The sequence below is a fragment of the Homo sapiens genome, chromosome 13 (assembly GCF_000001405.40).
Source record: "Homo sapiens chromosome 13, GRCh38.p14 Primary Assembly".
NCBI classification, from domain to species: Eukaryota; Metazoa; Chordata; class Mammalia; order Primates; family Hominidae; genus Homo; species Homo sapiens.
Genome location: NC_000013.11, coordinates 71,011,882 through 71,300,239, shown reverse-complemented (window position 1 = coordinate 71,300,239; position 288,358 = coordinate 71,011,882). Strand labels below are relative to the sequence as shown.

The following is a 288,358-nucleotide window of genomic DNA, read 5'->3' as shown; positions in this document are numbered from 1 at the left end:
ATGCTGCAGTGGGCATCCTGTAGTCCTGGTGCTCTTTAATTTGGTGAAAGGAATCCATCTTTATACTTCACAATTTGGTAGAGTCTGAATCCATGCAGTCTCATCTGTAATTTGATAAAACTTAATATTCCTAACTTTTCACAATATTCTGACATAGAAACAAAGGCTGTGGCACATAATGGAAATAACTTTTAATAAGTTGCATTTTGAGGGGAAATTATTTCATATGTATAGGTCCCGAAATCATCATCTAGAAATCAAAGTGCTAGATAATTCCTAAAATCCTTTCTATGCTTCAACTTGCCTGTGCTTTAACACCCATCACACACACTCTGTCTCCTCCCCAGAAATTGACGTGGAAGGGAAGGAGAAAAGAAGAATATGTGATGATGGAGTTATTAACATCAGGCTTAAAATCTCATTTTCTCCACTTCCTGGCTCTACATCCTTAAAGAAGTTAGTTACTTCTCCATGCTGTTGCAGAAAGTCAGGGACCCCAAATGGAGGGACCAGCTAGAGCCTCAGGAGAGGAACATAAATTGTGAAGATTTCATTTTAATATGGACATATTTCAGTTCCCAAAATTAATAATTTTATAATCTCTTATGTCTGTCTTTACTGCAATCTCTGAACATAAATTGTGAAGATTTCATTTTACTATGGACATTTATCAGTTCCCCAAATTAATACTTTTATAATTTCTTATGCTGGTCTTTACTGCAATCTCTGAACATAAATTGTGAACATTTCATTTTACTATGGACATTTATCAGTTCCCAAAATTAATACTTTTATAATTTCTTATGCCTGTCTTTAATCTCTTAATCCTGTTATCTTCATAAGCTGAGAATGTACATCACCTCAGGACCACTATTGTGTTAAACTGTACAAATTGATTGTAAAACATGTGTGTTTGAACAATATGAAGTCAATGCACCTTGAAAAAGAACAGAATAACAGCAATTTTCAGGGAACAAGGGAAGACAACCATAAAGTCTGACTGCATGTGGGGTTGGGCAGAATAGAGCCATATTTTTCTTCTTGCAGAGAGCCTATAAACAGACGTGCAAGTAGGGAAGATATCACTGAATTCTTTTCGTAGCAGGGAATATTAATAATTAAGACCCTGGGAAAGGAATGCACTCCTGGGGGGAGGTCTACAAATGGCAGGAGTGTCTGTCTTATGCGGTTGAGATAAGGACTGAAATATGCCCTGGTCTCCTGCAGTACCCTCAGGCTTATTAGGGTGGGGAAAAAAACCCACCTTGGTTAATTTGAGGTCAGACTGATTCTCTGCTCTCAAACCCTGCTTTCTGTTGTTTAAGATGTTTATCAAGACAATATGTGCACAGCTGAACACAGACCCTTATCAGAAGTGTTTGATTTTGCCCTTTGCCTTGTGATCTTTGCTTTGCCCTTTGCCCTGTGATCTTTATTGGCCTCAGAAGCAAGTGATCTTTGTTCTCCTTTTTCCCTTTGAAGCATGTGATCTTTGTGACCTACTCCCTGTTCGTACACCCCCTCCCCTTTTGAAGTCCTTAATAAAAATCTGCTGGTTTTGCAGTTTAGGTGGGCATCACGGTCCTACTGATATGTGATGTCACCCCCAGAGGCCCAGCTGTAAAATTCCTCTCTTTGTACTCTTTCTCTTTATTTCTCAGCTGGCTGACACTTAGAGAAAATAGAAAGAACCTACGTTGAAATATTGGGGGTGGGTTCCCCTGATACCATGCTTCACTTTCTTCATCACCAAATTGGAGATGATAATAATTCTAACTTTATTTTTATTTTTTAGGTTATTTTATTTATTTTTTGTTAATAAATGTTCATATATTTATACTTATATGTATACACATACATATTTATACATAAGCAAATATACATTTATATACTCTTAAAAAGCATCTGTCATATAATAAGTACTATACAAACGTTAACATATATGCATGTAAATCCATAGATATGGAGGAAGAGAGTAAGAGAGAGAGAGAGAGAGAGCACACAACTACGCTTCCCTACATCCATCCCCTTGTGTGTTCCTATCCCACATTGACACTGGGCTGTGACTTGCTTTGGCCAATGGAGCATCAACAAATGTGAAATAAGCCTAGTTTTGATTAGTGCTTTGGCATGGGGTTTGTTGCCCTTTTGGAATGCTTTTCTGAGACCACTATGTAAAGAAATCTAGTCTACCCCCTCCAAGCCAAATGGAGAGAGAAGTCCAGCCATCCCAGCCAGAGCCCAGAGCCCAGTTGGCCACTAACTAAATATAGTCACGTAAATAAGCCCATGTGAGCCCAGGAGAAGAACCACCCAGTCAATCCATGGAATCATAATAAAATAAATTGTTTCTCTTTTAAACCAATACATTTAGGGTGTTTTGTTACACAGCAGTATATACTGATACAACTAGTACTTTAATCATCTCTGGTTCTTTTCTATGATCTTGTCTTCAGAATTCATGACAGGGACTGAAAATTTATATAAAACTAAGCTAATATATTTGAATCCCATTTCTTATTACCAGAAGTACACACCATATTTACAAATTTGACAAAAATGAGCTTCATGTTAGTGACAGGGAAAAGAACTGACAGATAAATGATGTCTTATTTAGTGTTCCCTGGAAAACAGACTTGGAGACAGATATTAACATGCATGAAGTTTGTTGAAAAGTATTCTTGAGATTAATATATGTAGGGGAGTAAGGAAAGTAGGATTAGACATTGGGAGAAATTAAACCGCAATATAGTTGATTTAGTTGATGCAGGGCTTTCAGCAGATCACACATGGAGCTCTGGAGCTGTGATGGCCCTTCAGAATTATTCCAAGTTTAAATAAGAGGGCCAACCCTTTGTACCATAGCTTTGACTAGTCATTGGATGAAGCTGCTTTTACCTCACAGAAGATAAATCTTGGTTTTATCAGAGAGAGACTGTAACCTTGGGTGATGCAGCTCTTTTTACTGAGGCATATTTTTTTCTTTAATAAAATATGAATTTTACTAGTCAACTACTGTTATAACATGCTCATTATAGATTTCCTATTCTGTATCCATTCCATCAAACACAAAACAGAATAGTGTATCAGTCTGGCTTTCTTCAGGTGGATCACAGCCTTGCGTTGTCAGCAAAGTCCTCTTTCTTAGTTTCACAGCTTACAATGACAGAAATTGACTCTTATTTCTCTGATGTAGATATTACCAGCCTTGGAATTATATTCATTAGATGGTCAATTGTACAGGGCGGATGGGGAAGGAGATGCCAAATTTAAGCAGGGTCCAATTCTGCTTTCCTATGTAATGTTAGTATTGAGCCTAGTGCTCCTGTGAAAGTCATTTCTTCTAACGATATACGTACGTTTCTTCACAACCACAGCTAAATGTGTGACACATCCTGTGGGAATGGCCCCAATGGGACTCAGTTTCTACAACTTTATGCCACTTACATCAATGAAATGCAGATCATCATAGAATTTTTCACCTGATGACCCTCTATGAATGAAGAGCTTTGTCCCTGCTGCCATCATCATGTGGTCATCCCAGGAAAAGATGGTTATCTATAGGTCTTTGGTTGATAATGGGTCAGTGTTTATGCCAAACACAAGTGGCTTCCATGCTCCAGGGGCTAGGTTCTTCACTCTTCACCAAAAACATACAGGTGGTTTCCAGTGGCTTCTGATGATATGTGGAGTATTTTGGGGTGGGATGGGAGTGAGAGTGGGAGTAGAGACTGATCATCTCAGGCATGACCGAGCTCCTGCTTTCAGAATTCAGGACTTGTAGAAAATTTGGATTAGCCAGTGCCTCCAAACACCCAGATATCAGATTTATAGGGTGTACATCTGAAACACTCCCATCTGATTTGATCTCTCAACAATGAAGAACTTTTTTCTTGGCATCAACAATTGTGGGGGAAATATAAACACCTATGGCCAATCCAGGTATAATGTCATCTTCGTGTTGGGCTATGGGGCACCATATTGCTTTCTTGGGTTTCTTTCTAGATTCCAAGACTAGCATCAGCTTCATGGTATCTCAGTAGACTAAATTCCAAAAGGGTGGGTGATACAGTTTAGCTTTGTGTCCTCACCCACATCTCATGTTGAATTATAATTCCCAATGTTGCAGGTGGGGCCTAGTGGGAGGTGACTGGATCATGGGGATGGTTTCTAATGGTGTAGCACCATCCCCTGAGTGCTGTCTCATGATAGAGTTCTCACAAGATCTTGTTGTTTGAAAGTGTGTAGCACCTCTCCGTTTGCTCTTTCTCTCTCCTGCCAGCCATGTGGATACACACTTGCTTCCCCTTTGCTTTCCACTATGATTGTAAGTTTCCTGAGGCCTCCCCAGGAAGCAGAAGCCTGTACAATCTACAGAACAATGAGCTGATTAAACCTATTTTCTTTATAAATTACCCAGTCTCAGGTATGTCTTTATAGTAGTGTGAGAATGGACTAATACAGTGGGCCTTTGGAATTTACTCAGATGTCTCCAGAAGCCACCAAAGGGCCCAGCATAGATTAGAAGTGAATGAGCAATTGGTAAATGAAGAAAGAAAATGGATGAACAGATATATGAATGGGTGCAACCAGGTATATAGACCACTGACTTCCATCCTCAAAGCCCAGAATTCATCAGAATTCTGTCGCTCTTACAGCTGCCCTGTCTAAAATCCTATCCCTACATAGCAATATTGGAAGGAGGAAAAGAATTGGGAAATAAAAATAAGCTGATTCTTTTTGCTCAGTGTTGCTGAGCAGACTCCAAGAAGGCCCTCACCAGCCCTTTCCACTGTGCCCTAGCCCCCTTCCCTAAAGGACCTGGCTGTTGGGAAAAAGAGTACCTTGGTGCTGGAGGTGAGAAATCTGAGCAGAAGCATATAGCATTCATTACACATGGTTTGCCATAACGTACAGCAATATAAAAACTTTGTTGCAGTTTCGTCTACAGAAATTTCTAAGAGACTAAGGAAATGGTTGACATAGGAAAATACGCTTCAAAAGAAAGTAGTATAGCTACGTATCCTTTTTAAACTTTGAAAATTTAAAAGATAAATGGAAAACTTATTTGAACACACTCAACAACTATATATTTTGCAATTAAGTAAACTAAATGCCTTTAGAAAAATAAGAGGCGTGTGGAAATAATCAAGGCAATCTTCCCTAATTAAAGCCATTGTACTAAAAGTGCTTGATAGCTTCTTGATACCCTGATAGCTGCTCAGGGTAAATTTGAGTCTCTCCATTCCCTTTTTGTTTTAATCTTGGGGTATGTGCTCCAAAAATTATCATCAAACCCATTCTCCCTTTTATTTGTATAAGGTAATATATAGAATGGATTGATCTGGCCACATTACACACACACACACACACACACACACACACACACACATGCACATGAAATGCCGTAAATAATAATGACTTAACTGAAAAGAAGATCATTTCTTTCTAATAAAGTAAGTCTAATAAAAGTAGTCCACAGCTGACACAGCAGCCCCTTGCTGTCTTCCAGCTCTTTGCTTGGCCACCGTTAGCTATGGCTCTCACTGATCTAAGATGGCCAATGGAGCTTCCACCATCCCAATTGCATTTTAGTTATTAGAATGAACTAAGAAAAGGAGAAAGTGAGCACAGGTTTGTATTTTTCCTAAAGTGCTCTGTTCTTCTATATATAACTTATTGCCTGGAACTTAGTCACACTGTTATAGCTAGCTGCAAGGAAGTTTGTCCAGTATGCATATAGCTCAATATGTAAGGTCACTGGATGTTTGCTGACCACTCTATTAGGTGTACCTCTAGCTCTTTATTGTTTGGGGACTTACTAGACTAAATGAAAACTTATCTGTCTGAAACACACGCAGAAGAAAAGGAGCAGCAGGAACAGATGTAAAATAGGAAATTGTGCTCATTAGCTCATCATAATAGTAAGATTCTGCTGGGCATAAATAGTTAAGCCCCCTAACCTAGTAATATAAGAGTCCCTGGTTACCTTACCTGTTCCTACTTCTGCTCTCTATAGAAGCGCTACTTCCATTGTCTGCTCTTATCTCTTGCTCCACCCTTTTGGGTAGGTTCTTCCTTTTCCTGAGCTCTCCATGGCTATTTCTAAGGTGGGCAATAGAAAGCATCCTTAATTAAGCCCCCAAATATCCTGCAGCCCAATTCATTTCAGTGCAGTTTCAGGTACTATTAAAATTTCAACAGTAATAGGCAGGTGCAGTCCAAGCTTGTGGTTTCTTTTGGCTTTCAGATCTTGTAGTTTTTAAGCCTGATTGTACCTTGAGACCACTTAAAAGGATAGACTTGGGTGGGAAGACAACATACTTAATATGATATTTGCTTCTAGCTTGCTTCCCATTGTCTGACAAAGAACTATTCATGGAAGGTCTTTTTAAAAGCTTTAATACCAGTGATTAATCTCCTGCTAAGGCTGTTTCTTTGGAGTAAACTTACAAGGGTTTCAGTTTGGAATGCAGAGCACTTGTCTTTTTTTTTTTTTTAATTCTGAAAGGCTCCAAATTTAATGCTTTTACACTGCAGACGAGAGAGAGAGAGAATTCCTCCCTAACATCTCTGCCTGCAGATAAGCTGGATCAAAGTTGAGCTCATCTCTCCTAGAACTCTGTTGAAAGCAACAAGAAACAGCTAGCACAGACAACATTTTATTTTATTTTTTAACACTTTCCCTTAAGGGTATTTGATCTGCTTTCCTGACAGCCTTTTGTCTGCTTTCCAAAGTGTGGCAGACAGCATTTTGGCCAAATCTTTTATCAATGAAGTATGTATTGCCAGGTTCTCAGCCTAAAATATTGGGAACACATTTTAGGCTCCAATATTGTATTATTGCATGCCCATGAAACAGATTCTATGTACATTAGGATTGTGATAGTCTGGAAATAACAGAGACTTAGAAAGTAGATTCTTAAAAAATATGTAGATTTATTTTTCGCTTTGAGATGTCAAATAGTTCCTGGCTGATAGAAAAGACTCCAATGCCATCAAAAGCTTACATCTTTATCTTTATTCTGCACCATTCCTGTGAACTTATTGCTAAGTTCACTTGGAAGGCCAGTGGGGCTGCTGCAGTTCTGATCATTATGTCCACGTGGCAAACCACAAGAAGGAAGGTATTAAATAAGGTGACTTGGGAGGCCGAAGCAGGCAGATTGCAAGGTCAGAAGATCGAGACCATCCAGGCTAACACGGTGAAACCCCATCTCTACTAAAAATACAAACACAAAATTAGCCAGGCATAGTGGCAGGTGTCTGTAGTCCCAGCTACTCACGAGGCTGAGGCAGGAGAATGGCGTGAACCCAGGAGGCGAAGCTTGCAGTGAGCCGAGATCACACCACTACACTCCAGCCTGGGCGACAGAGCGAGACTCTGTCTCAAAAAATAAAAATAAAAATAAAAATAAATAAATAAATAAATAAATAAAGGTGGCTCCACTGGGAGGTAGCTCATTTAAAAAATCCTCATTTGTCTAAGTTGAATCATCTTGCTTAATAACCTTCCCAGTTGTCCTGTTACAGGGAGTTAGACAGGCATAAGCTGGGCAGGAGAGAGCTCTCCCCAACCCACAAGGAATGTTGGGTGCTGGTTCAGCAGTTATCACATCGCCTCTCTAAATGTGATAAATTGGCAGCTGGCACCAGGGAGAGACCATTTCCTGATGGTCCACACCTGTTGCACTAAAGTGTTAAATGAATGCAGATTCCAGGGAGAGGCAACTTACTGGGCATGTGCATTAAGAGACAAAATGGCAAAGTTGGACCTTCCTGGGACACACCACCAGAAAAGGGAAAAAAGCCGCAGATGGGCATGCATACAACTTCCTAAACACTGTGTGTACTTACCTCCCAAGCGTAAGGACACTGTTCATGTGGAAAGCCCACCATAAGGGAAGAATCATGGGGAAGGGACCAGCCTATCAAGTCCTAGGATCAAGGCGAAACATTACACCTGACTTTCACATGCCTGTTTGTGTCTTGTCCAAGCGTACTTTTCTTTCTTTCCTAGTCTAAAGCCTTTTAAAATAAACTTCCACTCCTGTTCTGAAACTTGCCTTGGTCTCTTTTTCTGCCTTATGCCCTCAGTCAAATTCTTTCTTCTGAGGAGGCAAGAATTGAGATTGCTGCAGATCCATACGGATTCGCTGCCAGTGACTCGATGCCTACTATCGGTAACATATTTGGTGCCTTAAGACTCAACTACTTGCACTGGTAACACATTTGGTGCTGTGAGACTCAGATATTTCTCACCCATAACAGTCCCACCCAACACTCACATACCAGTTTTCAGAATTTAGTCCTCTGGTTGGCAAAGTTCCAAGAGAGATTAGGAACTGTTGTCTTTTGTTCTAGATAGCAATATGTCCAACTAAAAATTGAGTTTCTGCTATTAAGGAAGAAGAAGAGAGACATAGTTGAGGTAGAAGACAGGAGTAAAATGAAAGCTAGATGTCTTCTTTTATTGTCTGGCTAAACCACTCCCTTTCTGAAAGGTCAATGTATGGTGTGATGTCCACAGAATCACAGCTAGGGACACTATCTATGTAATTTACAATACTTTAACATTTGAAAAGGGACACCATTTATATGCTGGAACAATAAATATAAACTAAGATCCTCCTGGGAAAATCAAGATATATAAGCACTGCTATCCTAGTTAAGAGAAACCTCACTAGCTCCTGTCATTTACCTTCTCAGTAACCTAAGGCTAATGTCAATGTTTCGGTAACAGACAGATTGCTGTTTCAGTAAACAGTGTTTCGGTAACAGTGAGGGACTAAGTGGCTAAGTTGGCTGGACTTCCTGGGTCAATAGGGACTTCCCTAAGGGGACTTTCCCCTAAGCCAAAAATAAGTCATAGCTGCAAGCTAAGGGATTGAAACTTCAACCAATCAAAGGGGACCTTCCCCTAAGCCAAAATGAGTCACAGCTGCAAGCTAAGGGATTGACACTTCAACCAATCATACAGGGAGTTTAAGCTCTAGCTGCAGCCTGATGTTTTTAACCAATCAAGCCTGCCAACCCACAAGCGGATTGAAAATAAGCTAATTCTATAGGATAGAAAAAGGAAAAGAGGAGGGGTCATAAGGGGATATAAGCATAAGACACCCAAGCCAAAAACGGCAACCTTTCCGGGTCTCCTTCCACCTCGTGGAAGCTTTACTTTCGCTTTCACTTTACTTTCACTTTAATAAATCTTGCTGCCACACACTCTTTGGGTGCACGCATTTCTCCAATTGAGCTGTAACACTCGCCGCTGAGGTCCATGGCTTCATTCCTTGAAGTCCATGAGATCACGAACCCTTTGAGAAAAAAACCTTCCATGAGGAGAAGACTTCTGGTCTCAACAGGAATAATATTAATAACCAATATTAGTAGACCAAACATGTTTGCAGATATCTTGTTTGCTGCCTTCCCCAAACGGCTGAAACATTTTGAAAACAAATGAAAACAACAACAACAAAAATAAAAGTTTTAGAAATAAGTTTATTTAACACAATAGTTAAACTAATTGCTCAAATTCAGAGTAGTGAAAGGCAAAGTCAGGATTTTATCTCCAGTAGTGGTCATTGCTCAAAAATACTGTAAGTAAAACTAACAATCCTTTGTTGACTGGGGCAGAAAAGTACAGTCAAAACAAACAATAGACCACCTAAGACCTGTGGGAAAAAGCTAAGAAATGTTGTTTGTTTGTTTTAGAAACTAGAACTCTCAAAAGCAACACGCACACTTGGGAATTTAGAAAGCCAAGAGGCATGTTCAGAAAACACCTGAGATGACCTTAACCTTTCAGGTTGGGCTGATATTTAGGCTCAGTGCAAGCTAGGCTAACTGTTGAAGGAGTATCCCAGTGAGAGGTGAAGCCAGCTGGGCTTCTGGGTTGGGTGGGGACTTGGAGAACTTTTCTGTCTAGCTAAAGGATGGTAAACACACCAATCAGCACTCTGTGTCTAGCTAAATGTTTGTAAACACACCAATCAGCACTCTGTAAAAACGGACAAATCAGCACTCTGTGTGTAGCTAAAGGTTTGTAAATGCACCAATCAGCATTTTGTAAAAACGGACCAGTCAGCACTCTGTAAAATGGACCAATCAGCAGGGCATGGGAGGGGCCAAATAAGGGAATAAATGTTGGCCATCCCAGCCAGCAGCAGCAACCCGCTGGGGTCTGCTTCCACACTGTGGAAGCTTTGTTCTTTTGTTCTTTATAATAAATCTTGCTGCTGCTCACTCTTTGGGTCTGCACTAGCTTTATAAGCTGTAAAACTCACTGCGAAGGTCTGAGGCTTCACTCCTGAAGTAGGCGGGACCATGAACCCACCAGGAGGAACAAACAACTCCAGACGCGCCACCTTTAAGAGCTGCAACACTAACTGCGAAGGTCTGCGGCTTCATTCCTGAAGTCAGCGAGACCACACACCCACCAGAAGGAAGAAACTCCAGACACATCTGAACATCAGAAGGAATAAACTCTGGACACACCATCTTTAAGAATTGTAACACTTACTGTGAGGGTCTGCAGCTTCATTCTTAAAGTCAGCGAGACCAAGAACCCACCGGAAGGAACCAATTCTGGACACACAAGCATGGAGATAATGTGCAAAGACTGGCAGAGGTCTGTCTGTCTTTTTCTTTTTTTTTGTGTCCCTTCCCTTCCCTTCTCTTTCTTTCCTTTTTCATTCATTCTTTCCTTTTTCATTCATTCTATTTCTTTTCTTTCTCTCTTTCTCCTTCCTTCCTTTCTTCCTATTGGCTCCTTGCCTTCAAAGACATCTCTGTGAAAGCACTAGCTGAACACAAGCTATGCAGAAGAGATGTCAACACTTTACATGATCAGAAATGAAGTTTTTACAGGAATAGTTTGGGTAGGTCACTTTTCAGGTAGCAGACCCTGAGGAAGAGGGAAAATCTGAGTTCCAGAGTTGCTACATTGTAAGATTTAAATGCTCAATTTTAAACAAAATAAATCACAAGGCATACAAAGAAACGGGAGTCTATGCCTTATTCTAAGGAATGAAGTAAATTTACAAAATTCATTCCTATAGAAGTCCAGTCATTAGACTTACTAGGCCAAAAATTTAAAACAACTATTTTAAGTGTGCTCAAAGAGCTAAAGAAACACATGCATAAGGAAATAAAGAAAATCAGAAAAACAAGATATTTACAAAATTAGAATCTCAATAAAGAGAAATTATAAAGAAAAGCCAAACAGAAATTATGGGGCTGAAAGGTATAATAATGGAAATAAAAATTTTACTATAGGGGTTCAACAGAAAATTTGAGCCAGTAGAAGAAAGAATCAATGAATAAGAATGAAATAATTCTTGAGAATAAGCCCATTGAAATTATTGATTCAAGAACAGAAAAAAAAAGAATGAAGAAAGGTGAACAGTGCCAAACAGGCTTGTGGGAGATCATCAAATGGAATAACATACATATTGTGGGAACAGCAGAAAGAGAGGAGACAGAGAAAGGGGTATAAAGGATATTTGAAGAAAAGTTGCCAAAATCCCTTGAAATTGATGAAAGATACGACAATATACATCCAAGAAGCTCAATGAACTCTAAGCAGCAAAACTCAGGGAGTTTATCAACAATGAATGGAAAACTGAAAAATTCACCAATATATGGAAATTAAAGAACACACTCTCAAACAACCAACAGGTCAAAGAAAAACTCACAAGAGAAATGAGAAAATACATAGAGATAAATGAAAATGAAAATGAAAATATACCATACTAAAACTTTGGGATGCAAAAAAGTAATGTTCAGAGGAAAATTTCTAAGTGTGAGCACCACATTGAATATTTTCAAATCAGTAAGCTAACTTTACACCTTAAGAGGAAGAAAAAGAGGAACAAATTAAATCCAAAGATGGCAAAAGAAAGGAAACTTTAAAAAATAGCATGATTTAAAGAGGGAATAGAAAAAAAGAGAAAATCGATGAAACAAAATGCTGGTTTTTCTAAAAGATAAAAGAGAATTGACAAACCTTTAGCTACATAGATTAAGGAAAACAACAAAAATAACTAAAATCAGAAATGAAAGTGAGGACATTACTACTTACCTTAAAAGTAAAAAGTATTTTTAAAAAAGAGCATCAACAATTGTACGAGAACAAATTAGATAACTTGATGAAATGGCCAAATTCCTAGAGACGTACACATTATCTAAACTGACACAATATGAAAACAACAGACAAATAGTATGGAAATAGACAAACATGTAAATGTTTAGTGGATTTTTAACAAAGTTGATAAGATTATGCAAAAGGGAAAGGATGGTGTTAAAGTGACACAGTGCTTAAAAAATGGAATAGTCACTTAAAAATTAAACCCTTAATTTATAGTATACACCAAAAAATTCAAAATTGATCATAGAACCAAAGATGAAAACTAAAAGTTAAAAATTTCTAGGAGGAAATCTACAGAATCACAGCATAAAATTTTTAAGAATTTGATTTGGGGAGGTGGCAGAGAAAGATGGCCAGATGAAAGCCTCCACTGATCATCTCCCCTCAGGAAAACCAAACTGAACAACTATCCACACAGAAAAGCAACTTCATGAGAACCAAAAACCAGATGAGCAATTACAATGCCTGGTTTTAACTTTGTATTACTGAAAGAGGCACTGAAGACGGTAGGAAAGACAGTCTTGAATTGTGGACACAACCCCTCCTTCATCCTGTGGCATTGGCCACATGGTACAAAGAGAATGTCTGCACCTTGTGGGAGAGAAAGCGCAGTGACTGTGGGACCTTGCTTTGCAACTCAGTGCTGCTCTGTCACAGCAGAAAGCAACATGAAGCAGAACTCAGCTGGCACAAAGGTAGCTTTTAGACCAACCATAGCCAGAAGGAAATTGCAGATTGCAGTGGTTGGAGCCTGAGTTTCAGTAAGCCTTGCTACTACTATGGGCTAAAGTGCTTTGGGATTGTAAATAAACCTGAAAGGCAGTCTAAGCCACAGGGACTGCAATTCTTGGACAAGTTCTGGTGCTGCACTGGGCTTGACCCCTGTGGGCTTGGGGTCATATCACCCAGTGAGGCACCAGCCTGAGCAGCCAAGAAAGTGCTTTTTTGACCCCTCCTCCAACCCCAGGCAGCACAGCTCACAGCTCTTGGAAAGCCACCTTCCTTCTACTTGAGGAGAGGAAAGAGTAAAGAAAACTTTGTCTTGCAACTTGGATACCAGCTCATCCACAGTAGGATAAAACACCAGGCAAGCCTTGAGGTCCCTATTCCAGGTCCTAACTCCTGGATGTCAATTCTATACACTCCCTAGGCCAGAAGGGAGCCTGCTACCTTGAAGGGAAAGACCCAGTCCTGACAGGGATCATACCTGCTGACTAAAGAGGGTTTTGGCCCTGAATAATCAGCAGTGGTACCCACGCAGTACTCACCATGGGCCTTGGGTGAGACTCAGGGACATGCTGGCTTCAGGTGTAACCGAGCACATTACTAGCTATGTGGCTATGGGAAGGGATTCCTTCTATTTGAGAATAGGACAGGGAAGAGTAAGGAGAATTTTGTCTTGCAGCTTAGGAACCAGCTCAGCCACAGTGGGGTAGAGTACCAAGTAAGCTTGTGGAGTCCCCAGTTCCAGGCATTGACTCTTGGATGGCATTTCTGGACCATAGGGGAGCCCACTGCCCTCAAGGGAGCATCTGCCACAAGATATTCAAGAGCCCTTGGGCCTTAAATGAACATCAACCGTAGTCAGACAGTACTGCCACAAGCCTAGGGAAGTGGTCGCCATAAGAAGAGATTCCCCTGCTTGTGGAAAGGGGAGGAAAGAGTGGGAAGGAGTTTGTCTTGTGACTTGGGTGCCAGCTCAGCTATGGAAAAATAGAACACCAGGTAGATTCCTGAGGTTTTCTACTCCAGGTTCTGGTTCCCAGATAGCAACTCTGGACCTGCTAGGGACCAGGGGAAGCTCACTGCCCTGAAGGGAAGGATACAATCCTGGCTAGCTTTGCCACTTCCTGATTGTAGAGTTCTAGAGCTTTGAGCAAACGTGGGCAGTAGCCAGGCAGTTGCTATTGGGACCTTGGATAAGACTCAGTACTTTGCTGGCTTCAGGTCTTACCCAGTGCAGTTCCAGTGGTGGTGGCCAGAGGGTTGCTTGGGTCATTCCTTTCCTAGTTCCAGGCAGCTCAGAAAAAGAAAAAAAAAAAAAAAGAGAGAGAGAATCCATTGGTTTGCAAGAAAGTAAAAGAAGAGAACAAGTCTCTTCCAGGTAATCCAGAAAATTGTTCTAGATCTTATCAAAGAACACCAAAGTGATACCTCTACAATTCTGCAAAAGCCAGAGCATTACTGGGCTTGGGGTGCCCCCTAATGCAGATATGGTTGCAGTTACCAAAAACTTAGACCACAACACCCAAGTCCTTTCGAATATGTAAAAAGCCTTCCCAAGAAGGATGGGTACAAACAAGCCCAGACTGTGAAGACTACAATAAATACCTAACTCTTCAATACACAGACACAAATGAACATCCAAAAGCATGAAAAACATCCATGAAAATATGATCTCACCAAATGAACTAGATAAGAAACCAGTGACCAACCCTGGAGAGACAGCAAAATGTGAACTTTCAAACAGAAAATTCAAAAACACCTCTTTTTATGAAACTCAATGAAATTCAAGATAACACAAGAAAAGAATCCAGAATCCTATCAAATAAATTTAACAAATATATTCAAATAATTAAAAAGAGTCAAGGAAAAATTCTGTAGATGGGAAATGCAATTGGCCTACCGAAGAATGCATTAGAATCTCTTCACAGCAGAAGTGATCAATCAGAAGAATGAATATTGAGCTTGAAGACTGTGTATTTTAAATTACATGGTCAGAGGAGACAAAAGAAAAAAGAATAAAAAAATGAAGCAAACCTAAAAGATCTAGAAAATATTCTCAACAGGGAAAATCTAAGAGTTATTATCCTTAAAGAGAAAATAGAGAGAGATCAGGGTAGAAGTTTATTCAAAATGATATTAATAGAGAACATCCTGAACCATACAAAGATATCAATATTTAAGTACAATAAACTTATGGAACACCAAACAGATTTAACCCAATTAAGACTACATCAAGACATTTAATAATCAAACTTCCAAAGGTCAAGGATAAAGACCTTGCTAAAAGCAGCAAGAGAAAAGAAAGAAGTAACATAAAATGCAGTCCAATATGTCTGGCAGCAGAGTTTTCAATGGAAATCTTACAGGCTCTGAAATAGTGGCATGATATGTCTAAAGTGATGAAGAAATACAAAAACTTTTACCTTAGAGTAGTATATTCAGTAAAAAATTTTCTTCAAACATGGAGGAGAAATAAAGACTTTCCCAGAAAAAGAAACAAAAGCTGAGGGATTTCAACAACATCAAACCTGTCCTATAAGAAATGCTAAAGAGAGTTATTCAATCTGAAAGAAAAGGACATTAATGAGCAATAAAAATTATCTGAATATACAAAACTCACTGGTAATAGTAAATATAAAGAAAAACATATGACTGTAACACTGTAAGTGTGATGTGTAAATGACTCATATCTTAAGTAGTACGAATGAAAATAAACTGATAAAAGATAATACATATGACAACTTTTAAAGACTCAGACAGTAAAATAAGATATAAATAGAAACAATAAAAAGTTAACAAGTGGGAGGATGACGTTAAAGTGTAGAGTTTTTAATTTATTTTTCTCTTTGCTATTTAGCTTATTTATGAAAAAAGGACCCCAAAATCTGTTGCCTACAAGAAACACACTTCACCTATAAAGACACAGATAGCTTGAAAATAAAGGGATGGACAAAGATGTTTCATACCAACAGAAACCAAAAAAGAGCAGTAGTAGCTATACTTACATCAGACAAAATCGATTTCAAGACAAAAAGTATGAAAAGAAACAAAGAAGGTCATTATATAATGATAAAGGGGTCAATTCAGCATAAAGGGTATAATAATTGTAAAGATACATGCACCCGACACTGGAGCACAAAGATATATAAAGCCAATATTATTAGAGCTAAAGAGAGAGATAGACCCCAATGCAATAATAGTTGGAGACTTCAGGTTTCAGCATTAGACAGATTATTCAGGAAGAAAATCAAAAAAGAAACACCAGACTTAACCTGCACCATAAACCAAATGAACCTTATAGATATTTACAGAACATTTCATCAAATAGCTGCAGAATACACATTCTTCTCCTCAGCATATGAATCATTCTCAAGGAAGACTATTTGTTAGGCCACAAAACAAATCTTAAAAAATTCAAAAACTTGCAAATATCTCAAGTATTTTCTCTGACCACAGTGGAATAAAACTAGAAATCAATAACAAGAAGAACTTTAGAAACAATCAAAATACATGGAAATTAAACAATATGTCTCTGAGGGACCAGTGGGCGAGTGAAGAAATTAAAAAGAAAATGTAAAAATTTCTTGAAACAAATGATAATGGGAATAAAAGATACCAAACCTATGGGATACAGTGAAAGCTATACTAAGATAAAAGTTTATAGCTATAAGTACCTACATCAAAAGAGTAGGAAAATTTCAAAGAAACAATGCAATGATGCATCTTAAAGAACTAGAAAAGCAAGAGCAAACCAAACCCAAAATTAATAGAAGAAAAGTAATGACAAAGACCAGAGCAGAAATAAACAAAATCAACAAACTCTTAGCCAGACTAACCAAAAAGAGAGAGAGAAGACACAAATAAATAAAATCACAGCTGAAAAGGAGAAACTACAATTGTTACCACAGAAATTCAAAGGTTCATTAGAGGCTACTATGAACAAGTATATGCCAATAAATTGGAAAAACCTAGACGAAATGGTTAAATACCTAGACATATGCAACCACCAAGATTGAACCATGAAGAAATCTAAATCTGGACTAGATGAATAACAAGTAACCAGATTGAAGCCATAATAAAGTGTCCCACTAAAGAAAAGCCCAGTATCTGATGGCTTCATTGATGAATTTTACCAAACATTTAAAGAACTAATGCCAATGTTGTTCAAACTATTCTGAAAAATAGAGGAGGAGAGAATAGTTCCAAACTCATTCTACAGTGTCAGTATTACAGTGATACACAAATCGGACAAAGGCACATCAAAAAATAAAACTACAGGCCAATATCCCTGATGAACATTGATGTGAAAATCCTCCACAAAATACTAGCAAATTTAATCCAACAGCACATCAAAAAGATACTATGCAATGATCAGGTAGGATTTATACCAGGGATGCAAGATTGGTTTAGCAGATGCAAATCAATAAATTTGATACTTCACATTAACAGAATGAAGGATAAAAATTATCTGATCATTGCAATAGATGCAGAAAAAGTACTCAATAAAATTCAGCATCTCTTCGCGATAAACATTCTCAACAAACTAAACTTAGAAGAAACATACCTCAATTTAATAAAGGCCATATATGACAAACCCATAGGCAATATCATACTGAATAGAGAAATGTTTAAAATATCCCTCCACCCCCAAGAACTGGAGCAAGACAAGGATGCTCACTTTCACCACTCCTATTGAGCACATTACTGGAAATTCTAGCCAGCAATCAGGCAAGAGAAAGAAATAAGAGGCATCCAAATTGAAAGGAGGAAATATAATAGTCCATTTCACAGGTGATATATTATATTTAGAAGGAACATACCTCAATACAATAAAAATCATATATGACAGACCCACAGCTAGTATCATACTGAATGGAGAGAAATGGAAACCCCCTCCTTTAAGATCTGGAACAAGACAAGGATACCCACTTTCACCACTGTTATTCAACATAGTACTGGAAGTCCTAGCTACAGCAATCAAACAAGAGAAAGAAGTCATCCAAATTGGGAAGGAAAAAGTCAAAGTATCCTTCTTTGTAGATGATATATATGATCTCATATTTACAAGAACCTGAAGACTCTACCAAAACCTATTAGAACTGATCAACAAATTTAGTAAAGTTGCAGGATAAAAAATCAACATACAAAAATCAGTAACATCTCCATGTGCCAACAGCAAACAATATGAAAAAAAAAATCAAGAAAGTAATCCCATTTACAATAGCTAAAAATAAAATTAAATACCTAGGAATTAACTTAACCAAAGAAGTAAAAGATTTCTGCAATGGACACTATAAAGCAATGATGAAAGAAATTGAAGAGCACATAAAAAATAGAAAGATATTCTACGTTCATGGATTGGAAGAATAAATATTGTTAATATGTCCATACTACCCAAAGCAATCTACAGATTCAGTGCAATCCCTATCAAAATACCAATGACATTCTTTGCAGAAATAGAAAGAAAAATCCTAAAATTTATATGGAACCACAAAAGACACAAAATAGCCAAAGCTATCCTGAGCAAAAAGAACAAAATTGCAGGAATCACATTACCTACGTTTGAATTATACTACAGAGCTATAGTAATCAAAAGAGCATGATACTGGCATAGAAACATATAGAGATGAATGGAACAGAAGAGAGAAACCAGAAACAAATCCATACATCTACAGCTAACTCATTTTTGACAAAGTTGCCAAGAACATACATTGGGGAAAGAATAGTCTCTTCAATAAATGGTGCTGGGAAAGCTGGATATCCATATGCAGAAGAATGAAACCAGTTTCCTATCTCTAACCACACACAAAAATCAAATCAGGGTGGAATGAAGACTTAAATCTAAGACCTTAAACTATGAAACTACTAAAAGAACACATTGTGGACACTCTCCAGGACATTGGATTGGGCAGTGATTTTTTGAGTAATACCACACAATCACAGGCAACCAAAGCAAAAATGGACGAATTAGATCACATCGAGTTAAAAAGCTTCTGTACAGCAAAGGAAATAATCATCAAAGTGAAGCGACAATCCACAAAATGAGAGAAAATATTTGCAAACTATGGGTCTGACAAGGCCTTAATAACGAGAATATAGAAGAAGCTCAAACAACTCTATAGGAAAAATTCTAATAATATGATTAAAAATGGGCAAGTGATCTGTATAGACATTTCTCAAAAGGAGACATACAAATGGCAAACAGGTATATGAAAAGGTGCTCAACATCATCAATCATCAGAGAAATGCAAATCAAAACTACAGTGAGATATCATCTCACCCTAAAATGGCTTTTGTCTAAAAGAAAGGCAATAATGAATGCTGACAAGGATGTGGAGTAACTTGTACACTGTTGATGGGAATGTAAATTAGTACAATCACTATGAATAACAGTTTGGAGTGTCTCAAAAGACAGCAAATAGTTCTACCATATGATCTAGGAATCCTACTGCTAGGTATATACCCCCAAAAAGGAAATCAGTATATCAAAGAGCTATCTCCCATGTCTAAAGCAGCATTATTCACAATAGCCAAGATTTGGAAGCAACCTAAGCGTCCATTAACAGATAAATGGATAAAGAAAACGGGGAACACATACACAATAAAGTGCTATTCAGCCATAAAAATGAGTGAGATCTGTCATTTGCAACAACATAAATAGAACTGGATGTCATTATGTTAAGTGAAATAAGCCAGGCACAGAATAACAAACTTCACATGTTCTCAGTTATTTGTGGGAGCTAAAAATTAAAACAACTGGACTCCTAGAGATAGGGAGCAGAATGATGGTTACCAGACTCTGGAAGTGCAGTGGGGTTGGGGGAGTGGGGATGGTTAATGGGTACAAAAATATAGTTAGACAGAATGAACACGATGTAGTATTTGATAGCACAACAGGGTGACTAGAGTAAATAATAATTTATTGTACATTTTTACATAACTAAAATAGTGTAATTGGATGATGTGTAACCCAAAAAAGGATAAATCCTTAAGGTGAAGCATACCCCATTTACTCTGATATGATTATTATGCATTGTATGCCTCTATCAAAGTATCTCATGTACCCCATAAATACATACACCTACCATGTACCCAGAAAAACTAAATAAAAAATTTGATTTGTAAAATGATTAAAATTAAGTGACTTTAAAAGAATAAACCCATTTTATGCAAATATACTCTTGCTTGCATTTTCTGTTGTTTTTGACTTCGCCTGTTAAAATAAATCAGCATTCTAGACTCGTTTTATACATTGATAAGAAAATGTTCTGTACTTGCAAGTACATATGAAATGAGAAGAAAGGAAGGAAACAGAAATATGGGGAAAATGACAGTCATCATACAATTTAATAACATATACTTTTAAAATAATAAAAATATTGTTGTACATGTGACTGTTGATTTTGCTTTGTTTATTTTTTTTTGAGACAGAGTCTCACTCTGTCACCCAGGCTGGAGTGCAGTCGTGCGATCTCAGCTCACTGCAAGCTCTGCCTCCCGAGTTCACACCATTCTCCTGCCTCAGCCTCCCAAGTAGCTAGGAATACAGGCGCCTACCACCACGCCCGGCTAATTTTTTGTATTTTTAGTAGAGACTGGGTTTCACTGTGTTAGCCAGGGTGGTCTCGATTTCCTGACCTTGTGATCCGCCCGCCTCAGCCTCCCAAAGTGCTGGGATTGCAGGCGTGAGCCACTGTGCCCGGCCCTGAATTTGCTTTTTAAACAAATATTTACTATCTGTTGATATTGACAAAGTAACAACTTGGCCATAGAGATCGGAAAATATAATATTGAAAAGAGAAAGCAAGTTATATAATATTTATACAATATTGTACTCCAAAATAAGAAGAAAACAGGACATCAGAGCTGGAGAAAAAGGGAAAACTTGCAAGAAATATTTTGGATCAATAATTCCAGGAATTGATATGTATTAAGTTATATCTAGGGTAAATATAAAATAGGATCTATATACATTAAACATGCACCCAAATATAAGGTGAATTCTGAAATGATAGAGCACAAAATATTTATGATAAGTTTCTGAAAATAGAACAATGTCATATGCTTGCCTCAAAATTACCTTTAATTTGTTATAAACTTTCTGGTAACAGAATTCTTGGTCAATAAAATGAAAGTTAATAAGGAATGGAGAAAGGCAAAATTTTCAGAAACTTAATAATATTTAGCAAGATTTTGGGAAGGGTCCTAGTCATGTTTTCAGTTGGCCACATGAATAAAGAAGAATTCAGTATTTTGTAAGATTTAGGCCCACCAAACCTGCATTTGTTTCAGAAACAGGTATAGGGAGAGAGAAATAACAAGTGAGCATGTAAAAACCTTGCAAATATATTAGGTTTCTTAAAAATAATAAAGCCGTTAGACTAAACAAAAATATAAATAACATTACTAAGTATAGTTCAAAGAATCTTTTGCTTGCTAAAAATATTTCATAATGTCTCCCTTCTGCAATCTCAACAAAATGTTTGTAAATTGGTTTTACATTGTTGCAGAGAATGTGCATTTTAAAGTCATTCTTTCCATTTTCTCTGTGTCTAATCCTGAATCCAAACATTCAATGCCTTCCTGATTTTATGGCCTGGTTTTGTTGACTCTTCTCTCCGGGGTCTCACTGTGATCCCAAAACTGCCGAGTAACTTGGATGCTTAAGATGAAAAAAGCTTTGTTTAAGCTTTATTTAACCTACTCAGCTCACCAGAGTTGGATAGGCATTTCTCAAACACTCTTTTCAATAAACTCAATAAAAAGGCTTATATAGCCCTCAAGCAATTAACAGTAACTTTATGCCAGCCTACATAAGAATCCAATAGAGAACTGTAATATGGCTCTGTCAGGACATTTTACACATGCCCCTACACACTGTATTCTAACACATGCAGGAGAAAAGTTCTGATGGGTTTATTTTGATTCAACTTTCTTTTTGTTTTGTAAAACTTAGTGGCAAAAATCATCATTCTAATTTTATTCTATTGTCTCTTCTCTAATATATTTTCTCTCTCTCTCTGTCTCTCTCTCTCCCTCTCTCTCTGTCTCTCTTTTTGTTTCTAATAGATAGAGCTCACAAACTTTGTATAATTCAAGAGTAATCTGGGATGCTCCCTACCTTGAACTTGATCAAAATATGTTTTCATTGTTAGTCAGGATCAGATTTGCCCACTTCAAAAAAAATTTCAATGACAGAGTTTGATGTTAATAAGCATAGGTTCAAGAATTAAGTGGTATTACAGTGTCAAGAGAATATATGAGGTGTGTTGGAAACAATGGTATTTCCTATGTGAGTGCCTCAGAGAAGGGTGACATAGTTATTAGAAATTCCAAGGCCTGGTCCTCTTGGAGTTATACAACCCATAGGTTTCTTACCTATATATGGAAAAAAGTGTACATCTCTTTGGATGGAGGGAAGGCTTTGAAGATGTGACGGGAAGAAAGAGATATTATTTTAGTAGTATTTATAGAATTTTTGTCAAGCAAGTAACCCTTTTTTATAAACACATCAAAACAAATGTGTTTCATGATGAAGATGATCAGTCATCTTGAGTGAAGTAAAGCTAGGCAAAGAGAACACTTCTGCAGAAGTTAAAAGGAATTTCTTGAGGACAACAGAGAATGGATTGAAAGAAGGGGAACTCCGGAAATAGGTGGAAACAGGCAAGGTGTATGTTAGTGAGTGAAAAACTCCTGTAGATGAGAGGGGCCAAAAGACTTCAGAAAAGTATGCCTAATGCTTATAATATATTTGTTTACTCAAAAGGCCATGTAGTTCCCTCATCATCTCACACATTCTGTAAAGGTTGTGTGAACAATATTCTCAAATAATTAAAGAAAAACTGTTTTTCATAACTGAGTTGACATGGTATGAAAAGAAGATAATGTATCTTCTAAAGGCAAAATACAAATTTGATCAAATTTAGCAAAACTAGAAAATAGAGCAAGAAGTGGAAATAAGAGCACATGTATTTGGAAACTTACAGACATTTTGGAAATGAAGTGGTATCAGAAATGGGATAGATAATGATCAATTTTATTTACAGATAAAAAACGATTATGCCCTAAATCAAAACCTCTGTAAAGTATGATGTCAACCAAAATAATGTTTGTTAGCTGTTGTAACAGATAACCCCACATTTTAGTGGCTCAATACAATAAAAGTCCATTTTTAAAATTTCACCACAGTTCAAACTGGGTTGGGAGGCTTTTGGGGTGGCTTTTTTGGTAATCAGTGACTCAAAGACCCTGAAGTCCTTCCATGAGGTGGTGTCTCTGCAACCTCAGCATCCTGAGATTTTGGTTATGTGAGTGACAGATCAAAAGACTAGAGAATATGTAACCTTTAATGAGTAGGCCTAGAGCATATACATCAGTTTTGCTTACATTCCATTAGCCAGAACCCAATTATATAGCCCTAACTAATGGTAAGTGAATATAGGAAAATGTTTTCCAGAGTGGCCTTCTGGTTTCTGCCACAGTAATGCCTACATTTATTGCTATATCAGTTGGAGTGAGAAAAAGAGAGGCTGGAGTTTGGGAGTACAAGAAGCTAAAAGATCCACTTGTTACAATTTCATTAAAAACATACTTTGAGTTTTGTGTTTCTAGCTTCTGGATTATAATGGACAGAGCTTAAGGTCCAAATTTTAGTTAATTCCTAAGGAAACCCATTTTTAAGCCTAAATACAGGTGTCAATTCACTTTAAAAATACGTAGATATTTTGAGGAATCTTTTCTAAAAGGCTAGCATGAGTGTTTCTCTAGCATGACAAGAGGTTGGAAGACAACATTGCTTTGAACACCAGTGGGACCAGTTGTAAGCCAGAAAGTAAGTGGGACACAATTGCCATATTGAGATTGGCCCATATCCCAATATACTAAATAAGTTCAGACTCACTAGCACAGTGGAAGTTAAGGTAAGAGATAGAAAGTATCTCTACTGTTTTCTTTCTTGGCTTTCTTTTAGACTAGTTAACTTTAGGCTAAGTGTATCTCTCTCTCTCTCTCTTTTTTTTTTTTTTTTTTGACAGAGTTTCTCTCTCGTTGCCCAGGCTGGAGTGCAGTGGCGTGATCTCGACTCACGGCAACTTCCGCCTCACGAGCTCAAGTGATTCTCCCGCCTCAGCCTCCTGAGTAGCTGCGATTACAGGCGCCCATCACCATGCCGTATTTTTAGTAGAGACGGGATTTCTCCATATTGGTCAGGCTGGTCTCAAACTCCCGACCTCAGGTTATCCTCCCTCTTCAGCCTCCCAAAGTGCTGGGATTACAGGCATGAGCCACCGTGCCCAGCCAGCTAAGTGTATCTCTTTTGTATGACCTAGCATAAGTTCCAATAAATAGATAATAAATACCAATATTTTTAGTTTTCCTACTATTTTTCATAATACTACAGATTCAAGAGCTATTCAATACTTCAAAGTATATCAGAAGACTGTTTACTCAAATGTTTACTGCCTTATAAAGTCTACTAATTCTGCAGCCTAGGATACTTAATCTCTCAAATTTATATCAGCTACTCACAAATTCCTTATTTTAGGATATCTTAATTGTGCCAACCCACTTCCCTTTTCCAGATTATTTATCAGTTATCATGTTTTTAGTTGCAAGCAACAGAGGACATATCTAAAATGGCTTCAGATTGGAATAGCTTTTTCTCACCTAATAAGCATTCCAGAGAGAGGTGGTTTCAAGGCTGCCACAAGTCTGAGTTATCCTCTCTAATATTAAGTTTTCTTCCCTCTTAATGAATTTGAATGGTCAGAGCAAATCTAAGCAGCACAGCTTCAGATTACAATATCAAAACAGAATTTGAGGAAATATATTTTCCCTTGGACCACATTTTTTTTTTTTTAATTAGAAAAGCTTCCCAGCAAGCCACCTAAGTCGCTGTCTGTGAAATTTCGTTGGCAATAGTTGAGTCATTTGTCCATCCCTTAGATGAAAAGGGGAAGGCAGAAAATATAAGCATTTTAACACTTTCAGTTTCTATAAGAAGAGGCAAAATCTCACAGCAAAGTGAGCTGTGAATTGCTTTTGGGTAAACAGATAACAGTGTCTGTCATAGCTCTTAAATGGATAACTATCAGATGGCATTTTGTTTCCTGATAGGAAGCTATGAACAGACAAAATTTCACCCAACAAGTGATTCAAATCACTTACGCTGCCTGCAGCTGAACGTTAATAAGAATGTCCATCATGATATACAAGGGACTGAACACCATCTTCTGCAGTTACCTAGCTGGTTTGCATATCTTCCTGTCCATGGTAGTAGTGAAATATAATCCTGCCTCGCTGTGTTTTAGACCATTGACTCTATTGGGTTTGTTAACTCCCTGATCATAATTTTAAGAAAATGCTTAAGTAACTTTGTCTAGAATAAGCATGCTTGAATTGCATTCTGAGAGATTAAGGTTTAGTTCAGTGTGGTGGACATCTGTCCTTGTTGGCTCCTTTTATTAGCATATTTGTCTCCCTTCTAGGCAATACCTGATTGCGTGTAGTCATGGTTAGAGGCAGTGGTCACATTCAGTAAGAAAGGTAGAGAAGTCAGATCTTCACTCTCTCCTGGCACATGTGGCCACTTACATGATTTAGAGTCAGTCTATCAAACTTTCTTTCCTGTGAATTTGAATCTTTAATGAGTGACATGCAAAAAAGGGAATGGTGAGCTGCCATATTTATTATAGTAGTTTGTGTGGAATCAGTAGAATTTAAGTGTGCTTGCTCTGATTTTTGTTTTCTGGCCTTCTTTTCCTGAGCGTTTTTAAAACGCTCTTCTCCATTTTTTGTTGTTGTTAATTATGTAAGCATCAGAGCATGCTTTCAATAAATTAAGATCTGTTGAGTTTTTGCTTACGTTAGATGAGGCAAATTCCTGTACTTGTATTTAAACCCCCAAACTGTTACAGTCATGTATTGATACTCAGCACCAGCCCCCAATCTGCAGCTTCAAGGGTGCTCAAATAATAAGTAGAAGTAGACCCAAGATTCAAATCCACACCAAAGTTCTGTGTTCTAAGAGATTAATAATTTCCTAGTAGGTTAAGAGATAGCTTAACTATATATAACTGGATAAGAAATATTCTAGGCCGGGCGCGGTGGCTCACGCCTGTAATCCCAGCACTTTGGGAGGCCGAGGCGAGCGGATCACGAGGTCAGGAGATCGAGACCAAGGTGAAACCCCGTCTCTACTAAAAATACAAAACGTTAGCCGGGCGTAGTGGCGGGCGCCTGTAGTCCCAGCTACTCGGGAGGCTGAGGCAGGAGAATGGCGTGAACCCGGGAGGCGGAGCTTGCAGTGAGCCGAGATCGCGCCACTGCACTCCAGCCTGGGTGACAGAGCGAGACTCCGTCTCAAAAAAAAAAAAAAAAAAAAAAAAAAAAAAGAAATATTCTATATTCTGTCTTTTTAGGTCCAAAGATTTACCCTCAAGATTCATTATGCTCCGAGGGATTGTGATTGTTAAGTGTGGAAATGACTGTATAGAGGAGCTCTGGAAAACAAAGTTATTTGGGAAACGAGAATAGTGCATAGACAGGAAAAAGGTATAAATATAGCCATGTTATTACATGTCAAGTTTACATGAGAATCAGACAGGAATACAAGAGAAAGAGACCTAATGCCAGCTAGCCTAATATCTCTATTCTATCAAAAAAAAAAAAAAAAAAAAAAAACAGTTTCAGGCACTGTGGAAGAACTTTGATGCATGCTAATTCATTTAAATTATCATTATCTAAGGCATGCAAAAGATTTTTAAAATGTCAGTTTAAAAATTTACAAAGTAGAAAATTAAGACTCATGTTTAACGACAGTTCCAATGCCATTTACTCTAACAAGAGGCAGATTGTAAAATAAAGCCCTTATCTATATACTCTCGGTCATGTTTTTGCCAGAATCCATACACTTCATTTCAAAATGGTCACCAATGCCCTGTTTTCAAAGAGAAGAAAAGGTTAGCTTCTTTTTTTCTCACACAAAAAGGCTAATTTCTGGCAAGATGACTGGATAAAATACTTTAATAGATTCATGTCAATACCGCAATCCAAAGGAAACTGAAAGCATAAATGTTTGATTTTAGAAATTAACTCTAACTACAACAAATTGAACTTAGAACAATTTTATTCATAAGTAGTTCAGGTTTCCCTAGCACATAGGATTAATTCTGAGTAATGATGTCCAATAAATTCTATGCAATTAATAGAGTTAGTACAGCTGGGATATTGGTACAAAATGTTACAACAGATGGAGGATGTGTATACTTTAAACAGAGGACAATTGGCAAGAAGAATAGTTAGTAAAAGCAACAGAAAAATATATAAACAGTGGTCCACTAATCATGTTAAGATGGAAAATAAACTGAACAGTCTTATTGATGTGTTAATGAACACTGGACTGGGGCAAAGATAAAATGTTTGTTCAAAGGAAAAGATTCTAGGAAAAATCAAGAGATTTATTATTGTTTTTAAACAAGATCTTTAGAGGTTAAAGAAAAAGTGCATTTTATGGACAGTCTCAAAATATAGGCCTAATTTCAAAAATAAAGTGATAAATGTAATATATGTGGTTATATATATATATAATATGCAATTATTTGTCTTATACTTGGTATTTCAGATTAGATATTAAAGGCTTATTTAAAGCTTTAGTCCAAATGAAGATTTTGCTATAAAAGTCAACTCAAGCACAATACGATTTAAACATATAAAATAAAGTTAGCTGAAATACAAAGCAGTTTTTAATCACTTGTTTGTAGTTCCTTTTTTTTAACCAAAAATGTTTTGCATAGACTTTTTGTCAATACTGTTTAAGGCATATTACATGTATCATTTAACCCTCACAATAACACTAAAGGCACATAATACATTCTTAACTTTTTTTTAAAGGTGAAAATACATGAACTAGAGTGGGCCTGGGTCACTGAGTTTGTAAATACTAGGATAGGAATCCAATACATTTTTCTAAGGTATAACTCTCATAATGGGTCTTACTATGTTTGCTCTGTAGAGGAAACACAGGACAAGGATCTAGGGCTCTAACTTAAACAATTACACCATTCTTAATAAATCACCTACACATTCAGATTAACAAGGTTGTTTTTTCAGTATAAGTCTATTGAATTAGTTGTCCCCTTCCAATTATTCGAAGTTCTCTTATAAGAGTTCTAAGTTCTCGAATAAGATCATAATACTTCTATAATTTTAGAAAAACAAAAGAAATAACTAATAGTCAAAAAATCCAGATGGCACTTAATAGTTGATTAACTAAGAGGCAAAATAATAAATACAATAGATGTTAATTGAGTCAAGAGATCATCTTGCTTAAGTTCAAGTAAATAACATAAAGAGGTATATAAACACATGATTTACTTGGAAAAATACAATTTTTACATTTGGTCCAAAAGAGATGGAAAAAGAAACTAAACAAATTCATTTATTGCCACTGAGTTTAAGAAAATAAAAAATAAAATAAAACCAAATTCATTACTCAAAAACAAATGGACAAGTTATACAATAGCTAATTAAAAAGCCCAATAGAACAAAACATCTCTGTAGATTAATTTTATAAAAAATATAAAGAACAGATCCTCATGCTATTTGAAACTTTTTCTTTTGAGACAAGTTCTCTCCCTGTTGCCCAAGCTGGAGAGCAGTGGCACAATCATAGCTCACTGTAACCTTGACATCCTAGGCTGAAGTGATCCTCCCACTTTAGCCTCCCAAGTAGCTGGAATTACAGTTGTGTGCCACTAAGCCTGGCTAATAAAAATAAATTTGTATGTGTGTAGAGATATCTTACTATGTTCCCAGATTGTCCCAAACTGCTGGCCTCAAGTGATCCTCCTGCCTAAGCCTCCCAAAGCACTAGGATTACAGTCATGAGCCACCATGCCTGGCCTTATTTGAAATTTTTAAGAGCACAGTGAATGAAGGACAAAAGGAACCTATAATCACTTTTTACAAATGCAGCATTCTATTTATATCCAAAGCTTACAATTAGAGTAACACACACAAAATTAGACTTATAAATGAGATATACATATATAAAAAAGAATTTTAAAAAGTATATCTGTGAATAGACTGTAGAGAATATTAATGTGAACAAATGGGATTTATATCAGAAATAGAAGTTTAGTTCAAAATTAGAAAATTTACTAAGGTATGTCAACATGACAAAATGTCAAGGCAATAAAATGATACTTTCTATGGATGCTGATAAGGCATTTGATAAAACTAAACATTAACACATGATTAAAAAGTGAATCTTGAAAATAAACATCCAGATTGTCTCTACAACATGACAGAAAATATGCCAGACAAAAAATCATCTTAAAACTTTTCTACTTAAGTCACGACCTTGAGAAGCAGGCCCACTATTATCATTATTATTCAAACATTTTCTGGAAGTATGAACCAATGCAATTAATCTACACAGAGTATAGAGAAATATGACACTTTTAAAGAAGAAGGCAAAATCCTTTTGCCAACAATATTTTATATTTCTGACAAAATACAATTATTTGAAAAAATAGAAACAAAAAGAAGTATGCACAGTGGCTACTTAAAAAGCAGTCATATATAAGCCAAAAATCAGTTAAAAAATGTAACTGAAGAAGAGTTTCCACTCACAGGAACAAGACATATATGTAAAACATCTTAGGGGAAAATAAGAACTTTGGAAGTGCTAAATAAATAAAACTTTTATGCTACTGAGGGTCTTTAATCAAGATTTTAAGACATATATCCCATTCATGGAAACACTCAATACTGTGAAGCTATCAATCTCTCTAATTAACATAGAATCAATTTCAAATAACAGCATCTCTTGAAAAATAGATAATCAATTTAAAAAGTGTGTGTAAAATAAACATTAGGGAATAATCATGAGAATTTTAATATACAATTAATCTATTTATTAAAATATATGTTAAAGTTACATCAATTAAAATAGTTTGATATTATGACATTAATTGACTAGTCTCTTGTCCCTTCAATCTATTTTGTACATCACTAAGAGGTTTAATTTGTCTTCAAATTAAGGAATCCACAAGCTGGTATATTTACTAAATGCACCAAATGATCTGTCCTCTAGGAAGTATTAGAGAAAGGCTAGCATTGGGTTCCATTTTGTGGATGTCATACAGGTTGTTAGCTTTCTGTTGTCATCTTCATCAGGGAATATAACTTAATTTATTAGGGTTAAACTTTTTAGTCAAAAACTCTTTCCAATTATTCTTCCCTGGAGTAACAGTTTCATCACCATAATTACATTTCAGTTGTTCTAGAAACTCTTTAATCACCAACAGTATATTTCTATTATGAGATACGGTTTCCTGAACTCATCCTTTATATTGCTTTACAGCCTTGATAAACGGAGATTTTACATAAGACTACAAGTAGGAGTAAGGAAGACAGTCACCTCAGCCAAGCACAGGGTGGTTTAGAACAGGAGTCCTGTCCGTGGCCTGTTAGGAACTCGGCCCACAGCAGGAGGTGAGTGGTGGGCAAGCAAGGGAAGCTTCATCTGCATTTACAGCCATTCCCCATTACTCACGTTACTTCCTGAGCTTCACCTTCTGTCAGATCAGTGGTGACATTAGATTTTCATGGGATCCCAAACCCTATTTTGAACTGAACAAGTGTGGGATCTAGGTTGTGCGCTCCTGTGAGAATCTAATGCCTGATAATGTGTTACTGTCTCCCATAACTCCCAAAAGGGACCATCTAGTTGCAGGAAAATAAGCTCAGGGCTCTCACTGATTGTACATTATTGTGAGCTGTAGAAATATTTCATTATCTATTATAATGTAATAATATAGAAATAAAGTGCACAATAAGTGTAATGTGCTTGAATCACACTGAAACCGTGCCCTCCACGCCCACCTCCCCATCCATGGAAAAATTGTCTTCCACAAAACTGGTCTCTGGTGGCAAAAAGGTTGGGGACCGCTGGTTTAGAACATTGTTCAGTATCTTTATCTCAAGACTTTGACAGCACCTTAGGTGACTGAACTGGAGAAGGGGTAGTGGTTCCTTCAGAAAGCAGTCCCACTTGGTTCCCTCGTTATCCTCTATTGTTATAGGAACTCAGTGACTCTCTTTCTCAATTAATCAAAATGTGTATTGGTTTCTGTGGTTGTTACTGGTTGGTTAACTCTCTTTGTCATCAGGGTAACTCCACTTGAGAGATAATGGTTTTGTTAGTCTCTACAGTGTCTGTTGGACATAGCCTTTTAACAAAATATTTCAGACTGTAGGTTGATTCCTTTGACATGTTCTGTCTAAGTAGAAAATATTCATGAGGAGGATTGTGGAACCTGGCAGACTTGCTCTCCCCATAAAAACATGAGAACTTCTATCTCAGGGAAGAGTGTTGAATGCATCCATTGTTGCAATGACTGATGAAAATTAATAACTTACAGTACCTTTTATTAACTATCATTACAATTTCATTCTTACTAGTTTTTTTTTTTCTAGAAAACACCATAATTTATTTTGGAAAGTGCTTGCAATCAACCCTGTATATTGCACAACAGATTACAAGTTTTATGCCTCAAACTTTTTTCTCTGGCATTTTTAGATGAAGTAAATTTTTATTTTCATAGATTAACTTTAGTGTTCACATATGGGTTACTTCTACAAGGTAAGCATTGTTTTAATTTTTATCCCTCATTAATGTGATAATTTTATATAGTAAAAAATATATAATTAAATTTTATCTAAATTAATACTATAAAACATATATGCTTTATACATATAGGGTAGCAATTTGGTAGCTTTTTTTATTTCAAATAACTTTAATTTTATTTATTTATTTATTCAACTTTTATTTTAAGTTCCAGGGTGCATGTGCAGGATGTGCAGGCTTGTTACGTAGGTAAAAGGGTAACATGTTTTAATAGGTAGAATTACTCATTTATTGTATTAACCATTCCAAATCTAGAAAATCTTTTTTTACAAAAATATCTGTACGTATGTACATAAGCATATGCTTAAATATACAGGTAATTCATTGTGTAAAATGGCAGAATAGGAAACAAATTAAATATCTGCAAGTGGAAGCAGGTAATTGTAACCACATCCTAGAAATCTATGTAGGTGCTAAAATAAATTCGGTATATTTATAAAAATATCACCATTACAGAGACCCCTACGTACACATATATATGAAGATAATCGCCTCTTCATACTGTACTTTTTAAATGATTGCTTTTGGGGTTTGCAATATTAAGGTGTGGGAGGAAGGCATGTGATGATAAACTTATTTTTTATCCACTTATGATGTTAAAAATATTTTTATGAGAAGGTAGTCACCAAATTTGTATAGATTTTAAAACTTTTCATAATAGTATAGCATACCTAAAGAAAAGTGCACAAACTATAAATTTTCAGCTTGTTGAATTTGCAAAAATCACGAGTACACCCATGTGTCCAGAACCTGGATCAAGAAACGGAACAGATGTTCCTCTCATGACCCTTCCTAGGCAATATCCCCAAAATGTTAACCACTGTCATGATTTTTAATACCACTGATTAGTTTTGCACCCCCCCACCTCCTTTTGTTTTGAACCTTATAGATGGTATCTTTCAGCATGTGTGCTTGGTCTGGCTCTTTATGCTGTTATATTTAGCACAAATTCATTCAATCTTCATACTATGTAATATTCAGTTTATGAAAATACTACCCTTTATCCATTTAACTGCTAACGAACATTGGGTTGTTTCCAGTTTCTGGCTATTACAAATAGTGCTGCTGTAATCATTAGGTATCTTTCTTTTACTGAACATATGGATACATTTCTGTCGGCTTTATACCTATGAGTGCAATTGCTGGGTCATAAGATATGCATTTGTTCAGCTTTCATAGATCCTAGAAAATGGTTTTCAACGTGGTTTTTCAATTTAAACTCCCACCAGTAAAGTATGGAAGTTACAGTTGGTACATATTCTTGCCAATACTTGGTATATTTTCAGTCCTTTTCATTTCAGCTATTGTGGGAGTTGTGCAGTGATTTTATTTTTGGTTTGAATTTTCACTTCCTCTATGATAAAGAAATTAAAGGACCTTTTTATTCATTTAATAGCAATTTAGAAAACCAGTTTCTGAGGAATGTGTTCAAGTCTTTTGTCCACTTTCTTTAGTGGTGGCTCCTTTTCTTATTGATTTATACCATTTATTTACATATACTAAGTGCTTTATCTGATATATGTAATAAAACTATTTTCCTACTCTAAAGATTGATTTTTAAATTATATTAGTAGTGTCTTTTGTTAAACAAAATTTTTAACATTAGTGAAATTAATTCTGACAACTTTTTGTTCCTTTATAATGACTCTATTTTGCATATAATTTTAAAAATCATTTTTTAAATTTAAGGATATAGAGATATTCTATTTTTTTTCTAAATGTTGTGTTAGGTTAACTTTTCTGTTCAAATCTGCAAACCACATAGAATTAACTTTTATGTGTGGCGTGAGATCAAGATTCATTTTTTTTCTGTATGAATATCCAATTGACAGAATCCATTTATTTAAAAGTCCATTATTTTTTCAAAATACTATGTTTTAACATCTGTCTTAAATCAAGCGACCATAAATATTGGTATATTTCTACACTATTTACTCTACTCTACTGGTCTTTTTGAATTTTTCTGGTATAGTAACAAACTGTCTTGATTGCTATCACTTTAAAGTAAGCCTTTTTATCTGGTAGTGGAATTTTATGATTTGATCTTTTTCAAAATGTTTTGACTCTTCTTGAAATTTTGAATTTCAAAAGAAATTTTAGAATTAGATTTTTATAAAACTTATTGGATTTTTATTGGGGATTGAATTGAATATACAGATCATTGAAGAGAACAAGTATGTTCCTTCTAACATGTCAATGTAATATAAACTTCCATTTGTTTAGGTCTTCTTTAATTTCAGATATAGTTTTCAATATATAGGGCTTGAACATCTTTTTATTATATTTATTCATACGTGCTCAATGTTTATAAGCTACTGTAAATAGTATTACTTTTTACACTATTTTCAATTTGTTGCAGAAAATATACATATATATGCAGAACATATATATATATACTATTACATATATTGACATCATATTCTGTGACATGACTAAATTAATTTATCAATTTTAACCATTTATATATCCATTTGAGTGTCTACTTATACAATCACGTCATCTGTGAAAAAAGCAATTTCATGTCTTGCTTTCAAACCCTTAAATATTTGATTTATTTTTCCTTACCCATTGTATTGATTAGAACCTTTAGCACAATGTTAGAAGTATTGATAGTAGCTATTTTTATATTATTTCTGAACACAAATAGACAGTTATTAATATTTCACTGGTACTTATGCTCTTTTCTGTAGTGTGTTTTTCCTCCTTATTTTCAGGACAGCAAGGTTTATTTCTTTCATTCCCAGACTCCAGGCAATAAATACAATTAGAAGGGCCTCGTAGATAATATTACTTTCTGATATATTTTGGTAATAGATTGACTGCCACTGTTAACTTTGTTATGTGTTTTTGCCTTCTTTGGTTTCATGAGTATAACAGTAGGAAATTGAGAGAAACTATATTAGGGATAGACAGTAAGAAGACATTTGAGAATGAAAGATTAAATAGTAATGATAATAAGAACATGCCATTTATCATAAAAACAAAATTGTTCACTAAGGTTTTCAAAACAATTTGGTTATGCCTTTTGTCAAATTATTTTATAAGATTTTAGTTTCTAATAATAATGAAAAGTAATAAATGACATTCATATGTATAGATATTTAATACTATTGCTCCCATAAAGCGATATTTCTCCCTTCAATCACAACATTGTAAGCTACTTTTGTAGGAGAAATCAATGTATTTTCTATTTTTTCAGAGATATACTATTTGTTAAAAAAAAATAAGAAGGAAGAAGGAAGAAGAAGAAGGAGGAGGAGGAGAAGGAGGAAGAGGAGGAGGAGAAACAGAAGAAGAAGAAGAAAGAGAAGAAACAGAAGAAGAAGAAACAGAAGAAACAGAAGAAGAAGAAACAGAAGAATCAATAGCAGCAGCTACTAATTGATTGAAATCTAAGCCACCTACTCAGAATATGGCTACATTTTATGTTTTTCCCAGCAGGTTGGTAGGAAGCAGCAATAGTTATCATTTATTATTTCTGATATTATATGTAAGCATTTCCTAGACACTTATCAGTACCACTGTATAATTAAAAATTTTTATTTTTCCATTTAAGTATTTACATTTTCAAAATATAGTTTCTACTCTGCTGAGATTTTTTAATCTTTTCTTTCATTACAGTGTGTATATTCTTTTATATTCTTGAGCATAATTATAAAAACGATTTAAAAATCCTTGTCTGCTAAGTTCAACATCTGAGTCATCCCATGATTTGTCTCTATTTATTTTTTTAAAATCTTATTTATTTCCTCAAAGGTCACAGAATTGTGAATTGTATTCTGGATACGACATATTGCAGAAACTTGGGATTCACATATATTCCTCCAGAGAGTTAACTTATTATTATTTTGTTACTGGTAATAATTAAAACAGCCAAGTTTTGAAGAATAATTTTGTACAGTAGGAAGAATTCAAGGTTATTTGTAAAATATTATTTCTCTAATAAACTTACAAATTTCCTATGCTTTGGGGAGTAGTAGATAAAGAAATGAGTTTTGAGTTAGCAAGTAATTTACTCATGTAAAGCCAATAATTCAGGTAACTAATGCCTATTTGTCTCTCTGAAGAAACAGACTATAAAGTGAAACAAATAAGCAAGCAGCAGTAATAACAAAAACAGTTTAAACCTCTGTCCTAATTGAATTTTAAATGCAATATGAAATATAAAGATAGATAAAAACTAATCTTAAAGTAAAATACAAAGAACTAGTAGCTCAGTCAGTTTTAACACGCAAAATGACTCTTCAAATTGCTGCTGTATACCAGGCTATACTCATTTAATAACCTACTGTTTGATAAAGTACAAGGTTTTTTTTAATGTTCAAGAAAGAGATGGACTAAACTGTTTATATTTGCTGTTGTTAATTTTGGAATGTCTCCTAGCTCTCACTTAGTGACATTAGTTTCCTTCCATCTGTTGGAGAACTAAATAAAATATGAGCTGCTGTCCATTATGCTTCGTAGAAATGGCAAATGCGAACATTTTGCCCATTCCTTTCAGTGATAAATATTGTGTCTTTTTACTTTTTAGCTCATGTGTTTATTTTGAACAAATTTCAACATTTAAATTAGGCATTGCATTTTAATTTCTAAAATGAATTGTTAGTTATTAATAAGTAAAATTACCAAATAATATTTAATATCAGATATTCTTAATTGTTTTATAGTGTTTGAGATTTTAGCAAGCCAATAAATTAACCCATGGAAGGAAGACCTTAAAAAAACGGATTTGTTTTCTCTTTACTACCTTAAAATTAAAGAAATTCATAAATACATCATTGGAAACATCCAATTACTATGTAAGAGAAAACAATCTGCAGCTAAACACATTAAAAAGGTAATTCAGATGGTGATTGGTGCTATAGTGACAATAAAGTAAAATCAAGTGATAGAAACATTCTGGGGTAGGTTATTTTTGATAGTATTTTAAGAGAATGCCTGGATCGTAATTGAGCTAAGTTCCTGGATTACTTAGAACAAATGTACATCTCCTGTAACAAAGTCACAACTGAGTGATAATAGCTTAAACCCAATTTTCACTGTCATGTACCAGCCCTTTCATTAGCTATCCACGTTGTTGAGGCTCACTTTTCTTCAATCTTTTGGTTCTTCTCTATCTACCTCCACTCGCCCTCTTCCCCACCCAGAATATTGTCTTCATCTTCACATCAATAGCATTCAATATTAGATCTAAATGATTCACATTCTATAGTTAACAGTAATTTATTATAGATTTTCAAATAACTAGAAGACAGATTTCTTAATGTCCCCAACATAAGAAATTATAAATGTCTGAGGTGATGGGTATGCTAATTACCCTGATTTAATCATTACACAGTGTATACATATACTGAAATATTACGCTATACCCCAGAAATATGTACAATTATTGTGTGTTCATTAAAAATAACTTTAGAAAGGTTTTACATTCCAGGTGGAGAAGAAGGACATAGATACCATTTCAAGGGGATCCCCTGGTAGTAACGCAAATGATGACTATGTACACCATTAGCCAGCAAATAGTCACATTCACTGGTGCAAGTAAGCTGAGTAAAGGTGTCTTCATTTTGACCAGTTAAAATCCTGGGGTTCCATTATTAAGGAAATAATGAAAGAATGGACTATGGGAGACAAACAGGCTTTTACCAATTTAAATGAAGAAAAGAAGCAAACTCTGTTAAAGTTTGGGAAATAATGAAAGAATGGACTATGGGAGACAAACAGGCTTTTACCAATTTAAATGAAGAAAAGAAGCAAACTCTGTTAAAGTTTGGGAGATAGTTTTCAGACCATTATCCCTTAAACTATTTGCTCAATCAGTACCAACCCCTTTGGCTTTCCTTTCTAGAACTCTAATTATAAGACCTTGTAATATTGTCTCACTGGTGTCTGCACTCTGCTTTTTTGTTGTTTTTGTTCACTCTTTTTACTTTTTCCTGTTCTTTAGATTGGAAAAATTTCTGCTGATCTATCTTAAGTTCATTGAGTCTTTCCGTTTTTATTCCTATGTCAGTTGCTGAGCCCATGCAGTGAATCTTGTATTTATTTCTATTTGACATCTAGTTCAATTACGTAGTTTCTATTTCTCTGCTTAGAACTTCTATCTTTGCACTCATTTAAAAGTGATCAACTGTATTCCATAAAGCGTGGTAATAACTGCTTGTCTTTGCCTGATAATTTCAACACCTGTATAATATTGAGGTTGGCATTTTAAAATTATTTTTGTCCTAAAATTAGCCAGATTTTCCTATTTCTTTCTATGTCAAGTGATTTTGGGTTATATCTTGGACATTTTCAATATCATATTGTAAAATTTAATTCTGGCAAAATCCTCAGAAGATTATGTACATTTTTTTCTTATTTGTTTTAGCAGCCAATTGACGTGGGTAGTCTGAGATCAAAAGTTTTGATTTGCCGTCTGTGAAAAGTGCTTCTAACTTCAGTTCAGTCTATACTATGCTGTTTGAATTTCCTTGTGCATGTGTACTCAATGATTTGTCTGTATACTACAGTTCAGTTCTCAAAGCTTTCATCATGCTTATTGATGTCTATTTTCTCAATACGCAGGTGAGGATGAGAGTAGAGGTTTTGTCAACTCAGGTACAGAATTTGGACAGTTTCTCCTCTCACCTCTCCAAATTTTCTAGCCATTCTATGGTTCTCCGAGTTTCCTTTTCCCAGTATTTTACCTTGTAAACTAAAGTTTCTCTCACTTTTAGCTCCTTCTGCCTTTGTACAGTTTTTCAAAATTATGGCCACTTCCAGACAGAAGGATGGAAAAGAGAAACAACATAATGATAATCTCCACATTCTTTGGACCACTGAGGTTCCATTTTCTATTTCTCTGGATAAAGAGGTAGACTTTTTCTTGAACTTTTAGATACTCTGTAAGGAGAGCAGGGTAGTTTCATGACTGGGGCTGCCTCAGGACAACGATGAAATAGAAGAGGAAAAGAAAAAAGATTTCCTCCTCCCCAACAAACCACTCTCTGGCCTGTAGAGGTTCTTTTATCCTGGACTTCTGCCTTGAAAAGCAGAGTTTTCCTTCTAATTTTTACTGTCCACCTCTACTGTCCACTCTTACCTAAAAACCAAGAGATAAAGGGAGGGTGGAAAAAAAACCAAAAAAGTAAAGTTACTGCCTTTCCTTTCTCCTACAAGTTTGATTTCGCTTCCTAATACATCTGCTATTACTTATTTTACAGAGTCCCAATGGAATTTCTTCTTGTATTCTGTCCAGAGATTTTGTTGCAATCACTAAGAAAGATGGGTTGTAATGAGCTTACTTTATCTCAGTTATCAATGGAAGTCTTACTAATTCTTGATATTTTATCTTTAATAATTTATTCTCCATGCTACATTTTTTTGGTTTACATTTCTAGCAGATAGCCTACCAAGTATATTTCTTGGCTTCAGTGAGAAGAAGGAGATTTGACATATTTGAGTAGTAGAGGGAAAAAAAAATGAGGAAATCTAATATAGATTATACTTACTGTAGACCTATGTAGACCTAACTGTATATTTAACTTGCTTTATACCCATTTTGTAGGGACCGTGTTGAAATATGCTATCAGTTACTAGGGTTTCACTAATTTGTGATATCTGTTTATGATGAATAAAATGGTGGCATTTTGCTTATATCTCAAATTATTTATTAATTTAATTTAACCCTGAGTTGATATGGATAATGTTTCCTCAATTTTGACTTCTCATACTGTTTTCTAGAGGTGGCTTACTTTATACCTTCATAGAAGAAATACGCAATGATAAAAATAAATTAAATGGTTCTGCCGTTTAATAAAATATTTACCAAACAACATTTCTGCACTTACTTCACACTTATGTAACCTCTTCATATTTCTTTAAAATATCATTATGCTACCTGGCACAAAAAGTGCATAGCGCCATGCAAAATAGACAATAGAAAAATAGAATAATGCAAAGTGGACAACTTGTAAAAGTTTTAAAATAGTAAGTTAAAGTCCTATTGCAAAATTCTTGTGCATTTTTGCATTTTGAAGGATACTTTCAAAGCTAACCTTTCTTTATTCCTTCTCTACATTGTAACTATGTGTGAAACATTTTGATACAATGAGGAGGAACATTGTCTAAACAATTACTTTTTCCTGTTAGTAAACTTTGTATGACTCTGTTACTCATAATCTAAATTTGGACAAGCAATGGACATAGCAGACATTCAATACTATGCTGGATGGATATAACCCAATCTATATAGCAGTATATTTCCTGGAATTGTTTTCAAGAAAAATCATGCATTTTTCCATGAGCAGTAGTTCTCATGTACAATGTTAACCTCAGAATTTACAGGTCAGGCATTCCTGTCCTCTCATGTCATTGATACTGCTTAAAATCACAGATTGAACTAAGTTCAATAAACTTCCGGTGAGAAAACCAGACAAATGTTTAAGAAATAATCTAAATTTGTAACTTTAAAATTATGTCAATTAGTAAACAAAAAGTTTTAATTTAATACATTTTATTAAATGCCTACTCAGTGTAAGGATCTGTATAGGTGTAACAAAAGAAGACAGTTATATAGTCGTGTCAAAATGAAAATACTTGTGCTCAAGAAAGTTATAATTTTGTAGGAGTATAAAAAACAAGAATGTAATCTAATGAATAGTGGTTGCATATGAAAATTAATATTTATTGAAAGTTTACTCTATGTCTGGTTCTGATTTCTAGACTTCAAAGATCTTCTATTAATGTGAGGTATGTAACACTTTCCCCATAATACAAATAAAAATGCAGGCTCAGAAAAGTTTAATATTTTCCAAAATAGATTCCATATTCAAATTCCAATTTGAAGCCTGAGAAGCACTATGTAGCTTCTAACAATATTTTGGGATACTTACCATAAGAGTTGCAAACAAAATGACATAGAATTGAGAAAAGGACAAGAGTGCTCCTTGTTTGATCACAAATAGTCTGTGAAAGTGGTAGCACATAAGACTTATTGTAGGACTTCTTTAGAGAGTGGAGGAGAGGAGATTATATCTAGCTCATCTTCAACTTTCTAAGTTGAACCCAGAAATTGAGAAGTTAAAGATTTGTTGACCGGGCGTGGTGGCTCAAGCCTGTAAGCCCAGCACTTTGGGAGGCTGTGGTCGGTGGATCACGAGGTCAAGAGATCGAGACCATCCTGGCCAACATGGTGAAACCCTATATCTGCTAAAAATACAAAAATTAGCTGGGCATTGTGGTGCATGCCTGTAGTCCCAGCTACTCGGGAGCTTTATCAAGATATCAAGATAAATCATAATGCATTAGGTAGAATAACATGGGAAAGAAAGAGTGATGGGACCAATCTAGGTAGAATATGACTATTAGAATTCAGGCAAGATGATATTAATAAACAGACAAATGTGAAGAATATTTGAGAACAGGATCTATGGGATTTTATAACTAGTTAACTATATTTCATAGAATGGGTAGAAGAAGATGTTCATTAAATAGTAAAGTTTGGGTTTTTGTAATTGATGAACAGAAGCACCCTGAGAGAAAAAGGGAAAACAAAATAAGTGGCTTTGAGAATGTCATGTTTTTAGTATTAGGTACGTTCGGTTTGAGGTGAGGCTGTAGTACCGCTGTGCGTTTATCTAGTAAAACAATGGAGACCCTTTTGGGTTTGGCTCAAGATCTAGGCAGAGCCAAGGCATGCCAATATGGGAGGCATCTGTGGAAAAATTATCACTGAAACTCCTAAAGTGAATGGAATCACCCATGAAATAAGTGGGGAGGTAGCAGGGGAAAAAAACTGTAAAAAGCACCTTAAAATCAGGATTCCAGAAATAAAATAACAAAGTCAACAAAAAAGAAAGTAAAAAACTTTTATACACAGAAATACATTTAAACAGGATGGATTCAAGAAGCAGAAAAATAACGGTACCTCACTTTTTAAAAATGATACATGTGCTATTATCAGACACACACACAGCCTTCAACAGAGAGTGAATCCTCCTAACAGGCAATTGTTTCTCTGACTGCAAATAAAATTTTTATCCTGGGCATGATGGCCTTTGTCATGCTTTAAAACATTCATTGGTAGATTGAGGTATCTATGTATTGACACAATGGCTAAGAAAACCACAATGCTCGTTGCTCCGTACAGAGAGGGATTCCAGGAGATGGCTTAGGGATTCAATAACAGCATACCAGACACTTCCTAGGAACAATAAACTCAGAAGAGGTACTTGGATGTTTCTCTAGAATAATGCGGTGTTTTCTACATCATAAACCCCTTTTTCTATTATCTTTATGTAGGATTTAGTAAATTTTAAATATCTCTTTTATGGTCTGATAGTGAAGTTTGTTTTCAGTGAGACCCAAAGAAGATTATGGAATTCTCATGTATAAGTCACACAGCTAAAAGCAGGTTTGAACCTTCATTAATTGAAGGGAGAATAGCATAGAGGTTAAATGTAGACTCTGAAGACAGACAACTTAAGCTTGTATATTGGCGTGGGCACTCACCACAACTGTCTAATGATACAAAATTTTAACCCATCTCATATTTTTGTGTGTGTGTGAATGTTGAATTACATTATTCATATAAAGTGCTTGAGTAATGCTTAGTTTATGGGACATATTCAATAATTATTCACTTCCCTTGATAATAAAATTTGAATAGTTAGAAATATTTTGTTTAAAGAGGGGCTCACTTGTACATATGCCTGTGTATAATATTCCATTATTTCCACCATGAAAGTGTATAATCTTAAAGCTTTCACCTCTCCTGTTATACACCCTTTCTATTACATTTCTTATCACATTCCCCTCTTTGCAAATGTTTGGATATTTTATTGATCTCCAAAGAATTAGTTTTCATTATATCCTTAAAATCAATTTCTTTATCATTTTCTGCACTATTATTATTGTGTCTTTAACTTTATTTTTAGAGTCTGTTTTGTTTCTATCTTATTTTTTTTTACTCTTTTTGTTATTATTTAAAGCTTCGGATGTATAGTGAATTTCTTTATATCAAGTCTATTTTAATTTCAAATGAATACGCTTATGCTTTAACATATTACAAGTCCTGTTTTGGCTAGATCCTACAGGATTTTTATTAGAATACACTCTTGGTGGCATACCTTTAAAATATTTAGTAATTTCAGTTTTAATTTTATCACTACCCACTAGGTATTTGATAAGTCCTTAAAAACCAATACAGCCAATATGGGTGCATTGGGGGGTGGTGAGAGAAGATTATCCTTTATCACGTCTAATTTTCATGTATTATCATGTGACGTATAGCCTATGAAGTACTACTTAAAAAATATTTATTGAGGGCCGGGTGCGGTGGCTCACGCCTGTAATCCCAGCTCTTTGGGAGGCCAAGGTGGGCGGATCACGAGGTCAGGAGATCGAGACCATCCTGGCCGACACGGTGAAACCCCGTCTCTACTAAAAATACAAAAAAATTAGCCAGGCGTGGTGGCGGGCGCCTGTAGTCCCAGCTACTGGGGAGGCTGAGGCAGGAGAATGGCGTGAACCCGGGAGGCGGAGCTTGCAGTGAGCCCAGATCACGCCACTGCACTCCAGCCTGGGCAACAGAGTGAGATTCCGTGTCAAAAAAAAAAAAAAATTTATTGTGGTTTTCTTTCACACCCAAAAGTCAATTTTTGTGACCATTTCCTGTGTTGTGAATGGATATATTCCCGTTTGATACATCCAAAGCTTTCAGTGAATTATATTAGTTCAAAACAGTTAATTATGTTTTTGATATCTTAATATCTCTTATCTGTATTTAGTTTTGCCATAGTAGTTGGTTTATTCATATATCAATTACAGAGGGCAGTGTGTTCTAACTCTCAAAATGTATATTCTGCATCTGTCACTTGTTCCTTTCCCACATTTTTTTCCTTTTTATATTTCAAAATATGTATTGCTGAACTATACATTTTAGTAAAATGAAATAACCCAATCTCTCTAATTTTTACCTTAATCCTATTTTGCCTGAAACTATTAGTGTTAAAATTGCTTTCTATTTGTAAACATTTCTTAATATATATTTATCAAGTCACTTACATTAAAATGCTGCCATGTTGTGTATAATTTTGGTTTAGCTTTATTTCTCATATATAGAATATAAAAAGTTTTCTTTTAACAATGTTGTCTTTAACATTCTCTGCCTTTTAATAAAGGCATTAACCAAATCTTATTTATTAGGATCTGTTATTATCTGAATGTGTCCCCCAAAATTCATGTGTTGGAAACTTAATCCATAATGCAATAGTGTTGGGAAGTGGGGCCTTTTGCAAGTTGTTTCTGTCATGAAGGCTTCCCTATTATGAATGAACTAATGCACTTATAAAAGGGCTTGAGGGAGTGGCCTCTCTCTCTCCCTGTCTCTAGTCTCCCCCACTCTCTCTGTCTCTCTCTCTCGCTTTTCTGCCTTCTGCCATGTGAGCACACAGCAAGAAAGCCCACACCATATATCAGCATCTTGATCTTAAACTTCCCAACTTCCCATTTTTTGAAACTGTGAAAAGATATCTCTATTCTCATTAGATTATTCAGTCTTTGGTATTCTGCTATAACAGCAAAAAAAAAAAAAAAAAAAAAAAAAAAAAGAATTAAAGCTCATTCAAATACTTTACTATTATTTCTTCATATCTTTTTTACTGTTTTGTATTTTCATTGCTTTCTTCCTTTTATTTTTCTTCTAGTGGTTTTATATTTCTAGATTCCTTGTCATTATTTTCAATCCTTTAGCATACAATTCCGGTCATGTGTTGCTTAACAATGAGGATATGTTCTGAAAAATGCATATTTAAGTGATTTCATCATTGTCCAAACATCATAAAATGTACATATGCAAACCTAAATGGTATAGTCCACCACATACCTAGGCTATGTGGTGTAACCTGTTGCTTCTAGGCTATAAACCTGTACAACATGTTACTGTACTGAAAATTGAAGGCCATTACAACAAAAGGGTAAGTATGTATAGAAAGATACAGTAACAATATTGTATTGAATATTGATTTCCTTAAATTTTTAGTATTCTTACTATTGTCTAATAATCCCTAATGTATATGTATAAATTATCCTTTCTTGGGATTAGTGGCTACCTAGGGTATGATCTCACCCTTTGTTACACAAGCACCAGATCACTGCTGTAGTTTGACAGTATATTGTATATTCTACTCTTTTTGTTATTATTATTATGCTTTAAGTTCTAGGGTACATGTGCACAACATGCAGGACTGGATTAAGAAAATGTATATTCCACTCTTATTGGTGCTTAGGACAATCAGGGGAAGGAGAGTCTGGATCATGTAGTTTTTCCAAATGTGTTTCTTCATTTTATCACTCCCAAAAGCCCACTGACACCACTAACTGACTATGGGCATGAGCCTGCTGCAATGTTTCTACTTCTGTCATATTTCATCCTACAAGTTTTAGGGCTCAGATATTCTTGTTTTGTTTCTCTATGTATTTGCATCCATATGTTTTCTAACCTTCAGATTTATTCAATATTTACAAACTACTGATAGTGCATTGAGTGACTTTTTCAGAGCCACAATGAGCTTAATCTCTTTTAAAATATGCCTTTTGTTATTTCAATGGGATTTGGGGTTGCAAGGAAAATTTTGACTTCCTCAAATGAATACCAGTGTATTGTTGGAAATGTCCTAAAAGTTTTTCACTTTTGATGTTCTAGTCATCCTTCACTACTAGGTTTCTTTCGTTTCTTTCCTTTTTCTTTTTTACGACAGAGTCTCACTCCATTACCCAGGCTGGAGTGCAGTGGTGTGATCTCTACTCACTGCAACCTCCGGCTCCCAGGCTCAAGTGATTCTCGTGCCTCAGCCTCCTGAGTAGCTGAGATTACAGGCAGCACACCACCATGCCCGGCTAATTTGTTTTGTATTTTTAGTAGAGACGGGGTTTCGCCATGTTGGCCAGGCTGGTCTTGAACTCCTGATCTCAAGTGATCCTCCCGCCATGGCCTCCCAAAATGTTGGGATTACAGGTGTGAGCCACTGTACCCGACCCTCTATGGCTAGATTTCTGTGATCTATTGCCTCTAGTGGCAGTATACCTATGGCTATAGGAGCTTCCTCATATTTCCTGGGTGCTCAGTCATAGGCATCAGGATTCCAATGACATTCCTGAGAGAGTTGATCTCTTTTATCTGAGGAACAAACCACTTCCTTCTGACTCTCTGGACACAAGGTATCAAACACTTTCCCAAATCTCTCCTGTCATTCACCTTTGTAGTGCTTCTTTATTAGCATTGATATAGCTGCTTGAAGTTTATTAATATTAACCACAGCTTGACAGGCATTAGGTCATGTTTCTTACAACTCTACATTATAGCATAACATTTTCTCTCTTATGGTAATCCTAAGAAAAAAATACAATAAACCCTTTCATATTGTAACAAGGTAAGCTATTCTAAATAATCAGTAGTTAAAGAGCAATATAACTACTTATTTTTTTCTGGTTTTGAACTGTTATTTTATCTAAAAGAATCAAATTCTATTTAGCAGTTTTTAAAGGCAAAAGAAAAGGAGTAGCTTGTATTATTTAACAGTTCCATTCTGAAAATATTTTAAAACATTTTATTATTTAACCTTCAAAATAACTGTATAAAGTTAATTGTATTTTCATTTTACAAAAAAAAAAAAAAAAAAAAAAGTTGAGGTTCCAAGAACAAAAGTAGCTTAAAAAAATCAAGAAATAATACATGATATATCTGGGATATAAATTCTGTTGGATGAACAAAGTCTATTCATTCAATTTCATGTCAACAAATTAATAAACAAATCCTTTAAGTAAAATATATCTCTCCCTTCCAAGATTTACAAGAATGTCATATATTCCAATATAAAAATACATGACTGTAAAGCAGATTAAAAAAATGATTAGAGAAAGTGATATTTCTACATTGTGGGAAAGGTAAAAATGTGCACAGAAATCTTTAGCTTAAGACTAAAATGAAAAAAATCTGTTAATATTTCAACACATCATTCCCTTAATCTAGTTGCCTTCAGTGATGACACTCTAATATATTTAATTCACTTTTTCTTTTAAATTGAAAAATAGAAAGAATAAAAAGTTTTAAATATTATAACACATTAAGATTCTTCCATTTCTTCTCGTATGTATTAAAAAATATCAGAATATAAGGGTTAAAAGTACAATGCCTGTAAAATTAATTTGTATTATTGGGCGAGTTATGTTTTGGCTAAAACATTGAGTGATAATACGTGCAAAATAGTATCATAATATTTATAGCAAGCAGAGTTAATCTTTGATACGAAGAGGGAAATGAGATTCCCAGATCAATTCCAAACTATTGTATTGTTTGAGTTCATTTCAAATGCTTCCTCTGGGACTTTTCAGATTGTGGGGTTCAGGGCAATTATGGTTTCAATACACATGGAAATTTTTAGGATATAATCATTAGTAAACATGACTTAAGTGATTTATCATGGTTAGGAAAAATAGTCATTGGAAAATTAAATAATGAAAATGTCATGTTTCTCTACCACTTAGTAACATCAATACAAATTAGAGAATTTGGAGGCAATTACCTACCTGGATTAACAGTGAAGAAAGTCAGTCCACAGTATTATTTTAAAAATTGCCATAAACTGGATGAAGGAGTCAACAATCTACTTATTGAAATGAGTTCATTCACCAAATAAGTTGTGGCAATATATTTCTTCAAAAATAATTTATTTGTATACAGCATATTATTTAATAACTGAGCAGACAGGAATATGACATCTTCCAATCATGCAGTATGTGGTTTCTATACAATATGGATAATACGAACAGAATTGATTTATAGCAATCCAAAGTAAAAGGGGAAATATTGTAACAAGGAATGTTTGCTCCACTGGACAGAAGGTGGGAATATTTACGGATTTCTTTGAGAGCACTATTGTGTTGGATGATGTGTGTTTTATACTTTGGGGGAAAGGTGAGACCTCTCTATCATATCTTTCATTAAACTGCTTGATTTCCCAAAAGCTTGAGATAAACTTGGATATATAGACAGGTTTTTAACCATTTTTTTTTTTGCTATAGTCTAATTTAAACTTATTTGACTTAAATGAAACATTATTCACGGTAGCATGCATTCTAAAGTATTGAGGGTGTTCTATTTGGTTCAAATCAACCACTAGATTTACCTAAACTTAAGAAAGTGAAAGCATTCTCAAAAGTCACATTGCCAGAGACTAAACTGTTAACTTCCATGTTAGTTGGCAAATCTTCTATTTTATTGTTCTCAGTGTTCTAGTCTATGATTGTGTAACTGCTTTCCTTCTGGAAGCTCTGTAAAAATAGATGCATATCTTAAAACGTTGTATAAGGAAGTAGCGTTTTAAGTAAACAATACAGTAACTTGTCTTGAGGCTAATCAGAGTTTTCAAATATCAGAGAAACAACAAAAACAGTTGAATTGAATTTTTAGTCGCTGCTTCTTTAAGTGAATCAGACAAAAATACCTAAATCTTTTAAAATATAGCTTATGTGAATTTCTCATAATTATTAAGGCTTAGAATTTTGTTTCCATATCTTGATTCTCCATGTAAGAGCTTCTAACACACACTTTTAGCTAATGGACAAAACATTTATGAGTGCATGGAATCACAAGCAAGTCAGTAAAAAACACAAAGCATTTTGAGACCAATTGAAATATAATAGATATATAGATAATGACACATTTCAACTGAAAGTTTGCAACAGTTATCTTCCAAGCAAAGTGTAAAGCTTGATTTAACAAAAGATAAAGTTAATACTATTTAATAAGAACAGACCATTATAGATCAGTGAAACTGCAAAACAGAATTATAAGACAAGGGGCAAGCCATATTATCTAAATTAACATTTTTCCAGCATGAACAAGAAGGGCCACTGTAGGAAAGCAAGAGCTAAATAGTACGGCCTGCATTTAGTGAACCTGAAGTAATTATTAATTTATGGTTGTCTGTGATTTTAATGAAAATGAAAGCTGTGAGGAAAGAATTGAAAGAGATAATGTGCCGTGAAATTGAGTTTCATTTATTTAGGGGCCACCTTTTCCTTTTTTGTTGTTGTTAAAGGGAAGAAAGTTAATGCAAGATGTCCACATTAAAATTTCACTAGGATTATGTAACCACTGAGTTAAATGGTAATCATTATATTTGAGCAGAGTTAATGCAAAAGAAATTGAAGCCTAGATTTAGGGCCTACTGGCAAGGGCAAGAATAAAAAAACCCCAATGGCCACAATTAATGCCAAAGTCATAATTACTGTCTTTATAAATATGATGAATCCAGTAGCTATTTCGTCAGATGTATTCTTACTGTCATCACAAAAATGCCCCTTTTTGATGATGGCATCGTTGGAAAGAATATATTTCAAGAATAAAGAGTCAGATACAGGAGGCAAAACAAATCATCAAAATGCAATCGTCTTCTTCAAACTCAAACAAAATGTTTCTACATAGTCATAAGAGTGACAAGCCTTCCAGAGACTAACAGGCATGTCCAGTGTAATAGTGTGGAAAGAACTGCAGTTCATGCACTGAATTTTGTAGCTTCTCTCTACAAAAATAATAACTCTGTCTGCAGAAACATCTTCAAATGAGAAGTCAAGTGATCTAAATTATACTTACTAATTAAATATAGGAAAAGGTGCTCAATGATTTTTCAGGGTTTTTTTTTATTTTATAAGAGAAAATTTTATTTTCTGGTATTTTAATTTCCAAGTTTTAGAATATAATAAGAAAATAATTTAAAATTGAAATACTGTCAGAATTTATAAAAATCATAGAGGTTAGTTATCTTTGCTTTAGAAAAACTTAGGTGAAGTCCATGGAATGGAATATATATACAATATCACATTTTGTTCTGAAAATGTTTAAAAATATATTTTATCACACATATAGATTATGTTTTATGTTTCTAGGTTGAATAGAAATTTATCTATCAAAAATATGTTAAGTAGAGGTCATGTGGGAAAAACAGAATATCTATCCTTTACAAACTAAAATTTTAGTAGGGTAACACCTGCCTAACTTTCTTTTCTTCTCTATTTCTCTTTCTCTGTCTCTCTCTCTCTCTCTCTCCCCTACCCCCACCACTCTCCCTTTTTCTCCTCCCTTCACTTTTTTTCTTTCTCTTAATCAGCAAACAACTTTTGGGCATTTGCTATGTGCTTGGCATTGTGCTGGAATATTGGGAATACAGATTTAAATAAGCATAATCTCCATTATAAAGAAGACTACATGTGTACAAATGATTCAATGTTGCATATGATGTTTCCACAAAAGAATAAAGATCTAAATGAAATTCAAATAGTGGAAAGCCTTGCCCTCTGAGGTAAGAAAGTATCCTTGTTAGTGTTAGCATTTGAAATGTACCTTGTAGCTACAGGGGGATAGAACAATTGAGAATGTTTCGAGAAGGCAATGTAGAGCAAATACTTACTGCTACATGAGAGAACTGGAATTCTGATTAGTATCATCCAGGGGCTACCAGAGACCTAAGATATAGGGAGCAATGCTCAGAAGAGTGTAAGAAAATATAGTAAGACCTGAATCCTAGAATTCAAGAAATAATTTGAAGTCTCACCATTCTGATACCTGAGATCAGTCAGATTTAACTGATCTCAGGGAAGCCACAGGGAAGGTGGGCATGGATAGAGATGAAATAAAATGTATCTCTTCGATAAAGAAAAAAATTCTAGTTTTTTTCTTTTATGGTTTCTGCAAATTATCCACTGAGACTGAAGTACAAGCAAGCAGAGTGGAAGTAAAAGCAGTAAACATATTTTACTCTGTAAGGCAAAGACAACTCTCATTCCTTACGTGGCCCTGGAAGGACTAAAATAGCAGAAATTATGAATGGGTCGTCTTGAACTCAAAGATCCAAAGCATCTGGATACCCATTTGGTGTGCCAACTCAGAAAAATAAGTTAGGTTGTATTAATTCTACATGTATGATATAAATTTGAACAACTACTTATATAAGATTGATATTTAAAGTCCTGTAAGGATCTGAGATATTTAGCCAAAGGCTGAATATCCCTCCAACTTTTCCAAAGTTTCAGGCATTCGAATCTCCTGAATTAATAACTTCCCAACCCAGAGGAGAATTGCTGTATTTGATACAATGCAAGAAGGAGATGACAGCCTATTTGAATGGAAAGTATTCAATTGCATGCTTAGGTAAAACAAAAAGAAACAGAATCTCCCTCTTAAAATAATAAATTGGTTTTATAATTCCACTCGAATTGGTCTTAACTATAAAGTACATTGATTAAGGTACAAAATTAAACAAATTAAAATGCAGAAACTTTGCAGAAGTTACATGGAAAATCTTACAATCTGCTCCTAAACTGCTCTCATTTTCCCATTATGCCTTCTTGTTGCCTGGTGACTTACCTCATTACTAAAAAGAACAGCTCATGACTTCCTGAACAAACAATGCAATTTGAACCATATCTTCCTGCAAATTCTTGCACTGAATACTCTTTGTCTGCTCCCAACTCATCCTGAAAACGTGGACTTTCTTCAAATCCCCTGGTGGACTTTCTTCATGTCTTCTCTCAAACTAGAAACTCTATCTCTGTACCTTATTCTTCACATTTTTACAAATGTAACTCTGTTACTTAGTGCTCAAGTTAGTGTTTTCTATAGTCCTTCAGTGTTTCAACCATGCTTAATTAATTTTAGAGTGCTGGCACATTTTATCATTTAAATAGGCATGAGAAAAAATTCTGGTTGAATGTTGAAAACTAAAGAAGCCATGCCATGAAAGAAATTTTGAGGCTTAAGACTCCTACTGCCCAGATAATTCTAAGGATGTGGAACACTCATGACTTATCTTAAAATAAAAGTTTAGAGTTGTCATTATTCCTTTCTTTCTTTCTTTCTTTCTTTTTTTTCTTTTTTGAGACAGAGTCTTGCTCTGTCACCCAGACTGGAGTGCAGTGGCACGATCTCAGCTCACCTCAAATTCCACCTCTTGGGTTCAAGCAATTCTCTGCCTCAGCCTCCTAAGAAGTTGGGATTACAGGCGCCCGCCACCATGCCCAGCTGATTTTCATGTTTTTAGTAGAAACGGGGTTTCACCATCTTGGCCAGGATGGCCTTGAACTCTTGACCTCGAAATCCACCCACCTCGGCCTTCCAAAGTGCTGGGATCACAGGCGTAAGCCACCGCGCCTGGCCAGTTGTCATTCTTTCTGTGAAGACTAAGTGTCTTTCCCCTAAGTTTCTATGTGGGCAATTTAGGCTGGGAAGGGTAAACATGTTTTAACAGGAAGACATTCAGCAAAATGTGAGTCTGTCCACTGTTATTTCTGTTATTCCTCTACGTTTCATTAAAAGAACAGTTGAAAATAAAAAGAACAAACTTTTCAATAGAAAGTAATTACAGAAAAATAGTATTAGCGAAGATGGTTTAAAACATGTGTTGGAAAATTATAGAATTGATTTGTACTGCTCCCATGGATTCTTCTCAAAATGCTTTCTTGAGAAAGAAATAATGAGCCTATGTTGTTATATCTTCAATGAGTCATATACTAATACCAATTTAATTTCTGTATTCACACAATGATGAATGAGAAAGAATTTCTTAGACTGTTAGATATTTGAACCCAAGAGAAGATCTTCTTCATATTTTTAAGTCAAAGTGCAGAAATCTCATATATCTGCAGAGACCAGAAAAATGTAGTTCATGGCAATAGTTTTTAATCTCTGTATTGCGTTATGAATACTTTCAAATGAATTTCCCCTCTGGAATTGTCTACCTGCTAGAGTTCAAACACCTCTTTAAGCAAAGTGGCAATAAAGAGCTTTAATAAGTGCAAGCCTTGCTGAGTGAGGAATCATTAGTGTAGAGGTGCAGAAAAACACACTTTCTTATTTGTAGAAAAGTGTTAGGAAAGCAGAGTGTAGAAATAAGAGTCATCAAAATGCAAATATAATAAGCTATTTAAATAAACAAACCTCACGGTAATATTGTGCACTACATCTTCTTTTCCTTAGCCTGCCCCAGAGGAAAATTTTCATTTATTTTCCTATCTCAATCTCAATTTTTGTTTACTTTAGGCGCTGTTAGAATACTTCCACCTTAGCAAGGTTCACATGTGAGTAAACTGCAGAGTTTGATCCTCTGTTGGTGATATTTTTTCTTTAACTTCTGTTATAGATGTCTGTTTAAAAAGTGGAGCAGGTATTTCACTGCTCCTATTGGACTTCTTAGTAGTACTCTTTTCTTACAAAGTCCTAGAGCAAAAGACAAATGGAATACTTGAAACTCAATAGTTTAACTAAGAAAATTAATTTTACTAGCTACCCAGGTCAGAGGTCTGAAAAATGTATTCAAAGGGTCGCTCTAAATCATTCTAGATACAATAAAATATACAGATTTCTCTAATCAAACAACTAGCAATACTTTGCCACCCTAGTAATATCAATAAATTCTTGATTTTATATAAGTGATAGATACACAGGAAAAGGTGCTGAAGTCATAGTCTCTATATGTGGCTATCAGAAATTCAGTTAGGAAATCTTGTTTTCTAAAGACCTTATCACAAAAAGATACTAAGTGATGCTGGTCATAATTGTGAGAACAACCATAATATCCAAAATAGAGAGGTATCATTGGTTCCATCAAAGCAAGGGATTGAAATATCTAAAAGAATTCAATGGCATTGAAAAAAGGCTTGAAAGTTGTTTTTAAAGGTTTTATTTGCCACTGAAATGTAGGTATCAGGGTATATTAGGATTTAATTTAAGACAAAAGCTGAAATAGAAAATACATAGCTGAGAGGAATTAATATTTATGCATATAACTCATGGAAATACATAAGTATTTTCTTGGAACTAAATGATAATTTCCTATTGCTTGATTTGAAAATTACAATATTCTTCATTTTTGTAGATAAAATATGGTTAAGAGATGGGAAAGACAGGTATATTGAAGTCTGCAAGAGACACAATTCTTGATCTCTATGATTTTGATGGTCTATATTTATGTTCTCTTTCACATTAGAGTATAACATTATGAAAACCAAAATCATTTGATTTAAATTTATTTTTTCTGGTTAGCCATTGATCATCCCCATTTAAAGGTCTAAAACATTGTAAATATTGTTAAAGTGACCAGAACCTGGAGCATGTTTGGACAAATACAATTTAACAACCATTTCTGAAAAGCTGAGGGTTCATCTCCTGCTGATTGTAGGATAGTCCTGTCATTTTCATAATTATTGTTATAGCTATCATCTGTTGAGTACTCACTGTGTCAGACATGGTACAAAGCACTTTTTATTATCAGAAGAACACTCTGCTGTAGGTATCATGATTACTTTTTCCAGTTTACAAAAGAAGATACTGAGATTTGGAATATTTTAAAACGTGTGTTATGTCATGTCAAATTTATTAGGATGTGAGCCTGTGGTGTCTGGTGTAAAATCCAACTCAACAAGAACTCTAAAGTAATTGCTATGAAAAACAAATCTAAAAACAAGGAAATTTTTAACAATAGCATTACCAAAGATATTTAAGCAGAAATTAAATTATAAAGTACTAAAAATGAACAAAACATATTGGTAATTCTGTCTCCTAGAAATTGAATTTAACTGTAAATACAAGATCTGAAAAATAGTGGCTGAAACAAGATAGGGCTCTATTTTTTCTTTAATAAAATAAGTCCAGCGGTAGACAATCTAGAACTGATATGGAGGCTCTTGTGGATGAGCTTCATAAATATTCTGAGATCCTTCAGTCTTTTTTCTCCCTCATGCTTGAAGCCTGGCTTTCATACTCAAACTGTGGTTGCAAGATGGCTGCTAAACCCAAGCAGTTACATCCATGTCCCCAGGCAAGAGGAAGGATTAAAACAAAAAAGAAATAGATGGACTAAAGCTTTCTGCCAATTGAGTCAGATTCTTTGATGAGGAGTGATCCTGGAAACACCAACTAAAAATTCTACTGATGTTATACGAGAAAGAAGTTAGTCACATGGCCACTCCTATATATAATGATGTGTGTCACATAAAAATCTTTCAGGTGAGCACACTGCTATTTACTTCTCTCAAAAAAGTATACCGCCAAAGAAGGAAGAGTGAACGTTTACTTTGTACATAATTAACAGGCTCTACGGACCCTTCCCAATGACTCAATCCTAAACTTACAGAAATTTTGTTTAAAAAATGGTATGTACATATGTATGCATACATGTATATTTTTGTGTTTCATGGCTTTTGTTTCTCCATAGGCAAAAGCCAGCAAAATTTTATATTTTCTTTTGGTTCAAATATAATGAAAGAATTATAATGGAATCTCTTTCTAATAAAAAAAAAATCTCTAAAGGCTATCTCATGTGCTGATAAAGGAAACTCACCTCAGTAGCCACCAGTTCTTGATTTCTCCAGCGAAACCCTTTTCTGACAGTCTGGGAAGTCAGGAAAACATTGGTAGGTAAGTGTTGATTAAAAGTGGAATCACAGAAAAAGAACATACTAGTCTTCTTATTTTATTATTATTTTCAAAATGTGCTGAAGGGAGTGCTACATTCTGATAGAATGAATACATTCAATTTATAGTAAACACATTATTCTATCTCTGAATGAAATTGTCACTCTAATTTTATCAATGCATACAAATTTAACCATTTCATGTCACTTCTGGTTCTTTGGTTTTTAGAAGTTAAATTTGGATAACTGAGAAAAACAAAAATTTATGAGAAAGCTATGAGCATGAGCTAAGGAAAAGAAAAGGAGGAAGGTTTCGAAAGAGGCGAAATCGGGGCCACTATGGGATTCTCAAGTTCATGGAAGAAGGAGCTGAGGAGTAGTTAAGAGTAAACCATTTCCAGGGTGTCCTGCTTTATAATCCCATGTAGAAGTTCCATCCTGGCCAGAGAAATGTCAATGATTTATCGAGCCCCACTCTCTGGTGGGGGTAGCCACTTGGATTTGACTGAAACCTATGCAAGAAGGGTACTTCTCCAAAACATACTCAATGCTTTTACCACAATTCAATGTGGTAAAAACAATACATGTTCAGAATAGCTTCTGAGGGTTTTTATTTTTTCCTAAGGTAGCATACTATGCTTTTAGTGTTTCAAAAGTATGAATATCATGAATATTTGAAAACACTTAGGTCCATTGTAAGAGGCTATGTTGTCCTTACAACTTCCTTTCATGTTTAAATGCCAGGTGTTAGGGAAAACTTTTATTTGTCTTATTCTATCAAGATGAAGGTCACATTTTTATGACCATTGATGTCACCCTGTTTTCCATCTTATTCCTTGTATATTTTCAGGCACCGTGGCCAAAAATGAAAAGCACTTCCCTTTGTTTTCCTACGGGATCCCATAGCATTCTTATACCACAATAGTGGTCAAGGATCCAAATGACTTTTTCCTACTGTTAATCTGGCAGCGAAAACTATTTCATTTCTACAGAAGCAATTGCAATCTAAATTGCTTTTTGATCCATAGATACATTTATTTTCCTGTTTTCTTTTTCTTGCTATTGTTTTAGTTTTTCTCTGAAAACACAAAAGTAATACGGATTTTAAAATTCACCTCTGAAGAGAGGGCACACAAATATGCTTTTTGTATAAACTGGGTTAACATTTACATTTACAAGTCAATTCTTTCATATAGGTTTTCTATTTCAGCCAGAAATGATAAGCAGAAACCTACAATATGACCTAAACAATATCACCAACATCACACTTTTTGTTTTTCCGTGTAATTTTTATTTTAAGTCAATACACAGAACCTGATATTTTAAAGAGCAGTCTCGGGTTTTTTTCAACTGCTTCAGAATACATTTTTATAGATGAAGATTTGATAGCTTCATGGACTAGTATTACAAACTTGTGAAAAATCACAAGGAAAGCCCGAAAGGTAAAATAACTCTCAGTGACTTAGCTGCACTGGTAGCGAGCAGTAGCTTTTGACCTTGGACCCAGATCATGCTAAAGAACCAGTGGTTGTTAGAAAAAATGAATTAAGGAAATGTATGAAATCTATTTATAGGCAAAAGCACAGATGACCAGGGCCTGAAATACATTGGTCACATTTCTCAGTGTTAATATCTTTGCTGTGGTAAGTTTTTTGTCAGGATGTCAATTCTGCTAATATGATCTCTGTAGAGCCTCATAGCACAGCTGATGAAGAGTTCCTTTAGATGTGTATTTTCTTTCTACTTATCCAAATTATATAATGTAAACTCCAAGCTATCAGGAAAATTAGCTGAAGTAAATAAAACATTACTGTCTGCTAAAATACTTTTTGTATTCTCTTTAGTGTTAAAAATATTTCAATTCATGATAAATATAATATCTTTTGCAGATATTTATGAAAATGCAGACAAGCAAATTCCTTTCATGGTCAGATAGATGATTATAAAAAACAAGACTAAATTCAAACAAATATGGTTGGCTGGATCACAGTTTGAGTGAGGTCATAACCCTGAACAATTTTCTTAGATAATATCATCAGTAATACTTCTAAAATAAGGGCTGAGCATTCTTTACAAAAGGTCACAGTTTATAGGAACAATAACCTACAATAAAACTGTATATATATGACCTTCTTTGTTGGTATAAAAGCAGGATTAGTTCATAATTGGCCCACGAGCTTCGAGAAGGTACAAGGCAGAACATGAAAATGTTGGTGTGCTAGACGTAAGCCTGGATGATTTGAACGGAAGAAGAGGTCCCTGGTAGGGTAATAATAAATATTTGCGTTAGGTCATGAAAAGGGTAAGTGTCCCTTCTCACTTACCCTTTTCTAGTTGATAACTAAATTATTCTCACACTCTTAGTTTAGAAGGACAATTTCTGGAGAAGTAAAATCACACCAATTCCCTGAGATGGATCTGTTTTCTGAATAAATGCTGTTATTGTCTGTTATTCTCTTATTCATTTTTTTCTAAGATTCAGTATTTACTGTTGACTGTCTCCACAATTTTCAATTTAAGCACTGTCTCTCTTCTCCTCTCTCCACACCGCTACCCACCCCCTGTATACGTGTGTGTGTGTTTAATGTGTGTGTGAATGTTTATATTTAAGGCGTTAGTGAAGTGCCCAAGTCCAGAGTCACCAGAGCCACATTTTGCTTTTGTCAGAAGTGGTGTAGGACCTTGAAGAGCATGTTGAAAATGGTGTAGATAGAGAAGCTCCCTGTGTAGATTAATTCAGTGCACAGCTGGGGCTGGGAGGGCAAGCCCATTCTAGGGAATGAAGAATGGCCGATCAGGGGTGGAGCTGCCCGCCTCCCTCTCCACAATGTACTAATCCTCAATTTGGCACTGCTTTAAAAGAAAAGAAATCTAAATTGAGGCCAGCTGATTTCTTACTGAATCAGCCAGCTGGATGTGGAGCCAATTTCCGCAGCTTCCACGCTGTGGTAGCCAGGAAATATTTTAATTGAAAGAACTCTATGTTGACAAATACCAAAGACAACCTATTTATAACTTTTAACCAATATTTATGGAATTCCCTGATTTAATAACATATTCCTTTAAACTCAATTACAAACTAGAGTAATTGTTAGTCTAGAACCAAAGCTAAATGATGTGCAAACAAAATACAGCAAAAGTAAAGAAAAAGGAAAGAAGAACTAGTGAATGACGTACACAAATCAACAGGCATGTGTAATTGAGGTTGATAATATACATATATTCAGCAAAAGTAGTTTCAAGTCACGAGTAGGTGTGATTTTTAAAACACTTATAGTTTAGAAGATTTAATATTATACAATCAGTGAAGGTATCTTTTTAAGCACTTATAGTTTTAACAGCTAGGTATAAATAAGCATATTAGGTAGAGGTTTTTTGTTTTTTGTTTTTTGTTTTTTTGCTAGCCAATCTGAATGATTTCTTATTTCTTCCTCCTTTAAAGTGAAATTAGCTGTGCTTTAAATGACCCTAAAACAAAAACAAAATCCAGTAGAAATTTTCTCTCTTCCTTAACGTCAGTGATTAAAAGTGCTTAATTATATGGATGACATAATGTTATAAACTTTTAAATACATATTCTCCTTTTAAAAAATTGTGATGAAGTTTATTGACCTTGCATCATAATTAAAACTATTCAGTTTTGTAGTTGTTTTCCCATGAGTGATTTTTTAACGTTTGAAAGCAGTGCTTTGTCCTGGTAAGTTATCTCTTCTTTGTATATATTTTTTTTCTTAACTAACTCAACTTTTTACAATGTTTAATATAGTGCATGTAGTGACTTGTTTTTTTTTCTTATAATCAGAGATATTATCATAAAACTACTTTTACTCACCCAAGGAGAAGTGATGAATTAGAGAGTAAGAATGGTTTGCAACATGGTTCATTTCAAATTAAAATGGTAGCAAAGTGTAAAATTGATGATTTATGCACTTCTATTTACCTGTGAATCACATATAAAATCACACGATTACATTGGATTTGGGAAGATATTATTATCAAATTCATCTGCTTTGGAAAAGCTACTGTTGTTTTCTCCATTACTGTTACTGGTGATGGAGAATTATCAAATGTGGTAATGCTGATAGCTGTGGTGTGCTGTAAGGCAGCTCTCCCTAGTGGACACTGCTATACCCATGCTCAGCCTATGTCTCAAAAGTGAAGAATGTCCCCATGAACTTTTTGAGTATAATTATAAATAAATAAATATCAAAGTGTTAGGTATAGTGTATATGCATTTAAAAATATTGTTATCTCAAATGAAAAATTTGTTTTGTGGTAGGGATATTAAAATTCAATGTTTATATATCTCTCAAAATAGAGAAAGTATATTTGGACATCATGACCCTCCAAATTAGTTATTTATTGAAGTAACTAATATAAAGTGACAAGAGAAACATTTTACATTATTGTAGGAGAGATAAGAGGAATATTGACCTTCATGAAATCTGGAGTAAAAACATTAGCAAGTAAAACCCAAGTGTAAATTTAAAAAGAAAATGGTGGAGAACTGTTGGGAATTATTTAATCATAGAAGAATGTGCCTGCCACAGAATTTCATAAGTAATTTTATTGGAGAAAAAGATCCACCTCATTACTCATTATCCATTCTTATGAAATGTTCATCCACATGCACAATGATGCATTTGTAGACTTACACCCTCTTTGAAAAAAAGGCATTTTGCATTTAAATTGCTCTTCCATTTCTAAAGTAGCTGTAAGGAGGAGAGTGTGAGCCTCAAAAGAATAATATGTAATAAAAATAGCTAAAACAACATTGAACATAGTTTGAAACAATGCATTTTGTTTTAATTTATAATAATTAATTTATTAGATTGTTTTATTTTGATTCCATAAAGTTATGGACAATAATTATAGGGGGAACAACCTCTCATATAGTACTCGAGGCAAAGTGATAGATAATGGTCTACTGTCTCTGGGAGTATAGTCAGCAAGAAAAAGGCCCATTAAGCACATAATCTATGTCCATTTATGGATATTCACAACTTCTCATTTAAAAAGTAAGAAAAAAAAAGACAGACATAAAAGCAGAATCACTCCATCCGCAACCTTCAACACCCATCTAATTGTTTTTCATTCCTGAAAACCTTAACCTTTGTTCTGAAAAAGCACGTAGAAAGGAATTACCCAGCTTTGTTTCTATGTCATTGTTAAGGGAAGTGAGATGGTTGTTCTTAGTATTATTTTAGGAAAGTGGGAGCTCCATCAGCCCTTAGGGCTATCAAATAGGGTTCAACCAGCAGAGTATATATATGCTTATTGACTGGTGGACCATTTGACCAAATCTATGAATAAGTAAACACTATGTAAAGAAAGGGGAAATTCCATCTCCCAATCCACCTCTGCCTCTATGTAGGTTTTTTTTTTTTTTTGATCAATTTCAATTAAAGAAGAGATTAGAAGAACAAGATCAGGATTAAAGATGTAACCTCTCATTCAAAGTAACATGGAGGTCTCCAATTAGCATATCATTAAAAAAAAAAACAGGAAACATAGTATTCATATTGTGAAAATGCTCATTATTTAAAATTTGGGGCCAACAAATGTTTACTAAAAAAGAAGATAGAGAGAGAGAGGAAAGGTTGAGGAGGGAGGGGAAAAAATAGAAATATTTTCGGAAGAGGAAACCAGCACTCACTGGCCTGCCGTGGATTAGCCAAGATCTAAACCTTCCACAGATTTCTGAGGTGGTAATTCTCATATGGAGAAATTGAGAAAGGAAACAAAGCAGTTTCCTCATCACTTAGAAAGACTCAGGTGACTGAGGTGTGAGCACTCCTTAAAAAGGGATTTTTTTCCTCTACGTGGGCTAAAAGGGCACATCTGCAAAATAGCTGCATGAAAGTAGAATGTGTTCCGGTGTACACATGAGCAGGAAAAACATAATGCACTAGATAGGCACATTAGAAAAATAATTGTTACTGCTCCTGTGAGAAGACTTCTCCATCCTGTGTTTATGCCAAACTCTCCTTTTCAGAGGGCAGGTTGGCGTTAAAAAAGAATCACTGATGTTACATATGTGTATGAAGTCTTGGGTTTCTCACTTTCTCCTATACTTTACTTTGTATGAGGTTAAAAAATTAGCATTTTATCATCATATTAAACTTCATTATCAATGTGTATTTCCTGATTTAATTTTTAATGATTTTGAATATGAGAAGTAATGCAGCAAGTGAGCTTTACTTTATATTTGTTATACATACATATTAGCTATTATTGAATAATTTTCTTTATTGTCATTGTTAGAAAATTTAGAATTGTTCAATAATTTCTTGATATTAGATTACTAACTATATTAATATGCTTTTCCCAACTTTTAAAAAATAGTACTTGAATTGCAAGTATAAGAACGTGGCATACCTTCAAAGTAACTACTTAGACGACTATGACAATACTCTTAACATTTAATATTTTAACCTGTTGTCTAAGTGTTTTTCAAGGCTATCATTTAATTCAATAATACAACTAATTCCTCTAGAAGTGCTAGATTTAGTAGTGATTTCTATATATGTATATTATTGTAATACAAGAAATTGTAGCATTTCTTATTTTTTCAGAAATGCACATTTCATTTCTTATAAGTACTATTTACAACAGTAGGCATATGATAATCTTTAATAATATTGGTATTATGCAGGTTCAATTATCTGTGTTAAATATGGCAGCAATAGAACCAAAACTCTGTTCACCCACAGAGGAGTAACTCTTCTTGTCATTAAAAACAAAACAAAACAAAACAAAACCTGCCTGATAAACTACATGCTACATTTTCTTTTTTTTCTTTTTTCTTTTTTTTTTTTTTTTTGAGATGGAGTCTCGCTCTGTCGCCCAGGCCAGAGTGCAGTGGCGCGACCTCGGCTCACTGCAAGCTCCGCCTCCCAGGTTCACGCCATTCTCCTGCCTCAGCCTCTGGAGTAGCTGGGACTACAGGCACCCGCCAAAGCGCCCGGCTAATTTTTTGTATTTTTAGTAGAGACGGGGTTTCACCGTGTTAGCCAGGATGGTCTCGATCTCCTGACCTCGTGATCCGCCTGCCTCGGCCTCCAAAAGTGCTGGGATTACAGGCGTGAGCCACCGCGCCCGGCCCTACAGTGCTACATTTTTATTCCCGTGAAAAAATTTCCAGGTGTTCCCTAAATGAGCTGTATCCTTTCTCAAACAGTGAAAAGCGACATGCTATATAATATGAGGTAGTGAAGCCCAATAATAGCAAATGTTATAAATATTACTAAGTATAGATGATAGCTAATTGATTAATAAAAATATATCTAGCCATTGTTGTAAGCAAGCATTATTTTTAGATATGAGTCTAAAACTTCATTTGACATTATTTAAAGGTAATATAGTGTTTCTGTTTTAATATTTTCTAAATGTCTTAAAGTCTTTCCATACTTTCGAACAAAAATTTTCAGAAAGAAAATTTAAATAGCCCTTAAGACCATGAAATTATTGAATGAATAACTTTGTTTTGACTATTAGTGACACTGGCCCTTTAAAGGGCAATAACACATAATCAGCCATTCCTTGACCATTCAAATAGAAATCTAAGTACGTTTTACAGTTGAATAGTTGCATTGCAATGTGAAATGGGGTGTATCAACAGAAATAACCCTTTTCATTTTACCTAATCCCAGGAAATAAAAGCTTTAGCTAATAATAACCCATCCTTACATTAGAAATGTAATTCTAGTAACGGAAAAATCTGAAATAGCTGACCACATACCATTCATCATAGAATGTCAAACAGCCATCAGTTCAAGAATAGAATCCAGTTGCCAAACTAGTAGATATGAAAGTACTATATTTGCAGATCCTCTCTTTGTGAGAAGAAAACAACAGTGGAGGACTCCCAAGCCCACCCGCTTTGAAATGTTGGCATTGGTGTTGGAGTCAGAAATACCAAGCACTCAAATGTATATTGGATTTCTTCCATTTATCATTTTAAAAAACTTTATCTGACACATATGTTTTGTAACCCAGCTGAATTAAAGGCGCTTCCATACAGAAACATAAAAAAGACATGTTAAAAATTATCAGCCAACTTTGAACAAGGTGATTACTGTATAACTTGAGAAAACAAATTTGCAGAAACAGCAACTATAACCACCTTTCATCTCATTCGCAAAAGGCTCATAGATTAAACCACTGAACAGTAGACTATTTGATTTTTTAATATATTTAAGTATTATTTTTAATAGTTTCTATGACATTGTTTTAATCATTTGATTTTATATGTGTGTGTGTTCTAATGACTGCGTGTGTGTGTGTATGCCAGCTATTTATTGCTTTTAATTTACTGTGCTTTAAAATAAACATGCTGACCTGCACCCATTCAATTTCCATAAAGCAGTAAGTTAATACAAATTTGTAGAAGTAACAAAAGGGTATAATAAGAGATGTTACTAAGGTTTTCCACTTTAAAATAAGATTTATAGATTAAAATTTTACACACATACATAAACAACAATTTAAGTAAATATGAAGGAAGGTAAAAAATTAAGACATTACCTACTGATTGGTAGCCTTGCCCATATCTCTATTTTTGTCTTAATCTATCTCCTCCTACCCACATGCTGGCTTCTACATTTTTTTTGGCTTTTTTTAGAAAATGCTTTTTGCATTTTAAAATGTATCTATAAATAATATGTTTTAATTTTTGCTTATTTTCAGAATCTGTAAAAAAATATGAGTCACAATTTAATTACTTCTTGTTTCCTGTTTTCCCTTTTGAAATTATGTTTGTAAGATTCATCAATATTATTGGATATAGCTCTAGCTGATCATTTTACATTGTTGTATATGTATCTCAATTTAGTTATTTATTCCTCTGTTGATAGCCATTTAAGTTTTTTCCAGTTTCTTTAACTGGAAATTGTTTCTTTAACTATTCTTATAGATGTATCCTAGAACCTGTAAGATGTATTTATCCTGGTTACATATTTGAGAGTGGAATTAATTAGGACATCTCAGCATGCGTAGTTCTTCAATATTGGAATAAAGCACAGATTTTAAAGTAGTTGTGACAATTTTCATCCTTACTAGCAACATGAGTTCCTGAGATCAAAGTTTTGACAAATGCATAAACCTGTGTAACTCAATATCTAGATTTTGAAATCTAGAAATCTAGAAATCTTTGTCATCATTCCAGAAAGTTTCCTCATGCCGTTTCCCAGTTGATGTTTAGTTCCACCTCAACAGAAGCATCCACTAATATGAATTTTCTTCACCGTAGATTAGCTGTTCCTTTTCTAGAAATTTATATAGGAGAAATTCTACAGTATATATTATTTTAGGCAAAGATATTTTTCTTTCTTTTAACTGGAATAATCAGTCATTTGGAGATTCATCCAGATATTGTGTGTATTAGAAGTTTGGTGATTTTTATTGACAATATTCCATTGTATGCATATACAAATATTTGATTATCCACTCTCCTCTTGAGTGTCAACAGGGCTCTTCTTAGTTCTGGAGCATTAGGAATAAAGTTACTGTTAACATTCTTGGTCAAGTCTTTTGTTTCTAATGTGTGTTGCATTACTTTTTTCTTAGAGACCTAGATGTGAAGTTGTTGGATCATAGGGTATATACATACTTGCCTTTCAAAAAAGCACTTCCAGACATTTTACATAGTGTTAGTAACTCTTTACTCCTGTCAGTAAAGCATGAAATTTTGTATTACTCTATGTTCTTGCCAAATGTTAGTGTTGACAATCTTTTAATTTTAGCCATTCTGATTGGTGTGTTGTGGTAACTCATGGATATTAGAATTTGCAATTCGCTGATGGCTAATCATTTGACTACTTTTTATGCAATTACTAGCTATTGTGCTTTTTATTTTGTGAAGTGCACAAGCAGTTATTTTGGCCAGATTTTTTAAAAAGTGGGTCGTCTATCTTCTTATTTCTAAGTATAGAAATTCTTTATATATCCAAAATAGGAATCCTTAGTCAGATACATATCTTGCAAATTTTTTTTCCCAGACTATGAATTTTGTCTTGATTTTCTGAATGATGTTGTTTTAGTGTGCAGAGCTTTAAATATTTTTCCATTTAAAAAGAAACTGGGGTGAAACTTACATAATAAAATTACGCATTTAAAATGGACAATTCGTTTGCATCCAGTGGCATTCAGTACATTCAGAATGTTGCACGGTGACCACTTTTATCTAATTCCTATAGCCTAAAACAACAACAACAACAACAAAATCCTTTTCCTATTAAGCAGTTATTACCTATTCCCATTTCTCTTCAGCCACTGGCGACCATTCATCTGTTTTTTTTTTTTTTTTTTTTTTTTTTTTAATCTCTGAAGACTTACCTATTCTAACTATGCAGGCATGAAAAAGAACGAGATCGTGTCCTTCGCAGGAACGTGGATGGAGCTGGAGGCCATTATCCTTAGCAAACCAACACAGCAACAGAAAACCAAATACTGCATGTTCTCTCTTAAAAGTATAAGCTAAATGATGAGAACGCATGAGCACACAGAGAAGAACGACAGACACGGGGGCCTATCGAAGGCTGGAGGGTGGGAAAAGGGAAAGGATCGGGAAAAATAACTAATGGATACTAAGCTTAATACCTCGGTGACAATATAATCTGTACAACAAACCTCCATGACACAAGTTTACCCATATAATAAATCTGCACGTGTACCCCTGAATTTAAAGGTTAAAAAAAAAGACTTAACCTATTCTAGATACTTAATATAAATGTAACATGCAAAATAGTTGCCCTTTTGTCTCTGAATTCTTTCACTTAGCAAAGTGTTTTCAAGTTTCATCCAGTAGCATGTATCAGCACCACATTTTTATGGCTGAGTAATATTCTATTGTGTGTATATATCATATTTTGTTTGTGAACAAAATCTGCTGATGGACACTTGGGTTGCTTCCACTTTTTAACTATTGTGGGTAGAAGCCTTTAGTTTGGATAAAGCTGAATTTTTAATTTTCAGTAATGATCATTGTGTTCTGTTTCTTTTCTAAAAATTATTAGAGTGCCCCAAGAAAGTAAAATTCTTTTTCTTACATTTTCTTTAAGCCTTTTATTGTTTTCCTTTCAAAGTTAGGCCTCGAATCCATCTCAAATCAATGTTTATGTCCTGTGTGAAATAAGAATCAAGGTTTTTCCTCCTCCTCCTTTTCTTTCTCCTCCTTCTCCTTCTCTATATTCCAATTTTTCCAGGCCCACTTTCGGAAAAAACTTTTCTTGCCCTTTGGGATGACCTTGGTTTTTTTGTCAGTAATCAAATATGAATCTACTTTTGGTCTGTCAATATCATTTCAATGCCCTGCTCATTAATTTTAATTCCCACATTATATTGTCTTGATTACTATAGCATCCTAACAAAACAGGTAGTATAACATTTCAACTTTATTCTTTCATTAAACATTGCTTTATTGTGTACTTTTTAAATTCCATATAATTTTTAGAATCAGCCGGTCAATTTCTCCAAAAATGTCTGGTCTGATTGTGATTGAGATAAAATGAAATCAATATATCAGTCTGTGGAGAACTGATTTTTTAACATAAAGCCTTTTAATTCATAAACTGAGTATATATTTACATATATTTAGTTTTACTTTAATTACTTGCAGCAAAGTATTGTAGTTTTAATTACTTGCATATCTTTTGTTAAATTTGTTTCTAATTTTTTCACGTTTTTGAATACAAATGTAAATAAACTTTTAAAAAATTGTGCTTTTTTGAATATTTTGATGGTACTATATAGGAATACAACTGGATTTTGCTACCTTGAGTATTAAAACTTTGCTAAATTTGCTTATTTTATTAACAATTCTTTTACAGATTTCCTAGGATTTTCTAGGTAAGAACTCAGGTTATTCCAGTTAGAAAGTTTGACATATTTTCTAAACTTTATGCTTTTTATCTCCTGACCTATTGCAATGGCTAAATCCTTCATTACAGTGTTGAAATGAAAGTTCAGAGTAAAAATTATGAATTTTTTAAGTAGTTTTGGGGAAAAACATGCAACATTGCATAATTAAGCATGACATTTACCCCAGAATATGTAGACGAACTTTATCAGATTTATGAAGTTTCTTTATAATCTTAAATTGCTGAGTTTATATCACAAACATATTTAATCAAAATGCTTTTTCCATATCTGTTAAAATAATCATATGGGTTTTCTGATTTATTAATGGGACGATTTATGTGATTTACTTTCAAAGGTGAATGCAATATTGCATTGTTGGACCACTTGACATCAAGTATTATCCTTTTTTATTTTTCTGGATTAAATTTCATATTTTGTTAAGGATTTTTGCTTTGTATAAATACATATATATATTTATACATATTGGTATTTCTCCTCAAATATTTGTTATAATTCACAAATGCAACCATTTACTCCTGGAGATTTCTTTATGAAAATGTTTGAAAACCAACTCTATTTACTTAATTTACCATATCAGCTATCAGCATATGTTTTTCCTCATTATATAATATCTTATTTTTATCAATCACTGCTTTAAAGAATTCCTGGTTATCATTGGTTTCAAGGAATTTTGCATGCAACCAAGCACCACCTGTTCCCCCAACTATGAAAATAAAAATATCAATAAATTTTAGTAGGATATGCTAGTTATAGTTCTCTTTATACTTACTCTGCTTGGTATTCACTGGACTCCATTAATTTAAAATTTAATAAATTTTAGGTACTTTTGGCTATATTTTTTCAATCTTTTTTATTCTCATTTCTCTCTCTTGTTCTCCTGTGATTTTGATTCCATACCTACTATAAGCTGCTTGATGTTGCCCTCATGAAGCCCTGTTCATTTTTTTCTAAACACCTTTCCTCTATGTATTTCAGATTAGATGATTTCCATTACTGTATTGTTATGAACTGAGTGTTTATGTTTCCCCAAAATTTGTATGTTGACATTTTTTTAATAGAGACAGAGTATCTCTCTGTCACCAGGCTGGAGTGAGTGATACAATCATAATTTACTGTAACTTTGAACTCTTGGGCTTAAGTGATCATCCCACCTCAGGCTCTTGAGTATCTAGGACTACTGTGCACACCACCACATCCAGTTAATTAAAAAAATATATTTTGTAGGGACAGGGTATCACTATGTTGACTGGGTTGGTCTCAAACTCCTGGCCTCAAGTGATCTTCTTGCCTCAGCCTCTCAAAGGTGCTGTGATTACAGGTATGAGCCACCACACCTGGGCTTATGTTGAAATCTTAATCCCCAATGAGATGGTATTAAAGGTCAGGCTTTTGTGTGTCATTAGGTCATAAGGGTGGAGTCCTCCTTATGGGATTAGTGCCCTTATGAAAGAATCCTCTCTCACTTTTTCCACCATGTGAAGATATAAGAGTTCAGCAGTCTTCAAGCTGAAAAAGAGCTCTCACCCAACCATGAGACCACGCTGGTTCCCTGGCTTTCACTTTCCAGAACAGTGAAATATACATTTCCATTGATTATCAGCTACCCATTGGATGGTACATTGTTATAGCAACCTGAACTAAGACTTTTATCTTTTAAATCATTGGCCCTTCCGTTCCCATTTTCTTTATTATGTTAAACCCATTAATTAATGTTTCATTTCAGACATCTTTTTGTTCAGAATTCCTATTTTGTTTATTGGTAGTATTTCCAATGTTATACTAGGTTTCTGTGCATTCATTTATTATGTCAAATTTTCCTTTATGTTTTGATATATTGTTAATAATAATTTAACATCTTTATCTACAAAATCCAATATCTGAGTAATCTCAGAGTTATTTCCTCTTTACTGCATTTTGTTTTTTGTCTTTGGATCACATTTTCCCATTTATTTAAATCTTTAAAAATATATTTTGGACACTAGAAATAATATACTGTAGAGAATTTGGTTTCTTTAATTTTTCTATATGATGTTTTGACTTTTGTAGCAACAGGCACTTAACTGATGCGAACCCATTATCCACACTCTTTTCATTGTAGTAGGCAGCAACTGAAACTGCCTGTTTCATTTAATTTTTCAGCTGCTCCTTTTGGCAGACAAATTTGTAAGTACATTTTAGCCTAGAGTTTGAGTTGGTGAATGATGTGCTAGCTGGATTTCATCTCTGATACTCCTTTTTGTCCAGTGCCCTCTTGCTGTGCCAAAGTGCAAAACCATTTCTTTAGTGAAGGCTTAATAAAGTGATTTTACCATAAAATGAATGAGTTTGGTATAAATTAAAATCTCTCATTGGCCCCCGAATTATGTAAATAGATATTTATACTATATGATATGGTTTGGCTGTTTCCCCACCCAAATCACATCTTGAATTGTATCTTCCATAATCCCCATGTGTCATGGGAGACACCCAGTGGGAGGTAATTGAGTCATGAGAGCAGGCTTTTCCCATGCTGTTCTCATGATAGTGAATAAGTCTCATGAGATCTGATGGTTTTACAAAGGGCAGTTCCCCTGTACACACTCTCTTGCCTGCCACCATGTAAGATGTACCTTTGCTGCTCCTTTGCCTTTTGCCATGATTGTGAGGCCTCTCCAGCCATGTGAAACTGTGAGTTCATTAAACCTCTTTTTCTTTATAAATTACTCAGTCTCAGGTATGTCCTTATGGCAGTGTGAGAATGAACTAATATACTATACTTTAGGTTTTAAGCATAGATTGAGTTGATCCCACACTAGAGTGTGTGTTCAGCCATTGTAATAGAAGACAGACTTTAAGTAATAGCTATAAATGCATAAGGATGTAAGGAAATGAACAGGAAATGTATAGTGGCCCATATCAGTTTTCTATGTAGGCTTTGCCCACATTTTTGCTCTTATCACTGACCCAGAAATGTTTCGATAGTGCCTTTTATTCAAATTGTCCTTTTTAGAACTATTTTATATATAGCTTTTTGTTAATTGTCACTGTAGTTAAAAAAGAAACCTGAAACATTTTTGTAAGATAAAGTTAAAATGATACTGATATTAATGCCATAGTAAGTCTGAAATAAACTCACTTTTACTTTCTGCTTTAAGATTTTAACATAAATAAATGACAAAACAAGAAGCAAATAAAGTTCTAAGAGACTTAAAGTATAGTCTCAATTCCAAGAAAGGTTTTCAAATATTGAAATATTTTCTTGATTTAATTCTGTTTCTTTTTCACTCTTACTGGGTTACACGGCTAATTCGTTAGGTGATTATGTGTGACTCTAGAGAGAATCTGGAAGTTATATCCTTGTTTTATACTTCAGAAATCAAAAGCCTTTGGTGTTGAAACTACATTTTTGAGATATATAAAATATGGTAATATATAAGACAGAACTATTAACTAACAGCTATTAACTGTTGTTAAAAGCCAGAAAGAATGGTAGTGACTAAAAGTTAGAGCAAATGGTGCTTCCCAAGCACTGGTAATAATCTGCTTTTTGATATCATTGCTCATTACACGACCATGTTTAGTGTGTGAAAATTCATAAATTGGTGCAATTATATTTTTACTTTTCTACATGTATAAATAATGTGGTGTGTGTATACATAGATATAACCTTATGTTTAATTAGAATAGATGCATGGATTAGAAGAAGCAAGAGAGACATATGGATAAAAGTTGAAAGGCTCTTAAGATAATTAAGAAATAAATAATTTCAGATTGGCTAAAAGTGATAGTAAAGGGGATAAAAGAAAGTGAATGACGCACTGTATATTGAAAGTAAAGTTCTAGGGCTTGGTAAGTTGAACTGGGAAGAATGAATATTGTCTCAGTTGTCTCTTTTTTTTTTTTTTTGAGACAGAATCTCACTGTGTCCCCCAGGTTGGAGTGCAGTGGCACGATCTCGGCCCACTGCAACCTCCACCTCCCGGGTTCAAGCAATTCTCCTCCCTCAGCCTCCTGAGTAGCTGGGATTACAAGCATGCGCCACCATGACTGGTTAATTTTTGTATTTTTGGTAGAGACAGGGTTTCACCATGTTGGTCAGGCTGGTCTCGAACTGCTGACCTCGTGATCCCCCTGCCTTGGCCTCCCAAAGTGCTGGGATTACAGCTCATGGTTTTTTATATGCCATAAGACATGACAATGCTATTTTCTGAGACTATAAAAATATATGGAGGAGTAGCTAATTTCGAAGGAAAAAGCAAGAATTTATTTTTATCTATGATAAATTGAGATGCATGAGAAAGTAAAAAGGTGCCAAGTAGTCAGTTGACAATATATTTGAGTTCAAAGTTAAAAAGGGAAGTTTTGTCTGGGAATAACATATTAGGAATTATTGGTCTATAGTTAATATTCAAATGTGGGGAGCAATGAGTTCACCTAGGAGGTTGTTGAAATAATAGTAATACTAAGACAATGCATAGATAAAAATAAATAATAAAAGAGACTGGTAAAGGTAGGGCAAGTAGTGAATTAGAAAGAAACTACCTGAATGCGCCATGGGAGTCAATAGTATTTTCAAGAAAAATGGAATGTTAATTATATAGAATGTTGCTGAATGGTCAGGTCAAATAAGATATTAAAAATATTGTCTAAAGATTTTAGCATTGCCAGGTGTGGTGGCTCATATCACTAATCCCAGCATTTAGGGATGACGAGGCTGGCAGATCTTGAGGCCAGGAGTTCCAAACCAGCCTGGCCAACATGGTGAAACTCTCTCTCTACTAAAAATACAAAAATTTGCAGGGCATGGTGGCATGCACCTGTAGTCCCAGCTACTCGGGAGGCTGAAGCACAAGAATTGCTTGAGCAATGGGGCAGAGGTTGTGGTGAACCGAGGTTGTGCCACTGCATTCCAGCCTGGGTGACATAGTGAGACTCTGTCTCAAAATAAATAAATAAACAAACAAATAAATGGCATAAAATTGTCTATAGGGACTTTGGCCACAGGAGGTTATAGTGATATGTTAGAAATCAAATAAAAATAAGAGTCTGTTGAAGAAGGAATGAGAGATGAGGAAGAGAAGATGGACTATATAGATAAGAACTGGTTGAATTTTATAGAAGAGGTAGAGCTGTAGCAACAGCTTTATGTGGGATATGCAAAACAATATATAGGGGCTGGTAGGAGTAATTCATAAAAAGGAGATGTTAAAAATACAGAAATGTGAAAGGATAAGATGAATAAAGTACCTCAAAGAGATGGCAGGTTCAGGAATCCAGAACAAATATGAATGATCTTGACTTTATTAGACAGAGGGATAGTTATTACATTCGGGGTAAAAAATAAGGAATTACAGAAGGGGTAAAAAATAAGGAAAGCCCAGAAACCCAGTGCAACTGCAGGTGGATTATTGTAGATTATTGGAAGGAAAATGAGTAAGTTGCCATCTGAAGGTTTCTTAGCTTACAAAGAGATTCATTGGGGAAAAGGATAGGAACTGGTTGTTTAAAAAGAATATAGACCATATTAAAGAATCATAACAGTGACTGAATCCAGCATTGACCTTAGGAGTAAATAAGTTAAACGAAACTGAAGGTGCCTAGAGAGAATAAGGGCAGGGAACTTAGAGATTGGTTCAACCATGTGTGTTTACCATGGCCTTGGAAGCCCTTCATAATGATGACAAGAACTGTGATGGAGAGAAAATCACCATTATCTTCAATGAGCAAGATGTAAGTTACATATTCCCTAGATGACAGCAGCGAGGAGGTGGAAACTGAAAAAGCCTGATAGAGTGGAGCTCAAATTTTCATTAAAATAAAGAAGACTTCATGGCCTGGGACAACAAATAGAAGAGATGACACCAATATTGCTTTGAGACTAAACGCAAAGGAGAAAGTTCCCATTTAAGAAGGCTACAAGGAAGCAAGGCTTATTCTCACTAAAGACATGGTAGTGTTCAGAGAGTGTATTAAAATGCAGAAAAGCCTGAAGGCCACAAATCAAGACTTCAGGGGATACAACAGGAAAGTGTGAGAGGAGGGTAAGTATGGAAGGGTTGGGTCAAGGCAACAGATGCACAAAATATTATGGGATGAAGGATTATGAGTTCATTCTGACATGAGGCCTTTGTTTTGGCAACAACTAGTGTGAACGTGTGTTGAGGTTCAGTGGATTCAGTGGGGATAAAGTCTTAGAACAACAGCTTCCCTATCTGTGTGTTTGTTTCAGAGACAGGAGGTTTTGTTTTGCTTTGTTTCTGTGTAGTCAAGTTTTTCACTAATAGTATGAATGTGCAAGAAAAAGTATTATTGAGAATGATAAACACTGATCATAATAATAAGAAATTTAGGTATTAATGCCTAATTGAAATAGAACCAGTTTTCTTTCTATATGTTAATTTTTGAAGTGATGATTGGGGGTGTCTGGTGAGTGATGCTCTTTCTCTCTATACACAATTAGAGGTAGTCTTAGATTGAAAAAAGATGGATGGCTTATTAGAATAATATAGGTGTTACTCATGGGGAAACTGCTTTCTCTTAGAGGGTGAAATTCTATGATCAAATAGAATAAATACATCACTTTAACCTAACCCCTATCCCCATCCCCCTGAGAGTGCTAAAAAAAACATTTTTGTCTATCCTCCTATATCTGGATATTTTAATGCAAAGAAATATTTATGAAGACATAATATCTTACAGATACATAAAAGGGAGTAAGATTTGTAATTATTTTTCCTAAGTCAGAAACACAAATAAATGTGATAAATTTCTACTTGAATCTTAAATGTTACCAAGAATCAGATTTCTTCTCTTTTACTTCTTCAGAATTATCTATCAGTCTGACAGTGAAAGGACACTCTAATTCCTGTGTAATACCCTGCGGAGTGACATTTGTGTGGAATGTCAAGTTCTGAGAACTAGGTGTTAATGACTATGCTTTCCAAGATATTTTTAATTTAATATGAATTAGTAGATTTGTGTCAGTATATTCCTTTTTCACATGATATAATATTATTTCCAACTTATTTCATGCTCTAGCCCCATCAAATTTCAAAGTGATCTTTTGTTGCACTGGTAGATCTAAGATGATATCAATTATGAATCACAATGTCTTATCAATCAAAACGTTACATATCAGGCTACCTTTCTGCCATGATCAAATATATCCTTAGAAGGCTCAATACTATATATGAAAATATAATATGAAGAGTTTTATTCTCCTATCAGTGAATGCACAGAAATTTTATTTCCACATATATTAATGGGAAAATTACACATTAGTGTCAAGTGTAGAAATAAACCTAAAAAGAATATTAAAGAAAGATTTACCATTACATTTTTTTAAAAGAGGATTAAAAGGTGAAATGCCTTAGCAGATTTTAATATATAAATGATTGTAACTAATTACAACTAAAGATGTTTATAATTTGAGAAAGGCATTTTAAAATTATATAACTATTCCAGTTACAGTCAATATGAGGCTTCGTGTTAGCCAGTATTTCAAAATTGAAGCAAACACTTTATACATATTCATTGACTTAGAGACTGAAGATTTGGTTTGCAGACAAAATTGATCATTCTGCCGAGATGCATGGTGGTCCACAAATGTTGGGTTGGAAGCATATTTTCTTATAAACAAAAATACAAAAGTAAACGTTGCTTTTCTGTGTTTTTTCTATTATTTATACAGCAATTTTCTTGTAATTCAATGATTTTGAAGTTTGATGTGCATTGGAATATTCTGTAGAACTTCTTTAAAAGGCAGAGGAAAGACCATCTCTCCAATCCTAGTTCTGTGCCTGTCTAGGGCTTCCCAATAAATCTTTTGACATCCATTTGACATAACTCTGTACTTCTCGAATTCAAAGAAACACCTTTTCTTTTTCACAATTAACACACATATTTAGTATAGTAATATTTATTTTCTTCCTCTGTCCAACCTGTTTTCAGCTCAATTATGCATTCTATAATCAGTGGTCATTAGGATTCAGAATATGAGGGAACACCCAAGGAAACACCACTACTACACTTCACTATGCTTTATGTATTCTTCCGGGCTGGGCCTCAAGTCTTGGTGAGGAAATATATCCGAACTTCATCCCCTACACTCTGTTGTCCAGTGCCTTTGCACAGTGACAGACTGCATAACCAGAAAGTGAGTGAATTTGATAAAAATGTACTCTTTTCTTAAATTAGGTAAATAGATACTTAAGACCTAATTTGGTTCTAAGTTAAAGTTTCCTTACCTGATTTCTCATTTTCTGCTTCCTGCTAGTCTCTTAGTTTTCCATATTGTCGTCCTGTATAGAATGATCTATTGAGACTGTCATGGGTATTAAAGTTAAGGTATGATAAACTTCTTCTTCAGTGTCTCCAAATGCTTAGAAAGATATTATGTATGAAGTGCACAGTTTTCATAGCCCAAAATTTATTTCTGGACTTCCCTGGTTCTCTGAATTGGTCCATCATCAGATACAGAGATCTGTTCCAGCAGTCACATATCATATGCCTATTATAAAACCTCACAGCAAACTCAGTCTCAGAGATGCAGCTCCATTATTTTATCCATGTGTCATGGTCTTTTTTTCTCATAGTTTTGTGGTATACTCTGCCACTGCTACAGCCAACTGATGTGTATTCTTCCAAATTGTAATCTTCAACTGCACATTACACTGGCTAATTCTGTCTCTTTTGAATTCCTTGATCCTCTTGTTGCAGTCTCGAAACAACAGTGAGTAAGTAAGTAGGAACCCCATTCAAATACAAATTGAAAAAAAAATGGTATTGTTTTTGTGAATACTGCATATATACATTAAGACATTTATACAACAAACCCACGATCTTTGCTGACCTAAATGACTGATTTTACCTCAACCAGACTCATGCCAGTGTTCTTAGAATGGGGCCTAGAGGAGACTGCGTGTGCACCACGTGTGAATTTGGCACCAATAATAAATGTTGCATGCTAGTCATACAGAATTGATAAGAGGCATGAACCTGTGACAGGCAAACAGCACTGGCAGAGCTACAAGCTGGTGGTTGTTTTTAAGTATATTTGAAAGGGCAGTATTTGCAGGGTCCTACTGAAATACATCTCCAATAGCCCACTCAAGGCTTAATCTCCAGTGATGAATATAATATTGCATGTTACTGTGTGGTAGGCATTGACTGAATAATACCATGGATTTCCCGGCTCTCTCTCTCATGCCACCATGTAAAGAAAGTCCTTGCTTCCCCTTCACCTTCTGCCATGATTGTAAGTTTCCCAAGGCCTCCCAGTCATGCTTCCTCTTAAGCCTGCAGAACTGTGAGTTAACTAAACCTCTTTTCTTCATAAATTACCCAGTCTCAGGTAGTTCTTTATAGTAGTGTGAAAACAAACTAATACAGCTGGCAAATCAAGGCATTAAAAAAAAAAAACAACAACAGAGTGTTTTATATCCCCTCTTAGATATGCTAGCATGAGACATGTCCAAAAGTTGGATAAAATGGAGGAGAAGATCATTTGAGCGGCACCAAACCACCAGAGGTGAGGTGAAGCACTATAAGATTGGGGAAATTTGAGGTTGAAACAGTTACAGCAATGTCATGCATTGAAACCTAAAAGGCAGAACAAGGAGAGAAGGAGGTGAACAAGTACCTACCAAAAGCAAGCACAGAATGAGAACAGATTTGAGGATTACATCCACAAACGTGATAGAGGATTTATTCTGTTAGCTGAAGCAGAGACTGGAGCATCTGTTTACCTTCTGTCCTGTGGAAATAGACCATATTGTCAAAGAAGCCATGCTAAGTTAGACACTAAGTTGTGTCCCCTTTCAGACATTTTGGTCTTTACAGGTGACTTCAGTTTCTTCTTTTTTACTGAACTCTTCTCCTTGCAGATTGTTTCAGGTGATTCTCAAAGTGATTTGCTCATTGTTTTGGGTTCTAATTTTCTTCTCTTTGTCAAACTCTTATTGGATCCATTCGAAATATCAGTGATAAAATTCAATTTTTTCCCTTGTGTCTTTCAGTCAATTTCAAACCCAGGTTCCATCATTCAAAATATTCTTATAGCCCATATCCATTTCTCTCTCTTTTTTTTCCTTAGTAACTTCTCTGATCAAATGTTTCTTTTTTCCCTTTTGCATCTTTATTCTTTTTACTCCTGAGTAAATAATATTTTTCCTGCACATATGTCAAATGCTCTGTCTTTTCTCCTTTAGTTCTTTACTGCCAAAGAGCTTAGTCTTACACATCTAAAGACCAAGTTTGAATCAGCAGAGACTGATGAGGAATCAAAGAAATAAGAGACCACACCTCTATGGACTTGTCTTTTCCATCTATTATTTTACTACTTTTTATTCTTTTAATCATAAGTCTATTAATATTCACATTGCTATTACTCATGGAACAGAAGAAGTTAGCATCATCCACTTAATTTTTTTTTTTTTTTGGTTTAATGGTTTATATTAAAAAGTTTGTTTCTTTTACTTGTTCATTTCAGAGGGACAAAAAAGAAAAACTCCAACATTTTAAAAGTGCCAAGCAAAATAAAAATGCTAAACCATACACAAGTAATAAGGAAAAATTTTGTTGTTTCGTTGAGTACAATTTAATAGCATGCTGTATTTGAAAAGTTTTTTTTTTTTAAAAAAAGATTATTCTCTTTAAAGCCTTTCTTCTACAGAAGAGTAAAAGAAAGCTAAGGCAAATAAATGGTATATCTAAGTGGCTGGTATGAGAATCTGTTTCTCCTGACTTTAAACTCAATGCTTCAGAAAATTAACAACAGAAAATTAAAACAGAAAATTAACAACAGAAATAATATATATATATAAAATATATATTATCATACATAATACATGTATTTTAGGTATTATATTAACAAAGGAATCTTTGAGTCAAATTTTACAAATAAATTTCACAGATAGTAGGTAAACAATGAGTTAGAAGTATAAAGACTGGAATGCTTGCTTGAGTTCTAAAAATGATTTCAGGCAATATTAAGTGAAAATTAATTTTTCTTAGCCTAGGTAAGAATGTCACAAGACCCAAGACTGACTAAAAAAATAATGATAAATGGCTATTTATTGAGCTGAGGTGTTAGATACCTAGTAGGGTAATGCAAGAATCAATGTAAGATAGGTTTTATTTAATATGGTCATTATGCTTCAAAACTGTAGTAAGAAAAATGACAAAGAATCTTCAAAGATCGATTCATGAGAAAAAGATTAAAATCACATAGTATTTATAGCTTTGCCAAGAATGACTTGTGGGGAACAATAAATGTTTACAATGATTGTGATTAATTATTTAAAAGGATGAAGCTAGATAAAAATAAGCTAATTTGTTTTTCAATTGTTTTTAGTGTGCTAGAACATAATGTATCTTCTCCAGCTCCAAATTGTGAAGAACATTTCTTTAAGATTAGAAATCATACTAACAGCAAGCATGCACTGAGCTTTTATTATGTGGTAGATATTGTTCTAAAGTGCCTTACATTTATTAACTCCTTTAGTCCTCATGACAATCCTAAGAGTTGGGCACTATCATCTGCAATTGCGGAGAACACTGAGGCACAATATAGTAATACATATTAATAGTAATATGACTTCTTAAAGATGTCTCACACCTTGAACAATGTAGATGCATAATTTAAAACAAGGCAGGCCTACTCAATGTAGGGATAACTAACCGTTACCCTATACTGTCTCAGATTCAATTTCACAGTAAGTATAAAGTAGCTGCAGGAATTATTTGGTACCAGATGCGGGAGATTCAATCCATTCCATTTCTATTATATTTATTGAGCACATAATACATTCAAGAATTGACAGGAGGAACACAGACTCTGATGGAAAAATAAAGTCTCAAGTTATATGTTTTATTTTCTTTCATTAAGAGACTATTAAGTCACACCAAGTCACATCTAGGAAGAAATGACTAATAATAAGTAGCATTTTTATTTTAGTAGCCCATAGTTGCTTTCCTCAGAGAAATAAACCCTCAAAGTCTTAGCATTAACTGTGGAGAGATATTTTGAGTGAGAGTCTTTCCAAGGCCTATACAGTTTATAACTTCAGCAGAAAAAAACATGACTTTCCATAAATAAGCCCTTCTTTCTTGGGGTGTGTCTAGAATTGTTTGAGACACCCAGGCATAGGCCCAATTGGGTTCCTTTCTGTTTACCTTCTGTCCTGTCCTGCTTATTTAATTTGTGCACTTACATACCCCAAATCCTGGGAGAAAGGAGTTTTGAAATTCTTACAGAATATTATTTTTAATTGAATGTGCCCTCTTAAAAGAGCATTTTAATTGAGATTTAATAACTCCATAAAAGATAAATCTAGCTACCATGTAATAAATAGTAATTAATTAGTTAACATCAATTAAATACTAAAAATATTAATTTACATTTAATGTCCAACTACTGTAATTTGCTATAGCTATCTTATTAAATGCTAATTAAATTCTTGAATATTCCTACAAATTTAATGCATTAATAACAAGAACGTAAGTACATATTTACTGTATCTGCACTTCTGAGTTCATTACATGGCAACAAGATTTATCTCTTTTACAGTATTAAATATACTAAACAAACCTCAGTAACTTTTTCTAACACATACCATAGCTGTTTTATTAATTTCAAATTAAATGCTCATTTAGGGTTTCTAATCTACAGCTGCCCCAAACAATTTTCTACTGGCAGACCAAAGGTTATTATATGTTTAATTAAGCTTCATTTTTTAAACTTTGGGTTGAAGCTGTCTCAACATGACTTGGTTTCTTATCGTAGTATTAACCTTTTGATAACAATATTTATTAATATTTTCTATATAGACCATGTTTTTCCTCTCTGCTACCTTTGTACCTTTGTTCACCTTCTACTAAGTCTGTAACTACTAGTATCTTTTTTTCTCTGTTTAGTACAAGCCAGCATTTGTCTTTCTTTCTTTTCCATCATTAAGGAGCACAGCGCTTACTAGCATCCTCTTCAGGTGTCTTTCATTTTCATTAATTACTGCTTAATCGGTAGGTGAACATTCCCCTAAGAATTTTCTTTAAAAAAGAAGAAGAAAAGAAAGAAAGAAAGAAAGAAAAGGGTCATGTGATATTTGTAAGCAAAAGTGAGTCCAGTTGGAAAGGCTGCAAGAGCAACAACGCTCAGCCAAGGTTTCAGCCTCAGGATGATTTCTGAAAGACTAAGGAAAAATACAGTCCTTGCATGTATCAAATGATTTAGAATCTTCAGTCCTTCCAGATATGATGGGGGATGTCATAAAGACAGGAGACTGCTGTGCAGCAAGGAAAGCACATTAGCTATTAACCTTCCCCCAGCCGATCAACTTTATTTTGCAATCTTCCCTCAGAACCATTAGAATACCCTGAAGAAATAACTTTCCAATTAAAAAGGATCTCAGAGAACAAAGCCATTTTATCTCTGACTCCTGGTGTTCTTTATTCCAATAATTTAAATTGGAATTGATTTTTCAATTTAGCCGTTGACTTGCTATGGACACACAGCTGAAAAGGCCGAATGGAATTGCATGGCTGAAATATTTGTCTTTGTGATGCACTTCTCATAAATTCACAGAAGCACCCCCCTCCCCGCCTTTTAAATGCATTTTCTTTCGCTGCTTTTGCCTTAGACAACAGCTTTTTAGCACAGCATGGGCAAACTGAGAAAACACGTCCACCGTGACCTCGGGGGCCTCATCCTCCATTCCTCATAGATCTATCTAATTGTTACATCTCCTGGAAAATAAATAAATCCAGTCTATCCAAAATGATAGCAATTCTTGAAGCCTGATTATTTGTTTTCAAATTTATATAGGAGGCTTAATTTCTTGAAAAAGGAGAATGCCTTTTTAGGATATTTCACCCCAAAAATATGTTGTAATGGAGACTGAACTCTCCTATAATTGCTTTAATCATTAGTAGCTAAAAATAATGGATTTTCAATTAACACTTAATAATTTTGAATTAAATACTCCAAATATTAAATTGTTCTTTATTACCCTTTTATATTTCATAATAAAAGGACTAGGAATATCCAATTATTAAAGCACTTGATTAGCAGGCATAACTTTCTTGTCTATTCACAATTCTGATGGTTTTCTCTGCGTGACCTTAGAAGAAATGCCAGTCTTTGTCACAGTCTCCTTCCTGCTTCCTCACCCTGTCACTCCAGCAGGTGTCTCTACTTTCCTTTGTCTTATAGACTAAGTCCTGTTCTGAGATCGGGACTGATGTGAATAGCAGGTATGGAAGGAAATCCTGAGCAGCTCACAACATTGTTTAATTTTTACTAAACACCATCTTGCTTATTACTCACACCCGTTGAGGTTTTTACTATCATTGTCTTTTATATGGTTTTCTGAATGCATGATCTCAGAACCTGTCCTTGAAAATTGGCACGACAATGTCTTTCACAATATCAAGAGCAAAAGAGAACATAGAACCCACTAGAATGTAAATACCATGATAACATGATCTTTATAAGTATTACTCACCTTTCTCTTCCTTATGCCAAAACAAGGTTTGATGCCTACTTGGTATTCAAAAATCTGCTGAATGTATGTATGAATTATATTGTGTATTCCATCTGACTGTTCTTTCCTATCAGTTATAAATTAATGCAGTGAGAAAAAATACTTGTAGTAAACATGATAAATGTACTTTTGTGCTCACTGACTGTTGTAACAAGTACATGTTAGTTATCACTGCACATTTCCCATAGCAGTATGATAAGGTTTTGGCATTGGTCCTGCACCTCTGGTTATTGCATGACCTACACTTTTAAATGCATTGTGATTAAACAACATCAGCAACACCTGGTGGCATTGGTCATATGCCTAGCAGGAGCATGAGTTCCTTGCCAACCAACATCAGATTGCAGAAGAAAAGGTTTTACAGCATTCATTCATTAAACACATTTACTAAGTCCTATCATGTGCTTGACATTGCACTAAGCGCTGGGGTACACCAACAAATAAACTCAACAGAAACTGCTATCTTCGTGTAGTTTACAATCTAAGGAAATGAGGCACATATAAACAATCATAATTTAAATTATGATAGTAAGTTGAATCACTTTAAGAGATTACAGATGATATAGTAGGTTAAAACGTGAATGGAACAGCATAGGAGGTTCTGGAGTGGGACACGGAGAGTTGCTGCAATTGAAAAATGTCTGGGCTCATGGCAAAGGTACTTGACCAAAGCCTTGTGGCAGGTGAGGGAGGGAGCCTCTTAGATAATCTGGGGCAAGAGACTTCCAGGGAGGAGCAGATGGCACAGGCCCTAACCCAGGAGTGTCCATGGGAGACTTGGCAGCAGGAAGCCAGGGTGGCTGGCACAGAGTGAATGGAGCTAGGAGGAGTTTAGGTCAGAGTGTAACTGATGCCAGATTCTAAAGGACCTTGTAAGCCACTGCAGGGACTTTGGCTTTTATCCTGTGAGAGAAATGGAGAACCATTGGCAGATGCTCCCCAATCGATCTGGCCTACTTTGAATAAGCGAAGTGTTCTCTGCCATAATACCTGGTTATACACATCCTTGCCATAATACCCATAATACCTGGTTATACACATCCTAGCTTTTGCAGGAGGTGAGGGGAGGATTGGGACCATCTCTTAAAAAGAGCTTGTATCTTCACACTGATCTTAAGTTTTACAGAGATTGCACCTTTCATATTCCTCGTCCCTCTTGGCTCTAAGCACTCACTTTGCCCAACTCTGCTCTTCCTTGTTAAACATGAGGGAGAGAATCTTTTTACATTCTTTCCTCACCAAAATGGAGATGACTTGAGGATAGCGGCCACTTTTCATTTGTGAATCTCCGGGGTCTGACACAGAATAAGGGCTTCATATGTGTTTGATGAAATATTTATCCTATTATCCAAAAAAGAAGAAAAACAAATTGTGTAATTACTGCAACTTGGAAAAATTGTGGGGTCTTCCTGCTTAAATTGCATCACTAGATTTTTTTTCTCTTGTTAACTTAGTGTGAAAAATTTCCTGGAGTCTTCCTAACGTAGACAATAATTATATTCCAAGTATCGTTCAGCATTCATTCAGAATGTCGAAAAATTTACTAATTTAAGATTTCCCTAACTTCTGCCATTTCAGGAAATTTGTTTGCTGTCTGTATTCATTCAAGTTTATTCACTCTCATAGAAAACCTCTATTTTCCTGACGTTTAGATTCTCTATTTAGTTAATGACAGAGAGTGGATATGAAACTTAGCTCATTCTTCTGAGGATTCTGTGAAAACTCCGATCTATAGAAAAGTTCCTTATGGCACATGACAGATGAGGAAAGTGAGGAGTGAGAATCTTTCACCTTCTGTACATTAATATATGGAATAGCATACACACACACACACACACACACTTTGAAAATTCAGTCCCTGAGTTGCTTGTCCTGAACCCTTGTCCAATATTCAATAACGTAGACCATCAGTGGATAGGAGCCTACTTGCTCAACATGACAACAGCGTGGCACATCATGTCATCATAATGACGTTCCACAGTGTCACAGGTTAAGACCCTTTATTGTATTTCATGAGACATTTTTATCTTAGTCCGTTGGAGTTGCTGTAACAAAATACCATAGGGTGATTTAAACAACAAACATTTATTTCTGACAGTTCTGGAAGCTGGAAATCTGATATCAGGGTGCCAGTATGATTGGGTTCTTGGTGACAGCCCTCTTCCTGGTTCACAGATGACTGCTTTCTTGCTGTGTCCTCACATAGAAGAGAGAGAGAGAGCTCTGGTCCCTTTATCTTCTTATAAGGGCACTAATCCCATCATGAAGGTTCTACCCTCACGCCCTCATCTAAATAAAATTACCTCCCAAAGACCTCACCTCCAAATATTATCACACTGGGGAGTAGGGCTTCAACATATGCATTCTGGAGGGACACAAACATTCAGTCCATAGCAATATTTAACTCTATATAAAAGAGAGTTTTAAAGAGCCATTTATAAATTGAGTTGCATGAATTGAAAAGAGGCCCAGTTAAGAAGAATTGCAGCAAAATTCCACATTGACAATTATATATACATATATATATATGTGTGTATATATATGTGTGTATATATATATATATACACACATATATATAATATATATACACACATATATATATACACACACACACACACACACACACATATATATATATATATATATATATATAAATGTCTCCTCTAAATTTCAGTGGTATGTATCCAAGGGGGGATGGAGATATATATATATATATATATATATATACACACACACACACACACACACACACACTATGCATATATATGTATATGCATAGTGTGTATATATAATATATCCCAGGATATTAACCTCGCCACAAGAAATTCATCTAGAAATAATATAACAAAGTGGGTGTGGATACATATCTACTCTCTACTACAAAGCAGCAAATCTAAACCATTATGGTGAACTGAAGATTCACCTGACTCTCTAATCTGCTCCTGTCTGGATCATTCATATTTCAGACTCTACTGCTCTTTATCCTTATATTTCATAATATTTATTCATATGAAGATGTCCCTGATGCAGTAAATCCTATCTCCTTTTGACTTCTCCAGGAGCATTGCTTCAGCAGTCTTCCCATCTCTGTTCTGTATAATCTTGTATATTTTCCCTCTTTATTGGATTATTTCTACTAGAATTAAAACATACTGAAATTTCAGCCTAAAACCCCAAATCTCTCTTGACCTTCCACCCTCCTCCAGCTACTATCCTACTTCTTTGCTTTTCTTTACAGCAAAGTTCCTTAAAAAAAGTCATTTACAATTTCTGGCCGGGCGCGGTGGCTCACGCCTGTAATCAAGCACTTTGGGAGGCCGAGGTGGGCGGATCACGAGGTCAAGAGATCAAAACCATCCTGGCCAACATGGTGAAACCCCGGTCTCTACTAAAAATACAAAAAATTACCCGGGCGTGGTGGCAGGCGCCTGTAATCCCAGCTACTCAGGAGGCTGAGGCAGGAGAAGCGCTTGAACCAGGGAGGCGGAGGTTGCAGGGAGCTGAGATTCGCGCCATTGCACTCCAGCTTGGACAAAAAGAGCGAAACTGTGTCTCAAATAAAAAGTCATTTACAATTTCTATAAGCCAGTCGGCTTTGCCCTATTTTCTTTTTAAACTAATTCTAATAAAGTTATTATCTTAACTACTTTACTGAAAATACCCTTGTCAAAGTAACCGGTGGCCAAATCTTACTAAACCCAAAGCTTGAATTCCTATTACTGACCATCAATTAAATTGTGTTTGACACAGTTGATTGCTCCTTCCTCATTAAACATTGTCCGCAATTGTTTTCCCAGACACCACATACTCCTACTTCCCTTTTCCTCACTAGTCTCCTCCCTGACCTTGAACATTTGCAGTGATCCAGAGCGTTTCTCTCGTTTACTTAGGTGCATCTCCTTGGTGCTCTCATTATTTCTTGTGGTTTTAAGTATTCATGAACTGATGCTCCCAGCCTGGACTACTCCTCTGAACTTTAGAATTATATATCTAATTGTCTATTTGCCAACATTATTGCAGTTTGATAGAAGACATCTCCATATTAACACAACCAAAACTTAAGACCTGATTTATCTGTCCAGACTGGGCATTAGGGGACTCTTTCACAATCTCTCTCATCTAAGAAAATGGCCATTTCTGTTATTCTAGCTGTTCATGCCAATAAATTTAAGTCATTATGGAGTGTTCTTTCTCTGCCTCAATTTAATCTATCAGGAAATCATGCTAGCTCTACCTTCAAAATATATGCAGAATCCAACCATTTATCACCATCTCAGACGTAGCCACTCTGACGCAAGTTATCAGCATCTCTCATTTTGACTACTGCAATGATCTTCTAATTGGCCTCAGAATTCATCTTCCACTTTTAAGAACCTATTCGTAACAGAAGAGCTGGAGCAAACCTTTTAATATGAAAGGCAAACCACTTCCCTCCTCTGCTCAGAACTGCCAATGGCTTTTTATCTTACTTAGAGGGAAAGTGAAGTCCTCACAATGCCCTACAAGTTACTCTTGATAATGCTGTACATAGCCTGCATTAATGAGGTGAGAAATATTTAATGAGGGGAAAACCCAAGCTGCCACAATGTGCATTTGACTTCTCCTCTTTCTTCCAGCTACCCTGATCTTACCTTTCTTTAAACAAGTTGGACAGGAGTCTGCCTCAGGGCCTTCACACTCTCTGTTCCTTCTCCCTCACACACTTTAACTCACTTCATCATGTTCTTCAGGAATTTTTTCAAATGTCTCTTATCAAATACAGTGATATGTATACAAGGGGGACACATTCCAAGACCCCAGTGGATGCCTGAAACGACAGATAATACTGATCCCTATGTTTTTTATCCTATATATGCTCACCTATGATAAAGTTCAATTTATAAATTTAACATAGTAAGAGATAATAATAAAGTGGAAAAATTATAACTATATATAGTATTGAAAGTTATGCAAATGTAATTTTTCTCTTTCTCTCAAAATATCTTATAATCTATTCATGCTTTTTTTTTCTTGTTATCATGTGAGATTATACAAGTCCTGTGTGATGAGATAAAGTGAGGTCAATAATGTAGGCATTGTGGAATACAGTAGGCTGCAATTGACCTCAAACACAAGCACTGCCATATGGGACAGGTAGTCTTATAAGAAAGATGGCTATTAAATGACTAACAAGTAGGTAGTGCACACAGTGTCATGTGCTGGAAAAGGGAGGACTCACTCCTGTCTCAGGCAGGATGGCTCGAGATGGTTTGAGATTTCATCATGCTACTCAGAATGGTGCACGATTTAAAACTTATAAATAGTTTATTTTGGAAATTTTTCTTTTAATATTTTGGGACTGTGGTTGACTATGGTAACTGAAACTATAGAAAGTGAAACTGTGGGTAATGGGGACTTCTATAATACCTTCTCTCACCACATTTCAAAGTGTACCCCTTTCTCTGTCTCAATATCCACTCTCCTAATTTATATTTTCCTCACATTTATCACCATCTGACATATTATATTTTTATTTACTTATAATTATTTGTCTCATAAAGTACATGTAGGCAGAGATTTCTGGACATTTTTTCTTTGTAGTAAGTATTTCCTGAAAGACTAAATGATTGAAATCAGTTTAAGAGCTTTTTTGCAGATAACTTACGCTTGTGGCTAAAAAATAACTTCAAATTTAATTTTAATTGATGTCTTTTTTATTTCTTTGGAGATTTGTTCTCTGTTATGTACCAAATAAATGCATACTAAAATTGATATATTAACCTAGGAATAATTTATTTCTCTCTAATACTTTTACTTGAACTTACATTTGTGTTCTCTGTCATAAACATATTTTGACATGGAGAATCAAGTTATGTTTGGGTTGGAACAAAATATGAACTTTAGAATTGAGCAGAAAATTATATTTTGGCATCTAATAAACTATTTCTCACTAGATTTGTGTAGACTCTCTACTAAAAATTCATTCTTTCCAATTTATTTTAATTATCCAATAATTTTGCAACAGGGTTTTATGTTATGTCGGTGTGTTCAGTTTTTTTTTTTTTTTTTGAGGTTTTTATCTAAAACTATTTTAGTAATAGTTGTAAAGTGACTTAAGGCATCTAATATTAAGTGCTGGGCTCCAAAATAACAAATTCATCTAAATTTTCTTCAGGTGAGTTTCTCTAAATGTAAAGCCATGGCGATGAAAACAGCATTACTGCTAATGTGAAAAAAAGACACCATTGTTAACCTGAAAATAAAATTTTATACAAAAATACTTTCCTGTGTGTCCCAACATTTCGAGGTTTAGGTAATTAATGATGGGACCATTGCTTTAAATGCAGAGGTACTTTACCAAAAAATATGCCTAAGTGTAGAGTAAAAGCATTTTGGGCACATTATTTGCAAATGGAACTGATACACTCTTTAAAAATAAGATTATTCTACATTGCCATTTGGGACTGTCGATCTTATAACAAAGACGACTACTATGCTATGTTTCCTGACTTTATGACATACTGTTATAAACAAAACTTGATAATTAATCAGAGCTAAAAGGAAAAAGTTCACTTTCTTGATAATATAGATATAAATGGCTAGTGGACAGAAATTGGGAAATGGAAGAAGAAATAAATGGTTAAGGGTAGAGTAAACAGATAAACATCCTCAAGAAAGATAACTTGAGGGAATCAAGACATTTTATTTATTATGGAGGAGGAAGAACATTTCTGGAAGTCTTGAAAAACCAAAATTTCAGAAAAGCAAAACAATAAATCTATTAGAAATTAGGAGGAGGAGGCAGGGATAGTCCGAGTTATCTAAATCTTCCTTTATTTGGCCACAAATAGGATCTAAAATTAGTAAATCTACAAATCAATATAGAAGACTGTTGTGTAATATTATGAAGAAAATCAATAAATAAAATCAGAAATCATTTAAAAATCGGTTAAATAATTGAAATAGCAGTGAGACGAAGTGATTTTATTGTTATTACTTCTGATATGGTTTGGTTCTGTGTCCCTGACCAAGTCTCATGTCAAATTGTAATCCCCAATGTTGGACGTGAAGCCTGGTGGGAGATGAATGGATCATGGGGGAATATTTCTCCTCTAGTGCTGTTCTTGTGATAGTGAGTTAGTTGTGGCAAGATCTGGTTGTTAAGTATATAGCACCACCCCCAACTCTCTCTTCCTCCTGCTTGGGTCCTGTAAGATGTGCCTGCTTCCCCTTCTCCTTCCACCATGATTGTAAGTTTCCTAAGCCTCCCCCACCACCAATCATGCCTCCTGTACAGCCTGCAGAACTGTGAGCCAATTAAACCTCTTTTCTTTATAAATTACCCAGTCTCAGGTATTTCTTTATAGCACTGCAAGAGCAGACTAATACAGGTTCTGAACTTTTTGTTTCCTATATGCATACTATCATTTTGACAAAGATTTTAAAAGTAAAGTGAAAAAAATCAAGCTTTGTAAAGGATGGCATTAACTAAATCACACTCCCAATGTGTATTCAAAATAATGTGCATTAAGAACTAGAAACCTATCTGCAAATATATATTAAAAGCATAGAAACTTCTTTTAACATGTTCTCCCTTTAAGAAGTATTTGTGAATGTGTGCTAAGGTGAGAACTAACCTCAATATTTAAATGGTTTTAATTGTGAATAGTGTCTTTCTTTTCCCCCAGCTCTAAGTGTGGAAAGAAAAAAAAAATCCCTACTTATTATTATGTTCACCAACTGCCAAGAAAAATATTGGATTTGGATCAGATATCTAGCAACAGAAAGCATTAGATTTGCTCCAGAAAAAATAATGATTTGGCAGGATATTTTTAGTAGAAAAATAGGAAATGATTTGGAAAATAAACATTAAAATAGAGAAAGCTGAAAACAACAGCTGGATTATTTGATCCTCAGTGACTTTTCCATTGAAGTCTGAGTGACTGATGGAAAAGGAGAAGAATAAAGTAGGGCTGGGATATGAGATCAGGAGAGAAAGGAAGCTTTTATTTTTATGTTTCACCTGAGTTAACTTTTGAAGGCTATTATGACATTTTCCTACAGGTAAATCTCAGTTTAGATGAGAAAAATAAAATTCAGTGAATAAAACTCTTTGTATAAGACTCAAAACTATTCAAATCCCTAGAAGGAAACTGTGCTTTGAGTTGTTTTGAAAATAAAAATCTTGGAATATTTCGATGTTTCTTCTAAACAATTTTAACACACATTTTTTTAAATCATCAAGTAAGCAAGAAATGGCTGCTCTGATTCCACAGGGGTCTGCTTGTCTACTTCAAAATGCCTACTCTTCCAAAAACTTATTTTATTCTACTCATTGTCTATTGCTGCACTGAAATTGACAGTAGTGTTAGCGAATAGCAGGTGTGCAGAATGATTTGTTTAAGATATTGAATAACTTAAGAGAAAAGACAGATTATGAGCATGTGTAAGATTATAAACATGAACAGATTAATGCAGTTAAAGATCTCCTTCCTGGGACTAACTTGGACTATCTTGGGAAACAGCTTTGGAGAACATGTGACATCTTTTAGTGGAAATGTTGTGGCGACTTCATGTGAATAGGAATAACTCCCTATTCACTTGCTCCTTCTATCTATAGGTAGAAAAATTGGTTAGAAATCTAGCTGCTAATACTTGATGTTCCTTGAATCTGTAAATGTGGATCTAATGTGTCACCCTCCCAAACTTTCAGTTCTGTTGTAGGTTAGATTATTGTTTCCATCATTTTTTGTTTTCTTTGTAAGTGGTTTATATATCCACACCTTTGCCATGGAACTTTGTAGCACCTTACCTCTAGGCAGAAAATGCTGGCCTACTCCACTGGTTTTGGGCATAGTCATCTGACTTGCTTTGACTAATGAAATGTGAGCAGATGTGGAGCCAAACCAAGAGCAGAACTCAACTGAGCACAGGTAAATTTAGCCAAGCCTAGTCAAGCCTAATAGAGCCCAGCTAAATTCAACAGCAGCCAGCCAAGCTCCTAAAGGGGTACGGCTGTAATGTGACATGAGCCAGAAACCAATGTTTGCAGTTAGAAGCCACTGAGAACTTGGACTTGTTCATTGGTGCAGCAAATGGTGACTAACGCATGCTACTATTTCTGTAAATGATAACCATTGATACATACAAAAAAATAATTTTTTAATGAAATAGCAAATAATGAGTTGGGAATGGGGATCAATAGACAGAGACATAATTTTTAAAATTGTCAGAAATTATTGCTCTTGGTTTTCACTCAAATATGTATTAACTGAAGCCTGATCTTGAAGTTTTCTTTCCTAAATTCATTCTTTGAGAATATGATGGCAAACTCTGTAATTCTAATTGGAAGTGAGCCTGCCCAATACTGTGTGAATTGGAAGCAATACCAAGTTACGTAAACTTTGACCTGAGGTGGATTTCAGCTTATAAACTACTAGGGTTGCACAAGCAGTCAGGTCATGTTGTCTAGCCTTAGAGTGATTGGTATACATACTTTGAACCCACTTCTTAGGTACTTGATACAGTAGGCATCCCTCGTGTTTTTTATTTCTTTGTCCATAGACTTTTTTTTTCCTTGATTGAATTTAATAAATATAAACTGTCTATGGCTACAAGCCAGTACTCTTTTGTTAGTAAATTACAGAACCTATTCATTCTAGCTTTTACAAAGCTGAGGTTTCATCGAATCACATGCTGGGGACATCCAAATGGCATCTCGACTGAAATAATGATCTTGATCACCGTTGCCTCCCAAATATCAGCTTTCACAGTTTTCTTAACTCTACATCTTTTTACTTGCTGGCCTCTTTCTTCCCTGACAAAATAAGGCTATCTCAATGTAATGTGAAAGATGGCTGCTGAGCCTCAAGCTAACACATGTAGGTCTACATTCCAAAAATAGTAAACAGTCTTGCTACCTAGCTTTAGCGAAAAGCTCCAGGGAGATCTCTGATTGGTTCAACCTGAGCAACATATCCCAGGAGATTTCTTATTGGCTCATCCTGGACCCTTTGTCTACCAGTGTGACCCATTGTGTTCTATGCTTTTACTGATTGTCCCAATGAAAACACATAGAATAATTAAGGATTGTCACAAATGAATCAGAAGAATAGACTTTATAAAAGACTCCCGCCTGTAATCCAAGCACTTTGGGAGGCCGAGGCAGGCGGATCACGAGGTCAAGAAATCGAGACCATCCTGATCAACATGGTGAAATGCCATCTCTACTAAAAATACAAAAATTAGCTGGGCGTGGTGGCACACGCCTGTAGTCTCAGCTACTCGCGGGGCTGAGGCAGGAGAATCGCTTGAACCTGAGAGGTGGAGATTGCAGCGAACAGAGATCACGCCACTGCACTCTGGTCTGGAGACAGAGAGAAACTCCTTCAAAAAAAAAAAAAAAAAAGACTCCCAAGTAGGCCAAATTTTAAATTATTCCTCTCTAACAAAAACCCACTGCCAATGCACTTAATTGGCTCCCGTCTCGGAGGGAGAAAAACAAGTATCTTGCAGTTATTCCCATTTTTCTTACTTTGAGTAGCAATGACTTTGGCCCTTGGGATTCTTGCCCTTATTTCATCTCTAGTCTGTCTATTCATTTTGTTTTGTTAAATGACTTGCTCTAGCTAAAGCTATTTCTACCTTGGCTGATAAGAATAGTTTCAAACTAGTATATGGGCTTATGAAACAAGTGAGAAAATGTTTTACAATAACAATCATCAGTTTCTTGTTTAAGGTAATAGTATATGTGATTGTCAATGAAAAATTAGATCTTGGGGATTACAGTAAAAGATATTTGACATTTACCAGGAAGAAAGAAGGGAAGAATGGGAAGAAAGAGAAAAGTTCAATGAGGCATTGGAACCAACCTAACTGCTTAAAGACACTCTGCTCCTAAATATAATCCTTCCCAACTACCCCAGATCTTTACTACAGTTATTAAAAATCAAGAAATGACTGTAGTATGTGAACTTGTGCAGGAGAAAAATAAGGGACTGCTTTTTGCATTTAGATAGAGTCAAGCTAAGTTGGCACAATGGGCAACGGGATGGTCCTCAAGGCAGGAAAGAATGAAGAAAAAATATGAACTATATGCAATTTTCAAAATGGTGTAGAGGACTGTGGCTTCTCCTAAGATGTACATCTTGGGGGGTCACCAAAGCTAACAAAATATCTGAGAAGCAGGAAAGCCATAATTGACTTCTCATTTAGCAATGTCTTAAATCAATATCTCTATAGACTGAGCAAGGAAATCTGAAGTATTTTAGTCTCATGATTGCAAAGTATTTTCGACTACCACTTCCTGGCACCCCACAAAGTATAAACACCCTAAAATATTGGGTGAATGAAAAAGAAATCCCCTTGTGTGTATCACATATTGCTTCTATCACATAGTGTCTGGTCTGATCTACTCTAGTTTAAAGTAATGTTTAACTTAGCAGCTTGAAACAATCATTTATTTTCTCATGATTCTGTGGATCAGCAATTTAGGCTGGGTTTCACTGTGCTCAATCATACATTTGGACCTCAGCTAGGATGGAGGAGATGTCTGGGACCTCTCTCTCCATATCCTTTGTTACCCTTTAATATACTAGCCCTGGTTGTTTTTTTTGTTTGTTTTTCTTTGTTTGTTTGTTTTTTAATTTTCCACACCAAGACAAAAGGGTTCCCAAAAGCAAGAGAAAGCAAGGCCAAATGCACAGGCACTTTAAGTCTCTGCTTGTATCACGATTGTAATAGCTCATTGATTGAAACAAGTCATATGCTCCGGCTCAGAATCAATGTGGGTAAGGACTATACATGAAAACTGTTAATGTAACAGTCTACCAAAAACATGTCATTACTGATTATGAAAACTTCTGAGGCGATGCTACAAGTTTAGTTTCTTTAATGAAGACTATCTTTGAGGATAAGGGAGGGTGTGTGTGCGTATAGATTATCTGAGGCTAACATACAGAGGAAGAAAGTTGCATTAGCCTGTTCTCATGCTGCTAATAAAGACATACCGAGACTGGCTAATTTATAAAGAAAAAAGGTTTACTAGACACACAGTTTCACATGGCTGTGGAAACCTCAAAATCATTGCAGAAGGCGAAAAAGGAGCAAAGACACATCTTACATGGCAGCAGGCAAGAGAGTGTGTGCAGGGGAACTGCCCTTTTATAAAACCGTCAATTCTTGTGAGACTTATTCACTGTCACTAGAACAGCAAGGGAAAAACCCACCACCATGATTTAGTTACCTCCCACTGGGTCCCTCTCACGACATGTGGGGATTATGGAAACTACAACTCAAGTTGAGACCTGGGTGGCGACACAGCCAAAGCATAACAACAGTTAAGCCCTTTTGCAAAAGGCTTTACTTCTGCTTAGAGAATGAAATGAAAAATTGACCCCATGAGGTTTTCAAGATGAGCACAGCAATAGTTCCGTGTCCACATACTCTTTCAGAACTTTTCTACTACTGTCTGATCAAATGGAGCAGTCTCCCCTTAAAATTGGTCTGGATTTTGTGATTGTCTCATGGATAAAATGCAATTAAGTGATGTATGTGACTTTTAAGATTAGGTCTTAAAAGGTGGCAGAGTCTTTTTTTCTTTCTCTCTCCTCTCACCAATGAAACCTAGGGCACCATGCTGTGAGGAAGCCTCAGCCACCTGGAGAGGCCATATATAGAAGAAGTTCCAACCAACTACCTAGCTAAGGTCCTGACCAACATTCAGCCCAGCCAACATGTAGTAAAAAACACCAGAAATACAAGTCAATACACTTATATTTCTTCACATGATACTGTAACTTAGCTTTGGAGCCACCTCACTTGCTGCCAATTGAAACACAGTTGAACTCTCCACAAAGCCTTGCCCAAATTACAGACTCATGAACAAAATAAATGTTGGTGTTATTTTAAGCAACTATGCTTTGGGGCAATTTGTTATATAGCATTAAATAACCACAACAGACCATCTATCCCTTTCTACGTGAAACTTCCTGTGAAAATCAGTGGAAGATTCTTAGGATTAGGGTAGTTGTGAAGTCTACTGTTTATATCCACATGTGTAATAACACACAAAGTATGAAAATGTCCGTATTTTATGGGGAAAATAAAATAATGTCGCACAAATTTAAAGCATGCATAACATAAGATGCCATTAAATGCTACAAAATAAAGTTATGGAAAGAGAAGTCTTCATCTAATAATGAAATTGTCAAATCAATGATAGGCTTTCAGAATTTTTGAAGTTGTAAGTACAAATACATACAGCCATTGTCAAAATAAAATATTTCTCTTTAAGGACTTATAATTTCTTAAGGTGTAATGAAGAGATGTACAGGTAATTTCAGAGATAATCTAGGTTAAAGAAGGAAAGTTGGGACACAGGGATGTTAAATCCTTGTATGATTACTAAAGTAGTAGTGCAAAAAATGAAATTCAGATCTTCTGCTTGACATTCATTTGTTTTATGCTATGATACTTGTCTTTTTATTATTTTTCTTAATTGCTAGTAAGTATGATTTCCCTCTCTTTTTACTTGTGTGTGTGTGTTGGGAGGGTATGTTTAATCTCTACTAGGCTAGACATTACTTAAAAAATATAGAGTCTAAAATCACATTTGACATTTACAATAATTATAAAGAATGAATGATTAATTTATAGTTTTATTGGTTTTGTGTGATCTCCCTCAATTTAAGAGAGGTGTGTCAACACAACTGGGTATTTTAAACTTATTGGAGGAATGGAGCAAGTCATACATTTTATTTAATGAGGTATAACCTGAGTTTTCTAATGTATAGTACTTTAAATACTTAGCTTTCTCACTGTAAGTGGAGTTACAGCAAGGCATCTGGCTAGGGGAAAAAAATCAAACAAATTGTATTGTGTGACATCGTTGGCCTTATGCAGAGATTTTGGGTTAGGTATAAGTGAGATTTGCTTAAGCAGTGCTTCTCAAAATTTGATGTATATACAAATCAACTTCTGAATTTTTAAACAAGAGTGTTCTGATTTAGTAGACACTGGGAGGAGCCTGAGTTTCTGACTGTCTAACAAGCTCATAAGTGACACCTATGTTTTTGGTCACTATGTTGCTGGGCCACGCTGTTAGTTGTAATAGACTAGAGATAGGAGGTCAGATAGTCATCATACTTTGTCAGTTGTATCTCAGAAGCAAACCTGACAGGTGGTTAAATAGCTTCTGATCACCTATATGAGTAACGAAATCTTCTCCACCTGGGAGCCCTCTGAGTCAATTTCTGTGAGCAATCTCAAGCCTTTTCAGTATATTCATACCTCTCTTGGTAGACATAGGTTTGCTCTTGCCTTTTGGGGTACCGATCCTTGGAGATCTTCCGTTTATTGCTCCTACCATTACTCTTCTTCCTCTTCCTTTTTCTCTTCATTATGCTGTCATCGCACTTTGTTATCAAATGAGAACGGAACATTTATTTGTCTTGGGTAATATACTTTCACTGAGTTTGAATTCCAGGGTCAAAATTTGTTTCTGTCCATTCTAATGCTCTTTCTTAAAATTAGAATCTTCCTTCTTTGAGGCCCTCTGCTATCTCCTGGCCTCACAGACGTTAAATGTTGTAAAGGCTTTGACTGAAGTTTATGTTTTAATATATAATTTTCCATTAGATACGAAGAGACATATACATTATAGAAAATACCTTAATATTAAAAATATTATTTACAATTTAAATGTCTTCCGATTCTCTTCAGTCAGAAGTTGATCTTTAAATATATGGGCAAGACCTAGACATTATATGTGAAGGCTTTTCTCTCCATGTTATGGTACATAGCACACAGCTTAGAACATGTTAGATGCTAAATATTAGCTTGAGTAAATGAATGAGTAAACTCTTAAGTTAGTGGATGAATTATGGAATAGTTTAAAAAAGAGAATTATCTGGTCAGGTATTTAAAATATTCTATTTAAAAGAAACATAAGTAATTTGTTTTAAAGGTAAAAATGTAATAAAAATGTTTTTAATTTCCAGACATAGCCTGAAAGCAATGCAATACACTTGAAATTTTATTTAACATGAAATTAGCTTAAAGACAAAATAAATTCTTCTGTCCACTTATTTACCTAACATACACTTGCTTCCTTGGAAGTCATAGGCATCCACATATCTTCAGCCACAACTTGGTATTTCTAATATAATTCTTATTTTTGAACTCCTAAACTTTCTGGTAGAAATCTTCAGTTGAAAATATCCTGGCAAGTAAAATTAGAAACTCCCAGAAATGTACTTATTTCTATTATGTTGTTTTATTTCTGAACATTGTGCCCAACATTCTTTTCCACATACTTGCCCAAATTGGAAAACTAGGGTTCTAAGTTTCCCCCTCCATCATTGCCCACATTTAATTCACCCTAATAATACCTGACATCTTTCAAGTTCATTTTCTACTATCTATCCCCACGCATGGCCATTATCTTGGTTTGAAGCTTCATTATCTCTATAGATTAAAAACAAAAACAAAATGCATACAAGCAAAACAAATAACATACAAACAAAACCCACCTAACTCATCTTTATGTAGTCAGTTCTCCCTCAATAGTTTTGCCAGACTTCCTAAACCGAAATCTGATTGTGACTATCCCCTTCTAAATGTATTTAATCAGCATACCCCTTCAATAAATCCATTAACCGTTCTTGTTATCCAAGACAGTTTGTCATCTGTCTTGGATAACAAGTTGCAGACTCCATCCAATGCCATTTTCCCCTAGAAATATAGATAATGGCACTATAGGAACAATGATCTCCACATGCCTCATGCATTGGTAATTTTTTTAACCTTTGCTAGAAATGTTCTGCTCCACTCTACTCATCCACCACCCATTCTACTCCACCTTACACTACCTCTTTTCCCATTTAGATCTTCCATTCTATATCTCCTTGCATGAAATTGTCCATACCTGCTTAGTACTCATCTCATTATTTTGTCATTGTGCGCATATCTGTTCATATGATTTCTTATGGAAGTTATTAAGTATTTTGATTTCTGTTTCAGTCAGATTTCCAACAGAGAAGTAGAACCAGTAGAAAATATATCTTAAGATACTTATTGGAGGGAATTAACTTACATGGTTGTGGGAACCGGCATAGCCGTCCTAAAATTTATATGGCTGACTATCAAAAAAGACAGGCTGGAACTCTTAGGCACAGGCAGAAGTTGCAGTTCACAGGTGAAATTTGTTCTTTATCCTGGAAGCCTGGGCTCTGCTCTTTAGATTTAGCAGCTGACTGAATCAAGTCCACCTAGATTACCTAGGATAATCTTGTTTACGATTATGATTATCACTACCAGTTATCAACTGATTTTGAACTTCATTCACATCTACAAAATACCTTCATAGGAACATCTAGATCAGTGTTGGATTAAATAACTATCAGCTGTAGCCTAGCCATGTTGACCCATCAAAAGACCATCACAATTGCTGATATAACTTTAATAAAATTTGCAACATTTTCAGATGGAAGAATTGAGAAAAGGGAAGCGGGCTGACTTTTCATTTTAGAATTTATTATGCATTAACTTAAAGTAAGTAATAATTATGTAGGTGATCATTTTGATATTTTAACCTACTTAATTTAGAAAATCATTTAAAATCATTTTTGTTAAGACTACAAAATGATTTTGGGTAAAAAAAAATTTTACCAAATATCAAGATCACAATAATCACTTAAAATAGTTACATATGTAACTAACCTGCACAATGTGTACATGTACCCTAAAACTTAAAGTATAATAAAAAAAATAAAATAAAATAAAATAAAAATAAAAAAAATAGTGACATACGTAGAGATATATATACAAGAAAGTATGAACTAGGGTCTGCTTTGTTATGCTAGAGAATTAAACATAAAAGTTAAATGTAGGATATAAAAAACAAAGATACAGAATTTTATCAAGTTTACAAAACGTTTTTCTTTGAAAAAACTTTTTACTGAAAATATATTGACTGTGTGAATTAATTGTGAAATATCAAGATAATGAACAGACATTTACCATTCTAAATAAGCTGATATTATTGTGAATAATTATATGTAACAATTATTTTACTGATTATGTGCAAAATGACATTTTTTAGAAATAAATATATCTTACTTTTGAACAATGTACACCTAACATATACTGCTTTCAATGTGTCAAATTAGTTTTACAGTTAAGAATGAACCCTGGATTATAACTTTAGGCACCAAGATAATTAAATGGAAACATATCAGATCTATGTAATTTAAATATTCAAATGATTAATGATCTTAATTGATATTCTAATTATTATTTTTTTCAAAAAATTTAAAATCTTAAATAAATAAAAATATTGGTATACATTTTATTGCTTAAAAATACACATTTTACATCGTACTAACACATGGCTATTGTAATACATGAATACATAATATAAATAATAGTAAAATAAATAATTTTATGCATGTGTTAATTTTAATATCTATCACTGCTATAATTATGTCATAAATAACAGGGTGGCTTAATAGCAAAAATATTTGGAAATAATTTGAAGAGGGACCCAAAGAAAAATAAGTTTACAATTTATGTGTTTAAAAGTTAATGTAGACTTTTAGGGCATTCACAGGTAGAAGAAGGCAACAGATACACTCCCCTAGTCTAGCACATCCATACTCATAACATCTATTTGCTTTGCTTTGTCAAAACATATGAAAAATCATTAAAGTGTTTTAATAAATGTCTGGTTTTCCTGCTCATTCATCTTATAAATATTAATTAGCCATGGATCAGGCAATTAAAGTTTAATCAATTTGCACTAATTAGCACCACATACTTGCATAAAAAGATAAAACCAACTCCTGCATCTGGCTGTTATTTGCAGTTTTTGTCAAGTGCTGATGAGTTTAATCTTGAAGGGAAGATTAAGAAGAAAAGAAAAAATAAATCAAGAAAGTAGTGTTAATTTTATTAAATTTTCACTCAAAGCAGTGGTCACGAGTATCATGGAGATAATGCCAGCAACATTACACTTTTTAAAAATCTACACCTGATTCCACCAGCTGCTTCTTCATAGCCTTGTCCAGTGAGGAGGGGGCCACATATCTTCTCTTTCTGACACTGCTATCTGCTTTTTATTTAACCTTTTTGATAAATCCAAATCTGACTCAGTTCTATCCTTTGTGACTTAAAAATTTTAAAATGAATGGTCCTCACAGTCATAGCCTTTAAGGATCAACTCTCTTCCTTCAGAGTGAATGTGAATGTCCACATTGAAGATACAGTTTAAAAATTATAGCTTTATAAATGAAATTGAAATGTTCTTTACTAAATATTATGTGTGAGTGTGATGGTAAGAGAGAACTCTGGAAGACTTAAAATTTGTATTCTGACTTTTTGTACGTATATCACAGCTCAATACGTTTTTGTCCCACATAGACTTTAGGAGACTGACTCCTGTTTCTCTGTCTTTGACTTCTGAATTTGATTAAATAAATTACACTGCCAATCTAGTAAGGAGACATTGTACAGTGCATTTGCATTACTATTTTGTGTTTTAATAACCAGAGAAAATAAAGTGATCCATTACTGCCTATTCATATAATTGACAAGGATTATAGGGAATGGAACTAGTCTTTAATCACTGATGGAAATTTATCTTAGGCTTGGCAGGTAAAACTACACGTTTTAAGAAGATTTAGCATTGTACTAAAAAATAGAGCATGATTCATAAAAAAAGCTATGCACCATTTATATAGAGATTTTTATTCAGTTTATGCAAGAATAGACCACTGAATGGTTATTGATATTTTTCAAATAAAGTATGTATGATTCATTAAACTCCCTATTCCCTTGTGAAGCCACTGCTCTGTTAAGCCCTCTTTGAGTACATATCCCATAAAGAAAGCAGAGGCAGAAAGGGAGGATGTCATGCTTCAATGCCTTCTTTTTTAAAAAGTGCCTAAAGACAAGATCACATACAGTAACAGATAACTCTCTAAACTACCATCTGGATTTCAATACATGCGATTTTCACATGGTTGTTGAAAAAATGTGAATATGTTTTTTGTTAGTACATTACATGCATGCTGGTCTAGAGACATACACACCTGTATACACTTTAAAAGTAAGACTTCGAACCAAAATTCAATGCTCTAGAATCTTTCTGCTACGAATGAAATAGTACATGAAAAAAATGCATATAAAATCTAAATTACTATTAAAAAACATAGCTTCATGGGCAAAGAAAGATGTCACTGCTATGCTTCAGTAGCCTCCTAATGAACACATTCCCTATCTTCTTATATTAATAATATTTAACATCCCCAGCCTTATATTTACAGGTTAAGGGAAACTAGAATAATATGTTAAGAAGATCTGAATATTCATTAATTCTCTGTCCCATTCAAGGCTAAAGACTTTAGGAAATGTTTTTACTTTCCTATCTTTCTAATTTTCTTTTAATTCCCTATCTTTTCCCATACACATAGGGGTTTATTTTCTACTTTGTTCAACAAGTATTTTTTGGCCTCACATTTGTGCATGGCAGTGGTGTAGGGAGCCAAAAAAATATCACTTGAGAAATGATAGAAGTAAATCAGTATGCTAAGCCTGGAAGGATGGATGTTACAATTTTCTTCAAATATCTAAATATTTATAACATGGAAGAAGACTTAAATCTTACTCCCTTTTATTCCAGGAAGAAGAGATGGATAGAAGCCATAGGAAAACAAACATTTACTTTGTGTAAAAAATAACCCTTGAAGATAAATGTGTGACATTTAAATGGTTTGTCATGGGAAGCAATGACTCCAATCGATCCTTTACAAAGATGCTTTGTGAGGAATATCGCTAAAGAATAGAATTGAACACCAGTTGTAAGATCCCATGCAAAAATTAAAATATGATATAATTGTTTAAAATATCATTGGATAATATCCTCCCTTCAGAAAATAAATTTATAAATTGCTAAATATGATACACAAATAATGAACTATAATTTCCCTAGCCATTTAATTTTAACACAAAGAAATTCCCATTGACATTATTAACCTGGGTCTTCAAAATAATACTCTCCTTTGTAAGTTGAGGGCCAGATACTGAGGAGTTCCCTGTTTGGTGAGCTATCTCTGCAGAGCCAGAATAAGCCAGTGTTTTTAAAATAGAAGAAGAAAAAGGAGAGGTAATCACAATTAATGTAGCCCAGCTTTCTGACACTGTGGGCCTTACAGATCTCAGATTCTACATTTCTCTGAGAGAAGAAAGTCCATGTAAAAGTAATGTTGGCTTTAATTTTTCTTCTCAGGCCGTTTCCATCCATATATATTTTTGTGAGAATATAATTGAGAAATAATTGGATTTTTATAGCTTACTCTAGCCTACTCAATAGGGTTTTTTCTCTTCTACTTATATACTATTTACTAGAGGGATCAAAACTATAGAGTGGAAGAACTCTTCTCCAGACAATTAAAAATACCATTGTTCATTATCTGAAAATAGTCATCAGGCATAAGTGATACAATCAGATATATTTAAAGAAAGCAAATGAAAGCTTAAGAATAGTCAAAGGATAAAGACAGCACATATACTTGAATTTGTTGATATTTTGTCCTATTTTTAAATAATATAATTCATAAACATTGCATACAATTATTAATTATGAAGATATAAAATAACCTATTAAATGCTAGTAAAGTCGGTAGGTTTAAAGAAGAAATCTGTCTGTTGTAGCTTTTTATAAAACTGAATGGCATAATAATTCTTTTTTATCTGAATCTAATTTAAATTCACATCATAAAAAAAATACAGCAGTTGTGTTATTATTTCTTTAAAACAGTAGAAATTATCTAACTTTCTACTTTTTTCAAGAAATAGGTGAATCAAAATTGCTTCTCGGGACAGATACAGATGCAAATATGTCATACCTATACATATCTTCCATATGAGTTCATTTTGTAATAAGTTTCTTCTGTAACTTATTACAAAAGAATTATACATATTTACATAACTGTCTAACATAACTAAAAGATTATTTGTCCTGTTATCAAATTATATTTTTCTCTCTAAGATTTCATGTTGAAGACTTCTTAAGTGAATTCTTTGAATATAATATCTTTGGAGTATGAATGAATTTTCCAAATCACAAATGAAATCTCTCTGGCAACTAGTATAAAAGATCTTATTTGCCCCTTGGTACATACTCTTACATCCCATTAAGATGTAAGGAGGAATAATAATGCAGGGAAAAAATGTAATAGAATTTTAAATACAAAAAGATTTGTATTCCTCCCCAAATGATATTTAACTTGACTTAATTTCATTTTAACAAAATTTCATTTTAATAAAATATACTTAGTTTAATTTTTAAATTATGTGTTAATTAACTTTTGTTAAAGAGAGTTTTGACAATTTTTGTGCAATCTATTTTGAGGAATTTCAGGAAATGGAAAAATTTTGGCAGGAAGAAAATATGTTTTCAGCAAAAAAAAAAATTGACATCAAACACTATTATATTACAAACCAGCATCCTGACAGTCACCAACATTTATTTGAAATTCCACTGTGGGTTTGTTATAGTTTGAATGTGTCCTTTCCAAAATTTAGGTGTTGCCAATGCAATAGTATTAAGAAGCAGGATCTTCAAGAGGTGATTAGGCCATGAGTTTCCCTCTCTTATGAATGCAATTAAGGTCCTTATAAAAGAAGCTTCACAGGGTTCCCTTAAGCCTTCCCCCTACTGCCACATGAGAACACAGCATTCCTCCCCTCAGAGGAAGTCACCATCTTGGAAGTAGAAAGCAGCATTCACTGGATAACCACACCTGCCAACACCTTGATCTTGGATTTGCCAGACTCAAGAACTGTGAGAAAATAAATTTTTGTTCTTTATAAATTACTAGTCTCAAGAATTTTGTTATAGCAGCACAAATGGACAGGTTCCAAATAGCTGTGGTTATTCTCCAGAATTTAATGGCTTCCCATGACTGGAAAAGCATCCTTCTTCATGCTTTTATAACACCATTTATAATTTTTTTTTTAGAATTCCCTCTCTTATTAATAAAAAATCAATTACTAAGAAATCCCTTTGGTCTTTTGTAACCCTTTTTTATATTTAAACATCATACTCTTTATGTACTTCGAGTATTTTGCATTTATCATGTCATCCCATGAGAAAACATGCCTAATTAAAACAACTTGTACAGTGCCAAGAACTCCACACATACTTAAGAAACATGAAACATGTTAGAAATGATTGTGATGCTTTTCCATCCAACATTGCTTGAGAATGACCAATATTTAGAAGCAATCATACTAGGAAAAAAATTTAATCTGTTTGTGATGATTAAGTGAAATCTAGAAGCCAGATATGGTAATGAATCTTGAACAGAACTTGTTAAACATATTTTTAAAAAGTGGTTAGGAAGGATTATTTTTAACTGAGACCATTTGTTGCCTTAAATAAAAATCAAGAAATTCTGAAATAAAATACAATTGGTAAAAGGAATATGACTGCAATTTCCCTTCTTTTCAAGAAATAGATTAATGTGTAGTTTTTGGTTACTATCTTCAACTAAAAGATAGTTTGCAAACTGTTTACTTAATATATGAATCTGATAGCAGGATAAGCTTTTGAATGAATTCCGATGTTGGCAAAAGGTCTATTTAGGGATATCTCTAATTTCCATTAAGGCACATGCCTCCTCAGAATCCCCCATGCCTGTGGCCTGTTCAACCAGGGCCACATACCCTTTTTGACACCTTCTTACCAGTACCTGGTCTTGAAACATTTTATAGTGTTTTCCACCAAGCTCCAATCAAAATGTATGCCATTATTTCCCATTTCCATGAGATCAGTCTGCCCACGGTCAGATCTTGTTTCGGGTAAAACTTTCTCTTACCTCCTAGACAACTGGGGAATAGACTCTATCACCTACCTGAAGGAACGACCTTTTAATTTTGTCCAAGAATTCAGGGGGGTGTATAGGGATGACTTGTTTCAGTTCCTCCATGCCTGGAGACTAAGCTGGGGAGCCAGTATAGATAAATTGGGGATATATACCTCTAGGACCTCAGTTCTTGCTCTTACCTTGGTTGGCTGGAAGGCCCAAGAAACTTTCATTCATATGTTTGATATCTCAGTTCTTTCTACATAGTCTCTCACTTTCTGTGTGGCTAGGCTGGTCTTCTGAGAATGGAGGTCTCAAGGTAGTTGGACATGGCTGCTGTTTTCCAAGAGGAAGGAGCAGAAGTTGTCAAATCTTCTTACAGACATCAGCCAGAAAAGGAAACATCATCACTTCCACTATGTTTTATTGGTTAAAGCATAAAGCCAGCCCATATTCTGCCTCTGGAAAAGATGGGTGGCAAAGAATTTGCAGCCACCACCAACCACAAGTTATTTTACATTCTTGCTACTTTCAAAATGCACTCAGACTATCCCAAGATGCCAAAAGTCTCATCTAATAAGACATCAGAAACTAGCCTGGGAATTTACCATCTAAATAGTTCCAAGAGTAGGTTAGCGTCTTCTGGCGTGGTTTCTCATGTGTAATTCCTTAGGTGTGACTCCTCATGACCTGATAATTGTGAAAGGAGATTATCTGGGTTCTACAAATACATGCACTTTATAAGACATGGATGGGAACACTTCAACACATACTTTTATTCAAAAAGAGGGCAACACAGGACACATTGCTGTTACTAGTAGCAGTTCTCAAATCCTATCAAGTTCCTACTGCTGGATCTTTGGTTCTCTGTGCCTCTTGCCTCTACCTTCTGATTCATTCTTTCTTTTCCATAAAAAAAGTGACCATATTTGATGCTGAATAGCTTTCTTATTCTATTTTATTGTTGTAGAAGTTCTGGAACCTAAATGCCCTCCTTTCATTTTGAGCTATCTTTGTCACTTACAGACCAAGCTGGTATAATTTCCTTAACATTTCTTTCTTCTCTTTTGTGTTACATGTTAATTCACATGCGTGGACAGAAGCCACACTCAGAAATCTGTTTTGAGACAGGGCTCTCTCTGCCTTGGGTTGAGAATCAGAGTGCTGTTGGGCAATGCCCTTATAATTCTTAGAAATCTTTTAGTCTCACTGAACAGATTGGCTATGCACTGCCATAAATATTTTGATGTATTAACAAAGAGTCTTGCTGGCTGAAGTTATTTCTTATCTGAGAGTTTTTCTAGGGGTGAGAAATATGCAATTATAGGGCAGTTCATTTTGAATCCAGTAGGTTCTGTTTCTGAAATATTTTCTCTATATCTGGCTTGAAACCGAACAGCTCCTTCTTTAGTTCATGTCTCTCCGGACATGCTTTATTAAATACAGCTAAAATAAATGCATTGGCACATTAAACACTCCGAGTGGCAATCTCTTTAGCCAACTTCACTAGTAAATTAGGCTTATTTCTATTTTCCAGAGTTTTGCCAAACTTTTTTGTCACCATTTAACATATGTCTGTTTTTATTCAGCCTCTAATAACAATTTTCTCTCTGTCCTTTAGCCTTTAACTAATCTCTTGTTGGTATTTTATGGTTTGAAGATCACCATTTCATCCCAAAGACAGTGCCATGTATATGAGGTTTTTGTAATGGACATACTTCATATCCCTGGTAAGAAATCCTATCTCAGTTATCAATTGCTACATACACACCCCCATTGCCCAAAACAAAACACAACGCTAAAACAATTTAAGATTAGCTTTCCCAGTTATATGATTTGAACAGCACAGGTGGCCAATTGGGAGCTCTTTATACAGTTCAATTAGAGGTGATAGGAGTTGGAGTCATCTGGATATTCAACTGGGCTTGTAGCTTAAATTATTCACACTTTACTCATGTAATGATGAACAGTTTTAGGTGCTTATAATATGTAGAGGCTAACTCTCTCTTTCTCTCACTCTGTCTTTCCCTCTGTTTGTCTCTCCTCCTTTTCTGTCTTCACATGGGCCACTGACATGGCTATCTTGAGCTCTCTCACAGCATGGTAGCTAACTTTTCCTGGAACAAGCATTTCAAGAGATTTTGTCAGAAGCTGCAAGTCATCTTATGACTTAAAATTGAAAGTCATGTGTCATACTCTATCACTTCTGCATTCTATCAAAAGGGAGTAACAAGGCCAACCCAGATTCCAGGGTATGCGTATTGTGCGGCACTGCTCATTGTAGTAGGACTGCAGGGTCATCTTTCAAGGCTAGCTTCCAGAACAAGAATGCCTATTTCAAAAAAATTATTTGATCACCTCTAAATAAGCCTTTTTTCCACTTTCATACTTATTTTTAAACTCATCAAATTGTATACATTAGATATGTACAGCCTTTTGATGTTAATCACACCTCAAAAATGTTTTGTTTTAAAAGAATTGCTTTGTCAGTTCTATAACTTAACAGAAGATCTTTTCTCTTCAGGGTATAGCCTGAAATTCCAATTTGAGCTAAACTGTTTCACTGATGAAAAGCCCAAAACCCAGTGCAATAGGTTTTATGACTATAGTAATCATTACAGCAAGACCCAGATTTAGAGACACCAGGAAATGACAAATAGTGACACTGAATCACCTGTTGATTTGGAATACTGAAAATTTTGATAATTTATGTCTTTGAGATGGCATAAACATAATTTAGAAAATTTTTCATTAAAAATTACTTTAAAAATCTTGATTGCTTAGCTTTAGAATTTTGTGCTGAATCCAGGTTTAGATATATATAGTGTTTTTGTGTTATGCTGTAAGTCTGAAGTTATTTATCTGAAATGTTTCATATAAACTAAGTAATAAGTGACCCACTTAGAATTGGTGGCTATATAATTAACTTGTTTATGCCTACAAAGACAGAAAGAATATGTTGATTTTATCTTAGTCAAAAGATTAAAAAGCTAATAACGCTCCTCTTCTTGCATTACTAGTTTGATAATGTTGACAACTTATCCTATTCTTAAAATCACAGCTACCATACACAACACAGTAGACTCACCTGTTAAATTACTGTGCATTTTTTCCCCTTTTGAAAAGAAGAATGAGATTTTAAAATTCAATCCTTATGGTAGAAATAGATATAATGACATTTTTGATTACTCAGATAACATAGATTCCTCTCTTTAATTTTAGTTTTAAAAACAATTTCAGATCAGGAATTAATGCAAGCAATCAAATGTGATAATAAAATTGCAAACTTCATCTAAGGTCAAAGTATATGCATGGCATTTATAGAACATTTCAACTTATATAAAGATTACAACGAAGCAAATACTGGTAAGGAGATTGTTGCACATGTTGGTTTCTAATCTATTCAGGGTGAATGAAATAATCAACGATATGAAAACACCAAAGGAGGAAGGAGAGAGAAAAAGAAAATAGGAGGGAAGATGCCGTAGATGTACAGGGCACTTCTATTGGAAATCATGATATTTAGAAGTATTGACTATTACAACTGAAAGAAAGCTTTAAGGTTATTTTGCAAATCTTGATAGGGCCTCCAGAAGTAGTGTCCTTGTTGCGGTCATCCTCTCATCCCCAGCTCAAAATTTGGTTTTGCTCTTAGGATTGGTGATATCAAATAGCCACCAAGAGAGTCTGAAAAGGTTTGCCACTCTAGTAATAATATGGTGGATGATGAAAGGATCAATAGTGCAAGCTCTTAGCTTACCAAGTAAATTTCACAAATTTAATTAAGGTAAAAGGGTCTTGTACTATGTGGAAGGTAATATCCCATCCCATTTTTTTGAGCTACTGTGTAAGTTTAAAATGAATTTCCTTGGATGAGAATGTTATTGATATTGACATGAGGCAGGGAAATACTGGGTAGGACAGGGTATTTCCCTGGCAAAGTCCCCACTTTCAGGCCTGGAAACTCATGGCCCTAAATGGGAGCAGGTATTCCTGTTATCATGCCCAAATTTTGCCTTTTCCAAGACCCCTCTGGCATGCCACTCCCCTATCCTGTACCTGTATAAACCCCAAACCTCAGTCTCCACGAGCAGAAGAGTGGTGAGGCAGAGAAGGAGACAAGAGAAGGAGCATCTGAACGTTGAGAGGAGTTTGACTGGAGATGGTTGGAGAGGAGATTGGAAGTGGGACAGCCAAACTCCTGAGGAAGACCATCTTCCCACTCCATCCCCTTTCCAGTTGCCTATCCATCCCACCAAAAGCCACCTCCATCACTTAATAAAATCACCAAATTTGCCAACCTTCAAGTCTGTGTGACCTGATTCTACCTGGCCACCAGACAATGACTCAGGTACCAAGAAGGCAGTGTGTAAAAGGCTGTCATCCTGACTCTCCACTAGCTAGTTTAACACTTAGCTGTCTGAGGACGGCAGCTGCTAATAGCATTAATTGTAACACACCTCTACATGTTACCATGGGGCTGGAGCCCAAAAGTACTTGCCCCAGCTTCTGCATCTGCCCATCTACATGCTCCCCATCCTTAAGAGGTTTAAGCATACAGCAGCTGAGCAAACAAGTCACACCCCTGTCACAAGTCCCACGACGGGGTCAGGGAACTCTCTCATCTCATCATCAGTGTGATCTCAGAATTGTACCCTTGAAAAAAGTTAGATGTGGCTAAGATCTTGTCTGCAAAATCTTGCCTGCATAATCTTGCCTGCCAAATCTTGCCTGCCATTTTGTGCAATGGCAGAGCTTTTGAGGAATCCAAAAGGGTAGCTGGGAAAATGTATATCATGTTTCTTCAAAGGTGAAGTCAGGCTGTGACTGAGAGGCTGTTCAAATTGGTCTTGAACAGAACATACTAGCCAAATCTATACTTGTAAACTACTTTTCAGTTGCTTATTGGATAAAGTCAGTGATTTTAATAATATTGGATATGGGATCTTAATTGACTATTCTATGGCATTAAAGTTGGGATAATCCAGGGTGAGTCGCTATTTGTTCTCTCCAGTTTTAAAAACAGGCCCACTTGGAATGTCAAACAGAGAAACAATGGGAATAATCACCCTTTCCTTAAATACATATTTTATAATGAGCTTCAATCCTCAAGCTAGTCAATAGGCAGCAGCTTAAGGTGCATACGGGAGAGCAGCAACAGAGTCAGTGAACAGACCAAAGCAAGACAATAGGACTCCACTGATAGTGGGTCTCCCAAGACATGTTGCTCACTGTGCCAATTGTTATAGTCACCCTGAACAAGGGTGACGGACTCTCTACCCAAACATTGGTTTAGATGTAAAACCAATGATGATGCCACACATATATCCACACAAGCCAAGAGGAGGTTTCTGGTGAAAGAAAGGTGGACTTCAAGCAGGCAAAAAAAAAAAAAAAAAACATGCTTGAGGGAACAAAAACAAGGTAACTGGGTTGGGGTTTTATTATGATTGGGGTTGGGATTGAGGTGATGGTTTCCTTACAAGGGCTATGGCTTGCATGGTCCGAGTTTCTTGCTGGTGCCAAAGGAGTGTGAGCACTGGACTTTCACAGCTTGTCCAATGTGGGAAAGAAGTGGACGAAGGAGCACTGGTGCCTGAAAGCTGTGAGCAGTCAAATATAAAAATAGAGTCTCGGGGCCGGGTGCGGTGGCTCACGCCTGTAATCCCAGCACATTGGGAGGCCAAGGCGGGCGGATCACAAGGTCAGGAGATCGAGACCATCCAGGCTAACATGGTGAAATCCCGTCTCTACTAAAAATACAGAAAATTCGCCGGGCGTGGTGGCGGGAGCCGGTCGTCCCAGCTACTCGGGAGGCTGAGGCAGGAGAATGGCGTGAACCCAGGAGGCAGAGCTTGCAGTGAGCCGAGATCCCGCCACTGCACTCCAGCCTGGGTGATAGAGCGAGACTCCATCTCAAAAAAAAAAAAAAAAAAAAAGAGTCTCATTCTTTATTACAAACCTAAAACAGTCTCATAACCACTGCAGTGATGGGGGAAAAAAGATGTGGTATCTACTTAGCTTTACTGTTCCCAAGGTCATAAGCCCATCATTAAGCTGACAGTATTTACAGAAATAATTCTGTTTTTTTTTTCTTTTCTTTTTTTTTTGTTTTTTTTTGAGACAGAAGCTTGCTCTGTTGCCCAGGCTGGAGTGCCACAGCATGATCTCAGCCCACTGAAACCTTTGGGTTTAAGCAATCCTTCTGCCTCAGCCTCCTCAGTAGCTGGGACTACAGGTACACAACACCACGCCCAGCTAATTTTTGTATTTTTAGTAGATATAAGGTTTTGCTATGTTGGCCAAGCTGGTCTCAAACTCCTGACCTCAAGTGATCAGCCCGCCTTTGGCTCCCAAAATGCTGGGATTACAGGCGTGAGCCACTGTGCTAGGCCAGAAATAATTCCTTAAACTAAATAAGGCAGACAAAATTGGAAGAAGCTATCAGGTGTAAAATTTAGAGAAGCTCTCAAATTCCAATGGAAGCTGTAGCTTCAGGGTGTTTTTTAAACTGCAGCTAGTCCATTTTTTAAAATGTCACCTTCCCAAGAAGGAGTTGACTGCTTCTTGTATTCTTAGAATTATGCTTAAAGTATAGTGGCAAGCAAGAGAGTGCCAGTCTTTGTACATACAGTTTACGTTGACGAGTGTCTCAAGCTTCAGACTTCCGGACAGTAGACATATACGTAAAATACCTGAAACAGCTTGGAATAAGATAAAAGGAAGTTGTAGAAACTGGTTAACTAGACAGCACGTGCCCCAGCTATAGACATTCCAATTCAAATTGCTAAAACTGTCTGACAAAACAAAACAATACATAGCCTTGGAGACCCTTAATTAGCAAGCTTACTTTAGAGCTTAATTCAAAAAGTTCTCAGATTTTAATTCTTGATGGTAGGATTTGAATGATACATATCTACTTCCTATTCCTACCAGTTTTCTGGGGTCCCATCTAGAGAGCTTCGCCATGTATCTCTATTCCATTGTGCAGATTCCTTAAAATTTAGACTATAGTTCTTAGTGTATATGGCTATCAATGTGGAATTGTTTTCCTGGTCCAAAAGACGGTCCAAAGAAACTGAACTTCAACAATTTCTTCAAGATCCCTCAATTAGTTCGAGACCCAGGCTAGAATGGAACTAGAATATTTTACTTTCTCATGTCTATCAGTGCTGCATTTTGCTCTTAGACCTGGGATAGCATAGAAATAGAGAAATATGCAAATTGGAGGTTGAGGGGACAAAGAGGGTAAATTCACCTATATTAATCAAATACAGTCTAAGCCTCTTGCTCTCTAAATACTCTCTTTGATTTTTCACATCTTTTCTCATCTGTAATTTCTTCATCCTCTACTTTATAGTTCATTGTCTTTGCTAAAAATTTTGTTTGACAGTTGTACACGTACTGAAATTGCATCAGTAAGTCATTGCTTAGCGGGTACAGTGTGAAAGTTATCATGATTTTGCTTCATTATATATTTCCTGCTTTGTTTTTTAGCTAACTGGGGAGAGGGTTTTATTTATATAATCTGCAAAAGATCTTTGAAAGCTAGTAGCCTATTATCATTCTGTTGGTTTTTTACAACTGTTTAGTCACAGTAATAGTAAACAAACAGAACTATTTCAAGAGAATCAATAGCAAATACATTCATTTTCTTTACAGCCCATCCAAATCCCTACAAATTCCTCCTTGGCTCAAAATGAACTAGACAGTCCCTGTGACATTTCTGGACATTACAGGATATTGCAAAAGTCTTTCTTCAATTTTAGATGTAAAAATAGTTGTAGATCAAAAATCAGTATTTTCAACTCAATGTAGTAAGAAAATACATTCAAATCCCATTTAATGTTAAACCTTTTGCCCAATTCTTTCAAAAAGCAGGCATAGGGAAAAACTGGTACTACCAACTTCTTTGTAGTACCTGCCAGGCCTTCTCCATTTGCACCAAGTGAATAGGTGAGCTTCTGACTCATCAGGTAAGGAGTAGAAAAATAAAAAGGTGAGAAGGTTGAAAAGGATTTACTTCACTTCTACTAGTGTGAGCTGGCACAGGTTCTCCATACAATAGAACAGTTATCAAAGCTGACTCTCTCTTATAGCTGTACATTTCTAAACATATTATATTATCTAGGTGCAAAAGTAATTGTGATTTTTGCCATTACTTTCATACATCCACTTCCCTAGTGCAAGTGACATATCACTTCACTATTTGTCTAACTCATATTTTTTATTAATTTTATTTTAGTAAAATTTGCATACAAAAAATGACTCCATTTAAAGTTATCAATTTTATGAATATAGATTCATACAACTATGAAACCACAGCCACAATCAAAACACAAAACATTTCTCTTACCCTCAAATGTCTCCTTGTGCTTGTCTGCAGTTCATGCATCTCTGCTCTCCTGGCAAGAATAAACTACTAGTCAGCTCTTCATCACTATAGATTACTTTGCTTTTTTGTAGAAATTTATTTATTTATTATTTATTTATTTATTTTTTGGAACCAGAGTTTCTCTCTGTCTCCCAGGCTGGAGTGCAGTGGCACCATCTCGGCTCACTGCAATATTCGCCTCCTAGGTTCAAATGATTCTCCTGCCTCAGCCTCCTGAGTAGCTGGGATTACAGGGAGGCATCATCACACCCAGCTTATATATATAATATAATATATTCCTTTTATTTATTTGTTTATTTATTTTTTAAATTATACTTTAAGTTCTAGGGTACATGTGCACAACGTGCAGGTTTGATACATAGGTACACATGTGCCATGTTGGTTTGCTGCACTCAACAACTTATCATTTACATTAGATATGTCTCCTAATGCTATCCCCTCTCCCATCCCCCGACCCCCCAACAGGCCCCAGTGTGTGATGTTCCCCGCCCTGTGTCCAGGTGATTTCATTGTTCAATTCCCACCTATAGTGAGAACATGCAGTGTTTGGTTTTCTGTCCCTGTGATAGTTTGCTGAGAATGATGATTTCCAGCTTCATCCATGTCCCTGCAAAGGACATGAACTCATCCTTTTTATGGCTGCATAGTATTCCATGGTGTATATGTGCCACATTTTCTTAATCCAGTCTATCATTGATGAACATTTGGGTTGGTTCCAAGTCTTTGTTATTCTGAATAGTGTCTCAATAAACATATATGTGCATGTGTCTTTATAGTAGCATGATTTATAATCCTTTGGGTATATACCCAGTAATGGGATTGCTAGGTCAAATGGTAATTCTAGTTCTAGATCCTTAAGGAATGGCCACACTGTCTTCTACAATGGTTGAACCAATTTACACTCCCACCAACAGTGTAAAAGCGTTCCTATTTCTCCACATCCTCTCCACCATCTGTTGTTCCCTGACGTTTTAATGATTGCCATTCTAACTGGCGTGAGATGGTATCTCATTGTGATTTTGATTTGCATTTCTCTGATGACCAGTGATCATGAGCATTTTTTCATGTGTCTGCTGGCTGCATAGATGTCTTCTTTTGAGAAGTGTCTGTTCATAGCCTTTGCACATTTTTTGATGGGGTTGTTTGTTTTTTTTTCTTGTAAATTTGTCTGAGTTCTTTGTAAATTCTGGATATTAGCCCTTTGTCAGATGGGTAGATTGCAAAAATGTTCTCCCATTCTGCAGGTTGCCTGTTCACTCTGATGGTAGTTTCTTTTGCTGTGCAGAAGCTCTTTAGTTTAATTAGATCCCATTTGTCAATTTTGGTTTTTGTTGCCATTGCTTTTGGTGTTTTAGTCATGAAGTCCTTGTCCATGCTTATGTTGTGAATGGTATTGCATAGGTTTTCTTCTAGGGTTTTTACGGTTTTAGACCTAACATTTAAGTCTTTAATTCATCTTGAATTAATTTTTGTATAAGGTGTAAGGAAGGGATCCAGTTTCAGCTTTCTACATATGGCTAGCCAGTTTTCCCAGCACCATTTATTAAATAGGGAATCCTTTCCCCATTTCTTGTTTTGTCAGGTTTGTCAAAGATCAGATGGTTATAGATGTGTGGTGTTATTTCTGAGGCCTTTGTTCTGTTCCGTTGGTCTATATCTCTGTTTTGGTACCAGTACCATGCTGTTTTGGTTACTGTAGACTTGTAGTATAGTTTGAAGTCAGGTAGTGTAATGCCTCCAGCTTTGTTCTTAGGATTATCTTGGCAATGCAGGCTCTTTTTTGGATCCATATGAACTTTAAAGTAGTTTTTTCCAATTCTGCGAAGAAAGTCATTGGTAGCTTGATGGGTATGGCAATGAATCTATAAATTACTTTGGGCAGCATGGCCATTTTCATCATATTGATTCTTCCTATCCATGAGCATGGAATATTCTTCCATTTGTTTGTGTCCTCTTTTATTTTGTTGAGCAATGATTTGTAGTTCTCCTTGAAGAGGTCCTTCACATCCCTTGTAAGTTGGATTCCTAGGTATTTTATTCTCTTTGTAGCAATTGTGAATGGGCGTTCACTCACAATTTGGCTCTCTGTTTGTCTGTTAATGATTTATTATTACCGACCTTCTGAAGGCTACTTCTGTCAGCTCATCAAAGTCATTATCCGTCCAGTTTTGTTCCATTGCTGGCAAGGAGCTGCAATCCTTTGGAGGAGAAGAGGTGCTCTGATTTTTAGAATTTTCAGCTTTTCTGCTCTGGTTTGTGCCCATCTTTGTGGTTTTATCTACCTTTGGTCTTTGATGTTGGTGACCTACAGATGGGGTTTTGGTGTAGATGACCTTTTTGTTGATGTTGATGCTATTCCTTTCTGTTTGTTAGTTTTCCTTCTAACAGTCAGGTCCCTCAGCTGCAGGTCTGTTGGAGTTTGCTGGAGGTCCACTCCAGACCCTGTTTGCCTGAGAATCACCAGCAGAGGCTGCAGAACAGCAGATATTGCAGAACAGCAAATATTGCTTCCTGATCCTTCCTATGGAAGCTTCGTCCCAGAGGGGCAGCCTCCTATATTAGGTGTCTGTTGGCCCCTACTGGGAGGTGTCTCCCAGTTAGGCTACATGGGGGTCAGGGACCCACTTGAGGAGGCAGTCTGTCCATTCTCAGAGATCAAACGCCATGCTGGGAGAACCACTGCTCTCTTCAGAGTTGTCAGACAGGGACGTTTAAGTCTGCAGAAGTTATCTGCTGCCTTTTGTTCAGCTATGCCCTGCCCACAGACGTGGAGTCCAGAGGCAGCGGGCCTTGTTGAGCTGAGGTGGGCTCTGCCCAGTTCGAGCTTACCACCCGCTTTGTTTACCTACTCAAGCCTCAGCAATGGTGGACACCCCTCCTCCAGCCAGGCTGCTGCCTCGCAGTTCTATCTCAGACTGCTGTGTTAGCAGTGAGCTAGGCTCCTTGGGCATGGGACCTGCCAAGCTAGGCATGGGAGAGAACCTCCTTGTCTGCCAGTTGCTAAGACCTTGGGAAAAGCACAGTAATTGGGCAGGAGTGTCCCATTTTTCCAGGTAGTCTGTCACAGCTTCCCTTGGCTAGGAAAGGGAAATCCCCCAACCCCTTGTGCTTCCTGGGTGAGGCGATGCCCCACCCTGCTTCAGCTCACCCTCCATGGGCTGCACCCACTGTCCAACCAGTCCCAGTGAGATAAACCAGGTACCTCAGTTGGAAATGCAGAAATCACCTGTCTTCTGCAGTGATCACGCTGGGAGCTGCAGACTGGAGCTGTCCTATTTGGCCATCTTGGAATGACCCTAATTTTCATAATTTTAATAGAGATTGGGTTTCATCATGTTGGCCAGTCTGGTCTCGAACTGCTGACCTCAAGTGATCCATCTGCCTTGCCCTCCCAAAGTGTTGGGATTACAGGTGTGAGCCACTGCACCCCAACGCCATAGAATTTTATATTAATTCACTCTTATAGTATGATACATATTCTTTTATGTCTTTCTTCTTTCACTAGACACACGAATTTTGAGATTTACAAATATTGTTGTGTGCACTGACATACAACATTCTGGGGTTTTTTTTGTTTTTTTTTTTTTTTGTTTGTTTGTTTTTGCAGAGTAGTATTCTACTGTATGGACATACTAGTGTGTAGACATTGGTTTTTCAGTTTTGAAAATTAAGCTGGTATGAACATTCATGAACAAATCTATGCATGGGCATACATTTTCATCATTCCTCCTGGGTAAATACCTAGAAGTAGAATGGCCAGGTAAGTGAATATTATAATTTGAATAAGCTTCTAGTGTTTCAAAGTGATTGTAAGTTTCAGTTTCCTCGTATTCTCACTGACACTTAAAATTATCAAAATGTTTGTTTTAGCTATTTTAGTAAGTGTGTCCTAATATATCTCTGAAAATATATTAGCCTTTGCCCTTGGCTGATTTCTTCAAATTGAATGAAATGTTTTGATGATTTTATATATTTTAGATACAAATCTTTTGTCAGATAGATTTGTGTTGTATTGTAAATGTTTTCCACCATTTTATGCTGACCTTTTCATTTCTTTTTTCTTTCTTTCTTTTTTTTTTTTTTTTTTTTGAGATGAAGTCTCACTCTGTCACCCAGCCTGGAGTACAGTGGTGCAATCTCAGCTGACTGCAACCTCCACCTCCCAGGTTCAAGCAATTCTTCTGCCTCAGCCTCCCTAGTAGCTGGGACTATCGGCATGCACCATCATGCATGGCTAATTTTTGTATTTTTAGTAGAGATGGGATTTCACTATGTTGGCCAGGGTGGTATTGAACTCCTGACCTCAGGTAATCCACCAGCCTTGGCTTTCCAAAATACTGGGGTTACAGACATGAGACACAGCACCTGGCATTCATTTCTTTAATCACATTTTTTGAAGAGAAAAAGTCTTTAATTTTGAATAGTTTCTAGCTATTAATTTTTATGTGTGGTGCTTCCTGCACTTTAATTTTTAAGAGAAATATTTGCTTAAATAGACATTTAAGACAAATATTTATTTTAAAGTATTTGCTTATCTCAGGTTGCAAAGATGTTCTCTTGATTTTTCAGTATTCTTAAACTGTTAGCTTTTATATATAATAAATTTCTTAAACTATGTGTACTATTAACATGGACAGGAGGCAGGGAAATATTGGGTAAAAGAGGGCAGTCCTGGTGAGGGTCACACCATTAAGCCTGGACCCATGGCCCAAAGTGAGAACATGTAATCCTGTTTTCCTGCCCAGATGTTGCCTTTTCCAAAACCAACCTGGCCCAACCCATCCCCCATCTTGTACTCATAAAATCCCCAGGCCCCACTGGTGGAGCAACAGAGTGTCAGAGAAGGAAAGAGAAGAAGCAGCCGGACATTGGAGAGAAGCGGCTTGACTTTTAGAGCGATCGCTTGACAGTGGGACCTAAGAGAAGAGTTTGGCCAGAGATGCCCAAACTCTGGAGGAAGACCACCTTCCCACTCTATCCCCTTTCCAGTTCCCCATCCAACTGAGACCCATTTCCACCACTCAATAAAATTTTCCACATTTGCCACCCTTCAGTTCATTCGAGTGACCTGATTCTTCCTGGATGCTGGACAAGGACCAAGGTGTGGGTTCAAGAGGCTATCACACTGACCCTCCACTGAGCTGTTTAATATTTAAGTTGTCCATAGATGGCAAAGCTAAAAGAGCACTTTCTAACACATGCCTTCTGGGACTCCAGGGATTGTGAGCAACCCCTAGACACTGCTGTGGGCCCTCACAGAGTACTGCTCCTGCAAATGGCCCAGATATGCTTTTCCCAGCCTCTGCACCCATTCACCTGCATGTTCCCCCTCCTGCAAGGGGTTGAGAGCAGTGTGCTAAGTAAACAAGCCAACTCCTTTGCAAGTCCCACACAGGGGTCAAGGGAACTATCCTGTTTCACTATGGTCTAGGGTTCATATTTATTTTATTTCCTATGAATATCCAGTAGTTCTAATAGCATTTGTTGTAAAGATTTTTCCTTTTGAATTGCATAGGGACCTATGTTAAAACATGTATGTATCTTACTAAAATCACATTGTCTTGATTACTCTAGCTTTTTATTGTCTTGAAATAAAATACTTTTAGTCCTGTAACTTTCTTAATTTTCCAAATGTTTCATCTATTTTAGGTCATTTGCAAAATTGAGTTAAGAGAGCAGGAATGATTTACTTTATTCCACTCTTGTGAGCTGGCAATACAAAATTGTAATTTGACAATTACAAAATTAGATACTATTTGTGAATTACGCAAGAAAAGCCTTCTGGGCTTTTTATTAGGAATCTGTTGAATGTAGATTAAATTAGGAAGAATTAACACCTAAACAATCCAGTAACATAGTCTCTCTTTCTCTTTATTATTTAGGTCTTTTAAAAATGATTTCAGTAAGGTTCTGTAGGTTTTCTAATAGATGTCTCACATTTCTTTGTAAAAATTTATTTGGAAATATTTTATGTTTTTGGCAAGACTTGACAGAATTTTAAAATTCATTTTTCATTTTTTTCTGCTAGCATATAAAATACAAATTATTTTTATAGTAAACTTGTATTTTGAAAACTTGCCAAATTTGTTTATTCTAATAGCTGTCTTGTAGGTTCTTTAAGATTATATAGGTAAGCTATCATGTCGATAAGAAACAATTTTACTTCTTCTTTTCTGCTACTTATGTCAGTTATTTCTTTTACATGCCTATTTTGCTACAGCTAAGACTACTAGTGGAATACTGAATAAAAATAGCCATTCTTGCATTGTTTTCAACTTTAGGAGGAAAGCGTAGGATATTTTACCATGAAGTAGCGTAACTGCAGGTTTTCCGTAAGTGCTCTTAATCAGAAAGAAAAAATCTTGTTGTCTGAAAGTCTGTATCAAAATTGTTACTGAACTTTGTCAACTTCTTTATTGCATCTTTGAAAATGAACATCTGTTTTTTCATTTGATTCTGTGAATATGGTTAGGTTATATTATTTGATTTGTGACTATTACACCCATGTTACATTCCTAGAACAAATTCTATTTAATCAGGATGCATTATCATTTTTATATATTTTATATTCAATTTGATAATATTTTGTTAAGAAATATAACTATGTTTATGTAGGAAGTTAGTCTGTATGCTATTTTTTGCAATGTCTTTTTGGGTTTTGTTTTTAGGTTCATGTCAACTTTATATAAAAATAGTAAACACCCATTCTTTCTTGTGAAAGAGTTGTAAGATTGAATTTTTTACTATGAATATTTACTAGAATTTCCCTGTAAAACCATAAAGTCCTAGAAAATTTTTCTTTTAATACAGAAAGATAATGAATTCAATTTCTTCAATTGATATTGAAATATTCAGACAATATGTTTCATCTTTGTCAGTTAGGACATTTTATTTCTCAGAAAAACTATACATTTCATCAAAGTTGTGAATTTTTTTGGTCTATATTTATTCACATTATTCTGTTATTGCTGTTTTCAAGTTTTCAGGATCTGTAATAGTAACCCATCTTTAAATACTGATATAACTACCTTCTGTTATATTTTCCCTTGATAATTCCAGATAGGGATTTATTGATTTTTTCTAAATTCAAATTCTTGGCCTTGTTCATTTTCTAGATTTTTATCTTTTTATATTCTACTAAGTTTTTCTATTAAATATTTTAGTTCTGTCTACTTTGGCTTTATTTTGATTCTGGGACTTTAAGAAACCTATGTAAGGTATTATGTCTTGGATTACTAAGTTCAGCCCTTTCTTCCTTTTCAATATTATCATTTCAAGCTAAGGTTTTCCTCTGAGCACAAATTTAGATGCAGCTATCAAATCTTTACATTTTTATTTTATTTTAATTTAGTTTTCATTATTTTCTGCTTTCCTTGTTACTTATTTTTCTTAACTCATGAATTATTTACAAGTGTGTTGTTAAATTTTCATACTTTTTTGGGTGGGAGCTTCTTAAATACCTTATTTGTATTGTTTTCTAATTTAGCTCCATTGCAGTCAGAGAATATACTCTGTATGATACCAATAATTTTAAGTTTATTATTACTTGCTTTAAGATTCATTATATGGCTTACTTGGTGAATGAACCATGTATGCATACTTACTTGAAAATAATTATTCTGCACTTATTGAGCAGTGCTCCATACAGTGCTTAAGAGTATGGTTTAGATGATTTATGTATTTCCTGATTTTTTTATCTAGTTCTTCCACTGGTTTCCCAGAAAGAATTGTTAAGATATCCTATTATAATGATGAAATTGTTTATTCTACGAGTTTTTGCCTCATGTATTTTTAGGCTCTGCTTACACATTTATAATTATTAGCTCTCCCTTATGAATTAAGGCTTAAACTTTATATAATGTTCCTTTTTATCTCTAGCAAGAATTTTTATCTTGAAATATGATTTTTGCTAATATTTAAGTAGTCACTATATCCTTCTTAAATTTACTATTTGACAAGTATATATTTATTTTTTACACCTATTTTCAACTTTTTATTTAAAGTGGCCCTTATAACCATTTGCTTTGCTGTTGCCTATTTCACCTTTTTGGTAATCTGGTAATCTGTGCCTTTAATTAGGGTATTTATTTGATACTATTAAATGTAGATCCTTATAGAGTTGGATTTAGAGCTATCACTTTAGTACAGTTTTCTCATCTGATTTTTCTTCTGTTTCGCATTTTCTAACTTCAACTGAATTATTGAAATAGTTTTAGAACTATATTAATTCATTGAATTTTGTGTGATACTGTTAATCATAATCCTTTGGAATACTGTAGCATGAGAACAACTTCAAATGAATGTTTCAGCTTGATGAATTAGGGAAGGATTCTTACAGAGTTTTACTATGAGTGGTCAGCTGAAGTCCCACTAGTTAGGGAAATAATTGTCTAAAGATGTTTCTCTAAGACAGAGGGATTATTCTGTGGCTCAGCAGCCATTCATTGGGCAGTTATCAAGAAGGATAGGAGGGACAGTTATGAGAGCCAAGGTCCTTTGTAGGCTGGAGTGAACAATTTTTAGTATGTTGGAGTTTTTTACATTACCCTACTTTGTTTTGACTCAAGCTATTTCACTTTTACTCATAGTAAGTATTTCCATTCTAAATATTTTGCCTACCTATTTATTTCCTTTGTATCATTTGTTTGTCTCTTTGGAATGGAATCTTCATAAAAGCAGAGCTCCTGTTTAGCCTGTTCTAAATGTTTCCCATGCCTACATTAGTGCCTAGCACTTAATAGAAATTCCAGAAATATTGCTTGAATTAAATTGCCTGAATGAATGGATGATCTTTTGATACTACTCTCAGATTCCCTATCATGCACAGAAACTAACTCTTTAAATTTTAGATAAATTCTTTCTTTTATTGCCTTCTAGTTCCCTCAAGTTCTGACTTTTTACAACATGAGGACTAAGTTCAATTATTTTTTTCTATTCAGTAGACAGTGGTATACCAAGGAGACAGCAAACAAACAAATAAGGAGAAAGAAACAAATGGGCATAAACATTAGAATGCAGAATGTGCCCCTCCTCTACAGGGTATTTGGCTCATTCAGGTTTCAAGTAGAGTCCAAGTTTATTTTAAAATATCTGCAGGAATGAGAGAAGAAACTAGATGGAAAAGTAATGACTTCTTTTTTTTATTTTATTATTATTATACTTTAAGTTTTAGGGTACATGTGCACAATGTGCAGGTTAGTTACATATGTATACATGTGCCATGCTGGTGTGCTGCACCCATTAACTCGTCATCTAGCATTAGGTATATCTCCTAATGCTATCTCTCCCCACTCCCCCTACCCCACAACAGTCCCCAGAGTGTGATGTTCCCCTTCCTGTGTCCATGTGTTCTCATTGTTCAATTCCCACCTATGAGTGAGAACATGCGGTGTTTGGTTTTTTGTCTTTGCGATAGTTTACTGAGAATGATGATTTCCAATTTCATCCATGTCCCTACAAAGGACATGAACTCATCATTTTTTATGGCTGTATAGTATTCCATGGTGTATATGTGCCACATTTTCTTAATCCAGTCTATCATTGATGGACATTTGGGTTGGTTCCAAGTCTTTGCTATTGTGAATAGTGCCGCAATAAACATACATGTGCATGTGTCTTTATTGCAGCATGATTTATAGTCCTTTGGGTATATACCCAGTAATGGAATGGCTGGGTCAAATGGTATTTCTAGTTCTAGATCCCTGAGGAATCGCCACACTGTCTTCCACAATGGTTGAACTAGTTTACAGTCCCACCAACAGTGTAAAAGTGTTCCTATTTCTCCACATCCTCTCCAGCACCTGTTGTTTCCTGACTTTTTAATGATTGCCATTCTAACTGGTGTGAGATGGTATCTCATTGTGGTTTTGATTTGCATTTCTCTGATGGCCAGTGATAGTGAGCATTTTTTCTTGTGTTTTTTTGGCTGCATAAATATCTTCTTTTGAGAAGTGTCTGTTCATGTCCTTTGCCCACTTTTTGATGGAGTTGTTTTTTTTTTTCTTGTAAATTTGTTTGAGTTCATTGTAGATTCTGGATATTAACGCTTTGTCAGATGAGTAGGTTGCGAAAATTTTCTCCCATTTTGTAGGTTGCCTGTTCACTCTGACGGTAGTTTCTTTTGCTGTGCAGAAGCTCTTTAGTTTAATTAGATCCCATTTGTCAATCAATTTTGGCTTTTGTTGCCATTGCTTTTGGTGTTTTAGACATGAAGTCCTTGCCTATGCCTATGACCTGAATGGTAAGGCCTAGGTTTTCTTCTAGGGTTTTTGGGAAAAGTAATGACTTCTTTCCTCTCTGATACAGACGAGATTTGTAATTTCCATTCTGAGCTCAAAACACCTTTTTATAAAGTCTAAATTATCTTTACTTGCATTCCAAATTATACATTAATATAGACCCATATTTGCAATTTAAACTGGACAATGTTACTTTCCTGTCCTAATCTTGATGGTTTCACTTAAATTTGCAATCTGTTTTAAGGGAAGTCATATTTTCTCATAGTAGTTTCCGCCAAGAAATTTATTCTATTTCAAAACACATTTTGAACTGTGTTGTTATGTTTTCTCTCCTAGTGTTCATTCCTTTCTTCCACCAGGACCAGACTGTATGATTCTATGCCTGCAACCCATTTCTTACATTCCTTAGCTCCTTCTTTCGTACTTTGTGTGGTCATATTTAATGTTTAATACCATTAGATTTTAATTATACCAAAAAGCAAAAAGATTTTAAAATGGAGATACAGAATTCTGAATACATAGCTAGTGTCCTATTTTAACAATTCTTAATAAATAAATGCATTGCAACACAAATTTCCTTACAGTATAATTGTTTTTATCAACGTTGACGCTCTAGACAAGAAGTTCTGCAAGAAGTTCCTCGTTATTCCATGTTGTTTGGCAAATGTCTTTACACTGTAATTTTTCCAAGTTTGATTAGACACCTCTAAAGATTTCTGAATAATTAAAATCTTTTTCTAACACATTTTCCTCAAGTTATATTTCTATTTGTTTACAGGCTTGATCTCAGTTTGTGACTTGCCTGCAATGTTTTCCATTACCGTGCACTGTTTGAAAATACCTTGATGGTGATAATCACTGGGCTCCTGGAGTGTTATTGGTGTGGTGAGCATCCCTGACCTGCCTTTTAAATTTTCTTCATTTTTCCACAATTAAACAGATTTTAGTCTTGTTTACAATTGGCCTCTTGCTTTTAATTTTTTTGTCAACTGCATCGTGTCATTACTTTCAGTATAATTTTGTAATATGTGATTTTCGTTTTCTTCAAACTTCTATGATTTTTTTTTCTAACTGCCAATTGACTACTGAAACTAATTGGCAGTAAAACGTAGGGATAAATTTCATGAATTTTATTCATGCAAATTTTCTTGCTGTCTCTTTTCATATAATCCTTTTGCCTTAAATGGTAATGTTGCTATGCTTTATGTAAGATAACATTTTATTTACATTACTTATCTTCTGGTCCCAGTCTATGATTCTTTTAAGCAATACCTATAAGTTTCTGTGTGAGAACCATTAAGCCCTTTCTAAAGCAGGAATGCATGTGCAATGCACAAAACAGATCCAATCATGCTGCCCTCTTTACTGATTCTTTCCATCATATCTTCAAGCTAATCTTTCTTAATTCTTCTGTCTAAATTGCATTGTTCCAAGATTTCTTCTACAGCATTGAGATATTCGTTTATGTAACTCTGGATCTACAATAAGCCAATAACTGTTCAAATTATAGGACTAAGTATGATTTTCATTGCTTTTCTCTGTTTGATTTTGAATTGTCTACACATTAAAGTGCTACATTTTATTAGTTAATTTTATGAAGTAGAAATTACATTCCAAAAATCATATTCAAATTGACTTGTTTTAAAAATTATACTCTTTCTTTAGTTGTTCAAAACATGAAAGAACCAATTCAAGTGTTTCTTTTTACACACACACACACACACACACACACACACGTGATCATTTACGCTAAATAGGTCATTGACCTAAACAGGCTTGTGATAATAACAAGAGAGACCATTTAAAATAAAAGATTACTATTATTTTATACAAGTTTATTTTTTTCACAGTAAAGTCCAGCTCTGTTGTGGTAAATATTTTGTTGAAAGTTCTGTTTTCTTATGAGGCATATTCAAATGCCTTTAAAAAATTTTAGGTAATTTACTGAGTAAGATAACCAAAGGAGTCTTGTAATTTTAAGAAGTATATTGTCTTGTTTGTGGATCTCAAAGGCCTATTTGTCATAGGAATCCTTTTGAGCCATCTGTACCCAGCCTGTCTGTGAGAACCCTGAAATTTTATTAAGCAGGTAGGCACAAACTGTTAGGTTGGCAAGACAGGCAAAATCAAGAGTTTTATAGCAGGTGTATATCAAGAAACATCCAAGCAATAACAATAGTGTTACCAATTTACAGGCTCTTTAACTTCCAGGTCTAATAATTTGTTTGATTTTAGACATGATTCATACTACCTACAAATATTCTCTTTATATAGTACACTTGTATTAAAATGATTTGACAACTTCTAGAATTTTTCTTAAGGGTGAGATACAAAACATTGAGGTCAGATTTGATTGGCTGGCAACAATAAGAACATTGTAATGGTGTCATTTGGGATAAACAACAAAAAACAGTACCAACAAACTTTCGACAAAGAAGAAGGAGACTTTAGAGGACAAAATACATATTTGTTAGTCACTTTCCATGTGTTATTTAACTTATTCCTCAGAAAACCCCTACAAATTAGGTATTCCCATTTTACAGATGAGGAAAGATTAATCAGTCAGACCCTGCAGGAATGGAGCCTCAGTGGCTTTTATTATTATTGTATTTATTTATTTATTTATTTATTTATTATTTATTTATTTATTTATTTATTTATTTATTTATTTATTTTGAGATGGAGTCTCGCTCTGTCTCCCAGGCTAGAGTGCAGTGGCGCGATCTCGGCTCACTGCAACCTCCGCCTCCCGGATTCAAGCGATTCTCCTGCCTCAGACTCCCGCGTAGCTGGGACTACAGGCGCCCACCGCCATGCCCGACTAATTTTTTTGTGTTTTTAGTAGAGACGGGGTTTCGCCACGTTGGCCAAATTGGTCTCGAACTCCTGACCTGAGGTGATCCACCTGTCTCGGCCTCCCAAAGCGCTGGGATTACAGACGTGAGTCACCACGCCCGGCCGGTTTTTCTTTCTTTCCTTCTTTTTTGAGACGGAGCTCACTCCGTCGCCCAAGCTGGAGTGAAGTGTTGCAATCTCGGCTCAGTGCAACCTCCGCCTCCTGGGCTCAAGTGATTTTCCTGCCTCAGCTTCTGAGTTGCTTGGACTATAAGCACTCCGCCACGCCTGACTAATTTTTATATTTTTAGTAGACACAGGGTTTCACAATGTTGGCCAGGCTGGTCTCGAACTCCTGACCTCTGGTGATCCGCACGCCTTGGCCTCTCAAAGTGCTGAGATTACAGGTGTGAACCGCCACGCCCGGCCCTCCAGTGGTTTACTGATTCTCCCATGCGAGCTCCCGTGTCCACCCACTGAAAAATGTCATTTGAGCCCAGCTTGAGTTTCCTGATGGGGAGCTGGACCCAGTGGAGTGGGCAGAGTCAGAGACATGATGAGGCCTTAAAAAGGTGAAGCTAGGATTTAAACCCAGGTGTATCTTGCTTCAAAGGACTAAATTTTAATACACCACCTTCTGACTGAAGTAAAAATCAATTTATTAATCAAGTTAATGGTCTTTTAAACTTGTAATACATTATAAAAGTAGTTATTGATCATATGCTATAAGCCAAGAGCTCTGAAGGATTATCGTGTATGCATTAGTTATTCTTTCTTTCCCAATTTCCAGTTTTCAGTAAAGAGTGTATGTGTGTGTTTGTGTGTGTGTGTATATACACACACACGTATATACATACATACCTACATATGTGTGTATATATGTGTATGTATACATACACATGTACATACATATACACACATACATATATGTGTATATACGTATACATCTGAGAGACTGTGTATACATTATTCTTCCCTTTCCAATTTCCAAGTTTCAGTAAAGCATGTATGTGTGTGTATGTATCTACATACATATACACACACATGTGTATATATCTACATACATATATGTATATTTATTGAATCTTGTGTACATATACATACATATATACACATATGTGTATGTGTATACTTTCGTTTATGTGTGCACATGAGCATATACACAAATAATAAAAAATAGCAGAATGAGGAAATAATTTCCAAATTTCAATCCCTCAGAAGGTTGAGGCAAGAGCCACAGTGACCAAAACATCATAGGTAACCTCTCGTCCTCCATCTCCCAACTTCTAAGAATTTGAATGAATATCAGAATAGCTGTGGAATGACCACAATATTTGGAGTAAATATTTTATTTAATTTTGTGTAGGCATTAAGGGATAAGATATTGAAACTGATGTCTGTATTATAAATATTTTAGAACTTGCCAGTTTTTAAAAAATTGATATGTTTTGCACTTCACCGATTAATCTGCATCTTAATTTGAATTCATTGATGTATTATTATTAAGATTAAGAAGATTAAACTGATATTTTCTGCTGCCGTAAATAAGTAGCCTTTGCCATCCCAAAGAAAATATTCTGTTGGAATATCTGAAAGGAACGCTACAGACAATATAATATTTTATAGTATAAGTTAAGGAAATAATTAAAAGTTAATAAGAGTAGAGATAATTTGGTATTTTAAATGGCAGAACGAAACTTTCTGTCTACAACTCTTAGCAAATCAAAACTCTCTCTATGCCAACTAAGCAACATATGTGTGGTAGTCAGAGCGATGTCCCAATGGACTAATCCCCAGAACCCGTTAATAGGTCAGGTTTCGAGGTAAAGGAAATTAAGATAGCAGATGGAATGAAGGTCGTTGGTCACCAAGCCTTAGTGTAGGAAGATTATTTTAGATTATCTGAGGGGCTCCAATGTAAACATTGTCCCGAAAAGTGGAAAAGAGAGCAGAAACATGTCAGAGTGATGGAGTGTGAAAATGGTTATTGCTAAATTTGAAGATGGAAGGACACCACTAGCCAAGGAATGCAGGGGTCTTCTAGAAGCTGGAAAAGACAGCAGAACAAATTATTCTGTAGCGTGTCCATAAAGGAGCACAACCCTACCAACCACTGATTTTAGCCCCATAAGTCCCTTTTCATACTTAGGGCCTCAAGAGCTATAAGACAATACATTTTCATTGGTTTGAGTCACTAAGTTTGTGGTAATTTGTTACAGCAGCAATAGGAAACTAAGTCTCTGAGTAGTTCTCTGAAATATCGTGTTGTATAGCTGCTGAACATGTGTTCATTGGCTGAAGACAGAGAAATTAGGCTGGACAAAGTGGCTTACACTGGTAACCTCAGCATTTTGGGAGGCCAAGGTAGGTGGATCACTTGAGACCAGGAGTTAGAGACCAGCCTGGCCAACATGGCAAAACGCCATCTCTACTGAAAAAAAAAAAAAGCCAGGGGTTGTGGAACGCGCCTGTAATCCCAGATTCTTGGGATGCTGAGGCACAAGGATTGCTTTAATCTGGGAGATGGAGGCTTCAGTGAGCTGAGATTGAGTCACTGCACTCCAGCTTGGGTGACAGAGTGAGACAAGTATGCTCAAAAGTATGCAAAGGCTTTCATTTCCACATTTTGCTAATTTAAGTTCTGTTCAGGTATTTATATTCTCAATGTCTCAAAGGTTTTTGGTGTGTAATGGGTCTTTCAGTTTTCACCTATCCTTTTCTGAGCATTCTTACCTAAGACGTAGCCATCAATCCATCCAATATCTGGACTGGTATTGTACTGTACTAACAACCATTTTCACTCTAATTCAAGATTATTTTTTTCTCAAAAACAACCTCTCCAGTTCCTCATTTTAGTAGTTCTCTTTTGAGCTTACCTCAGTAGTTCTCTAAAACATAGCCCTACAGAGTAAAATCAAATTATAAATATAGGTTAGGTGCAAGCTAATACTACCATTGCTTTAGCTTCAAATGGATTCTTTATTTACTAATGGTAAATAAAGATGGTATTTACCATCTTTATTTGGTAATGATGGTATGAATAAAAAATATTCGTACCATCATAAAATGCCTTTAACACAAAGCCTGATACAAAGTAGACCTTGAAAAGTATTAATTTTCCCACTCTTTTCTATGAAGAACCATTAAATACTGTCATAGAGTAATTATACTTATATTCATATGAATATAGTGTTTTGAATTTTTAAAGTCATAAACCCAGTGAGACAACTATTTAATATGATTTTCTAACAGATCTGTAGTTAATTTGAACAAAGTATGTAAAAAGATGGAAGAATTTCTGTATATAATATAGCTTGAGCTTTTGAAGTCCCATTGCAGAATTCTCCATCATTACGAAGAACAGAAAGATTATCCTTTATGTTAATTCTCCACTAAATTAAAAAAATACCTTTGGCTCTAAATTACAAGTTCAAATTTGCAACTGAAGCTAATAATTAACTTAGTCAATACAGTTTCTGTAATAAAATTTTAAACTTTATTCTTCTAAGAATAGGACAATAATACAAATATGTTTGTTTAAAGATTTCCCTTGATCTTCTTACCTTATTTCAAAAGTACTCTTTTTTTTTGTAGGAGTGGTCAAAATATATTAGAAGATATGAGAGAAAGCTTTATTTAATTTCAAGCATTTTTTTAGCGTAAGCCACTTGACTTTTTTAAAAAAGCCCACAATCTAAAATATGTTGACATATATAGCAATTTTTTTTATATTCTAATGGGATTAAGCATACTTTTTGTGAAAATAAAACTCCTAGACCCCAGGCATTATAAATATAGAGAGCTAGTGTTTTATAAATATGTTAGCAATTTTTCCACTATTTTAAATGTGTTTCAAATGGTGCCTATGTTTAATCACAGGGAAAAATAATAACTTTACAGTGAAAAAAACTGGTGGACACCATCTTAACCAAGTGATCGAAGTTATCATCACCAACAAAAGGATAAATCAATGTCATGTGCCTCTGGATGTGATACACTGAAAAAGACACTTTGTCATTTATGTGATATTCCTGACCCCATATTCATAACCTGAATCCAGTTATAAGGAAATATTACACAATTCAAATTGAGAGAGATTCTACTAAATAACTGCCTGCAGTCTTTGAAAGTGTCAGGGTCATGAAAGTAGAAGTACAACTGAGGAACCGTTCCAGACTGAATGAAACCAGAGACCAGACAGCTAAATGCAATGTGAGATACTAGATCAGTGGCTAAATCAGGAGAAAAGAATAGCTCTAAAGGACATTATTTGGACAACTGATGAATTAGATTTGAAAACAGAGTGCAGATTATAGTATGGTATTAATGTTATATTTCCCAATTTTGAAAATTGTACTCTGGTCATCTAAGGGAATGTTCTTGGTCATAGGAAATATACAAAAGACTTTCTGGCTGGAAGACACCATGTTTCCAATTTATTTAAATAATATTAAAATACATAGAGAACTAGTACTAGTAATGATAGTAACAAAGCAATTGTGGTAAAATCTAAGCAATTAGGTGCAGCTGGCTAAAGAGGGCAGAAGCTCTTTGTACAATTTGTATAACTTTTCCCTAATTTTGAAATAATATCAAAATAAAAAGTTTAAAGAATAGGGAGTCTGGAAAGTGTACATTATTTAACCTTATAAGGAAAGTGCAGTGTATATATTTAAAAAATAAAGATTTGAATATTAGATAAACTCATTTTACTTTTTAGAAAATATGTAGTTTGGAAGATATGTTCCAATAGAGAATGTGTATTAGTATTCTACTTGCTTCTAAACAGCAGGTGATAACAATTTTAGTAAAAGCACTGTTGTTTGTAATATTTTTGTTCTTTTCCTATTTCAAAGATCAAGGAAACAGCTCTCTTTTAAAACAGTTATGAGTCAAGGTGAATTCAAACCAGATGTTTAGAGAGTCTCATTTCACTTGAAGATTTCTGATACACTCTGTAGAGAACGTCTAAGACATAATGACGAGCCAACATTTTTTATTTAAGATTGGATATTCATGGGTCAGCCTTCAATGTTTGTTTTTCTAACTGTTTTATAGTGAAGTTTGGTTAAAAGACTTGGCACAGTGCTCTTCAGTTTAATTTTCAGCCTGACAGAAATGCTGGCCTCAGTGTGTGTATGTGTGTAATTTAGTTGCTGTGCTACTGGAAGTCTATGGAAGATTAATGAATGGTGAGGCTCCGTGGCAGTTGTAAGGGGATGCAGGATACAGAATACCAGCCACCATCTGTTCAAAATGCCTTTTGTAGTGCTTTTAAGGAAAACAGTTACCAGCAGGAGACAGAGGCAAACAATGGCTTTAAATATTAATGTTTCTGTTCTCACAAATAAATATTGTAATTGTTCTTGTATCATCTTAACAAATAAATATGCATATTAGTTTGCAACCATGTTGTATATTCAATTCTCCAAAGCAGGAAAATTACCAGTAATTTAATATACTTACCAATACTTCCTTTCAATTAGGATCTTCAAGGTATGATATATATTAAATCCAAAGAAAAGCTCAGTAAATCATCTTCTACTTTGGAATTAATGTTTATCCTTAGAAGCACCTCCACCATCGTTTCATACAATTTATACAATGTGCATTAATTATGTTCTCATAGATTCATTATCCCAATCATGCCTTCAAATCTTTTCAAAAGTGTCACTCGATACCTGGAATGCTAACTGTTATTTATTAATGAGTTCACTAGGAAAACTCTAGACTAGTGCTTTTCAAACTTTAATTGAAAACAAATCACCTGGGGTCTTTTAAAATGCAGATTCTGATCAGTAAGTTTTGGCTTAAACCTGACATGATGAATTTCTAATAAACTTCCAGGTGATGCTGATGTTGCTAATCTATGGGTTACACAATGATTAGTATAGATTAATCTCTCTGATGTTTTTTGCTGCCAAGAATAGTGGAGGGGTTCATTCAAAAAAGGTAAAAATATACACACCCACCTGAATGTTGGTATCTACTTGGCTCGGTCATTGCCAGTGGTGGTGGATGTCAACCACCCATTCGGCAACTGGGTGTCTAATATTCACCCAGTCACCAAATAACAATGACGACAACAACAACAATAATAATAGCAACTCTTTAATGCTAATCAAATGTCATTAGAATCAGTATTGGGTGCTTTTATCAACACTTTTTGTTATATCAGGAAATCATAAAATATGTACATAAAACTTGTACATTTTATCTTAATTAAAAAACATAAATGTTAATTCTTTCACCTATATTTGATCCCAGGCCAAGGTATTTTATTTTAGTATAACTCAGCAGATTAGATTTCCTTGTCATCTTTCTTACATAAAAGGGACCCATAATTCATCACCTCAGATTTCCAGTTTTCATTTATTTCAAGTGGAGCAATAACTTAAGTACACTTGCAGAGAACTACGATTAGAAGATTTACAGTAACTTTCAATTTGTTACAATTAGCTTCTCTATACCTAATTCAAGTGTAATTATTTTAGGAAGTCAACTTTATTGGGAGGATCCAAAGCACCCAACATAATTACCATAGAAACAAAAAATTCTTCTTTTTGTTTTACTTGTTATTATTGCTATACATAATGATTAATTGAAATTATAGCTTCAGAGACAAATATAGCCAAAATGTTTAACTCATTACTAAACACTGGAAGCAGAACTATGTGCATAAACTATGCAACTGACTAGCTATAAGTGTAATTGTGCCATTAGTATCCATCAGTTTGTTTCACAGAAGGTAGAGAGAATAATAACCAGTCAACAAGGTGGTGGATGGTTAAGAAAGCTTCTAGTCTTCAAGAAAATCCAAAGCATATCTGCAACATTTAAAAAAAATTAAAGGGATTAAATTCATAATCTTCAGAAATGTTTCTCATAATCTCTTCTGATACTTCCCATTTCTTTCGTACATTCGGCTCATTTTTTCTTCCCATATTGAGTCATATTTTCTTTTCCATCACCCTTTTACCACTCTCAGATTTTATTTTGAGGTGTGTGTGTGTGTGTGTTTCTGTGTGTATATATGTGTGTGTGTGTATGTGCATGTGTATTACTTTAGCCACTTTATATTCTTACCTTTTTCTCCATTTTCTCAAGTCTCACCTCCAATTCTTCTTCAGAATCATGAAATATCTGGGGGAAAATGGGAAAAAAAGGGCAGTCTAAAATTATTTTCTTGGTATTAAACTTTTGTATCTTACAGATATTTGCCAAATTTATTATTTGCTTGATCCGTCAATGAACTAAGGTAGTAGTCTTTAAGGCTCGTGCGTCCCAATAGAGTAAATTAAAGCAACACTGCTGTTTGTTAGTAGAGAATGCCTTAATTATAAGGATCATTCAAATAATATAAAATTAGAGAGTCATTAAATACAACGCAAATAAATACATATGAATGAATTACCTGGAAACAGAAAGCCAGCCTAGGAGGTTTTGTTCTTAATATAATTACCTTAGTGCCACCAACTAATGATAAGATCATGAAATATGAGCAAAATACAACTATATTTTTCACTCTTTTCTCTTAAAAATATATGATTTTTCATTATTCACGATTCTCATCAGAGAAAGCAAACAAGAGCAAAATTAATTAAAAAATGAAAATACGCTATAGTCAAAATTTCAATAGAACTATGCTAGAAAAATATTACCAAAGAAACATCGAATATTTGGAAAAAATACATATATAAGTTAGCTTAATTACTACCTATGCAAAAGATTGGTTGTAGGTTTTATGTCTACCTAATAATGTCATGATTTAGTGAGAAAAGGATTGAATTGAAATTCTGAAAACTTCAATTATGTGCCTTTTAAAATTTTTCTTTTCAGAATAAAATCTGTTGTAAAATATTTAAAAGCTAAAATAGACAAAAAAATTTTTAAGGAATGATTTATATATTATACATAAGCAGAAATTTAGGTTCAAATTAGAATATGGAAAACAAATGGCTTTAATCATCTATTTTCCTGATAAATAGCAAAATACTTTTGTAACATTAGATGTTTTATTCAATATCTTTTTGTTAATGATTAGAGGAAGTTAAGAGGAAGCTTCTCCAGGTCCAGAAATTAGACATTTACAGTATTTATCAGCATACAGTTGTCTTTCTAAGGCTTTTGATGTACAACTGTACACACCAAGAGACACATACACCTGCAAACACAGACAAAGCTACCAACTGATGTGCCTATGAATGGATGATATTCTACTTTATTCACTATTGGTTTGATCTCTTAAATAAGTCATGCATTGTTTACAGGGCACTGTATTAGCAAAACTGATTCAATGTGATATTCAGGTTTCTATTTCAGAAGTCATAAACAGTGCAAATTTGGATTAGTGAAACTGTTTTTGCCTATAAACGATTTTCCAATAGAAATAGCTCAAACAGTAAATCGAAAGCAAAAACTACCCTCAGAATTATCATTATCTAATATATACACAACATTAAAGAAAAGAAACCCACCAAAACTTCTTAACGGATTTAATATATTTTCTTGTATAATTTTTTCACCAAGTTTTCCATGTAAATTGTGCTTACTAAGGTATAGATACTTAATTGAAATCTAAATGTAGAAGAATTTGCAATTATAGTTATGTCTACCTTACCTTAAGAACAAAATAAATATTGCATAACAACAAAATGAATACAAAAAATCCTAAAAAAAAAAATGTAAGCAACTGGCCGGGCGTGGTGGCTCACGCCTGTAATCCGAGCACTTTGGGAGGACAAGGTGGGAGGATCACCTGAGGTCAGGTGTTCGAGACCAGCCTGGCCAACATGGTGAAATCCCGTCTCTACTAAAAATACAAAAATTAGCTGGGCATGATGGCAGGTGCCTGAAACCTCAGCTACTCGGGAGGCTGAGGCCGGAGAATCGCTTGAACTTGGGAGGCGGAGGTTGCAGCGAGCTAAGATTGCGCCATTGCACTCCAGCCTGGGTGACAAGAGCGAAACTTGGTCTCAATAAAAAAAAAAAAAAAAAAAGAGTAAGGAACTAATGTTAATAAACAGCTTAGCTAGCTCACACTGCCTATGTCCATGCTACAAAACTGTAGACATAAAACAAAACTAATATCTGATGTTCTCATGTTCCTTTCAAAGATTGGGTTACCTTGGTGTTTCCCTCAAGAGACTGTACATTTGACTGAAATCACTCAATATCAGTAATTTTATAAGTACTTTCCCTCCATTCCGAAAACAAAACTATTTATATTAGCTAGAACCTGTGAATATGATTGCTTACATGGCAAAATGTAATTAGGTTTAGAGACTTTGAGGTGAGAAAATTAACCTGATACCCAGGTAGACCAAATCTAATCACACGATTCCTTAAAAGCAGAGAACTGATCCCAGCTGTGTGCAGAGAGATGGCAGCATGAGAAGGATTGGACTTGGACCACATCCAGTTGCTGCTTCTAATATGTATGGGGCTGTGTGCAAGGAATTGAATTGTGCCAACAACCAGAATGAGGGAGGAAATGGATCCCCCACTCTCACCCCGAGTCTTCAGAAAGAAATGCAACCATGCCAAAACTTTGGCTTTAGCTGGAGTGAGATTAGCATTGAAATCCCGACTTATAGAAAATAATACAGTTGAGTTATTTTAAGCCACTAGGTTTGTGGTCACTTATCAGGACAGCAAAAGAAAACGAATACAATTCCAAATCATATGTCTGGTTTAGTTGCCATGTCTCTTTAGTCTACTTCATTTGGCAGTTTTTTCAGTCTTCCATTGACTTTCATGACCTTAACACTTTTGAAGATTGTAGACAGATTAGAATGTCCTTCAATATGGGTTTCAGTGTCCATACTGTTAGATTTAGGTTATGAGCATTTGGCAGATTACCACAGAAAGAATACTACAAGTCTTCTCATTGTATTTTGTCAGATGGAGAATGATTTTGATTCTGTCCATTGCTGATGATATTCACTCTGACCACTTAAGTAAGTTATCTGCCAGGATTCTCCAACTGTGAAGTGACTATTTTTCCTTTGGTAATTCTTTAAAGTTTTGGAGGGAGCACTTTGAACTATGTAGTTATCACATTTGTCACCAGACTGTCAGCAGACTGTTAATTAATTTATATATTAAAGTATGGGCTCCTGGTTTCCTCTTTAATTCGAGGGTTACAGTCATTGCTTTTATTTAGATGTCTCTATGTCTCTCCAATGGATATTCTCATGACTGTTTTTGGATTCCCCCTCGGGCTACCTGGCTATGAGGATATTCTGTTCACACCATTGGGTTCCATGACTCCACACCACGTTACCCCAGATCCTGCCTTCCTATGGACATCACTTTCACTACTTCTTGGGCTCTGATGTTTCTCACCAGCCACCCCCACCCCCCCACATAGATACCCACCTCACTTTACTGGGCTCTGACTCTTAATTTCCACAATTTTTCAAACTAAGTTAAAACTTCACTTGTTCTTTATGGAACCCAATAACTTAGTGTTGAAAATGTGTCAGTTACTAACTGGTACATGGTTTCAGGATACCATGGGATCAGTTGCAAAATACTATGAATAAAAATTAGATTATTAATCTAATTTAATCAGCAATTAAGGGGAGTTGTTCTTAGTTTTGCTCATATATCCTACAGAGTTAGAGTGAAAATTTTCAAATTATTTAATGTGATACAAACATTGTATTCTAGAAAATTTCACAATTGCATTCGGTAAACTTTAGTAAGAAAGTATAGTATGAATGTTTATTCATCTCTTAGTTTATTTAAAATGCTAACATACAACACAAAAGAGTCACCAGAGTCAACAAGTTTAAATGAAAAGTATTTTAAATGCTTAGTCAGAAACCCTAGATTCAAATATATACCCTCTAATTTACAGTGGGCAGATTAATTACTCTTTTTTTCTCATTTATAAATAGAATAATCTTTGTTTTGTTCACATTGGAAAGCTCATGAGCTTTCAAGTCAGATAAGTCTGGGTTTGGATTTCTGTTTTGACATCAATAGTTACATGACTTTTGACAAGTTATTTAATTTACCACATCTTCTATTTCATCATCAGTAACATGAAGATAGTAATTGCTACCTTAGCAATCAGTCTGAAGTAGGAATGAGATGGGACAATATGCATAAATACCTAAGCCAGTAGCTGCTAGGTGCTTATAGTGTGTGACAGCAGTATCAACAATTGAACAAAAAAAGAGAGAAATATCAAAAATATTTTGTGAATTTTAAGGTGTTATAAATATGTTATTTATTTTATTTTTAAAAATATTTTCCTAACACTTTGCATTTCTCCTTTTAGGCATTATGGGAAAGCAATAATTTATTTTCTAGCATTTTTAAGGCCATATTCCCTACTGAAATTTAATAGAAGAAAAGAACCACGTTTGTGCTCAATGTCCTAATATTCACCTATAATATTTCATTGTAGTTATTTGTGTGCATCTGTATCTTCTTTCACTTGAGAGTAAACTCTCCACAGGCAGTGTCTGTCATGAGGTTTAACTTATGAGTAAGTGTCACATGGATGTGAAATAAAGAAACGAAAAAAATATGTGTTAAATTCACATATATTGATAGAAGCAAACAGCAGTATTGGTTCACATTCAGAACCATCTTTCTAGTTCAGATCTACTGAACATAGAATATTTTAATAAAACCATAGAACATCTGTATTTTTAAAAATCTGTTTGAATATGAGAAAATGCTTGTTATCTTATAAGAATTTCAAACTAATTTTGAATATGTAAGATATTAGTTTTTCATTTAATAAAACTGAATTCACTTCCATTAATAGAAATAAAAACAAATAGGCCGTGCGCGGTGGCTCACGCCTGTAATCCCAGCACTTTGGAAGGCCAAGGTGGGTGGATCACGAGGTCAGGAGATTGAGACCATCCTTGATAACACCGTGAAACCCCGTCTCTACTAAAAATACAAAAATTAGCCGGGCATGGTGTTAGGCACCTATAGTCCCAGCTACTCGAGAGGCTGAGGCGGGAGAATGGCGTGAACCTGGGAGGCGGAGGTTGCAGTGAGCCCAGATATGCCACTGCACTCCAGCCTGGGCGACAGAGCGAGATTCCGTCTCTAAATAAATAAATAAATAAATAAATAAATAAATAAGTAATAAAAAATAAAAACAAATAACTAAAATTAATGTGTACATTTTTTTAAGTTAAACAGTTTTTTTTTTAGAGACAACATCTCAGGTGTATCACTATTTGCCGAGTCTGGAATCAAACTCATGAGCTCAAATAATCCTCTCATCTCAGCCTCGCGAGTAGCTGGAACTACGGACATTTACCATTCTGCCTGGCTTATACTTTAAAACCCAAAGTGAATGTCTATCGACAATTGAGGAACTGTGTCCAGTTCAAAACTATAAGAAAGGAGTAGCTTGAAAAACAACAGGTTGGAATTTAATTAAAAGACTGATGAGAAGCAACAAGAGCAAGCGGGAAGAGGGAAAAAAGATCCCTTAGTGCTTAAGAGTAAAGAATTGCCTGTAGCATTTTAGGGACAGTGGTTTTAAGGGTTAGAATGGTCCAGGACAAATTCAAGGCCATCATACCCCTCTGCCTCTGCATCTTTCCACTAAGACTGGAAAGCGAAGTATCTTAACAATCTGTGCTCCCTGCTTCTGGTGCTTTTCAGTGATAGCCTGAAAGTTATCAAGCTTCCCAAAAACCTAGTACAAGAAATTTCACTTAGTTTCATTGTGATTTGGATCATTATTGCACAGAATATATTATTGAAAGCATACAAATACTTGTAAGTTGTTGTTAGGCAATTGACATTTAAAATGAATATCTTTAAATGAATTTTCAAGACTACAAGTGTTAATAGTGGGGAGAGAAAATGAGGAGTTTAGGTTTTAAGTGATCCTTTTTTTCACCTGCAGTTTTAAGTTTCCCCAGAAAAATCTTCCAAATTCTTTAAAAGGCAAACTTGTTAATATTGCCTTCCTTGTTAATATCCTTCTATGACTCTTAATTAAACAAGATAAAACCCAAATTCCTCAGCATATAGTCAGCAGGATTCTGCCCGCTTTCCTGTTTCTGTTTAGCCATTTCTCACAAACCCTTTGGAAGTCGATCTCAGCAAGCTGCTTATTGCTTTCTTTATGCATTTTGTGTGATGTTCTCTCTGCCTCAACTAACCCATTTATTTACTCAGTGAGTGCATACCCATAGGAAAACACCTCAACTCATAGCCCTGCACCTTTGTGAATGCTTACAAGCTCAGGCAGAGTGTGGCGCTTTCTTCTTTGTGGCTCCCATGTCTCTAATGACATTCCTGTAATTATGCTTAGGTGTTCATGTCTTCCATTAGTCTGCAAATGCCTCAAAAAGAAAGATCATGTTCTATACCTCCATGATCCTCTTGTGCCTAGACAGAATCGGTGTTTTGTAAAGCATTGTTGAAAAATGAATGAGTGACATATATGGAAGAGAAATATTACTAACATGCCAAATAGGTTCAGATCATAGACGAACGAGACGGTTCTAAGAATAACAATTCATTTACTTGACAATTTTCTCAGGGCCAACTAATCTAACTTTCCTTGCAAAACCACCTTCCCCATTCCATGCATAAAGAGTAGAATAAAAATGATGCCATTACATTCGGTGCACCCTAGTGGCTACAGAGAATCGACAGCACTTAAACACAGGGTTTCACTGTTATAATACTTTTTCACACCTCATCTCTACAGCTCAGCCCACTCCTTAACAATTGAAAAACATTTGGGTGATTTTGTTTATTTGAATATTTATAAGATCTGCCATTTGTAATTTCTTGAGGTTTTTTATTGCTTATATAAAATGACATCTATAATGCTTTTAATCAACTTCTGTATCTAGCACTCAAATGCTGTTGACATTAAGGTAAACAATATAATTTGCACTAACACTATGGAAACCTTTAAGTTCATGTATACACAATATGTTATCTTCTGCAAAATTTTATGGAAATTTCTTTTTTTTTTTTACTTTAACACAGTAGACAGGTACTCGAGCAAAAATGACCTTTTTATATCCTAAGTTCCTCAAATCCTCTACTGTGATTCAGTTTTGCATATTGCACCTGCTGAGTTCCTAATGCAAACTATCACAGTGTGTGGTCCCTGCTACTATAAACATGAATTCTCTCATTGTGATTTCATATCTTCAGCACTGATTATAATGATTCTTTGTCAGCTCAAAGCTGTCAACATTGTTCTCAAAGGACTGCAATCTTAGCTAAAAAAAAATACTGGGAGCTAGTCACATGGAATTAAAGGTGGACTAGTGTTCTCAAAAAAAGAAAAGGAAGACAAATGTTTCTCTACTTTCTCACTGACAAGAAAAAAATGAACTGTATAGTTTTGGTTTTGTCATATCACCTTATTAATGAAACTTAATATTTTTTAATGAAACACTTGGCATCACTTTTATTTTTTCTTATTCTACTATGGCAATATTCTAAATATAAGCCACTGATAGTTATTTTTCTGCTTAATCCTCCTTAACACATTTCCCTTTTCATAAAAAGTGATAAACTACACAAACACTCAACTGCCTGATTACACAAATACCTCTACTAATTTGCCAAGGTTAGCAGAAATGGTGCGTACAGTATTTTGTTGGCTATGCATGGATGAAGGGTGCAGAAACAGCACAAGGCTATATATTTCACACTCCATAAACAAAATGGTGAAACATACACTAGAAAGGTGCAATACTTATCTAATCTAAATTCAGACAACATCAGTAGCTTTGATCTCTATTAGGTTAAATCACTGTCTCTTCAAGGAATGATCAAATCATTAACCCAACAAACCAGTTGATGAAAATACTCACATATATGAATACTGAGTAAGCAACATTTCTGATACAGTAAGAAATAACTCCACATAGTGGAGCATAATAATAATGACTGGAATAGTTTTAAAGTTTTATCCTTTTTTTTCCATTTATTTGTCCATTCATACAAAAAATGTATTAAACATCTCTGAACTGAGCAAAGTGCTAGGCATTAAAATAACAAAGATAAATAGCAATTTTTAATGCAATTAATCTCATAGTTTAGTGGGAAGAGCTAGCTCTATAGACAAATTAATAATACAGAACATTGTTAGAACTCTTATTAGTAAGGATAATCTCGGTCATAACAAATGACTCCCAAATTGCTGTGGTTTACAAAAACTAATATTGTTGGGCTCATCGTTGGGCTATGATTCTCCTGTATATTATATTCACTATGGAACTCAAGCTAAAAGAAATATTCTCTGTGAAATATTTCTGACTCTTAATATTATTTTTATCTGGAAGGGACACATGCCAATTTCACTTATATTTCACTGGTGAGACCAAATAACATGGCCAAGACTGACATTAATGTGGTAGTAAAGTATTATTCTCCCTCCACAAGGGGCAAGAAAAAAATGGAAATAACTATTCAACTCTAATAGTACTATAAAACAGAGGTGGACCAAGAACTTTTGGAAGACACTGGGCAAATCAGTGTTAGTTCTGGAAGAATCTGAGGTGAAGAGGACATCACGGAGGAGGTGACAATTAAAGGACAATAAATATACCCTGTCAATATTACCTTCTCACATTATTAAGGGGTTGGGGGGTGTAATTCTCTACAGAAATTTAGTGGTCTAGAAGTATAAAAGAAAATGGTATGTTTGGATAGGAGTGGAAGGTTCAGGACCCAAAATACAATATTTTGCAGAGTAGGAGAGGTAGTGACTTCGGGGGAAAAATAAAATGTCTTCAAGACTAGATTATGGGGACTGGACTATATTTTATTAGCTCTGGAGAGTGGGAATAGCTAAACAAAAAAGGGACATGGACTGTAACCAGGTCCCCGAGACCTTCTAGCGGAATGGGAAATACTGAGCAGTTAGACTGTTCTCAAGAAGATGAAGGCCTAAAATAGAAAGGAACAGTAAGAATGGGAAAGGGCGACTTGCTGCTTCCTGGGAAGTTTTAATTTCAGATGTATTAGTTGATAACTGGGACCTTAGCTAGTCTGTCTTTGATAATAAAATGAAACACAAAGATATAAAGACATTTACTGAGTGATTGCAACTGATTTTAAACATTATGCTAGTAAAACATTATTATTTATTGTTTTAATAAATTACATTAAATGTTATGGGAAAATATATATGAAATTTACCATTTTCACCATTTTTAAGTGTATAGTTCAGTGGCATTAGGTATAGTCACATAGTTGTGCTACCAACACCACCATCCATCCACAGAATATTTTTCATCTTGCAAAACTGAAACTATGTACCCATTACACAGCTACTCATTCCAACCTCCTCCAGTCCCTGGCAATCATTATTCTACTTCCTGTCTCTATGAATTTGACTAGACTAAATACCTCATATGAGTTTTTAATTGTATTAAAAGAAGCAAAATTATAATTCTATAAAGTATATCTTTTTTGAAAGTACATCACTGATTATCATAAACCAATTCATAAAATTATTATGAAATGTGCTATTTTGTAGAGCAATGACTGCACAAGCTCACTAATTCACTGGAAGGACTCATGTAACTAAACATAAAGTTATATACAATAGTTAACAGTTATTGCAGCAAAGCATATAGTGAAGGATTACAGGAAAAAGACACGCAATAGGCAAAGGGGAATGGTCACAAACACAGACTTTCTTGCCTTCACTTTATGGGTATCACATAATAGATGCATCATTTTCTCCACCTGCAAATTGTAGATTATGTGGGAGCAATCTTTACCCAGGAAAGCCCACTTGAGTCTTGGACTCCAACATGGTGCAGACCCCAAACCAGGCATTAGATGCACATCATAAATCTTCATGTTTACTCTGAACATGCTGACAACCTGGTCCATCTTGATGCACTTGGGATGCATAGATGTACAGAACGCTTGGGATGTATAGAAAGAACATCATCACTCAGTAGCTACAAAAAAAAATTCAAGTTGTTTTGTTCTCAGAGTTTGCATGTAATCACGATTACCTATAGGCAAGAATAGAATAAAACAAGACTGCTGCATTAACTTTTTCCATATATATGTGTATGTGTATATGTATATATCTTTTATAACAAAATATACAAATATTCAAAGTCTAGCAGCTTTCTTATTTTTAATTTCATTTAGTCATCTATTTTTAAAAATATTTAGACAAAGACTTTCCAAATCATTTTTGATACATTTTGGATCTCTTGAAAAATTTTTTGAGTTCCTGGCATGACGTTCATTGTGCATGTAAGTCAATAGGACTTTGACCACTAGTCACAGAGAAAAATTTATCTCATTAATTAACAGTTACTCCAGTAAAAAATATTATTGTATAGTCCAACTTCCTCTTCAGAATGTAGAGAAAGCAAAGGGCACATGAAGGACAATTCCGGGTGCAGAAAGTTGGGTAAGGAGCATTAGCACAATATTCCTTGGAGCCCCTCAAATTTCAAAATTATGCCACTGAGTCTTCCCTCATTACTATAAATAAAATGCTTCTCTTTGCCTAGCCAGTCTGCCTATGTTAACTTCTCTCTACCACATTAAGGTGATGTGAACAAGCAATTTCAGTGGATTGGCTTATGATTTACTCACAAATACAGATTTTGGGGAGAAATCAAAGTAGAATCACAGACTTTTACTTTGTTTCTTCTTTTTTAGATGATGTGGAAGCTTAGTATCAGACAGACTTGCCCAAGCAGTGTCATATAATCAAAGGCAAAGGGCGGGATCTCACACTAGCAGTTGGCTGGAGCCAGGTTTACCAGGAAATATCAGCTCCAGGAGGAGGAGGAGGAGCTGTGGCACTGCTGTGCACTGTATTCCAAATAGTGCTCAGAGATCTGAAGAGGCTCGCTGTCAGCCTGCGGAGAAGAAGCGCTGACCCTTGGTCTATCAAGTTTTTGAATTACAGCCTTCGTTGGGAAGCAGTAGCTCCACCTCTGTTTTGATCGGGGGTTGGTAGCATTATGAAGTGGCAGAACTTTGGCTCCTGCTCTAGCCCATTAGAACAGCAGTAATGATTTGGTGAGCACCAGGCCTGCTCCTGGAGTGATCAGGAGCTCACGTTCAAAGCTTATGAATACAACTGATATAACCTAGGGGGTGGGTAAACTGGATTCCATCTTGATACCATTCCAGATTGATTTCACAGAACGTCACAGAAGGCCAACATGAAGACACTAGAGTTACTCCTTACGGCTTACTTCTCAGTCACCCAGTTAATTTGAGAGCTGGATGAAAATTCCTGTCTTATGTCTGTTCATTCAGTCTTTCAAGTAAATATAATATCTGATGAGCCCCAACCACGTACTAGGCAATAGGAATATGACAATGCAGAAAACATTGTCTCTATCCTCAAAAATTTTGATATCAGGTATTAAATATAAATATGTCACCTGGTGATTTCAATACGGAGTATAATAGGGACTATGATGAAAGAGGGATACGGTAGCACAAAAAAAGAGATACCTACTTCAGTCTTTGAGAATCAAGAAAATTGGAGTGATTTTTAATAGCTGAAGTACAAGTTATTTCTGTTAGAGTATGCTTCTTCCTAGTAGCTATTTTTTTCCCCAGAATGTATCACTGTGATATAGTTTTTGTTTTGTTTTAAAATTTCCATTATGATCCTCAAACATTGTCCAGTTTTTTGCATTTATGGTTAGATTATTTCTCTTGGTAGTGGACCATTCCTAGTTCTCAGGAGAGTAGATCAAAGTTATTTTCCCAGTTTCTAAATTATTTTTATCACTCACTAGCTTTGGCACCACACTAACATGTTGCCAAAAATTTGTTCATAGTGTCCCTCTATTATCCCTTTATTATCTGTTTGGTCATTAATAATAACATTATCTCTTTTATTCTTTCCCTGGTAATGTGTGCCTTGTCTCTTATTTTCTTGATCTAACTCGCTAAAGGTTTGTCAGTTTTGTTTAACATTTCAAAAAAACAAACTTTTGTTTTCATTGATTTCTTTATTGATTCTGTTTTCAGTTTTATTAACTTATGCTCCAATCATTATGTCTATGCTGCTTGCTTTTGCTTGCTTTTTACATAGTTTGCCTTTTTTCCTAGTTTCTTAAAGCAGGAGCTTGGCTACTGATTTGAGAGTTTTTTTTTTCTTTACTGATACAGGGATTTCAGGATATAACTTTACGTCTAGATACTGCTTTAGCTACATCTTATAAGTTTTAAGGTGTGTTTTAATTTTTATTCAGTTCAAAATCTTATCTATTTCCTTTGTAATTTATTCTTTGAGCCATTTTTTAAAAATTTTTATTTTCCAAATATTTAGTATTTTTCAGATTCTTGTCTCTGTTATAGAATTCGAATTTAATTCTGGTCAGAAAACATATTTTATATGATTTCAATATTTTAAAATTTATTCAGACTTATTTTGTGGCTAAACACAAAATAAGTGTCCATCCAGGAGAATATTTGATATGCAATTGAAAGAACTTGAATACTGTAGACTTTGGATTAATTGTGTTAAAAATTTTAATTTTTACAATTTATCAATTTAGTTGATAATGTTGTTTAAGTCTTCTGTATTCTTGATGATTTTTAGCTGAGTTTATAAAAGAACCTGAGTAGCTAAGGCAATTCTAAGCAAACAGAACAAAGCTGGAGGCATCACATTACCCAACTTCAAACTATACTGCAAGGCTACAGTAACCCAAACAGCATGGTACTGGTATGAAAACAAGCACATAGACTAATGGAACAGAATAGAAAACCCGGAAATAAGGCTGCACATCTAAGACCATCTTACAAAAACAAGCAATGGAGAAAAGACTCCCTATTCAATAAACAGTGGTGGGTTAGCTGGCTAGACATATGCAGAAGACTGAAGCTGAACCCCTTCCTAACACCATACACAAAGTTAACTCAAGATGGAATAAAGATTTAAATGTAAAACTCAAAGTTATAAAAATGCTAGAAGACAACCTTGGCAATACCATCCTTAATATAGTAATGGACAAAGATTTCATGATAAAGACGCCAAAAACAATGACAAGTGGAATATAATTAAACTTAAGAGCTTCTGCACAGCAAAAGAAACTATCAACAGAGTAAACAGACAACGTACAGAATGGCAGAAGATTTTTGCAAACTATGCATCTGACAAAGATCTAATATCCACCGTCTATAAGGAACTTACACAAATTTGTAAGAGAAAAACAAATAACCCCATTAAAAGTGGGCAAATGATATAAACAAATATTTCTCAAAAGAAGACATATTTCATACAACAATCATAAAAAAGGCTCAATATCACTGATCATTGGGAAAATGCAAATCAAAACTGCAATGAGATACCATCTCATACTAGTTAGAATGACTGTAATTAAAAAGTCAGAAAATAACAGATACTGGTGAGGTAGAGGAGAAAGGGAACTGTTGGTGGGAGTGTAAGTTAGTTCAACCATTGTGGAATGCAGTATGGTGATTCCTCAAAAGCTAAAAGCAGAACTACCATTGGACCTGGTAATCCCATTACTGGGTATATACTCAGAGGCATACAAATTGTTCTACCATATACACACCTGCACGTGAATGTTCATTGAAACACTATTTACAATAGCAAAGATATAGAATTAACCTAAATGTCCATCAATGATTGGATAAAGAAAATGTGGTACATATATACCATGGAATACCAGGCAGCCATATAAAAGAATGAGATCCTGTCTTTTGTGGGAACATGGATGGAGCTGGAGGTTATTTATCCTTAGCAAACTAACAAAGGAACAGAAAACCAAATACTGCATGTTCTTTCTTATAAGTGGGAGCTAAATGTTAAGAACTAATGAAGATAGAGAGTATAACAGACAGGGGGGCCTACTTGAGGATAGAGGGTGGGAGGAGGGAGAGAACCAGCAAAGATAACTATTGGGTAGTGGGCTTTATACAGGGTAATGAAATCATACGTACAACAAACTACTGCTACCTATGTTTACCTATGTAACAAACCTTCACATGTTCCCCCAAACCTAAACTAAAAGTTAACAATTAAAAATAAACAATTGAGAGTTGGGAATATAATTTATTGAAGACGATTGTTGGATTTCCTATTTCAACTTTCAATTCTGCCAGTTTTTGCTTCAACTATTTTGGACTTTGTTGTTAGGTGCATAAACATTTTTTTTCCTCCCCTGAGTTTATCCTTTCATCATTATGAACCTGGTGGACCCTTTTGTCACTCTTTATCGTAATGTCTCTTTTCTTAAAGTCTCTCATATCTTAATGCAGTCACTCCAGCTCTTCTGTGGTTATTTTTTGACAGATATATGTATATCTTTGCCATTCTTTTATTTTCAACTTATTTGTGCTTTTGAATCTATGGTATGTCTCTCAAAAACACCATATAGTTAGTCTTGATTTTTTTTAACCCAATTTGATGATCATTACCTTTTTACTTTACTTATATTGTGGAATTTACATCTATCATTTTCATATTTGCTTTCAATTTGTCTTGTGTCTTTGTTGTACTTCTGTGATTACTTTACTGCCTTATATTGAGTTAACTATATAGTTTTGTTTCTCTGTTGATTTTTTTAAGGCAGAGTTTCACTCTGTTGCCCAGGCTGGAGTGCAATGGTGTGATCTCAGTTCACTGCAACCTCCGCCACCCGGGTTCAAGCAATTCTCCTGCCTCAGCCTCCCGAATAGCTGTGATTTTTTAAAACTATATAATTTTGACTTTTCTTAGTGGTTGCTCTAGAGATTGCAATAGAATTTTAATTTAATTCTGGTAAAACACTCAACCTTGTCCCCAAGTAGCTCAACTTCTCTCCTCCTTTGTGCTATGATTGAAATCCCAGGTATTAATGGTTTAGGATAAATATAATTGGAAGCCACTGAAGTGTTTTGAGTAAGGGAGAGCTAAGTTCAGATCTGCACACCCATGTTCATAGGAGATCACACTTATGAAAAGGTCCTTACACACACACACAAACACACAAACCACACACACACACACTTCCTGTTACCTAATAGGTGAATTTCATGCTGCTGGAAGAGCAAGAATTTCTGAATGAAAAAGTATGGTTCTATTCCAGCTGTTATATTGTTAAGTCATATAACATTGTAGAGTTAGTCCTTCTTGTAAAAAGGAGCTTGTGTTCCATAGACTTTTATGGCTCAGTCTGTGATAACATATATCAGCTTATGCTGCATCTTTGGCTGAAATATAATCATCACAGAGGTTAGTGCCCATATCCCTAGGTACCCAAGCAGCAAGTGCTAACTGCTCTGTTCTGTCAGCCAGATCTTGGCTCTTGCCCCTGAACCCTCTTCTTTTGCCAGCTTTCGTATACAGTGTAGAAACTGACTGAATTAATTGTTTACCCTGAATATGGTGGTTTTTAGCCTTACTGGTAAATCATCTTTAAGACAAATTTTATTTTCCAGAAGAAATATCATTTCTTATATGTAAATATTAGTAATTACATTTCAAGGAAAGAACAATTTGTTGGATGGCAATGTGTTATCAATGAGTCATTACAAAAAATTGTTAATTTCATTCTCAGTGGTAGACACATAATTCCAAAATAATATTTTGTTTTTTTGTTTGGTTTGAGACAGTTTTACTCTTTCACCCAGACTGGAGTGAAGTGGCGTGATCTCAGCTCACTGCAACCTCTGGCCCCCCAGGTTCAAGCGATTCTCCTGCCTCAGCCTCACAGGTAGCTGGGATTACAGGCGCCTGCAACCATGCACAGCTAATTTTTGTATTTTTAGTGGAGATGGGGTTTCTCCATGTTAGCCAGGCTGATCTTGATCTCCTGACCTCAGGTGATCCACACACCTTGGCCTCCCAAAGTGCTAGGATTACAGGCATGCGCCACCGCGCCCGGCCAGTTTTTTTTTTTTATATATATACAACAAATTTTTCAACAAAATCAGATTGTATATGACAAGTTCTCCATTGTTCTTTTCATAAAGTAACTTGCAGGAACTGACTCAAGAGTCTCTTCACATGAAGGAAAATTGCATGTCAGAGCTAAGGACAACCAGGACATTGAGGTGGAGGATGAATTACAGTCAGAGAAATCAAGTGATTAGCCATTTTTAGAAGGACCATAGAAGATCTAAAATCCACATAAAAAAGTAGTATTGATATAAAGGATTTATGGGAAATAACAGACAGAAGTCAGGAGGAAAACAAACTCAGGATCCAGACTGTTTCCTTAAATGTGTTATTTGTGCTGACTATCTGAGCCCTAAATATGTACAGGCAGTTTCTCCTTTAGGGAGTATTCGGGATTCTGACCTGCTGCATAATTTAGTACATTTAATATGACATATAAAATGGAGTAAAGTTAGACATTTATTGTGCTATGTCCACGTCATATTTAGAAATTACAGAGCCCTACTTTTAATAGGACAACATCAGGGATTGTATCTACTAAAGACAGAAAGCCCTTCCCACTATAATCTTTTCCTTAGAGAATTATGAATCATATGACCCATTGGGATACCTGGAAATGATACATTCCTATATTTTAGTTCTTATTGTGTATACTAAATAGATTTTAGAGAATAAGATTAAAAAGAAAGAAAGGAGTTGTAGAGTATTCACTCTAACCATGAAATTAGGGTGATGTGTGGAACTGAAATAAAAGAAAGAGGAGCATATGAACTGGAATGTAGATTACTCTAATTCCTTCAATAGCAAGAATGCACAAAATGATGCCAACACTGACTTTCTTTATTTTATCCATCTCCTGCAAATGAGAAATACGCTAAAGAAGATCTTTGAATCCTGATCAGTAAGACATAAGAACAAAGTAGGAGAAGACATTAGAACATTTGATCATATTAGAGGAGGTGGACTTCCCAGTATTTCTGTGAATTCTTTATAAATCAGAGGGCTTCACATCTTCTTTCCTGTGCATGGTGTAATTGTCTAGATGTGCCAGGATGAGGCTCATCATTTTACAAGCACAATATATAAACACATAGGGTAGTTAGAGTTTTTAATGTGAAAAATAAATTAACATTATATCACATAATTTATGGGAAATGTGCAATATATTTTATTGACTGCCTGTAGAACTTGGAAATATGATTCATATGAATTTGCCATTTCAGCATGATGAATTGATTGTCACATTGAGGATTATGGAATTAGCTGGAAGAACAGATGATTAACCACCACAGCATTTTGGCTAGTGAAGTTTTACCTTCTGATTTTTGAACATTAATAAATCACACTTCAGCATATGGGATTATTTTGGCAATAGAGTCACTTATCAATTTAATCATTTCAAACTAGAGTAATGTGTCAGTTGCAAATGCTGCAGACATGAAAACCAGTTCCTGAGAACAATTGAGTATTATTCTTACAGTCACATTAATTACAGCTGAAACAAACCTTGAAGAGCTAAGAAAACTTAGCACAACTTATCTACTATTTACCAGAAAAAAAAGAAATCGATACGGCCATTAATTGCACAAATAGCAATAAATACTTTGGCTCCTCTCCAGGAAGTGTACCAACTGAGAGAATTTTTCATATTGCTGGTTTCATTACACAGATCGTAGTCACAGTAAACCGGGCAGTGGACTGCTGTTCAATAAACTAAATTTAATGTTACTCAATTATGATCATCGTGCTCAGATATAATACTAATAGGAACATCAACCGCTATTACATTTTCAGATTTATGTAAAATAATTCAAATGCTATTTGCTGTCCCTCAGATACAAGGTTCATCCGGTTGTTTATGCAGTTGGTTGATATTGATCGTGCACAGCAGGTAGCATAGTAGAGGCCCAATGGCAAGTATATGTAACTTCCCCTGTGCCAGCAGCTAGGGTGCTATGCCAAGCACCAGAGGCAGCATGCCAAGTCATCAAGCAGATAGCGCACCTCTGCAAAGCTGCCTTGTTTTTTTTTTTTTTTTTACAATATTTCTTTGAATTGCTCACATGTGCCATGAATAATTCTTGCCAACATTACCCAGCATGAAACAGAAACGAAAGCAGGAAAATGTCTTTCTTAGAGAATTCTTTGCAAAGCTAAATGAATCCAGAGAAGATATCACTCTGGCATCATTTTATGTTGTTATGTGTGGCTGGGGCTGTGTCATTTAGCAAAAAAAATGTTACAAAAAACTGTTTCAGTGGGCTGAACAGCTCGTACATATGATTTTGTATACCACCTGCAAAAAATATGCCAAACCATATAATCAACCACCTGGCCAAGTTAAGTAGGGTAGCTAAACACTGCTTTGTTGTTGTACCCACATTTTCAGGAAGTTTGAGAACATAAGCAGACACAGGCACAATGAACATGTGTACACGATAAGGCTTGTTAAAGCTTTTCTGTTCAATAAAGCATACAGTGCCTGCTGTTCGGAGTACTGTTGAACAGATTTGCTTTATTTCTAATGAAGGTGTTTGGGCATTTTCCTGGCACAAATGGAGTGAAATTATGTACTTAAAACAACATCTTAAAACAACAACACAACAAACCACCACTTCTATTGCACTGCAACAGATTGGAAAAAATGAAAATAGATATAAACTGAAAGTCAATAATGCATTAGTGTTGTTACTATGGATGAATCATTCGTTTAGGAGAATCTTGCTTAGTTTTGAACAACCTACGTGTCTAGCAACTTCCACTGAATTCCTTGCTGCCTAAAACATGTGTTTATTATAACAGTCTCCATACCATTGCTCGTGGGGAAAATACTTTACAGGTGGCCTCTTTACTTATTTGGCTATAAGTGAATATGAGAGTAATTTGATTGTAAACTAATCTTTATATTACCAGATTTCCAGTGTCAGCAATGTCAATCTCATTATCTCACCTTTTCACTAGCTCAGCACTGGCTTGCTTTCTGTGGCAATGCACCTTTTAAAATTCTAGTCCCTCATTGTTTGACAGATTACTGGAGGAAGAACTAATAACTAGATGAGGGTATTCAATGTGAAACAAAGGGAGTTGCTGCTTACAGACCAAGGTCTCTTGCTCTCATTATCTCTGTGGCTCTGAGTTTAAGCTCATTAGATTCTCCCTTTTGTCTCTTTTTAATATAGAAAGACTGATTTGGGACTTGTTGACTCCATCCCAACTCCTTAAGAAAAACGTTAGGATTTTGAACATATAGAGAAGTTCTGCTGTGTAGTATTAGTTTTCTACTTAAAAATCTTTTTTATTTTGGGTGATTTGGTTACCTCTTACCCCAATTTTTTTTTCCATCTTTCATTTGAGAAGAAGTTTCCCACATGGGAGCTTTTAAAAGTGCATTTGCTTTGTGAGAATATATAGAGGTATTTTGCTAGTCATTTCAAATGTTCATGTTTACTTCTATTTCCTCAAAAAGAAAAAAAAGAAAATAGAGAAGAAAAAAAGAAAATAGAGAAGAAATAAAGAACTTTTAAAACCGATTAATAAATATACTATATACATTAAATGAAAAAACTAGAATAAGGACAACATGATTTTCTTTTAATTCAAAATGATCTCTAGAACAGAAGAATCTAAGAATAAAATAAATTTCTTATAAGCATATAATTAAAATATATTATGTAATGTTCTTAAAATTAAAAAAAACAACTTTGACATTTATGTTTAATGCTCACTATGAGATAAAGAATTTCTCCTCATTATATAACCTCCCATCTTTCCAACTGTCTACATTTTTTTGGTTTGGTTATGTGTATTTTCACTTTACAATTTTTAACTTTTGCTGTATGCTTTGAAATAGTAAGAACATTATCTACTTTTTAAATTTTTGGTTGACATTGAATATATTATGTTTGAATATATTATGACGTTGAATATCAATCACTTCAGAGCCCTGTATTACAGTTAGACTAACTTGAGAAAAGAAAATAATCCATAAGTCCCTAAACTTTGCCAAAGTACATTTTGCTAAACATCCGGGACAACTACTTTTCAAAAATATATTTGCACCTATTTTTCTTCATCCTGAAATCATTGTCAGTATTTTTTCTGCCTCATATCAACTTTCTCATATTCCTACTTCCACTTTTTTTTTCTTTTCCAAGAGAATCTTTCAGAATATTTAATTTTGTTTTTTTTTCAGAGTCTCACTCTGTCACCAAGGCTGGAGTGCAGTGGTGCCATCGTGGCTCACTGCAACCTCCGCCTCCTGGGTTCAAGCAATTCTCCTGCCTCAGCTTCCCAAGAAGCGGGGACTACAGGCGCATGCCGCCACACCCAGCTAATTTTTGTATTTTTATAATTTTTGTATTTTTATAATTTTGCATTTTTAGTTTCACCATATTGGCCAGGATGGTCTCGATCTCTTGACTTCATGATCTGCCCGCCTCTGCCTCCCAAAATGCTGGGATTACAGGCGTGAGCCACTGCACCCGGCCAGAATATTTAGTTTTATATAAGATAATGGTAATGAGCACTCTCATTACTTTACGACTGAAAATGTCTTTATTTTGCTTTACACTACAATATATTAACTTAGAATTTGAAGTTCAAAATTGTTTGCTTGCACAGTTTTCAAAACTTTCAAGACATCCCTCCACAGGTTTGCAGAATCTGGTGTTATAAGCACTGTATTAGGTCAGTCTGATTTCTAACCCTTGTGGGTAGGATGTTTTTGTATATACATTATTTCTTTCATCTTGCTTCAGTAATTTGTGAACAGTCAAATCTTTGAAGACTATGTTCAGGAGATTTTCCAGGGATTTTGTGTTTTCTATTTTGTTTGTAGTGTTTGTGTTTTCTATCTCGTTTCTATCACATTCTCAGCTCTGAAGCATAGGCAATTGTTAAACAACTGGAAGTAAATCTCCTTGTTAACTCTTCTCTTATGTCTGCTTTCTTTTTTCTTTTTTCTTTGGCTCTTTATATTAGGATGTGTTTTCAGTTTATTGTTCACATCAATAGCTGGCCCTTGAAACTTATCTCTTTCTCTTATCTCTTTCTAGCTATATATTGATAATATTGTTAATTTCCAGAAACCCTTTGTTACTCTTGTTATTTTCTTTCCTTAATTCCTTCATTCTTGCATCTCCTCACTTCCTCCCTCCCTTTCTCCTGTCCCCTCTTCTTCTATTGCTTCCTTCCTTTCCTCTTTCCATTCTTCCTCCTTTCTTTCCTTTCAAATATATAGTAGACTATTCTGGTTTTCTTGAAGTAACTACCTATCATATTTCCCTGATGATGTCAAAAGGAGTTTTTTCAATCTAGATGCAAATATTGACGTAAAATGTTATTTTTGTTCTTTTTTCTGTTACTGAAAAATGTTTAATTATATTTGGAAAATCCTGGGGATCTGAATCTACTTTCTCAATTTGTTTTATTATATGTAAATAAATCAAGTATTTCTGATAAAAAGCTAGCATCTGAAATTGAGATAGGGTATAAATGTAAAATCATGCTGGAGTTGCAAGAACAGTAAAATAAAGGAAAATATATCATTAATAGTTTTATATTGATTATATTTTGAAATATTTTAAATATATTAAAAAATGAAATATTAAAATTAATTTTAACTTCTTCGTGCTTTTTATGTGGCTACTAGAAAATTAAAATACATGTATGTTTCTTATTATATTCTTGCCAGACAGCACTATATATACCACAATATATACCACATGGCTGGTATATTTATATATATATATATATATATATATATATATATATATATATATATATTCATATCAGTAAATTCAATCAATCTGAAACCATGTTATCTCTATTTTGGTCTAGTGTTCCCAGAAATTACTTTTACCCACAATTTTTATTTTTTTGCCATATATGTATTAATATTATAATCTTTTTTATAGTGTGTAAATGTTCTGATCCTTTGGGACTCAGCATGCTTAATCTGACCTTAGTAGAGGCCCTGTTAGCACTGACAGGCAGTTGGAGGTGGACATGAGGTAAAACCCCTTCAGAGTCTATAAGCAAGGCATGACTCTGCGGGCAAGTGAGGCTTCATGGGAGTGGGAGTTTGGGAGTCATTTAAATCAAATAAATCATTTCAAATATCATCATTCTCAGTATCAGTCTCCAACTCTTTACCAATGAATACTCTAATTAGTGCATAAGATACTAGAAGATTTTGTGAATTTTATGTATGTTGTAATTTCTCAACCCAGAGCATCTGGCTCTGAATTTTTTTAGAGTGGTCATAGAAATATTTTTCTTTCTACCATGGCTTTTTTTTTTTTTAATAAAAAAAAGACTTAAAGCCTATCATGTTACTGCCCCTTTAAACTCACCAGTGTGTGAAACAACCATTCTTCCTCATGGTGTTATATTCCTCATTTCCAGTGTGATGGTATGGCAGCATCCATTCAGTCTGCCAAAGAGGGACTGTGAATCATAATTTAAGCAAATCATTTGCAATCTGCATGTACAGGTTACTGGCACTCTATTTGAAAATAATTTAATCACTGCCATGGAGATCAACCAGGAATCAATTCCAGATTCCTATCACCAGAGTGGTGCTGTAAGTTACTGCGTTATGTGAGTCTCATGACAGATAAAATCTACTCTAGATAGTTTAACAAGAAAGAAATTTAAGAGAAGAAATTAAGTTTAACATTGTTGGGTGATATAGTATAATATCCAGAAATGACTGTCAGAGCAATGCTTCCGAACTGCCTACCTATGGGAGCTATAAACTCTACCACTTCTGAAAATGTAAGAATGAAGGAGCTATCATCACAACTTCAATTTTCTAGGTTACATTGTCACTGTTGGTACAAAATAAATATCTGCGTAGGGTTTTGTGAACCATCTGCAGTATTTCTTCATACTAGTTTCCAAGAACAGGAAACTTAGAACCAGAGAAGTAAATTTGTGAGCAGACACTGTAGAAATCCAGGAAAAAAGATACTAATATGAAGAATATTATTATAGATAAAGAGAGGCACAAAATAATAGCAAAAGCATTTATACAGAAAGATATTATAATTCTAAACTTTTGTGTACTTAGTAACATATGATTAAAATATGCAGCACAAAAAAGATATAAACACATAGAGAAATAGACAAATGTACCATCAGAGTGGATGATTTAATATACCTGTCACAGTAATTGATAAATCAAGCAGACCAAAAAAAATCTATAAGGGTATAGGCAATTTGAATAACATAATTAACAAGCTTGATTTACATATATAAATACATATATTCTGAAAAGTAACCTTAATATAAATAGTAATGAATATACATTTTTCTGAAAAGAAATAATAATAATAATTTGTTGTTCAAGCACGTATGTATATTAAACTTTAAGCATGCTTGCCTTTTACTCCACAGGGAGACATTACATCTATCTTCCAAGGCTGTCTACTATGCAAAAATCCTTTAAAAGATAATCCTGGACAAAGGGTAGTCATTGCCTTGCTTGCATGACATAAAGACCCATGGAGAATTGTCTACTAATAATGGCCTGACTGAAATATGGCAGTTTTGAGATTACCCACTAAATATCTTAAATACATATCATCGAATGTGTCTTATGTTGCCTTTGAACTCTTAAAACACTTGCCACAAGTAGTTTTACAATTTTGTCGTGGTAAAGTAGTACACAGGTGCACTGAATTCTCTTTCACCTTTGAGCGTTTACTGGATGGTATCATGTGCTTAGAATTCTCCTTTTGCCTTTGCTCTTGCTATGGTTTATACTGGGTGTAGTATAATTCCCTGCCTCACTGGCATTGGGCTTGGACATATAATTTACTTTGGCCAGTGAAAGATGAGTTAGCTTCACACATGCTTCTGTGGACTTGCCTGGTTTAGCTTACACTCTAGGTGCCCTGCTCTGTGCCGTGAAAAAGAAAAATACCTTAGATAGTGATCGCTTCTTCAGCTTAGACCTTGTTTTAGTCCATTTAGTGTGGTAATAACAGACTACCTAAAACTGGATAATATATTTAAAAAGTTTACTTGGCTTATAATTCTGGTGGCTGGAAAGTTCAAGACCAGACAACTGCATCTGGTGAGGTCCTCTGGCTGTTCCAGTTCATGGCAGAAAGCACAAGAGGATCTCTTTGCATGTGCAAAGAGATCACATGGACAGAGGGGAAGGTGGGGAAGTGTCAAGCACTTTTTCATAACCAGCTCTACCAGAAACGAATAGTGTGAAATCTCCCTCACCCCCAGGGATGACATATTCATGAGGGTTCCACCCACCTGACACAAACACTGTCCACCAGCCCCACCTCCCAACATTAACACATTGGAGATCAAATTCCCGCATGAGGTTCAGAGGGCACAAACATCCAAACCACAGCAGTCCTAAAATGAAACATAAGCAGAACTGACCTGTGCCCATTCTTCAGGCTGAAACACAGGTGCTGCAGCCACTCCACAGATCTGTGTACCAAAAAAAAAAAAAAAAAAGAAACGGAAAAAAAAATGCTGGTGTTGAAAGCTACTGAGATTTTGGAGACTACTATGCAGAATTATTGAAACATAAATTGACTAATTTGGAGGGAATATTTTGTTATTTCCCAGACCACTGGACACCCAGAACATTTACTTAAGTCCAGATGTCTGAGATTTTGTGGGAATTAGCTCATATATTGTTCCAAATAAAGAATATTTCAGAAACTTTTGTCTAAAATTGGGCGTGGTTTTCAGTGCTCAAATCTAATTACTTCATTGGGTATGTTGTGTGGCAATTTTTTTCACCTCAACCCTCACACACATAATATGTGAAAATTGAAGCCTCTGTATCTGAGGTGTGGCTCATAAGCAGAGCAATTAAATTCCAACCTCAGGACCTCCTACTTAATTGGGTAATTCACTAACAATATCCATTAAAGTGAGGCTTTCTTACTGCTAATCCAGTTCCTGGGTAATTGCTTTGAGTTCTACAGAGGAAATCTAATCCTCCAATTTATAGTAGAAATGATTTGTTTCAAAGTAATTTCATATGGCTCTTTCTTTTTTAAAAAATGTTAATCATAACAATATTATACAATAATTATTACTTCCATTTTATATATAGATTATTAATATAATTCATAATATTTTATTAATAAATATTTTCATTTTACATATAAAGAATAATGAAAAATTAGATTATACCAGTGTGAGTGTGGGAAATATTCTTTGGATAATGATAGAATATTTTTTAAAAACATGCTATCAATGGATAAAACTCTAACTTGCAAATGAAGATTAAAGAAATGTCTGAATGAAACAGATTTGAGTATTGGTGCTTATACAAGACTTCAATTTCATGAACTATCATTATAAAATATTTTTTGTAAATAGGCTGGAGTCTATATATCTACATATTTACATCTATATCCTTATGAAACTCTCTAGAATTTTCAAAAATATTTAATATATATCCATTATCTATGTCTTAAAGAGTTCATCTAAAGTAAGAAAAAGCAACTAGCAAATAACTAATGTCAGTAAAGACCCACCTGCTATTACTTAATCATACCCATATTCTGCAGCAAAACAGCCATGTCAGGGTCATTACTGAGAAGAATGTCAAATTGGCCGATTTAATGTTACTTAGGGCTTACTTTATCTATATAACTGTCTCAGATAAGAATTGCAAGCTAATAATAATTACATTAGTGTCAGAAGTGTAGGGGACACCTATGGTTTATTTAGTAGGGAAAGATAGTTTTAATGTTTAAATTGAATTTTACTGTCTACTTCAAGATAGTTAAAATAGCATATGTAAAATATTCAGCCTCCCCTTTAATGGTTGATAGCTGAAAAATACAATATTGTTTGAAATAGCTTGTCTGCTGCTACCTCAGTCGAAGTTGCTTGTCTAAAGGCATGTGGTAGCTTAACTCGGTTATTCACAGATATAAATAATGTTACTATATTTTTATGAAATACAATTTTAAAACATTATTATTATTATTATTAGAGACAGAGTCTAACTCTGTCACCCAGGCTGGAGTGCAGTGGTGAGATCTTGGCTCACTGCAACCTCCCCCTCCCGTATTCAAGTGATTCTCCTGCCTCAGCCTTCTGAGTAGCCGGGACTACAAGTGTGCACCACCAAGCCTGGCTTTTTTTTGTATTTTTAGTAGGGATGGGCTTCACCATGTTGGCCATGCTAGTCTGGAATTCCTGGCCTCAAGTAATCTGCCAGCCTCAGCCTCCCAATGCGCTGAGATTACAGGCATGAGCTACTGAGACCAGCCACATTTTTAAAATATCTTATTATTAAAAGTTACCAACCATCTGTACTTCATTTGTACCCTGTGGATTTAAAAACATTATTCCTTTTGGTATAATGATGCATTTTCCAAATTCATATACCTAATAGGAAAAAAATCTTTACAAAAGTAAATTTGTATATAATAACCTTTAAAGTAATGTGATCTGCATATGATCATGGTTCTCACGCACAGATACAACACACACACTCCAGATTTCACACACACACACACACACACACTCACACATTCCATATTTGACATTGAGCCACCAGAAGCAATTATGAAAGAGTAAAAAAGGATACAGAAAACTAGTACAACCTGTAAAGCTATTTTGGAAATGGAGCCTATCTATATAATTTTTAGAAATTCTTAATTTTCAAAGACAGTGAAGATTCCCCAGTATATATGTGTCACTCATATAAACTAAGTAACAACCACCTTAAAAATATTTGCCATCGCCACAATAGTAGGTTGTTTTTGTTTTAAAACTTTCCTATCTTTAAAATGTTAAGAATGATTTGTTACCACATCTTCATTCATAATAGAAATGTTGAACATGGAGAATAGCAACAAAATTTAGGTTGATAGTATGTAAAGAGAAACAATTAGATGTACATGTGATTGATTCAAAGTTAGCACAAATCTATACTAAATAATCTAGCACGGCAGAGGGCAGTGATGCCAGATAACTTTTGGAGGATGTTGCTCTTTTCTATTTGGAAAAAAAAATGGAATTGACAGCAAAGAGAGACTTTGTTTCCATTGTTACATCAGCCAATTCGGTAGTAGTTAGAAAGATTAAATGCAAAGGTGTCTGAGGGGGTCCATGTTAGTCTTTCTCCTTCATGTGAAGCTCAGCTGTCAAATCTGTCAGAATAACTGGTCCAAATGTCCAGAGAGTGCTTGGCCAGGAACAACAGTTAACAGAACAACATATTTATGTAGTGTTTTATAGTTTACAAGGCATTTCGCCACACATTGTCCTCTTTGTTCCTCACAACCACCCAGAGAGATTGATACATGGAATATTGTATTTTTCAGGTTCAAAGCTAAAAGCTGAATGAGTTTAAGTAATTCACATATGAACACATAGCTTATGGTAGCATATTCAGTACCTAGATCAAAGTTTTCTGATTCTAATCACAGACTTACTTCGACTGCATCTGCTCTGTGAGAAGATTCAAATCGTATATTTCATCAAGACATAAGATATATCATAAGTTTGTTAAATGTCAAATATGCGAAAATTTTTCTAGATGCCTTCAATTTGCCCATGAACTTATTTTGCTCTAATATTAATTAACATCATGAAACATCTATTCTGCAAAGCATATGAAAACAAAATGTGCATACAATGGGCTTCCTACTTGAATGTTAGCTGTGTTAGTGGTATGATAAATTGTTTACTTGGGGTAAGATAACTTGCAATGTTTTTTACAAATATTCTTAGGGAAATCATTCTAAAAGCAAAAATAAACAAAATGAAATGTAAAGATATAGGTGTTTCTCTGTGAGTGTGTGCACGTGTGAACATTTCTCACTTCAACCTATAGGGTGCTTCCTATACCAAGTTTCAAGCTAGACCCTGGAAATGCAACAAAAGAGTGAGTTTTATTAGCAGCGAGTTTTATTAGTAGTAGCAAGTGCTACTCCTACACGTAAGCTCAGCCTCATAAGGGAGACTGATATTAATCAAATAATCATTTTTTTATTTGTTCTTTAATTCAGCTAACATTATGTGGCATTAAGCAATGGGAAATTACTCTAAGTGCTACAGATTCAATTGCCTAAATATAAATGCATTACTCACAGATATGAAGTAATAGAGTTTGTACCTTCATATATTCTATAACTGGAACACACAACCGGATCTGCCTGAAAGCAGAGGCTCGTGAAAAGTTCACCATACCACAGACCTTTTTCGCATACCTAGAAAGTACCAACTCAAGCTGGAAATTTATTTGAAGCATCTCTTTTGGCTCAAAAATGTATGTAAGTTTGCATTATTAAAATATATGTAAATATGTATTTATACAATATAATAGTATATATATATTATTATAGTATAAAGACATACAGAATTTACCTCCAAATTTTTGAGTAAAATTGATTCTTGGAGTAGATGTTCTATTGAGACACAGTTGCGGAGTGGGAAGCAATTATTTCCTTTGCAATATTTTTTTAAAATATATTTTTAAAAGTACAGGAATTAAGACTGAGAGACATAGAATAAGAAACTGTTCTGAAGACCCAGAAATGCAAAGATGGAATAACATACTGAGAAGGTCTTATTGCATTCTTTTTTCATGGTATTAGAGTGATTAATACCTATCTTGCAGAAAACCAATGAAATAATATATGTAAAGGCAGTTCTCAGAGCCTAGGACATATAGTAAAAAATCAATCAATATTAAAATATATTCTTGGCTGCTTTTTGCAATAGCTCAGTTTGGAAGTGATGAGGCGCTCATTAAAGAGAGAGATATTGGGGATGTAACATCTCTGGCATATGTCCTATCTGTTCTTCTTCAATCTGTGCCCCAATTCAATATAAGAACAAGGAAAAGATAACCCCATTGTTAGGAATCGGAGTGACTGTACAAAAGATAATGAATTGAATAGAATTAAGAAAGCCAGTGAGCTGGGTCTAGTTTGCTGATATAGGTGAAAAAATACATGTTGTTTTATTTAACTCTTAATAAGAAACTTGTTTTTTTTTTAATAACAAAGTAAAATACTGAAGTTCCTGCTATTATTTTTGAAAACTATTTGGAAAAATTATTTTCATCATTATCCCCCCAGGTGCAGTATGATAGCTGTGATGAATGCTTGATCTGTAATAAATGACCACCTTTTATCTCACAGGTAATTTTACACAACCAGAGAAAGCTGTCAACATTTCAAAATAGGAAGTATGATGATGTGGCACATATTAAGTCTTACAAGGGTTAATTATAAACATGGTCCTACAAGTCTATGGTTCAAATATAAAATCAAAAAGTCTTTGTTAGTTATTTCCAAAAACAAAATTGTAATTCTTTACTAGGTGGAAATATAAAGTGGGACTTTTAAAGTTAGTGAAGCAGTCCTGTGTAACATGACTTGTACTCCTATGCATTATATAGCCCAATGTCATAGAAAGCTGGATTGAATTTTGTCTATTATTTTTATATTATTTTATAGTTTATATTGCCAGGCACATCTGGATATGATATCATCCTTTATAGCCTATCTAGATTCAAATATCATTTATTTCTTTAATATTTCTCTACATTACCTAGACGTATCATTACTGATTTCTCTAACATTTTTAGAATATTGGCACTTTCCCCTTATCATTTGATTTTCTCTAATTATTACAGTTAGAGATTTTATCTTCAATCCAACTTTCCCCTTTTAGGAGACACTGCTAAAAATTGGAATGGCTTCTCTTTTTGCCAATTCAGATTTTCAAATGGCTAACAGTTTACAAGTATTAAGCTTATCAGAATCCTTTAATTTCTCAAAAATAGTTTCCTTCATATAGAATAGCCTCCTATTACCTCTGAAAAAATTAGTAGCCTCAATATTTTGTAGACCAACATGGAGATAAAGGGGTCTGGAATATTCTTTAAATTGTTTTCTAATTGGTTCTATGGTGGTGGTGGTGGTGATGGTGTGTGTGTGTGTGTGTGTGTGCACGTGTGTGTTTGATGTACACACAATCATGTGTTCAATCTCTGTCTGTTGGTGGTGGTAAAGTACTTCTTTCTCCCTTTTCAAATAAAAATGTCTTAGTGTAAAGAAGACACATAAACTATCAAATGCAATGTGATGTTTTTGTTAAATAATAAGCAACAGAAGCATACAGAAATAAATATTTCTCATGGAGCTAAAATATATACAACTATAAAATCATAAATATACTGGAGAATTATAATATGAATTTGTGAATTGTATGCAAATAGCTTGAAACCAGATCTATAAAGACATAAATAAAGCAACAAGACTGAAAGGTTTATACGTTGGCTTGTTTATAGAGTAGCACAAACATTTTTCTTTTTTAATTGGCAATTAATTTTCGGCAGCCATCTAGGTACTTTCATGTCAAATTACTTTCCCTACACTAAACAAGATTAGGCATCCAAGCAGCAAAGCACTTATGTGAAAGTGAGAAACTGACTGTCAAGTAGATATTTTCCACCTATAACCAATTAAAATGTTTCCTTTTTGATGAATGGGTGCTGTAATATCACATTTTGTATTTTTACCTAAGTACATACCTGTATAACGTCCTGGTTCACAAGTGCTAAAAAAGATGGGTACTGAGATTTTTGTTATTTTCTTCATGCAATTTACCTTCAGAATAAAATGAACGAGCATTTTCCATGGAGGTGAAGGAACACTTTAAAAGACAGCTTTCTTACACTGCTGCACACAAATATACAATAGAACATAAACATATATATAGGTTTATGGGTTTGTGTAAAAACATATATAGAGAGATGCATATATATTTGTTTTAAGCAATAAACTTCAAAAAATATTTTCATCAAATGACTTTTAGCCTCTCAGTTCCTTGCAGATTATCATTTTACATTAAAATGTAAATATGCCTGTATTTAAAAATTAGATCATTGACACATAAGGTAAAAAAAGTAATGTATTATTGATAATCTTGAAGTGAATGACATAAAAAGAAAAATATTGATTTTTTGAAGATGTCTCATTTTTCTTACTTCACAGAAGACTGATGCAGGTTCACGAGCCTATCAATATTATTTGAATTAATGCATATTCCTTACTATTGATTGTTTTAATAATGATTGTCATAACTGATTTATGGGCACTTATGCCTGTTAAATATTTTAAAAAGTAAATATCAAATTTGTATATATAAGTAGATTGACTTGAATAAACAACAGAGTTGGATGTTAATATTATGCCTTTTGATCCAATCCATGTTGTTATACATTATGCAAGATGCATTTTTAAGATAGTAGCAAAAATCCAACTAAAAGTTGATATTTGATCACACTGCTCATTAGAATTAAGTATAATGAAGTATTTTCAATTTTGAGGCAGTGGTTCTCATGTTACTTGAAAATGTACTTATCATCTGTGAGAACAATTAAGATTTATTAAACCAAAACATAAAATTTCAGCATACTCTTAATGTATTTAAAATGGATTTGTTACTATAGCTTAGAATAGAATATAGGATTACAATTCTTATTTTCAGCTTTCTGTGAAGACTGATACCCAATACTTCCCCCATTCTCCCATTCAATGGGCTGTCTTTTCATGTCCTTGATGACATCATTTGCAGTACAAATATTTTAATTTTCATTTAGCTAGATTTGTCTATTTTTCTTTTATCACTTGTTTTTGATATCAAACCTAAGAAATTGTAATCTAATCCTAGGGCATAAGGACGTATTTCTAAGTATGCCTCTAAGTGTTTTATAGTGCCAGCATTTACGTTCAGATCTATGATCTATTTTGAGTGAATTTTTGTATACAGTGTGAGGTAGGAGTTTGAATTCATTCTTTTGTATGGGAATATTGTCTCAGTGGTAGATTTCAATCATTTGTTGAAGTGATTCATTTCTGCAATGATTTGTTGTTTCCCTATTTAATTGTGTTGGTGTCCTTGCCAAAAATTAGCTGATCTAAATATAAAAGGGGTACCAATAGGCTGTCAATTCTACTCCATTTATTATATCCACACACACACACACACACACACATACACACATATACACATATATATACATATATATATATACATATATATATAAAATCATCTATATCCTTATACTGATACTACACAGTCTTGATTATCCTGGCTGTATAGTAAGTTTTAAAATAGAGAAGTGTGATTTTTTCAAATATATTATTCTTTTTCAAGGTTACCCTCCTTATCTTTAGTAAAAACTTTTGTTTGAAAATCAAAAACTTTTGTCAGAGAGTAGTATAGACACTCCACATCTTTTTTGATTGTTGTTTTTATAGTATCTTTTTAAATCCTTTTACTTTCAATCTATTTAGATCTTTGGATATAAAGTGTATACCTACAGAGAGCAAAAAGCTGGTTCTTATCTTTTAAAGAAATACAGTCTGTTAACCTCTGCACTTTGACTGATTGTTAATTCATTAACATTCCTGTTATTATTACTATAGTTGAATTTACATCTGCCATTTTTATTTTTGTTTTATATATGTCTTATGTCTTTTTTGTTCATGTGTTCTTACTTTACTGTCTTCCCTAATTTTAAATTGATATTGTCAACTGTTACAATTCCATTAGTAATTTTATAATTCTAATTTGAAATTATTATCTTCAAGTTTGCTCTAGGACATTCAATAAATATCTAAATTTTTGAAAATTGACTTCAGATTTATACTAATTTAATACCAATGAACATATAATCTTCATTCTTATATAGTGCCCCTCCTTCCTGCTTTTTGTGCATTTTTGTTAAACGTATTGTTATGAATGTTTTCCTCCAGAAAGATATATTGATGTTCAAACCCTCTGTGCCACAGAATGTGATCTTAATTGGAAATATAGTCATTGCATATGTAATTAGTTAAGCTAAGGTCATACTGCAGTAAAGTGAGAGTTTAATTCAATATGACTGATGTCCTTACAGAAAGAAGGTGTGATGACATAGATTCTCAAGGGCAATGCCAAGTGATGACAGACACAGCCACTGGAGTGATACAGCCATAAGCCCAGGAACACTAAGGATCCACAACCACCATCAGAAGCCATGAAGATGCAAGAAAGGATTCTCCCCTACATGTTTTGGAGGAAGCGGGGTTCTGCGGCCACATTTATTTCAGACTTCTAGCTTCCACAATTATAAGAATTAATTTCTGTTGTTTGATTTTCTTAACTATGTATTATTTTTACTATTATTCTTAGAAAAATTCTTAAGGAGACATGTTTTTTAATTGTGGTAAAGTATATATAAAATTTACTATCATAACCATTTTTAAGTGTACAGTTCAGTAGTGTTAAGTGCATTCATACTGTGGTGAAAAAAATCTCCAGAGCTCTTTTTATCTTGCACAACTGAAACTCTTTATACCCATAAAACACTAAGCTCACATTGCCTCCTACCTCCCAGTCCATGAGAGCCACCATTCTACTTTCCATCTCTGTGAACTTGCCTATTCTAAATACCTCATATAAATGGAATCATACAGGGTTTGCTGTTTTGTGACTGGCCCATTTCACTTAGCAAAATGTCCCCAAAGTTTACTCATGTTGTAGCATGTATCAGACATTCCTTCCTATTTAGGATGAATAATATTCCATTCTATGTGTATATTGCGTTTTGCTTGCTTACGGACATTTGGGTTGGTGCTATCTGTTGGCTATTGTGAATAATGCTGCTGTGAACATGAGTGTACAAATCTCTCTCCAAGACCCTACTTTAAATTATTTTTGGTATATACCCAGAAGTGCAATGGCTAAATAATATAGATGTCAACAGAAAGAGTCGAACTCTTTTTTCTGTTGTTTTAATCAACTCAGTTTGTGGTACTTTGCTACAGCAGTCCTAGGAAACTGATGCACATGTAATGAATTGTTATAACTTTATGTATTAGTAACAAGCTGCCATAGATTTAGTAGATTAACAGTTCATATTAATTATCTTATAGTTCTGTGGGTTAGAAGTTGGACATAGGTATCATTATGCTAAAATCAAGGTGTTGGCTGAGCCACATTCATTTTTGTAGGCTCTTCGGAACAATCAATTGCTTTCCTTTATCCAGCTTCCAGGTAACACCTGCATTTCTTGGCTGATGGCCTCCTACCTCCATCTTGAAAACCAGTAGCAATGAATTGAGTCCATTTCATATTGCACTTTTTGAACACTCTTCTCTTCCTCCTCTTCTTTCACTTTTGAGGACCGTATGATTAAATTTGGCCCAAACTAAATTGGATCAAAATCGCCTCTGTAGGTATTCATTTCTTCCTGTGGCTTAATTTATCTAGTGTCATTCCTTTCTCCAATACTCAGTTATTACCTCTTGCCTACTTTATGCTGTTATTATTGAAAAGATTGCACATCTACTGTGGGATGCCCTCCTCCTCCCAAATCCATGTATTTAAGTCATAATCCCCAGTAGATCAGAATGTCACCATATTTGGAGCTAAGGTCTTTAAGGTAAAATAAAATATTTAGGGTAGGCCATAATCTAATCTGATTGATATCCTTATAAGAAGAGAAAATTTGGATACAGGCATGTACATGTGCATGCACAGAGGAAGGATATTCCAAAGACAGAAAAAGAAGATAGCAATTTAAAAGTCAAGGAAAGAGGCCTCAGAAGAAATCAGTTCTGCCAACACCTTGATCTTGGACTTCTAGACTTCAGAAACGAGAGAAAATAAATTTCCGTTGTTTAAATCACCCAATCTGTGATACTTTGTTATGGCAACACAAGAGAACTAATATAATGTGTATGTAGTGTAAGCCCAATAATAAAATTTTATCTGTACATGTGTATATCCATATCTATATCTGGAATCCACACAGAAGACTGAATGTTGGAAAAGGTAATTATGTATGTAATTATAAAAGACAGTATAGTAAATGAACTTATCTCCAACTATACAGGTAACTAGTTTTCTAAGGCTGCCCCAACAAAGTTTCACAAATTGGGTTACTTGAAACAGCAGAAATTCATTCTTGCTCAGTTTCGGAGACTAGAAGTCTGAAACCACGGTGTCTGCAGGATCATGCTCTCTTTAGACTCCATGGAATTCTTCCTTCTTCTTTGCCTATTCCTAGCTTCTAAGGGTGGTCCTAATTGTTAGTGTTCAATGGCTTAGAGCTACATCATTCTAGTCTCTGCCTCTGTCATCACATAAACTTTTCCCTGAGTGTCTATATATCGTTACATAGCTATCTTCTCTGTGTCTCTCTCCTTTTATTATAAGGACACCAGCAATATTAGATTAGGACCCAATTCAGTATGATATTGGCTGTGGGTTTATCATAAATAGCTCTTATTATTTTGAGATACAGTCCATCAATACCTAGTTTATTGAGAGCTTTTAGCATGAAGTGGTGTTGAATTTTATTGAAGCCCTTTTCTGCATCTACTGAGATATTCATGTGGTTTTTGTCATTGGTTCTGTTTATGTGATGGATTATGTTTATTGATTTGTGTATGTTGAACCAGCCTTGCATCCCAGGGATGAAGCTGACTTGATCGTGGTGGATAAGCTTTTTGATGTGCTGTTGGATTCGGTTTGCCAGTATTTTATTGAGGAGTTTCACATCGATGTTCATCAGGGATATTGGCCTGAAATTTTCTTTTTTTGTCATGTCTCTCTCTCTGCCAGGTTTTGGTATCAGGATGTTGCTGGCCTCGTAAAATGAGTTAGGGAGGGGTCTTTCTTTTTCCATTGTTTGGAATAGTTTCAGAAGGAATGGTACCAGCTCCTCCTTGTACCTCTGGTAGAATTCAGCTGTGAATCTGTCTGGTCCTGGGATTTTTTTGGTTGGTAGGCTATTAATTACTGCCTCAATTTCAGAACTTGTTATTTGTCTATTAAGAGATTTGACTTATTCCTGGTTTAGCCTTGGGAGGGTGTATGTGTCCAGGAATTTATCCATTTCTTCTAGATTTTCTAGTTTATTTGTGTAGTGGTGTTTATAGTATTCTCTGATGGTAGTTTGTCTTTCTGTGGGATCAGTGGTGATATCTCCTTTAACATTTTTTATTGTGTCTATTTGATTCTTCTCTCTTTTCTTCTTTATTAGTCTGATTAGTGGTCTGTTTTGTTAATCTTTTCAAAAAACCAGCTCCTGGAGTCATTTATTTTTTTAAAGGGTTTTTCACGTCTCTCTTTCCTTCAGTTCTGCTCTGATCTTAGTTGTTTCTTATCTTCTGCTGGCTTTTGAATTTGTTTGCTCTTGCTTTTCTATTTCTTTTAATTGTGATGTTAGGGTGTTGATTTTAGAACTTTCTTTCCCACTTTCTTCTGTGGGCATTTAGTGCTATAAATTTCCCTCTAAACACTGCTTTAGCTGTGTCCCAGAGATTCTGGTACATTGTGTCTTTGTTCTCATTGATTTCAAAGAACTTATTTATTTCTGCCTTAATTTCGTTATTTACCCAGTAGTCATTCAGGAGAAGGTTGTTCAGTTTCCATGTAGTTGTATGATTTTGAGTGAGTTTCTTAATCCTGAGTTCTGAATTTGATCGTACTGTGGTCTGAGAGACTGTTTGTTATGATTTCTGTTCTTTTGCATTTGCTGAGGAGTCTTTTACTTCAAATTATGTGGTCAATTTTAGAATAAGTGCGATGTGGTGCTGAGAAGAATGTATATTTTGTTGATTTGGTGTGGAGAGTTCTACAGATGTCTATTAGGTCTGCTTGGTCGAGAGCTGAGTTCAAGTCCTGCATGTCCTTTTCAATTTTCTGTCATTCTGTCATTTCTGTTCATTGATCTGTCTAATATTGACAGTGGGGTGTTAAAGTCTCCCACTATTATTCTTTGGGAGTCTATGTCTCTCTGTAGGTCTCTAAGGACTTGCTTTATGAATCTGTGTGCTCCTGTATTGGTTGCATATGTATTTATCATAGTTTCTTCTTCTTGTTGCATTAATCCCTTTACCATTATGTAATGCCCTTTTTTGTCTTTTTTTTAATCTTTGTTGATTTAAAGTCTGTTTTGTCAGAGACTAGAGTTGCAACCCCTGCTTTATTTGCTCTCCATTTGCTTGGTAAATATTCCTCTATCCCTTTATTTTGAGCCTATGTGTGCCTTTGCATGTGAGATGGGTCTCCTGAATACAGCACACCTATGGGCCTTGACTCTTTATCCAATTTGCCAGTCTGTGTCTTTTAATTAGGGCATTTAGCCCACTTATATTTAAGGTTAATATTGCTATGTGTGAATTTGATCCTGTCATTATGATACTAGCTGGTTATTTTGCCCATTAATTGATGCAATTTCTTTATAGTGTCAATGGTCTTTACAATTTGGTATGTTTTTGCAGTGGCTGGTACCGGTTTTTCCTTCCCATATTTAGTGCTTCCTTCAGAAGCTCTTATAAGACAGGCCCGGTGGTGACAAAATCTCTCAGCATTTGCATGTCTGTAAAGGATTTTAATTCTCCTTCGCTTATGAGGCTTAGTTTGACTGGATATGAAATTTTGTGTTGAAACTTCTTTTCTTTAAGAATTTTGAATATTGGCCCCCACTCTCTTCTGGCTCATAGGATTTCTGCAGAGAGATTTGCTGTTAGTCTGATTGGCTTCCCTTTGTGAGTAACCCGACCTTTCTCTCTGGCTGCTCTTAACATTTTTTCCTACATTTCAACCTTGGTGAATCTGATGATTATGTGTCTTAGGGTTGCTCTTCTCAAGGAGTATCTTTGTGGTGGTCTCGGTATTTCCTGAATTTGAATGTTAGCCTGTCTTCCTAGATTGAAGAAGTTCTCCTGGATAATATCCTAAAGAGTGTTTTCCAACTTGGTTCCATTCTCCCCATCACTTTCAGGTACCAATCAAACGTAGGTTTGGTCTTTTCATATAGTCCCATATTTCTTTGAGGCTTTGTTCATTCCTTTTCATTCATTTTTCTCTAATTTTGTCTTCACACTTTATTTCATTAAGTTGATCTTCAATCTCTGATACCCTTTCTTCCACTTGATCGATTTGGCTACTGATACTTGTATATGCTTCACGAGGTTCTCATGCTGTGTTTTTCAGCTCTTTTGGGTCATTTATGCTCTTCTCTAAACCGGTTATTCTAGTTAACAATTCATCTAACCTTTTTTCAAGGTTCTTAGCTTCTTTGCATTGGGTTAGAACATGTTCCTTTAGCTTGGAAGAATTTGTTATTACCCACTTTCTGAAGCCTACTTCTGTCGATTCATCAAACTCATTCTCCATCCAGTTTTGTTCCCTTGCTAGTGAGGACTTGTGATCCTTTGGAGGAGAAGAGGTGTCTGGTTTTTGGAATTTTTAGCCTTTCTGTGCAGTTTTTTCCCTCATCTTTGTGTATTTACCTACCTTTGGTCTTTGATGTTGGTGACCTTTGGATGGGGTTTCTGTGTGGACGTCCTTTTTGCTGATGTTGATGCTATTCCTTTCTGTTTGTTAGTTTTCCTTCTAACAGCTAGAAGCATTCCCTTTGAAAACCGGCACAAGACAAGGATGCCCTCTCTCACCACTACTATTCAACATGGTATTGGAAGTTCTGGCCAGGGCAATCAGGCAAGGGAAAGAAATAAAGGGTATTCGAATAGGAAGACAGGAAGTCAAATTGTCTCTGTTTGCATATGACATGATTGTATATTTAGAAAACCCCGTCATCTCAGTCCAAAATCTTCTTAAGCTGATAAGCAACTCAGCAAAGCCTCAGGATACAAAATCAATGTGAAAAAAATCCCAAGCATTCTTGTACACCAATAACAGACAAACAGAGGTCCAAATCATGAGTGAACTCCCATTCACAATTGCTACAAAGAGAATAAAATACATAGAAATACAACTTACAAGGGATATGGAGGACCTCTTCAAGGAGAAATACAAACCATTGCTCAAGGAAATAAGAGAGGACACAAATGGAAAAACATTCCATGCTCATGGATAGGAAGAATCAATATCGTGAAAATGGCCATACTGACCAAAGTAAGTTATAGATTCAACGCTATCCCCATCAAGCTACCTTTGACTTTCTTCAAAGAATTAGAAAAAAAAACTTCTTTAAATTTCATATGGAACCAAAAAAGATCCCATATACACAAGACAATCCTAAGCAAAAAGAACAAAGCTGGAGGCATCACCTTACCTGACTTCAAACTATACCACAAGGCTAAAGTAACCAAAACAGCATGGTACAGTACCAAAACTGATATATAGACCAATGGAACAGAACAGAGGCCTCAGAAATACTACCACACATCTACAACCATCTGATCTTTGACAAATCTGACAAAAACAAGCAATGGGGAAAAGATTCCCTATTTAATAAATGGTGTTGGAAAAACTGGCTAGCCATATGCAGAAAACTGAAACTGGACCCCTTCCTTACACCTTATACAAACATTAACTCAAGATGCATTAAAAACTTAAATGTAAGACCTAAAACCATAAAAACTCTAGAAGAAAACCTAGGCAATACCATTCAGGATATAGGCATGGGCAAAGACTTCATGACTAAAACACCAAAAGCAATGGCAACAAAAGCCAAAATTGACAAATGGTATCTAATTAAACTAAAGAGCTTCTGCACAGAAAAAAGAAAGAAAGAAAGAAAAAAAAACTATCATCAGTATGAACAGGTAACCTACAGAATGGGAGAAAATTTTTGCAATCTATCCATCTGACAAAAGGCTAATATCCTGAATCTACAAGGAACTTAAAGAAATTTACAAGAAAAAAAAACAACCCCATCAAAAAGTGGGTGAAGGATATGAACAGACACTTCTCAAAAGAAGACATTTATGTGACCAATAAATATACAGAAAAAAAGATCATCATCACTGGTCATTAGAGAAATGCAAATCAAAACCACAAAGAGATAGCATCTCACACCAGCTAGAACGGTGATCATTAAAAAGTCAAGAAAAAACAGATGCTGGAGAGGATGTGGAGAAATAGGAATGTTTTTACACTGTTGGTGGGAGTGTAAATTAGTTCAACCGTTGTGGAAGACAGCGTGGCAATTCCTCAAGAATTGAGAACCAGAAATACCATTTGACCCAGCAATCCTATTACTGGGTATATACTCAAAGGATTATAAATCATCCTACTATAAAGTCACTGCACACATATGTTTATTGCAGCACTGTTCACAATAGCAAAGACTTTGAACCAATCCAAATGCCCATCAATGATAGACTGGATAAAGAAAATGTGGCACATTTACACCATGGAATACTATGCTACCATAAAAAGGATGAGTTTATGTTCTTTGCAGGGACACAGATGAAGTTGGAAACCATCATTCCCAGCAAAATAACACAGGGACAGAAAACCAAACACCATACGTTCTCACTCATAAGTGGCAGTTGAACAATGAGAACACATGGACACAAGGAGGGCAACATCACACACTGGGGCCTGTCGGGGGGTGGGGGGTTAGGACAGGGATAACGTTAGGAGAAATACGTAATGTAGATGATGGGTTGATGTGTGCAGCAAACCACCATGGCATGTGTATACCTATGTAACAAGCCTGCACATTCTACACATGTACCCCAGAACTTAAATTATAATTTAAAACAAAAGGGCTAACCCTAATAACCTCATATTAACTTGATTATTTCTACAAGGACTATTTCTATATAAGGTCACATACACAGGTACCCAATATTAGGACTTAAACTTACCTTTTGGAGGAACAAAATTTAACCCAATCTTTCTATCTATCTTTTTATCTATCTAACCTTTTTTATCTGATATCTATTTAATCCATATATTTATGTATCTGTCAATCATCACCAACATCACCTATCTAGTTTTCTGCAATTAATTTTAATCTTTTAACCAAAAAGGAAATTAATATGATCATAATTAAAAAAAATTAGTTACCTACATAGTTTCCTTTACCAACACTCATTTTGTGTGTGTGTGTCTGTAGGTTTGGATTCCCATGTGTTGCCACTGGTTTTAGCCTAAAGGACTTCTTTAGTATTTCTTGCAAGGCAGATATCTTTTAGTGAAAAATTCAGTTTTTGCTTATCTTACAAGGATTTTATTTTGTCTTCATTTTTTGAGAAATAGTTTTTTCTGGGTATAAGATTATTTATTTCTTCCTTCCTTTCTCCCTTTCTTCTTCTATGTCTTTTTATCTCCCTTCTTCTCTCCCTCTTTCTCTCTTAAACTTCAAATAAATCATCCCACTGTCTGTTGTCTTCTGAGAAGTAGCTGTTAATCTTAATGGACCTTTCTGGTATGTAATGAGTTCTTTTTCTCTTAATGCTTAAAACATCTTATTTTTACCTTTGGCTTTCAGCATTTTGGCTGTTATGCCTGGCTGTGGATCTCTGCATTTTGGCTGTTATGTCTGGCTGTGGATCTCTGCATTTTTTCTAATTGAAGTTTGCTGAACTTTTTGAATACGTAGATTGTTATTATTTTTAATCAAATCTGGCAGGTTTTCAATTATTATTTCCTCAAAAAGTTTTCCTTCCACTTTCTTTTCTTCTCTCCTTCTGGCACTCCCAGAAGCATTTGTCAGTGCACTTAATGATGTCCCACATTTCTCTAAGAGTGCTTATTTGTCTATATATTTTTTTCTACTTGGTCTTCAGATTGCATAATCTCTATTGACCTATATTCAAGTGTGCTGAGATTTTCTTCTGCCATTTCAAATCTACTATGAGACTTCTACTATATTTTTTATTTTATGTGATTTTCAACTACAAAACTTCCATTTGTTTCCTTTTTATAATTTATAAAAGTTTATGAATATTTTCTGTGTGATATTCTCTATTGAATGAGACATTGCCGTTGTAGCATCATTAATTCCTTAAGCATGATTATATTCAGTTCTTTGAACATATGTATAATGGCTGCTTTGAATCTATCTGCTAATGCCAACCTTTGGGTCTATTTTTTCTATATACACATTTCATATTTTCCCTTTTTCATGTCTTATGATTTCTTCTTGAAATCTGGATGTTTTGGGTAATACATTGTAACAACCCAGAACCATAATTCTTCCCCACCAGTTTGAGGTTAATGTTTTGTGTTTGTTTAGTTGTCATTAAGTTATTTGTTTAGTGATCTGGCTGAAATTACTCTGTATAGTCTTTTTCATTTCAATGTGAAGTCTCGCATGACCTTCCTTAGGTTTTGTTTCATTTTTTTCTTTTTTTTTTGTCTGACTACATAGGGATTGCCCAGGGTCAGCATAAACCACTTATTGGTCAAAAGTTGTGCTTAATTCCCACTGGAACTCTGGATATTTACTCTTTAAAATTTAATGTATATGTAGGTGGAAGCTGCTCTCTGAGGTCCAGAAGTTTACATCTCCTCCACCTGCCATTTAGTCCTGAGGTAGTAGCATAAATTTCTCACTCCTTAGAGGCAGCCTTGGGTATGTACACATTATTCCAGACTGCCAACGTTGTGCATAATTTTATTTTATTTATTTCTTAATTTATTTTGAGATGGAGTTTTGTTCTTGTTGCCCAGGCTGGAGTGCAGTGGCACGAACTCGGCTCACTGTAACTTCCGCCTCCCGGGTTCAAGCGATTCTCCTGCCTCAGCCTCCTGAGTAGCTGGGATTGCAGCCACCCACCACCACACCCTGCTAATTTTTGTATTTTTAGTAGGGCCGGGTTTCACCATGTTGGCCAGGCTGTTCTCGAACTCCTGACCTCAGGTGATCCACCCACGTATGACTTCTTAGTAACTGCTTCTGGGTCAGAGTAACCTATGTTCAGCTAGTGTTTGGTCAGAGGTTATTTTTAATCCCCTAGGTCCAGTGGGGCTTTTGCCCTTTGCTATCTGTGTGTAACTTTTGAATGTTTTCAATTTTGTCTGCTTCCCTGTTCTTAATGTGCCGCAGTTGGATTAGCCTAGGACTTGCTCATAGTTTCCCTGTATCTCACAGTTAAATGTGATCTCAGTAGATGTTTTTCTTGGATATTTCCTTCCCTGATTCTTTCTGTTACGTGTATGATTGCTGTACCATTTCACCTTTTGCTACTATTATAATAGAGCTATGTGTGCCCTCTTCATTGCTCTTTACCAAGGTCTCCATTGCTGTGGACATCTCCCCTTTCTCCCATGGGCATGGAATCCTTCACACTGTTACAAATAAAGTCATTTCTCTCATGAAGACCTGTGAAGCATTTTGTTCTTATGACATGTCTGTCCTGGTGGGCATAACCTCTACAGAGCTGCAAAAGAGCTGGAAGCAGAGACAATGGCTCATTTCTCCTGGAGTTACACAACCCTGCTCTATGAAAACATGCTGAGCAGATGCGGGGTATGTTCTCCAGTCTCCTTGGCTGGCCCCTCCTGTGTAACCTCCACCCTAAAAGCAAGATGAAATGGAATGATCAGGCCCCAGTATTCTTATCCTGTGTTTTCTGCAATAGACCTTTTGCCCTATGATTGGGACTGTGTGCTAGAAGGGAACCTTTTGGCCATGCCTACTCATAATAGAGTGTCAGCAACATAAAACTGAGGGAAATGAGAGATACCAGTAGACTCCCCATCTCGTGGCAAAGCAGTTGCTGAGAATGAAGGAAAGGGAGCCCCCATAAAGTAAAGCGTGTTGAGTATGGGGAAGAAATTGATTGTGACTGAAGTGCTGGGACTGAAATGTTCATTGTAGTTGCTAAAATTAAGGAGATTTAACTGAACAAATATTTTCCCATTTCCTGTACGCCCTTAAAACAATTTCTAGAGGCATAGAGGAATTGTTCTTCATAATTTTATATATATATTGGCGTGAGAATCTTCTATATTCCTTATTCTGCCATTCTAGAAGTAAGTTTCTCATGGAAACAAAATCATTGTTAGCGTAATTTTAATTAATAATTTATTGTCTAATTGCTAATCTCATTCTGTACTAATTTATAATTCTACCTATGTCATAAATATGAATGGATAGTTTCCAATCATACAATATCGAGCATTTGTTCAAGGACTTCCTTTAATTACTTCCATTATTATTGATCTTGTGGTGTAGGTGGGAGAAATTTGGGCAACCCTTTGGATGTTACCAATGTTTTATGTGTCAAAATTGGATTAGATACTATGCATAATGCAAATAACCATGCAATTATTTTGAATTTACAATGTATTTACTATGTAATTGCATAGTAAGTACCATATAATTACAAGATGATTACATGATTATTTCTGCCTTTTACACAGCTTTAAAAGCAAAAGATTTTGTTGCAATTATTATTGGCATTTATTGGTAAGTGTTACATAGTAGAGAACAAAATATTTATCATGCAATCAACCAAGCAAGCAACTGTTATTGGCTCCTTTCAGTTGCAAATTTATATTTAAAAGTCATTGTTGTGAATTTAAAATTACTCTAAACATAAAGTTTATTGATCAAAAAAGTTATTGTACTTGAGAAGTGCAATGCACAATTTGTTGTCTCAAAAATAGCAGATTATTCTGTACAATATTGTTTGACTATTATGATTATATAATTTGAAGTTCTGAATTTCAGATTTTTTAAAAAATATCTGAAGAAAATAGTTTCTTAGACTTTTTACACACATATACAATAATGCCATTACTGTAACTGGTTAGCATAGAAGTAATGATTTCATTCAAAGTTGAAAGATGAGGCTATAATTTTTATGTATTAGAGCCAAATATAATAATTCTAAGTATAATGAAAAATGTAGACTTAGAAAAGAAAGAAAATAAGACTGCTATTTAAGGGATCTGTGTAGTTCCAAAAAAACAAACAAACAAAAAAACAAGTGAAAGATTCAGAGTAAGTCACTCCTATTATATACATATAATTAAAGACACCAGAGAGAGCTTACTATACTTTTGATCTAAATTCTTGTGATGATTTTTAAAAGCATTGCAATGTGAGATCTAATTAGATAACATATTCGAAAATAATAAAAACAAATCAACAAAATAATTTAGGAAATGAAAAAAGCATCAAGAGAAATAATAAAATAAAATAGACTCCATCTTGGGGAAAATATTCTTCCCTACCTGGCAATGGCTACTCAAAGGCCTCAGTTGCTGACTCTGAATGCTGAATGCTTCTCTATTTCTCACATTGTATTCTGAGTAATTTGGCAACCTTTTAAATACATACAGAATTTAACCACTGCTCAACCATCCACACTGCTAATACCATAGGCTAAACAACATTTTCTTTTACGTGGCCTTGCCATAACTGCCAATATGCCCCTTCACTTTCCCCTCCATCCCCAGGCAGTTCATTCTCGACATGGCCACCGATTGATTCATTTCAAACATCAGGTAGATCACATCACTGCTCTATTCAAAACTTTTCTGTGGCTTTTTACCCCACCGAGAGTAAACTCTAAATTTGTACTAGGTCCTACAAGACTTTCACAGACTAGCCTTCTGTTCCTTCTCTAATCATCACACTTCTATTCTTGTCCCTTGCTTATCCTGGTCCTCAACCTGACAGCCATACCCCAGGCTCAAGGGCTTTGGTGTTTCCCAGACTGCTCCTCCAGAACTCCACAACTGTTGCTCTCCTACCAAATTCAGGCCTTTGATCAAATGTCCCCTTCACAGTCAGTCCTTTCTTGACTGTCCTAAAGTAGTAACCACCCTTGCTCCACACTTCCTCTTCTCCTCTCTTATTTTATCTTTCTCCATAGCCCTTATTATTATCTGACATGAAATATATTTTTCTTCTTTGTTGTTGATAGTATCCTATGTCAATTTAAGCTCGAAGGAAACATGTTCTTTTTAAGGGATCTTTTTGTTCATTTCTGTATGCCTAATACCTGGAAGAAAGCTTGATAACTCAAAACAAAAATACAAAGGATTGGGATTATCACTAAAAATAAAGTACATCTAAAAGAAAAATTCAGATAATCTTACAATAAAATTATAATAGTTCAACAGCAAAGAAAAGAAGATAGGAGAAGAGAAAATAGACAAAATAAATTCCTATAATGTTTTTCAGATTAAAAGTCCACATCAAATGCCTGGCACATTCATAAATTTATAAATAGATTTATAGACTGTAGCAATAAAAAGAAAATTCTAGAAAATTCTAGAATAGGTTATCTACATAGAACCAGAATTAGACTGCCATATTTTTAAAAACTGAAATTTAAAATACCTACAGCAATCGTTATGGACTTATAATAGAAATAACTGTGATTCTAGAAGACTATGAACATATTTATGAGGGGGACTAAAGCAACTGAGGAAGCTCCCCACCTGTGATGGACACTACTACCAGCCACTTCCATAGTGCTAAGTTGGTACCTGGGCCATGAATGCATACCTGCCCTCACCCCCGCCCTCTGGTTAGCAGATGCCATGTAACTCAGCTATTGACAGTGAGATAAGAATCAATGTGATAATGTACTGGATTTATGGCCTAAGGCCTCTGGGTTTGCTTTGTTCACCACCTTCTTTTCCTTCCCAGTTTCTACTTTCTAGAAAATTCATTGCTCAACAGTATTTAAAAGGAACCTGGATCTTTGATAAAATTCAAAAGGCAGAGATCCCTTAAACTTGCAGAAAATTCACATCAATGTAGTGAAGAAGAAACCGTCCAGAAATACAGAACCCTTGTTTCCGAGCTTCAGTGGGCAGATCAAGAGCCAGGCAAAATCAAGGATGAAAATACACACACAGATATATGTCCAGGTATAGTTCTGAAATCCAAGGCAAGAAAAATATAATTTTCAGTTTTTTAGCCCCTGAATTTTGAGTGTTTCCATCATAAAATATAGTCTTCATGGAAAATAGTATGCTCCCCATTTGCCTTTCTCTTTATAAAGATTATTTAATCAAATCTTTCATGGGAAGAAAGAATAACTTTTACTTTTAAATATACTCTTCTAACATCGTAATGATGTGAGTTATTTTTTACTTTTTTTCTAATAATAATATTGACTGTAGAAGAAAGTTAATAATCCATAATTCTAGTATAGGATGTCTAGTCAAATAATTTAGCTGAATTGGCTATTAAAAAGGGAAAATAACCAAAACAATCAGTATTTCAGAATGCTTCTTGTGGCTCGTGCATACTTAAAATAGTCTATTCCCTCAATCTTACAGCCTCAAATGATTTTTCCTTCCTTTTCTTTTTGATCTATTTTTATATATCAAATGTGTGTGTGTGTGTGTATATATATATATATATATGTATGTATTTTTCCTTTGCCTATGAGACTCAATTCAAATATCACCTTCACATGATGTTAAGTGAAATAAGCGAGGCACAGAAAGACAAATACTGCGTGATCTCACTTATATATGAAACCTAAGAAGTCAAACTCACATAAGCAGAGAGTGGAAAGATGATTACCAGGGGCTGTGGAAATGGGAGAGTTGGGTGAGGTGTTGGTCAAAGGGTACAAAATTCCAATTAAACAAGAGGAATAAGTTCAATAGCTGTATTGTACAACATAGTAGCTATAGTTAATAGCAATGTATTATATATTTTAAAATTGCTATGACAGTAGATTTTAAGTGTTTTTTTTCTACAATTAGATAAGTATGTGAGGCAATGCATATGTTAATTGGCTTTATTTAGGCATTGCACAATGTATAAATATCTTAAAGCATCATGTTGAACACCGTACATATAACCATTTTTATTTGCCAATTAAAACTTTACAAATACAGAAAAAAAAACATACATCACCTTCTCCCATAATGTTCATACTACATTATAACTTTTGTAGCACATTATTTTATAATAATCTGTTTAAATGGTACTTTCTCATTCTAGGCTATGGAAACCTTGAGAAAAGAAACGTATCCTAGGGTGACATCAATGCCTACAGTTTCAGTTTCTCTCTCAAAATTGAGAGGATGACCAAAAGGGCGTTAAATTAAGTTTAGCCTAAACCTGCCTCTTTACATATTTTAAAGGTTTCTCCATACATAGTGAACTATAACCTACCTGGATGTATAAACAGACTGTAACCTACTCTTGTGTCAGTCACCAAATATTAGCCAATTTTAGTCACGGACAGCCACTGTTCAAACTGTGTTCAAACAAGGCAAACAACCCAGCCCTTTCTTTACCTCCCTTCTGTTTTTTGTACAACACTTTCCTTTTTTTGTCCATATATCTTCCACCACGTGGCTGCACTGCGGTCTCTCTGAGCCTACTCTGGTTTGGGAGGCTGCCTCATTCATGAACCTTCTTTGCTCAAATTAACTCTGTTTAATTAAAAGAAAGAAGGAAAGAAAGAAAGAAAAGGCAAGAAAGAAAGAAAGAAAAGGAAAGAAAGAAAGAAAGAAAGAAAGAAAGAAAGAAAGAAAGAAAAAGAAAGATGTCCTATGCTGTTATTTAATGAAGAAATACCATTGACAATTATGTTCACTGTGCATACATACCATTCCCTAAGAGATACATTATATCATGTGCTGTAAAAACTAAGCCAATATTGGTAAGATAAGAATAGATGAAAAATGTAAATTCTTATATTGGAGTTCAAAATAGCAATTTTACAAGCGCAGGAAGAATTGGGCCTAGGTTAACCACGGTTCATATAAAATGGCTTATGAGATTCCGTTAAGTACACAGCATGTGAGTCAACAATGTACCATGGCTGCCAAAATAAGCAGTAAGCACAATAAAAATGTTTCATTTTGCCAGATTCAATAAACATTATTTTGCTGTTCTGATGTTCTCTAATTAGGATAATTAAGGACTGAAGTGTCAACATTGGCTTCATCTACTCGTTTCCTGACTGTTCATGGACTTTAGCCACTCGACATTCTGTTGCTCTGCATTCTGCCATGCTGATCTTTTTACACTGCCTAAGAAAGACCTATCACTTACTTACTTTTAGCTGTTTCATTGCATTTGTTAGACAGTTTTCTGTCAATGTCTATATAGACGTGATAAGATATACAGTTCTAAGAGCTAGCAGGAGATAATAAGAATTTTGCCTTAGTATCAGTTGCATCTTCTGTCCAACAGTGGCTCTAATACTTTCTGATCAGCACTAAAATTGACATGATAGATAGGAAGTATTCATTAAGACAGGATACAGTGTTGTTTGATAGGGGTCTAATGGAAAAGTAGAAATTTAAAAATTTGGGGAAAAATTCTTAAAATTACATAGTGAAAGGAAAATGTGAGAGATGTGCCTAACTGTGGTGTTGAGGAACAGGAAGTCTACATACCCGTATGTATTTCAAAGCTAACAGGCTCTCTAATGCCTAGTTATTGGTTATACAGATTGCATAATGCCACTCAATATTTGTATTTCAAATACCTTATAAGCATATTAATTTAAAATGATGAGTGTATTTTCTAATAATCTAGATTGTAATAGAAAACAAAAATGAATCAAAAAGTAAATTTCAATTAGGACTTCTAAATTATTTTTTTAAAACTTAATCTACAAGCCAATTGCCTTTTAATTGGGCCCTTGGAGTCATCCATATATATGTGTATATATATATGTGTGTGTGTGTGTGTGTGTGTGTGTGTGTATACATATATAGAGAGATCATCCATATATATGTGTTTGTATATATATGTGTGTGTGTATATATATACACAGACACTCTGTTTATATATATATATACACAGACACTGTGTGTATATATATATATATATATACACAGACACTGTGTGTGTATATATATATATATATAAACTATGTGTGTGTATGTAGTGTATTCATTTCCACAAGATACTGAAAATTTTGTATTATCTTTGTATCCTTATATATTTCCATGTAGTTATTAATAATACAGAATTGTATCAGGTGAGTTAGAACAATATTAAAAAGAGAGCCATACAAACACACACACAATGCTCTTATTTTCTCTACTTTAAACCGTGAAAAACATATTGACCTTTAGAAGCAACTGCAGATCTTCAACTCCAACCTCAAAAATACCTTTCTATGCAAAACATGACTTACTAGGAACTGCAAAAACAAGCTAATGTATTTTGACTAAAGAGTATTGATAAAACTAAGACAAACTGAAATATAAAATATTCATGTCACTCAAATTAGCTTTTCTATTGCCTTGAATCATAAGGTATATTGAAATGTATTGGTTCTTTCTTCCATAACCAGCCAAAAATCTTCTACCCCTTTCTTCTGATTTGACCAAATCCTGAATATAATGACTGGTATTTAATTTGCAGCTCATTTAATAATTTTTAAATTCAAAATCATAATTATTTCAAAGAGTTAATTCACCTACTCATGCATAATTGGATACAAATGAAAAATACATTAATTCTACAAATAAGAACTAGAAAGTCACAATGAATATTTGTTAATGTCTTTCATTTTATGGTGTTTCTTTAAAGGTGACTGATTAGTCCTGAATCCTGGACAAATTCTAGTGCAATTTGATATATGAACAATAAATACATTGAAAATATTTACAGGGACAGACTACATTCCATTCTGAAAGACAAAACTGAGGGTAGTTAAGAACATCAAGTGTTCTGAATCACTTCAACTCTGTTCACTTCAGGTCTGATCAATGACTTCCATTTATGTAATAATTTGCCACTTGTGCCTGTGGTAACAACAAAAAAAGATGTTGTCTACATGTTTTAAATATAGTAGATTAATCATATGGTAATATTTTTAAAACAAGTAAATCTTTTCAAAGTCATGTAGCTAACTGAAAGTATAAAATATTCCTTGATATATGGCTTATTATAGTTGTCTGCCTAAATGTTTCATTATGTCATCATTAATTAACACTTGTTGAACTCTTTAAAGTGAGTTACCTTATAATCACTACACGTAAGTGCACACATTTAGAGAGAATCAGGGCTTTTCCAAATTTGTGAACCTGGAGCCAAATGAATTAAATTTGTTCCTTATAATTATTTTACCACTGGGTAACACTCAAAATGCCAGGTAAAATTATGTTAAATAATGTCCCAGTTCAAATGATAAAATAATGTTTATCCATCCTAGAAGGTCAAGAGATCAATAACTCAGAGAATAACTTTCATGATATTCTCAAATCATTCTTCCATCTTTGACCAAAAACTCCCCCTCTTTTGAAGCACAGAAAATCTACCTACACTATTATGTATAAATCTTTGCCATTAAATTTGTCAATCTTAAGAGCCACCCTTCCAGACAACTGAAAATTTGGGTTCTTAACTCATATCTATCGCCCCTAAAATGTTTGCCCCCACTTCAGCAAATTCAAAAATTCAAATATTTTGGATAACCTATCAACATCCTAAATATAGCATATTGATTTTCTCAGGTCCAATACAGTTTATGCAAATAATAAATGATAAAACCATTGTAATATACACATTTTTGACCTTCTTAATATCTGAGTTTTCTACTTTTAAATTTTTGAATTATAATGACCCAATCTCTAACTTATATATTTTTTCTCTTTCATTTTCCTTCTTCTCCTTTACATAACCAAAACTCCATTTCCATTTCTATAAGTCTTTCTGCCACACAGTTACCAGTTCTTTTTAGATTCACTTTATATCTTCTTCTGCCAAAAATGCTATATTCTGTTTTTTGAATTACTGTATTTTCATTGGCTTCCCAGGTTTATTTGGTGTCAGTATTTTTGTGGCACACCTACATATACATCAATAGTTCTAAAAAATCTGTTTTATAATCTGTTCTTACTGTGATTCCCGCATTGGGTCGCTTGTATGCTCCAAGAAAAGTGTGACTAATCAAAAGATTAGTGTAACTACAAATTCATAATATCATTGTTCACATGGGCCCTCATTGTAACTTTCATTTATTTACTCACTCCCTTAAGCTTTCTCTCAGTTTCTGCTTTCTTTTCAATTAAAGGGATGATCTTGCTTTATCCATTTTATCATGAAGACAGAGAAGAACTCTTCCAACATATTTTGTCCTTAAATTGTAGTTAATGTCTTATCTAAATCAGAGTAGAAGGCATCTCATCTCCTGCCTGGGGATCAATTTTTACATGTTAATTTCTCCAAAATCCATAAACTACTTGAAGTTTTTCCCATATTAGAAACAAAAATTCTTTATTTTCCCTGACCTGCTCCCCGATTCCAGATGTATAAGTCTTAGGTGGAAAACATAAGACAAGAAACAGAGCCTGAAATACGTGACTGGGGGTACATAATTTATCAAGGAAAGAATTTTCAAGAAAACCTCAAGGGAGTAAGTAGACGAGGATAAAGAAAGGGAAAGTGCCAAGCAGGAATGTGGATTCAGGCCAAACCTAGTCTTTGCCTGACCTACATGGTGAAAGGAGAGAGATTAGGAGAATAAAGGGCTCTGCTGCATTGTCCATATTTGAGCCTAGTGGTTCACCGTTTAAAACTCCATATCAGGTGTTAATTGATTGTGATCTTCCCTCAGAGTTTATGCAAGAGTGTATAACTTCCAAGGACAATTTTCCATAAAGCGAGTGACATCTACTTGTGATAGCAGATAATATATACAGCAGCTCAGAAAATAGTCCATGACCACAGCAACAAGAATTCTGAAAAAGGCATAGCTTTTTCAAAATTTTGTGGTCAATATTCCTGAGACATTTACAAGAGGACAGTTCCTGGGAGGACTACAGTCCACCAACACCAATGCTGTAGGTAGTGCTAAGGCTGTAACTAAGTTTGTAATTTCCCTTTTTTACAACTTCTTCAGATCTCCCTCTCTCGGATAATACTTTTGCTGGATGAGCAGCTTGCGACATAGGATGACTCACACCCCAATATTGGAAGATCTTAGTGTCTGTGCCTCAGTTTACCCTGCTCTTGTCAGAAATGGATGTGCTTGTTAATTTACAGTTAAAATTGGCCAGGTGAATACCACCAGTTGTTCATCTGAATATCAGATACATTTTTTTCCGTTCCTAATTATAAAGCGGCAGTCTTATGTCTGATAATAATAAGGATCAATTATCCCTACCAGCCTGTATACTGGCATAAGGAGTCCAAAGTGATACTGCAGCCACCCTATTGGGGCTCTTATTGTGTCCCCTGTTAGAAAGATCACCCCCTGAGAATGAGGAAAGAGACTTATACATTCTTGAAGAGGTACTCATAAATAGGGTGTTACAGGCTAAATTGTGTCTCCCCAAAACGTGTATGTTGAAGCTTTTACCAAAGTACCTCCGAATGTGACTATATTTAGAATAGCCTCTTTGAAAAGGTGATTACATTAAAATGAATTTGTTACTGTGAGTCGTAATCCAATCTGACTGATGTCCTTATAAGAAGAGGAAATTTGAACACACCAAGAGACACCGGAGATGCTTGCACACAGAGGAAATGCCACGTGAGAATGGTCCCGGAAGTAATCATTTGCAAGTCAAAGATGGGCTTCAAAAGAAACCAAACCTGACAACATCTTGATTCAAGCATACAGAATGCTGAGAAATAAATTTCTCTCATTTAAACCACCCAGACTGTGTTATATTGTTATAGCAGCAACACCAAATGAATGCATGAGGAATATTTTTTCTTTTACCCCCTTATTTCTAGACTCACATGTTCTGTCTACAGGGGACACAGTGACATAATGGATAATGTTTTAAGGAGTATATTAGAGTGGTGACTTTTCTGGGCAATGCATTATTTCTTTTTATGTTTATTAATATGAGGCTTGTCTATTGCTCTTTCAGGCAAGCATCTTCTGGGTGATACAGTGGTAGTGAGACCAGTGGATTCCATGGTTGTGAGTGTGCTGTCATACAATTTTACTGTAAAATGGGTAACTTTGTCTAAGGTGACATCAGGTGATATCCCATGTCAAAGAGAAATGATACTTGCAGAATGGTGGAACAAAGGGATGTGCAAAATAGCACCCATTAAAAAAAACTCACAGTAAACTGGAAAAAATTACTTAAAGAATAAAAGAAAAATATTTCAATTCTCTAGAATTAAAAAAAAACCCAACAAATTGCAAAGCATTTGTTCAAAAAAACATCAGAAATTTGTGTAAGAACAGTGAGAATCCACGGGGTTTTAGCCTGAGATTGATCACATCCTACCCCTTTCACCCAGTCTCCCTCAGAAGTAGGTCTACTGGGGTAGGGCAAGCCATGAAAACTAGCAGTCTAACTTTGTTGCTGGACAGAGCTAACTTGATTAGAAATAAAGCATCCAAAACTCCATGGCCAAGATTACTGTTGAAAATAATATTGTTCTTGATGCAACCAATCAGGTAAGGCCAATCTTGCAGATGTCCGAAGTTGCAATACTGGTTGGGGCAAGAAATGGACAAACTGATATGCTAGGGGTTTATCAAGGAGATCTGTGGAACGAGACAGCCATAGTGGGCTTGATATGCCACCACCTATCCTAAGTGGTCTTGAAGGCTGTTCAGACATCTCCACAATGGTGCACACAAACCTAGGGGAGAGTAGAGACAGCCCCGGTTACCTACATGTCCCTGAATGTGAGACCATGTGCAGGTGCATGGAAGACATGGAAAGACCCAGCAAGAGGTAAAAACTGAGGAACATTTGTCAACTGCCTGAGATACAAATGTGTGGGCCAATCTTCCATAAATTCATTGACCAATAATGGAAATTTTACTGAATCTAGGTATTGAAGCACAATCTCTGGCCTATCATTGCCTGACAATTAAATTACATTAACTTACATCTGACCACTAGCATCCCAAACTTAATAATAAAAATAAACAAATAAATAGATAAACTAAGAAGATATTTCACTGCCTACATACTCCAGAAGAAGCAGACTACAGAATTATTCCAGGTCAGTCAATAAAAATATAAACATTAAACAACAATAACCTACAGATCAAAAAGGGATGGATGACAAAATCCAGAGTTGCTAAAATATATTATTCAAAATGTTCAATTTTTGACAAAAATTATGAGATATGCAAAAATAATGAACATGTGATAGATATACAAGAAAATAAATAAATATAATTGATTATGTAAAAAATAAATATAATTGATTATATAAAAGTCTAGATGTTGGAATTTACAAAAGTTTCAAAAGAGCTATTATAAATATGTTCAAGGAACTAAAGGAAACCATGTATAAGAAATGAAAGAAAATATGACAATGATTCATCAAATACTGAATATCAATAAAGATATTGGTATTATAAAAAACAAACCAGTAAAAATTCTTGCATTGGAAAACACAAAAACTGAGATAAAAAATACACTAGAATTATGTGAAAGACACAAATTATGAAAATCTATAATGAGATAGGAATCTACAAACCCTTTAGAAATGAAAACAACTATAAGGGAATAATAGGAACAATTTTTTCCCAACAATTTGAACAAGTTGGATGGAATGCAATTACTAGAAAGACTCAGATTACTCAAATTTACTGAAGATAAAATAGAAAATTTAAATAGACCTATAACAACTAAACAGATTGAATTAATAATTAAAAATCTTCCAAAAATAAAAACTTATATTTTCCTTTAAATGATATCAAATATTAAACAAATATTAAAAGCATAAACAAAAGTAATCATTCACAAACTCTTGCAGAAAATAAAAGAAGGACTACTTCTCAAGTCATTATGAAGTCAATAGAATTCTCAATATTAAAGCTAACCAAAGTCATCACAAGAAAAAAGCAAATCTACAGACCATTATCATTCACAAAGAGACCTAAAATCCTCCAAATATTAGCAAATTAAGACCAGCAACATATAAAAAGCATTATATTAATACACTATGACCATGTGAGATTTATCTCAGGAATGTGAGATTGGCTTAACAATAGAATATACCATATTAATAGAATAAGACCAAAAAAGTGATCATCCCATGCATAAAGCTTTTGACAATATTATTTCTTCATCCTGGGTCATGTTTTCTGCATTTTTATATGTTTGATCATTTTTATTTGAATGATGGAAGTGTGTCTTCCATCAGTCTTCTTGTATGAAGGTCGGGTCAATGCATTCAGTAGTTGAACTGGTTCTGGAATTTGTTGTTTCTTTGGTTATATTCAGCTTGCCACCACATGCTCTAAATTACTTGAGGATAGTATCCCAGTCTTCCCTTTTCAAGGATCTGAGTGCCTGAAAGGTTGATTTCTGTTCTCATGCCTTCAATTTTCAGCAGTCCCTGTTGTTCACCCATCAGGGGTTTCTTCTCAGCTCTCCTCTTTCTGCCACTCTAGTTGCTGTCACTTCTAGTGGGCTGCCTCTCCCAGTGTAAGACCCAAAATGTCTTTTGATTACCTTTCAGTTCTCCCTTTTTTTTTCCTCCAGGTTTATTGCGATATAATAGACAAATCAAAATTCAAGATGCGATGATTGTATATGCATATACATCGTGAAATTATTACCACAGTCAAGCAGATTAACAACTGCATCACCTTACATAATTACCATTTTTTTGTGTTAAGAACACTTAGATCCACTCTCTTAGCAAGTTTTAAGTAAACAGTACACTATCATTAATTATAGTCACCATGATATCCTTTAGATCCCTAGAACATATTCATTTTACAGCTAAAAGTCTGTACACTTTGACCAATATCTCACCCACTTTCTGCACCCAACCTACAAGTCCCTGGCAACCACCATTCTACTCTACTTCTATGAGTTCAACTTCTTAAAAATTCCACATAAAAGTGAGATCGTAGAGTGTTCCTTTTTCATATTCAGAATTTAGGGATGCTCCAATGCTATGTCTCAGAGAGTTTCTTCTCGGATCCCTTGTCTCTCTGCCAGACATAGATGGTAACTGTTGGCTACTTAAATTAGACCTGGAGTGCTTATGAAGTTTGTTTCTCTTAGTTCTCCTTTTCCACCTTAGAATTCTGCATGCCCTGCAAGCCTGCACCATAGTGTCCATCTCTGTCAGTCTTCCTAACCTGACTGAATTTCTCTTAAAAACACTCAGTGAAGCATTCTGGAGAAGTTGACAGAAGCTGATTCACCTTGCATCATATCACATTATATTGAGCTTTTAATTTTTCCATTAATGTTCAGCTTTTTTCTTCTTAACCTTGTCTATGGCAGCTTTTTGGCTTCCTATTATTTTGCAATCATCAAATAGCAAATATTGACTTCTCTTTTAGGAGGTGTTCATCATTTTTCCCTTTCATTACATTAGGATTATTTGTTATCTCAACATTCTAATGGAGTTTTTTAAACTATTATATTTTTAAAAGACTATCTGCTTTCTTCCCATTGTCAGATTGGGAGAAAAATTCTCTTGTGACTTTCTACATCCTCAGTGGAGTGGAAGTCCTGTTTCATTGATTTTTACTCTTATTTTTCTTGTTTGTTTTCCTTCTATTTGATTTGGGCTTCTTTTGATTATAACTGTTTAGCTTCTTAAAATGAGAATTTAGATCACTGATTTTTGTTTCTCCTAAAGAGCCTTTGTATTAGGCTCCTCTAAGAAACAGACCAATAGAATCTATTTATCTATCTGTCTGTCTGTCTGTCTATCTATCTATCCATCCTTCCATATAATGAGAAGTTGGCTCAAGTGATTATGGAAGCTGAGAAGTCCCACAATCTGCTATCTGTTAATCTGCAAGCTGGAGACCCAGGGAAGCCAGTGGTGTCTTTCAGTGTAAATCTGAAGTCCTGAGATTCAAGGGAGCCAGTGGTGTAAATAATAGTTCAAGGGCATAAAGGGATGAGATGAGATGAGATGTACTAGCTCCAGCAGTGAGGCAGAAGAAAAGGGGGCAGGAGAATTCCCTCCTCCTTACCAAGATTGGATGATGCCCACCCATAAACACACATTGAAGAGGGCCATCTACTTTGCTCAATCTACCAATTCAAGTGCTTATCTCTTCTGAAAACACCCTCACAAACACATCCAGAAGTAATTTTATCTGGGCATCTCATGACTCAGCCAAGCTTACACATGAAATTGATCATCACAGTCTATAAATTTTCTTTTTAGTACAAATTTATCTACAGTCCATAGCTTCTTTGTGTTTTGCAATTGTTTAGTTAAAATATTTTTATAATTTTCTTTAACTCAAATCATTTAGAAGGCTCTTGCTTAATTTCAAAATTTTCAAGATATATCTAACATTAATTTTTAATTTAATTATGTCAGAGAATACAACATTTATGATTTTATATATTTTCTGAAATACATTGACACTCATTTTAGGGTCCACTTTATGGTCTATTACGGTGAATGTTCCATTTGTCTATGGAAACAATTTTTCCTGTAGGGATTGAGTGTTGTTGTGTTCAGTAAATAACAACTAGGTAATCTTGGTTGACAGTGTTGTTTGAGTCTTTTATATACTCATTAACTTGCTCTTCTAGTTTTATTGGTTACTGTGAATGGGATGTTAAAATCTTCAATGATGATTCTGTGCCTATTTTTGTCTTTAGTTCTCCCAATTTTTATTCATGTTTTGAATCTTTGTGCATCCACACTTAGAACTATTAAGTCTTCCTAATACAGTGACCATTTTATAATTAAAATATATTATTCTTTGTCTTTTTAAATACTCTATGATTAGATTTCTATTTAGCTTCTTTTTTGTGCTTATGACTATTGTGGTGTGGCTTTGCCTTTTTTCATCTATTACTGTTTGTTTTAGCTGTATCTATGTTTACTGTGTGTCTTTTGTAGAAAGCATACGGTTGTTTCATGGGTTTAAAATCTGGTATAACATCCTCTGCTCCATAATTGAGGGGTTTAGTCCCTTTACATTTAATATTATCATGGATATAATCTGATTTAAGCCTACCATCTTACTATTTATTTTCAGTTTTCTCACCTGATTTGTGTTCTTCTTTCCTTTACACTCTCTTGGGGATACTATTTTTTTTTAGTACCATTATACGCCTCATAATAATACTTTGCTCAATGACAAACAACATATATGACAGAAGTCCCATAATATTATAATACCATAGTTTAGTGAACATTTTTTATGCTTAAATACACAAATGTTTACAATTTTAGTACAATTGGCTACACTATTCAGTACAGTAACATGCTGTACAGGTTTATAGCCTAGAAACAATAGACTATACCACATAGCCTAGGTGTGTAGTAGGCTATACCATCTAGGTTTGTGTAAATACACTATGATTCTTACACAATCATAAAAACACCTAACAACATATTTCTCAAAACATATCCCAATGTTTAGTGATACATAACTGTATATTAATTTCTTTATTGGCTGGCTTTTGAACTATACCTTTTTCTATCATTTTCTCAGTGTTTGTTATAGGAATTAAACACGCATTTTTATCACAGTTTACTTAAAGTTAATATTGGTTCACTTCACATACAATGAAAAAACATAAAACCTGCATAATTCTATTTAATACCCTCCTGTCTTTGGACTAGTTTATCATATAATTTACTCTTTCATGCATTATAAAATCTACAATATAATTATTATTATATTTAAATGTATCTTAAAATTTTTTAATGATTAAAAAATAGCCTGTTTACTTACCCAAATATTTACTATTTCTGGTGCTCTTCACTCTTTTCTACTAATTAGTTCCTTTTTTAAAAATGATTTCTCATCATCTATCTTTAGCTACTTAGGTGTAACCTTAGCATTCTTTTAGGAAGCGCTTGCTGGTGCTGTTTTTGTTTATTCAATATTTTTATTTTGCAATTACATTTGAAAGGTATTTTTCCTGGATGTGGAATTCTGGGTATACTTTTTTATTTTTCTTTCAACAGTTCAAAGATTTTTTCTTTGTATTTGTGACCCCATTTTTTCAGATGAGTTATCAGTTGCCATTTGTTTTTGTACAATGTGTCTTCTTAAGCTGATTTTCTGATGTATTTTTTATCTATTGTTTTCATCAGTTTGATTACAATATTCACAGGTGTGGCATTCTGTTTATGTATACTGTTTGGCTTTGCTGAGCTTTTTAAATTCATAGGATATTTTTCACCAAATTTGGGGAATTCTTGGACATTATTTCTTCAAATATGTTTTATACTCATTATCTCTTTCCTTTCTCTTTGGACCCCACTTAATCTGTTAGACTAGTTGATATTGTTTCATAAATCACTGAAGCTCTATTTACTTTTATTGTATGTTGTTCAGATTATTTACTATGTCTTCCCATCTATCTTCACTTTCACTGACACTTTCTTCTTCTGACTCCAGTCTACAGTTAAGCTCATTCCCCGAAAAAAAAAATACATATATATACACATATGTGTGTGTGTTTATATATGTGTGTGTATATATATGTGTGTGTGTGTGTATTTTTAGACTTCTAGAATTTGCTTTTTTTTCTTTTTCTAATAGTTTTCATTTATTTGATGATATTCTCCTCTTTTCACGCATTATGTCTCCATTTTTTTTTCTTGAGACAGAGTCTCACTCTATTGCCCAGGCTGAAGTGCAATGGCACAATCATAGCTCACTGCAGCTTCGGCCTCTTGGGCTCAAGTGATCTTCCCACCTCAGCCCCCCAAGCAGCTGGGTCTACAGGCACACATGAACACACCTGACTAATTTTTGAAATTTTTATAGTGAGAAGGTCCCATTATGTTGCCCAGGCTGGTCTCAAACTCTTGAGCTAAGTTGATCTGCCTGCCTTGGCCTCCCAAATTGCTAGGATTATAGGCATGAGCCACTGCACCTGGTCTATATCTCCATTTTTAATAACATTGAACCTATTTATCATAGCTGTTTTAAAGTCATTGTTTGATAATTTCCACATCTGGGTTTTCTTGAGGTCTATTTCTATTGATTACTCCCAGCTCAATTGATTACAGGTCACATTTTCATGCTTCCTTGAATCAATAGATATATTTTATTTTATGTTGGTGATATGGGTTGAACTGTGTTCTCTAGGAATTTAAATGTTGATGTCCTAAATCCCAAAGCCTTGGAATGTAACATTATTTGGAGACAAAAATGTTTACAGAGTTAATTAATGTAAAATGAAGTTATTCAGCATGTATGGTATTTTTACAAAAAAGGAGAAATTTGAAGAGAGACACACACTCAGGAGGAAGACCAAGTATGTATTGGTGATATGCTCACAGCCCTTAAAAGTAACTTATCGTGTGGACATCTTGATTTTGACCTAGCCTCCAAAACTTCAATACAAAATGTTGTTTTTTTAAGTCATTTAGTTTGTGGTACTTTGTTATAGCAAAATATGACAGCTGAACATTGTGAATGAGATTTTATAGAGTGTCGGAATTATTTTAAATTTTTTTTTGTTAGTGGAGACAAGTTATTGCTATATTTCCCAGGCTTGTCTTGAACTCTTGAGCTCAAGTGATCCTTTTGCCTCAACCTCCCAAATTCTTTTAAGAGGTATCAATTTTTGTGCTGACAGTTAAATAACTGCTGGATAATTTTACTCTTAGTGGGCTTAGTCCATTCCAATTTTTATCTTATTCTGAGTGCAATAACTACTCTAGAGTACAGCCCTTACTTCTAATGTCTAACTTTTCCAGAGCCTCAGTTGATTGCCTGATGTACTCGGCATGTTCTGTACACTCTGGCTGGCCGCGATCTACACTTTTTCTCGACACGTATGTCCTCCGTTAGCTCTTTTGAGCTTTTATTCCTAAGGAATCTTCTTTCTGCAAAGCCTCAGGGAATATCACTCTATATATTGATAGTCTAGTCCTTAGCCAAAGACCTGTAGAAGGCCTCCTTCATCCACCAGATTTGTAGGCTTTCTTACCCTGGGAAGCTCCTTCCTCTCAGACACCTTGACTCATGAATTTCAGTCCGTTCAGAAGCCCTAAATTTCCATCTCTTCCTCCTCAGGTCAGCATGGCATTTGTACTCTAATTGTACTCTAACAACCTGCTCTGTGATCTGAAACATGTTCCAAGGTAGAAATTCAGATCCCCTTCAGAAGGCCTAACTCCAATCTCTTCTTCTCCAGGTCAGCATAACAGCAGGTTGTAAATGGGAAACACTTTGTGTCATGGTCCAGAAGGTGTTCCAGGATGAAAGGCAGATCCAACATGTGTTCACCTTATGGAATTCCCTTTGCTTATGGATAACAGTCTCTTCTCTTCTGTGGACCAGTACTAAAAATAGTTGCCAGTGTATTAGCTGCTCATGATGGGAGGGTAAAATATACCAATTATTCCACCATGGTAGTAGAAATCTGCCTATTTATTGTCTGTCTATCTATCTGTCTCTATCTATCTATCTATCTATCTATCTATCTATCTACCTATCTTTTATCTATCCACCTATCTAGATATACCCCAGCTCAAATGTTTCAGCTCAAATCTCTCAGCTCCAGAGAGAGAGAAAGAAAGAAAGGGTGAAAGAGAGAGAGAGTGAATGTGCCCTGTTTAACTGTTTTTAAGCTGAGATATTGGTTTGGTCATAGGACTTTAACTGAAACTTCACACATTTCTGGAACTTAAACCTGCCAGCCTTTGGACTTGAACTATACTACTGGCTCTCCTGGGTCTCCAGGTTGCCTACTGCAGATCTTGGGTCTTGTCGACCTCAATAATCATATGAATCAATTTCTAGTACTTGTAATAAATCTCACATTATATTGGTTCTGTTTCTCTGGAGAGTTCTGACAAATACAGATTTTGGCACTGGGAATGGTTCAATTCAAACAGATTTTTAAATTTAAAATTTTTTAAAAATGTATTACTCCTCCATAAAAATAAATTATAGAAACAGAATAATTTTAAAGATGAATTTTCTGATTTGGTTCTGGGGTTTCTGGAATTGGCTTTCTAATCTAATTAGATTTAAAGACAATAATGACTGTCTTTCCAGCATTAAAGATAATGCTGAAAGTCCATGGCATGTTCTAGCGGTGGAGGTATACAAAATATCAACCTCTTACAGGAAAGAAGAATCTGGGTGACCGTGTATTTATGTCAAATTAATGAATATAATAAGATTGCTTAGTTAATTCTAATATCACTGGACAAAATGGGCAAGAAAAAGATGATCTCAGAGATTCAAATTCCCAAATAAATTTCAGTAAACATGACCTGAAAGTTTCTATGTGTGCTCTGAAGGAGACCTTTATCTCCTGGAGCTGCAGTGCTCAGACTATTGAAAGTTAAATGCAGAATCTCATCCTTCTACTGGCTCAGTTACAACAGTTTGAGTTCCCCACAGGAGTGTCTCACTTAAAGTGAGAGCAGTGATTAGGAAGGAATTAGGTGCTGAAAGTTGGAACAGGGATGTGTGGAGAAACTTAGATGAAGCCAGGGACTTTGAGCCTCTAAATGGATCAGAATCTTTCTTGCTGGCGGAAGCAGTCTCCCCACCCCTAGTGAAAGAAACGTCTCCACTCTAGTAGAAGTGGTCTCACCGAACACTTGGACACAGGAAGGGGAACATCACACACCGGGGCCTGTTGTGGGGTGGGAGTGGTGGGGGGAGGGATAGCATTAGGAAATATACCTAACGTAAATGACGAGTTGATGGGTGCAGCACACCAACATGGCACATGTATACATATGTAACAAACCTGCACGTTGTGCACATGTACCCTAGAACTTAAAGTATAATTAAAAAACAAAAAAGTGGTCTCACCACTCCCATTGGGGAGGATTAGCTCTGTGTTGCCTGAGGAAACTGTATAGAATTGAGGATCTTTGTAAATGTTTCCAAAGAGGCCCTGTGACTCTCAAATTCTACTTTCAAGTTAGAATGATTACTCTGAACCTGATAATATCTCTCTTAATATCTCAATGGTGCTCCAAAAAATCCACTGATTTTATACTCCTTTTTATTACCATTTATCGCATACAATTCAAATGCCAGTTATATTGTATGAACCTCTTCTAATAGGGCTGCCGGATTAACAAATAAAAATAAAAGCCACTCAACTAAATTTGAATTTTAAGTAAATAATGAATAAATGTTTAGTATAAATATGTCCCATATGTAAGTATATATCATGCATGAAATAAAATATACATTTATTAGACATATGTATACATGAGTATAAGTATACATATTTATGGGGCACACATATAAGAGATGTATATTATATATTAGGATATACTTATGGGACATACTTATACATAAAACATATTTATACTAGAAAAAATGATTTACCTGAAATTTGAATTTAGTTGGGTGTCTTGTATTTTATCTGACACCTTTGTCTTGTATCTTTGTTTCTTCCCAGTTGACCAAAGATAAATGTTTTATCAATTGCACATCTGCTTTCTGCTAGGAACTATCAGTAGTTTACCTACCACAAGTGATGGTGTCATTATGATCTGGGCATTGAGTTATCCAACATGAAATCCTTTTCTCGTGACTCCTCCTACCACCAATTATCTGAAGCTTGGATAACTAAAATCTGAGTTTGTGACAGGGATTACATGCATGTGATTTACTGAAGGAGTGATCCCCATTAAAAAAAAAAAAACTTGTAAGAAAATGAATGAATCAAATTGGTGAGGTAGGAGAGAGCTAAACAAAAATCCCAATTCAAGTAAAGTCCATCCTTAGCCTGATTCATGTGGGAAAACTTATAAAAAGCATCACAGAGTTGTTCCTATTAAGGCAAAGGAGACTGCCATTTCCACCTGATATAAGCAGAAATTATCTATGGGCCTTTTCTGGAAGTGAGGGAAAGAACGTATTTCTAGCTTTCAATTGCTGAGAGCAATTCTCTGGAGAAGGGAAACACTTTTGTACTGTTAACAGTCACAGTGGACAGCAGCTGGGAGATGGGTACAGAGTCCAGGAAAATGGGATTCTGGTGTAATAACACAGCATCTACTAGGACTTCATTGTCTTGGTGGGATGCTGTGGCTCGAGGCTATAATTCTAGCACTTTGGAAGGCCGAGACAGGAGGATTTCTTGAGCCCGAGAGTTCCAGACCAATCTAGGCAACGTAGTGAGACTCTTCTTTACAAAACAAATGAAAAAATTGGCTGGACACGCACGGTGGCACATGCCTATAGTCTCAGGTAATTGGGAGGCTGAAGTGGGAGGATGGTTTGAGTCTGGGAGGTGGAGGTTGCAGTGATGAAGTGAGCTGTGATTGCACCACTGCACTTCAGCCTTGGCTACAGAGTAAGACCGTTATCTCAAAAAAAAAAAAAAAAAAAAAAAGAATATGGTTGTCTTTTTTTACATTTTCATTCTTACTTCTGAAAACATAATTTACTCTTTCCCTAGTACTTAGAAATCAATGTTTTGTTTTCCTTATTCAGATAAAAATGTTTTGTTAAATTAACGAGTCACCTTACTAATTGGGAAATATGGTGGACACTATTCAATCCTTATTTCACATCATTTATGATATAGAATATTTTCATATTCATGAAAATGTACTTAACATATTACATTCTGGTTCTCATCCAGCTTTTCCCTATCCCTTCATTGAGAGTTTTCTAAGCTGTGTCTTTTATCTTTCTATCCTCTAAATGTCATCCATCCTGTACTTAGCCTTTTATTCTACCCACCATCCATTGGAAATTTCAAAGAGGTACCTCCATTATTTTACTACCATCTACTTACATGCCTATTATTGCCAATTCTATTTTTTCTTTCCTTGCTTTTCTTTCTGTGCTCAAAATTCACACACAGACCCACCTAATGAATGTTCTACAGACATTTCAAATATAAAATAAAACATTTTCTTCACAATTCTTCACAATGTCTGCTCTTCCTTCTTTATGTTAGTTAACAGCATTTATACAATTCAGAACTGTAGTTTTATGAATATACTTTCTGATCTTCTAATATCATAATTAATTATGTACTTATAAACGTATTTCAAATCCACCATAGGATTTACATTCTCACCCACTACTACCATCTAATATCAAGCCTTTATTATCTCTTGCCTGGATTATTTTAAGAGACATCTAGTGGTTTTTATGACTTCAGTTTGGTAGTTCTTCAAACTATCTTCAGTGCAAGGCTAGCCACTTCAACAACAGAAAATCTTGATGGCTTTATGCAATAAAATTTAGTTCTCAGGTCAGGTGGGTGGGAATGGGGGATTGTATTAGGGTTCTCTAGAAGGACATAACTAATAGGATCGATGTATATATGAAAGGGAGTTTATTAAGGAGAATTGACTCACACAACCACACAGTAAAGTCCCATGGTAGGCTATGCAAGCTGAGGAGCAAGGAAGCCAGCAGTGGATCAATCCAAGTCCCAAAACCTCAAAAGCAGGGCAGCTGACAGTGCAGCCTTCAGTCTGTGGCCAAAGGCTTGAGACCACCAGGCAAACCACTAGTGTAAGTCCAAGAGTCCAAAAGCCAAAGAACTTGGAATCTGATGTTTGAGGGACAGGGAGCATTCAGGATAGGAGAAATATGAAGGCTGGATGACTCAGCAAGTCCGCTCATTAAACTTTCTTCTGCCTCCTTTCTCTAGCCTCCCTGGCAGCCAGTGGTATGGTGCCCACCCAGATTAAGGGTGGGTCTGCCTCTCCCAGTCCAGTGACTCAGTTGTTAATCTCCTGTAGCAACATCCTCACAGACACACCCAGAAACAATACTTTGCATCCTTCAATCCAATCAAGTTTGACACTTAATACTAACCATCACAGGGATCATGTGTTATTGTTCCATGCAATCATTGAGGGAACCATGGAGTCTCTGCTATTTTCAACCTGTGGCTCTGCAATCCGTTTTGGTATCAGGATCCTCTGCTGGAATATCTGCATATAGCTAGTGGACAGAGAAAGAAAATGGAAATGGCATCCCTTCTCTTTGCCTACAATCCACTGATAAGGGATTTGTTCACACATGGCTACGAGAAAGGCAAGAACGTATTGTATAGCTGTGTATGAGGATGGAAATGCTTTAATGAACAACATAGCCCACCTTCATCCTAAAGAAATTTTAATTTTCTCCTCTTTCCATACATGCAACACATTCAACTTCCTCTTTAAGAGAGATGGCTCAAAGTCCCTTGTAATCACAGCACCTAGCTCAAAGTCCACAATATCTAGATGATGCACAGTGTTTAATCTGGTTTTTGGTATGTGATGTCAATAATTCCAGGAACTAAAAATGAAGTATCTTTGTTCTTGCTACCACTCAACACACAGACTCATGCACACACACACACACACACACACACACACACACACACACTCATTTGGAAAGACTAAAATGGGAGATACTAAAGTCATGGTGCTCAATAATTTTGAAATTCTTTTCGATGGATATCACTAAATCCCCTACCCTGAAGACAGGGGAAGGCTTTGATTACATCCTGATTATATACTTTGTGGGAAGAATTCTTTTATCTATTGTTTTTTCTCAAGCCAGTATGTTATTTCATGGTTATTACCCAGTGTGGCCATGACTGAAATGCATGTTTGAGAGGCATTCCTCTGAGAACTGTCCAGTGTTTTAGCCATCATTTTTAGATAGCTTCTTGCCAGTGCAAGTTTGAGATCAAAGAGTCAAAATGTATTAGTGTGAGTTTATTGTTTCATTGATAATACACTTTTCTCAAGTACTTACTGGGTTCTAATCTATGTACTTCCAGCAAGTTTCAAATCCCAGAAAACACGTCCGGAGTTATTTCCCAGACATAATTTTCCAACCTGATTATTTGTTTCCTTACTCTTATGCCTCTGTCTCAACTTAATGGTGTTAGCCTTAGGCTATCCGAAATAATAGACTTGATTGGAAAGGCTAAATCCTTAATCAGAACTTTTCAGCCAGGTTCTTTTTCTCTTAAAAATCTCACTCAATTTTATTTTTTTATCATTTGGATTCTCAAAGAATGCTTTTTGTTTTCTAATCCAGCAAAGCTGCACAAATCTGAACTCTGCCATTCCTTTGTATTGTTAACAAGCTAAACAATTCTTACACAAGTTTTTCTTTTTTTTACTAATGGAACCAATGTCGTGTATTCGGATCTCTGTTGCAATCCCACCCAATTTCAAGGTACTAATGTCTTTACATGGAGAAGTAGTGCTAACTATTGTAAGAGATACATTTCCAAGTTTCAGTGGTTTAATACAATATATTTGATTCCTGATTACATAAAGTCCAATGCATGGAATGGGCAAAACTCTATTCAGTTAAAGTGACCCATATTGACAGAGACTCTGACAGCTTCACCATATTTGGCAAACAAACATCCTGTTTCTGCCAGTTTTCTTTCTGAAATGCAAATTTAATAATATAATTTTTATTGTTGAAATCTTACTATAAATTCCTTACCGTCCTGAGAATAAAATCCAAGACCCTTAATATACCACAGAAAAATCGTTTTGTTTTGAACTCTTCTATGTCTCATACAAAATATAGACCCTGCAGTATAGAGCAGCATAAATATATCTGCATTTCCAAACTCTTTAGCTTATCATATAATGTTCCCCTTTGGAAATTTCCTCCTCCACGACTGTTATGCACTGTCATATTTGTCCAGCAGAATCTAGCTCAATGTCCTCTCTTCCTGGATGGCTTTTCCAAAATCCACATCTGCCAAAGACAATTGACTCTTCTTTGTATAATGTCTTAAAGTTAGTTTTGGTTTTGTGCTAACAATGATGCATTCTCTATATTTTTATAATTTCTTCTTGTTGACCTTATACAAATTCTAAAACTATACAGTTTCCTTAACATCTAGCTTAGTGCTGAAGTGAAAGAAGCCAAAGATATATTTATTGCAATCTACTGCATTCTTACAATTTTCTAAGATACATTATAGCATTATTTATTTTGCATTAAAGTTTTAATATTTTTAAGACTTGTGAATTATAATTGCTGAGATTCAGAGTACTTACATTTATAAATGTAAGTAACCATTTGCATTTTATTTAACTCCATAATAATTTGTCTTGGAGTTCAATATCTTTTGTTTGTTTTTCAGAATAAAGAAATGTCTCTGTTTTCTTGGAATTTCTTTAATATTATGATAAATTGCAAAATTTAAGGCTGTATATATCATGGAGATATTTGTATATGTAGTATTTTAACATGATTTTTTAAGCATTTTTATATTTCTGAATGCTTCAGAAAAGTTAATTTTGAGTCAAGAATAAGGCTGGATCACTGAGATTTGGCTGTGTTTGAATTTAGTTTCAGAAATGCATTGATATGTATGATGGCTAGTTTTATGTGTCAACTAGATTAGGCTAAGGGATGCTCAGATATCTGACAAAACATTATTTCTGGGTGTGTCTGTGAGGATGTTTCTGGAAGAGATTAGCATTTGATTCAGTAGACTGAGTAAAGAAGATCTGCCCTGACTAATGTTGGTAGGTATCTTCCAATCCACTGTGGGTCCAAATAAAGCAAAAAGGCAGGGTAAGGGTGAATTTACTCTCTATTTCAGCTGGAACATCTATCTTCTGCTGCATCCAATATTAGCACTCCTATTTTGGGGCATTCAGATTCAGACTAAATCATGCAACCAGCTCGTCTGGTTCTCCAGCTTGTAGATGGTAGATGGTGGGACATTTTGGCCTCTGTAATGGGGTGGGCCAATCCCTGTAATATATCTATCATCTGTCTGTCCCTTATTGGTGCTTTTTCTAAGGAGAACCCTGACTAATACATCTGTCTTCTACTAGATATAAAGAAATATGTTAGGCTCTTAGAGAGATAGAATAAAACATACTATTTCCTGCTTTCATGATGTTTTGGTGTGGACCATATTGGATTAGAGGGTTTGAGAGCAAGAGTTGATTTGTCTTTGATATTTTCACAGATGACTCTATGGATCATAATTTTAATTTTCTATCTCCAAAAGGTTCATTTTGATTTTAACTAATTACTAAGATGCTTCATAACAAAGTTTTTTTTCTTTAAAATTATCCTTCTCAGAGATTGAGCTTTGCGTCTTTCATTTCTAATTTACTACTGACTAAACCAACAATACAAATACTGAAAGGATAGCATGGTAATTTTGTCTCTTAAGTGTCTGTGTGTGATGTTATGTGATGGATGACACACTTTGCATCAAGAGACCTGACTTTCCTTTCCTTCTTCTTTATTAACCAATTCTATAGTGTCTAATGAAGTGAGTCACTGAATCTTTATTTTATTATCTTGAAAATTCAATGCACAATGACTAAATTGCAATAAATGAGATAATATATAAAAATGTTATGCATATATTCCAGCAATATGAGATATTTTTGGAAGCTGATAAGTCACTTCAATTTCACTTTGGAATTAACATGAAATAGCTGCTAAATTTATAAATAAATGAATATCAAATATCAAAATTATTGGCCACATATTTCTGATTCTCCCTCAGAATGAGAAATTGCTTATCAATAAATGTTTTATGATTTGCCATGTTTTTTCTTTCAATATACACAAAACTAGCATACAAATAAATCAAAGTTTTTTCCCCCTCCCTTTCTGGAAATATGCTATAGACATAAATCTAGCTTATTGAACAGCTCTTCTGTGTTAGGAGGTACAATCACCCATGTGTGACTGTGGTTTATTCTTCTCAAATATATACAATATTTCCCATAAAACCCTTTGAAATAACAGAAATGAACCAGAGTTTTTTTAAAGACTATGTTTCCTTTGGATTTTTAAGAAATTATAACAAACATATAAAGAGAAACTAGGTGACTATTAAGTTAATTAATTTTAAGTGTACTATTTAACGACTACTCTTTGCTCAAGAAAACTAAGCTTATTTTTATATGTGTTTCAATTATCTATAAATTATAATGGAATTGACATTGGTAGCACTTCACATGCTCTTAAACTGGTCTTCTTTGTAGTTTTCAAAACATTAAACCTCTAATATGCTATTTAGTCATCACAACAACTAAACAAGAAATATTTTCTCCTTATATGTGAGAAAAAAGATATTTTAAGCATCAAGATTTTTTTAAATTTTATATTGAGAAAATTGTAGTATAAGGCATCAAACATACATCTTCCAATTCCAAACCTTCACTATTTAAACAAAAAATAAACAAGAACTTCAAAGCTAACACCAGGAAAAGACTAGTACTCTCACTCCCTGAGGCTTCGAAGATGAGGACTAAATCCTGCCAATTCTAACCGTCTCATTTATTCAAAGAGCTAGAATAGAAAGTTCAGAAATCTTTGGGGACCCACTCCAAAGGCACTGGATTTGGCACTGAAAACATTCCTAAAGCACAGATTGAAGCAGGAACAAGAAAAGGGAAACATTTGCAGCATGTGACTTGTATTTTAAGATCCATTTTATTATGATTTTATTAAAGTATTTGCAGTAGCATCAAGGATCAGGATAAACTCAAGCTTAGAGGCCTTTGGGATAGGGGTTATGGCAAGTTAAAGTTTGGCCTATGGACACCAAAGCATCTTCCTGTGTTGTAAAAACAATAAAAACAAGTCAGATGAGGCAGTGGGGGATAGTAAATCTAAGGCCTGTATCTCTGCCAAAAGATTCAATACAAACAGCCACATTTCTCCCAACTCTGCTGTTTGTGTTGTTGTTGCCAAATTCACCAGTGTAAATGTCCATTAAAATAACATCTTTGGGAAAATAGCACAGTATCAATGTTGTCTATGAAAATGACAAAAACACAAACAAAACGGCACTTGTGACAATCTCTAGATGAGTAACTGCGGGGAATCAAATTTCTACAGAAAAAAAATAGTTGTAACAAGTGGATAAAGGAAACAATTGTTGCAGAGGTCAAAATAAGTTTTAAATTACCCAGCCTTGGGTTTTTCTTCATAGCAGCATGAGAACAGACTAATACAACTTCATTGAATTTAATCACAATTCAAACGTTAAAAATTGGGTGGATCACCTCTCATTGATTTATGACTCAGTTACTTCCTTCATTTTTCAAAACAATAATACAGAAACTTCTGTACATCAATGGTCCGTGAGAACCATCACTTATTATATGGTAGTCATTCAATTCAACATCTTCAGACTTTTCAAATTTGTTCACATAACCATCACATGTTGATGAAGTCACGTCTCAAACTCTTGAGCCAATTCTTTCTTAAAAAAGCAAGGTTCAGGTGAGTAGCTCATGACATCAGTAGTGACAATTTGCTCTTGGATCTGCCCTAAATTTCCTCAGAGCCATTGTTGTCTCTGGTTCCCTGGTGGCTACATTCTTCCTGAATTTCTACTCTTCAAAGCAATGTGCCATGCTGTAACAACCCCAATACGTGCTTCTGACCATCTATCCTCTTCCTCTACAAAAACCTACCTTGTATTTCAACACAGTCTAGGATTCTGACAAATGTTTATACTAATATTATAATTTTCAAGCTACATCTAAAATTCCTATTTTCCATATAATTCCTTGCCATCCTGTGATCTCTGCTTGACATACTCTCATAGTTCTGTTTCCCTTCTCACCCCTGACCTTCCAGAGTGCCCACTCCGGGTAAGTTTCATTATTCAAGTGACAGAGAAATGTTTTCTCTTTGAGGTAAGATAGTATCTGTGATGATTAATTTTATACGTCAGCTTGCCTAGGCCATGGGTTTCCCATATATTTGGTCAAAAATTATTCTTGGTATTTCTATGAGGGTATTTTTGATATAGGAGTTAAAAAGAAATGACTTAGACAGATAGTGAGGGTATGGAAGTCCTTGGTAAGGTTTTCCTTTTAATGAAAAGCAGCCCCAAATCATTTTCCTTTCTAACAAGGAGCAGCCTGTAAAATCGAGCCACAGATATAGATGACAGCAGAAAAATACTACCAGGGACTAGGCATGTTCAAAATGGCGGCTCCATCTTCTCTTCTTGCCAGCCATGTGTAAGGTAAGGAGCAGACAAGATGGTGCTGGTCAAGTGGAGAGCCCATTTGCATAATAACATTGGGTGGGGTGGCCAGCCCTCCATGCAGGCTATGTAAATGGCACACCTGATCAAACCAATCTGTGAGCCCTACCTAAATCAGACACCACCTCCTCAAGCCTGCCTATAAAATCTGGCAAACTCCACAGGAGGCCCGTCTTTCCCTTCCAGAAGCCCCTGTCTCTCACTAAAGAGAGAGTTGTTCTCCTTTCTCTTTCTTCTGCCTATTAAACCTCGGCTTCTCAACTCCTCATGTGTATCCATCTCCTAAATTTTCTTGGTGCGAGACAACGAACCCTGGATATTCACCCCAGAAAACGTAGCTGCTTCATTTTGAATGAGATTAAACTTTAAATCAGTGGACTTTGAGTAAAACAGATTTCTCTCCATTATGTTGTGAGCCTTGTCCAGCAGTTGAAGGCCTAAATAGAACAAAAATGACAGGCTTCTTGCAAGCAAGAGAAAATTTTCAAGCAGATAGTATTTGGACTTCATCTGCAATATAGGCTTTTGCTGAACAGCCTTTGGACTTACCTGAAACATTGGTTCTTCTGAGTCTCCAGCTTGCTGGCCCACCCTGCAGATTTTGGACTTGCTAGATTCCATAATCATGTGAGCCAATTTCTTCCTATAAATCTCTGCCTATATGTATATATAAACATCTTATTCTGCTTCTCATTCTGTTTCTCTGGAAAATGCTAATTACAGTACTTTTTTTTAAAGCAATGTATTCATATTCATACAAAATAGTACCATAATAACATGGAAAACCTTAACAATTAAAACTGTACCACCCTTTTACTTTCATGATCATTCTCCTATAGCACTTTCCTCTTGGTCTAAATTAATATATTTTTATAAAATTATTATAGGTACCAACAGTTTACATTATAATGTTATTATAAATGTTTTCTAAGTTCTGCATTCAACATTATTTCATAAATAACACATTGGATAGTTTTGTTACAATTAGCGTTTGTATAACTACTAGACTTTATTACAGGTTTTGAAATATGTGGATTTAATTTTTTAATATTTAAGAAAAATGGATGATAAATTGCCTATATATGCAATTTCAATAAGTAGGAATTATTAGATTAAAAGTTATGAGCATTTTGAATTATTTTCTAAAAACTGTGATAATGCCTGTACATGTGACTATGTATTAAACTCTCAGCAGTATCCAAGTACTCATGTGACACAGAACACTAACATATATTATATATTGTCATCTATGAAATTCATTTGATAGATGCATGACAATGAAATGCATTTAAAATATTATCAAACGTTATTACCAAAATGTCACAATACCCCATGGTCTTTACTTTTTATACTTAAGTATTGAATTATCTATAATTTAAATTGGAGGTTAAGTGTTAAAGATCAAAGCCTTTGTGAACCTAATCAATTGCGTTAAATTTTTTTATAGCTTCTAATAAATGATAGTGATTTTTTTCCTCTGAGCATTGTTTTGTTTATATCTAATGTATTCACATAAAATTTATTACTGTTATTTTTAAAATATTCATTTATTTAAGCATTGATATCTTTTTTTTCATCTAAGAAGGCTGTTACTTTTTCGTTCAGTTTCCAAGTAGCAGGGGTTTTATTTTCTTCTAATATTTATTATGATTTCTAGGTTTCTGCAATGATAAATTATTATCTAATCAATTTTTGTGAATGGTCAATGAGTGCTTTGTACTCTTACATTAATATTAGGGCCATAAAGAAACTAAAACTAAAAGTGAATTGGAAAACAAATAACAGGAACAGAAGCTTTTTAAAGCCCAGGTATATCATCCTTAATGGTGATTAAAACTGGCTTAATTACATTTGTGCAAATAACATAGCATAAAAATAAACAAATATCAATATAAAAATGCAAAAATAAATGGACAGGAATAGGATATTGCTAACAGACATCTTACCTTACCATGTAAGCCCATGAAACAAAAGTAGATCAACAATAAATAATGGTAAGGAAGATACGACATAGCCATAAAGCTAATGATGATAATTCACCAAAACGATCACTTTTTATAGAATTATTTCTCAGTTATTTGAATTACTTAATAATTTGAGATTTATCTATAACACCACAGGAGTAGTACCATGCAGGGGTATAATAATTGATGCCTAATTTTTTTAAAAGTGATAAATATTATGCCTTTGTTAAGAAAACACAAAATGATGTACTGATACACTGTTTAAAGGTAGGCTCTGCAATAAATCAAATGGAGACCATTTCTGGGAGGACTGGGAAACCAGCCAGAAAATGGTTGTGTAATACAGACCCAGAAATTGGTAGTGTACTATAGAATTAATTACTTTCCAAAGCAATAGGTCCAGACTAACATTACAAACATAGTGCCCAGTTTTATGTTTTGTATATTTCACCATCCAACACTTAATTATAGCAGATTTAGTAATATGTTCACGAAAAGGAATAATTGGTAAATTAATTATATTTTTAATTTTTAGTATTACTTTTTTTTTAATAATAAATTAGTGTTTTAAAATAATAGATGACAAGTAAAAACAATTTGTTTTAAACTGGGGACATGTATATGAAAATACAGAAATGTTGACAAAACATTAGATTATGTAGTCCCAGTTACTCAGGAGACTGAGGAAGGAGGATCCTTTGAGACCAGGAGTTCAAGGTTGTACTGTCCTCCAGCCTGGGCAACATAATGAGACCCTATCTTAAGAAAAAAAAAGAAAAAACCCTAATATTCAAAAAAATATTTATTGTGTGTCTTCCAAATACCAGCCTATAAATAAAACTGAGAAAACCCCTGTACTTTTGGGAATTACATTCTAAGCTTAATGACAAGAGGAGAATGAAAAGTAACTAACATTAAACATGAAACAAAAACTAAATTGGTATGGATTTTTCTGTAAATGAATGTGGGTTATTTCCCATTCCCTTTCTACTTTATGTTTTATTTATTTTTATCTATTAAAGCCTCCATTAATAGATTTTGCCAATTTCTAAAATCTGAAATATGTAGAAAGTAAAATTGGAAAACTAAAATATGAAGCTTGTCAACTTCTTTTCTTTTAACAGAAACTTAAAATATATATTTTTGTTGAAACAGAGACACAACACATTTCCATGTTATCTCTTAGATGTTTTATATATTTTTAGCTATAGTATTTCAATGCCAATTGTTACATTTTATAGGTGTCTCCTTTTTACAGTTATAATTGTATATATCACTTGAAATAATTATATTTTCAAAACAAAATTTACACTATGTGACAAAAAGACTGGAAACAAAATGGTGTATTGATATAAATATATAATTGAAACTAATATTTAATGGGTTTGTAAATATATTTTTGTTGGCTAATTTTCCCTGGAAATTAGATTTCCATATTTAAATCTGCACCTTAGGAAGCTGGAATTTCTTCCCATTAGAGATACAGTAATAACTTTGTAATTAGTGAAATCATTGTCACACTGCATAATCAGCTCATTGAACACATGCATTATAGTAAGAAAAAAATAATAAAATTCCTTGATAGTAACATAACTGTCCCATTAAAGTCTTGATTAACTTTATAACAATAATACAGTATCATTTTGGTTTTGTAAATTAGCAGACAAATTGGAAATATATCATACAAGGCTCCTGTATCTTTACAGAAGAGAAGGATGCTTAATTAAAATAATATAATGCTGGCAACATTAATTTCTTATTGTGAGGACTTAGCAACTCACTTCAGAGTATGAGGCCAAAATTATATTTCAGCAGTTTTATGTTAAATGTTTCAAGGAAAGCCATACGGCCCTGGGCACTGCATGACATACAGTAGTATCAGAAACAATTGATGTGTGTAATGACAATTGCAAGCATCCTTTCCAGATGAGCTGACCCACCCTGATTCCACCCTGCTGCTCCTGTTTGGTCAGCAGGTACCTTTCACCATCTGTTTCTCTCCTAGCAGCTGAATCGTTTCTCTTATTGTGTACCTAAATGGTGAAGCATGTTTAATATGAAATATAGCTTGTAGGCCATGGGATATTCTAACTATTTCTATTGAATTTGGTTAGACTAATTTTAGCTTGAAATGCATTTTTCCTTTGGTAGTATGAAAGTAGTTTCTATCCTGAGCATAATCAGATGAAGGCATGTAAATTTTTAATAGGGACTGTACATATAATTACAGAGATTGCTGTAATTTGCTGTTTGTATTATTAACATGCTTATGATGATATAATAATCATTCCTTCTAACTAAGTACTTCGCATGATTACTAAACTGGCCATGAAAACTATAGAGCCTCTAGGAAAACATGTATACTCTGTTGACTTAAAATGTAGACATCATTTTTGCATTGTTCTTTGTCTTTCTTCCCAGAATATCAAAATTTGCATTATGATTTTTTATGTTTTATTAATTTTTTAAACATTTTAATAGAGCCCAAAATGTTAATGTTATGCCCTGGAGATTCACTTATGCTTCTTTGAAGCAATTCTTGGTTTAGGAAAATGGGAGATAAGAAATTAAGTCATTCTGGGGGACAAGCCTAAACCTGTGATTCTTCCTAGGAAAGGACTGGTAGGGGCCCAGGAAAGAAATGAGTAGTAAAAATGCTTTATTCCTGAGAGAAGAGAGAGGAGCTGAAACCTGAGCATATTATAAGCAAATGTTATAAGCAACATTTCCAAAATTATTCAAGAATCAAATATTTGTAAAACGTTATTTTCATCACATTATTCTTTCTTTCTTTGATTTTTTTTTCTTACAAAACAGCTTTTTTTAATTTGGCCACTGAAAAGGAAGAATGGCATATTAATATTCCAGCAGAAACTCTTACAAAATAGAAGATGATAGCAGTGAAAACTGCAAAGGCAAGTCTTGTTCTTGGCATCAAGTTTACGATTATGGTGAATTCTTTAGGCTTTAGTTGGGGGAAAAAGAAGATTATTTAACCTAAGCCTATTTTTCTAAAATCTGACTTCAATTTTAATAAAATGGAGTTTTTTTGCTACTCATCCTCTTCCTGTATCTGGGCCATGTAAGGAAGTGGTTACCATGTTGGTCGAGTTGTCCTGTCATCAACCTAACAAAGGTACTGATCATGCCTGAATTCCTCTAGCATCAGTAGATGCTCTGTAAATCACGATGTTGTAAAAAAAATCTCCATTTGACTGTGAGGTGACATCCACTTAAATAGACACATTGATATGAAACTTTTAAGATCACACAAGTGAAATGTTACTTTAAAGACAATTCCTGACATTTGTTTCCTTTGTTTGCTAGTGTTATTTCTCCTAAAGGATTAACTTGTTTACACCACACCTTTTCCAAAATGAGTCAAGTGACTCAAATAATAAAAAGTATCTATCTGTTAAGAAAAGCATAGAAAAATCAAGCCATGTAAAGGAATCAGCAATGCATATGTTAACCAAGAGAAATAAGCCAATTATTGTTATTAAACACTAAGTTTGTTCCCAGGTTTCTAGTATTTAGGGCAAAATGAATAACATAGTAGGTGACATAATTTGTATCTTCTTGGATAAAGCCTGCTAGTTATTTTAAATAATAATCGTTCAGAAAAAATCAACAGTGCTGGTTTGGAGTTATTCCATTAGTTATTTCTATGACCTTAGACAATTAATTCAAAATCCAAAGTTTTTCCAGCAGCCCACCAGGTTCTACATGATCTGGGCCTGAGTAAATCTGTGAACTCATCTTCAACTCTTGTCTTTCCCATTCACTTGGCTCCATTCACAGTAGCTTTCTTGCTGGCCCTTGAACGTGCCAAGCGCACTCCAGCTTCAGCTTTTGCAATTTCCTCTGCATGGGTCATTCTTACTCCAGATGTTTTCTCTGTTGCCTCCATCACTTCATTCAATTCATTAATCTAATGAAACCTTATCAGTTAGGCTTTTTTGACCACTTAATGTAAAATAATGTCCACCCACGAGAACGTGCTTTTTTCCCCTTATCCTGCTTTAATTTTCTCCAAGCCCTTCCTAGAAATCTTGCATGAATTCATAGTCATTTATTTTCTTATCTTCCTTCTTAAAATATAAATTCCATGAGGCATGTAATTTGTCTGCTTGGCTTATTGGATGATCTCCAGATTTTATAATAGTACCAGGCACACAGTAGACACTCAATACATAGTTGTTTCATGAACGATTTAATTCAACAACCACTCAATCAGTGGCCTCTTTGTACAAGCATTACACCTAAAGATGGGCTAGAGATATGGCACTGAATAAATTCTTAGATACAAATTATTCATAGTATAATAAATATGTACATTTAAACTTTATCTGTTGTTCCTTAATGAAAGATTGAATTCAATCATCTGTAAGTGTGTCTGGAATTGGTGGGTTCTTGGTCTCGCTGACTTCAAGAATGAAGCCGCGGACCCTCGCAGTGAGTGTTACAGTTCTTAGAGATGGTGTGTCCGGAGTTTGTTCCTTCAGATGTTCAGATGTGTCTGGAGTTTCTTCCTTCTGGTGGGTTCATGGTCTCGCTGACTTCAGGAGTGAAGCTGCAGACCTTCACGGTGAGTGTTACAGCTCTTAAAGACGGCGCATCTCGAGTTGTTCATTCCTCCTAGTGGGTTCATGGTATTGCTGGCTTCAGGAGTGAAGCTGCAGACCTTCCTGGTGAGTGTTACAGCTCAGGCAGCATGGACCAAAGAGTGAGCAGCAGCAAGATTTACTGCTAAGAGCAAAAGAACAAAGCTGTCACCAAGCAGGTTGCTGCTGGTGGCTTGGACAGCCTGCTTTTATTCCCTTATTTGACCCCACCCACATCCTGCTGATTGGTCCATTTTGACAGGGTGCTGACTGGTGCATTTACAAACCTTGAGCTAGACACAGAGTGCTGATTGGTGCATTTACAATCCTTTAGCTAGACACAAAAGTTCTCCAAGTCCCCACTAGATTAGCTAGACACAGAGCACTGATTGGTGCATTTACAAACCTTGAGCTAGACACAGAGCACGGATTGGTGCATTTACAATCCTTTAGCTAGACATAAAAGTTCTCCAAGTCCCCACTAGATGAACTAGACACAGAGCACTGATTGGTGTTTACAAACCTTGGGCTAGACACAGGGTGCTGATTGGTGCATTTACAAACCTTGAGCTAGACACAGAGTGCTGATGGGTGCATTTACAAACCTTGAGCTAGACACAGAGTGCTGATTGGTATATTTACAATCCTTTAGCTAGACATAAAAGTTCTCCAAGTCCCCACCAGATTAGCTAGATACAGAGTGCTGATTTGTGCATCCACGAACCCCGAGCTAGACACAGAATGATGATTGATGCATGTACAGTTCTCCAGCCTAGACATAAAAGTTCTCCAAGTCCCCACCCGACTCAGGAGTCCAGCTGTCTTCACCTAGTGGATCCCGCACCAGGGCTTCGGGCAGAGCTGCCTGCCAGTCCTGCGCCGTGCATCTGCACTCCTCAGCCCTTGGGCGGTCGATGGGACCAGGCGCCACAGAGCAGGGGGCAGCGCCCATTGGGGAGGCTAGGGCCGAGCGGGAGCCCACTGCGCGGGCGGGGGGGGGGGGTGGGGGGCTTGGGCATGGTGGGCTGCATAAGGTTTATTTTTTTATTTGTTGAAACTTATTATTGCTTTTATTTGTTGAAATTTATTTATTGCTATATCCTTTTCTTAGCTTTTATTTTAAGTTCAGGGGTACATGTGCAGCTTTGTTACATAGGTAAACTTGTGTCTTGGGGGTTTGTTGTAGAGACTATTTCATTATCCATGTATTAAGCCTAGTACCCATTAGTTATTTTTCCTGATCCTCTCCGTCCTCCCACCCTCCATCCTCCAACAGGGCCCAGTGTGTGTTGTTCCCCTCTGTTCGTCCATGTGTTCTCATCATTTAGCTTCCATGTATAAAAGTGAGAACATGTGCTACTTGGTTTTCTGTTCCTGTGTCAGCTTGCCAAGGATAATGGCCTCCAGCTCCATCCATGTTTCTGCAAAGGACATGATCTCATTCCTTTTAATGGGTGCATAGTATGCCATGATGTATATATACCACATTTTATTCACCTAGTCTACCAGTGATGAACATTTAGGTTGATTCCATGTCTTTGCCATTGTGACTAGTGCTGCAATTAACATACCTGTTTATGTGTTTTTTTTATGGTAGAACAATTTATATTCCTTTGGGTATATACCCAGTAATGGGATTGCTGGGTTGAATGGTATTTCTGATATTAGGTCTTTGAGGAATCACCACACTGTCTTCCATAATGGTTGAACTAATTTACATTCCCACCAAAAGTGTAAAACCATACGTTTTTCTCCACAATCTCACCAGCATCTGTTGTTTTTTTACTTTTTACTAATAGCCATTCTGACTGGTGTGAGGTGGTATCTCTTTGTGGTTTTGATTTGCATTTCTGTAATGATCAGTGATATTAAGCTTTTTTGTATATACTTTTTGGCTGCATGTAAGTCTTCTTTTGAAAATTGTCTTTGACAAACCTGACAAAAACAAGTAATTGGGAAAGGATTCCTTATTCAATAAATGCTGCTGGGAGAAATGGCCAGCCACATGCAGAAGATTGAAACTGAACCCCTTCCTTACACCATATACAACATTAACTCAAGATTGACTAGTGATTTCAATCTAAAACTAAAAACTCTAAAAATCCCTGGATGACAACACAGGCAATACCATTTTGGACATAACAATAGGCAAAGATTTCATGATAAAGACACCAAAAGCCATTGCAACAAAAGCAAAAATTGACAAATCGGAGCTAATTAAACCAAAGAACTTCTGCACAGCAAAGGAAACTATCAAGAGAGTGAAAAGACAACCTAATTTTGCGAAGTATGCATCTGACAAAGGTCTGATATCCAGCCTCTATAAGGAACTTAAACAAACTTACAAAAAAAAAAAACATTAAAAACTGGGGAAAGGACACAAATAAACACTTTTCATAAGGTTTCTTTTATCTGGAAAGTTTTATAATATTATAATTCAAAGGCCAAGCAGGAGTACAGATGCTCTTTACCTTCATTTCAATGTTCTAATTTGTCCCTCTAAAGCTTCTTTTATAAGTACCAACTTCTATTTATAAAGTACACCCTTTAACTTACAGATTCTGAACTTATGTCAAATTCTTTCTTGTACTGAGATTGCTCTCTTAGCTCATCTCTGCCCATCTACATCACACTCACACTGAAGGCTGGGACAAATCTCTCTTACATGTGAACTTTAACTTTCCTGAACCAGCCCACAGTGCTTACAATGGAGAACTTGCTGATCAGTTTATTCAGCCTCATTTACAGTGAAAAAGTAAATAAACTGAGTCCCAGAGACATTGTTTATTACTCAAAGCTTTTAGCTAGTTGATGACTAATTTTGCTTATGTCCTAACTTAGATATTTCTTTCCTAGATTTGGATATCAGATATTCCTTTATACTGCTATCTTTTAATTTTTAATGCCCAGTGAACACAAATTAGTTAAAACATAAGCTTCATGTTGGAAAAGCCAGAGGTTTTTGGCTTCCAATAATATTCAAAGCTCTTTCTTTTTTAATATATCTGATTCTTTTGCAATATTTTCAGGAAAGATATTATATAATGGGGCCTCAGCTTATATCACAAACTGCAGTATTGTGTTTCCTTATAAAGAATAGTTATACACTCTACTATGTGTATGCATGTATAGGTATATGTTGTCATCTAAGTTCTTTATGAACACAAAAGTGAGCACAATATAGATACTGCATAGATCTTTGCATTTTTTACCTAACACTTGTGGAGGTTTTTTTCATATTTTGGTCTTCAGTGTTTCCAATGTTTACAGACTATTCCATTATATACAGTGCCATAAATTATTTAGATAATCATCTAAGTATCTCTCCGTAGACACTGTAGGTATTTCCATTGTTTTGCTTTGCTATTCCTAATAACAGTGTAATGAATAGAATACAAATATTTATAAATTGTACATACACATACCATATAAATATAAGTAGTTTTTCATAAATTTATGAGCTGTTTATCTTTTTTTTGTGAACTGCAAGTTCCTACCCTTGGATGATTTTTTTATTGATTCGATCATTCTTTCATTTTAAATTTGTATGGGCTCTTTGTAAATTGAAGGTATTAACTTTGTGTCAAGTGCTGTAAATATGTTTTGCCAGTTGTCATTGGTATTCACTTCTTTGAGATTTAAGACAACTCACGAAAGTAAGGCCGTGAAAGCTATTCAAAATTAAGTGGATATCTGAGGCAATTATTCAGCACAGTCTAGCCCAGAAAAAAACACTCAGTTATTTTAATATTGCAAAAGGCAATGTTAATTTTGCACTTTTTTAGGAAAATAAAATAAGTGGCTTGGTAAAATAATTTTCTATCTGGAGTACAATGACATAAATAATATTTAACAGCTCTGCAACATTGTTTCATACATAATTTAGATATTTTGCAGGTGTCACAGGGAAACTTTTCTCTCTGCAGTGTTTGGTCCCCTCTTGAAAATAGTCATTTCTGGTAATAAGGACACATGTTGTAGCTCCTCTACACCACAAGGCCATTAAAAGTTAATTTTATTTAATGTAAAAAAGTTGTATCTTGAGAATGAAATATTTAGGAAAGAATAATGATGTTGATTATGTTGACAAACAAAAGTCATTCAAAACATGTACCAAAGAAGAAGCAGAATTCTCTCCTCTATATATATGTGTGTATATGAATACATGTATGTTTATAGATATACATGTCTATATATGCATATATATGTCTATATGCATATATATATATACACACATGTACCTGTTTGCATCTATAAATAGATCGACTCAGAGAGAAGGAAAGAAAAATAATACAAATTCTATTTGGTATATTATCTATAATCTAAAAATATTTAAAAGACACTATTAGGGAAACTGTGATGTTTAAAAATGTAGGTTATCTAGAATAAGATCCACAAATTGTCTCTGAACTACAGATAATCAGAGTAGCTAAAAGAAATTTTTACCATCCTCTATAGCCAAGATTTTAAGTACTTCTGGGGAACCAAGGAGTGAATGAGGAGGCACATGGTGCAGATGTTAACAGAGCGGGCTGCAGATGCTTGGTGACTTGGTTAATATCTGTCTCTAATGTTCACTATTGCATTTCATTGGAAGGGACATAACTATGCTATATCTCAGTTTACTCACTGATAAAACAGGCCTCCTAATAATGTCTATGCCATACGGTTTTGTGAGGATGGAATAAATTAATACATGCAAAGTTCTCCAAGGAATGCTTGGCATACAATAAATGCTCAGTGAATATCTGGTTGTAGAACTGTCAATGTCCCATTTTAGACCTGTAGAGGAGACATTTCCCATACCTTTTCATTTCCAGACATCCCTCTTCTTTATTGGAAGTTGAGGTGTAAGTTGGCTTTTATTTAATGGAAGAATGCAAACAGAGAGAGTGAGGACGGGCGCACTACTTATTGGAATGGCAGCTGCACAAATCAGGCATGATTGCTCCCATGAGGCTAGATCCGAAGGCACATGGGAGAGATGGAAATAAGGTGAGGAAGGGAAGCTGGTATTAAACTCTGACTGGAGTAACTGACATACTGAAAAAAATGTAAAGTCCCTGCTCTAGAACCAATTTCTACTATGCTCCCTTTGATAATGACCACCTTTCTTCCTGAATAGCCTCTTGATTAGATACTACAAATCTTACAAATTTGTTTCATTTGTAAGTGAAGAATGTGTTGGACATGGTAAAATCTTGTGAAGACTAAATGACATGAAATTTAAAAATTTTATGTAGGATAGAAACATTCTGTAAATAGTAGTTAGTAGCAGTAGTTTTAATTAGTATTGTTATAATTTAAAAAAGAAAAATTATAAAGGGTCAAAGTTATATATGTTTATATAGACAGAAATAAGGAACAAGGCAAAAATATTTTATTTTCTTAAACTACAAGAGGAGAAATGTGAGATTTGTCTCATCTGGCTGGCACATCTTATGTAGACAAAAATAATTTCAAAATTTTGATATGGAATGTTATATCACATATCAATCATGCTTCCCAACAAATTTTGTTTATAAAAGATTGCAAGTTTGAAAAATGTTTCAGGTGGAGATAACATAAGAAAGCTAAAAAGAATAACATCCAAGTGAATAAGATATCACATCAGCATCCTAACCATTTCACAGCCTGAAGACAACTGTTATGCAGCCAACACAAGGGCAAACACAGGCTGCCAAGGAGCCAGATGCTATTGCTGGAAAGAAAATTTTCTCAGCTCAGCATCTGGGTCTTGTAATGCAATCCAGAAAAATGAAGGCAAGCCGAGTTTTGCAAAGGGGAACACAGTGCCCTTACCTAAATGCTGTATATATTATAAAATAATATTTATAATAAATGTTTATTAATTTTAAAACTCAAAACCAGATTTGACTGGTACTCAATATTCCTCCAGGTCAGTGATCACATCCATTAAGATGTTTATCCATTATAAAGTTTGTAATGGAATATTTTGTGTTGGTGTCTTGGAGGAAAGCAGGGTTCTATAAGACCACTCTCCAGTATAACTTCTTGTGGGTACAGACATCTTAAGTGGAAGCTTCTGTTCTTTGCACTCCAATATTTATAGAAAGCTGTAAGACTCACAAGCTTTGGAATCCTAGTATTTGACTATTATGTATATAGTCTCCATAGGGAAGAACACATCAATTGGAAAACATTGAATAAATCAGAGACTAAATGGACAAGGCATAAGTTAATATTGACACCCAACAGAATAATATGCTTGTTTATCTGAAATGATTTTATAATCCTTATTTTTTAAAAGAGTATTTCTGTTTGGACAAGGAAAAAGTACATATGAAAAAATATATATATTATATATATATAATATATATGCAAAACATACCTGTATATATTAAATAATTCTATTTTACTGTTCAGGATTTAAGTCGTAGTATTTTACAGGAATATTTTATCTGTGTATCTAAATGTCTGAGATTGGCTATAAGACTGTCCTTTGGTGATACATCTTCAACTCGTTTTGTAAGTATAACTAAATATTTGGTAGTGAAAGCATAAGGTTCAATTTTATAATACCAGATACATGTATCTGCTATTAGATAATCTGAAGTTCAGAAAGTTGTGTATTAAAAAATACAATTTATCCCAAGAGATCCTACTTAATGATCTGTTATGTTTAAGTCATTAAGAAACTGCTGAAACTTATTCAAAGATTAAGTATGGACACTTTTGCTGTCCAAGTGTTTACTGTTTTTGACATAATTACACTTACGTACCATTTATATTTTGCTATCAGTTTTATTAAGGGCAACAACCAGATACTAATTGATAAAAGGAAAAGAATGAAATTATAAAATACAAATGTACTTCTGCTTCCTTCCATTTTGGAGATCAGTTGGATTCCTATTACTTTTAGGTTCTCTGCTCAGTAATAGAATTTATGTATTTGTGTGTTTGTTTATTTATTCATTTATGTCTACCAGATCAATTTTCTTTCCTTTAAATATGTGCCAGTGTCCAGATAATTAAGGATAATAACAATACTATTTTGCAATAATAAAATAAGTAAAACAGATAAAGCTTTTTATGGAGAATATCATAATTATTGTTGTACTTGTAAATTCAAGTGTATGCTGAGCATTAGTGGTCCTCCTATTAATTTAAGTGGTTTTTAACTCAAATAACTAAGAATAAATAGACCTACATATTATCTCTTAAAATGTAAACAAGTGTGCTCATCTAATTAGAGAAATAATATGAATGTGACCAAATCCAAGGTCTAAATCTCCATTTAAACTATATAGCATATTCTTGGCCAAGGAATACATTGCTAAATTTAGAAAGTGGAATCAGAAACGTGGTACATCAGTGATAAGATATACTTGCCAATCTAGTATGAATTCAAAGCTGTTACGAATTAAATTGGTTCTTCCCCCCTTCAATTTTTCCCCCAGATAGGTCAGTATCATCTTTATTTTAAGATTATAGATTGTGTTTGCCAGGCACAGTGATGTGTGCCTGTAGTTGTAACTACTCTAAAGGCTGAGGATTTCTTGAGCCCAGGAAGTCCAGGCTGCCGTGAGCTATGATCGCTCCACTGCTTTGCATCACTTCAGCACAGGTGACAGAGAGACTCTGTCTCAAAAAAAAAAAAAATTAATAAATTAAAAAAATAAAAAAGGTTCTTGATCATGTTTATGTTCATGTGTGCTAACACGGTAGATCAAAATGAGGTAGAACTTAAAATACATTTGAAAAAGAGAAAGAAAACTTAATTTCATGTCTATTTTTTGTTATCAGCTCTATTAGCAAACTCTCTAGGGTTTTCAAAGACGATGAAGAGAAGCCCAAATTAGATTACTTGAATCAACAGTCTTGTGTCTATTCATATTCAACTTCCTGCTTTTCATTGGACAAGAATTGCTCCAAGTTTTCCAGTTTTGTCATCTCTACATTTTGAACATGAACCAAAATCTATTAGGTGTATAATAAAGATAGGACCTCTAGCCATGTTTTGTTCTTAGCTGTGTTCCAAGTAGTGTCCACAAATTACTCATGTAATTACCCCAGCATCTAGCATTGTCTATATTGGCATTCACCAAAAAAAAAAAAAAAAAAAGTTGAATGAAGGAATAAAAGAATGAATAAAAAATAAAGAATAAAAGATAAAGAAATAGAATATGAGGTATTTAAATTTCTCTGGATGATCCATAGAGATCAAAATGGCAGAACAATATATTTGGACAAACAACCTCACTTATTGGCAAGAATATCATAGCATTAGCAAGAAAACTAGAATTGTGCTAGCTCTGAGAGATGGCTTTCTAGCCACAGTTCTTCCGTTTTTGAGCAGTCAAGTATTTGGTAAATCATGCAGCTTCTCCAGGCCTCAGTCTCCTCTTCAGTTCGGGTAGGTCATGAACTGCAACTAGAAGCATAGTGATTGCAAGCAACAATCAATTAGTAATTGCTTCCTGGTGCCATATGCGATTCTAAGTTCACTTCTGCATGAAATGAGCCATCAGGAGTACTGTGGATGGTGAGTAATGGCTGTCATGGGCCTGTGGGAATACTGCATCCCTGAACTAGAAGTTTTCTAAGGGGTTTCCATGGTTTTTCTGGATTCTTAAATAATCTGTTTATCTTGGCTGAAAATGCTTCCCTTACCTCTTTAACCTCTTGCCAAAAACCATTACTTTCTAGTTTCACTTAAGCTTTTTCAAGACAGTAGCTCTAACCTCATCAGTAGTTAAATGACTGTGATCCATATTCTGTTATCTTTTCCTTGTTGTTTGACTATCATAGATCAGAAATTGTTATTTTATGTCCTAGATATAAAAACCTTAATGTAAGATAATAGTATATTTTTAGTACTAAAATGTATTCATTGCATATTTATTAAGAAATGCACAATTATTTAAGATCAAATAATGCTTCCTCAGTCAGACAAAGCTAAACATATATGATATGATATAACATTTAGCAATGGATAATTCCAATATAATATGGAGTTTTTATACAAGACTAAACAGTTACATTCAGATTTTACTATAAATGATTATATTCCTGAAAGATATACCCTAAAATTCCATCTATTTATTTCAAGGCACTAATAATCTAGGGATCATGAAATAAATGTTATTTACTTTAAACAATCCAGGTAAATTTTTTATGTGTAGGTACTTAAAAACCTACAATTATAAGCAGCTTAGTCAATCTTGTTAAAAAAAAAAACTCTCTTCTGAATAACAGACAAAACAATGTACTTGATCTAATGAATTTTAATTTATCAGTTTAATCAACTTTGGTATGCCTGTTGCCAATTTCTTTGCCTTTAAACAAGAATATATGGCAATTGATCAGAAAGAATATGCTTTCTTTGTGACTTTGAAACTACGCCATTTCTGCTGCAGTTGTGTTGCTGCGATGGATGACTTTCACAACAGGAAATCAGGCCAATTTAAAGTCCAGGCACCAAGCAATTTGAGAACCACTAGCTTTATGCAGTAATATAATTATTCCCTCCGAGGCTCTTAATTGTATTCATCACACCATGATTTCTGCACAAATTAAGCATGCATTTACTGCTATATATAACTTGCTTTGCAGTTAACATTCTGGAAACAAATTTCAAGGAGATAGAATTTTGGACTTATTCATCCCATGAAATCACAAGTTCCAAATGTTAGGTATACTTTAAGGTCACGTTTTCTTCTTTCTAGTCTCTAAATAAATGAGATACCAAACTGTGCAGAGAGATGAAATATCTGGAACTGGATTTATGCAAATACATATGTTTTTCATTACCCTGAAAATTTGCAGAGAACCAAATTCTAAATATTTCCTGCATCCATACTGTTTTTCTGAAAGGAATTTTGAGCGAAATCTAAGTTACATGTAAAATCATTCTGAATCAAAAACTGTTTGAATGTATGCTCACCATCAAATATCAATTACCCATGAAATAGACTGCACATATTTAGGACTAAAATAAAATAATAAAAATGACCCCAATAAATATACACAAATAACATCATATCTTAAAAGTAAGTAGTATATTTTACCTGACATACATAGAAAAGAAATTTATATTTATGAGTTTCTAAAAATTTTAAACCAGAAAAATGAAGTTTCCTTTTAGTTTCTTTAAAATACTTTAAATGATGCAGTATGCATTCCTATAGCATTTGCTGCTGGTAGCTTTTATTACACTACTTCCCCTTATGCTGAATTTTTATCTATATTGGAAACATCGCTTTCTAGTATTTGATATAATATACTTATTTTCTCTATTTTTACCAGATTGTAAGCTCCATGAAGGCAATCACTTTTCTATCCATCCATTCATCCATCTGTCTATCATCTATCTTATATATATGTAATCTATCTTTACTGCTGCATATGCAGTGTGCCTAATAACTGTGTACAACACAGTGGGCATTCAATAAATATACGCTGAAGGAAATGCTAACTAATCTCTTCCTGTGTTAGCCCTGTCACATTCATAGACTGTAAACTCCTTGAAGGCTGGTGCTAAAGAGAGGAAGCATAGTGATCTGCATTCTCTCAGTCATACACTGTTGAGCAGAGACCATGAGCTGGGCAACAAACTAAAATGTCTAGAGTTTTTGCATTCACAAATTGTACTTGCACTTTCAAATGGCTTTGCCCTGTTTTAGTTGAATAACATAAAAATATTTAAAGTCTCTAATAGTTCATTTGTAAAAGAAGGCTAATGAGAATTGTTCAGAAATTGTTAGGACATAGTACAACACTGAATGTAGAATGCTGTAAACATAAGCCCAGCAGAAAGCAAGCACTTATTAGATGGTAGCTGCTACTTCGGGAGGATTTTTGTCTTCTATATTTGTTTACTTAGTATCTTATACATAGTAGGTGGAGGATAGATATTTTTGGAAGGTTGATTGACTTCTTTCTAGTTCCCCAAGTCAATCATCCTTAGGTCACGAGGATCTGGAAAAGAAAGAAGTCCTCATTTTAAATACAGCTCTGAAACAGGTATGAAAAATGGTGTCTGTCAGAGATGGGACCTGATTCATACAGCTGTGAGAGGACCTGAAGGGAACTAGTGGCCAAATGGGATGGGTTTATGTTTCTCTTAAGGGCAACCAACATATCTGTGAAAAGTGTTAAGCGATTTCACAAACAGACAATATCTCTGGATATTATTCAGCAGGTCAAAAGATAAGATTATAGAAAACTTGCTGACCAGAAAAACAATTTTAAGCTTTCTCATTAATGCATATTTGAAACAGTGAAAAATTGTATGAGAGTCATTGCAACAGAATGGAAAAAGTGAGAGAAAGACCTGTAAGGATTAGATGATTGGGTAATAGAGCTTACTTGTGGGGTGCAGATGAAGTAGAAAAAGTAATCAAAGATAAAATACAGACTTCTAAGTGAATATTTATGTCATTTTCTGGGGTAAGGGTTATAGAACAAGAGATAAATACCCTTTGCACATATTTTCAACACATATTTTAGGCAGAAGAATTATGCTGTGTTATTATTTGACAACATATTAATTTCCTCTTTCTACTTTCTCACCTAAATTTAATATAAGTTTTCTTTTGCTCATAAATTTAGTCTGCTCAGTGATCCACAGATAATTCAAGGTTAAAAATTATTATTTTCTCTGTTGTTATTCTTACAAAAATCAATCTGCAATTTAACTAATTAATATTTCTATTAATTTATAGAAAATACTTATGCAAGGGTGGAAGGATCAGGAAGTTTAAGGTTGTAATTTAACATCAAAATAACAAGTGAGAAAACTACACCTTTTCATCTGCAACATGCCATTTTTACATTAATGTTTGAAAGTTGAAAATTAGAATAATTGATTTTCTGTATATGCACTTAATTGCAATATTTGTGACCATATTATTGAACTGAATATTAAATTGGCATTTTGCAAAACCTTTCATTTGCAGATTGTACGCTTTTAAATTCTGTGTTCTCATCTATCAGCTTCAAGTCCTCCAGTCTATAGCCTTCTTAAATGGTGTTAACACAACTTCATTACATAGCAATATATACTATACAAATGTTAATTATGTATTTGACCTTGTTAATAACATGGCAATGTTACAATTTTGATTTGCTTTTAAAAACTATAGATAAAAAAATTTATGTAAAAGGATATAGAAAATAATCAGTAATGCAATTAGTTGCAAACCTATTTAAACATGTAGGCATAAAATGTCCCCAACATGTTATTAATTTACTCAATCTATTTTTAGGAGAAAGCAATAACATTCAGGATGCACAGTTATTTTTTTAAAAATTTTATGTACTATAATTCTTATGGGCTAATTAAAGAAAAAGTAATATAATAACATGACATTGTTTAAAAGTACCTCAAAAATAATTTTACATGTTTTACTAAGTAATATTCCATTTCATATATATTTCCTTTTTTTGGAAAATCATAACAAGCACAATACTTTGAAAACCATTATTATCATGTTTGTGTCTTTTAATAATAAAATACAGCAGTCAATAAATTTTGCATACTTCTAAATTCATGCTATCTACACGTTTTGTCATATAATAAGTAACATAATGATAAAGTGGGCAAGAATCAGAAAGATAGAGGGAGAGAAAGAGGTAAAGGCAGACAGAGACGAAGAGACTAGGAACTGATAGGTAATATTTATACAAGTAAAAAAGGAAGTCAACTGGAATAGATTCATTGGTGTTTTATGTGCCATCTTCTTCTAATAAGATCACATTTCCAGAAAATCAAGTCTGCATAAATATGGTAAAATCAAGGGCTACTGAAGTCACTAAGCTCCAGTTTTCTTAAATGACAAACAAAAGTGAAAAGCAAAGAAACAAACAAAAAGATTCTAAGGGAATTAGTTGTCTGCAACAAGAGAAATAGAATTAACAGAGAACAAAACAGCATTCTACTAAAGTACCAAGAGAGAACAAATTACTGGCAGAGCCTAAATGGCATAAAAGGAGCATTTATTGTCATGAATATTCATGTCACTTGTGTTTCACTTGCAAGAAAACTTTAGCAGGAGCTTCTTGAGTCTTCCTAGCATCGTAACCAACAGTCCAAGGTGGGTCCTGAGAAGAAAACTAAAGAAATACAAAATTTGGCACTAAAGAAAGAGAAAGTTTGGGGAAGAAAAGGGGATATACGTTCTCCAAGTGGCAGATATCAGTGTGTAGTATCCCCTGATAATGGAACTTGTGATGAGAAAATTCACTGTGCCTTGTATATTCTAGGTTTACTGAAGCCCTTGATGGGAATGACAACCAGAGCCCCAAGTGAGTTTGTATGAGCTGTATTACTTTTACACTCCGTGCCAAAAGTTAGGCTAGAAATATATTTGTAGTAAATTCTAAAACAGTTAATTCACGACACCTCATTCTTGAAGGTGACTTGCTTTGAATACTTCTATACATTTCGGTAGGGAGGTAGTGAAAGTTTAAATGTTACAAACTCAGATAAAATGCTGAAGAATAACTCTATAAATACTATGTGAGCCTAGATTTTCTTTATATTATGACAATTAATTAATTATGTCATTGATTTCCTAATTTTTCTTTTCTTATGCAGAAAAAGAAATATGTAGTTTCTTTCATTATATGATTTTTATATTTTTGTGATCTATGGGGATGCTTTTGTACTTTAAAAATACTAGCTACTTTCACTGTAATTTGTATTTGCCTGTAAAGTTAGTGAGTAATCTTTTATTGTTTTTGAAAAAGATAAAAGTTCAACTTTGTGGGTTTTGGTTTTCGAAAATATGCTGTCAATGTGCATAAACCATTATTTTTTTCAAGTGCTCATTATACACCTTTAGAAATAATGTCAGTTTATCTTAGGACTTTTACAATCTATATAGATGAGTTTTAATTAATTAGAGAAGAAAGGCATGAATGACAAACTTAAAGATTATTCACTCAAAAAGAGAATGTTTCCATATTAGGAGCCAAAACAGTATTAGGAGCTGAGAATAGAAGCATAAATAAAATGCCAAATCTGCCTTTGGGAATCTTAAATCAGCTTAATAGCTAAACACAACACACTATATTTCTGGCTTTACTAAATTGGATGTAACATATTTTACAAAATTAGTGAAAACTCTTATTCATGGGAGGGAGTTTCCATGTGCATACAGCATAGAAGGGCTAAGTTTTATTTAAGAAAAGAAAACTTGTTTTAAAAAGTCACTTTCTAAAGATGCATTGCAAACACGCTTTGGTTTGGGATACAAGAATGACATAAGAAGCATAACAGTGCAGATGTGGGGGGTTGAATTATCACACTGCCATTTGTGACAAAAAATACATATAGCACAGCATTACATGTGATTTTTACTTTGAATTTTCAAGTTTGTACTTTAGATAATTATAATACTAATGGTAATGTTTTTAAAAAATAAAGGTATGCAAAGAATCTTCTACTTTTATTCTTTAAGCATACATGCCTGTAAATAATCCTCTATTTTTTACAGGAGACTTAATTCTCTGTGTTTGCAAGGATAACGAGAAGTTGAAAGTTACACAGTGATAGGAAGGGACAATGAATCTGAAAGCATTATATTTTTTAAAAATTATTTTTTAGAAAGAGAGTCTAACTCTGTTTCCCAGGCCAAAGTATAGTGATCACATTTCACTGCAGCCTCAAACTCCTAGGCTCAAGGGATCCTTCTTCCACATCCTTTGGAGTGGCTGGGACTACAGGTGCATGTCACTATGCCTGACTAATTTTAAAAAATAATTTTAGAAATGAGGTTTTGCTATGATGCTCTGTCTGGTCTTGAACTCCTGGCCTCAAACAATCTTCCTGCCTTAGCCTCTGGAGTAGCTGGGATTACAGGTGCAAGCTATGACCCTGGCTTGGGAAGCATTATCTTAAAAACATTGTGCCCTACTAAGAATGGACCAAGAGCTTTATGTTGGGCCCACACTCGAAAGACTTCCCCTTATTTTATACTCAAATTATTAGCGAGGATATGAGCTAGAGAATATTCTACAGATCAAGTAGGGGTGTGCTGAATTTTCTCTAATAAAATAACTGGTTTTTCCCTCATCATTGCTGATACAAAGAGGTTACAAACAAGTTTAAGTTTGAAATTGGAAAAAGAGGGAGAAAGAAATTAACAACAAAGAGAAAGCAAAGGAATGGATAAGAATGAAAAAAACAAACAAAAACCAGAAGACTGAGTACAAATGCTGATAGTGGTTTGATTTTGCATGAGCTTCAAAGGGATGATGATTTAGCATGGTGAACTTGGAAAAGTGGATTTAGAAAAGGAAACAGGTTTATGCTATACATAGGGGCAGATGTGAGCATCACTGGTTTCCTGCAACCTAAAGTTACAATAAAACAAAATAAAAAACAAAAAGTACATCTATATCTACATCTCCATCTATATCTGTATCTACACACACACATGCATTTTGCATACGTATTTCCCATATATATTTACTATACTTATTCTCCATAATGAAGGTATTTCTAATGGTATTTTTTTAAATTATTTTTGGTATTCAAAGGGGTACAAAATAAAGGCAAGAACAAGCAATCTGAGTCAAAACCTCTAGGTTCTAGAGCTGTCTGTCTTGTAATTAGATTCATGTTCTTAATAAGAGCACTTAACCTCTTTAAGCCTTTTTTCTCAATAGTCTATGGGGGATTAAACAATAGCCTTAACCATACAAGCTTTCCTTTAAATTTCTCTGTAACTGGGAATGCTGATGCTTCCAGAGTTGTATACACAAATAGTCTGTAAGCTCTAAAGGACTTTACAACTATTGAGAATGGTAATGATAATATGCTTTAGAAAATGTTGATTTACATTAGCTTAAATGTGCCCTGCACAAATAAGTTAATTTCATGACTAACAATCATTTTTGGTTTTGTGTGTGTGTAATGAATAAAGAACATGAGGCATTATACAGTTTTTTCCTTCTCAACAGATTTCTGCACATAGAAAAAATATATGTAGAGGGAAAAAATTAGCCTTTCATGTACTCCAGTGCTTTGTATGCTGAAATAATTTATTTTTAAGAGAATTTATAAAATAGTACAGCATTAAAAATGAAAAAAGAAATTCATTGAGTTATTCTTTATCACATGATTGCTCATGGAAACTTGGTTTAGGTCACAGCCATACAAAATATCGGACTTTATTCAATGCTCTCAGGAAAAAATGTAAAAGTCAAGTTTGCTCATGTCACTAAGTGATAGAAATCATCCTGTTTGATCCCAGTCTTTTGTTACACTTAAAAGAGAAAAAGAACTCCTATAAATTCCTGAAATAAATCAAGTTTCTCAAAAAGCTCAAAATTAAAAAGAACTTAACAGAAAAACATTTTCAAAATGTCATTGACATAAGAGGGATCTCTGGGAAGATGAAGGCATAGGAAGCACCAGGAATCTTGCTTCTTATCTAAACAAACAATGACAGTGTTAAAATCTGTCTAATATAACTATTTTGGAGTTCTAGAGTCTATTGAAGTCTTGCCACATCCAGGGGAAGACTTGGTTGGTAATTTATAATTAATTTTGGTTAATTACAAAGTTTTGCACAGTATAATCTATCCATCCCCCACCCCTAGTCCCATAGCAGACAGCTGTGCAGGTTTCTGAAGCAGCCTGTACACAACTTGCAGGAGCCAGGGTGGGCAAAAAGGATCCTGCTCTTTACTCTCTGGGAGCTGTGCTCGGACCACTAATTTCAGCTGTTGGTCACAGAGATGCAAAAAAATATGTGGACAGACATTGTCTTGAATTTATACCCATTATTGAAAGCCTCTTCTCTTCCAACTGAAGTGAATTCCAGGAGATTTAAAAGGCCTGCATTCTTTCTTCTCTTCATTTTTATCTTTTCCCCTTTTGGGAAGATAAAAATAAAGACTAAGACATTCAAAAGCAACTGCTTATATGAGGAAAATTAGAAAATGACTGTGTATGCCCAGGAAAAGTTTTCGACTCAGAAAAGACCTGAGAAGACATCAAGTTTGCACCTTAGGCTGATCCTTGGTACAGAGACAGCCCACAACAATCAAAACTCACAAAAACAATATACAAAAACAAAAGGAAAAAATAAATAAATAAATCCTGGAGAAATGAGGGAAATCTGACTTCCAGGGTTACCACATTGGATCTAACAAAGATTCAAGTAATTTAACCTTTAATAAAGATTCAAATAATTCAATAGTCATTAAAGATTTAGTAATAATAAATAACGTAATAAAGATTCAAATGTTTATTGAGATGAGGCAAAACAAGATTGCAGAATAGAATCCTCCAGTGGTTATCTCCCCTCAGGAACACCAAATTAAACAACTAGAAACTCATATACACAATTGTTTAAACTTGTCTTTAAGAAATAATTATTAAGCCGGGCACAGTGGCTCATGCCTGTAATTCCAGCATTTTAGGAGGCCAAGGCAGGCAGATCACTTGAGGTCAGGGGTTCGAGACCAACTGGGACAACATAGTGAAACCCTATCTCTGTGAAAAATACAAAAATTATCTGGGCGTGATGATGCACTCCTGTAATCCCAGCCACTCAGGAGCCTGAGACAGGAGATCACTTGAACCTGGGAGGCAGAGGTTGCAGTGAGTCAAGCTCACGCCACTGCACTCCAGCCTGGGCAACAGAGTGAGATTCCATCTCAAAAAAAAAAAAAAAAATCAAAAGTTTGAAAGACAGAGGGAAATTTGAAAGCAGCAAGAGAGAAATGACGAGCCACATATAAGGGATTCTCAATAAGATTTTAAACAGTTTTTCATCAGAACGCTAGAAGTAATAAAACAGTGGGCCAATATATTTAAAAGCTAAATGAAGAAAACTGTCAACCAAAGTTCCTATGTCTGGCAAAGTGTCCTTCAAAAGTAAGGAAGAAATTTCAGATAAACAAAATCTGAGTGAGTCATTATCACTAGGTATCCGCTCTGTAAAAAATGCTCAAGGGAGTCCTTCAATGTGAAAGGGAAAGACACTAGACAGTAAACTGAAGCCATATGAAGAAATAAAAATCTCAACACATGTAAATACATGAGTAGTTATAAAACCTAGTATTATTGTAACACTGGTTTGTAATTCTACTTTTTGTTATCTGAATGATTTAAAATACTTGTACATTAAAGGAAAACAATCAATTCTTAATCTAAATGTAGTATTATTGTAACTTTGGTTTGTAGTTCCACATTTTGTTTTCTACATGGAACTAAAAAAAATCCTGAATAGCCAAGACGATCCTAAGCTAAAAGAACAAAGCTGGAGGTATCATGCTACCTGACTTCAAGCTGTACTACAATTCTACAGTAATCAAAACAGCATGGTACTATTACAAGAATAGACACATAGACCAAGGGAACAGAATAGAGAACTCAGAAATGAGACTGCACACCTACAACCATCCAATATTTGACAAACCTGAAAACAACAAGCAATCAGGAGAGGATTTCCTACTTAATAAATGGTGCTTAGAGAACTGGCAAGCTATATGCAGAAAATTGAAACTGGACCCCTTCCTTTCACCATATACAAAAATCAACTCAAGATGGATTAAAGACTTAAATACAGATCACCTGAGGTCGGGAGTTCAAGACCAGCCTGACTAATATGGAGAAACCCCGTCTCTACTAAAAAAAATACAAAATTAGCCAGGTGTGGTGGCAGGCGCCTGTAATCCCAGCTACTGGGGAGGCTGAGGCAGGAGAATTGCTTAACCTGGGAGGTGGAGGTTGCGGTGAGCCGAGATCATGCCACTGCACTCCAGCCTGGGCAACAAGAGCGAAACTCCGTCAAAAAAAAAAAAAAAAAAAAAAAAGACCCTAAAACTATAAAAACCTAAAAACCCTAGAAGAAAACCTAGGCAATACCATTCAGAACATAAGCACAGGCAAAGATTTCATGATGAAGATGTCAAAAACAATTGCAACAAAAGTCAAAATTGACAAATGGGATCTAATTAAACTAAAGGGCTTCTGCACAGCAAAAGAAACTATCATCAGAGTAAACAGACAACCTACAGAATGGGAGAAAACTTTTACAACCTATCAATCTGACAAAGGTCTAATATCCAGCATCTACAAGGAACTTAAACAAATTTACAAAGAAAAAAAACAAATAACTCCATTAAAAGTGGGCAAAAGACATGAAGAGACACTCCTCAAAACAAGACATACATGTGGCCAACAAACAAATGAAAAAAAAAAAAAGCTCAACATCACAGATCATTAGAGAAATGCAAATCAAAACCACAATGAGAAAGCATCTCACACCAGCAGAATAACTATTATTAAAAAGTCAGAAAACAACAGATGCTGGTGAGGTAGTGGAGAAAAAGGAATGCTTTTACACAGTTGATGAGACTGTAAATTAGTTCAACCATTGTGGAAAACAGTGTGTCAATTCCTCAAAGACCTAAAAACAGAAATACTATTCAACCCAGCAATCTCATTACTAGATATACACCCAAAAGAATATAAATTGTTCTACTACAAAAACACATGCACACACATGTTCAGGGCAACACTAGTCACAATAGCAAAGACATGGAATCAACCTATAAGCCCATCACTGATAGACTGGATAAAGAAAATGTGGTACATACACACCATGGAATACTATGCAGCCATAAAAAGGAACACAATCATGTCCTTTGCAGGGACATAGATGAAGCTGGAAGCCATTATCCTCAGCAAACTAACTCAGGAACAAAAAACTAAATACCAAATGTTCTCACTTTTAAGTGAGAGCTGAATGATGAGAAAACATGGGCCACTTGGGGGTGGGGAACAACACACACTGGGGCCTGTTGGAGGGTGAGGGGTGGAAGCAAGGAGAGCATTAGGAAGAACAACTAATGGATGCTGGGCTTAATACATAGGTGATGGGATGATCTTTGCAGCAAAACACCATGGCACACATTTACCTGTGTCGCAAACCTGCACATTCTGCACATGTACCCCTGAACTTAAAATAAAAGTTGGAAATCAAAAAAAGAAAAAGAAAATAGGCATCTTAAAATGCAGTTATAAAGTGGCAAAAGCTTTTAGACAACCATTAACTGTCCTCATGGAAGAACAGATTAAAATGTCTAAAAGAAATAGAAATGTTAAATGCTCTAATTTTGCATCAAGTACGTAATTTATTTTTTGTTTTGTTTTATATCCAACCAGTTGAAAGCTACAAAATAATACAGCACAGATTTCTTTTCATTGGTCCTATAATACTTCCCCTGGAACAATTATGCATGCAATTCAGGGACCGTCACAGCCAAACTGATGCCTTCCCTTGGGACCACGATGAACAATTGCTCTTCCCCATGGGGTGGCTCTAAAAACTGAGTCTAAAAGCAGAGCCTGTTTGATGAATAGCAGGAGCCCTCTGGACTGTGCCACTCTTTGTGGATGGGAGAGAGAGGCTACACCACTGGGCCAAAATACTTCCTACCAAATGGTCAACTGCAAATTAAGTGACTGCTGCAGAGCTCTGTAATAAGCAAGGAAGAGAAAGCATGACAACTTTTAAAAATTAGGAAAGACATGTTTTTTTGTTTATTTCTAAATCCCTAAGAGATTTAGAAAGCTGGACTCCAGGCAATCCAGACCCAGGACAGATTCTTTCTGCTTGGGGAAAGGAGAAGGAAGAGTACAGAGGCCTTTGTCTTGTACTTTGTGTACCAGCTCACCCACAGGAAAACAAAACACCAGACAGATTCTGGAAGCCCCCAGTTTCAGGCCTATTCTCTTGGATGATGCTTTTATACCCAACCTGGGCCATGAAAGAATCCACTTCTGTGATGTGATGGTCAATCCATGTAGGATTCACTACAGACTGACTTAAGTGACCTTGGGCCTTGAATAAATGTCAGAGGCAGCCAGGCAGTAGTTGCCACAGGTCTTAGGCAAGCCCCACTGTTATGCTGGTCCGGAAGGTCATAGGCATGAGGTGAGACACAGTGCAGTGCTAGCTGTGGTGGCCATAGGATTATTCATGTCACCCCTACCCGATCTTCAGGCAGCCAAACACAGAGACTCTTTCTGGAAGGAGGAAAAGAGCAAAGAGAGTAAGAGACCTTCACTGGTAACCCAGGGAATTTTTTATTGCTCCCAAGTTCACCAAGGCTGCATATCCAGGAGCTTGCAAGAGTTATAGTTTCCCTGGGCTTAGGGTATCCCCTAGTGCTGAAACAGCTGCAGTGACCACAGGCCTAGGTCACAACACTTAATCCCTGTTTAATTCTTAGAAAGCACTCTCAAGAAGGATGAGTGTATCTATCCAAAGGAAAAGAAGTCATTATATGAAAAAAGACACTTGAACACGCATGTTTATAGCAGCACACTTCACACTGCAAAAATATGGAACCAGCCTAAATGCTTATCAACCAACAAATAGGTAAGAAAATAATATATATATAGTGGAATATGACTTAGCCATAGAAAGGAATGAAATAATGTCATTCACAGCCACCTGGATGGAGTTAGTAACTCCATCTAAGTGAAGTAACTCAAGAATGGAAAACCAAACATGGTATGTTCTCACTTATAAGTGGGAGCTAAGCTATGAGGATGCAAAGCCATAAGAATGATATAATGGACTTTGGGGACTCAGGGGGAATGGTGGGAGGTGAGGGATAAAAGACTACATATTAGATACAGTATATTCTGCTCAGGTGACAGGTGCACCAACATCTCAATAATTATTCCATGTAACCAAATACCACCTGTTCCCCCAAACTAACTGAAATGTTTAAAAGGAATACAAAAAAAAAGAAAAAAGAAAAGAAAAGAAGGAAGGAAGGAAAAGGAGAAAGAGAGAGGAAGAAAGAAGGAAAGAGAGAGAAAGAGAGAGAGAAAGAAAAAGAAAGAAAGAAAGGAGGAAAGAAAGAGGATTTTTTTTTTTTTTTTGAAACGGAGTTTCACTCTTCAGTGCAATGGCATGATCTCAGCTCACTGCAACCTCGGCCTCCTGATTCAAGCAATTCTCCTGCCTCAGCTTCCCAAGTAGCTGGGATTACAGGTGCCTGCTACCACACCCGGCTAATTTTGTATTTTTAGTAGAGATGGGGTTTCACCATGTTGGTCAGGCTGGTCTTGAACTCCTGACCTCAGGTGATCCCCCCACCATTACCTCCCAAAGTGCTGGGATTACAGGCGTGAGCCACCACGCCTGGGCAGATTTCTTATTTTAAGTACACATCACACAAAATTTGCCATCTTAACCATGTTTAAGTTTACAGTTTGGTAGTGTTAAATACATTCCCTTTTTTTAAGCTTTTATTTTAGTTTTGGAGGTACACATGAAGGTTTGTTACAAAGGTAAACTTGTGTCACAGTGGTTTTTGGATAGATTATTTCATTACCCAGGTCATAACCCAGTATCCAATTTTTATCTTTTCTGCTTCTCTCTCTCCTCCCACACTCCACCCTCAAGTAGAAGCCAGTGTTGGTTGTTTCCTATTTTGTGTTCTTAAGTTATCATTTTGCTCCCACTTATAAGTGAAAACACATGGTATTTGGTTTTCTGCTCCGGTGTTAGTTTGCTAAAGATATGGCCTCCAGTGCCATCCATGTTCCTGCAAAAGATGTAATCTAATTCTTTTTTATGGCTGCATAGTATTTCCTGGTGTATATGTACCACATTTTCTTTATCCAATCTGTCATGGACGGTCATTTAGATTGATTCCATGTGTTTGCTATTGTGAATAGTGCTTCAGTGAACATTCAGGTACATGCGTCTTTATGGTAGAATGATTTATATTCCTCAGGGTATATGAAGTATACCCAGTAATGGGATTGCTGGATCAAATGATAGTTCTCATTTTAGCTCTTTGAGGAATCTCCATGCTGCTTACCACAATGGTTGACTTAATATACACTCCCATCAACAGTTTATAAGTGTTCCCTTTTCTCCACAACCTTGCTAGCACTTTTTCCTTTTTTTTTTTTTTTTTTTTTTTTTTTTTTTTTTTGAGATGGAGCCTCTCTCTGTCACCCAGGCTGGAGTGCAGTGGCACAATCTTGGCTTGCTGCAACCTTGCCTCCCAGGTTTAAACAATTCTCCTGCCTCAGCCTCCCGAGTAGCTGGGGTTATAGGCACCCACCAACACGTCCGGCTAATTTTTTGTATTTTTAGTAGAGATGGGGTTTCACCATGTTGTCTAGGCTGGTTTTTGAACTTCTGACCTCAAGGGATCCTCCCGCCTCGTAGTAGCCATTCAATGATACTGAGATGTTTCAAATGCTTCTTAGCCACATGTATGTCTTCTTTTGAGAAGTGTCTGTTCATGTCATTTGCCCACTTTTTAATAAGGTTGTTTGTTTTAATCTTATACATTTCTTTAAATTCCTTATAGATGCTGGGTATTAGACCTTTGTCAGATGCATAGCTTGCAAATATTTTCTCCTATTCTGTAGGTGGTTTGTTTATAGTTTCTTTTGCTGTGAAGAAGCTCTTAAGTTTAATTAGATCCCTCCCACTTAAAAATTTTTGCTTTTATTGAAATTGCTTTTGGCATCTTTGTCATGGAATCTTTGCCTGTCCCTATGTCCAAGATGGTATTATCTTGGTTGTCGTCCTGGATTTTTATTGTTTTAGTTTTTACATTTAAGTCTTTAATCCATCGTGAGTTCATTTTTGTATATTTGTATATTGTGTGAGGAAGGGGTCCAGCTTCAATCTTCTGCATATGGCCCAGCATCAATTATTAGTATTTTCTCTATTGCTTGTTTTTGTCAGCTTCGTTGAGGAAGATCAGATGGTCATAGAAGTGTGACCTTATTTCTGGGCTCTGTATTCTGTTCCATTTGTTTGTGTGCCTGTTTTTATACAAGTACCATGCTTTTTTTTTTGCTTACTGTAGCCCTGTAGTATAGATGGAAGTTAGGTAACATGCTGCTTCCAGCTTTGTTCTTTTGGCTTAGTATTACCTCAGCTATTCTGATTCTTTTTTGGTTCCTTATGAATTTTAAAATATATTTTTTTTCTGGTTCTGTGAAGAATGTCATTAGTAAATTGATAGGAATACCATTGAGCTAGAAAATTGCTTTGGGCAGTATGGCCATTTGAATGAAATTGATTTTTCCTGTTTGACATGGTTTGGCTCTGTGTCCCTACCCAAATGTCATTTCAAATTGTAATCCCCACATGTTCAGGGAGGGAGCTGGTAATCCCCACATGTTGAGGGTGAACCAGGTCCCACCTGGTTTGATTGGAATAGCATTGAGCGAACAAGATGCCTGTTTCACCTTTGCCTTGCTCCACGATTATAAGTTTCCTGAGACTGCCCAATCACGCAGAACTGTCAGTCAGTTAAACCTCCTCTCTTTATTAATTACCCTCAAGTGGTATATTTATAACAGTGTGAGAACAGACTAATACAGATAATTGATACTGAGAGTTGGGTACTGCTACAAAGATAAACTGAAAATGTGGAAGCAACTTTGGAACTGGGTAACAGGCAGAATTTGGAACAATTTGAAGGGCTCAGGAGAAGACAGAAAGATGTGGAAAAGTTTGGAACTTCCGAGAGCCTTGTTGAATGGTTTTGACCAAAAGGCTGATAGTGATATGGCCAGTGCAGCTCAGACTGAGGTGGTCTCAGAGACTGGTGGCATTTGCCCCTGTCCTAGAGATCTGTGGAACTTTGAACTTGAGAGAGATTATTTAGGGTATCTGGCGGAAGATATTTCTAAGCAGCAAAGCATTCAAGATGTGACCTGGCTGATCCTGAAAACATTCAGTTATATGCAGAACTGCGAGTCAATTAAACTCATTTTATTTATAAATTACCCAGTCCCAAGTTCTTTATAGTGGTGTGAAAATGGACTAATATACCATTCGTGAACATGGAACATTTTTTCCATTTGTTTGTGTCTTCTCTGGTTTCTTTGAGCAGTGTTTTGTATTTCTCATTGTACAGAACTTTCATCTCCCTAGTTAGCTGTATTTATGGATATTTTATTCTTTTTGTGGTAATTGTGAACAGGATTGCTTTTCTGATTTGGCTCTCACTTTTGCTCTTGTTGGTGTATAGGAAAGCTGCCTTCCTCCTGATCTGGCCATGTGAAGGCATGTCTTGCTTCCCTTTTGCCTTCTGCCATGATTGTAAAATTTATGAGGCCTCCCCAGTCATGCTAAACTGGGAGTCATTTAAATCTCTGGAATTACGCAGTCTCAGGTATGTCTTTATTAGCAGCACAAGAACAAACTAATACAGTAAATTTGTACCAGGTAGTGGGTCGCTCTTGTAAAGGTATTTGAAAATGTGGAAGCAACTTTGGAATTAGGTAACAAGTAGAAATTGGAACAGTTTGGAGGGCTCAGAAAAAGACAGGAAAATGTGAGAAAGTTTGTAACTTCCTACCATCTTGGAGGGCTCAGACAACAGGAAGATGTGGGAAAGTTTGTAACTTCCTAGAGTCTTGTGGAATGGCTTTGACCAAAATGCTGAAAGTAATATGGACTATAAAGTCCAGGCTGAGGTGGTCTCAGATAGAGATGAGGAACTTGTTGGGAATTGGAGTAAAGGTCACTTTTGCTATGTAAAGAGATTGACAGCATTTTGCCCCTGCCCTAGAGATCTCTGGGACTTTGACCATGAGAGAGATGATTTAGGGTATCAAGCAGAAGAAATTTCTAATCAGCAAAGCGTTCAAGAGGAGGCAGAGAATAAAAGCTTAACAAATTTGCAGCCTGATGATGCAGTAGGGAGAAATTTGAACCTACTGTAGAAATTTGCATAAGTAACGAGAAGCCAAATGCTAATCTACAAGACAATGGAAGAAATGTCTCCAAGTCAGGTCAGAGACCTTCATGGGAGCCTGACTAATTACAGGCCTGGAGATGTAGGATGAAAAAATGGTTTTCTGGGCTGGGCCCAGGGCCCCAGTGCTGTGTGCAGCCTAGGGGCTTGGTATCCTGCATCCTAGCCACTCCAGCTGTGGCTAAAATAGACTAAGGTACAGCTCAGGCCATGGCTTCAGAGGCTGAAAGCCCCAAGTCTTGACAGCATGCACATGGTACTGAGCCTGCAAGTGCACAGAAGTCAAGAATTGAGGTTTGGAAACCTCCTCCTAGATTTCAGAGAATGTATGGAAATGCTTCCATGTCCAGGCAGAAGTCTGCTGCAGGGGTGAGGCCCTCATGGATAACCAATGTGGGGTCAGAGGCTCCACACAGAGTCCCCCACTGGGGCACTGCTAAGTGGAGATGTGAGAAGACGGCCACCATCCTCCTGACCCCAGACTGGTAGGTCGAATGACAGCTTGCATCATGCACCTGGAAAATCTGGTCTCTTTCATGAGACCAGCTCATGAAAGCAGCTAGAATGGGAGCTATACCCTGCAAAGCTATAGAAGTGGGGCTGCCTAAGCCCAAAGGAGCCCACCTCTTGCATCAGTGTGACCTGGATATGAAACATGGAGTCAAAGGAGATCATTTTAGAATTTTAAGGTTTAATGAATGACTTACTGGATTTTGAACTTGTGTGGGGCCTGTAGCGTCTTCATTTTGGCCAGTTTCTCCCATTTGAAATCAGTGTATTTACCCAATTTTTGTACCTCCATTGTATCTAGGAAGTATCTAACTTGCTTTTGATTTTATGGGCTCACAGGTGGGAAGGGACTTGCCTTGTCTCAGGTGAGACTTTGGACTTGGACTTTTGAGTTAATGCTGGAATGAATTAAGACTTTGGGGGACTTTTGGGAAGGCATGATTGTATTTAGAAATGCGAGAACATGAGATTTGGGAGGGGCCAGAGGCAGAATGATATGGTTTGGCTTTGTCTCCACCCAAGTCTCATCTTGAATTGTAGATCCCATAATCCCCACATGTCATGGGAGGAACCTGGTGGGAAGTAATTGAATCATGGGGGCAATTCCTTTATACTATTCTCATGATAGTGAGTTCTCATGAGACCTGATGGTTTTATAAGGAGCTTCCCCCCTCACTCAGCTCTCATTCTTCCCTCTCCTGCCACCATGTGAAGAAGGACATGTTTGTTTCCCTTCGACCGTGATGGTAAGTTTTCTGAGGCCTCCCCAGCCATGCTGAAGTGTGAGTCAATTAAACCTTTTTATAAATTACCCAGTCTCAGGTACTTCTTTATTAGCAGTGTGAGAACAGACTAATACACCTTGGGAATCATTAAGATGATTGCTATAGAATATACACAAAAGAAAGTGAGAAAGAAATTTAAGTGTCATAAACAAAAACTCAAGATAAAAGTAGACAGCAATGCAGAATGTAAAGATCAAAATGGTTATAAGGAATATAGGAAACACCTAGCAAAATGGCAGATATAAGGCCATATTTATCAGTAATTACTTTAAATGTATTACACTCTTCAATCAAAAGACAGAGATTAGAAGAATAGCTTAAAAAAAATACTTAGTTGGTTGTGGTGGCACACACCTGTAATCCCAGCTACTTGGGAGGCTGAGGCTGGAGAATCATTTGAACCCAGGAAGTGGAGATTGCAGTGAGCTGAGATAATGACACTGCACTCCAGCCTGGGTGACAGAGTGAGAATCCATCTCAAAAAAAAAAAAAAAAAAGAAAAGAAAAAAGAAAGAAAAAAAAATATGGCACCAAAAAGCACAAGCAACAAAGAAAAAATAAGTAACTTTGACTACATTAAAATTAAAAAAAAAAACTTTAAAAGAAACAAACAAACAAAAAAACACAGAAGGAAACTATATCCTGCCTACAGGAGACTATTTTAAATCCAAACACACAAGTAGATTGAAAATGAAAGGATGGAAAGATATTACATGAAAATTGTACACAAAAGAGAGTAGAAGTGGCTATGCTATCAAACAATATGTATTTTATATTGGAATTTTTTTTTTTTGAGATGGAGTCTCACCCTGTCACCCAGAATGGAGTGCAATGGCGCAATCTCAGCTCACTGCAACCTCCACCTCACAGGTTCAAATGATTCTCCTGCCTCAGTCTTTCAAGTAGCTGGAATTACAGGCACCAGCCACCATGCCCAGCTAATTTTTGTATTTTTAGCAGAGACAAGGTTTTACCATGCTGGCCAGGCTGGTCTCGGGCTCCTGAACTCGTGATCCACCTGCCTCGGCCTCCCAAAGTGGTGAGATTACAGGTGTGAGCCATGGCAAAAAGTTCATGAGTAACAATGAAGAACATTACCTATTAATAAAACATTCAAATGTAGCAAGAATATGTATCAATTATAAATATTTAGGCACCTAATTGCAGGCTATCAAAATATATAAAGCAAAATGAACAGAATTAAAGGGCAAAATAGATATTTATGCAATAATAGAAACCTGAGTACATTACTTTCTATAATGCACAGAATAGCCAGACATGAGATGAATACATAGAGGATTAAAACACATTATACAAGAAATTAACTAAATCAAATAGAAATATACAGAACACTCTATTTAACAACAGCAGTACGCATGAGACATTTTCCAGGATACACCATATGTGAGGCCACAAATTAAGTCTTCATATATGTAAAATGAGAGCTTGCATACAAGGTATCTTTCTTAACCACAAGATAAAGTTAGAAATTGGTGACAGAAGCTAAACTGATAAAGTCACAAATTTGTGAAAATTAAACAACATAATATTAAACAACCAAATGGATTGAAGAACAAAGAAGAAATTATAATAAAATTAGAAAATACTTAGAGATGAATGAAAAATAAAACACAACATACCAAAACTTACGGGATGCAATGAAAGCAGTTCTAGGCATGTAATTCGTAATCATAAATGCTTCAGCTAAACAAGTAAGAAAGATTTGAAAGCAACAACCTAACTTTGCAACTTACTAACTTTGCAAGATACTAAAAACAAAATAACAAACTAAACCCACTACTAGCAGAAATAAAGAAATAATAAATATTTGAACATAGACAAATAAAAGAGAATAGAAAAACAGAAAAAATTAAATGTAACCCTAAGTTGGTTTCTTGAAAAAATCTCCAAAATTGTCAAATCTTTAGCTAGATGTACTAAAAAAGGAGAAAAGACTAAAATTACTAAAATAAGAAATGAAAGTGGAACATTACTTTGCATTATACAGAAATAAAATGTATTATAAGAGGGTATTATGAATAATTATACACTAACAAATTCAATAATCTAGATGAAACTGATGAATTCTTAGAAATACTAAAGCTACCAAAAGTAAATTATGAAGAAATAGAAAATCTAAACAGACCTAAAATTAGTGCAGATATTGAATCAGTTAAAAAAGACAAAAAAAAAAAAAAACCCAAAAAACAAAACTTTCAACAAGGAAAAAGGCTTGGACCTGGTAGTCTTATGGACGAATGCTCCCAAACATATAAAGTAGAAATTATTTAAGTATACCAATCTTGAAATATTTCCAAAACATTGAAGAGGAAGTAACACTTCATAACTCATTCTATGAGGCCAGAATAATCCTGACACGAAAGTCATACAAAGATAAGTCTTACAAAATAAGAAATCTATAGACCAATCTCCTTTATGAATACTGATGCAGAACTTCTAAACCAATTACTAGCAAACCTAATTCAGTATCATATTAAATGGATTATATTTCATGACCATGATTTTTCCTGAAATGCAAGGATGATTCAACATATGAGAATCAATCAATCAATGCCATATGCTATATTAACAGAATGAAGAAAACAAACTGTGATCATCTCAATTAATGCAGGAAAATCATTTGGCAAAATTCAAATCCTTTCAGGATAAAAATATTCAACAAACTACAAAATACTTCAACACAACAAAATTCTTATAGGCAGAACTTACATTGAACATCATATTCAACATTGAAATATTGAATATTTTCCTCTAAGATTAGGAAGAAGGCAAGGATACTTGCTTTTATCCCTTCAATTCAACATAGTACTGGATGTTCTAACCAGAGCAGTTAGACAACCAAAAAAAAAACAGACCCTTCAATTAAAAAGAAATAGTAAAATTATCTCTGTTTGCAGATGATATAATCATATGTGAAAAAAGTTCTAAAGATTTTACAAAAATATGTTGGAACTAATAAAGACATTCAAAAAATAAGCAGAATACAAAGTCAACACATAAAAATCAGTTGCATTTTTATGTACTAACAATGAAAAATCTGAAAAGAAAACTACTAAAACAATTTAGTTTACAATAGCATCAAAATGAATAAAATAGGATTTAGCAAAGGAGATGAAAGACATATATAATGATACTTCAAAACGTTGCTGAAAAAAGAGAATACATAAATAAAAACACATCCTGTGCTCATGAATTGGAAAACTAGCATTGTAAAATGTCAATACTGCCCAAAGAGATCTACAGATTGAAAGTAATCACAACCAAAATGCTAATAACTTTTTGTCATTAGGATTAAAATTTAAAAATCTATCCTAAAATTCATATGGACTCTCAAGTGGTTCTCAATAGCCAAAATTATCTTGAAAGAGAATATTAAGCTTGTAGGACTCAAACTTCTTTATTTCAAAACTTACTACAAAACTGTGGCTATAAAAACAATGTGGCACTTGTTTAATAACCACACATATAGATCAAAAATAGAATAGAATCAATAAATCAGCCCTGGAATATATGGTCAAAATATTTTGGGCAAATATTTTAAGACCATTTATAGGGGAAAGGATAGTCTTTTCAACAAATTATACTGGAAAAAATGGATATCCATAATGAAAAGAAGGAAACTATACCCTCATCTAACATCATACACAAACGTAAACTCAAAATGAAATCAGACTTAAATGTAATACTTAAAACTATCTTAGAAGAAAATACAAAATTAAAATCTTCATGGCATTGAGTTCAGCAAAATTTCTTGGATATGCCAGCAAAAAACACAGGTAATGAAATCACACAAAACAAATTGAAATAGAAATAAAATTGTTTTAAAAAGTGCATCAAAAGACAGTATCTATTGACGTATCTAAGTAAAATGTATCTAAGAATGGGATATAGTATTTTCAAATTCTATATCTAATGAGGGGTTATTATCCAAAATATATGGAGACATTCCAAAATATATGGAGACATTCCAAAATTTAAAAACAACAAAATAAACCAATTCAAAATAGGTAAAAGACTTGAATATACATTTCTTCAAAGAATATATACAAATGAACAATAAGCACATAAAAAGAGACTCATTATCACTAATCAATAGGAAAATGCAAATCAAAACTCCAAAGAGATCCCACTTCACACCCTTTGCAATTGTTACTATAAAAAAAACACAGAAAACAGCAAATATTGGCAAGAATATGATGCAATTGGAGCACTTCGCACCTTAGATGGGAATGTAAAATGGTACAGCCACTGTGGAAAACAGTATGGCAGTTTTTCAAAAAACTTAAACAAGATTCAGGTTCAAGATGGCTGACTAGTGATATCAAATACATGCCCTCTCCAGAAATAACAAATGTTATGAATAGATAACTTTATCTCAAATAGAACATCTAGGAAAGGACACTAGAGTCTAACAGGGAAGTCACAGGAAATATCTGAGGCACAGAAGGAAACAAGCAGCCAGTTTTCTGAGATCAACCAGCAGCCTGGAAGGGCTCAGTGTTTTAGGTAAAGATTAAGTGAGAGGACTTCAGCAGTCTACATCCCCACCCAACCAAAGGAGAACCCTTCTACTCACATAAACCCTGACACACGTGAGCAGTGATTTGGAGCCGCTGCAAGAGCACTGCAACAGACAGGAAACTCATGCTGTGTTGCTTACTCTCCTGCCCGCCCCCGAACTGAGACCTAAGTGGCTGTAGCCAGGTGCCATTGTGAGAGCACAGCCATCAGGGGACTGCATCCTGCCTGGAGAGCACAGCTTCCATATCTTCACAGTACTGACTGGACCTAAAGGTGCTGTGGGGTCCCCAGTATTCTAGCCCACAGGAAATACTACTGCCCAGGGAAATGACAGTACAGTACACCAAAAAGACAGCCCCTGGCAAAAAGAGATCCAAAGCACGTGCTTTCCAGAGCCTGAGAGTTACCTGTGTGGGGCTGTGAGATGTGGCCTTGCCTCCAGCAATGGCACAAACTCTGTGCTTGGCCTTGTAAGTGGAGAATATGATACCTTTCCACTGGTGCTGTAGTTTCTGTGCTCAGGCTCACACATATAGCACGAGACCTCCCCTGCCCCTTCACACCCTCACTGTAGACACAACAGCCACTGATGCTGCCACCAGAGGAAGGGGAAGAAGAGCTGGAGGGCTGCCTGTCTAGATATGTGAGTAGCAACTCTACACCCAATGATGGTGTGGCTTCTGTGCCTGAGCTCACACACGAAGGCCAAGATCTCTCTCTCCCTCTCTGCAGTGCTGGGGTGCTCCTGCCACAGAGCCAGAGAGTTGCATGCCTGGTGCTGTCAGTGGTGTTGCCACACCACAGCCACTGCCACTACCTGTGCACAACACATGGGACTCAGAGGGTTTTCCCACCACTGCTACTGCCATTGCCTACATCATTTTGGCTTTCCAGGGCTCCGAGAATATTCTCACCCACCTGGACCACTGCTGCCACTACTGGCATCTTAGCAAGTCACCTCATAGCCCAAGAATTCGGCCTTCTGGTTCTGCTAACATTGGTGTCAACATACAGCGCCTTAGGGCTCAAGATCAGGCATCAGCCTTGCTCAGCCCAGTGATGCCACCCCTGGGGCCCAAAGACTGGCCCACCTGGCACCCCTGTCCCCAGTAAAACTTCACCAGAGCCTCCACTAGTAACCACTTGTTAAACCACAGAGGAAATCACAAATACCACTGATGCTGTTGTTTATAGCCAAAAAAATCATACAGAGACTACACTACCACATGCACCCATAATCAAAACTAAAAGAGTCTATCTAAACAACACCATTGACAAATCTTCAGGAAAAAGTCCTCTCCTATGAAAGCAAATTTGAAAACTGGAAGAAGAGACTATTAGACCAGGTGTACAGATATCAATGTAAGGAAAAAAGCAATGAAATATGACACTTCCAAGGGAACACATTAATTCCTCAGCAACAGATTATAATAAAAGAAATTCACAAAATTCCAGAAGAGAATAAAAAATATAATACTAAAAAGCACAGTGAAATGTAAGAGAAATTCTAAAAAAAATACAAAAAATCGGAAAAACATTTCAAGATATGAATGACAAATTTATATATCACAAGAAAAAGAGAGGAACATAGAAAAGCTGGAACTAAAAAATTCCTTTAATGGAATACAAAATATACTTGGAAGCTTCAACAATAGACTAGATTAAGCAGAAGAGAGAATCTTAGAGCTTGAAGACAGATATTTTCAGATAACTCCATGAGACCAAAAATAAAAAAAGCAACATCTTTGTGATATATAAAATACATGAATTATTGGTATCCCCAAAGGCAATGATAACAAAAGTGTTTGAAAATTTATTTTTTGAGATAATAGATAAAAATTTCCCATGTTTAGCAAGATATTTAGACACCCAGATATAGGAGTCTCAGCAATCTCCAATCAGATATAATGCAAAAAGTTATTCTCAACAGAATATTAAAGTCAAACTGTGTAAAGTCAATGACAAAAAAACAATTCTAAAAACTGCAAGATAAAATTATCTAGTCACCTATAAAAAAGCCCCCATCAGACCAATAGCAGACTTCTTAACAGAAGTCTTACTGACCAGGAGAGAATGGATGGATATATACAGAGTTATGAAAATAAAAAGAACTGCCAGCCAAGGGTATTATATCCAGCAAAATTATCCATTACAACTGAAGGAGAAATAGTCTTTCCACGACAAGCAAATGTTGAGGGACTTTATTATCACTAGACCTGCCTTACAAGAAATCCTCAATGGAGTCCTAAACTTATAAATTAGAGAACAACAGTTATTATCATGAAAACACATGAAAATATAAAACTTACAGGTAAAGCAAACACACAAATGAGGAAGAGAAACGACTCAAATTGTATGACCACAGAAAGTCAGCAAACCACAAAGACAATAAGAGAAAAAGAAAGGAACAAAGAATATGCAAAAGAACCTGAAAATAAAAAGCAGTATGACAGGAACAAAACCTCATATATCAATAATGACCCTGATTGTAAACTGATTAAAATTTTCAATTAAAGATAGAGACTGGCTAAATGGATTCTTTAAAACAGGAAAATATGATTCAGCTATATGCTGCCTAGAAAAAATGCATTTTATCTGTAAAGACACATGTAGATTGAAAGTAAAGGGATGAAAAATGATATTTCATGCAAGTAGAAACCAAAAGTGAACAGGAGTAGCAACATTTATATCAGATAAAAATGACTTTAAATCAAAAACAGTAAAAAAAGAGACAGAAGTTCATTGCATAATGATAAAGCTATCAATCCAGCAAGAGAATATAACAATTGTAAATATATATGCACACAAATATTAACACCCAGGTTCATAAAACAAATTTTACTAGATCTAGTAAAGATCTGCCTAGACAGATCCTCTAGACAGAAAATAAACATTAGACTTAAACTGAGTAAAAAACATTTACAGAACATTTAATCTAACAGATACAGAATACACATTCTTTTCATCAACAAATGAAACCTCCAGTATTGACCATATGTTAGACCACAAAACATATCTCAGAATATTACTAAAAATAAAAATCATATCAAGTATCTTTTCTGATCACAATGAAATAAAACTGGAAATCAATACCAAGAGGAACTTAGGAAAATATTTAAATTCATAGAAATTAAACAACATGCTTATGAACAATCATTGATTTGATGAAAAATTAAGATGGAAATCTAAAAATGACTTGAAACAAATGAAAATGGGAAGACAACATACCAAAACGTGTGGGAAACAGAAAAAGCAGTGCTAAGAGGAAAGTTGACAGTAATAAAAGCCTATATTTTGTTAATAAACAGAAAGATTTCAAATAATCTAGTGATGCACTTTAGAGAACTAAAAAAGCAAGAACAAATCAGATACAAAATTAGCAGAAAAAAAGAAATACAGATCAGAGCATAACTAAATGAAATAGAAATAAAAATAACAATATAAAGAATCAATCAAATGAACTTTATTCTTTGAAAATATAAACAAAAATGCTCAACATCACTAATCATTAGTGGAATGTAAATCAACCACAATGAGATATTATCTCACCTCAGTTAGAATGGCTATTATAAAAAGAAAAGAAAATAACAGATGCTGGCAAGGATGAAGACAAAAAGGAACCCCTATACACTCTTGGTGGGGATGTAAATAAGTACAGCTGCTATCAGAATGGAGATTTCTCAAAAAACTAGTAACTACCATATGACCCAGCAATCCCACTATTGGATATCTATCCAAAGGAAATCAGTATATCAAAGGGATAGCTGCATTCTTATGTTCATAGCAGCACTATTCACAATAGCAAAGATATAGAATCCACCTAAATTCCTATCAATGGATGAATCAATAAAGAAAATGTGGTACATATACACAATGAAATACTGGCCATATGAAATTTGCCATAAAAAGAATGAAATCATGTTATTTGCAGCAACATGGATGGAAATGGAGCTCATTATGTTAAGTGAAAAAAGCCAGGCACAGAAAGATGAATACTGTGAGAGCTGAAAACCGTGATATCATGGACTGATAGATACCAGAAACTGGGAATGGTGAATGGGAACAGGGCAGGGAACAAAAAACAATGTGACAGGAACAAAACCTCATATATCAATAATGAACCTGATTGTAAATTGATTAAAACTTTCAATTAAAGATAGAGCCTGGCTAAATAGATTTTTTTTAAACAAAAACATGATTCAACTATATACTGCCTAGAATAAATGCATTTTATCTATAAGGACACATGTAGATTGAAAGTAAAGGGACAAAAAACAATATCTCATGCAAGTAGAAACCAAAAGTGAACAGGAGTAGCAACACTTATATCAGATTAAAATGACTTTAAGTCGAAAACAGTAAAAAAAGACAAAGAAGTTCATTGCATAATGAAGAGAAGTTGGTTATGGGTGCAAACATACATTACATGGAAGAAATGAGTTCTAATGTTTTCGAGCAGACTATGATGACTATATTTGTCAGCAATGTTATTTAATTTAGAGTAACTAGAAGAGCCGACTTGAAATGATACCAATATGAAATTGTGATAAACATTTATGATGATGTACATCTCGGTTACTTTGAATTGATCATTACACACTCTTTGCATGTAACAAATACTCAAATGTACCCCATAAATATGTAACTTATTATATATTAATAAAATAGGAAAAACTAATTAAAGAAATTAAACATGGAATTGCCATATAATCCAACAATTTAACTTCTCAGTTATACCCAAAAGAAGTGAAATGAGCATCTCAAAAAGATATTAATGTACACTCATGTTTACAACGGTATTACCCACAATAGCTAAAACATAAAGCAACTCAAGTGTCCATCAACAGATGAATGGATAAGCAAAATATGCTATATCCATACAATGGAATATTATTCAGTCTTAAAAAGAAAGGGGATTCTAGCATAAGCTAGAACATGGATAAACGTTGAGGACATTATGCTAAGTGAAATAGGCCAGTCACAGAAAGATAAATACTGTGCACAGTGACTCATGCATGTAATCCCAGAACTTTGGGAGGCCAAGGTGGGAGGACTGCTTGAGCCCTGGAGTTTGAGACCAGACTGGGCAACACAGCCAGACTCTGTCTCTACAAAAGGTAAAAAATTATCTAAGTGTGGTAGTGTACGCCTGTAGTCCCAGCTACTTGGAAGGCTGAGATAGGAGGATTACTTGAGCCCAGGAGGTCAAGGCTGCAGTGAGCCATGATTGAAGCACGGCACTTCAGCCTGGGCAAGAGAGCAAGACCCTGCCTCAAAAAAAAAAAAAAAACTGTGTATGAAATACTTAGAGTAGTGAAAAGCATGGAGACAGACAGTTGAATAGTCATTGTCAGGGCCTGGAGCTAGGGAGAAGTGGGGAGTTTTTGTTTAATGGGCATAGAGTTTCAGTTTTATAAAACGAAATGAGTTAGGGAGATGGATGACAATTATGGTTGAAAAGAGTTATGAATGTATTTAATACCACTGAATTCTATACTTTAAAAATGATTAAGATAGTAGATTTTATGTTATGCATATTTTACCACAATAAATAATAATACTTTAGAAGAATTTACTACTCTGAGAGATTTGGGAATATATGTGTGTGTGTGTGTGTGTGTGTGTGTTTGTGTGTAGAGGGAGAGAGAGAGAGTAAAATCATATACAGCAAGGACATTTCCTGGGAGAGTAAATTAATTAAATTTTTTAAAATTAAAATATTTATCAAGAGTTCTAAAGGTATTCAAACTATTAACAATAGCTATATTAGGAAACAGAATTACATGGGGAAAATGAACACCTACATGAACTAATGTTACACGTGTAATAGGAAAATTTGGCTATACCATATGTCCACTACCATATTGTATTCAGATAATATTTAAGGATAGTGGAAATTATTCCAATTCTGTATGGTTAATAGAGGAAAAATATAAACTATTTGTAATATGAAAAATATTTCTGTATACAACATGAAAGATTATAAAGGTATACACCACTTCTGGTTGAATAATAGTATTATGTGTAATGGGTAACTTTCTTATTAAAATTTTTTCATGCTTTGCAGATGTCTCATGTTTTACAAATCCAATTTTTTTTTAAATTGAGCGCTTATAAAATGCTTAGCAATGTGTTGGGAACTTCAGTTAAAATGGTAAAAAGCTGCTAATTATATTTGGTAAAATATACCATTATTAAATATTATATTAAAATTCTCTTTAGATGTAACGAAAAAGCTGGTTTGTATTTCAAAGGTGTGTATATGTGTTGCTATTCTGTTTTTGCATTAATTGACTTGAATTCAATTAATTTTGCTATAGTCTAATGCTTTTAAAAAGAAGGATTGATGTCAAACATAAGGAATGACCTCCTATTGGCAGAAGTTTTATTGGATGAAAGAACTGGGAACAATCCTCAAAATGTAGAGTTCAGTGTTACAGAAACAGCACTGGTAAAATAGATGTTTGGGGTATTTTTTGTTTGTTTTCTTTTGTTATTGGTTTAGCTATAATAACTTGCAGTAAGGTTTTAGAAGCAGTTCAGAGTTAGCTATTGTAACAACTCCTTTTTCAAAATTCTGATAAGTTAAATTTTTTATCTTTACTGTAATAAAGGATGTATCCATTTAAATACGCCTTCTTTTGTGAAACACAATTTAGTTCTGCACAATAATCTGAATCCAATAAAGCACACATGTAAGAACCATTATGCATTTCCCCTACCTGCCTCATTAGACTGAGCATACAAAAGAGATCAATGACTAGATGGAATTGACAAAATATGCATTTTCCCTTTTCCTGATGTGCTAAGACAGATAGAAAATACCGCTTTCGTTTTTCTGTTCGTTCCTCTGAAGCATTTCAACTTTCATTTCTGTAACTGTTATCACATTCAACGACTTCAACACACTCTCCATTTCACTAGCAATCTGTTAGTGATCTGCTCCTTTCATCTCTCCACAGATTTGTCCTAATGAAATTATTATGGCTAAACTGCTGTTCTTCATCCGCCTTTATTCCATCTCTATATGGTAATAATGATCTCATTTTATTTTCAGAAATACTGACACACAGCTATAGTTTTGAGTCATTATTTTTATGTTTCTTAAAAGAAAACAATTGATTCTCTAAATATTCTGTTTTGTGTATATATCGAAGGTGCATACAAGACAGTGGCGCTGCATTTATTCTGAAAGGAAGCAGAGTGGAGTGGTTAGGAGATGACTCTGGTTCCATAATAAACTGCGTTCAAATCTTCTCTCTTCTACTTATTGCTATGTGATCTTAAACATGTTGTTCAGTCTCAGTAAACATGCTAATTTATAGGTTTGCTATGAGCATTAAATGAGAGAATGCATATAAAGTAATTAGCTCAGTCCTTGGTACATGGGAGCAAAGCTAATGTTTACAGGAATAGAGACTCCTCTTATGACTCAAGGCAGTTTGTATGGATGCATGCAGCTATGTTTTACTTCAGTACATAGTATAGGTACATTTATGTATGTTACAAGTCTTTATGTGTCAATATCAACTACTCTTTTTTAGATCTTCTACCACCCTACCTAATTATGAAAAAAGCAAAGGACCTTTAATCTGTTGCAATTAATCTTTAGTAAACTTAGAAACCGATAATCATGTTTAGGTAAAGAATATTTTGAATAAATTAATACCATGCTGAATTTGAGTCTAAGGATCTGGTTTAAGGATAGAGGCATGAGGATACTCATAAGCTCTTTTCATGTAAATCTGATTTTTTTCTTTTTTAACATCTGTATATATTTAACAGGTATAATTGATGTTAAAATGCTTATATTATAGTGCATTAAAGTGTAAAGCTTGTTTTAATATAAGCATACAATTGTGACTATATCACATCTGTCAAGATGGATAAACATATCCATAATTCCCCCAAATTTTCTATTGCCCCCTTGCAATCCCTCCCTTCTACCCATATCCACCCCTACCATGTGCCCATTCCCCAGGCATTCACTGCTAGGCTCTCTGTCAAAATAACTTAGTTTGCATCTTCTAGATCTTTATATAAACAGAATCAAACACTATGTACTGTTTTCTTTCTGATATATTTTGTATGATTATTTTGAGATTTATCCATGTATGCTAATATTTCAATAGCTCGTTTTATTGCTAAATAGTATTCTACTGACAGATAAATACAACTTGTTTATCCCATTCACATATTGATGAAGGCTTAGGTTGTTTCCAGTGTGGGGCCGTTGCGAATAAAGCCACTGTGAACATTTGGGTACCAGTTTTGGTGTGAATATTTGCTTTAATTTCCCTTGAATAAAGAGAAATATATTGGAATGGCTGTGAGTAGAATGTTTGGATCATATAGTAATTCTCAAAAAATGACTCAAACTGTTTTCCACAGTGGTTATATCATTTTACATTCCCACCAGCAATGTATGAGGGTAGTTAGGGTAGAATTTATATTTCTTTTTAAAAATATTTGGTAGAATTTCAAGTGAAGCCTTGTGGACATGATGTTTTCTTTGTGGAAAGGTGTTTTAACCATACATTTACATTCTTTAATAATTAAAGGACTACTCAGGTAATGCATTTCTTCTTGAATGAGTTTTAGTAGTTTGTGTCTTTCAAAGATTTGTCCTATTCATATGCATTTATAGAATGTTGTCAATATTTTGTTATCTTTATTTTAATAGCTGTGTCACCTCTTTCAATATAAGAATCTCTCAATTCTTATGCTGGTAATTTGTGTATTTTCTCTTTTTTTGAAGGTTAATCTGACTCTAAATTTATCAATTTAATTGATTTCCCCACCAAACAGCTTTCATTTCATTGATTTTTTCCCCATTTTTCTTTTTTCTATTTCATTGATTTGTGTTCTGAGCTTTATTTTCTCTTTTGTATTTCAAATTTATTTTGCTTTTTTTTTTGTCTGTCTGTTTCTTAATGTGGAAAACTGAGATCGTTGAGTTTTTTTTTTTTTTGTCTTTTCTAATATAAGCTTTTGAAGCTATAAATGTCCACCTACAGACTACTTTAGTAACATTCCACAATTTTGGTGAATTTTTCATTACCATTCAGCTAAAAATACTCTCTAGTTTTAAAAAATTTTATCTTTTACCAATTTGCTATTTTAAAGTGTTTTTTTGTTTGTTTGTTTCTACATATTTAGGGATTTTCAGATTTCTTTTTCCGTTGCGTTACTGCTTACTCTTTTCTTGTTTACATTGCTTCTGATGAGATATCTACTGCCATCCTTATCTTTTTTCCTCTTTGCATAACATGTATTTTTGTTCTCTACATACTTTTAGCATTTCCTCTTCTGTTTGTTTTTTCATGCTTCTTGTGACGGGGTTTTGTAGAGATTCTGGGATCCCTATGTTTATTTTTTCTGCAATTGAAAAATAATTTTTCAAAAATATTTTTTCATACTTCCTCCCTGCTTAATATCCCAATTACTGAATAGTAGTCTGCCTAAAGTTGTCCTACAGCTCACTGATGCATTTTTCACTGTTTTTGTTACTTTTTTTCTGTGTTTTAGTTTGGATAATGTCTATTGTTAAGTCTTCAATTTCATATCCTTTTATTTTGCCGTGTCTAATCTGGCATCATTCTTGTCCAGTGTATTTAGACATTGCAGTTTTTCTCTCTAGAAGTTTGACTTCTATCTTTTTAAATTTTCCATTCTTAATTTTTTGGACATATGGAGTTCATAATGACTGTTTTAATACCCTTGTCTATTAATTCTATCATCTGTGTCAGTTCTAAGTTGATTATGACTGACTGAGTTGTTTCCTCATTATGGTTTGTATTTTCCTACTTCTTTACATGTTTGGCAATATTTGACCATAAGTTATATTTACAAATATGTTGCAAATTTTACCTTCTTAGGTGATGGATATTTTTGTATGCTTCAATATTTTTGTGTTTCTGTCAATATTCTTTAGCATTGTTCTGGGTCATAGTTAAGTTACTTAAAATGAGGTTGCTCACTTTGGGTCTTGCTTTTAAACTTTGTTTAATAAGACTAGAGCAGTGCTTACTCTAAGGTTAATTATTCCCTACTACTGAGACAAAATGTTTTGGAGTACTGTCTTCAATGCCTTGCGAATCGTTTCCCAATCAGCTGGTAGGAAAAGACACTACTCCTAATTTTATGTAATTGCTGGGAACTGTTTCCTCTAATCCTTTCAGATTGTGTCTTGGCCTTTGGCAGTTTAGTTACACAATGTGTACTCAATAGTACTCAGTTGAAAACTCAAGGGGAAGCCACTGCAGCCAAATTTACATGTTTGTACAGTGCTCTTCTCTCTGATTCTCTGCAAACTCAAGCCACCTTTTTCTCCCCAAATTTCAACTCTGCTTTCTTAATTCATTCAGTCTACTGTTTCCACCTGGGTTCTCCTTCCCTGCTGCTTAGCAAGGAAATTCTTTTAAGATGCTAACCTGGGGTAATCATAGGACTCAATTAGTTTGTTTGCTCTTTCTCAGGAATTACTGTCTTTTAGTTTTGACTAAACTAAATTACAGTTTAGTCAAAACTGTTTCATATTTTTGCATTTTTTTAGTTGTTTCAAGTGGGAGGTAAATTCCAGTTGCTGCTATTCCATCTTCTAAATCTGATTTTTCATGTGCATTTTGTTTGATTGTTTGTTGCATTTGAAACCAACACAACAGGGGTTAATTGTATTTCATTTGTGGGTCACTGGTTGTTCTTTGGTGTATGTTACAAATTTTACCATGTTCTAAAAGCACTGTAGACATTAGATTGATTTTTGTTTTTTGAAGTGTGGGTGCTACTTATGGCCATCTTTTGATGGTTGATTTTATGAATTAATAAAAACATATGAAGTTAGATGTAGCTATTATTAGGAAACATTATATTACACACAGAATAAATACAGGTTGAATTTTAAAAAATCATTTTTCTCAAATGTGCCATAAAAAATCTGAACTGAGAATTTTAATGCATTAGATATCTAGAAAAAATGAAAACTTTCAGTCACATTTTGTGATTAGTCTAATGACCTAGATATATAAAAGATATAAAAATGTGTACATAATTTACTAAATATTTCCATTTCTATCCAGAAATTTGGTATTGGCTATTGACAAGATGATCTTCAAGAAAATATAGAAAATATCTGATACCAATTGAGTTACTAATATTAAATATTCTCATTCTTGGTTTGAAGCAGCAAAAATATACTAGTTTCTGGAACTTAATCTTAGAGATAATGGTAGAGAATCTATAAATAGTTAACATAATTACAAAGTGCAGAATAATATTTACATACACCCAATAAAGATTTTTTTAAATTACACACAGATAGTAGCTATAATTAAAATAATTTAAAGGAAAGAAGAAAATATGAGGGACTGTATATTACTGTATTTGTTAAAGATGACCTTTTCCTAAGGAAACAAACATTTCCAGCCATTTGGTTCATTTCTATTTGCTCTTTCTAAAATGTGGATATTCATTTATATTTATTTAACAGTACTATTTTAGAAGAGCACAGATGATAATGTTTGGCATGATAACTATTTCAAGCCAAGAAGTAGTCTACTTAAAACTGGCTTCAGTTTTCTTTTCTGTTGTATATTTTTACTACATTTTCATAGTATGTTCTGCTTAAAATACAAACACACAGATGGCAATATACTGCTGCCAGCCATAAGGTTGAAGTATGTTTGTGTGTGTTGGTTGGGAAATATCTATAAAATGAAGTACTTGTAGACACTAAACAAAATCTACTCTCTGTAGATATTTTATATTATAGTTACAAATGGAGCACTTTAATGAGCACAATATATGCTTCCAAAATTAGGCTTGTTTACTTCAGTGAGAAATTATGCAGCCTTTGAAAGCAAAATCCAAGTTGCCTCCAAATTTTCACCAAGATGAAAGAATTTTGCCAACTATAATCTAAAGGGGAATGAAAAGAAAACCAAAAAAAGAAAAAGGTTTTGAGATGAAGCTATTTGATGTAATCTGATATACGTTTAAAATATGTTGCAGTGTCTGTGCATTTACTTAATGTAAACATAGCAACTTTTAGACAGGAACGTATACTTCAAAAGGAATCCTTGTCCTTAACCTGATGAAAATAAAACATGTTTTTTAAAATACCGGCTTATTTACTCATTATTTTCTAATTCAATATTGATTGTTACCATGAAGAGACAGTTCCAGAAAGAATCTACTTTTTTTCCTAAAACAGAAAACTAATTAAGCATTTGAGTACATGATTCCAAACATCTGGGTTGTTTCAAAATGATTTTTTTAAAAGAAGAAAGATAAGAAACAACTTCACTATATAAAAGTGATGCTTACTTCCATGGAAATCCATCAGTATAAAATTTGTACTCCAGATTTAAGGTATTGACAAATTAGATATATGGGGTAATTAATTCAATGGCTGAGAGAGAAACTACATTGAGAGATTCAGTGGACATATTGGATTCAGGCATTGTAAGTGTAACACTGAAACATGAACAAAAAATCAGATCAGTCATCTTTGCTAAAAATATTACTATTATCAACTTGCATTTGAACATCCTATAGTTTGGTACAGTACTCATAAAATTTAATAGTAAACTTTTCATTTTTATTCCAAATATTTATCTTTGTCTCAACAACAAATAATGCAAAACAACTCGTTGAGATATTTAACTGTTGCTTCAATTTCTTTGATTGTATCAAATATGTCCCTAGTTTTAAACGTCAAGTTTCATCTCAGAAATAATAAATTATTTACTTCTTTATAATGAACTTCTTCCTTGATTATCTGTTTTATCTCAGATTTTAGCTACACAAACTGTTTTCATTTGAGTGTGTTTCTGGTAACTAAAGTAGTTAATATATAAGTAACTAGATGTATCTCAGAGTAAAGGGTATATAGTAAGTATTATTTTGATGGAATTAATAATTGTTTAATTGTGTCTAGAGGTGATCATTCTATTCATTTAAATGTATGTTTTCTTTTTTCTTCAAGTTTTTGTTATGGACTATGTTCATTTCTGGGAGTTTGAAGAAAGTATATTTTAATCCTACTAATTGCAATTTTCCTTAAAGATCATTCCTCCTTAAGCTCAATAATTGACTCTGAGAACCATCCTGCAATACAAATGATGTACTGATACTGAGTTACAATTCAATGATAAATGTTAATTGGTAACAAAAATAAAAATCAAAAGTCAGCAATTTGTTTTTGCTTAATTTGGCTTAGTTATGACCTCTCAGAATTACAGAAGTAGGTAGGACATCTCCCCATCCTTCTACTGTATTTTTATTTTCACAACTTACATTGGTTTTCAGATTTAAGCACCATAATCAAACCCTGGAGCAACAGTTGAAGGGCTCAGAATGTGGTAGTAGCCTTAAAAGTAAGTGAACTAAGCAGTCATATATGAAATGATTTGAAAGACACTAAGGATTTTCCCCTACATCTCTGGAAATTCTACCATTAGGCATTCATTGCTTTGGCTAAATGGTTGTCTCTTCTCTGTTTTCCCCTTTCCCTAGGACTTCCCTTATGAAAGTTTACTCAATGGAGCTGATGTCACTTTGCAATGAATTCATTTATCATAGCATTTATCCATTGCAAAACAACGAGAGAGAGAGAGAGAGAGAGAAAGCATGGCAAGTCTAGATTCATAAGAAAGAGTAAAAGGAGGTGTTTGATAGCTGAAAAGAATAGGCAAGCTTTCCTTTCTGATAATTTTGTGAAATCACTTCCTTTATATGACTTAAAATTGGATTATAATATTTTTCCATTTCATTCTGTAAAACTGAGATAACTTTTGTATACAATGTGGCTATAAAGAAAGGCAGCAGTCCTGTGCAGAAGAGGAGGGCTATTGAACTGTCCCCACTATTTCTACCTCCTGTAATCCTGGCCCAGAAGGGAAAAACAGGCTTCATAAATTAATATATTTATTTCTATTGTATCAAATAAAATAATCTAAAATTAACCATTTCCGCCCATAGATACATGCCTCTTTTAATTAAGGCTGTGCATGATTATTTTAATCATCGTGATCATCCTCCTTACTATTAGTGAATTTTGCATCCACTTTTAGGACCACATGCATTGATTGTCAGCCTCTGTACTGATCCATGGAGGCAAACAGCCTCTCTGACAATGACCATAACCCTTATAATGCCCCTAACCAATTGTGCAGGAAGTCATTCTCTCCCAGTTTCTGCAATGAGCAACTTACTCCCTAAAGTGTGAGATTTGATACCTTTTCTCAGCATGTGTTCAGACAAATGTTATTATTGGTCATAAAATTATTCAGCCCAGTGACCTATGGTGACAGTGAATTTCACAAGGTGACTGCCTGCTGAGTGAAGCATCTCTTTTTATTTGTTTTAAATATTGTATATAATGGAGCTGGAAAAAAATAGGAAAATAATTTCAGATGTTTGAATATAGCGACACTGACATTATGCTAGCAACATTTTGAAATATATATCTGTCACTTGTGTTCCATTGAACGCAAGTGACAAATTTAGCAAACAGAACATACAAGATATGTAGTTAAATTTGAATTTAAGATTAAAAAGATTTTTAATATAGCTGTTTTCCATTCAATATATGGGGTATCTTTATACTAAAAATTGAAATCTTTTGTTACCTGTAATTCAAATTTAACTAGGTCTGTATTTATGTGGCAACCTATTTTTGAGGGATTCATTTTATCTGTGCTCCACTAAAGCTGTTTATATTACCATAGGTTGTCTTTTTCTAAATTACTGATTCAATGAAGGTTTCAAAAATGCTCTACACAAAGAAATGTTACAAGTTGTTAAAGATTCTCTTTTGAGGCACTCAAAAGTTTGCTAAGGTGAATGCTTGCTAGAAATATCTTAAGGTCGAACACTAAATCTATTTGTTATAAAAGGAAGAGAATGGTCAATAGCCAAGCAAACATGATTTTATTTTCTTTTAATAGATTCTTTTAGACAGACAGAGAAATGCTCTAAATAAAAATAACCACTTTCCTTTTCTCCTCACTTGGAACTATTCTCATGCATGAGTTTGTATGTAAAATTCATAAATGACTGGTGAACTGTGTCTTATTGCATCACTGAATCTAGATTTAACTGCTGCCAGAATGCAATTGTCACTATATAAGGAATCTGTGTTGCACTGGAAAGGTCATGAAAGCACCTGCCCAGATGTCAGCACATTGCAATTCTCCATGCTGCAATGCTGGCCGATAATCTGTGCAGAAACAACACACACACTGTCTTTCTCTCTCTCTCTCTCTCTCTCTCTCTCTCTCTCCCTCTCTCTCTCTCTCTCTCAGAGGAAGTTGCCTAGCAAGGAAGCTCTCTTGCATTAGGTACTCTGTTAGCCGTGAATAAAATCAGTGCGCAAACATTTCCTACCTTGACAGAAAAGGACATTTCATTCCTCTTAAGCAAAATTATTTAAACAAAGTTCTTGGAGGGATAGAGATAGAATTCCATGCATACCTGTGTGGGAGAAAATGGATTTCAATGACTGACTATAAACCCTTTTGAAACATGGCTAGAAACCTTTCTCTAGTACCTGCAAGATTGCAGTCAGTGTCTTTCGTATTGCCAGTGTCTTTGGTATTGTCAGTGTAAGATAATCACGATAGAGCCTCTTTGGAATTTGGCAGTGCAGATACTTTCAAGATTCCCTGGAGAAATCCTGACTCTTGTGTGTATTTTTTTTTTTTTTTTTTTGTCGAGTGTGTTCCCTATATCAACTTTAGCTATAAATGAAGAAACCAATAATTACTTTGAGCAAAGGATGCTGAATACTTCATAAGCATATAATAATAATTCCCAGTCTTGACTCAGAGTTAGACCTAAGGAGAGGCACAGTTGGGCCCCAATTACATTTTTTGTGTGAGACTTGGGATTTCTATATTGCTTTGAATCTACAGAATTCTATTTTAGTATAAAAAATGGTTATAAAAAGGAACAATGTATCACGCATATTGTGGTGGATGTTATTGAAAAGAGATGAAAAGCAGACTGACATCCCTTGCTATCAATGTAGCTGATGTTACAGAGGCCTAGGTATGTATGATGCTATATAGATCTGTGTGGAAAAGATTTTAAATAATCGTAATTCTTTTCCATAGGAGGTCGCAATCTGTAACCAGACTGTGGAGAACTCAACAGTCAAAAGAAGGCCTCCCAGAACTTAAAGTATAAGAAAAAATGTTTAAAAAAGAATTATATACACACATACACAAATAAATTAATATAAAAACTGGCAAAATCTAAATAAGTACTGTATGTAGGTTGTACCAATGTCAATTTCCTAGTTTCGATATTGTACTAGAGTTACATGTTACCTATAGAGTAAATGGGATAAAGAGGACAGGAGACTTCTCTGCATTATTTTTGCAACTTCTTGATCTATATTTATTTCAAATTAAAAGTTAAGGAAAGATAAAAAATAGAAAGAAATAACTAAATACCTCAAAAATTTCAGCACAAATGAAGAAGATAAATAATACTTTTGTTTACTTAGTCTTTGTTTATGAAAAAGAATGACTACAGCTAGTCTTTATTAAGGACATACTATAGGCTTTGTATACATCATTTCTACTGTCTCTATTGACATGGACAGGAGACAGGGAAATACTGGGTAGAAGAGGGCAGTTCTCCGGCAAAGGCCCCATCCTCGAGCCTGGATACTAGTGGCCCTAAATGAGAACAGGCATTCCTGTTTTCACACCCAAAAAGTTGCCTTTCAACCCACCACACCCCCTACCCTGAACCCATATAAACCCTGAATTCCAAGCTCCAGAGCAGACCAGCAAGCCAGCAGACCAGCAGACAGATAGTGGAATGATGTAGCAGATAAAGGGGGGAGAAGAGGAACATTTGAACACCGAGAGGAGTATGGCTGGGGGTGGTCAGAGAGGAGTCCGGCTACTGGACGGCCCAACTCCAGGGGAGGATCACCTACTCACTCCATCCCCCACTTCCAGTTCCCTGTCTATCCCGCTGAAAGCCACCTCCACCACTCAATAAAACCGCACGTTCATCCTTGAATCTATGTGTGACCCAATTTTTTCGGAACGCTGGACAAGATCTCAGGATACAGAAAGCTGTCACACTGGCCCTCTGCCCTTGCAAAAAGACAGAGGATCCATTGAGCTGATTTGCACTCAAGCCATCTGTGGATGGCAAAGCTGAAGGAGCTTTGTAACACTGGGGTTGCAGGCACCCACCCCTAGACACTACAACAGAGCTGGAGCCCAAAGCACTCCCCCAGACTGTGCACCTGCCTGTCTGCATGCTTCCCCTCCCACAAGGGGTTTGAGCAGCAGGGTGACCAAACAGGAGAGCCACATCCCTGCTGCATGTCCTGCAAGAGGAATGAGGAAACTCTCCTGTTTCACTATCATTGTTAGAGGTAATGCAGGTAGAGATGAAGTGTCAAATTGCTGTTACTATTTTACAAAAGAGTATCTGCTTTGAGTTCAGATAATACACAGATGCTCCTCAACTCATGGTGGGGTTATGTCCTGATGAGCCCACATAAGTCAAAAATACTGTAGGTCAAAAAATCCTAAGTCAAACTATAATAAGTACAATTACTTCTCAACTTTCGATAGGGTTACCTGCTGATAATCCCACTGGAAACTTGAAAAGTTGTTAAGTAAAAGCATCACAAATTGGGGAATGTCTGTGTTACATTATAGAATCAAGAACAAAAGAAAGACTAGAGTAACAAAAACAATCAAACCAAACAAAGCAGAAACATGCTTATAAATTTCATTGCACACACAAACACACAAATAAGTATTTGAGATGATGGATGATGGATATGTTAATTAACTTGATTTAATCATTCCACATTGCGTACCTGCATCATATTATCGCAGGTACGCAATTATCGCATATTCCTTTTTTATCCTTTTTTTTTTTTTTTTTGAGACAGGGTCTCACTCTGTCATCCAGGCTAGAGTGCACTGTGCGATCATAGCTCACTGCAGCCTCGAACTCCCAGACTCAGGTGATCCTCCTATTTCATTCAGCCTCCTGCACTTTGTATCCCATAATTATATACAATTATAATTTGTCAATATGCAATAAAATTAAAAAGCAACCCGGCTCTTTTTACCATATCTACTAACTGGTAGTTCTGAAGAGGTGACACTTTTGCCCCCCAAGAAAGATTTGACAACATCTAGACATATTTTTTTATTGCAACTCTAGAAAAGAGGGAGAGGAGTGTTAGGCAGCTATTGGCCAGAGGCCAGAAGTGCTTCTAAATATCCTAAAACACAAAGAACATTTCCCTCAACAAAAATTTGTCTGGCCCAGTTGCTGAGGTTGAATATGCCTATTTTAGAAGAAGGCTAAAGCTAAGTTACTTTGGTACTATGGTAATTTTATCATTAAGAAAGAGAAAATTATCTCATACTACAAATTACTTAGTGAACCATAGAACATAAGAGCACAAATATCTGCTATTCTACCTACCCAATGTATACTTGGGTAAACCTTTCCAAGTTACATGGCTGATCCTGCTGTATTCAATGCATTTTTAATTTATTTTTATTTTTTTAACTTTTATTATACGTTCAGTTGTACATGTGCAAGTTTGTTATACTGGTAAATTGAATGTCATAGGGATTTTGTGTACAGATTATTTCATCACCCAGGTAATAAACATAGTACCTAATAGGTAGTTTTTTGATCCTCTCCGTCCTCTCACCCTGTACCTTCAAGTAGGTCCTTCGTTGTGTTTATGCGTTCTCAACGTTTAGCTCCCACTTACAAGTGAGAACATGTGGTATTTGGTTTTCTGTTCCTGTGTTAGGTTGTTTAGGATAATGGCCTCCAGCTCCATTCATGCCACTGCATAGGACATGATCTCATTCTTTTTTATGGCTACATAGTATTCTATAGTATATATGTACCATCTTTTCTTTTTTCACTCTACCATTGCTGGACATTTAGGTTGATTCCATGTTTTTACTATTGTGAATGTTGCTAGAATGAATGTATGCCTGCATGTGTCTTTATAGTAGAATGATTTATATTCCTTTGAATATATATCCAATAATAGGATTGCTATCACTAACCATTAGAAAAATGCAAATTAAAACTACAATGAGATGCCACCTCACCCCAAGCAGAATGACTACATTAAGAAGTCCAAAAATAACAGATGCTGGTGAGGCTGTGGAAAAACGGGAATGCTTATACACTACTGGTAGGAATGTAAATTAGCTCAGCCATTGTGGAAAGCAGTGTAGCAATTCTCAAAGAACTTAAAAGAAAGAAGGCATCCTTGACTTCTTTCAGTTCTCAAAGGGAATGCTTCCAGCTTTTTCCTATGCAGTATGATGTTACTTGTGGGTTTGTCACAGATTGCTCTCATTATTTTGAGGTATGTTTCTTCAAAGTCTAGTTTGTTAAAGGTTTTAATATGAAAGGATATTGAATTTTATCAAAATCATTTTATGCATGTATTGAAACAATCATGTGGCTTTTGTTTCAGTTCTGTTTATGAAATGGATCACATTTATTAATTTGTATATGTTGAACCAATCTTGCCTGTAAGAGATAAAGCCTACTTGATTGTGGTAGATCAGCTTTTTGAATTGCTGCTGGACTCAGTTTGTTAGTATTTTGTGGAGTACTTTTGCATGTATATTCATCAAGGTTTTTGGTCTGAAGTTTTCTTTATTCGTTGTGTCTCTGCTATGTTTTGGTATCAAGATGATGCTGGCTTCACAAATAAGTTGGGGAGCGGTCTCTGCTCCTCAATTTTTTGCAATAGTTTCATTAGAAATGGTGTCAGCTCTTTCCTATACATCTGGTAGAATTTGACTGTGAGTCCGTATCTGTTCATGGGCTTTTTCTGGTTGGTAGGCTTTTTATTATGAATTCAGTTTCAGAACTCATTATTGGTCTACTCAAGGATTCAGTTTCTTCCAGGTTCAATCTTAGGGGTTGTATGTTTCCAGGAATTTATCAATTTCTTGTAGGTTTTCTAGTTTTGAAAGGTGTTGTCTCTCTGGGTTTTTTGTATTTCTGTGGGGTTGTTGGTAATGTCCCTTTGTCATTTTTGATTATATATATTTGAATCTTCTCTCTTTTTTTTCTTTACTATTTAAGCTGGTGAGCTATCTATCTTATTTATTCTTTCAAATAATTAACTCCTGAATTCATTTATCTTTTGTATGGCTTTTTGTGTCTCAGTTTTCTTTAGCTTAGCTCTGCTTTTTGTTATTCTTGTCTTCTGCTACCTTTGGGGTTAGTTAGCTCTTGTTTCTCTAGTTCCTCTAGATGTGTTGATAGGCTGTTAATTTGAGATTTTTGTAACTTTTCAATATGAGTGTTTAGTGCTATAAACTCCTCTCTTAACTCTGCTTTAGTGTTCCTGAGATTCTGGTAAGTTGTGTCTTTGTTCTCATTAGTTCAAAATAATTTTTTGATTTTTGCCTTAATTTCATTGTTTACCCAAAAGTCATTCAGGAGAATGTTGTTTAATTTCCATGTAATTTTATAGTTTTGAGTGATTTTCTTAGTATGGATTTCTATTTTTATTTTGCCGTGGTCCAAGAGTATGTTTGGTATGATTTCAGTTGTTTTGAATTTGCTGAAGATTGTTTTATGTCCAAATATGTGATCGATTTTAGAATATCTGCCTTGTGCAAATTAGAAGAATGTATATTATGTTGTGTTGGGTGGAAAGTTCTGTAGATATCAGTTAGGTCTGTTTAGTCTAGTTGAGTTCAGGTACCAAATATCTTTGCTAGTTTTCTACCTTTATGATCTGTCTAATATTGTCAGTGGGGTGTTGTCTCTCACTATATTTATGTGTGTGTGTGTGTGTGTGTGTGTGTGTGTGTGTGTGTGGTTTTCAAAGCCTCTTCATAGGTTTCTAAGAACCTGCTTTATGAACCTGGGTGTTCTTGTGTTGGGTATACATATTTAGGATGACAATTAGATCTTCTTGTGGAATTGAATCCTTTATCATTAGGTAATACCTTTCCTTGTCTCTTTTAATCATTGTTTATTTAAAGTCTGTTTTGTCCAAAAGTAGGATAGTAATGCCTGCTTTTTGCATATTTTCTGTTTGCTTGGTAGATTTTTCTCCATCCCTTTACTTTGAACCTATGGATGTCATTGTACATGAGCTGAGTGTCTTGAATACAGCGTACAGTTGGCTCGTAGTTCTTTATCCAACTTGTCACTCTGTGCCTTTTAATTGGGGAATTCTGCCTGTTTACATTAATATTGTTATATGCAGATTTGCTCCTGTCATCGTGTTTTTAGGTGGTGACTATACAGACTTCATTGTGTGGTTGCTTTATAGCATCATGGCCTATATGACTTAAGTGTGTTTTTGTGGGGACCGGTATTGGTCTTTCACTTCCATATTTATTGCTCCCTTAAATACCTCTTATAAGGCAGGTCTGGTGGAAATAAATTCCCTTGGAATTTGTTTGTCTGAAAAGGATCTTGTTTGTCATTCACTTATAATACTTAGTTTGAATGGATATGAAATTCATGGGTGAAGTTTCTTTTCTTTTAGAATGCTGAATATAGGCTCCCAATCTCTACTGGCCTGTAGTGTTTATGCTGAAAGGTCTGCAGTTATCCTGATGGGTTTCCCTTTGTAAATGAACTACCTCTTCCCTCTAGCTGCCTTTAATATTTTTTCTTTCACGTTGACTTTGGAGAATCTGATGATTATGTATCTTGGGAATGGTCATCTTATATAATATCTTGCAGGGGCTCTTTACATCTCCTGAATTTGAATGTTGGTCACCCTAGCGAGGCTGGAGAAATTTTCATAGATGATATCTGCAAATATGTTTTCCAAGTTGCTTGTTTTCTTCCCCTGCCTTCAAGAGATGACAGTGAGTCATAGATTTGGTCTCTTTATGTAATCCCATATTTCTTGGAGGGTTTTTCTTTTCATAAATCCTTTTTTCTTTATTTTTATCTGACTGAATTAGTTCAGAAAACCAGTCTTTGAGCTCTAAGACTCTTTCCTCAGATTGGTATACTTGTTTTGAGACAGAGTCTTGCTCTGTCACCCAGGCTGGAGTGCAGTGGCACGATCTCGGCTCACTGCAAGCTCTGCCTCCCAGGTTCCTGCCATTCTCCTGCCTCAGCCTCCCAAGTAGCTGGGACTACAGGCACCCGCCACCACGCTGGCTAATTTTTCGTATTTTTCAGTAGAGACAGGGTTTCACCATGTTAGCCAGGATGGTCTCGATCTTCTGACCTCGTGATCTGCCCTCCTCAGACTCCCAAAGTGCTGGGATTACAGGCGTGAGACACCACGCCCGGCCACAAAGTATTTTTAGTTTTGAAGTTTGAGCTATAATCCAGTAGATGGTGCTTAACCATAATGGCCTGTAGGTAGGCTCTTGCTCAGCTAAATGGTTCTTCTGCATTTTGTTAGAATTGCAGCACGCTCCCTGTGAGTGCTGCAAAGGTGTGAGCTCCTCTCCTACTCCAGTCCTGGCTGCAGATCTCGGCTTGACACTCCTGGGCTGCCCACCACACCCGTGGGGTTAGCTCAGGCTTTATGTTCCCTCCCCAGCTTAGAAGCCGTAGAAGGGACCTTGGAAGTTCTGTGGCAGAGGGCCTGTCCCTTGTCTCTTGGGGCTTCACCTTGGAGAAAAGCAGAGCCACTACCAATATTTGCAATTGGCCCAAAGTGGGGCACTGGCGTTGTGGGCCCAAGCCAGGGGCCTCTGCCTGGTGGTGAGCAGGGGAGCTGGTGGGGGAGACGGACTGGCCTCTTCTTATTAGGATGTCTATGGCTTGCTGGAGGTGTGGGTAAAGCCCTCAAGGCCTTTGTTCCTTCCCCTGTACCAGAGTGGCAAGGGAAGTATCACTGCAGTGGCAATGGCAGAGGGGCTTTTGGTTGCTTCTGGAAACTCTCCCTCAGAGAAACAGTTAATGGACACAGCTAATGGCAATGTTCAGCCAAGGGATGGGGTGGTTGCATTGCTGGACTGTGCCAGGGGACCTGCTTGGTGAAGAACAGGAGGGAAAGGGTTCACAGGGAGGAGGGACTGAGCTCCTCTCTGCATGATACTGTAGTGTGCTGGAAGCAAGAGTAAATCCCTCAGACTTTTTGTATCTTCTCCAGTCTAAGGGCAGCAAAGGCAGAACCGCTGCAGTGGTGGCAGCAGAAGAGCTGTCAGTTGCCTCTAGGAGCTCCACTATAGGAAAACACAGAGCCACTACAAGGGGAATGCTCAGCTGGGGGTAGGGTGGCTGCTCTGTGATTCTTAACCAGGGGCCCTGCCTGGTGAAGAGTAGGACGTAGCTGCTCACAGGGAAGGAAGACTGGGTTTCCTCTCCACATAGTGGCTGCAGTGTGCTACAGGTGACAGTGTAGCAACCAGGTCCCATGTTCTTTCCCCAAAGGGGACTCACATGGGTGCTTTTCTGTATAGAAGCTGTACTGTGCTGGGGGCCCACATTAGTCCTGATGACTGTACTCCCTCCCAAGCCTGAGGGCAGTAGGAGTGGGGGCTGTGTAGCTGTAAAGTTGGCAGGCCTGCTTGCTACTTCTGGGAGCTCTATTCCAGGAAAATGCAGAGCTGCTACTAGCCAGAGAGCCCAAGTGGGGGGTGATTGGGGCCCCAGGTCAGTAGGTCCTGCCCAGTGAGAAGTAGCAGGGATGGGGACCTGCCTGGAAAACAGCCTGGCCACTTTCCCATAAGGCAGCTGCACTGTACTGGGATCCACACTATTACCTAATCACTGTGCTTTCTCACAAGCCTGAGGGCAACAGGGGCAAGGGCTGTGGAGGAACAAAAATGGTAGCCTGTCTGCTACCTCTGGGAGCTCCATTCCAGGGAAGGGCAGAGCTGCTCTCAAGTCTGAGAGTTCAGGTGATGCTGGGGGGGCCATGCTCAGTTCTCAGGCCAGTGGGTCTTATATAGCTAGGTGCACTGAAGGCAGGCCTGCAATCAATCTGTTGCTCATCCCTGTGGATTTGGTCCCTATCCTAAGGGTGTGAGAGGGAGCCTGACCTCCCCTGTTGTCAGGGAGTTGCAGCCACTGGTGCCCCATTGCCTGGGGATGGGGATCCAAGGTTCTTGAGACTTTGTGTGTTCCTCAGTGGTGGCTCTGCCCAGACTCTATATAGCTCTCTGTGTCAGTCTGGAGGCCCAGATTGGTGGGAAGTTACGAGTGATCTCCTGAGCCCAGGGTTGCAAAAGTTTGTGGCAGAAGTATGGGTCCCAGGGACATTCATTGACTGTTTCCCCATGGTGAGGGGCCTCCTCTGGCTCCACACCACTCCTCAGTGGGAAGTTGCCCTCTCTCCCTCTTCTCCATTATCTATAGGTCATGTTGCTTCCTTGATGAATCTCAATGTGTCTACCTGGATGTAGTAATTGAAGAGCTAGTGTTTACTCGCTATTCTTCCTGCTCTCCAGTCAGAGTGGTACACACTAGGGACTTCTAGTCAGCCATCTTGGCTGGAATCTAAGTTTTCCTAGTTTCTGTTTTCCTAGTTTCTATTATCCAGCTGTTTTCTTTTACCTTCAAGAAAGAAGATTAATTAAAATAAATAAAACTGTAGTCATTGTATAGCCACCCTAATCAGGTTATACACACACAGACAAACAAACTTATCTTTTCCCCAAACTTAGAGACTTCAGTATTTTTCCAATCACCTAGAATCAAAATCATATACCTATTCATCCCATCCTTCAAGCATATTTCTTATTGTCATCAGTCTGTTTTTAGAGCCTTATTATATCTTTTATTGTATATTGACAATTATAATGTATGCTTTTTCAAAAGCTTTTCATTTTATCCAGTCTGGTCTACACACACGCAAATCCAGACTATGTTATTCCTTGGTTTAACAAACAAACAAAAAGACAACCTATGGATTAGTTTCAACTTCAAATGACACAAAACCCAATACAATAGTGGCTAAAGCAGTTCAGATTTCTATTCCATAAATTTATCTGGGATTTAGACCACTTCCAGGTCACTGTTTTGTCATCCCTACAATTTGGCTTTTGTCTGCTTGTTCAAGATGAATAGTCCAGACCCAGGTTTCTGGCCCATATTACACCCTACAAGAATGAGGGAAGGGCAAAAAAGGGCATGGATACTTTCTTTGAGAACACTTCCTGAAATTTGCACAAACTTCTGCCTTTTTCTCATCAGGAGTAACATGGTCATATAATGGCACCCAACTGCAATGTAAGCCAGGAAATGTAGTTTTTATCCTGGGTAGCCAAATTTTGGGATCCAGTTGCTAAACAAAGAAGAGGGGGAATGGGCAAGGAAAGACAGTCATGTCTCTGCCACACAAATAAGAAAGCAATTTCCCATTGTCAAGAGAGTAAATTTCAGATTATTCAATATAATAATTGAGGCATCTAAAATAACTATCACCCTAGTGCTTCAGCCTCCTTTTCCAGTTTACAATCTCTGCTACTGCCAAACTATAACTGAACCAGTTTGCTCTGATTCAACTCTATGAGTAACAAAATGATGAATTGCTTTTCAGTTACAAAGGACCACCAGGTTGCAAGTCACACAATCTGGGCAGGCCAAGATGAACCAAGTATACTTGATTCATGACCCTGGAGCCAGCTGGAACAAAGATAATCAATCACATGTGAAAACTAAGTACTTGTGTAGGAGATCAGTCAGGGTGGTGGGAAAAGTTATAAGAAAAGTTATAGGGAAAGACACAAACCTTCATGGAAGGCCAGGAGGTTTTGCGAAGCTTCAGGAGAGAATAAAAGCTGAAGGCAGCTAAATGATCTTACCCTGAGACTAAGGGCAAAGGGTAGATAACAAAGGAAGGTAAAGGAACTTATCTAGATAAACTTGTTTACTTTCATCTATGGAAACCAACCTTTGATCATTCCCATGCAGGACTGCTCTCTACTCGGGGGGTCGACAATGTTAATTACCCACAAATTGTGTTTACTCCAGGCCTTTGTCATTTAATCTGTACTAAATAAATAAAAATGGCTCCAGCTTATCGAGGCTGCACTCTCATCTGTGGTGCTAAGCTGTGCAGTCCCCTAGCCATGCTCTCAGACAAAATACCTGTGTCTGCACACTTCTTTCAGCTGTCGCTCAGCCAGAGTCTGTGGGACAGACTTGGCAGCTGGTTCCCCGTGTGAGGAATGCTGCAACGGATTGTGACAGCACCCTCGAAAATGAAGGTGAAGAGAATGCATAGTCAGTAAGTCATTGGTGCCCGCTCGGGATTTCCAAGTTTGAGGGAATTTTCAGGCTAGCGGACAACAGTTATCAGATCAACAGAAACAGTATATTGAAGTATTGAAACAGCTGCTTAAAGCTAGTGGAATCATGGTTTTGCAGGCTCAATTAAGGGACCTAATGCAACTGTTGTTTCCCATACTCCATGGTTCATGGAAGAAGGGATGTTAGACCTGGAGCTCTGGGAACAAGTGTGAATAAATCTTAAACAACATCATGCACAAGAGCAACAGGTACCAGTAACATCTCTAATGTTCTGGGACTTAGTTAGGGCTGCTTTGGTCCTGCTCTACACAGAAGAGCCTAAGAAGGGAAGGGAGGAGGAACCATCACCTACCTTACCACCTCCTCCTTCTCCCTCAGCACTGCCATTACTGGGTAAAGACACAAAAGAGAAAATGGAGATTTCCCCTGAGCCTCCTCCTCCAATAAATTGGAAGAAAGACAAGGGATACACTACAGCTATGGGACCCTGTCTTAGGCAAGCAGCATTAGAAGGGGAGCTCTTAGCCTGCCTGGTGATGCAAGATCAACAAGGCAATCAGGTATGAACACTGTAATATGAATTACAGGTATGAATCAGTAATATGAACCCATTACTTTCAACACTTATAAAAAGATAAGGAAAAGCATTAGAGAAAATGGAGACGCTAGCCCATTTATGAAAAGATTAATTAAGGCCATGGCAGACAACTTCCATATGACCCCATGGGACTGGTCAGTGCTAGCAAAAACAACTTTAAAGGCCAGTCAATACCTCCTCTGGAGGGCAGAATTTGATGAATTATATGAATAACAAACGCTTTTAAATAATGGCCCCTATTGTTCCTCCCCTACCCCTGATGTGGCTCTCTCAAAATTCTATTTGAGTAAAACATTGGCCTTTAAAGGGAGAGAAGTTACAACAAGCCCATGAATTAGTTGAGCAATTAAAAGCTGGCCATATAGAGCCATCAAACAGCCCTTGGAATTCGCCCATTTTTGTCATTCCCAAAAAGTCTGGTAAATGGAAACTTTTGCATGACTCTCACACTATCAATGCTAATTTGCAAGCTATGGGGCCCATTCAACAGGGGCTCCCTTCCCCTGCAGTGATTCTTTGAGGTTGGCCTATAGTCATTATTGATTTAAAGGGCTGCTTTTATACTATTCCCCTTGCAGAGTAGGACAGAGAAAAATTTGTGTTTACAATACAGCTATCAATAATGAAAGTCCAGCTCACCAATTTCATCAGAAAGTACTTCCTCAAGGAATGCTGAACAGTCCTACCATGTGTCAGTATCACATTCAGGCTTTGCTCCCCAGTAGAAAAGAATTTCATAATTGCAAAATTATTCATTTTATGGTGATATTTTACTAGCAGCTCTAACGGAGCCAGTACTTTTAAATTTATATGCCTCTGTCCAAAGGAATACACTGTTAAGAGGTTTAATCATAGCACCTGAAAAAGTAAAAATGTACTCTCCTTGGAAATATCTTGGATACATACCAACTTCCCAGTCAGTAGGACCTCAAAAGATTAAATACTAGCAACTTACACACCTTAAATGATTATCAAAAATTACTGGGCAATATTAATTGGCTTTGCCCCACCTTGGGCATAACTACTGATAAGTTACAAAACCTGTTTTCTATTGTAAAGGGCAATACAGCCCTAGACTCTCCCAGGTATTTAACTCCTGCAGCAGAAAGGGAAATTTAGGAAATAGAGCAAGCTATTTCTCCGACATAACTAGATTACATAGATGCACAATAGTCAGTCCAATTTTTTGTATTTCATACTAAACATTACCCAACAGGATTAATAGGACAGATGGCCCCAGGGCTGCACTTTCTAGAATGGGTTTTTTGCTCACATACCGGGACTAAAACACTATCTCCCTATATCCAGCTAGTTAGTAGAGTCATCTATACAGGCCACAGACAATGCAATATATTGCTAGGTTATGGCCCTGATGTCATAAGAATTCCCTTGAGTAAAAAGCAATTTGAAGCCATCTTGCTCTTATCTGTAGACCTGCAGATAGCACTCTCTTATTATGCAGGCCATATAGAACATGCCCTTTCTACTGACAAACTACTTCAGTTCTTATTTCATACTCTTGTAGTTTTGCCTACAAAAGTAGTTCACTCCCCGATACCTAACACTTTAATGCTTTTCACTGATCACTCTGGTAAAAATGGAAAGGCAACTATCTGGTGGTAACTGCATAACTCCCTCACTCAATCTGGATTTACTAGCACTCAGATTGCTGAGGTTGGATCCTTAATATTGGCCCTGGAAATCTTTTCCACTCAGCCCATCAATATTGTTAGTGACTGCTTACTCTGTTTATTTATTGCAGAACCTTGAGACAGTTCTCATTAAGTCCACTCTCGATCACACACTGTGTGCACTTTTTCTTCAACTTCAGCAATTGTTGGATCAATGTACACATCCTATTTTTATCACACATATTTGAGCTCACAGCTCACTACCTGGCCCACTGATTTATGGCAATGATCAAGCAGAGCTGCAGGTTATGACGTCCCTCCCTGACCAAGCCACCCAATCACATCAATTTCTCCAAAATTGCAGAAACTTATCTAAACATTTTCTACTCAGCCAAAAACTACCTAAACAAATTATTTTACAGTGCTGAGATTGCCAGCTCACAGGCACGTCCCCTCCTTCAACAGGTGTTAACCTTAGAGGACTAGAACCTAATAAGTTATAGCAAAGAGATGTTACACATGTCCTTGAATTTGGAAAACTAAGATATGTATGTGGATCCATTGATACCAATTCCCACTTAATTAGCACTCATGTTCTTCCTGGAGAGTCTTCCCAATATGTCATTAAAAGTCTTCTCTTAACTTTTGCGTTTATGGGGCGGCCCATAAAAATTAAAACTGATAATGGTCCAGCTTATATTAGCTCACAATTTTAACAATTTTGCGACACGTGGAACATCCAACATTCCACAGGCATCCCTTATAACCCCCCCAAGGACAGGCCATAGTAGAACATGTCCACTCCACCCTTAAAAATATGCTCAAAAAACAAAAAAGGGGGAATATGAGTAGGGACCCTGCAACACTATTGGTACAAGCAATATTTACCCTTAATTTTTAAATCTAGATGAAAAATTTCAATCAGCTATAGAGAAGCACTTTTCAAAAATATTCAAGATATACAACCTTCAGTTTTATGGAAATATGTAAATAGTAATCTATGGTGTGGTCCAAATGATTTGCTAACATGGGGAAGAGGATATGCTTTTGTTCACACCCCCTCACATCCTCTTTGGATTCCAGCACTATGCATCAAACCATACCATGGCATGGCTAGGACCCAACCTGGTAACAGAAATAAAGGAAATGACCCTGCGGGACCCATAGCCCTGGATAATGTGGCTTCCTTGGAAGACACAGGCCCCAGATACTACGCTAAAGAAGACTGCTCAAAAGACTGAGTGAACCCTTTTCCAGACACAGACACCATTCACTTCAGATAATTTGTTTCTTGCTATGCTCTCTGTTGTACATTGCAACTCTCATAGGGTATTAACCTTTCTTATTCTCTCACTCTGCCTACAACCCACACCTGCTACTGTCTATTAGGCCCATCTTCTAGATCCGCCTTTCTTCCACCCTGTTACTTGGGCAGACCTCTCACACCCCCTCCTCAGCCTCTAACAATGCAACTGCTTGGCTAGGAGGGATTGACTTATGCCCAGTAGGGTCCCTCATTAATGGCACACATTGGATTAAGGTGTCAAGTAACACTACTTGTCACTCCTTGATTGGAAAAGAATATTATTGTTTATACTCATGTTTGTCTCATGTTATTTACTAATTCCAGGCTGCAAAGCTGGAATAGTAGCAGTAACCACTACAGCAGACAAACCTGTTGCTGCACACATCTGTACTCTTCAATCAACAAAACCTGATGCAAAAAACAGGAAAGGGGGAGATGTAGGAGATCACTTAGGGTGGTGGGAAAAGTTATAAGAAAAGTTAAAGGGAAAGATGCAAACCTTCATGGAAGGCCAGGAGGTTTTGCAAAGCTTTGGGAGAGAATAAAAGCTGAAGGCAGCTAAATTATCTTACCCTGAGACTAAGGGCAAAGGGTAGATAGCAAGGGACTGTAAAGGAATTTATCTAGATGTATTTGTTTAATTTGTCTATGGAAACTAACCTTTGATCATTCACCTGCAGGACTGCTCTCTACTCGGGGGGTCGACAGTGTTAATTACCCACAAACTCTGTTTACTCTAGGCCTTTGTCATTTAATCTGTACTAAATAAATACAAATGGTTCCAGCTTGTCGGGGCTGCACTCTCGTCGCGATGCTAAGTCGTGCAGTCCCCTAGCCACGCTCTCAGGCAAAATACCTGTGTCTGTGTACTTCTTTCTTCTGTCGCTAAGCCAGAGTCTGTGGGACAGACTCGGCATACTCTGATGGAGGATCTGAGACTAAATTAAGAATCAAGGGGTGCTCTGTTTTTTGCAATATGAACTTAAAAGCCAAGAACCTGGCATTGCTTCTTTGCATGACCCAGTCAGATCACACATCGTTGCATTTTCCTGTCTCCCTCAAAGTTATTCTCTGCCTTGGAATCCTGCCACCAAACCTCAGCTTGAGGAGACAGATTTGAATATTACCTGCTCTCTGCCTTGGAAACCTGCCACCAAACCTCAGCTTAAGGAGACAGATTTGAATGTTATTTCCTATCTTCTTGCTGGTCAATCTTGCAAGAAAACTTCTTTTCTCAAAAGCTGGTGCCACAGCTAAAGAAATAGCCAACAGTGGCTGGGTGCGGTGGCTCATGCCTGTTATCCCAGCACTTTGGGAGGCTGAGGTGGGCAGATCACAAGGTCAGGGGATCGAGACCATCCTGGCTAACACGGTGAAACCCCGTCTCTACTAAAAAGACAAAAAATTAGCCAAGCATGGTGGCGGGTTCCTGTAGTCCCAGCTACTCAGGAAGCTGAGGCAGCAGAATGGCATGAACCCAGGAGGCGGAGCTTGCAGTGAACTGAGATTGCGCCACTGCACTCCAGCCTGAGCGACAGAGCGAGACTCCATCTCAAAAAAAAAAGAAAGAAAAAAAAAAACAGGAAATAGCCAACAGTGTGAAAAGACAACCTGCATATCTGGAGAAAATATTTGCAAACTACATATCTAACAAAGGCCTAATATTCATAATCTATAAGGAACTCAAACAATTCAACAATCAAAAAACAGCCCAAATACAAAGTGGACAAATATATGAACAGGCATTTTTCAAAAGAAGACTTAAAAACGGCAAAAAAACATGAAACCACAATGAGATCGCATCTTATACCAGTCAGAATGGGTATTATTAAAAAGTCTAAAACCAACAGGGTGAGGATGTGGAATAAAGGGAACCCTTATACTTTGTTGTTGAGAACATAAATTAGTACAACCTCTATTGATAAATAGTATCAAGATTTCTTAGAGAACTAGAAATAGAACTACCCTTCAATCTAGGAATATTAATACTCATATCTACCCAAAGGAAAAGAAATAGTCATATCAAAAAGATACCTGCACTTGTATGTTTATCACAGCACCACTCACAATAGGAAAGTCATGTAATCAACCTAAGTGTCCATCAACAGATATTTAGATAAAGAAAATGCTCTCTCTCTCTATATATATATATGTGTGTATATATGCATATACTGTCTATATATAGAGAGATATATACATATATCTCTCTATATATGTGTATATATGTGTGTGTATATATGTGTGTGTGTATATATATGTGTGTATATATCTCTCTCTCTATATATAGATGTATATATGGCAGCAACAGGGATGAAACTGGAGGTCATTGTCTTAAGTGAAATAATTCAGAAGCAGAAAGTCCAATACTGCATGTTCTCACAAGTCCATGTACACATGGGCATACAGAATGTAATAATAAACACTGAAGATTCAGAAAGGTGAAAGGGTGGGAGGAGAATGAGGGGTGAGATATTAATCACCTAATGTGTATAGTGTACACTATTCAAATGATGGTTACACTAAAATTCCAGACTTCACCATTACACATTATATCAATGTAACAAAATTACATTTCTACCCCCAAATCGATAAAAAACCCCACTAGATTAGAAATAGATAATTATAGCAAAGAAGAACAAATAGAAATTGAGTTACCTTAATTCTATTATTGTATGTGATCAGTTGGAGTTTTTATCTACTTAGAATGATAAAACATAATGCAAGCTGCAAAAAGAAAAAAAAACAGCTGGTACCATAGTATTGGCCTTTTATGCATGTCAGGCAGCAAGCCTATTGCTTGGTAAAAAGAACCTTCTTCAAATGTGCCATTATTGTTGTAGTTTCTTCTTTGTAGCCTTCCATTCTCATTATTTATTATTTTTCAGTAACTATACCATTCATATTTTGAGGCTGAGCTTGGATTTTAACCATCACCTCATTTATCTTCCTATTATTTCCAGGTAGAAAGAGTGTTTTTTGACTCTGTGTTCTTATAACTTTTTGTGTTCTCCTATTGTCCTGTCATCGGCAGGAAATTTTACACTCTCTTTTTCTGTCTACTCAAATATAAACATTAAGACTTGCTTAGTCAATGTTTTCATGCCCCAGTAGTCTTTTCTGAAAGCATTATTTACATTAAACAATTAATTAAATATGTAAACTTTCTGCTAAAAAAGTCCTTTGTCAAGGTTTGGCTACTGTGAATAGATGTTGAATACTCCGGAATAAATGCTTAAATTTACTTATCATTCTTTCAGTTAACCAACTTAGTATCTCTTTCTCCTTTGCACTTCTCTTTGACAGCATACCAAAAAAGCCTATAGAATGTCTTCATCACAGTTTTATTTTTGCTCTCTCTCAGCAGCTCTGAAGAAAACCACATAGCCTATAACACCCTTTCATGCTTTACCAAAAAAAGTCATACTTTTCTACAAATTTGAACTCTAAACTCAATTTCTGACTTCAAGGTATGCACAGCTGAATAAATGTAATGATGACAGTTTTCGCTGGATTAGGAAATGTCATATATTTGTTTAGGCTTCCATAACAAAATATCATAGACCAGGTGGCTTAACCAACAAAGGTTTTTTTTTCTCACAGTTCTGGAAGCTGGAGAGTCCGCGATCAAGGTGCTGGCATATTCAGTATCTGGGCAGGGCCCTCTTCCTAGGTTTAGACAGCAGACTTCTTTCTGTATCCTCACATAGTGAAGAAAGAGAGCTTTCGTGTATCTGTCTGTATTTTAAGGGCATTAATTTCATCACGATAATCCCACTCTCATGATTGAAATCAACTTTACTTACTTCTCAAAGGCCTCAACTCCAAATGCCATGACATTGGAGATTAGGTTTTCAACATATAAATTTGGTGTGGAAACAAACATTTAGTCGATAGCAGGAACATATAAGTTAGAACTGAAGGCTGTCTCATTTCACATTTCAAATCGAGAGTTGATAGTCATTTGCTTAAGGCATGAAGTTTAGGGGCACAAGGATAAATAGATTAGAGGAGATAAAGTAGGGGATGGATTTTTATTGTTCTCAGGTAAATATTGTTATTTATAACTTACAGTATGTCTTAATTTTCTGATTCATAGTGTGTGATAATATGTGTCCAAAGAAAATTGTTTTTAGACAGAGACCTAAATTTTTATAAAGACTTCTGCTTTTATTAATAGTTTAAAATTTTATAAAATGTTTTATAGATATGTGAATTGTCAATTTAAGTTTATACTTTTTCTAGATTAGGTTTTTAAAACTTGTTTTGATTATTGTATCCTAAGGAGACTTAATTCTTTTTTTTAATCATCCTCACCTTTATGAATTTTTTTTTTTTTTTTTTTTGAGACAGAGTCTTGCTCTGTTGCCCAGGCTGGAGTGCAGTGGCATGATCTCAGTTCACTGCAAGCTCTGCCTCCTGGGTTCACACCATTCTCCTGCCTCAGCCTCCCGAGTACCTGGGACTACAGTTGCCCGCCACCACGCCCGGCTAATTTTTTGTCTTTTTAGTAGAGATGGGGTTTCACCGTGTTAGCCAGGATGGTGTGGATCTCCTGACCTCGTGATCCGCCTGCCTCGGCCTCCCAAAGTGCTGGGATTACATGAGCCACCACGCCCGGCCCACCTTTATGAATTTTAATGCACCAGTAATGCTGTATAACCATGTATGCACTAAAGCCATTTGGAGGGCCACAAACCATTATAATATTGATATAGGTGTTAAGAAGCAATTACTTAGGCAGATAGGGAGGGTACTGGAGTCCTCAGTAAAGGTTTTCTTTTTAACGAAAAGCAGGACCAAAATCATTTTCTGACAAAGAGAAGCCTGTAAAATTGAGCTTCATGTATAGATGCTGGCAGTTGTGACAATCATGTTCAAAATGGCAGCTTCATCTTCCCTTCTCTCTTTGCCAGCCACTGGTACAGCAGTGAGCAGACAAGGTGGCACCAGTTAAGTGGAAAGCTTATTTGCATAATGAGATTAGGGTGGGGTGGCCAGCCTTCCCTGTACCCTAGGTAAATTTCACACCTGATGGAACCAATCTCTGGGCCCTACATAAATCAGACACCGCCTCCACAAGCCTGCCTATAAAATCGGGTGCATCCAGCACCAGCTGGTCTTTCCTTTTGGAAGCCCCTCTCTCTCACTAGAGAGAGAGCTGTTCCGCTTTCTCTTTCACTTGCCTTTTAAACCTCGGCTCCTAAACTCCTCATGTGTGTCCACGTCGTAAATTTTCTTAGCACAAGATGACGAACCCCACGTATTTACACCAGACAACTAAGCCACGTCAATATCTGGAATTTTTTTTTTCTCCTGCAATAACCACTTTCTCCTTCTCAGGGGCAATATTGCCCCAGTTACAAATTGATGTTCTCAAGTGAAAAAATTAAATAAAATGGCTCATATGTGTAACATTCTTTAAATCTAAACATCTTGACCTAGCACTGTGAGCCTTTCAAGCTCTTTCTTCAATTTATTGTCCAACCTTACTGAAGTGTTTTAAAAACTGTTTTCCATAGACAATGTATTAGGTGACATTGAGTTTGTGATTTTAAAGCTGGAGGGAACCAAGCTGGTATAAATTTGAAGGCATTCTCTGGGTGTCCTGTTACATGCAACTCTTATCTTTGCTGAATCTACTTCACTCAGAGTGGCCTTCCCGCTCCTCTCTGGTCTCTACTGGACATTTTCTTTTTACTCTAGAGAAGTATCTCTCATCTTTCCTTTTTCAGGTTATTATCTTGGAGTAGAAAATGGGTTAGTTATCCTGTGGAATGTCCCACATTCTGGATTTGTAAGTATGCTATTTTGTGGTTTATTTACCCTCTCTTGTCTTCCATATTTCATAAAATGAAAAGCCTTATTCTAGAGGTTTGGTGTTGATTCATATTTGACTTTTTCATTTTTTTTAAAGAAAGAACACTCTGAAGTATTATTATGTGATTCATGTTGGTTTGTTGCAGAAAGCACACAATATCCGATTATACTACTTCCAAGTATGATTAATCGGAGGGTTCTTGTAGCAAGAAACTGATACCCTTTGTATTAGAGTTTCTTAGAGAACTACACACACACACACACACACACACACATTATATATGAAGAGAGAAAAAATATATATCTTGAAAGAAAAGGAGAAAGAAAAAAGTAAGGAATTGGTTCACATGATTATGAAGGTTGACAAGGCCCAAGATCTATAGTCAGCAAGCTGAGGTCCCAAAAGAGGCAAATGGTATGCCTGCAGTCTGAGTCTGAAGACCCGAGAACCAGGAGAGCTGATGGGATAAATGCTGGCAGGCTCACAACCCAGGAGGACTCAATGATTCAGTTCAAGTGCAAAGGAAGAAAAAAAGCATGTTCTAGCTGGAGGGCACTCAGGAAAGAGGCATTCCTATTTTTCAAAGGAGGGTCAGCCTTTTTATTCTATTCAGGCTTTCAACTGATTAGGTCCACTCATATTAGGGAGGACAATTTTCTTTATTCAGTAAAATGTTAATCACATCCAAAAACACCCTTAGAGTGCACCCAGAAAAAGGCCTAGCCAAGTTGACACATAAAATTAGCAGTGGCATTTTTATTGTAAAATTATGTATAAACCTTGCATTTGTTGATTATAACTGTTGATGCTTATTGGCTGAATTAATCATTCATTCAAAGTTGCAAAATTGTGACTTCTAGTTTCAGCACCCCTTTTCTAAAGAAGGGATCTTTTCTTCATCAATTAGAGCTATTAGGTTACTCTGAAACACAATTCAGAAAAATCACTCGAATATTTAATTCTTTTCCTTTATTTGCCATGTCTTAACACAGGTGTTAGTTCCCAAGTTACGTTCAATGATGTCAATGAATTGTATTTGTTTTTTTTGCTTTTTCTATCTACTTTTAAGAATAATTATAAACTTCTGGGTTTTATTAGTGAATGCGTTTCAACCAATTGTATTCATCACTGCTTTTGATGCTCAAATTGTCCCTCTTTGGCTAAAAGGAGCCCCTTTAAATTGAATTCTGTGGGGTTTTTTTGTTGTTGTTCGTTTGTTTTTGCATAATCAGCTGGTATTTGGAAATTTTTCATGCTTTTTAGAGAAAAAATATTTACAGGTCTTATATATTTTCTCCCTCAGTCCTGAAATCAACCACTTGTCAAGGAGTTCTGGTTCCTTAATATTTAGGGTCAATAATCTGGATGTTGATTGTGTTTGTTACTACTAGGTAGTCATTGCTTTTAAGACCTTTTAGCAGCAGACACAATTAAAGATACACATCTATTTTAAAAGAAACAAATAGGTTCATATTGATATTTGCAATTCAAATCCAATAGAACAATATTCTAAGTATATAGAAGAGCCAACACATGTAATTTGTCATTCTTGCCTGGAAAGAGAAATCCATAATAATAGCATAGTTTTGGTTTTCTTTCCAACTCCTTATTTCAGTCTTCTTTGCATGTTTTTGGTTCTTTACTCAGGCTATAAATGTTATAGCATTTTAAATATCATTATGGTCCAATGAATTCCACATTTCTATTTCCAGCACAGACATCTCTTTTGAAATAAATACTTATGAGCTGAATCATTCATTCCTCTGTTCATTTCTTTGCTATTTATTAAAATCCAACTTTGTGCCAGGCATTGTTCTAGATCTTTGGAATACATCAGGGATCAAAGCTAAATGTAGTATTCTCTTGCTTTATTTTTTTTAACCATCTTTTCTATACATTTTAATTTTCTTGGTTTCTCTGATGTCTGGATAATTTTCTGAGATACTGTTACCATTATTACTATGAAATAATTTTTGAAACACCTAATCAGGATTTTTTTCATGACTATGTTGTGTGTTGACTCTCAGTAATAGGTGTTTATTTTCTCAAGTGTTTCATAATTTGGATTTTGCACTCATCTTTAGTACTGACTGCATAGAAGGATGTCATTCCAGATCAGTTTTACATAATCTATGGAACTTATGCACCCTAAATGAGTCACAGAGCTGCCACTAGTGTTTTCTGGCAAGGAAGCTGCCAAGTTTCAAATTCTAAGTGATGAGTTTCCTCTAAAAGACAAGATTGAGTTTTCAAATTCTCCAAAAAAAGCTTTAAAAATAATACAGATCTTAGAGAGAAAGATAAGCTCTGTGGTTATGTCCTTATTATATTGGGAAGATTATTTATCTCATTCATTTTTTATTCTTTCCCGAAGGCACAAATGTTTGTGTGCCCAGGTCACTACTCCCACAACCTCTTGGTCATTCAAACAAAAATTTCAGAGTACTTCAACAGAGCCTCTCTCCCCATCATTTTGCAGCTTCAGTGTCAACTAAATGTTTAATACTGTCTTTTTCTTGTATTTTTATTCTGATTATTAAACATTTAAGCCATATAGGAAGTATAGAAGAAAAGAAAGTAAATCCCCCAAATACCACATATGCAAATTAAACAGAAAATATCAGGGAAGTGAGAGTTTTCTGTGAAACTCCACTCAATTCTATTAACCTTCTACTGTTCAGACATAACCTTGATTACAAAATTATCACTTATAAATTCCATGGAGATTGTATACTTTCACAAAACACTTATATGCCCCAAAATATATTATCTTTCTATAATAGTAACATATAATGTATATCATTCTGAAACTTTAATTTATAAAAAATATGAGATTAAATCAATATATAGTCAGCCGGCCGCAGTCACGCCTGTAATTCCAGCACTTTGGGAGGCCGAGTCGGGCAGTTCATGAGGTCAGGAGTTTGAGACCAGCCTGACCAACATGGTGAAACCCCATCTCTACTAAAAATACAAAAATTATCTGGGCTTGGTGGCATGCATCTGTAATCCCAGCTACTCAGGAGGCTGAGGCAGAATAGCTTGAACCTGGGAGGTGGATGTTGCAGTAAGCGGAGATCACACCATTGCACTCCAGACTGGGTGACAGAGTGAGACTCCTTCTCAAAAAAAACAAAGTCAGTATATAGCCATTTATTTTTATATGCCATATTACATTTCATTGTATAAGCACACTACAGTTTATCAATCAATTTTCTTGTATATAGACATTTAGGATGTTACCACAATTTGATATTTAATGCCGTGATCCAGGGTACAATCTTATATATAAGTCTCCTTGTATACTGGGTTTCTCTAGTATTTATAACTAGTAATTACTGAGTCCTAGAGTACATACATTTTAAACTTTACTAGCTGTATTAGTCCATTCTCACACTGCTATAAAGATACTACCACAAACTGGGTAATTTTTGCAAAGGAAAGAGGTTTAGTTGACTCACAGCTCTGCATGGCTGGGGAGGCCTCAGGAAACTTACAATTATGGTAAAAGGCAGAGAAGCATGCACCTTCTTCACCAGGTGGCAGGAGAGAGAGAGTGAGCAGGAGAAACTGCTACTTTTAAACCATCGGATCTCATGAGAACTCCCTCACTATCAGGAGAACAGTATGGGAGAACCACCTTCACAATCCAATCACCTCCCACCAGGTCTCTCCCTCAACATGTGGAGATGACAATTTGAGATGAGATTTGAGTGAGGACAAAGAGCCAAACCTTATAACTAGCTATTTCTACATTACTCCCCAAGGTTGTTTTTAAAACCAGCTTACACCTACAAACCAACAATGCATACAATTTTCTATCTATTTACATATTTATCAACATAGTATTGTCAGACTTAAAATTTTACCAATCTGATTAATTTAAAATACTACTTTTTGTGGTTTCAATTTGTATTTTCCTAATTGCTGTAAGGCTTATCACTTTGCAATGCTTGTTTGTTTATGTAGTTGTCTATTTTGAATATCATCTCCTTTTCATTGCTAATTCATCTCCTTTTCATTGCTAATTCATGTGCTTTACTCACTTTTTCCATTAGAATGTTTATATTATTTAGATTACCAATATCTTCATAAATTCTTCATAAATTGATAAAGTAATTTTTATGCATTTTAAATATTTGTCCCTGAATTTTTTTTACTCAATTTTTGTCTGATTTTATTACTAACAGGTTTTTAATTTCAAAACAGTCAGATTTATCATATTTTTTATGGTTTGTACTTATATCATGTTTAAGAATTTCTGCTTATCCTGAGGGCATCAAGATATTCTCCTGTTCTTTGCACAAAAGTTTTAAAGATTAACATCACACTTAGGTCTTCTAATTCATATGAATTTATTTTTGCCCATGGGTTGAAACAAGATTCCAAATTTATTTAGTTCACGTAGATAACTATTATTGACTAGCTCATTATTTTCTCACTGATCTGTAATACTAAGTCTTTTATTTACCAAGTTTCCATGTGGACAAACAGATCAAAGATTCAAATCAGACTCACACAGACATAGATTCACAGACTCACACAGAAATATAGTTGACCCTGCATCAAGCTTTACAAATAATGTTAAGGGCATCAACAATTGGGAAGCCCAGGTAACATAAGCTACTGATACACAGGAGGTACTCTGGCCCTGATCATTATATGAGATCTCTCAGAAGAGTTGCAGTCACATCACTGACAAACATGACAGCTGTATTAGGTATGAAACACCTTCAGTTAATATATTAATGGTTGTAGTTCCTAGGGATCTATGGCCTCCAAAGTCACGGATTCCAAATTGGCTGTTCATAAGGCAACATAGAACAGAAAGTAGCATTTCCTTTTCCATGTGCTAATATTAATAATGTTGCATTAGAATGTTTCTGAGAAAATTGGATCAGATCATCTTCCTTCTTTCTTTTATGGAACCATCTCCCTCATTAGTTTAACAATGCATCTCAGTCCAGCTGTTAACCATTTCTTCCTACCATGAATAAGGAGGTGTGGTTCTGGGGTCCCTATTACATTCTACCAATCAATTTGTCAATTTCTACATCAAAATCACACTGAATTAATAGAGACACAAGAAAGTGCAGCACAGTAGTTAGGAGTGAGAGCTAGACTGACTATATTTATTCCTGGTTCTGCTATTTAATGCATAACCTTGGGCATCACTTTTCCACTGATTTTTTCATATCTTTGGGTTACTTTCAATACAAATCCATTAATGCATACAATTTCTTAAAACAGTACATTGGACTTACTAAGCCCTCAATAATATAAGCTATTGCTACTGAGGACTAAGCTCTGATTTTTTATCTCACCCTAATTCCTATGTAAGGGGTGTAAGGGAATCATGCCCTACAAACCATAAATTTTCATCAGATGGGTTTTATTTGACCCTATATATGGTGACTAACTCTCCAATTTGATTCTGGCATAACAAGGTAGAAAATCAAAATGTTTTACACCAAAATATATTTCCTTGCCGTACCTTGAAATTGCCCTGCAGAGTCTCTTTTGGGAAAAACTCACATTCTATAGGGAATCCTCTTTCCCCTTTGTTTTCCTTCCTTCCCAGATCCAGGAGATAATCAGCTAAGAGCCAGGCACCCTTTTAGGACTGATAAGAAGTATTTTACAACCTGCTCTCTCTCTGAAGTCTGCTATCTGAGAGATTCCTCCGCACAATAAAACTTGGTCTCCACAATCCTTTACCTTAACCTGAACATTCCTTTCCATTGATCCCAGGTCTTCAGATAAACTCAGCAAATTGTCAACCAGAAAATCTTTAAATTTACCTATAGCCTGGAAGTCCTGCTTTTAGTTGTCCTGACCTTCTGAACCAAACCAATGTATTTCTTAAATGTATTTGACTGATGTCTGATGCCTCCCTAAAATATATAAAACCAAGCTGTACCCCAACTACCTTGGGCACATGTTCTCAGGACCTCCTGAGGGCTGTGTCACCAGCCATGGTCACTCCTATTTTGCTTAGAATAAATCTCTTTAAGTATTTTACAGAGTTTGACTCTTTTCATCAACATTTCTGTCAGAGGCGTGTAAACCAGAGCAACTGCATCTCGAACAGGAACTGGGTAAAATGAGGCTGAAACCTACCGGGCTGCATTCCAGACAGTTGTTAAGGCATTCTAAGTCACAGGATGAGATAGGAGGTCAGCACAAAATACAGGTTATAAAGACTTTGCTGATAAAACAGGTTGCGGTAAAGAAGCCAGACAAAAACCACCAAAAACAAAATGGCGACGAGAGTGACCTCTCGTCGTCCTCACTGCTACACTCTTCCCACCCCACCCCCCGCCCCATGACAGTTTACAAATGCCATGGCAACGTCAGTAAGTTACCCTATATTGCATAAAAAGGGGACTCATGAATAACCCACCCCTTAAAATCGGCAACCAGCAGCCCTCAGGGCTGCTCTATGGCGTAGCCATTCCTTTATTCCTTTACTTTGTTAATAAACTTGCTTTCACTTTGCACTGTGAACTTCCCCTGAATTTTTTCTTGTATGAGATCCAAGAACCTCCTGTAACACTACTATTATGTAGTTTCATAAAAAGACTTCATATCTGGTAGCATGATTTCCTAACATCCTCCCTTTTTATGTCCTTTCTTATTATTCTTCAAAATTATATGGGCCGTGTTTAGTCTATAGATCTTCTGTATATATTATAGAATCAACTTCTCAGGAATTTCAGCTCAATTGTAATGAATTGATATCTTCTATGATACATCTTTATTTCATCATAGAATCTTTCTCAATTCATTAAGGTCTTTCATGACTTTTGATAATTTTTTAAATAATATTCTTCATAAAGGACTTATGTATATTCTTTGGATTATTTTTCTGAGTACCATGTATTATTTGCTGCTATGACTAAATATTCATTTTATTTAGAAAAATATATTTTAAGATTTATTTTTGGTGCAAAGTAATTAAATGTATTTTTGCATATTGTTATATTCACCAATTGTGTTGAATTCTCATTAGTTTCCTAATTTTCTGTTTTCTTTGATATTTTTGATAAAAACTACCATTATTTATGAACTACTATAGTTTTCTTTCATTCTTTCCGATTATTTTACATTTTATATATTTCCTTTGTTTTCCTGAGTTTTCTGGGACTTACAGTACATGATTTAATAAATTTTTCTTCTTTTACTGTTACCTATATAGTCTGAATTTGTTGTTGGTTAATTTCTTCTGCCAGGTTAAGAAGACTCTTTTTACTCATAGCTTTAATGAGCTATTAAATATGTTTTAAATGATTTCAAATATATTTTCTTTATATTCTGGATATGATTATATATATTTAAATTGTTAATGTAATAAATTTTGTTAATAGATTTTTGAATTATATACTATGTTGTATTTATGGATAAACCAAAATTAGTTGTGCCATATTATTTCATATAAAATACATACTGGATTCTATTTGCTAATACTTACATAGGATTTTTGTATCTATGTTTATAAATTCATGCCTTAAATTTATTTTTTACATAGTGTCATTCACTGATTTTGTATCAAGAGTATACTAGTTTTCTAAAACAAATTGAGGAGCAATTCACATGCCTGTTATAAGAAAAAAGTTATGGCTGGGTGTGGTGGCTTACACCTGTAATCTCAGTAATTTGGAAGGCCGAGGTGGGTGGATCACCTGAGGTCATGAGTTCGAGACCAGCCTGGCCAATATGGTGAAACTCCGTCTCTACTAAAAATACAAAAATTAGCCAGGCATGGTGGCACGCCCCTGTAATCTCAGCTACTCTGGAGGCTGAGACAGGAGAATCTCTTGAAGCCCGGAGATGGAGGTTGCAGTGAGCTGAGATTATGCCATTGCACTCCAGCCTGGGCAGCAAGAGCGAAACTCCATCTCAAAAAAAAAAATTACTTAAATTTAGTATTATCAACATCTTGAAAGTTTGGGAGAGTGTGTAATCATTGTGCCTATTAAGTTTATATGTAAGATAGTAAATTACTGACTCAACATTTACAATTGTGTTATTTTTAGTAAGTTACAGTTTTCTCATTTGTGTATTTTTTGTAAGTTTAACAATTTACTCATGGGAAGTGCTTCATACCATTCTTTATAAAAATATATGTCTCTAATTATGAGCCATTTTCACTATTAATGCTATTTATTTGTAAAATTTCTCTTTTCTTGAGCTAGTATACTACATGATTTTTAAAATAAACACGTCATATGAACTGGAATAAAGGTACATTCTCTAATTGTTTTGAACTGGGTTCTCATATTCCATTAACATGTTTGTTCATTTTTAAAATTTTCAGTGAAAAGTTTTAGTCTTACCTGTATATAGATACATGGGAAATTTATATTAAAATCACATACCACAATTATGGCTTTAACTTTTTTTGGTTATAATTTTCCTGAATTTTGGTTTTGCTTTATATTTTATAAGGCTTGTTATTAGGTGCACACAATTTCAGAATTATTTTATATACATGTGACTTCTTTTATCAATATGAAGTAACTGTCTTCATGTCTAATATCACTTTATGCCTTGATGTATATGAAGTTTGATATTTGTCTGGATATCTGATTTGCCTACTATATATTTTCATATCTCTTAATCTGTGTTTGTTTCCTTGCATTATGGGTGTGTTCTTATGTATTGTGTATTTTTATAAATATTATATTGATTTTAGCTTGCTTTCTTCTCATTTGAAGTCTTTTACATTTAACTGGATTAATTTATTTCTTCAAATTTATTGTATGGGGCTTTTGAATACAATAGGAGTATAGATTTCCTTTCGTATATGGGCCAAAGGTTACTAAATATATGTTGGTAAATATTTGACAACGACCTCTGAGGAAAAAAAAGAATGGAAGAAAGAAAGAAGAAATTTTGTAGTATTTGCCAATTACTGTGATGTAAATACTTCCATATGGTTGATTTTAAACTATCAACATCACTGAAGAGATGCTCATACAAACTCAGTGTTGGTTCACAGAAGCCTGTGTGGCCCCTGTTTTATCCACAACCGTATATCTCGTACCTAGTAAATTGCTGGACACACAGTAAACATTTGGTTAAAAATTGTTGAACAATGAAAAAAATCATATAAAGATGTGAGATTCAAAATAAAAAAGATAAAAGCATAAATCTTACTTATAAGTGAAAATAATTGGATTTCATTCCAAATAAAGATGATTGTCATAAAAATGCCAGTATAAAGCAACTGAAAATTATTTTTAAAAATTGTCGTGTATTTATTCATTTAATATCTTGGTCCTTGCAAGAGCTTCTGTCATAATACCGACATAAATAAACACCAATTTTTCTATCAGATTGTTATGTTATCATTTAAGTTCTCTTTAGACTCTATGTACCACCTAGGTGAATTACATTATCTTTGCAAGCCTCACTTTCTTTATCTGCACACTGGGCTATTGACAAGTACCTCACGTATTGTAGCAAGGAGTAGATGGGATCAAAC

At 35.2% G+C, this 288,358-nt stretch overlaps 1 long non-coding RNA gene and 1 pseudogene across 1 annotated transcript, besides 7 other annotated features; both read right to left on the bottom strand.

Annotated features, from left to right (window-relative positions):
- RABEPKP1 (Rab9 effector protein with kelch motifs pseudogene 1) lies at nt 3,008–4,015 on the bottom strand (annotated as a pseudogene).
- Nucleotides 8,762–9,051: an enhancer, noted in NCBI's record as "active region_7810". NCBI's record gives its function as "activates an Ori minimal core promoter by ATAC-STARR-seq in GM12878 lymphoblastoid cells {active_cell/tissue: GM12878}" and the evidence as "EXISTENCE:reporter gene assay evidence [ECO:0000049][PMID:35858748]".
- Nucleotides 20,217–20,414: a silencer, noted in NCBI's record as "fragment chr13:71853958-71854155 (GRCh37/hg19 assembly coordinates)". NCBI's record gives its function as "represses an EF-1alpha promoter that drives an FKBP-Casp9 reporter gene in an ReSE screen in K562 erythroleukemia cells {active_cell/tissue: K562}" and the evidence as "EXISTENCE:reporter gene assay evidence [ECO:0000049][PMID:32094911]".
- Nucleotides 99,004–99,524: an enhancer, noted in NCBI's record as "VISTA enhancer hs129". NCBI's record gives its function as "enhancer in: eye[2/4]" and the evidence as "EXISTENCE:transgenic organism evidence [ECO:0001131][PMID:17130149]".
- Nucleotides 131,823–285,099, bottom strand: LINC00348 (long intergenic non-protein coding RNA 348). Its single transcript, NR_047699.1, has 4 exons — nt 284,992–285,099; nt 157,004–157,054; nt 132,814–132,870; nt 131,823–132,554 (listed from the first exon to the last, which is right to left on the bottom strand). It is a non-coding gene; the product is annotated as a long intergenic non-protein coding RNA 348 (long non-coding RNA).
- Nucleotides 243,304–243,393: a silencer, noted in NCBI's record as "silent region_5393". NCBI's record gives its function as "represses an Ori minimal core promoter by ATAC-STARR-seq in GM12878 lymphoblastoid cells {active_cell/tissue: GM12878}" and the evidence as "EXISTENCE:reporter gene assay evidence [ECO:0000049][PMID:35858748]".
- Nucleotides 244,014–244,570: an enhancer, noted in NCBI's record as "H3K27ac-H3K4me1 hESC enhancer chr13:71629802-71630358 (GRCh37/hg19 assembly coordinates)". NCBI's record gives its function as "activates a minimal SCP1, AML or CMV promoter by ChIP-STARR-seq in naive H9 embryonic stem cells {active_cell/tissue: H9 hESC(naive)}" and the evidence as "EXISTENCE:reporter gene assay evidence [ECO:0000049][PMID:30033119]".
- Nucleotides 268,888–269,488: an enhancer, noted in NCBI's record as "NANOG hESC enhancer chr13:71604884-71605484 (GRCh37/hg19 assembly coordinates)". NCBI's record gives its function as "activates a minimal SCP1, AML or CMV promoter by ChIP-STARR-seq in naive and primed H9 embryonic stem cells {active_cell/tissue: H9 hESC(naive and primed)}" and the evidence as "EXISTENCE:reporter gene assay evidence [ECO:0000049][PMID:30033119]".
- Nucleotides 278,114–278,353: an enhancer, noted in NCBI's record as "active region_7809". NCBI's record gives its function as "activates an Ori minimal core promoter by ATAC-STARR-seq in GM12878 lymphoblastoid cells {active_cell/tissue: GM12878}" and the evidence as "EXISTENCE:reporter gene assay evidence [ECO:0000049][PMID:35858748]".
- Nucleotides 285,100–288,358: the final 3,259 nt, after the last annotated feature.